We start from the raw sequence: 221,139 nt of genomic DNA, 5'->3' as shown, positions 1-221,139 counted from the left end.
GCGAGCAGAGGCCACCCTCAGGGACCAGGCGGTCCGGAGGCGCATTCCAATGGGATTCTTTCCCGGGTCCTCCCACCGCGGAGAGCGTGGGGAGACGTCGGAAAACATTGGTACCGGCGTGGTCGGAACTACTTTCTGCGGCCCCGCCGGCCGCCGCCAGCTTCAGTCTTTGTGCGGCGGGAGACGGCCCGGCCAGGTGGGCTTGCGGTTCCGCCGGCGGCCACCGCGGCCCGGGCAGCTCGAGGAGCGCCGCGCGCAGCCCTCCGCGCTCCAGGACCCGGCTTTAGAATTGCACTTTGACCCAGGAGGTTTTTTTCCTAAGGAAAATAAAGTGCTATTTACAGTAGTTATAAACGTGGATCAGGTGAAGAATGGTCAAACGCCAACTCAAAACAGGGTTGGGTTGGTTTTTTGGGGTTTTTTTCCTCTAACTTTTTAGAACTACAAAGGACTAAAAGGTTTTCCAAACTGGCAGGTAAAAATTCCAAGAAAAAGCGACAGCACCTTACAGGGCAGGGACAATTGGGCAGGACTGTGCTTGGGATTTTACAAGTTGCATGTAATGAGTGTTTGCTTGCTCGGCTGATCACTTCTGCACTTGAGAAAGAAGAGTCCACAAACTCTAAGGCTTGCGCGGACACTCAGTGATGGCCCAGGTGTCCCCGAAGTCACCTGGCCGGCTTCCGCCCAGGTAAACGCTTATCCAGACTTAGCCATAATGGAGCCAGCAGGTGCACTCCGCCCCGCGGGCCCCGCCCCTACCTGCGGGCAGATAGATGGGTGAGGAATGGACCCTAAGTGACATTGGACTTCACCTGGAGCGTCCACGCACAGTCTCAGATGTGACACTCAGAATCACCTGGGGTAAGACAGGTTTTGTCATTTACCATATTAGTTGTTCAGAGGAGGAAAAGGGGAACCTGAGAGGTGCACACTTACCCAAGGCCACTCAGGTAGTCCATGGCAGGACCAGTTTGGAGAACTGTGTAAGAGCTTTGAAAAAGTGTTTGCTGTTAGCTAAGCTTTAACTGAAAAGTGAAAGCATGGCCGGAGGTGTAGTTCAGTGGTAGAGTTCTTACACGTTTAATGCTCTGGGTTCAGTCACCAGTCCTGAAAAAACAAGTGAAAGTGCGTGTACATTTTAATTACAGTCATGTAAAATATAAATAGATAGCCGGGTGTGGTGGTTCACACCTGTAATCCCAGCAAATCAGGAGGTGGAGATTGGGAGGATCAGGTTCAAGGCCAACTTGATATCTCAACAAATAAGTGGGATGTGGTAACACACACTTGTAATGTAAGCTAAGCATGAGGCATAGGTAGGAGAATTGCTGTCCTGGGCTGGGTGGGCAAAATGCTCAAGACCCTATCCAAGAAGTAACTAAAGCAAAAAGGACTGGGGCTGTGGCTCAAGTGGTAGAGCGCCTGCCTAGCAAGCACAGGGCCCTGAGTTCAAATCCCAGTACCACAAAAACAAAATACATACAGAGTACATATATAAGTACCCACATCATGCACTAAAATAGGCCTTAGTTTGAAGAGGTACATTTCTTCAATTTCCATTAACATATTACACAATTACTACAAAGTTTTGAAAGCACTGAAGTGGAAATCTGTAGCTTATTAAGCCCTAGCTAGGGCTCTGGTCTTCTTACAACACCGGTCTGTTTGTCAGTCACCCACCTGCATGTCAGATGCCAGGTCCTGTGCTAGTGTTGCAGATTTAAACATGAGAGTAATCATAGATCCTGAACTCAAGAAGTTACAGCCTAGTTTGGAGACAGCAGGTAATCAAATAAATAATTTAAAATGTTGACATTACCGATCGAAGAAATACACAAGTCTGCCTGGACAGTTTCAAGAGGGGACATGCAACTGTGAGAGTCATTGAGATGTAAGTCGGAGTTGGCCAGCCTAGAAGACGGACAGGGAAATCCAGACAGGAGGCTAGCAGGTGCAAGGACAACATGTAGCCAAAGCAGGGCTGCTCTCAGAATGTCGCCAGAGGAGGCTGACCGTAAAGCAGGCACTGGGGTTATTTCCAACCACCTTTGTAAGTCACACTAAGACGTTTCAATGGTGGTGTATAATCATGTGTACACAAGAATCTTGCACCCGGCTCAAGAAGTGTGATAGAGGTTATCAGAACAACAGCAATGACGATTGAAAAGAGACAGTGGATTTGAAAACAGGAGGTCAAAATGTAGGGCTTGATGACCTGTCATGTGAGGAGAGGGAGGGACAGGGACAGAGAGAGACTAGGATGAATTTCCAGGTTTCTAAATTATGCACCTGAGTGTAGTGGCGGGGGGGAGGATCTCTGTCTCTTAGAAAAGAAACCTTATAAAAAGGACTTCAAAATCCAAACATGGTGTGGAAAGCCTGTAATCCCAGCACACAGGGGGATTGTGAGTTCCAGATCAGCCTGGGCTACATAATAAGACCCTGTCTCACAACAAAATACAGAAAAAAAAAATTCAAAAGGGAGAGGGTGGGGCTGGCGGAGTGACTCAAGTGGTAGAACACCTGCCTAGCAAGCATGAGGCCCTGAGTTCAAATCTCAGCACCACAAAAAAAATCCTTTCAAACGGGAGAGGACAATAAGTCCAGTGGGTCTTTTATATTGGAGGTGTCTATAAAACTCCAGTTGGAAATATACACTGGACAGATTTGATACAAAAGTTAGGAGCCAGGAGAGAAATGGAAAAAAACAGCAGAAGTAAGGATCCTGGGGTTTCTATTCCACACCATTTGGAAGCCTCTTACAGAATCCTGAACAGTGACAGTCACAGTTTTCTGGAAGATGACAGTAAGACATCTGAAGGAGAGGATGTCACCTTTGGGACTAATGGAGGACTGGGGTTAAGTTCCTGTTAGAATCTTACTGAATGGTAGAGCGCTGGCCTAGCATGCACAAGGTCTTGGGTTCAATTCCCACCACCACAAATAATAATAACAACAATAATAGTGACTTATTCTGTGTGCCTAGAACCTTGCGATGCACAGATCTAGAGGCAGGCAGAGGAAGCTGGTGAGAAGCTTGGTTGAAGGTACCACCGGGAGAAAAGGAATGGCCAATAATAGCAAGGACAGTGCATCCTGGGGACATCTGCTGAGAAGGACACTGGGACTTACAACATCCCCTAGGGTCACTGATAGGACTGTACATTATCCACCATGTTAGGGAAGTAACCAGGGAGTAAACACACCTTCCAAACTAGAACTCTGCTTCTTGTAATTTATCCATGGAAACAAAAGTTTATAGAAATATTTGTAGGAAGATGATATTATAATTTATAAAATAAAACAAAAAACAAGCCTACAAAAGTGGCAGATTTTTTTAGGGCTGGGTGCAGTGGTTCACACCTGTAATTCCAACTACTCAGGAGGTAGAGATTGGAAGCATCACAGGTCAAGGCCAGTATGGCAAAAAGTTAGCAAGACCTCCTCTCAACAAATAAGCCAGGTGGGGGGATTGCATGCACCTGTCATCCTTGCTACATGGGAGGTTTAAGTAGGAGGAGTTTCCAGGTCCAGATTGGCCTGAGCAAAAATGAGAGACCCTATCTAAAAATAACCTAAAAGCAAAAAGGACTGGGGATGCAGCTCAAATGGTAGAGCACCTGCCTAGCAAATGTGAGGCTCTGAGTTCAAACCCCAACACTACCCAAAAAAACCCCAAAAGTATGATTCAGCCTAATCAAAAGAACTTGCCTGCCCTTCAATAAAGAGTAAGTTAATAAACAATGGTATGTCCTTGGTATGGAATATTATACAGCTGCTAAAAAGAATTTGATAGATTTAGATGTATTGATTCAGAAGTATAGCAGACATGCATTACTAATTGAAGAGAATGTTACAGAATAGTGTGCAGAGCCTGATAAAATTTTTTATTTAGAAGAAGAAAAGGAATGAAGGGAGAGAGTGGGAAAGAAACAGAGAGATGCTATGTAGTTGTACACACATCTGATTTGGAGAGACAAAACAGAAAGGAGGACAGTAAACATGAAATTGTCAAGAATGGACACAGGTGTAATCCTGTAATCCTGGCTTCTCAGGAGACAGACATCTGGAGGCTGGAGGTTTGAAGCCAGACCCAGGGAAATAGTTCTCAGGACCCTATCTTGAAAAAACCCATCACAAAAACGGCTGGTGGAGGCTCTGAGTTCAAACCCTAGTCCTCTCAGAAAAAGAAGGGGAAGAAGGAGAGGGGCATTGGGAAGCTTTGTCATTTTTTAACGCCCCCTCCCCATCTCCTGCCAGGTGCAGCAGTGACCATATTGCAGGTTCCTGCTTTGGGAGTGGTGAGGGGACCCTGCTCCTAAGGAACTGTCGTGTTTGACCTGGTCGGGCTTCCTGTCCAAACCATCCCAACAGCTTGAAGGGGAGGCGTCATTTTTACACCAGGCAACTCAAGGTCATTTCAGCTGCACTCACCTGAGTAACACAAACCAAAATCCTAACACATGATATATTTGTAAAGTGAATGAGATGCTTCAAATGTCCCCAGACTAATGGGAAACTGAGGCACTGAAGCAGACTTGTGTTACTAAACCGGGTCCTTCTGCGTAGTCTGGGTGGTTCCCAGCTAGAGCTGCACACACACACACACACATACATGTCTGCAGTGTTGGTGTGACTTGTCGATGTTCACCTCCAAAAGCACAAGTGTGTTTCCAGCACTGCCCACTGTGTGTGGACACAGGCTTGATAGTGGGCAAGGGGTGCAGCAGTCCTGGGGGCCCCTGTGCACAGGAGACAAGGTGAGTGCTAGAGTAAAGGACACACAGAAGTGTGGCAGGTGCCGTCTTGCCTTGGGGACATTGGGGAGTCAGTAGTAGCCCCTTTGTCTCTCACTAGCAGCGTTCTGCCTCATTTCTAGAAAGGTCTTGCAGTTCACAGATCACCGGCTCAGAGCTCCCTGATACCAGGGAGTCCCTGTCTGAGGAATTGGTGTATCACACACATTCTCCAGAGGACAAAGGGGACAGTGCCAGTTGCCTGCATATCCAAGTGTCCTGCTGAACCCCAAATTCTCCTATCTGCCTCAAGAGGATGCGCTCAAGCTTCTTCTTGTCACTTTGCCAGGCTGGGTGCAGCTCAGTGTTGGAGTGTCACCTTGCTGTGCCCTCTGACCCAGGCTGTTATGGAATCTTACATTCCATGGCTCGGTAGCACTGAAAGTCACGTGTTACCAAATTTAGGGAGTAGTGTTTTATTATTATTATTATTATTTTGTTTTTATTAACTTTTTGACATTTTTTTTAACAGGTCTGATGAGATTGTGTCAAATCGCCATGGATTCACCATCCAGTTTAGAATAATGATTAAAAAAAAAATCAAACAGGGCTTGGAGCCAGGCTCCATGGCTCATGCCTATAATCCTAGCTGCTCAGTCAGGACAGAGAGCAGGAGGATCATGGGCTTTTTTGTTGTTGTTGTTGTTTTTGTTCTTTTTTAAAATATGGACCGCTTCACGAATTTGCGTGTCATCCTTGAGCAGGGGCTGTGCTAGGATCATGGTTTGAAGTAAGACTGGGCAAATAGCTCATGAAACCCTATCTTAAAAAATACCCAGCACAAAAAAGAGCTGGTGTAGTGGCTCAAGGTGTAGGCCCTGAGTTCAAACCCAGTACTGCAAAATAAATAAATGAATAAATAAAGTCAATTAAAAACAGTCAAGCAGGGCTTAGAATGTAGCTATGTGGAAAGCCCTTGCCTAGCACGTAGGAGACCCTGGGTTTCATCCCGGCCCCATGAATGAGAAAGAATAGGAGAAGGAAAGAGGTGAGGAAGCAAGAGGAGGAGGAAGCTGGCATGGAACATCGCCTTGCTGACACCCCGCGGAACCAGCCTGTGGGGAGCTCTTCAGACCCAACAAACCACCAGATGACTGTGACACGTCAGGAGGCACTCCAAGCCGTGAGGCTGCTCTCCTGAACTTGTGAGATGATAAACTTTCCTTTGTTTATGCCACTGCATTTCAGGGTGATTTCTACACAGTGATCAGTAAGTCATAAGAACTGGAAAGAAGCCTCGTGCAGTGGCTCACGCCTGTAGTCCTGGCTTCTCAGGAGGCAGAGATCAGGAGGATGGAGCTTTGAGGCCAGCTGCCAAATAGTTCTTGAGACCCTATCTTGAAAAAAAGCCAACACAAAAAAAGGGGCTGGTGGAGTAGATCAAGTGGTAGAGCGCCTGCCTAGCAAGTGTGAGGTCCTGAGTTCAAACCTCAGGACTGCTAAAAAAAAGAAAGAAAGAAAGAAAAAAGCTGGAAGGAAGACAGACCCTTCAGACTGGGGAAGGGAGGCAGGATTGAGTAGGAAAAGCCTTGAATCCATCAGAGTTCTGAAAATGGATTCACTAGACAGGTGGGGGAGTTCCTTTTTTTTTTGTGGTACCAGGGCTTGAACTCAGAGCCTTCACCTTGAGCCACTGTGCCAGCCCTTTTGGTGATGGGTATTTGCCCAGGCTGACTTCAAACCTAGATCCTCCTGATCTCTGCCTCCTGAGTAGCTGGGATTACAGGAGGCGTGAGCCACCGGTCCCCGGCTCTTTTTGTTTTGTTTTTTTAACTTTGTGAATGTTATGAAATAAAAACGAATAAACGTGTTTTCTAGTGGAAAGATAAATGTCACAAGGATAAAGTTTTGTATTTAAACCCACAGAGCTCTTTACATTTTCCAGTAAAAAAAAGACACCTAAAAAACTAGCTAGCATTTGTTGCCCTTAACGCAGAGAAACTAAAGCAGATACCTTAAAAGCAACTGAGGCCAATAGGAAAAGGAGACCAGGTACTAGAGAAAAGGTTAGATCAAGAAGAATTAACCTAGAAGGTAACACCCACGCACAGGAAATCAATGTGAGTCAATGCCCTGTATAGCTATCCTTATCTCAACCAGCAAAACCCCTTGTTCCTTCCTATTATTGCTTATACTCTCTCTACAACAAAATTAGAGATAAGGGCAAAATAGTTTCTGCTGGGTATTGAGGGGGGTGAGCGGGAGGGGGTGGAGTGGGTGGTAAGGGAGGGGTGGGGGCAGGGGGGAGAAATGAACCAAGCCTTGTATGCACATATGAATAATAAAAGAAAAATGAAAAAAAAATACATTTAAAAAATAAAACAAAATAAAATAAAAATTGGAAAAAAAAAATAAACCCACAGAGCTCTTTACATTTTCCAGTCCATTCACGAGCCAGCTGGGCTCTCAGTCCCACTCATCTCTGGCACAGTGAAGTGGGTCCCCACTTGCATGAGTCGCCTGATGACAAATGTCCCAGCTTAAGTAGCTTTCCCATGGAGCTCGTAGCAAAGCAGTGTCGTGAGCAGGGCCTCAGGCCCCAGGTCATATCTCCAGGATTCTTCTCAAAATATACTTTCCTTTCAGGCTGCAAAAGGGTTTTTTCCATGTTGACAAGTGTCGTGCCCCTCTGTGGTCACTCCCGGGAAGTCACTCGCCAGCTCTGCCTCGCCTCAACTGCGAGGCCTTCCCACAGTGAAAGAAACTCCACTGTCACTTTGTGATGACACGGCCAGCTGATAAGCCATGGTCTCCTCACCACCGCCACCCGGCCCCCCTGCTCACCCCAACCCCGCTCACCCCAGCCCCACTCACCCCAACCCCCTGCCCAACCCCCAGCCAAACCCCTGATCACCCCAACCCCACTCACCCCAACCCCACCTCACCCCAACCCCACCTCACCCCAACCCCACCTCACCCCAGCCCCTGCTCACCCCAACCCCCAGCCCAACCCCACTCACCCCAACCCCACTCACCCCGACCCCTACTTACCTCAACCCTCTGCCCAATCCCACTCACCCCAAATCCCACAACCCACGCTCACCCCCGACCCTCAGCCCAATTCCTGGTCACTCCAACCCTCTGCTCACCTCGCCATTACCCAGGGCAGGATGGGGAGGAAGGGCAGTGACACCGCAGCCTGGAAGGAGGACATCGTGTCCCTCACATGCTGTCAGAATCTATCCCATAGGAACCTAGTGTTTGCCTTGTGATAAAGGGGCGGGGCTGTCAAGTCTACAAAAATTGACTTTATGGGAAAATGTTCCACCGGATCCCAGGTGAGTGATTGTCAGTGCTGGGAATGGGGAAGGCGTATTCTCCCTTCCCTCCCCTCCTCCCCCTCCTCTTCCCCCTCCTCTTCCCCCTCCTCCCCTCCTCCCCTCCTCTTCCCCCTTCCCTCCTCCTCCCCTCCTCTTCCCCCTCCCCTCCTCCCCTCCTCTTCCCCCTCCTCCCCCTCCTCCCCTCCTCTTCCCCCTTCCCTCCCCTCCTCCCTCCTCTTCCCCCCTCCCCTCCTCCCCCTTCCCTCCTCTTCCCCCTCCCCTCCCCCTCCTCCCCTCCTCTTCCCCCTCCCCTCCTCCCCCCTTCCCTCCTGTTCCCCCTCCCCTCCCCTCCTCCCCCTCCTCTTCCCCCTCCTCCCCTCCTCTTCCCCCTCCTCCCCCTCCTCCCCTCCTCTTCCCCGTCCCCTCCCCTCCTCCCTCTCCTCTTCCCCCTCCCCTCCTCCCCCCTTCCCTCCTCTTCCCCCTTCCCTCCCCCTCCTCCCCCTTCCCTCCCCCTCCTCCCCTCCTCTTCCCCCTTCCCTCCCCTCCTCCCCCTCCTCTTCCCCTCCCCTCCTCCCCCCTTCCCTCCCCCTCCTCCCCTCCTCTTTCCCCTTCCCTCCCCCTCCTCCCCTCCTCTTCCCCTTCCCCTCCTCCCCCCTTCCCTCCTCTTCCCCTTCCCTCCCCCTCCTCCCCTCCTCTTCCCCCTTCCCTCCCCCTCCTCCCCTCCTCTTCCCCTCCCCCTCCTCTTCCCCCTCCCCTCCTCCCCCCTTCCCTCCCCCTCCTCCCTCCTCTTTCCCCTTCCCTCCCCCTCCTCCCCTCCTCTTCCCCTTCCCCTCCTCCCCCCTTCCCTCCTCTTCCCCTTCCCTCCCCCTCCTCCCCTCCTCTTCCCCCTTCCCTCCCCCTCCTCCCCTCCTCTTCCCCCTCCCCTCCTCCCCTCCTCTTCCCCCTTCCCTCCCCCTCCTCCCCCTCCTCTTCCCCCTCCCCTCCTCCCCCCTTCCCTCCTCTTCCCCTTCCCTCCCCCTCCTCCCCTCCTCTTCCCCCTTCCCTCCCCCTCCTCCCCTCCTCTTCCCCCTCCCCTCCTCCCCTCCTCTTCCCCCTTCCCTCCCCCTCCTCCCCCTCCTCTTCCCCCTCCCCTCCTCCCCCCTTCCCTCCTCTTCCCCCTTCCCTCCTCTTCCCCCTTCCCTCCCCCTCCTCCCCTCCTCTTCCCCCTCCTCTTCCCCTCCTCCCCTCCTCTTCCCCCTCCCCTCCTCCCCCCTTCCCTCCTCTTCCCCCTTCCCTCCTCTTCCCCCTTCCCTCCCCCTCCTCCCCTCCTCTTCCCCCTCCTCTTCCCCTCCTCCCCTCCTCTTCCCCCTCCCCTCCTCCCCCCTTCCCTCCTCTTCCCCCTTCCCTCCCCCTCCTCCCCTCCTCTTCCCCCTCCCCTCCTCCCCCCTTCCCTCCTCTTCCCCCTTCCCTCCCCCTCCTCCTCCCCTCCTCTTCCCCCTTCCCTCCTCTTCCCCCTTCCCTCCCCCTCCTCCCCTCCTCTTCCCCCTCCTCTTCCCCTCCTCCCCTCCTCTTCCCCCTCCCCTCCTCCCCCCTTCCCTCCTCTTCCCCCTTCCCTCCCTCTCCTCCCCTCCTCTTCCCCCTCCCCTCCTCCCCCCTTCCCTCCTCTTCCCCCTTCCCTCCCCCTCCTCCCCTCCTCTTCCCCCTTCCCTCCCCCTCCTCCTCCCCCTCCTCTTCCCCCTTCCCTCCCCCTCCTCCCCCTCCTCCCTCTCTCCTCCTCCTTCTTCCTCTCCTCCCCCACCCCTTCTCCTTCTCCTCCTCCTCCTCGTCTTCTTTTTCTTCTTCTTCTTTTCTCTCTCTCTCACATGCACACACACACACACACACATCACATACACTATTACCCCACCTTTCCTCAATGTCCAGAGATACTTCAGTTTGTTGGAAGTGAGAAATGGGCAGAAGGTGGGCACCCTGGCCCACGATGCAGAATTCTTACTGCCAGAGTGGAGAAACCCTGTCCCATGAATACACAGTACAGAGAAGAAGCCAGAGGAAAAAAAGCTGACACCAGAAAGCAAAAACACCAAACAAGTGACTTTTACTTAAGCAATGAATTCCACACAGATGTACAAAGATCTTTTGGGTTGTTTCATTTTGTTTGCAGGGCTGGGGATCAAACCCAGGGCCTTGCACATGCCAGGCAGCGCTCTGTTGTGGAGCTACATCCCCAGCCCTTGGTTTTGTTGAGAGTCTTGCTATGTAGCTCAGGCTGGCCTAGAACTCATGGTGACCTGCATCCAACTCCTGATTTCTGGGATTACAGGTGTGTTGCACCCTGCCCAGCTATTTTTAAGGCCATCTTGAGTTTCTCTATTATTGCATTTCTCAGTTCACTCATCAAGCATTTCTGTGTCTCATGCTGAGGTCACAGAGGTGGGTAAATCTGTGTGTTCCCCGAAGGAGCTAAGCATTTTAGAACTACAACACAAAGAGCAGGAGAACTGTTGTGACAAACCCAGTCTCTATCAATCACTTCTGCCTCTCTCTCGGAACCCGGTGAGGACTATTTCCATTTCACAGAAGTCGTGAGATCACTAACAAAAGCTAACTGGGGTGTCTCAGGCAGTGCTCTTGGTGATCTTATATGTTTGTCATCACAACCAGGTTACGAAGCGTGCACTAAGGTCACAGGAGGGTGACCCCTGAGAGACTACGAGTTTCGGTGACCGCGTTAGGTCCCACAGCCTGGCCACCTGGCTCAGAACCTATGTTCTCCCACCCCACTGCCTCTCTTCTGCCTTATCTGAAGAGGATAGCAGATCTGGGCCGCAGAGCTGGAGTGGAACCGGAAACCCAACGTGCTGGCCCTATGTTACACACTCAACCCTTGCTGCCGGGGAGGCTCCAGAGGGAGGACTGCAAAAGGGAGGAGGCCTCCCTGATCCCAGCACTGGGGAACTGAGGGCTGATGTTGTTGCAAAAAAGAATCTTAGGATACATCAAGGTAGAGACAGGAGGTTTGTTGGTAAAGCAAGGACAAGGTAGGGTGGCACACCAGACACAGTGGTATGTGACAAGAAGGTGAGAGCACCAACATCCTCAGGGTTGTGGTGAAACAGCAAGGGAGGGTCTGGCCCTCAGATGAGAGCTTGGCTCTATTATGAGTACCTGCTCTGCCATCATTTTACTGTTGCACTGGTTTTGCATTTTTTGCCATACTACAGTTTGAACTCAGGGCCTACAGCTCAGGCATGCCACCAGCCCTTTTTTGGGATGGGTTTTTTTGAGATAGGGTCTCACAAACTATTTGCCTGGGGCTGGCTTTGAACCGCAATCCTTCTGATCTCTGCCTCCTGAGTAGTGAGGATTACATGCGTGACTGGCTGAAGTGTTCATCCTTAAGATAAATATTTCTGCTGGAGAAAAAGAAAAGTGTGAGCTTGGCTAGGCTTGGTGGCTTACACCTGAAATCCCAGCTATCCAGGAGGCAGACATTGGAAAGACTGCAGTTCAAGTCCACCTCAGGCAAAAAGTTAGTGAGACCCCCCCATCTCAACAAACAAGCTGGGCATGGTAGTACATGTCTGTAATCCCAGCTATGAGGAAGACATAGATAGGAGGATCACAGTCCAAGGCCTGCCCAGGAAAAAACCTGAAACATAACTAAAGCAAAAGAGATCTCGGGGGTGAGAGTCAAATGATAGAGCAAGCAGGGAGCCCTGAATTGAAATCACAGCACTGGCAATAGATAGATAGATAGATGAACAGACAGACAGATAAATGTGAGCTTTGTCCTCCAGGAACAGGGGGCTGAAAGCAGGGTATGATCTAGCTCAGTATCAACCCTTACAACCATGCTTTGGGATCTGGAGCAAATCTCTCCCATTCCTTCCTGCCCCTCGGTGCTGTCACTCATTCCCTTATTTGTTTGTTTGAGACAGAATCTTACCACGTTGCCCAGGCTGGGCTCAAACTCCTGAGCTCAAGTCCTCCTGCCTCAGCCTCCCAAGTGCTGGGGCTACAGGCACGCACAGCCGTGCCCAGCTTGTTGTTTGGTTTTTGTTTTCTTTCGGAGCTGGGGCTCAAACCCAGGGCCTTGTTCATGCTAGGCAAGTGTTTTGCCACCGAGCCCCACCCCAGCCCCATCTGGGTTTTTATTCTTTTTACTTCCGCTTCACCTGGTTTCCATGTTTTGGGGGAGGGGGAAGGGAGGAATATTCTGGCCTGCATTCCCTAGCCCTTGTCCCAGCAATTTCTCAATGCCTTCAAGCCAGCTGTCACCCAGGGTTTACCAACAGCATGGCGCTGTTGACCACAGGACAGACGTGAAACAATTGCAAGTCAAGTTGCAGGTGGACAGAGTTGGCTGTGGCTGTGGTCCCATTAGTGATGCTCTGAGTCTTTGTAGGTCGCCGCCTTGTCACCTGCACATTGTGGTTTGATCACCAAGGCAGGGAGGAGGGTGTCGCCCATGGGTGAGACAAGTATGAGCACAGAGCTCCACAGGCCTCCTCCTCCTCCTCCCTTCCGCCTTCTTCCCCCTCGCACAGTGGTGCCTTGTCCCCACCTGCATGGGACCGCAAAAAGCCAGGAGACTCGATTTTGTCACCTCGTCATGTTTGAGGTTGGCCTACTGTGGCCTCATGCTTGATGGTGTTCAACAATGCAGCCCTGTGACATTGTCCCTGTCTCCTTAGTGGCTCTGAAGGCCCAAGAGTGCACGTCTCTCTGTGACACATACGACCTTCTGCATCATGGCTTCTGTCCTAGTGTGACCAACCTGAAGGGCAGGGGACCGTCCAAGGTAACCTTGGGGCAGCCCTGGGAGAAGGAGCACAGTCCAGGCTGGTCCAGGGAAAAGAATGTGAGACCCTTCCCCAAAATAACTGAAGCAAAAATGCTGGAATGGTGGCTCAACTGGTGTAGCACCTGCCCAGCAATATGAGGCCATGAGTTCAAACCCCAGAACCACCACCAAAAAAAAAAAAAAGGAACTGGATATGTGTGTGTGAGAGACACATACAGTATGACAAAAGGCAGTTATTGTAAATAACTGTGGCTCTGTCACTTGAGCCACTCCACCAACCCTTTTTACTTTGGTCATTTTTGAGATGGATCTTGCTTTATGCCCAGGCTGGCCTGAACGACAGTCTTCCTATTTGTGCTTTCCTTGTAACTGGGATTACAGGCATGCTTTTATTAGTTGAGATGGGGCCTTGTGAACAATTTACCAAACGATGATCCCTGTGATTTTTACCTACCAAGTAGTTAGGGATTACAGGCGTGAGCCACCACACCTAGGCCAATACTTAAACTTCAGATCAAATGACTATAAAATTCCATTGTGGGGAGGTAACATGAGAGCAGAGACCAGAGACACAAAAGAAGGGAGGGCACAGCATGTGGACATCTGGAGACCAAGTCAGAGGGGACTGAGGTCGACCTGTTCAAGCAAGGAGGCCAGTAGAGGAAAAGAGCTTCTAGGTTAAGCAGGGGCCGGTGGGGCAGGGTGTGTAGACCATCAAGGTGGCAGGAGGGAGCAGAGAGCCTAGGAAGAGGCTAGGGACAGCGGTCAGCCTCCCCTCAGGGTAATAGAATTGGGACTGGGCTGGATCAAGCCACTCCAGGGCTCAATGTCACAATTCTTCCTACACACCCCGACTCCCCATTTTGTGGGAGTCAAGAAAGCTCATCTGTGGAACCTAAAATATTGATGCTGGTGGTAGTGATTGTGATGACAATGACAGTGACAATGAACATGAATGTATCTGGGGGACAGTGTGGGGGATGGGAGGGGAAGAGAGGACACTGAGGGGGAAGAGGATGGAAAGGCACGACACAGATACATATGAGGATGGCACAGTGAAACCCACCAGACACTGTTTGGAAAGGGGAGGAAGGAGAGAGGGAACGGGAGGCAAATGGAGGGGTGAGTGTGTCCAAGTGAACTGCACACATGCATGGATGGTCACAAGGACAACCTTTTAAGTTATTATATCCGTGATAGCTACCAATAGTCACAAATGAAAAGTTCAAAATGAGAAAGTCAAAAACTTGTCATGGTTTCATGTTAAAATAACAAGAAACCCATCACTTTGGGATCAAAGGATGGATTAGTGAGGCAGAAGTCAAGAACGCAGGATTCCTACAGAGGCCTGAGGTTGCAGGTGTCTGGAGCCCTTAGTCCCTGAGACCAAGGTGGCGGGGCAGGTGTGGACAGCGTCAGCACTGGTGGAGGGTGTAGACACCGCTTCCCAGGGTCTTTTCACAGACGCTGGGCCACTTTGCCTCAGAACCAAGCAATGGGGTAGGCTGGACCTATAGGGCTTCACAGGGAAACTGAGGCCCTGGGAGGTGTCTCAGGCTCCACCTGTCCCCCAGCAAGTGACAGTCCTGGCTACAGCCCAGATGTCCTGCTCCCTGATCCAGAGGGGTGCCTGTCAATGGACAGACAGCGTGAACCTTGCTGGTTCAGCTGTCCATTTTCTTCTTCTTTTATTCATATGTGCATACAAGGCTTGGGTCATTTCTCCCCCTGCCCCCACCCCCTCCCTTACCACCCACTCTGCCCCTTTCTTCTCCCCCCACCCCCTCAATACCCAGCAGAAACTATTTTGTCCTCATCTCTAATTTTGTTGAAGAGAGAGTATAAGCAATAATAGGAAGGAACAAGGGTTTTTGCTGGTTGAGATAAGGATAGCTATACAGGGAGTTGACTCACATTAATTTCCTGTGCGTGTGTGTTACCTTCTAGGTTAATTCTTTTTGATCTAACCTTTTCTCTAGTTCCTGCTCCCCTTTTCCTATTGGCCTCAGTTGCTTTAAGGTATCTGCTTTAGTTTCTCTGTGTTAAGGGCAACAAATGCTAGCTAATTTTTTAGGTGTCTTACCTATCCTCATCCCTCCCTTGTGTGCTCTCGCTTTTATCATGTGCTCAAAGTCCAATCCCCTTGTTGTGTTTGCCCTTGATCTAATGTCCACATATGAGGGAGAACATACGATTTTTGGTCTTTTGGGCCAGGCTAACCTCACTCAGAATGATGTTCTCCAATTCCATCCATTTACCAATGAATGATAACATTTCGTTCTTCTTCATGGCTGCATAAAATTCCATTGTGTATAGATACCACATTTTCTTAATCCATTCGTTGGTGGTGAGGCATCTTGGCTGTCTCCATAACTTGGCTATTGTGAATAGTGCCGCAATAAACATGGGTGTGCAGGTGCCTCTGGAGTAACCTGTGTCACAGTCTTTTGGGTATATCCCCAAGAGTCAGCCATCCATCTTCTAAATTTGCTCTTTTGAAAAGTGTTTCACCAGGTGTTGGTGGCTCACACCTGTAATCCTAGCTTCTCAGGAGATAGAGATCAGGAGGATCACGGTTCGAAGCCAGCCGGGGTAAACAGTTCAAGAGACCCTATCTTGAAAAACCTCATCACAAAAAAAGGGCTGGTGGAGTGGCTCAAGGTGTAGGCCCTGAGTTCAAGCCCCAGTACTGCAGTAATAATAATAATAATAATAATAATTATAGTGTTTAAATGGTATAAAAAAAGACAAGTTACTCCTAGACACCACCTAGAAGGCGCCTGGCTGTCTCCATGGATGGTCATGTCACCGGGTGTCAGAGGAGGGATCCTTCAGCTTCCCAGTTTCCACACAAAGTCACAGGGGCTTGAGAGTCAGAGGCGAGAAGCATTTCGAGGTGTCTGGCACCAGGAGTGTCACGGGTGGAAGTTTTAGTGAGAATTTACTTTGTTACAACAGGATGACAACAGGGAGAAACACTTTCTGCGCTCACACTGGACAGGGGAGCGAAGACTCCCATCGGTGGTTTGTGTCTGTGGTGTCACACTTTTCTTAGCTGGGGGGTAGACCACGGTCGTGTCACTAACTGTCCCCAATCTTAAGATGGCAGATCTGAGTAGCTAAGATGGGTGCTGAATCAACAAGTTGCCACCGAGGCCCCCAAAACACAGGGGCGATGGGTGAGTTCTAGGGCTCCCTTTACTTCCAATTTTCTGTCTCTTCCCCATTAGTGAAGAGTTTGCGTCTTGAAGGGGACACAGAGGTCCCCTATGTCCCCCCCCCGACTCTTTTTTTTCTCTTTTTTTTTTTGGTGACACTGGGGTTTGAATTTAGGGCTTCATACTTGTTAGGCAGGTCCTCTACAACCTGAGCCAATCCTCCAGCCCTTTTTTGTGTTGGGTTTTTCAAGATACAGTCTTGTGAACTATTTGCCTGGGGCTGGCTTCAAACCTCAATCCTCCTGATCTCTGCCTCCCAAGTAGCTGGGATTACAGAAATGAGTCACAGGCGCTGGCTGCGTCCCCCAACTCTTAACATCTAAAGGACGTTAAGATGCTGTGGTTTTTCAGTTTTTGCTTCCTGGCTCTTATATCTGAGTTTGGCTCTTTCAATGTTTATGAATTTTAATGTCCTAGGTCCTCATCTATTCTGTCTCAGTGTCACCTCCCCCACTTTAACTTCCCCCCAGAGACTGAAGGCACAGAATTGAACAATGTCAGGTCAAGGGTGATCACAGAACTCGGAGCCAGGACCTCTGCTTGAAGCAGCTGGGAAGACAAAACCCGGTTTCCCATTCAGGACCAGCAGAGAAAGCCTGATGTGGTCCCCAAGCCAGCCCACCAGAGGCCACTTCTAGGTAGCCAGCCACCCTTCCCTGTGCCTATGACCTCTGCTCCCGGTCTGTGTCTCCCTTCAAAGCTTCTCCATCCACTGCCTGCCTTGGTTCTCTGCCAAGTGTGAGTGACAGTGGCCAACTATCCTCTGTACTGAAGAAATGTACTTTGTGTTTTTTGGTAGGACTAGGATTTGAACTCAGGACTTCATACTTGCAGAGCAGGTGCTCTACTGCTTCAGTCATGCCTCCAGTCCATTTTGTTCTGGTTATTTTGTAGTTGGGGTCTTCTGAACTATTTGTCAAGACTGGCCTCCAACCTTGATCCTCCTGATCTCAGCCTCCCAAGTAGGAGTGATTACAGACGTGAGCCACCAGCGCCTGCCTGTCCTCTGCCCTTTCTATTTCAGTTGTCGTCATTTATTTCCAAACCATTGAATGATCAAAGACGCTGTAAAGCCACATTAGGAAAACAGCACTGGTAATTAAACATCTGTAAGGTGCCTTACAGTCGTTGTACTGTGCCTCGTAAACACCTCTGAAGTTCCAAGGACCCATTTTAGAGCTGAGAAAACAGAGCCATGAGCTGGAGTTGTTGCCAGAGCCGGGGTGGGACGCGGATCCTGGAGTCGGTTTATCCCCGAGCCATGGCTGCCTTTGAGTCTGAATCATTTTAAAGCATTTGACTCTGGCCCAGCAACTATTAAGCAGTGGATTGAATTTCGGTCTGGCCAGCCCAAAAGTATTGTTTTTCGTTTGTTTTTCTCAGTTTTGCTGGGGACATCTGGACTTCATTAACTTTACTGTGTGGCACAATGTTGAAGACAGTTGCTTTTCCAAAATATTTTTCACCGTCATTTACCATTTTAAAAACTCAGCGCACACCATCGACTCTGGACACTTGTTTTTCTCCAAGTTTTGCCTTTTTCTCTGCACTGCGGGGATGTGGGGGAGGTCATTAATCTATCCTTTGTGACAGTGGCTGGGGCCAGTTCCCAGCTATGATGGGTGGGAGGAGAGGAGGGTGGGTGTGACAGCACAGGACAAAGTCACTCTAATGCAGGCTTGCCTTTTTCAAAAAGGTGAGAAGCTTTTTGACTCCCTTTCCCAGTTTTGAGGTTGTTAATGAGGTTGACTGAAAAGGATTTGAAGAAAACCAAGAGCTCCAGGCCCTAATTAGAGTGTGAGACGGGCCCGACTGGAAGGATGACTTGTGTGCCTCCTGCTGACTACAAAAATACAGCTTCCTGTCCCTCTCCTCAAGAAGGAGGCAGAGTGGAGTGGCAACAGCATCTGGCTTGGGTGCCATGGTACCTGCTCAGCCCAGCAGGGAATGCTCTATTTAGTTGTTATGGAGACTAATAAATTCAACACCATGTAGAGTTGCATTACATGTTAAGCTGGGTGCGGTAGTACACACCTGTAATCCCTACGACACAGGAGGCAGAGTAGGAGGATCCTGGTCCAAGTTTGGTCCTGGGCAAAAAGCGTGAGACCCTATCTGAAAAATAACTTAAGCAAAAAGGGCTGGGGTGTGGCTCAAGTGATGGATCCACCTGCCCTGAGTTCAAACCCCAGTGCTAGTGCTACCAAAACACAAGTGTGGTGGGAAGGTGTTTTGTGGCAGTGGGTGAATTTCCTCTTACCTTTGAGAGTGTAGGAAGTGGGTTTTTGGGGTTGTGACAAAGGTGACGTCTCTGAAGAGATGGGGGCCTCTAGCAGAGTCTGTCTATCCCACCTGTGTCCCTGCTTCCTGTGGGTCCACCTGTGTCCTTCACTTCCCATGATTTTTCTATGTCCCTAGTCTCTGTGCTTACATGTATCTCCTTAGTACCCATCTTTCCATCTCTTTCCCCTTCCCATGGTTCTAAGACTCCACACTTCCCACGAGTCCATCAATCACTCCTGTCCCATGGCTCCCATCTGTCACCCCACTTCCCATAGTTCCATCTGTGTCCCCATGGGAGCCTGGCCCCTGAGGGCAGAGGGCTGCAGGCCAGGCAGTGCTGACAAGGGCGGCGTAGGCCTGATTAAGGACTGCCCACCATCTGGCTGTCACTGTTCTTGTCTGGCTGCGTGAGGGTCGGACAGAAAGCAGGGACGAGGAGGTGGACACCAGGCTGGAGAGTCTTTCCCTCTCTAGGCTGTGTCTTCCCTGTCTTTCTCATCACTGTCATTAGGATGGGATAAGAAAAATAAGCCTGTGCTTCAGCCACAGCAGCAGATGACAAATGACCCCTGGCAGATAAAAAGAGACAAAGAGGGGGTGCTAATCTTCCAACCAGTTTTAATATTGTCGGGAAGAAAAGTCACCTGTGTAAAGGTGAAAACAAGCCTGGCTCGGGGGCCTAGCTACTGGGGAGGCTGAGGAAGGGGATTGCTTCAACCTACAAATATAAGACCAGCCTGGGCAACGCATCAAGACTATCTTCAGAAACAAAGCAAGATGAGCACTTGGCTCACTCCTGTAATCCCAGCTACTCAGGAGGCAGAGACTGGAAGGACTATGGCTCTAGGCCAACCTGGGCAAAACGTTAGAGAGACCCCATCTCAACAAATGAGCTGGGTGTGGTAGTGAACTTCTATGATCCCAGCTACAAAGGAGGCATAGGTAGGAGGATTGTGATCTGATGTTAGGCCAGGCAAAAATGCAAGACCCTCTCTGAAAAATAACTAAAGCAAAAAAGGGCTGGCAGAGAAAAAATGGCAGAGTGCCTGCCTAGTAAGCATAAGGCCCTGAGTTCAAACCCCAGTACAGCCAAAAAGAAAAACAAAAAGAAAGAAAAAACAACAACAACAAAAGTGAAAACAGATATACAGTTGCAGAGGTAATCCTGTTGGTCCTTGATCAGACAGTATTTGTGTATCATCATCGGAATTACAGAATTGGGTCTTTAACAAATCCTATGTATCCCATTTTCTTTCATTTAAATGTAAACAGAACAAAGGAAAACAAGCGGTTACTATGGAAACTATAAATAATGCGACATACAGTGAGATTGAAAGTCAAAACCGGACTGTCCTCGTCCCGATGTCTGGGTACCCGTGTTCTACATACTCCATTGTCCCAGACACAAATCTGTCTCTCAGTAGACCTGGGTGGTGAAGGGATGTTGAATGAGATGGCTGGAGCACTGGGTTTTACTCCACTCTCCTGAAACACATGTAGCGCAGCCTGGATGGGTTTTCTCCTTATGATGCAGATGCAGCTGCCGACACCGCCAGGTCACATCACTGCCCCGGGCTGGGGCCCCAGATCCACTTAGGATCATGATGGAGACGCAGTGTGGGGGACCGGGAGCATCTGGGCCTCGCCCGCACCCTGGTGTCCTGCAGCGTAACTGGTAAGTGAGGAGATTCTGGGAAGTTTATACCAATGGTATAAACCCAGAGCTGTGTCAGAAAGCCAAGAGGAATGACACCCCCCCACCCCCATCCCCGGAGACTCTGGGAGGCCATGGTGGAGGCAATGGTTGATCTTGACCCTGAAGGATGAGAGGAAATTGACCAACGTGCCTGACACATTGGAGAAATGATGAAAGGGGTGGCATTGCTGCAGCCCAGGCTTTTGGGAGTCAGGTAGAGGGGTAGGTGTTCAGACTGGGTGGCATGGCAGTGTGGACACTGGTTATGCCACATTCAGTTGGTAATGACCCCACAGACAGTGGGGGCCACAGAGAGTAATGTGCACTGTGTTTTCATTGTTGTTGTTTGTTATTTGTGGTACTGGGAATTTGAACCCAGGGCCTCTCATACTTGCTGGGCAAGTGCTCTGACACTTGAGCTGTGTTTTGGGGTTACTTGAAGTCATAGGAGGGAATGTGTGATATGAGCAACCTAAGGAGAAAGAAGGAGGGAGGTTGCCTTCCCACGCTGCGTGCTGCTGTGACACAAAGCCTGAGACTGGGTGACTTACAGTGAACAGAGGTTCATTTCTCACAGTTCTGGAGGCTGGGAAGTCCATGGTGTAAGAACCGCATCCTCCACCGTGGAAGAAGAAGAGGAGGAGAGGGGACATGGCAGAGGAAGCGAGCCAGGCTCCCCCACCCCCAGCATCCATCCATTCACGAGGGCACAGCCCTGTGATCTGGTCGCTTTTGGGGGCTGCAGTGCAGTGTTGGGGATCAAACTCAGGGCTTTACAGACCCTAGGCGAGCACTCAGCACTGAGTCACATCCCCAGCCCAGTCTGTTCACTTCCGAACCCCGTCGCATTGGGAATGAAGTTCCCAACACGTGAACTTTTGTTTTTGGCAGTACTGGGGTTTGAACCCAGGGCTTTGCTCTTGCTAGGCAGGTGCTCTACATTTGAGCCACTCCTCTAACCCTTTTTGCTTTGGTTATTTTTCAGCTAGGGTCTCAACTTTTTGCCTCAGGCCTGCCTTGGACTGTGATCCTCCTACCTCTGCCTCCTGAGGAGCTGGGATTATAGGCACGAGTCACCATGATCATTCAATGCATGAACTTTGAGGAATACAGAGAAAATGGATAATTATGCAGTGAAGGCTGGCTGAGGACACAGCAGGGTCTGACTTTGAAGCTTCCTGGAGCAGAGGGGACTGGGTGGCAAGTGGGATGATTTACTGTGGCACATGGGAGTGGAATGGTTCTCCATCATGTGCCCAATGAAAGAGTGACTTCAACTTTGTCACATGTCAGTGACCACACAAAACCACAGTCTCTCAGTGTCAAGAAAGCAAAGCCCCCTGGAGAGTGAGCCCTGACTTTTCAATGTCTGCGCTCTGGGCTCACAGTCACATTCAGTTCCATGCCACTTAAGAGCTGTTATCTAGACTGTGTCTTCTCTACTGCACTGTCATTCCTATTATGAGAATGTTACTAGTGGGGACTCTGGAACCAAATTACCTGGGCAAGTCATCAAACCTCTCGGTGCCTCAGTCTCCTCATCAGCAAAATAAGGAAAAACATTCTGCAATAAGATTTTGTAGGCCAGGCTCAGTGACTCACATCTGTAATCCCAGCTACTTGAGAGGCGGAGATCAGGAGGATCAAGGTTTGAGACCAGCCCGGGCAAAAAGTTAGCAAGACCTCATCTTAACCAACAGCTGGACATGCTCGTGCATACCTGTCATTCCAGCTACTCAGCAGGTGTAGCTAGGACACAGGCCCCAGGCAAAAACAAGAGACCCCATCTGAAAACTAACTAAAGCAAGAAAGGGCTAGAGGTGTGGGTCAAGTGGTAGAGCACCTGCCTGGCAAGAGTAAGGCCCTGAGTTCAAACCCCAGTACCACAAAAAAAGAAAAAGTTCTATAGATGGGGTGAATTTGATGAAAGTGTTAGATGCATGTTGAAAATATCACAATGAAACCCACTTTGTACAATTAATTTATGGTAATAATTTAGAAAAAAAACAGGAGGCCTGGAGGTGTGGCTCAAGTGGTAGAGTGCCTGCTTTGCAAGTGCAAAGCCCTGAGTTCAAACCCCAGTCCCACCAAAAAAAAAAAAAAAAGAAAAGAAAAAAAACAGGAAAGAGATCTGGGTGCTAGTGACTCACACCTGTAATCCTGGCTACTTGGGAGGCTGAGATTGGGAGGATCGAGGTTTGAGGCCAGCCTGGAGAAAATAGTTCATGAGACCCCCCCCATCCCCAAAATAACCAGAGCAAAACAGGCTGAAGGAGTGGTTCAAAAGCAGAGCACCGACTTTGTAAGTACAAAGTTCTGAGTTCAAGTCCCAGTGCCACCAAAAGAAGAAAAAGAAAACAGAAAAGAGAAAAGTGCAGGCATCTTCCCCCTTGACTGCCTTGCAGCAAGGGCAATAATAGGACAAGAATGTGACACCTAGGAAGGATGTCCCTAGAACCCACACCACTTGGCAATGGCAGAGCTGGGCCCACAGTGTTCCCATCCCAGGACAGGACAGGCTGCAGCAAGGTACACACAGAACCTGGATAAGCTTCCCTAAACCTCACTTCTGCTCCCCACATCCACAAAGACAGGAGGAGTTTCTAAGCCCCAAAGCACTGGGTGCTAATCTGATTCTGGAGTACATGACAGCCAGGAAAAACTCGTTAAATTAAATTGACTCAAGGCTTTCTTTATTTGGCTCCTTAGAGCTCTGTAAACCCTTTGGAGATATGTGTCAAGCTCTAAGTTCGAAAAGATATGACAATAGTATTTTCAATAGGCCAGGTGAGAAGGGAGGGACAGTCCTGTTCGTCCCTTTCCTGCCTTTCTCCTCTCTGCTGCACTTAGTGACCAGCTACCGCCCCCTAGCGTCCAAAGTGCAAACTTCCCATGCCATCCGTTCAATCTAAAATTCCTGTTGGTACCAACCGCTGGTTTTGCAGATAAGGAAATTGAAGTCAAGCGACAAGGTGTCAAACTGACCTAGGTGGCCTTATAGGCCCATTCTTACCCTCCCTGCAACTTGCCTGGCAAGGTCTCCTTATTATACTCATCTCCTAGAAGTGCCAGCAAACTAACCAATAAAAATCCTAGCATAACAAATAAAATAACCAAGAAAAAAAAGAATCCTAGCATACTAAACTAAGTGCTAAATCTTATTCTTCATTTTGTTCCAAATAAATCTATACTTGATCACTGGTTAAGTTTAGATAAAGATTTATAAGTGATATTATGTTTTAAACTTAGTGTATAAGTTCAGAAAATGTTAACACTTAAAAGTTAGGCTGGTGGGTCATCCTGTAATCTCAGCTACTCCAGAGGCTGCAACTGGGAGGATCACAGTTCAGGCCAGCCTGGCAAGAAGTTTGCAAGACCCCAATTCAATGGAAAAGGGCTGGATGTGGTGGCAGCTCCTGTCATCCCAGCAATGACAGGAAGCATAAAATAGGATGATCACGGTCCAGGCTGGCCTGGGCAAAAAGTGAGACCCTGCCGGGTGCCCGTGGCTCATGCCTGTAATCCTGGCTCCTCAGGAGGCAGAGGTCAGGAGGATTGTGGTTCAAAGCCAGCCCTGGGCAAATAGCTTGCAAGACCATCACACACACACACACACACACACACACACACACACACACACACAAAAGGGCTATGACTTAAGCAGTACAGCATCTGCCTAGCAAGCACAAGGCCCTGAGTTCAAACCCCAGTACTGCCAAAAAATAAATACAAAAGTTAGGACAGCTCCCACGCAGATTTGCACACTTCGTAGACGTGGCTCTCCAATGTCTCCTTTGCGGGCTGAGATTCTCCCAAAGGAACTCTGTGCTCACTGATGGGAAGGGCTCATTTGAACTTGGAGTGCATACTTCATCTTTTCACCACTGCTGGTGGAAACAAACCGAAAGTTTCCAGCTGGATGTGTCACTTGCAGGAACCGTGCTGAGTGACAGAAGATTGGTTCCAATATTTAATTGGAAGAAAATACATCTGGACTACGTTTTTTTGGAATTCATGTCAAAAGAAAAACGAATCCATTAAGACTAATATCATAAACAGTCGACATTATCTGGAACCAGAACCATTCGTGAATTGTAACCCATATGCCTAACCTCATCTCGTAGAGAGCCGGCTGGATTTCTGAGTTACATGGAAGGCACGCTTTATTGCTTCGGGTAGAGCTGTGTTTGCAGCTAATATTTTAGAGACAGATCTCTCAAGTTGCCTCATTTGGTTTCTTTTCTTCCTTCTTTTCAGGAAAAAGAAAGGGGTAGGGATGGGAGTGTGGCTCAGTACAGTGTAGGTTTGCCTAGTATGTGCAAAGGCCCTGGGTTTCATCTCCAGCATTGCAAAGAAGAGGAGAAAAAAGAAAGAGAAGAAACAGAAAGAGGAGAAGGAAGGAAGAAGGAAGGGAGGGATGAAGGAGTAGGACTATTTTTCTTTTTCTTTTTTTTTTTTTTTTTTGGCACTGGGGCCTTCACCTTGAGCCACTCTACCAGCCCTTTTTTGTGATGGTTTTTTGAGATGGGTCTCGAGAACTATTTGCCCAGGCTGGCTTCAATCCATGATCCTCCTGATCTCTGCCTCCTGAGCAGCTGGGATTACAGGCATGAGCCATGGCACCCGGTGTCTCCTGTCTTTGAAACATAAGCTCGTGCTGGGGTCAGGATGCCAGGACAAAGCCAGCACTTTTGGCTTGTGTCATCAATGGACCAGAAATCCCACCTCAGATATCGACATAGATCCCATTGATCAAGTAATCAAGCCTTGAGTACCGCTTCCTGTGGAGTGACTCTGCGAGCATCCTTCCCATGAGGGCGAGGCCTATGACCAGGAGCACGACACCAAAAAGCAGGGTCCCCAAGAGGAGCCACTTTTCAAAGGGAAAGCCATGCTGGCCTTCCAGAACCTGGCTCGGTGAGGAACCGCCGATACTGGCCTCCCCATTTTCATTTTCCTGGGAAGCAGTTCTGTGTGTCACAGGGAACCCCACATTTGACAAGGAGAGGGGATCAGGGTTCTGCCTGGGCCTTGTGTGAGAAGGGAGCTCAGGAGTCTCACTAAATGACACTGCTATCCGGGAGCCTCTCGTGTCTGCAGGGCCCCAAACAGTGGTCGTGGGAGTCCCTGTGGCCAGAGCCTGGGCTGTCACCACAGCACGTGTCAGAATCATAGGAACAGAGGCTGTCGGGGGCTGGGAGGTGACAGTGGGTACAGGTGGAGCTGGAGTGGCCACCTGGGGTTGAACAGTGGTGGAAGCTGTTGCCGAGGCCCTGCTGAGCAGGGGAACCACAGGCTCTGGAGGAGCCACAGTGCTGGGGAAGGCAGTGGCATTTTCAGGTCGCAGGTGAGCTATTTGTGTGTCTGGGGACAGGTGTAAACTCTGAGGATGGCCTTTTTCTTGATCCCTGGGGACCTGTGTGCCAGCATGGCCCGTCTTGAATGGTTTCTGCCGGTGAGTTGAGGGTCTGGTGGGGTCTAGGTGACTTGTCTCAGGAGGGACGGTGGGGGTGACCACTTGGGAAGTCTGGCCAGGTGAGAGGTAACTTTGCGCTAACTCTTGACGTGGTAAATCAGCTCTGGTCAGAGTCGGAAGATCTGGAAATTGTAAAGAAAAGAAGAAGGGAGTTAAATATGCACGTGCTAAGGTAGGTTAAAAGTGAAAATCTATCAGCCTTTCCAAAGCAGCCTCGATCAACACTTGATTGATGACTGACTGACCGATTATGTGTATGTGTGTGGGAGCTTGTGCGTGCTGTCAACGCGCTATTTCATTCAGTGATGATTCTAGACCCTGCTACTGCATATTTCATCAAAACATACAAAATGGAAAAAGAAAAATTCCTAAATCAGGATCTGATGATGACATGGTCCATCCACCCCTTGCTGTGGCCTGATGGGACAGCTGGAGTCTGATGGGACAGAAGAGGAGAGGAAGCATGGCGGAGGTGGGGATGGCAGGAGGGTTAGGAGGATGGGGACAGTGAGGGTCCAGGCCAGGGTACACAGCAGGGCCAGGTGAGGAGGGCAGAATGAGGACGGTCAGGAAGCACACTTGCATGAGGCAGAGCTCCTGCAGGACTGAGGTGACAAGTGACCATGAGGACAGATTTCATAGCATAGGCACAGGGCAGGCAAGAGAGCAAATGAGACAAAGGAGCCGAGAGAGGCAGAGTCCCCAGGCTGTGCCTTTGACATGGATGACAAGAAGGAGAGGGCTCCGGGGCTCTGGTCTCCTCAGAGGGCTGAGCCAAGGGACATCATGAGGCTGACGACATCTTCCAACCCAAATCAGGAATGTGGGTTCCATCACTCCTCGTGGAGGGGCCTCTGGACATAAGATGCTGACTCTCAAAGCTTAGTCTTAGGTTGTGAGGGTGACAGCGTCCACACTTGCAATCACAACGGCCACACCGTGGACCCACCAGTCCTACCCAGTCCAGATTCCCCCAGGAGGAACCAGCCTCAGATCCTGCTCTCCCATAGGAAGCATTGAGTTTTGCTCTTAGTCTTACGTCAGGTGTCAGCTAACTGTGGCCCTCCAGCCACATCTGATCCGTCACCTAGCTTTGCATGACTTGCAAGCTTTATGTTTTTAAATGGCTGAAAAATATCAAAAAGAGGAATTGTTTTTTAGTGGTACCAGGGTTTGAACTCAGGGCCTTGTGCTTGCTAGGCAGACACTCTACTGCACGAGTAACACCTTCAACCCTTTTTTTGCTTTAGGCTATTTTTCAGATAGGGTCTCATACTTTTGCCCAGGCTGGTCTGGGAACATGATCCTCCTACCTCTACCTCCTGCGTAGCTGGGATTATAGCTATGTACCACCATACCCAGCCTATTTGTTGAGATGGAATCTCTCTAACCTTTGCCCAGACTGGCCTGGAACTGTAATCCTCTTACCTATGACTCTTTCATAACTGTAGGCATGAATCACCAAGCTCAGCAAAGAATAATATTTTTGACACATGAAAACTATAAGATATTCAAATTTCAGTACCCATAAAACAAGTTTTATTGGAATACAAGATGTTCATTTGTTTATATGCTGTCTATGGCTGCTTTTGTACTATAAGGACAGATTGTCCACAGAGCCTAAAATACTGCCCACAAAAGACTAAAATGCTACCTGACACTTGATAGGAGCAGCTGGCAGACTCGCTCTATCACCATGCCCTCAGCCCAGCAGTACTTTAATATAGAATTCAGACACCTGAATTTCTTTCCTCCAACAGTGAAGAGTAAAAATAAGAACGTGATATCACGTCCATTGCATCATCGTGAGATAAACGCCAGCAGATATTTAATTCAAAGAAAAAAAAGGAAAGAGAACTGGGCTCCGGTGGCTCACACCTGTAATCCTAGCTACTTGGGCGACTGAAATCAGAAGGATGGCAGTTCAAGGCCAGCCCAGGGAAATAGTTTGTGAGATTCCCCCCCCCATCTCCAAAATAACCAGAGCAAAATGGACTGGAGTGGCTCAAGTGGTAGAGCACCTGCTTTGTAATCACCAAGCTCTGAGGTCAAACCCCAGTTCCACCAAAAAAAAAAAAAAAGAAAGAAAGAAAAGACTTGGGAGCTAGAAGTGTAGCCCAGTGGTAGAGTGCATGATAGGGTTCAATCCCCATCGCTGTCAAAAGACAGACATTTTCCTTCTTTTCCCCTCCCCTCCCTTCTCTTCCCCCTCCCCTTTCCCTATTCCTTCCCTTCTTTTTTTTTTTTCCCCTCCCTTTGTCGCTCCCTCCCTTCCTTCCTTCCACAGAGTTTCACTATGTAGCTCAGGCTAGCCACAAACTTGCAATCCTCCTGCCTCAGCTTCCTGATTCTGGGATTACAGACGACACCCACCACACCTGGCAACACGTTTCATCTTAAAGTAAAACAAGAAAGGCTATTTAGACAAATACTCTGTGTGAATCAGAAATCAAATAAACCCCTGACAAGAACGACAACAGCTGTTTCCTTTCTCAATCACAGGAGCTGAGTGATAAAGCAGAGCCAGGCCCAGGCCACATGTTGTAAGAGTCACCTGCTGGGGAAGATCCTGGCATTGCACTGAGATAGTCCACACCTGGGCACCGGCCTGGCCCACTGGTATTTGCACAGGCGTGGTGCTTTGTGCCACAGACGTGAGCCACAGGCCTGTGCCCTCAATTCCTCTCCTTAGTTTCTTTTTTTTTTTTTCAAGAACTTTCACTGAGTCAAAAAACAAGGAACTATTTCTGGAAACCAGCCAAGCAAACAAGACCCGCCTCCCCACCCACCCAACTTTTACTCACTTTCTGAATTCGATTCTTTCAGTGCTTGGTAGGAATGAAATACCTGCTGGCAAGTGTGAGGCTCTGAGTTCAAGCCCCAGTACTGCCAAAACAATTAAACAATGCCAAACTGCAATGGTGTTATAGAAGGAACAGAGTTCAGTCTGTACACATTAGTCAGCTGATTACAGGAAATTTCTTCCTTCCAGAAAGCAGCCACCAAACGCAAATCTAGACTGAATTTCGCTCCAAGGAGAAGACATCGTTTCTTTTTAATGGAGTAATTTCAATTCTAACGTGTACACGTCTTGTAGGTGTAGACAGTCCATTGCACACTATGTCTAGGCTCGGTGTCATTTGCCCCCAAATGTCCATCAACCTGCTCTTAGCTCATGGCGCCCCCTGGTGGCCTTTCTGTCTCCTCTCTGCTGCGCCTCACTGTCCATTCCCAAGAGAGCAGGCACAGCTGGCTTTGAGAAGCCACTTTTTTCTGGTGGTACTGGAGTTTGAACTTGGGCCTCATGCTTCCTAGGCAGGCACTCTATCACTTAAGTCTCAAACCTCTTTTGTTTGTTGGTTTATTTTAGTTATTTTTTGGATAGGATCTATGCTTCTTCCCTGGGGCTGGCTTTGGATGTGGTGCTCCAACTTATGCCTCCCAGTAGCTGGGATTACAGATGCTCACCACCAAATCTGCCTTGGTTGAAATAGGGTCTCACTAACTTTTTGCCTGAGCTGGCATAGAACCTCGATCCTCTTGATCTCTTCCTCCCAAGTAGCTGGAATTACAGACATGAGCCAGGATGCCCAGCCCAAAAAGTCACCTTTGAAACACCATGTAACATACCTACTTAGAAACTTCCAGTAACTTCCCAGAAAACTCGTTCTCTGGCTTACAAAACTCTCTGTGACCTGGACCCCTGCCTCTCTGCATAGCTCACTCTACATCTGCCGGTTGTCTTCAAACCCATCTGTGTCAGTTTCCCCTATCTTCTTCAGATCTTCGCAGGGGCTTTTCTGGTCACCCAGCCAGAGGGTCCCCTCAGTGGTCATGTACTGCAGTGCCGTACGTCAACACTCTGCATAGCACATAGAGGTTTTTTTTTAAATTATTTATTGTGGTTATTAACTCTTCCCCTAAAACACAAACTTCAGAAGGAAGAACTGTGCTTTTCATGCTTCGTGTTTTATCTTTAGGGTGTACAAAACACTTGGCATATAGGGGATGATAAATGATATTTGTTTATTGAATAAATGAATGCGGCATTAGTAATCAAGGGTATTATAAAAACTTTAAAACTCAAATAAAATGAAATATTACTGTAAATAATAAACAAGCCAACATCTTATGGAGATTAAATGTATTTGGGCTCTTAAAAGAAAAGGGGGACCATGCATGGTAATGCACGTCTATAATCCAGGCTTATGCAGGAGGCACAGGAAGGCAGATCACAGTCGGAGGCTGGTCCTGAGCAAAAATGTGAAACCCTATCCACAAAGTAGCTAAAGCAAAAAAGCACTGGGGGCCTGGTTCAAGTGGTAGAGTGCCTGCCTGGCAAACATGAGGCTCCAAGTTCAAATCCCAGTACCTATAAATTTGATATTGAAGGTATGGCATCCTGAAAAATTAGCAAGCCAAGATCTCAGCAAGACATATTCAATTCAGTACATTATTCTGTTTATTTTCTGCATTCTGAAGAGATATGGGAACTGTATTTTCAGTGGTTTGTAGAAAATCGGTACCTAACAGATGTGCAACGATTCTAAAATGAATGTCCCACCAGGTTCAGTCAATAAAACCAAGTGGGTTTGATTTCAGATAGTGTGATTTCCAAATAATGAGCACCTTAGTCATGGATATGCTGGAATTTCTCATACGCATGTGGATCTTAACCCTTGGAAAACTGTCACACCACAGAGACCTGTGTACTTACTCAACTGTCTCCAGGGAGTCGTCAAAAATGTTCCATAGGTGCTGGGCATGGTGGTTCACAGCTGTAATCCCAGCAGTTGGGAGGCCGAGGCAGGAGGATGGTGAGTTCAAGGTCAGGTTGGGCTACATAGTAAGACCTTGTCCAAAAAAAAAGGGTTTACCAAAGCCAGACGCCAGCAGCTCACACTTGTAATCCTAGCTACTCAGGAGGCAGAGAGCAGGAGGATCATGGTTCAAAGCCAGCCCAGGCAAACAGTCTATGAGACCCTATCTCAAAAAAACCCATCACAAAAAAGGGCTGGTGAAGTGGCTCTAGGTGAATGCCCTGAGTTCAAACCCCAGTACAGCAAAAAATAAAAAAAAGGTTTATATATATATAAAGTCAACTACCCTGCCATAAAGAAGTGTGAAATGACGTCATTCACAGGACAATGGATGGAACTAGAGATCACCATGTTGTGTGAGATAAACCAAGCTCAAAAAGCCAAATGTCACTCATTTGTGGAAGGTTGACATGGTGGCGATGATGAAAAGTGGACATGAACGTATCTGGGGGCGGATTAGAGTGAGGAGGGGAGAAGAAAGGACACTGAGGGGTGAAGTGGGCGGAAGCACACTGTACATGCACACATGAAGACACCATAGTGAAACCCACCCAACACCGTTTGAAAGGGGGAGGAGGAGGGAGGGAATGGGCGGATCATGGAGGGGTGAATGTGTCCAAAGTAAACTGCACACATGCATGGCATTGTCACCATGAAATTCCCCCATATTAATGTTTGCTAATTCAAAATATTCTGATACCATCTTTAGAAAGATTCAAATCAGGGCCTGTGAACCCTTTTGCTACTTTAGTAGAACACCTTTCACAGAAACCACCTCCTTAAAATAACTGCAGTCACCAACGACAGGGGACGGTGTGGGTACTACCTGTGACGACCCTGTAGGTCCGAAGGCCCTTTGCTGGCTTCAGAGGACAGGCGTCCGTGCTGGGACAGAAGAACAGGTAGCAGTTAGGCTGTCCTGCTGCTTTGCGGGTGTCGAAGATCATCAGGTTACACACTTTGTCCCCTGCAATGACAGGCTAGATGAGGAGGATGTTGAACACCTCTGTGCATTCAGCTGGCCACCCAGTCATTTCCTGTTCCTTAGTTTTTTTGGGTAAAACAATTTTAAAGGCCATTGGGTTGACAAATCTGAACGTCTAATTCTCTGCAATTCATAAGCCCTGCATTGTTAAACTATTTCTCCAGACAGACTCGGATACATTTTGCAGTCTACACAACTCACAAGCTGTGCATGCTAAATGGCTCAGATCTTGATGATGTGTGTGTTTGAATCCTAAAGGCATCTCAGACACCCATAAAACTGAACCCAGCTTTCCTGAGTAGAGTAAGTTAATCACTGTAGATCTCTTACCTCCTTCCACAAAGATCTGAGAAGTATATGGAATACAAAGACCATCTTTCCTTTATTTACTTTTTTAGGGGACAAGGGTCTTGCTAGGTTGCCCAGACTAATCTCAAATTTCTGGGCACAAGTGATCCTCCCCTCTCAGCCTCCAAGTTGCTGGAACTACAGGTGTGCACCACTGTACCTAGCTTCCATCTTATTTTTATCAGTACCATTCTTTTGGTTTTCTTCTTCATATTTCCCCTCTTTTCATCACTTTTATTTATTTCTTTAAATTGTTTTGTGGTACTGGGGGTTTGAACTCAAGGCCTTGTGCTTGCGAGGCAGGCACCCTACCACTTGAACCCTGCTCCCAGCTCTTTATGGTCTCTAATAGGGTCTCAAGTTTATGCCAGGCTGGCTGGGACCATAGTCTTCCTATTTACACCTCCTGGTTCACGCTACTGCATCTGGCTCGTTGACTTGGATATGGGTCTCACTAAGTTTTTGCCAGGGATGGCCTTGAACTACCATCCTCCCGATTTCTGTCTCCCAAGTAGCTGGGATTACCAGTGTGAGCCAACACACCTGGCCTGTGTTATGATTTTTGCTTTTCTACTTTCCTCCTTCCTCACTTCTCACTCTTAACTTTCATTTCTTCCTCTTGTGTCCAACAGAAGTTATTTTCTCTATTCATCATGGTTTAGAGTTGGCTTTATCCTCAACCTGACTTGCACTGTGGCCTGTGACCCCTGAGGGACCAGCATAGCCCCCGTCAGGGAAGGGTAAGGGCATGCAGACCAATTAGTATGGGCTGGGGGTGTGGCTTGCATGGTAGAGTGCCTGCCTTGACTGAATATAAAACCACATGGTCTGCCACTCATCACCACCCCTTCTTCCAGTCAGGCAGTAGCTTCAGATCAGCCCCCTCCCCAGGTTGGAAAGAGGCTTAGTCAGCCTCTGAGGGGTTTACTATGTCCTCTTTGCACCAGTCAGGTGACAAGAGACGGCCTCCTGCCTTCCTTCCTCAATGGGATGCCTTTTGATGGTTAGACCACTTGTCGTGGCTCACTCTGACGCCACCTGGGTTGGACTGAGAACAGCTGGGAGACCAGACAAGCACACCTGTGGTGTGTCCCCAAGGGTCTCCAGAAGACCACCCTGAATGTGGGCAGATCATCCCATAGGTTGAAATAAAAGGGGAAAAAGGAGAGAGCCCATAACATAGGCATCCCCCTTTCCCCTCTCTTTTTTCTTCCTCTCTCCCTCTTCCCCGCCCCTCACCTGTTTTTCTCTCTCCTTCCTGGCTGCCATAAGAACTACTCTGCTCCACCCTTCCTACCATCTCCACCATGATGGACTGAAACTGAGAGTCAAAGCAAACCCTTCCTCCCTCAGGCTGTTCCTGTCAGCTATTTTGTGTAGCAATGAGAAAGTACCTAACACATCATTCTTTTCCGCAGGTAGGTAGAGGCGAGGGTCCTAAGACCCCCCCCAAATCATATGTGAAACTTTTGTGCCCTTTGTATTATGGCATTTTTCTAGAGACTATGACTGTCATCATGCCTGTAACCCTAGCTACTTGGCAGGCTGAGATCCAAAGGGCAGCAGTTCAAGGCCAGGCTAGGCAAACAGTTCAGGAGACCCCATCTCCAAAATAACCAGGGCAAAATGGACTGGAGGGGTGGCTCAAGCAGTAGGGTGCCTGCTTTGCAGGTGCAAAGACCTGAGTTCCAACCCAACCTCACCAAAAAAAAAAAAAAAAATCAAAGAACCTTTTGAATGTTAAATAGTTAAAACCCATTGCTCAATAAATGAGGAAAAGCTTGAGGTCATTCACCAAGACCCACAGATACTTTTGCCTACAGTAAAGCAAGAATAGCCCTTTTGCTTGCAGAGTGAGGCAGGAAACCCCCATTTCTTTCCTTTTTTTTTGTAGTACTGGAATTTGAACTCAGGACCTACACCTTGAGCCACTCCACCAACCCTTTTTTGTGATGGGTTTTTTTGAGATAGGGTCTGGAGAACTATTTGCCCTGGCTGGCTTCGAACCACAATTGTCCTGATCTCTGCCTGAGTAGCTAGGGATTACAGATGTGAGCCACGGCTCCTGTCACCTGTGTTGCCAGGAGACAGTCACATTTACCATAGCTTGTCCTGTTGGAAGCAGATGTTTGTATTCACGGGAATGTGTATATCATCATTCAAAGAAAAAAGTGAAAGTTAAAGTAAGCCTCTAAACTTTCTATATAAATGGTGATCTCTAAAAGCACACTCTGAAGGGTGAGAGGCACTGCAGGGGTTTTTCCCACAGGTCCTAAGTACAGGGCAATTTCCACACCTCTCCAGTTCTCTCACAGGAACCGGCTAGCCTGCTGGTCAGCTCACTTCTGACTCTAACCACACAGAGTCAGCATCAGAGGCCTGAAGCTCTGTCCTGTAAGACTGCCCTCCCTTCAAAAGCCAGTGGCAATTGTCAGGTCTCCGGGTCACCTGACTTGTCTATAAATTCAGGGCTTGCCACAACCCTGCCCTTCAAGTCGATGCTTTTCTAGTATGACTCATGGAACTCAGGAAATTGCTATACTTAATGTTACAGTTTTTATTTCAAGGACATGAGATTTTTTTTTCATGTTGGTGTGATTGGTATTGAACCCAGGGCCTTGTGTGCGCTGCATATGAAGAAGCCCAGGAGGGTGAGGTCTGGAAAGTACCAACTTCAGGAGCCTCTATCACTGTAGAATTGGGTTATGGCACCCCCCTAGCGCCTGGATGGGTTCATCACTTTACTTGGAGGGTCTCCAATCCCCCTCATTTTGGGGAACTGTTCATTACATAGGCATGGTAGCTAAATCACCAGCCACCATGATGAACTCAATGTCCTACCGCCTCCTGACCTCTGGAAATGGGGAGGATCACAGTTTGAGGCCAGCCCAGGCAAAGAGTAGTGAGACTCCAATCTCAACCAATAAAAAGCTGGGTGTGGTGGTGCACACCTGTCACCCCAGCTAAGTGGGAAATGTAAACAGAAGGGTCTGAGTCCAGGCAAAAACACAAGACCCTATCTGAAAAATAACTAAAGCAAAAAGGACTGCGGACGTGGCTCAAGTGGTGGAGCTCCTGCCTAGCAAGCTCACAGCCCTGAGTTCAAATCTCAGTACTGCTTTAAAAAAAAAAAAAGGAGTAACATCTGATTTTGTTGGCAAAGTCAAGTAGGAATCCCTGGTCCAGTGTTCACTATCTCTTTTAGGCTCCCAGATAGTGAGGACTTGTTCTTCTTAGTTCTTATTTTATCTGTAGTTCCTAGAGAGTACGAACTTAGTACATTTGGAGGTTTTTTTTTTTTTTTTTTTTCACTCAGCTAAGGGTTGTAAGCAAAACTGAAAAACTCCCACCGTTTTACTAGGATAGAGACTTCTCTTTTCAGTTTGTGGACTTAAAGCCTGCAACATGCAAAGGCCCAGTTCAATCCTATGAGCCTCAGTTTCCTTCTGTGTCCTGTGAATGCATTGGACTAACTGGCTCCCTGCTTGCTTCAGTCTCAGAAACTATGATTTCCTCATGATCAGTGGCTTCTCATCCTAGGCCACCAGTTTGCAGGAGGCAGGTGAAGTGGAGGTTTTGGGTTTCCACTTACAAATCAAGTGCAGAGTGGGGCGTGGTGTCACACCCCTGTAATCTCAGCACTCAGGAGGCTGAGTTATAGTTTATAGGTTAGCCTGGGCTGCATAGTGAGACCCTGTCTCAGAAACAAAAATAAAAATATGACACACCAGAAAAAAAAATGGTGACCATCCCATGGGATGACTCAACTCCCTTCCTCTGCTTACATCGTCTTCTTAATACCGAACTATCTTCCAGGATCCCGTGACGATGGAAAACAAGCATTTAAATAGAATATTCTAGACACCCGTTAGGGCATGACACCACCATGGTTTCTCAGACTTTTCACACTCATCAGTAATTTTAACAGAGCTTAGGAGAGGGTGGGGTATGCTTGGGGATGATTCCCCAGCGATTGTGTCACCTGCCTTTCTTCCCAGGTCAGAATCGCTAAGCCACCCATATCCACCAACTGTGTCTGTCACAAGACACATGGCATGAGAGTGCCATGCTGTTTACCTGCTATGTCTCTTGTAGAACAGCAAGAACTGAGGCAGCCTTCTGGTGTTACCGAATGTGTGGGCTCGTTGCCTCTGATCCCCTTAGACAGAGACGACTGGATGTCAATGACCACATCTTCCAGACTCTCGGTGAGGCAGTTCTCACTAGAGGACAGCCTTGGTGTCAGGAAACAAATTATCACCAAGGTGTAAGGCCAGCTCCATTGTTTCCCTAAGAGCATTTTGACTTTCCGTTTGGTCTTGGCCTTCAGAGGCTAAAGATGGCCTTCCCTCTGGTACCAGTTTGCTTCAGGAAGATTGTACAGACAATGGAATTTCTCTCTAGAACAAAAATAGAAAACCATCCAAGAGTTTTGTCTCTTTAACAAACCAAAGAAGAAAGATTTCATTTCTTTCAGGTCAACGGGAATTACTTATACACAACTTAGAAAGGGAAACAAAATAGTATTTTTTTTTAAATTTGTTTTTTCTTTAGTAGATTTGAGATGTTTTATTAAAACTTGGCAAAGAACTAACAGCACAAACACATATCCCATCCATGATTAGAAGCGAACAGTACCTATGAAGGGGTATAAGCAGCCTACCTACCTACCAGTTCTAGAATCATCTTTTTTTTTTTTTTGGTGGTACTACGGTTTGAACTCAGGGCCTTGCACCTGCTAGGCAGGCGCTCTACCACTTGAACCACACTCCCAGTCCTTTTTGTTTCAGTTTTTTTTCACATAGGGCCTTGTGTTTATGTCCGGGATAATGTGACCAGGATCCTCCTGTCTATGGTACCCTTCTAGCTGAGATGACAGACTCATGCTACTACTCCCACTTTATTGGTTGATATGGGATCTCCTATTTGCCCCATCTGGCCTTGAAGCAGCATCCTCCAATGTCTGCCTCCCTCACAGCTGGGATTACAGGCACCACCCACCTGGCCAGGCACTGTTGTTGTTACTATTATTATTATTATGATTGTGGTGCTGGGGATGGAAAGAACAAGCTTTCCACCACTGATCTACAACCCACCAATCAAGTCTGTTAATCCATTCTTACTTTCACCTGGAAGGTCTGAAGTGCGGCTCAGTCCTGTTGCCGGGGAAAGGACACAGGTGTGGGAGACAGGACACACCTGACTGTCACGGTGGCCTGCTAGAGTCACTAAAACTTCCTGGCACCTAAGTAGCGACAGTGGATGTCCTGTCACCTCAGCGCACCGATTCATCGGACGCGCACAGTCACCCAGCAGAGGCTGCGACACTGCAGGGTTGAGCGGGAAGACAGAAGCCCACCATGGAAGAAAGCGTGGCAAGTCTTCCCGGCCTCCGATGACCGGGAACCTGGGCTCTCTGTGGCAGGAGCTCCCGATCCGGCCTGGCGACCTCTTGGGGCACTCGGCGACACGGGGGTCGCGGCAGCCCTTGGCCCCGCTGGGGCGCGGATGGGCCGGGGAGGTCGGGGGCACCTTACCTTGGCGGGGCGCGCGCGTTGGGGACGCGGGGCGCGTTGGGGACGCGGGGCTCCGCAGCTCCGCCCGCAGGCTCTGCGCTCCGCAAGTTCCTGCTTCCGTCTGAGCCTCTCAAGTTTGCAGCGGGGGAGGGCGCGGCCCTGCGGCAACCCGGAGCTGCTTCCAGCGACGGCGACAGCGACAGCAGCCGAGCGGTGCTGGTGACATCGCGATCCCAGGCTCGGCCACCCTGGCAGCACTCCGCAAATGCTGCGGGGCAGGGGGCCAGACACACAGGTGCCCCCCAACCCCGCCACCCCACAGGCGACCCCTGAGCGCAGTTTCTGCATCAGAAGTTTAGTGCATCCTTTGAGAATCCGATTTTCACGATTGGAGAATGGAGGGTCCCGATTAGAGGTGGCAAGTTTTTTGTTTGTTTGTTTTTTTGGAGGTACTGGGGTTTGAACCAGGCGCTCTACCACTTGAGACACAACCCCCAGGCCATTCCCCGCCCCCCCTTTTATTTTTCCCCGGTTCTGGGGCTTGAACTCACGGCCTACACCTTGAACCACTCCATCAGCCCTTTTTTGTGATGGGTTTTTTTTTTTTTTTTTCCAAGATAGGGTCCCGTGAACGATTTGCCCCAGCTGGCTTCCAATCACGATCTTCCTGATCGCTCCCTTCTGAGTAGCTAGGATTACAGGCGTGAGCCACTGGCACACTGCTCCCCTTAGCCCTTTTTGCTTTATTTTTTCAAGTAGGGTGTCCTGCTTTTGCCCCAGAAGGTCTCAAACCATGATATTCCTAGTTCCACCTCCAGAATAACTGAGATTACAGGCATGTTCTACCATGCCAGGCCTAGACTTGGTAACTCTTGAGTTAAATGTGTGCAGGGCAAGACTGGAGGAAGCATATAGCTTGTCTGCAGGTTTTATCATAGTGATGGCCAACAAGGATGTCTGTTACAGTTGTTAAAGTCCTATTGCTAACACTTAGCATAGTACCTGGTATGAATAGGTGTTTAGGAATATTTAACTAAAATATATTTGTTGCCAAATGAATGGAAATCGGACAGGGGTTGTAGAAGTGTTTCTGAATCACTGCTTCCCTCTCTCCCCCTCCTTATATACCCAAACATAAAACTCCTGACTGACAGAAAGGTAGACAATATTCTCACTTTGGTGTGAGAGACAGCACTTATCACTCTAGATGTGTGCCATCAACAGCTTCCTGCTTTTAACCCGTCACTACAAGACATATACCTTGTCAGAGATAATGTGTGAACAATGGTCCATTGTGAAACCAGGTCCACTAGCTGTACTCAGATGACCTCCTCTCCAGTTACAACAGTGTTGACATCAAAGCAATAGTTTTGATATAAGATCTTGATATCAAAGCATTATCAAAGAAAAGTAGGCTCTGGAGTGATTCCCAGTGCACTAATCCTGATGCAACAAGGGTACATGGATTTTATTTCTGCGGGTGACATACTTCAGCATCCTAGAGCAGTTGGGGGTAGAGCCTACCCTAGGCACTAAGCAGAAATTGCAGATTCAGTTTTTCAGTACAATGAATGTGTCATCATTGATTTTTTTTTTCTTGGTGGTACTGGGATTTGAACTCAGGTCTTCATGTTTGTTAGGCAGGCACTCTACCACTTGACCCACTCCACCAGCCAGTTTCGTTTTATTTTTTTTAATCACAACAGTGAACAAAGGACACTGATGAACATAATGATCAAAGAAAACTTTTGGCCAGGTGCTGGTGGCTCAGGCTTGTCATATTAGCTACTCAGAAGGCATAGAAAAGGAGGCTCACAGTCTGAGGCCAGTTAAGAAAAAAAAAAAAAACCAGTTTGTGAGATTCCATCTTCACCAATAAAAAGCTGTGTGTGGTAGTGCCTGCCTGTCATCACAGCTACACAGGAGACAAAATCAGAAGGATCAAAGTCCAGGCTGGCCCAGCAAAAAACAGGAGACCCTACCTGAAAAATAGCTAGAGCAAAAAAAGAGCTTGGGACTGTGGCTCAAGTGATAGAGTGCCTGCCTAGCTAGCAGAAGGCCCTGAGTTCAAACCTCAGTACCAAAATAAGTAAGTAAATAAACCTTTTATTAAGCACAGGCAGGGGAATTTAGAGACCCACTTTGTTTTATCACCTCCAGAAAGCCCATAAACCCATCAGTTGTCACTTCTGGTTTACTCTCGTCCTCCTGTTCCTCCTCAGCTTGGGTAGCCACAATCTATTTGTGTCTAGTTCTCTTCTAGACATTTCATATAAGTCTACGGCCGCACACCACCCTGAACGCGCCCGATCTCGTCTGCTCTCGGAAGCTAAGCAGGGTCGGGCCTGGTCAGTACTTGGATGGGAGACATTTCATATGACAGGGATCTACAGCCTTTTGTGATGGGCTTTTGCAATCAACACCATGTTTTCAAGTTTTATTCATGTTGTACCATTTATCAGCAGCTTATTTCCTCCCTTTTTGCCAAATACTATTCCACTATATAGATAACCACATTTTATTTATCTGGTCATTAGCTGATGGGACAGAATTTCCCTCATCCATTCATCTAAGGGAAGCATAAAAAAACACCGTCATGGCAGTATGCATCACAAGACAAATAGACTTTGACCTGGAAGGAGGGTGGAGATGAGAGCCAGAATGAGTTATTCTTCATGGCCTGTCCTGTCTCAACCCCCTCCTCACTCCAACAGGTGGATCTGGGAGGTAACCAAGAGTTCTCTTGGTGGGAAGGGTCTCATTGCTTACTGAGCCTTTCCCAGTCCTATCAGCCTGGTGGCTTATGTAAACCTCAAGAATATAGTCAAACTGGGCATGGTAGTTACATCTATAATCCCAGCCTGTTGGAGGCTGAGGCAGGAAGATCATGAGTTTGAGGCCAGCCTGGACTACCTAGTGAGGCTCTGTCTCAAAGAAAGAAAACAAATATATATTTATAGTTAGATAGTCAAACACCACCTCCTAGGGGCACACCCTGATCTCTCAGGCAGTTTTTACTTCTAACTTCATATTCTCAGAGAATATGAAGTTATATTCATTTGCATTTTCTCATATTCTAACATGGAGTTGAGGAAAGAGCAGACGTTTGAAATCTAAATGGTTCCATCTCTTACCATCTGGCGACCAAGAAGAAATAACCTATTATTAGCCTTGAGGTTGTTGTGGAAATTAAGAAGTAAAACAGGAAAGTGTGTGATACCCTACAGTGGGACTTACACTTTACCAGTCAATTTGAGTCTCCTGCGATTGCATCTGTACAAATAAAATCTCAGGGTATTTGCTTGTCGTTTCTTGAAGCAAGCAACAAAAATAAATCTCCAAATTCAGAGAGCCCCAGAGCCCTGGAGCTGTTTGATGGCATGACTTTACAGGTCTACTACACCCTTGATCTGCCCAAATTGGAAGTAGTTCCCTCTTTACATTTCTTGTGCTCCTTCCTCGCCTTTTGCTAGTTTCCTAGGTCTATTCAGCACTTTTCTTTTTCCATTCGTTAAACTGGGTTAAAAATACTTAGTTTGTAAAGTCCTAATAGGTGAGTATTAAAGTGTTTAAGATGAGGGTGGTACTTAAAGGAGACGCATCATCATAAGAAGAAAGGGCTTACTCTTTGGGGCAGTTGTGGCTAGGAGGTGGTCGGGCCCTTTAACGCGGGGTAGCTCCCGGCCCCGCCCCCAGGCAGGGGGCGTGGCCTCCTAACCCGGAACTGACGGCCGCGCGTAGCCGTCGCCACCAATCGGTGTCCAAGAAGGAGCGAGCGCGCGGCGGCGTCCGCGCAGCCGTGGCCAAGCCGGCGTCCCCCGGCCTCCTCTCCTGGGGCTCCCCTAAAGCAGGAGAGTGAGCTTCCGCCCCCGCCATCCCAGGCCCCTTGTGGTTTGGGCCGGCCGTCCCGGTCCTCGGCCCTGTGTCCCGCCGCGGGTGGGGTGACCGTCCGGCCCACAACACCTCCGCGGCCTCCGCTGCCGGCACCATGGGCAGCGAGCAGAGCTCCGAGGCTGAGAGCCGAGCCAACGATCTGAGCTCCTCAGGTCGGTGTCCTAACCTACTCTCTCTCCCGCGACCCTGCCTCGGGGGGCCTGGGACAGGGATAGCCACGCATAGAGAAAAGTGTCCGTTTGTCCTGGCCTGCGTTCCCCTAAGCCGCGGGGACGCCGGTGCCCATCATTCATTTTCCAACAGCCGCCTCGCCCAGCTGCGGGCTAACCTTTAGTAGAAGACCTAATTCGTGTTCGGCTCTCGGACGCATGACTGACGTCCAGAGGTTTGGCTCTTACCTTGCGTGAGCCATGCACAGGACCCCCGAGGACAGGTTTTCTTTCTTTTTTAGTGGAACTGGGGTGTGAACTAGGGGCTTTGCACTTGCAAAGCAGGCGCTCTACCACTTGATCCAGGCCGTCAGTCCATTTTGCTCTAGTTATTTTGGAGATGGGGTCTGGGTTGCTAGGCTGGCCTCCATCCTCATCTCAGCCTCCCAAATAGCTAGAATTACAGATGTGAGCCACCAGCGCCCAGGTTTTCTTAATGGGCCTTAGAGGTTCTTTTTCAGAGGGAGGTGTGATAACTGTGCAGTCACTCCGAACCTTTGCGTGCAAATGTTTCCAGAAACTGCTGGGTTTCCCCCCACCCCCCCTTATGAGGTGGATTGGACCCTTTTCTGTTATTGCAGAAATTGGCCAGGCTCTGGTGTTTCTTCTGTTCCCCTCTCCTCTGTATGTTCCTTTTCTCTCAGTTTAACGTGGGAACGGGAGGGTTGTTTTGCTGAGACTTCAGTGAGTGTGCAGTAAAACGGCTGGTCACTCCTTGAGGGGCATTTGCTCCTTTTGTCCTTGTGTGTGTGTGAACATCTAGGACTTCTGAGAGTGCCCAGGATAAGATGCGGGATTGCTAATCCAAATTGGTAAATCTGGGGCATAAAGAGAGCCTGGCCCTTCTTGGTAGAGTTTGCTATTCAGAAATGGGGGAAGCTAATAGATCTAGGGGCGATTAGCATTGAACGGTGTCCTTCAAGACTTTGATCATTCTGTGGGCTAAATTGGAGCAGATTGTATGGTGAGCAGCAGTGCCATGTTTGCACTGTCCCATTTCCTTGGAAGGTCCAGAATGTCACATCTGTTTATAACAAATTCAGTAATAATGGCTCTGTCTTACTCCCAGTCTCTGTCTAGCCAGAAGCAGAGTGTGGGGAAAGGGGAGTGGCATCTTTTTATTTCTAACATGCCTACTCTCCTAGGAATCAACCATTGGCTTATTTCTGACCTTAGGATTTGCCTCCTCCCCTGGTCAAGTGCTGTACACACATTGATTATGTCTTTGCCAGACCCCCATGTTATATCTAACACAGGTGAGCTAGGATGTTGAGACGTTCCCATTTCTCCAGGGAAGGAGGAATCATTTTGTAGCAGGATTCTGACATCGCTTTTGTAAAATATTAGGTAAACTACAAAAGAGGTCACAAAACCTCTCCTGCAGAGCAATGAAAGTAGCAGAGATTTCTTTTTTTTTTTTTTCCCTAAGAAAGTGCATGCCTCAGTCTCAGGAGACTAGCTTCCAGAAGGCAGAGCAGTTCTGTGGCATCCTGGGATCACCACACATTTGAGACATGACTATGATGAGCCAAAAATACTCCCTTCTAGAGTAGGAAACACTTAAAGGATTTGTTTTTGCATGAACGAGGAGAATACTTGGGGAGGTGGATGTGTTGGTCTAGGGCATCCTTTATAGCTTGTAACTCTTCCCTCCATTATGGTCTCCCTCCCCAGGAACCTTGAAACTGACCTGCCTCTGTAGCAGTCACACTTGCCTAGCAAGTGTGAGGCTCTGAGTTCAAATCCCAGTACTGCAAAAAATGTGTTCAGTTATAAAAGAAGTTTATACATTATATGTTCCTGTAATGTTTGAAGTTTTAAAAAATATAGAAAATGGAGGTCCCAATAATTCATTCTTCCATTCCAGCTGCCACCACATTTTCAGTAAAAAATAGGCTTTTTTTTGGTAGTATTGGTTTTGAACTCAGGGCTTCACACTTGCTAGGTAGAGCCACTCCATTGGGGCTTTTTTTTTTTGTGTTGAGTATTTTTCCAGATAGGGTCTCATGAACTGCTTTCCTGGGCTGGCTTCAAACCACGATCCTTCTGATCTCTGCCTCCTGAGTAGCTAGGATTACAGGTGTGAATCACCAGGGCCTAGCAAAATCTGTTTTTTAATCACTGCTGGAAACAATTCTGTCGAGGCAAAGTGACTAATTAATGACTCCTGAGCAGTGTGCCTTTATTTCCAGTGACTCCTTCTCCAGCGAAGCACAGAGCCAAGATGGATGATATTGTGGTCGTGGCCCAGGGTGCACAGGCCTCCCGGAATGTCAGCAATGACCCCGACGTCATCAAGCTGCAGGAGATTCCAACTTTCCAGCCCCTTTTGAAAGGTAAGGTCTGCGTTTTGTCTCATCCCAACTGCTGGAGGGTTCACATGGCCCACCACTCCTTCCGCACATCTCCATGGCCTACCCTCTCTTCTCCGTTGGCTCTTTCCTGAAATGGCATCTTCTCCACGAAGCCTTCCTTGACTAATTGTAGCCTTATTCCCTGTGGCACTTAATCCCCCATTGACCTAGTGTAAATTTGCTCACTGTGTATATTTTTCTTCTAAAAGGTAAGCTCCATGATGATAGGAACTTTTCTGTGCTTGTTCACTGCTGAGTACTTGAAAGAGTGTAAATGAATGAAGAGGAAGGATGTTGTTGGCCCTTCCCTCTTTGGTCACCGTGAAAGGATTTCCTTACTTGCCATCTGGATGGGCCATAATTTGACTAGTTCAGACTCATAGAAAAACTCCATCACCAATGATACACTTAGGATTTATTTTTTCTTTTTGGTAGTGCTGGGGTTGGAACTCAGGGCGTCTGTTTGCTAGGAATTCTCTATACAACTTGAGCCACACCCCTGCCTATACACTTGTAATTAATCCTGGCAACCTTTTTGTAAGAGACGAGAGTGGAGAGTGTGTTTCGGAGAGGAGAGATTGCCCACCTAATTAGCATATCTTGATCTCAAAGTGGTTAACATGAAGGGTATAACTTTGTTTTCATACCTCCACTAAGTGGTGGGTTCACTGTAGTAGTTCCTTAGGCTCCCTGCCCCCACTCAAAATCAGGAAATAATGAACAGAAGGACCCAGTTTAAGTAGCCGTGTCTTAGAACGTCACTATAAGCGCCTAGCACAGACTGAGTAACTTATAAAGAAAAGAGGTTTATTTATCTCACTTTTCAAGAGGTTCAGGTGCCCTGGCATCTCCTTGGATCTGGTGAGGGTCTTCCAGCTGACATGATGGTGGAGAACGCCACACTCACACGGCAGAGCAAGCTGGCTGACTGGGATGTTCCTCCTCCTCTGTTAAGCCATTAATGTAATCATGGGCTCCACCCTCATGACTTCACCTAATCCTACTTACATTCCAAAGACCCCAACTCCAAACATCGTGAGCATATGACTTTGTAGATTAGGTTTCAACATGCATTTTGGAGGTGATTAACACTCAGTGCACAACAATCAAGTATAATAATAAAAACAAAGCATCTTACATATATATAGCTATTTGTACTAAATACCACACCCTCACACACATACACTTATCATCCCTTCAATTCTTATATCAGTGAGTGTGCTCGAACAGTTTGCAAGATCAGACAACTGTCAGATACTGAGATTGAACTTGAACCTTGTTTATGATGTCAAGTCCTACAAGAGTTACGCTGTTCCACACTGTACTTCACAAAACAAATGGTGCTTTTTTACGTGATCTGTACATCATCCTGTTCTTCCTAGCACTTCATCTACTTTAGGAAATACAGTTTTCAGTCTCCCCCAGAGGCCTCAGGGTTAGACTTTGCTAAGCACTCTCTTAACACCACACGTTACACTGTTACCCATCTTCTCATTAGTCTTCCTTATTTCGAGGAGTAATGTGCTCCTCCAAGAAGCCTATGCCACATACCCTTCGTAATCACATGAAAAACATAGCCTTTGTCTTTAGAAACTAGAGCCGGACACTTGTACTGTGTATTCCATCCCCTCTGGAGTTACTCTTCACACCCCTTCTGGTTATCCTCAGTCTTCCAGTCCTGTGTGGGGCCTTATATGATCAATCCTTGTCTTCACCTTAGGGAATTACTCAAAGCAAAATGAAGAGAACTTTGAAATATACTTAATTTTCTGGGATTAGTTTTTTAGGCATTTGAAACAAGTCCTATTTTATAGTAGTACAACCTACTAGTAAGAGAGGTGTCTAGGAGAGGGCTTGATGTAAAGAGAAGGTAATCGCAGACTTAAAATCATCTTAAAATCATCTACCCTAAAATGAATAGTTACTATGAGACAGCTAATGCATTGTGACCGAATCAGACTTGGTCGAAATTTTGGCTGGGCTGGGGGGCGGGGCAGGGGCACAGTATCTAGGTTTGAACTCAGGGCCTTGTGTTAGCTCTACCATCCCTTTTTATGTTGGGTATTTTTGTGATAGGGTCTCATGAATTATTTGCCTGGGCTGGCCTCGAACTGCAATCCTGATCTCTTGTCTTCCAACTAGCTAGGATTATAGGCATGAGCCACTGATGCCTAGGCTAATAACTGGGTTTTAGTCACAGTCCCTAGCTGCATTGCCCTGGCTTTTGTCTTTCTGCCTCTGCGCCTTGGTTAGTAAGAACACTGGGAGTAGGTGTGGTAGAGAAGAAAGCCGGTGAGGAGCAGGTGACCGGAAGAGCTGACCTGGGGTTTGGCTAAGGAAGGGGGAGAGATTGGTGAGAATGGCGTGGATCTAGAAATGGCAGCTGGTAAAACATCTATGGTGACTTTCTTGGATAGCGATTACAGAAGACAGGCAGCAGAGAAAATTGAGTAAAAACAGTAAATACAGTTATGCTAACAGCTGAAAATCCCCTCCGCACCTCCATGTCAAAGCTATTCCGTTTTCCACTTTAAGACACTAGACTCAGCTTACATAATTGCCTAAAGTTACCTAGCTACATACAGTACTAGCCCATCTTACGATGGCACCAGGACATCCAGTTGTGAGAACTGTACGTGAATCTCAGGTTCCTGTCCTAGCGAAGTCTGTGGGAAAGAGTTCTAGGCTGTAACAGGACATGGCGGGAGTAAGGCGAGGTTTGGCTTTAGGTGTGGCGTTTGTGCAGCACTTCCTGCCTTGACATTGTTCTGCCTGGAGTTTAAAGTCTGCCCTCTGCCTGCTGGGCTACTACAGGGGCACCCATCACTGTCGCCTTTATGTTCTTGTCTCTTTCCCCCGGCCTGCTTTCGTTAAGAGGCTATTTCTCAAAGTAGTAGAAAGGACTGCCCAGCAAAGGCATTATCCCCCAGCTTTGATTTTAGAAGCTTTTATTCAAGTTAAGGACAGTTTATTCCTTCAAAACAATATGTTCAAGTATTACACAGAGTTCCCCATTGTTCCCTAATGTCCTATGATGTGATGCTGATGTGGGTGGGTGATCTGCAGAGGCAGTGGTCGGGCAAGTTTGGGTGACTGAGGTAATGTTTGCATTTTTAATAAGCAAGCAGATTCTTTCTTTGGTCTTAATCCTTTTGCATAAATATACAAGGATATAGTTTATGTTTTAGAGTCCAAATATTTTCTTTAAGTTGAAGGGATTTCTGTTTTTCATAGCAATCTCTGAATTAGCAATTTATTTTTACACGTAAAGCACTTAATAGGAAATTAAAGAAAAGTAGAAAGCAATAAATGGCTGTAACAGTATAGAAAAGCAGAATGTTGATTTCATTATAAATTAGCAAGATTCTAAGGGGTTAAACAAGTCCTATAGATTTCTTACTTAAAACTCAACCACTCATTTTTTAATGAGTTCCATTCTCATTTATGTCATTTTATGGAAATGAGATACCCACAAGAGAAGTACAGTACTATTGTTATATAAAAGTTAGGAAAATAATTATTCACTTTTGGTTGATGAATATATTCATACACACACACACACACACACACACACACGCATATGACATTCCTTGTGACTGACCAGTCATTTTTGTTACTGACCTTGAGTACAAGCTTGTCTTACTGCCTAGGAACAATGAAGGTCAAGCATATACAGTGGAGCCTCCGTGGTACTGAGCAGCGTGGCGGGCATTCCGAGCCTGGTTGTAGTCTTTTTGTGTCTTACATTAATGCATCCACTCCATTCTTCTTCTTTTTTTTTTTTTTTTTTTGGCCATAGTGGGGCTTGAACTCAGGGCTTTCACCTTGAGCCACTCCACCAGCCAAATTTTTTGTGATAGGTTTTTTCAAGACAGGGTCTCACGAACTATTTGCCCAGGCTGGCTTTGAACCTCGATCCTCCTGATCTCTGCCTCCTCAGTAGCTGGGATTACAGGCATGAGCCAGTGGCACCCCACCTCCACTCTGTCTTTCTTCCGCGTACTGTTTACACAGTCTTTTCCCATTGTTTTATTTGTTTTTATCTACCTGTCTTTACATGTTAAGTATATCTTGTAACCAGAAGGTATAGGTCCATGGTAAGGTACATAGAAGGTATAGGTACATAGTTGGGTGTAACTTTCATAGCGAGGCTGACAGTTTGCGTTTTCCCTGGTGCATAAATGGATATAAAGTGATTGAAGTCTTCCGTTTTGCTTTTCATTTTATATTTCTGCCTGTGGATAATTGCACGTTTTTAGTATTCCATTTTAGTTTATCAGTATCACTAGTTGTGTTCCTTCGAGTTTTCGTGGTTCCTCACAGTTCATGTACTGCTTCACCTAAAGCGGGAGAACTTGTCACCGGCAGGGTTTCCGCCACCTTCTCTGCTTTGTGCTGTGCACGTCTTGCATGCTGCGTTGCCACATGCACATAAGCATTTGAACAGTCGTGTCTTTTAAAGAACTTAAGGGAATAAAGAACTATGTGTGGATGTTACATAATCAGAGTTACCATTTTCTGCATTTTTGGGCTTTTTGGCAGTACTGGGGTTTGAACTCAGGGCCTCATGCTTGCTAGGCAGGTGCTCTACCACTTGAGCCGTGCCCACAGCCCTTTTTGCTTTAGTATGTATCAAATAAGTTCTCGTGGTTTTGCCCAGGCTGGCCTAGGTAATCCTCCTGTTTACACTTTCCATATAGCTGGGAGCTGGGATGACAGGTAGGTGCCACCATGCCCAGCTATTTTCTTTTTTAGTTAGGTGAGATGGAGTGGAGTCTTGCTAACTTTTTTGTTTAATCCTCAAACTGTGATCCTCTCTATCTCTCCCTCCTGAGTAGCTGAGATTACAGGTATGAACCATAGTGCTAGGCTACTGTTTGTTTTTTTTTGAAATGTAGTCTCGCCATGTAGACCAGGCTGGCCTCAAATTTGTGATCATCCACCTCCTGAGTACTGGGACTCTAGGCCTTGGCCATCACACTCAGCCATTTTTGGAATTTTTTTTTTTGTTGTTGGGGTAGAGGGGATTTGAACTCTGGGCTTCACACTTGCTAGGCAGACTCTCTACCACTTGAGTCACTCCTCCAGTCCTTTTTTGTGTTGGGTATTTTTGAGATAGGGTCTTGCGAACTATTTTCCTGGGCTGGCTTCAAACTGCAGTCCTCCTGATCTCGCCTCTTGAGTAGCTGGGATCACAGGTATGAGCCACCGGTGCCCAGCTGGTTTGGAATTCTTCATCCTTTCAAATTCAAGTTTTCATTTGATGCCATTTATTTATCTAGTTAATCAGTTATCATGGTACAGGGGGTTGAACCCAGGACCCTGTACTTGCTTGGCAAGTGCTCTACCACTTGAGGTACACCCCAGCCCTTTTGTTTTTTTTGAGATAAGGTCTTGATAACTTTGCCTGGACTGGCCTCAAACTCAGGATCTTCCTAGTAAGTGGGATTACAGGTGTGTACCATACACCTGCTACTCACTTGTTTGTGTTTTGAGACAAGGTGTTCCTCTGTATCCCAGGCTGACCTCAAACTTATGATCCTCATGCCTCAGCCTCCAGAGTGCTAGGATTACAGGTGCTCACCACCACAGCCAGTTTACATCATTTAGTTTTAGTCTGAAGAATTTCTTGGAATGGTTTTTGCAGTGCAGGTCATCTGAAAACAAATCTCTGATTTAATCTTATCTGGGAATGTCTTTTTGGTTCAGTTTTATTATAAAGTCTGTAGATTTTTGTAATCATTAAATTTTTGAAGAGATACTGTGAAACTCTGAATCTCATTTTCTACCACTGCCTCTTTCTTTTTTTGGCAGTACTGGGGTTTGAACTCAGGTCCTCACACTTGCTAGGCAGGCTCTCCATCACTTGAGCCACTCTGCTAGCCCTGTTTTGTGTTGGGTATTTTCCTTTTTTAAAAAATCATATTATTCTTGTATTAGGGGTACACTGTGACATTTACAAAATTTCTTACAATATGTTATAGTTGAATTCACTCCCTCCATCATTCTCCTTTATTCCCCCTTCCCCCATTCCTGGAATAGTTTCAATAGTCTCATGTTTCCATTTTCATACATGAGTACATGTGTTGGGTATTTTCAAGATAGTATCTCAAGAACTATTTGTCCAGGTTGACTTAGAACCTCAATCCTCCTGATCTCTGCCTCCTGAGTAGCTAGGATTACAGGCGTGACCACCGGTGTCCAGCTCAACCCACTTTCTTTCACTGGTTATCTGTTGCTATTTCTTGCTTAGATTTTACTGTAATGTTATTTGAGGATGACGATACTGCAATATTGGCTTGCTCATTTTGATCAATGAATAAAAGAGTTATGCTGAAATTGTCAAATAGTGATTTTCCAGTTTTGTCATTCCTCTGCATTTGTTAGTTTGCATTCTGCCGTAAGGAAGAGCTTTCTCTTTCCCCATTCATTCACTTGTTCGTCGTTTAATCAGTGTGGGACAGGAGACTCCTGCTTCTTTTTTCAGTTGAGTTATAAACTGTTATGGCCGTTACTTACTTTCGGTCTTAAAATGCTCCAGATCTGGAGTCAGTACCTTTAACGCAGCTTCCTTTGTCATGTGAATATAGACCTTCACTCCCTGTCTGTGTGGTTTCCAGCACAACGTCATGTTGCAGGTTTACCTTGTTCTTCGGGTCTGAGCATTTCTAACCAGGCCTTCCTCAGAGGACCTGGTTCTTTTAGTGGGGCGTGGTACTTATAAATAACAGACCCTCTCAGTGAATGTAGCTCAGAAATAAGGATGTGTGTAGACACGTACATACGCACACATTTACACCTCTGTTTATTTCCATGTTTACCTGTATGCATTGAAATGCTGAGTTCACACTAATGCACACCATGTGTTCTCTGATTTGTGATCTTCAGGTTCATGGTTTTTATCAAATTCTTTGGCCATTATTTTTCTGCCCCCATCCTTTCCTTTTTGTGGGACTCAGTGTCTGTGCTGGACCACTTGATGTTTTCTCACAGGTAACTGACAAGCCTTCTTGTTTTGTTTTGTTTTTCCCAGGGCTGGGGATCGAACCTAGGGTCTTGCACATGGTAGGTGAGCACTCTACCCACTGAGCTACAGCCTCAACCCTAACGCACTTTTCAGTTTTTTAGCCTTTCTCCTTTTTGTCTTCACTTTGCATAATTTACTATATTTTTCAGCTTCAGATACCCCATGTTTCTCTGTTTATCATGTTATGTTTTTCTCTACTTTTGTGAAAATATAGTGTATTTATAATAACTATTGTAACTCTCTTGATAGTCTATCATTTCTAGATGTGGTTTTAATAATAGAACTTTGTGCTAGTTACAAGTCATATTTTCCAACTTCTTTGCATGCCTGGAAATTTCTTATTACATCCAGGCGTCATATATTTTATGGGTTTAGGTTCCTTTACATGAGACTGGCCTTTGTTCTGGCATGCAAGTTACAAGGTACTTGTAATCATTGTGGCCCTTTCCAGGCCTCCTTTTAAGTTCTGTTAGGGCTCACCACCACGGTGACACCCTTCTGAACACTCTACCTGTTGTCTCATGTTTTATGATATCACTCCTCTGTGGCTCGTGGGGTCTTGAACTGTTCTTGGTCTTGTGTGGGTTTCGGATTTTTTTTTTCTTTTTCCTACCCCATGTCTTCCCCATTCACAGTACAGAGCGCGCATAGGGCCTGGGCCGAGGTGCATATTGGGTAGGTTCACTTTGGTTGTCTCTACAGTCAGTATGAGAACACAGCCTGTGGTGAGCACCAGGAGGCCGGAGGCCAGGTTTCAGAATGTTTTTAACCAAAAGCTCTCTTGTAGCTGTCTCTGCAGCCTGATGGACTTTCTCCCAGAAATTCGAAGGTTAGTGCTAAATGAGAGGTGCGATGGGTACCAGTGTACAGCTCCCAAGTGCCCTTTTCCTAAGCTAGTCCACTCAACTCCTGCCCCTTCAGTTCTGCTGGATCAGTTCTACACAACGTGGTTTCCCCAAACTTGCTGTATCTCTAGCATAGTGAGGCAGCTGGCCTTTCTTTGGATGTCCCTCCTTTGTCAAGGGAATGTTTGGCTCCAAAGTCCATAGTTTGAAATTCAAATCCCCAGTACTATGGTGTTAAGGGAACTTTGGCCGCAAGGTGATTTGCTTATGTGGTGGAGCCCTAGGAATGTGATTGGTGCCCTTGCAATAGAGTTGGGAACAAGCTGCCTGGTCTCTCGGCCATGTGAGGGCATAGTTTGAGAAGCAGCCATTTGCAGTTGGGTGCAGTGGTTCACTCAGGAAGCAGAGATTGGGAGGCTTGAGGTCTTAGACCAGCCTGGACAAAATGTTACCTAGACCCCATCTCAACAAACAAGCCAGGTATGGTGTTGCATCAGTAATCCCTGGGAAGGTATAGGTAAGAAGATTGTGGTCTGAGGCTTTCCCTGGGCAGAAAATAAAGACAAAAAATGCTTGCGACTGTATCTGAAAAATCAAGCAAAAGGGGCTGGTGGAGTGGCTCAAGTGGTAGAGCACTTGCTTAGCAAGTGTGAGTCCTTGAGTTCAAACTCCAGTGTCTCCCTCCTCCCAAAGTCATTCGCAAACCAGACGTCAGATCTGCAGCACCTGGAACTTGGACTTCCCAGCCTTCAGAACTGTGAGAAGTAAATGCTGTTCAGCTATCCAGCTGAGTCTTCTTCCAGCAACCTGAACTAAGAAACCTCCCCCCCCCACCCACCGCTACATCCATCTGGGAACTGCCTTAAGCAGTGAGCTGGGAGGGCTTGCTTCCCTTCTCTCAGGACCAGAGTCTCATGTATTTTATCTGCTTTTCTAGTGGTTTAGACTGGGAAAATACAATAGCAGTTCATTCTTCACAGGCAGAAGTGGAATTTCTTTGTTCATGTGGTCCAGTAGGTTGAACCTAGGGCTTCACACATGCTAGGCAAGTGTTTACCACTGAGCTCCATCCCAGCCCAGTAGATGTACATTTTATCTTTTTTTTTTTTTGAGACAGGGTCTTGCTATGTAGCCAAGGCTGGCCTTGAACTTGAGATTCTTCTGTCTCTTCTTCCCAGGTGCTGGGATTATAGGCATATGTTCCCATGCCCCACTCATCCCAAGCCCAGAAGAAATCCCTTTTTAAAGAATGTTTTTAGTCCACGTTTTTCTAATACCACTTCTTCCATTTTACTTAAAAGCCCCCTGCCAGCAGCTTTTAATTCATTTCTGCGCTATATTGGGAGATACCTGCTAAGTGCCCGCTAGCATTTAGACAGTGAAGATACAAAAGTTGTATGCAGTTGCTACTTGTTTGGATCTTATGCAGTTTTGTGAGCAGCGTAGACAGGTAAATAACTCACAGTGACACCGTGTGAGTAATACTGGCCAGGGCTGGGGGTGGGGCTCAGTGGTAGACACTTGGGTAGCATGCACAAGGCCCTGGGTTCAGTCTCCAGCACTGGAGGTAAAAAAAAGGGCAGCTGCTGTCACGGTGTATGGTAGAGACAAAGATTATAAAACCTTCACCTTGAATCTAGGCTCCCTGCTTTGTTGTGTCTCAGGCAGCATGATCATTCGGTAATAATGACCACATGCCCCAAACACTAAGCATGAAGCATGGAGAGAATGATGAATTTGGCCTTGAAACCAGGGGTAGGCTTCCCAGAGGAAGCAACATTTGAGCTGAGCTTTGCAGGATGGATAGAAGCTGGCCATACAGAGAGGACGGAGTCAGGGAGTGTATTTCTACTTAAAAGTATTCTATACAAATAAAAACATGTAATTCTGTATAAACAAAATGCCCAAATCTTGATGAAAATTATATTTGGGATATATTGCTTTGATTTTCTTTTCCTCATCTATAGCTGTAGGTATGCAGGTTAAATTCTCATTTTAATTTCAAGCAATGGTAAACGTTAAGTCCCCACCACTGTCAGCGTGTGTAATGACTATTCACTACTCTTTAAACTTGTAATTTGTGTTATATTGTGCATTTCAACAAAATTCAGTGCCCCAGGACGTGTTTCTGAGCAATCATTTCCTGTAAGAGCTAGCTGGTTACTCTGTAGTATGCCAGTAAATTCCTGGCATGTGTGAGGCCCTGGGTTTCAGCTCCAACACCGCAAAAAAAAAAAGTGCTGGGGGCATGACTCAAGTAGCAGAGCACTTACCTAGCAAGCACAAGGTCCTGAGTTCAAACCCCAGTGCTGCCAAAAAAAAGAAAAGAAAGAGATAGATGAGATAGCTGTATTTCCTTTTAAGGCTCTGGTTTGTGAATGGTTAGCCTGAAACAATCTAAGGATGAATACTTTAAGACTGTCAGCCATTTTTAGTTTTTCTACCTTTCCGTTCCAAAAATCTCATGGAAAAACTCTTGTGTTTTTAAACACACTAACATCTGAGACTGTTCCCAGAATTTAAAAAATTCTATTCCCTCCACTCTCCAAATGGCAACTATTGGACAGAATATATCGATACTAGCTTTATAGTTCTAAGAATCCACCAGAGGTAAGATTTTTGCTTCTGAGCAGAAGTCACATTCTTGTGTCAGAACTGCGGTGTGTCACTATTGGTTCGTCTACATGTAGTCATTGGGCTCTTGTGGGGGCTCAGACGTTATTGGGCTAAGGATACAAAACCCCAAAGCACGACTCCACCTCCTGAAGAGCCCAGGCTACCGGGGGAGACCATGTTATGGTCCATTGTGGCGAGGGCCATAAAGGAGCAGCTGCTTTTGTGTGAGAGGCGGGAAGGACAGATGAGACTCAGAGCAGCTTGAGGTTGGCTGCACAGGCTAAATATCCCTGTCTGATTTTCACGCCCAGAATGCTCTGAAATCTGAAAATTGTTTCTTTTACATTTTAATTAGCACACATTGATAACAGGGGAGGGGGGCTTCATTGTAATACTTCCATTGAGGCGTACAGTGTGCTTGAACAAGATTGCCCTCCCTCTATTTCCTTATGTTCCTCCTCCCCACTTTTCAGTGTTGCGAGGGTTTCCTTATGCCTGCTGTCTTCCTATATCTCGATCCTTGTCACCCCTCATTGGCCTTTTATTTCTTCCCTCTCTGTCCACCCCCCACCCCAGTCCCCCTTTATATTCATGTCCTGTTATCATCATCACCATCATCATCATCATCATCATCATTTTGGGTTTAGATTTCACAAATGAGTGAAAACATGCAGTATTGGCTTTTTGAGCTTGGTTTATGTCACTCAGCATCATGATCTCCAGTTCCATCATTGTCCTGCACATGACATCATTCCATCTTCTTTATAGGTGAATAGTACTCCATGGTGTAGCTATTACCATATTTTCTTTATCTGTTCATTAGTTGTTGCACACCTTGGCTGATTTCACAGCTGGGCTGTAGTGAACAGAGCTGCTGTGAACATGGGTGTGCAGGTATCTCTCCGAAGTCTGAAACTGTTTTGAGCACTGACGTGATGTTCAAAAAGCTTCAGGTTTTAGAGCATTTTGGATTTTCAGGTTGAGGATGCTGAACCTATAATTCTTTCCTAAACTTTATTATACATCAGAAACCACCTAGAGAAATGTAAAATTCTGATTATCTGTTTGAAACCTCACAGATTCTCATTCAGTAGGTGTAGATGGAAGATGTCTGTATAGTAAGCTAGTATTCTAGGAGATTCTGAAGTGGATCCATGGACCACATTTGGAAAACATAAAGCTAGAAGATTATGAACTTGAATTCTCCTTAAGGTGACAGAACCGTTGGATCATTCAGGCAATGATTTTAGACTTTTGTGGTGCTGGGATCAAACCCAGGGCCTTATGAATGCCAGGCAAATGCTGTACCACTGAAGTGCTCAGCCCCTAGACTTTTTTTTTTTTAAGAGTCATAGTTCTTGGAGTCTTTGCTTCCATTTCCCACGTGGGGAACAGGAAATGTTTCTCCCCCTCTCCCAACTCAACTCGTCCATACTTTATCCTGCCATTCTAAAATAAATCCTTGCTGAAACTTCAAAAAAAAAAAAAAAACCATAGCTCTTGAAGGAGTACTGTGGTAACAACTGGGTTTTACTATTTTTAGATAAATTCTGTCACTAAAACTGTAATTCTCGGTTTTAAACTCAGTGAAAATTCACTGTTTGTAGAGAATTCTATTAAAATAGTCACAGGTTTTTCAGTAATGTTTAATTTTTTTTCCACATAAATTCAGTTTTGTAGAAAGCCAGTGAAATACAAAGTGATATTTTAAAGAATGAGTTTGGAAAAATAATTATTGTGAGCTGATGCAAAACAAAATATATCTAAACATGTTTCTGGACATTTTTATTGGCTATGAAAATATTAGTAAGCAAATATATGTGAACTAAAAACGAAGTTTTGATTATTAAGGTTTTGGAGTAGACATAGCACAGTTGGGGTTTGCTTTGCTTTGCTCTTCAAAGATAGAGTCTTGCTATGTAGCCTATGCTGGCCTTGAATTCTCTGTCCTGCCTTAGTCTGGGATTACAGGCACACGCCCAGCTACTTTCATTGTCTTTTTAACTGAAGGTTTTTCTCTTAACATGTATTTAAAATGATAATATCTATTATTTCAGTAAATTTTATGTTGTATCAAGATTACCATTTACTAGCTATAAGAGCAGGAAAACAATAAATACTGATGATAGTCGTTAAGTTATGTGGGCCAAAGATAAATTAAAATATTTTTTAATGCCAATAAATACCAGAGTTCTTTCTCATATTTTGCCACTTTTTCCTAAGATGGCCTCCCTCTAATATAGTTTAATTTGCAGCAGTTCTGGTTTTTGCCACTAGATGTCACTAGACGAAAACAGTTAGCTGTTGAAACTGTTGCAACCTGTGGCAGTGCTTCAAAGGCCTTGCTAGTGACATTTTCTCTGTAGCATCTGGATTTCTTATAAAGCCAGGCCACAGCTCATTTCAAGCACAGTTGGTTGGAAAAATACACATGTTCTGTGACACATCAGTAATCTGTTAATTGCTTCAGATTGTTTATCAAGACAGAAAAGGAAAAAATTTACTACCCCGGGAAACTTTTTAGTGACCTTGATTTTTTTTGGAGAGAAAACTATTTTCAGCCTATCGCTATACTCAGGGAGATAATTCAGTTTACTGTGAGCAATTCAGATTTCTATCACCTGGTGAATTGATGGACAAAATGCCATAAGCCATTTGATGGACTGTTACTCAGCAATTAAATGAAAGTGCTAATACATGTTGGAACATGGGTGAACCATGAAAACATTGTGCTTAGATTCAAGAGAGCCAACCTAAAGGTGATGACACCCCCCCCCCAGCAGGGTAGGAGCAGGTAAAATACACCGGACGAAATGTATGTGAAAGATGGTTTGATCAAAGTGCAGATCAAAAGAGGTAAAGAGGGCCCTAGCAAAAGAATTTCAAGCTGGGCACTGTGGCTCCCACTGTAATCCCAGGTACTTGGGAGGTTGAAAGGTGGAGATCTAGAGGATCTTGGTTGAAGGCCAGCAGTGGGTTTTGGGGGCAGGTAATGAGACCCCATATCGACCAATAAACTTGGCATGATGGTACACACCTGTCATCTCAACTATGCGATAGTCCTAAAGAGGAGGATCATGGTCCTAGGCTGGCTCTGGGCAAAAACACAGCACCCTATGAGAAAAATAACTAAAGCAAAAAGCACTGGGGGTGTGGCTCAAGTGGTACAGCAAGGACCCGAGTTCAAACCCCATTACCAACCCCCCCTACCCCTCTTAAAAAATTCAAATTTGCAGTTAATCCCTGGTCTCACTCTACAGACCTGTGCAACTTGGGGTCTGCTTTTCTGGACATTCATGTAAATGGAGCCAGGCAATGTGTATTTTTTAAGTCTGACTTGCAGGTTTTGACTTTTAGGAGTTTTTGTGCCCTTGTTTGTATGCAAGTTTCATTTCTTTTGTAGGTTCTTAGGAGTGCAATTGGTAGGTCATATAGTAAGCCTATACGTTTACCATACTGCCAGTGTGTTTCTGAATGGCGTTCTGTCGTGCACCCCTTGACAGTGCTCAGGATCCACTCTCTGTAGCCGTGAGTGTGGAAGGAACGGCATTCCACTGTGATTTTGACTTCATTTCTCTAAGCGTGTTGAATCTCATTGCACGTGCTTATTAATTATTCACAAGCACTTCAAATCTTTTGCCCATTTTTTAAATTGTGTTTTCAACTTATAAGAAAGTTCTTTGTGTATTCTGAATGCAGCCCTTTTATCAGGAGAATGAATTGCACATATTTTCCCCAGTCTGTGACTTTTCTTTCCATTTTTTTGGTGATATTTTTTGAAGCACAGACATATATTTACTTATTGTTTAATTTTTTTTCTTTTATTAGCATATTATGGTTGTATTGAGGGTACACTATGACATTTACAAAAGTGCTTACAATATATCTTAGATTCACCCCCTCCATCTTTCTCCTTTATCCTCCCTCCCGCTTCTTAGAACAGTTTCAACAGGTCTCATTGTTCTGTTTTCATACATGAGTACATAGTACTTCCAGCATATTCCCCCTCCTACACCCCTTCTTATGTCCTCCCCCCTCCCACTGGTACCAACCCCCGGACAGGACTTGTTTTACCTTCCTGTCCTTCATTTTTGACATTTTTGTTTATTTACGACGGTTATACAGGGAGTTTCATTGTGACATTTCCTTATATATATGTATTATGCCCCGAATTGATTCATCCCCTCCATTGTTCTCCTTTCTACCTTAGTCCTCTTCTTATGGAGATTTCAACAGTTTGAATGTTCCATTTGTGTACTTGTATGGAAAGTGCATCAGCCATATTCACCTTCTTTACTTTCTTCACTTACCCTGCCTCTCCACTAGTGCCCTCCCCTTACACTCTTGTCCTGCGCTGTTTAGGTGTCTGTCTGTTGTTCAGTGGGGGTTTTTGCCTTGGTATTTTACCTGTGCATGCGTTGTGCCTAAGCCAGTCTAGCCCCCTCCACTGCACTTCTTCACCATTTTCCTCTTATCTTGTGTTGTTCAGCGGTTTTCAGTGAGTTTCGTTGTGTCTTGTTCCTACACAGATGTGGTGTCTTTCGTTATTGTTCACTGTGTTTCTTTCCTTCTTGTCCTCCTCCCTTGGTCTTCTCTACCAGTTCTCCTTTTGGGTACCTGTTCTGTGTGTATTTGTATATATATATACTGCTTCTGTCTGTGTTAGATCTGTATTCCACATATGAGAGAAAACGTGTGGCCTTTGGCCTTCTGAGCTGGACTAACTTCACTTAAGATGAGGTTCCCCACTTCTGTCCGTTTACTTGTGAACAACAAAATTTCATTCTTCTTTGTGGCCAAGTAAAATTCCATTGTGTACAAATACCACTTTTTCTTAATCCATTTGTTGGTAGTGGGGCATTTTGGCTGTTCCCATAGCTTGGCTGTTGTGAATAGTGCTGCAATAAACATGGGTGTGGAAGAACAGACATTTTAAAATTTTGATGAAGTTTGGCATATCAGTTTTTGTCATGGAGATTTTTCCTAGGATTTTATAGTTTTAGTTATTACATTTAGGTCTGATGCATCCAGCTTACTATTTGCATATTGTATGAGGGTCTGAGCTCATTTTTGTGCTCATGGATGCCCAGTTGGCTCTACACTATCTGTTGAAAATACTTCATTTCCCAGTGCTTTGGCATTTTAAAACAATGTCCATGAATGTAGATTGTGCTTTTAGGCTCTCAGTTCTGTCCATTGAGCTGTGTGTCTAGCTTGTCCTTCGTGTATTGTGCTTTTGGTGTTGTATCTAGAACGTCAACACGAAACCCAAGGGCACTTAGATTTGCTCTTTTGCTGTTGTCTAGTGTGATAATTTTGAGTTTTACATTCAGGTCTAGGAACTAGTTTGAGTGAATATTTTTGAAAGGTGTCAACCACTTGTGCTTTGAAAGATTGTGTACTCTGCATTGTTAGGTTGAGTGTTCTGTTATGTCAGTTATGTTGCTTGGTAGTGTTGCGCTTCCTATAGCCTCTCTGATTTTTTGTGGCGTTTAGTCAGTTCCTGAGAGTGAGATGCTGAATTTTTCCCCTGTTATTGTTGAATTGTCTGTTGCTCCTTTCTGTTAGTTTTTGCTTCATTTGTGTTTTTTTCCTTCATTTGTTTTCAGGCTTATGTTTTTAAGTGTGTATATGTTTAGAATAATTGTATTTTTCAAATATAATAACTCTTACCATTATGAAATGCCCTTTGTCTCTAATAACACTTTTTGTCTTAAAGTCTGTTTTATCTGCTGTCAACATAGCCATTTCAGGTCTCTTAGGGTAGGTCGTTTTAAATCCTTCTACTTTCATGCCTTCTGTGTCTTTGAATCTAAGTTGTGTCTGTTATGTAACATGTTACTAGACTTTTTGTGTGTGGTGCTGGGGATGGAACCCAGGATCGTGCATGTGCTAGGCAAGTACTCTCCCTCTGAACTGCATCTAGGTCTAGTCCTCCTGTCCCAGGCGCATCCTCCATTTTTTTTTTTTAAATGTGGTACTGGAGTTTAAACCCTGGGGTTCACACTTGCGAGGCAGGCACTCTATCACTTGAGCCACTCCTCCAGCCCCTGGCTCCATGTTTTTGAGAACAGGGTCTTGCTATATAGCTCAGACTGGCTTTGAACTCACTGTGTAGCCTAGGTTGGCCTCAATCCTCCTTCCTGTGCCTCCTGAGTGCTGGGATGACAAGCCTGTGCTGTCTTGCCTGGCTCTGTTCACTTTTAAGGTAATTTTTATCTTGTTGGATTTGCTTTTTTGCTACTTCTTTTCCATACATCCTTTCCTATTTTGTTTCTCTGGTGCTACTTTACTTCCTTTTTCTCGTATTAAATATTTTTCATGTACTACTTTGACTCTTGTTTTTTAAAACTATTTTTTGGAGTTATTTTCTTACTGGCTGCTCTAGAGATTTTAACGTACATCTGAATTTAGCAGAATCTACTTCAGATTAGTAAATTCAGGTGAGATATACACAATTTGTTCCAATCTAGCTTCATTCTTCCCCTACTTATTACGGTTATTACTACGTATGATACCTACGTGTATTTTTAAGCCGAAGTACACATAGTGTGTTTGTGTCAGTGTCACAGGGATTGCTTTACATTTTTTGGCTTTTAAAAGAAATTAAGAGATGAATAAAAACATTTATAGAATCTTTTATATTAACTCACGTATATTTACCATTTTTGGTATCCCTGTTTCTCTTAAACTTTGAGTCACCAGCCTGTCTTTCAGGTTGATATTACTTCCTTTCATAGTTCTATAATGCAGTTGTTGGTTTTCCCACTTTTTGTTTATTTGGGACTGTCTTTATTTCTGAGGGATAAGTTTGCTGGATGTAGGATTCTTGGTTGGCAGAATTTGTCCTCAGTGTAGTCATTGGCCGTCTTAGCTTCTCTTGTTTCCCCATGAGTGCTGTCCTCTCGCTGTTCTCAGGAGTTTGTCCTTGGCTTTGGTCTTTCCACTGTGGACTGTCACGGGCTCCTCTTTGTGTTTGTCCTTCAAGGCTCCATGGAGCTTCTTGACTGTGTGGACTACAATTTTCATCACATGGTAGGCTTCTTGTTACTGTGTGTCGGCATGCTTGATGTTGTTGCAGGCATCTCTAGAGCTCTGCCCATTTTTCTTCCTCTCTCCTTTAGATTGTTTAATTTCTATTTTCTGATTCACTCATTCTTTTTCTTGTCATCTCCAAACTGCTGTCGAGCCCCCAAGTGCATTTTTCATTTCAGTTAATTATACTTTTCACTTCCGGGATTTCTATTTGATTAAAAAAATACATGCATGTATATAGACATATGTGTGTGTGTGTGTACATTTCTGCCTCACCAAGAATTTCTGTTTGTAGTTTCATTATGATCATACATTCATTTAACTCTTTTTTGCCATGCTCTCCTTTGCTTTTCTAGATTATTGATAATAACTGCTTTGAAATTTTTGTCTGCTGTATTTAGTGTCTTGGATACTGAGCATCTCTACCGACTGCCTTTTTCCTCCCTTGAATATGAGTCATACTTCCCTTTGTTTCATACTACTCATACAATTTTTTTGTGAAGAACTGTATCTTGGATTCTGATTGTTGGCATTTTATTGTTTGTTTGTTGGTGCTGGTGTAGTAACATGCTTGCCTCCTTTAAACCAGTAGTCACTTTATTCATTCAGTTCTGACACTGTCCCTTCTAGTCAGTATTTGGTGGTGGCAGCTGGGGACTGTCTGGGCATCCCTCCTTGTTCAGGTGGTTGCAGCTCCTCCACATGTTTGCTTGATTATATTTTAAATTTTGACCTCCCAGCACTTGTCCTGTGTGTACATGGGTTAATAGTCAGCTAGTTGGTAAACAGAGATTGTACCCAAGCACCTGGGTCCAAGAGGGCCTCTGTCATCTGTCAATAGCTATATGATTGGGCAGGGCAGCACACTCAGAGTTCAGGTGGTTTCAAGTCTTCTTCATCTCTTTCTTCTGCCATCCCTTTCCTCGTCCCTCTTGGCACTCACACAGCCTTAGTCAGCTAGCAGTGAGTGGCTGCTTGGACCTGCCTAGGTCCCTGGTGCAAATGTCCACAGTGCCACTAGGTATAAGCTTACTTCAGCCATGACTCAGCCCCACGCTGGCATAGCTTTTGACACTGCCCACTGCCCATCTCTGAGATGTCAGTGCCTCCCACAACACTGCTGGGTGTGGATGTTACCCACTGGTCCAAATAAATCAGCTGCTCCTACTGCCTGTGTCATACCTGTTCCATCCTGGCACCTCTGCTTCAACTGGGGTAAAGGGAGCGGGAGAAGCCCCAGGTCTGAATGCCATAGGTTCCTGCTGGCTGTTTTTAAGACACAAATGCTTCTTAGGCTGGTGTATTGCTATTGGTTGATTTCCCATGTCTTGAAATGGCTGTTACTATGAATATTGTCCAGTTTCATTGCTTCTCTTTGTGGAGAGAAACCTCACTTGGCTCTAGCAAGTAGTCACACCATTCACATCTATTTGCTTTTAGTCTAGTTTTGTGTGTACATGGAAAGTAGGTTTCTCGTAGCCAGCATGTAGTTGAGTCTTGCCTTTTCTTGGTGCTGGGAATGAAACCCAGGTTTTCATACATGCTGAGTACATGCTCTGCACTGAGCCGTATCCCCAGCCCCAAGTCTTGCTGTTTATACAGGTTAGAAATCTTTGTCTCTTAAATATCTTTAGCAGTCTCTGATGTAATTTCAGTGTTTCAGTAAAAGTTTCCAATTTGCTATTGTTTTCCGTTCCTGCTCTTTATTCCATTTTTTTTTCCACGTGCTTTAGGATACAGTCTTTCTATGATCAGTTTTTTTATCTCTACTGTTGGCCTTTTGTTTATATTTTAAAAAATTTTAATGCTTGCCCTAAGGTTTACAATACACATCTCTGATGAATTACTACTTCATGTGTAGTGCAAAGTTTTGTTTTTTTAAATCACAGTATATTCCACATTAGTTTTTGTGCTGTTGTACATTTTTCTTTTGCATATTCTGTAAGTACATTTTCTTTTGCATTTCATATGCTAAAAGGACATTGCTACTATTTTTGCTTTAGACCAGTAGTTGGCAAACTTTTTCTGTAAAAGGCTGAATAATATTTTAAGCTTTGTAGACCATTTGGTCTTGTTTGCAATTGAGACTCTTGTAGCATGAAAGCAACCACAGATGGTGCCGGAAAGAGGGAGTGTCTGCTGTATCCCAATGTAACTTTACTTCCAAAAACAGGAAATGGGTGAGATTTGGCCATTGGGCCATACTTTGTTGACTCTCTTGGTTAATTGGAGTGAGCAAAAACTGGAGACCCTCATTTCTTTGGTAGATTCAGGTTTCTGCTTGACCTTGTTCCTTCTGCTTGAAGAACTTCCTTTAACATTTTTTTTGTACTATTACTTTACTGGTAGTGAATTCTTTCACTTTACCTTGGTCTGATGAAGTCTTTATTTCTCTTTAATTTTTATAAGATGATTCTCTCTCTCTTTCTCTCATTCTCTTTCTTTTTCTCTTTCTCTTTCTTTCTTTATCTCTCTCTTTTCCTTTCTTTCCTCCTTTCCAGTACTGGGACTTGAACTCAGGGCCTACACTTTGAGCAACTCCACCAGCACTTTTTTTGTGTTGTGTATTTTCAAGATAGGGTCTCACAAACTGTTTGCCTGGGCTAGCTTGAAACCACAATCCTCCTAATCTCTGCCTCCTCAATAGCTAGGATTATAGGCATGAGCACTGGTGCTGAGCTGTAGGATGGTTTTGTTCTTCTGTATATAATGTATCTCTTTTCTCTGGTTGCCATCAGGATTTTTTTAGTTCTGGGCTGGAGGTGTGGCTCAAGTAGTAGAGTGCTTGCCTAGCATGCATGAGGCCCTGGGTTCAATCCTCAGTAGAGGGGGTAGGGGAAGAAGATCTTTGATTTTGTTTGGTTTTTATGCCATTTGTTGTCAAAAAAACTAAGATATAATGTATCAATTTTAATATACAGCTCTGTGAATGTTGATGAATGTAAAATACCTTATAGGTACCTCATATCCCTTACCAATATAAAACTCACCCATTTAATGTACAGTTCTGTAAGTGTTGATTTGCACAGTTGTGTAATCACTTTGCCTACCAAGAACATAAAGTGATCCCATCATTCCCAAACTCCTCACATGTGCATTTGTGGTCAATTTCACCCTGTCCCATCCTCTCACTACTTCTGATTTGTTTCTATCCTTACAGTTTTTCTTTTTTGGGGGGAAGTCCATGTAAATGTACTCCTTGGTATATTTCCTTTTGAGTCTGGCTTCTTTTCATGGAGAATAAAACAGCTGTGGTTCACTCATGTGGTTGGACTAGTAGTTTATTCCCTTTTACTGCTGACTAGTATTCCAGCTTAGGGGTGTTCCATACTTTGTGTATACATTTATCAGCTGGAGGACATTTGGGTTGTTGCTAATATTTGATTATTACAAATAAAGCCACTAGAGCAGCAGCTTTAAGGCAGTTACAGTGTATGACAGAATTACTTTATAGAAGATTTCATAAACCACTTTATAGTAAAACCAGCACTCTGAGCATTTCAGTTTCATAATGCCCTCCAACATGGGGCATTATTGAAAGTGGGGTTTTTTCCCTCCCAAAATGGAAATGTCTTCTATTCTAATCATAAAAGTAATAATGTACTCATTTAAAAATTATAGAACAGTCAGTTTTAAGTTTTAGTTCCTTGTGTGACATGATTTCATGTCATTCACCCCTCTGATCTGAAACCTAAGCACATTGTACTTTGGCCCTGTGTGACTCCAGGATTTAACACAGTACACCAGGTGCAGCTTGATGTGTGTGCTGTATTCCTTTAATGTAGCTCGGGTTTCTTGGCAGCACATGCACTTATCATAAAACCATTTGAATCGTCTTTTTCACATGTGTTGAGGTTTAAGCCACACCTCTCCATCCTGTGTTTCTTCAGATAGTTTTTGGATCCACAGTTCATTCTCAAGTGTAGCCCATGTTTCTAGTTTGTTGAAGCTTTTTTTTTTTTCTAATTATTTTTTGGACTGAGACATGGCTCAAGTGATAAAGTGCCTGCCTAGCAAGCATGAGGCCCTGAGTTCAATCCCCAGTACCACCAAAATTTATATTTGTTCTTTTCTATCTCCATGATTAACATACTAACTAGGCTTATTCAAATGATTTAAAAATGTTTAACAGAGCTGAGCGTGGTGACTTATGCCTGTAATCCTAACTACTCAGGAGGTTGAGATTGGGAGGATCTCTGTTTGAGGCCAGTCCAGGCAAAAAGTTCACATGACACCATCTCATTCAATAAAAAGCTTGGCATGGTGGCCCGCACGTCTCAACCCAGTTATGCAGGAAGCATCAATAGGAGGATTGAGCTCCAGGCTGGCCCAAGCATAAGTGCAACACCCTATTTGGAAAAAGCTGGAGGTGTGGCTTAAGTGGTAGAGCGCCTGCCTAGCAAGCACAAGACCCTGAGTTCAAACCCCAGTACCATCACCACCACCATCATCATCAAAAAAAGTTTAACAGGACATAACCCATATCAGAGAGCTGGGAGAGAACTCATACCACAGTCAAAAGACATAGGATTCTTTCTGATAAGAATATTTTTGGAGCCGGGTCCTGGTGGCTCATACCTGTGATCCTAGCTACTCAGGAGGTAGAGATACAGGAGGATTGCAGTTCGAAGCCAGCCTGGGTAAACAGTTTGCGAGACCCTATCTCGAAAAATCCCTTCACAAAAAAGGGCTGGTAGAGTCGCTCAAGGTGAAGGCCCTGAGTTCAGGCCCCAGTACTTGGGGTGGGGAGCTGGAGATGTGGGTCAGTGGTAGAATGCTTGCCTAGCAAGTAAGGCCTTGGGTTCAGTCCTCAGCAGCACCACTGCACCCTCCCACAAAAGTTTTTTTTTAATTTTATGGGTTCTACTTAGTATTTTGGAAGGAAAGAGGTTGCCACCTTACATGTAATTAGTGAAAAATAATGCTTTTTATATTGTAATTGAGTGTCCTTTTTATATTTTATGGTCAGCACTATGTGTATTCTGCCTATGGTTAATGCAGGATTTATTGTAGTGTCCTTATCTTACTATCACATATATTTTTTTTAGTAGTACAATGCTTATTTAAAACATGGAGGTGAGCTGGGTGTGGCGGCACATATCTTTAATCCCAGCTACTCAGTAGGCAAAGACAGGATTGTGGTCTCAGGCTGGCCTAGGCAAAGTGTAAGACCTTACCTGAAGAACTAAAAGCAACGAGCAAAAAGCCATTGAGGTATTTAAAAATTTTTTTTCTGAGACTTTAAACCACAGACTGTGCTCCCAAACATAGGGTGACAGTGGCCAGATAGATGAAAGTACACCAGAGAAAGAGTAAAAATTCTATTTTAAGGTCTTCCCCAAACTCAAATAGGATAGCAGTGTCATGGCTGCTGCTAATTTAGCCTGCATGAGATCACCACAGAGGGACTACTGGCCTGGGAAGTTAATATCCAACAGCAAAAACAATGTATCTGTAAATAAATAAGATAAAGCAAATCTCATCGTGACACCCACTTTTTTTCTTGGATATGGTCATTGAGCAGTACTTAGATAAGCATATCAGGAAAAGCACTGTGTCAGGCAGTGTTCCATGATTATGCAATAAGGGACAATAATTAATGAAAGGAAGCCAGCTGCACAGGGGACACACATAAGCAAAGGTAAGAGCCCTTCGCAAGCCTGGCCACGTTGACACTGGAGCCAGATAGGCTTATCTTTCTCTACTTCTTTCCGTTTCCTAGCAATCTACTGGAAGAGACTGAAGCAGAGTATCACAGCAGCTCCACACAATCAAAGCGTTACGTGGAAGTGAAAGAAATGTTCCCAGATAGAAGCATAACTTCCTTTGGTTAAACAACTAAGCCATTCTTTTAGCACTGAAGTCAACCCTCCTCCAACTTGCAGTTCTGGCAAGCAGCTCCCGCTCTGGGGCCTGTTGATTTTGGCCTTGTTTTATCCCTACTTTTACTCTGGTAAGAGTCACTGCGTCTCTGTCATTCCAGCACAGGGAGAGGACACAGGTTGTTGAGGCAAGCAGCTGAGTTCAGTGAGAAAATATGTAGGAAGATTAACTATCTCTGGCCAGAGGTTTTTTCTAGGCTCAAGCAGAGAGACCCAGTTCTAATGCACATTTGCAGTGCTGTTTTCCTTCTGTGCTAGGGATTGAACCTAGTCTTGTACATGCTGAGAACACACTCCCAGTTTCCGCCCCAGCCTCTAGTCAATTTTGTGTGTCTCTGCCAGATCATATTTAAGCCTTCCTTCTTACCATATTCAAGCAAGAGCTCTTCAGCAGTACATGGAGACCTCAAGCTATCTACATGTCCCCATCTCCCACTGCTTGCTTGTGCCCTGAGCTCCAGGCCAAAGCCTCCTTTCTTGACCTTTAGGCCTCTGCTTGTGCTGTTCCATCTCACCAGATAGCTGTCTTCTCCTTTTCATTGGAGATTGGAATTTGTTCAACAAATACATGATTTGCTTACAGCAAAATATACTTTCTGCTCCCATAGAACTTATATTCTAATAGTTCACTCCACTAGAATGGCAGTTTTTAAAACTTGTCTCCATCATCTTTTTGATCTTCCCCAAATTGATAATGACACATTTACATAACTCACAAGGATGAGGGGGAAAAGGGTAAGATACTAATGAGTGACTACTGTGGCTGAGCAGGGAGCATTCCACGGTGTCTAGCTTTAAAAGTACATGTCCTAAATGTAGAATGGAGCAAGTGAAATCAAAGGCAGGTCAGAATCATGGCATGAATTTGAATGATTACAACCAGGATCTATAAAAGCTAGGATTAGCAGAGACTTCTGAGGTGAAGGGCATAAAGGATGATTGGTCAGAGCCAAAGCAGCCATAAGTAGGCGTAGTCAGCCTCTTGAGCTAGCTGAGATTGTGTTAAGAGTGATAGAGTAGAACTATTGCACACCTTTTGCTCCTGTGTTTTCTGTCAGGAAGGGAGATAACTGGAAATCACAGGACACAGAAGTAGCTAAAAGTCCAGCTAGGTGAAATCTTAAGTGCAGTTAGCCTATTGAAAATCATTGTTTTCTGGTTTTTGTCTCTTCACCTCCAGTCTACCCCTCCCCCACTTCCCTTCTCTTCCTACCCCTTCCATCTACGGTACTGAAAGAATTTGTAGGTGAAATTAAGAAATCACCTTTGAGTGTGTGTGTGTGTGTGTGTGTGTGTGTGTGTGGCAGTGGGGATTGAACTCAGGGCCTGTGCTTGTCAGGCAAGTGCTCCACTACTTGAGCCACATCCCCAGCCCCTTTTGATTTTATTTTGTTTTTCAGAGATGGTGTCATGCTTTTGCTGGCCTGGGAACACAATCCTTCTACTTCCATCTCCCAAGTAGCTGGGCTTACAGGCAGGCATCACCAAGCCTAGACTTAAGCCAGAATCTTTATGAATTGTGGAAGGTAGGAGAGGTGCCAGAAGCTTAGACATGGAAAAAAGTAGTCTCATTAAAAGGGAGCGGTGGGCAATTGAAAGAGGGCTGATGTTCCAGATGTGCATTGCTGTGACATTCTACCTCTTGGTTTCAACTCTTCCCCTTCGGAGCTCGCTCCCTTTTCAAATATTTATAGACTGTTGTGCCTCCAGTTAGTCTCGTCTTTTATGAACTAAAAATTTCCAAAAATAAGCCCATAAGAAGATCATAAGTAAGATGCTACAGAGTTCTGACCTTGACCTTTACCTTATTCAACATCTTATCATTTGACTTAGTTCTACATAGCAAAGAACCCTGGACATACTATATACTCATTAAAGATTTGTTGATTGACCTTCAATGAAGAGGTCAGTGTAAATCATATTTGTAGATGATAAAACATTGGATGTAATATGTAATGTGATGGAAGCCAAAACCAAGGGTCAAAATAGTCTTAGTAGACTGAAGGATGGGCTGAAACCATGGTAACATGTAAACAATAAATGGCAAGTCCTGCATTTAGATTAAAAACAGTTGGCTGCATAAGGACAGGTTGTGGGAAACTGCCCAGTGGCAACTCACTGGGGGCTTTTGTTGTTCTCAAGGTCAGAGCAGAAGCAGCAGTCTCAGGAACAGTATCTGGCACTGGTTGCTTTACACCTGCCAGTTTTCTGGGCGTCATGTTTCAAAGATTTTTAGAAACTAGGGTATATCCTGAGTAGAGTGACCAGAAGTCATTGTGAAGACTAGAAGCCACTAAGAGTTTGAAGAAAGGATGACCTAGGGAAACACAACTGTCTTCTAATGGTAAGTCACTGCCAAATAAACAGTGTCAGACTTGAGTTTTGTCAGGTCCTGGTGCTCAGAACTAAGGCCAATGGGGAGAAATTATTGATAGAGTTTGGCTTGAGGTAAAGAAGGTTCTAGGACCTGGGAATGTAACTCAGTGGCAGAATGAACAAGGTCACAGGTTGATTAATATCACTTAAAAAAAAAGATTCTGTAATAATAATTTATTTAATATTTATTGAGCAATTACATCAGGTAGTGAGGTAATTACATCAGGCAGTGAGGTAAGCACTTTCCACAAAGTACCTCATATTTAATTTTCATGACAGCCTTATCATATGGGTGATTTTTGATCCTAGTTTATAGAAATTGATTTGTTCAGTGTCCTGCAGCTAGGAAGTACCATGTCACTCTTCCTAATCTAGATCTCACTACTCTGAAAAGCCTATGCCTGTGACCCCTCTGCTGTCTTGCAAAGTAATAAAATCTCATTACTAGAAATGGAAGAGGCCTCTGTCATAATTTAGAATGAATTTTTGCAAGTCAACAAGAGTGCAGAGGAGCAGTGTGGCATAATGGGAAAAGAGCACAGACTTAGGAGTTCATTCAGGCATGGGATATGGGGCACCTTGACCATATGACCTTGGGCAAGTCATCTGCCTCTTTGAGCCTCATTTCTGCTCATCTGTAAAGTAGCACCACTGACAGCTGCCATGCAGGGATACCGGGAGGGCTAATGTTTGTGAGCAGTATGTAGTATGCTCACAAACTGCATACATAGTATGTAGCTGGTATGTGTTTGGGAACTCAACGAATCATTGTTCTATGCAAAAATCCCTTCTAACTTGAACAATTATGGTCATTGGACTTAGCCCACTACACTTTTATCTTTGTGTGTCTCTTCCTTCATTTGTGAATGTTAGGACTGCTTTATGTCTGAAATAATGCCTGCTAAACCCCAGTCAGAACGAAGTCTTGGCTGCTAGACTTGAATTGCTTACCATCTTGTACAAACCAGGTGTGTGTTTCCTTTTTATAGTTTTTCTGTCATCTCCATTGCTGATGGCAAGTGGCAGTCACTTCCTAATTTGCCACTGTTAGCTTGGAAATTATAATAAAAATCCATAAGCCTTTGGAATGTTCTGGAGGGCTTCCTACTACTAAAATACTTAATCACTAATGCATGTCATTTATGATAAGCACTTGGTGACCGATGGGCCATTTCATGCATTTTTCTCTGTTCCTTGGCTGTTGAAGGAGTTGAAAGTAGTGAAGAAGTAGAATGGGGCTGGATTCCACAGTGTTTGCTCTCAAGGGGTTTTACAAGCTAGTAGGGAAAACAAGGCATCACAAGTGACTTGCATCCTAGGGCTTCACAAGCATGGCATTCACGTGATATAGAATGTTCTGGTACCTACTGTTTGTTGAGTGGCTCCTTACCATGTGCCAGTGCTACACAGGTTTCTCTCCTAATAGGGCTTTTTTAAATCTTCAGAACTTTCTGCAAAGGAGATAATAACATTTTGTAGATGCTGCTGAGCACCAGATATGTCAGACAGTTTGCTCAACTTCCAAAGAAATTTAGACTTGGGTCTATCGTACTCCAAAAGCCATAGTACAGGAACAACTGTGGAGGGATTATTAAGGGAGCTGAACACAGCAGGACAGGCAGGCTTTGGTGGGATGTGTTGGCTGTGTGGGAGAGAGGAGGAATGAATTCTTAGACTGGGAGACATCATGAACAAAGTGGACCTGGGGATACTGCAGTTGGGGAGGTACGCTGGGGACAGGGAGAGAGAGCTGGCTGACAGAGCCAGGGGTGCATCGTCCTATGGAGAAGTACGGGGTAAGGTTGTTATGGAGGCGATGTCATGAAAGTATACCTGTTATTATAGTTGTGTTTGTTAGAGGAGGGAGCATGGTATCAAAACGTTGAAAACTGTGGCTTTGGTCCTGGAGGAGAACTAGGAAGATGGTGCTGGAAGGGGTGGGTAGGGTGGTTGGGAAGGCAGGGGCAGGTGTCTTTTGGATTTGCTATTTTCTGACCTGATTTTGCCCTGGAATCGTTGATTGCAGTCTTCCACTCTGGGCAAACACCTCTACCCTGATGTGCTTAACACAGACGTGATGCTTTATAAAAGGCGAGCTGACTCGTGGGAGGAAGGAGGAGGGGTCATGCATCTTTGGGTTAATGCTGATGAACTTCTGTGTCTTTAAAGCCATGGTGAGTACTAATCTGAATTTCCGGTACTCCTGTTGGAATTGCTACCCTCATTTAGAAGCCATTAACCTTTATGTTGGTAAAGTAACGTCTTAACTAAGCATGTGAAATCTGTGCTGAGCAGCTGCAGATTCCAGAACACCAGCTGAAAAAATGCTCCTCACACTTTTTGAAAATCAGAAACATGTGGATGGGATAAAGTCACCTGAGCAATTTTCTCTAATTATAACTTTCAGGGCCCTTTCCTCTGTCTTTTGCAGTTTAATTTAACACACACATACATGCACACACAAGCAGCAACAGCCTATGATTTCCTTTCTTTTTTATAAACTTTTTGGAGCCATATATATATGGGTTTTTTTTTGGGGGGGGTGCAATTCTGGGGTTTGAACTTAGGGCCTCACACTTGCTAGGTTTGCTAGGCAGGTGCTCTACCACTTGAACCATTCCATTCAGTCCCTGGAACTATTTTTTTTTTCCAGTGCTGAGCAGTGCTGTGCCCCTGAGCCCCATCCCCCAGCCTGGGGTTTTTGTTAACACTTGGTTTCTCCAGGAAGCTGTGTGCTTTTTTCATTCTTTCTAGTTCATTGGAAACTTTGCATGTGTGAAAACGTTGGAACCTCCAAGCAGCCCGCTGTCCACCTAAAGACTCCTGAGCTCTGAGTGACACCTCATGAAGCAGATCTGGATGTCACTTGGGTCTAAACTGATTCTGAGGGTGACCCTGGAAACCCCTAAAGAAGGAACCAGGAAAGTGTAAATGCCAAATTGCAGCTTTTGTAGGAACACACTAGGCAGCAGACACTGAAATGTAACAGAATTGACCCTGGCCCTGGAAACAGCTCCCACTGGAGCCAGCGGGTGCCTTGTGACGATTAAATCAGGCTTGCCGCTCTTACTCTGGAGGGGAGAGCCAGGGGGATTCTGCTTCCACTGTGCCTTCTAATCAAGGGAGGATCTGAATGGACAGGGTTTAAATGACACAGGATTAGTACCTGACATAGTTTGGTAGTCCTATCATAGTTGAACCCATTTTCAGAACACCAGTACCATGTTTTCCAACAAGCTATATGCAAATAATTTTGAATTTTAGCTTATTTTGTGTGTAGAACAAAACTGGCTTTCCAAAAGTATTCATTAAGTAGTGGCTTACTAAAGTGTTCAGCATGAAGCAGTATAATATGACTATCTTACTATTTCTTTCTTCTTTTTCTTTACTTAGAAAAACAACAGTTCTTTACTTAGAATAGAATTTTGGGCTTGATTTTCTTTAATATCTGCAGCTCTTTCTTATTACTGAAAGCAGAGCTGTCTCTTTCAGGGAGGTCAAATGACCAAGTTGTCTTGTCTCTCTTAGTGACTCAGAGGCAAGGCTGTGTCGTACTGAAGCCGTTTGAAGAGGCCCTAGGCCATAGAAGTGTGGTATGTCATGTGTCTCAGAAGATACACCAAGGCATCAAAAACAAGTGACAGGGCAAACAGAATGCAGTTAATCTTGTTGCTTCAAAACTGAGCAAACGTTTTGGGAGAGCAAGTTCTTGCTGGACATCACTAAATAAGAATGAGTTGATGTCACACTTGGCAAGAGGCAACTCTTCAGTTTTTTTTTTTTTTTCCATACAAATAGTCCAACATGGTGGGGAGGAGGGATTGTAGGCAAAGGGAAAAGAATTATGGGGAAAAAATAAGCAGGAGAAGGAATGTGAGAATGAGTTACTTGTTACAGAGAGAATTAATATGATAGAATAGCCAAGCTTGTTTTATCAGGAGGAACCTGAGATAGAACAAGAGCTGGTGAAGAGGGAGATGTTTACTGAGCTCCTCCTACCCTTCCTCCCAGCACTGTGGTGTGTGGGTCCCTGTGGAGGTTGTGTAACCATCTTGACTCATGTTCAAGGAGGAATGGTCCGTGGAGCTCTTTTGGCTCAATATAGTGCTGCATTAAGTATGAGTGAAGAAGTCTCTAGAACACAGTGATGTCAGAATCAAAATACAGTCATCTTAACTAACATTTCCAGATACCAGGAAGAAATACTGCAGACTATGTGAGGGTGTGCCACCAGTGTCTCCCCCTTCTCAGATTTCTAGGCAGTATTAGGAGTTTGGGCAGCCAAATTCAAATGGCTAATTGCACATATTCCTCAAAAGCCCATGGGCGGTTAAGATTGGCCGAATATGCACTGCAGTTATATGGAGTTACCTGGTGAAGTGAGTGTCTGTGGTCCAGTGTTTCATAGGAGAATGGAGGAATAGGTTGGGACCCTACTGGCATTTGGCCAGTCTTCATTGTGACACTTCTGTGTATTGGAGCATTAGCTTCTCTGCCCCCAACTACCAGTAATTTCCCAATCTCTGTGACAGCCAGGACAGGCTCTCATTCTTTCACATTTTCTTCGAGGGGATAGGGAGATTAAAAACAGGATGGGCTTTACAGAACTGCTAAGGAGGACAGTTTTCCTCGTTGTTAATTTGTATAAAGACCTTGGAAAATCTTAGGAAATTGTGCATTTATATTTCAGAATGGATTTCATTTTAAAAAACCATATTGGGGTAAAAGTTTGGAAAGATAGATGGAAAGGCCATGGCCAGAAAAGAACAGGCGACACGCAGCGCCGTTTCCTCAGTTCTGCACCAGGTCTCCACTGACATGGATGGTTCCTATCTTTCTGAGAGGCAGCAAATGTGTAGCCCAGAGGTGGAGGTTAGAGGGAGGGTGGGGGAATGAGAGATCAGAGGACATGAGGAAAGAGACAGGCATGAGGGAAAAAGATTGGGCTTGGGAAGAAGGAGGGCAACAGAAAATGAAGAGGAGAACAAAGACTCCTGAGGTGTTATGTGCATCGCTAAGCTTAACTCAGTGGTGTTTTGGAGATGATTCTGAGACCATAGATCTGGAAATTCCAAGAGAACTGCCTCCGTTCCAAACCTTCACATGGGTGGGGATCAGCTTCTATTCCCAGCACCACAAAAAAACCCCAAAAACCTTCACATGTATGTTGAGTGACAGTATTTAATGTCCCTTGGTAAGCCTAACCTTCAAAAGATTTGTCCTTCTGGGTGCTCAGCTAGCAGTTTAAGTTGTTGATATTATTTCAGCCACTAGGCCTGAGCACCGTTTTCCCTCAGACTTCACAGAGTTAGTTAACTGAGTTGTCCTGCTTCTCTATTTATCTGGACTTTCTGAAAGCACCACAGGGCTTTATTGGAAAAGCTGAGCACAAACATTAGCTTAAAATCTGATATTAAGTAAGATGTGTAAATAGGAACGTTCTCTGAGATCTGAATGAGTTTTACTCTTCTTTGTTATCACCCACTACTAAAAACTTTCCTTTTACACCAAGGCTTGGTCAAGCTTACGAACATTTCATAAACTGGTTCGCAAACCTTCCCCTCCCTGCCCCCTGGGGGGATCAGACCCAGGCCTTGTGCATGCTGTGTCACTGAGCTGGATCTGTGATCACCAAGATACTTGTTTTTATTTTATTTGTTTTGTTTTTATTCTGAGGATTGAATCCAGAGCCTTGCACGCAAGTGCTCTACACTTGAGCTATGCCAGCCTTTTAAGTTAGCTTTGATTCAGTTGAATGGGTATTGCTGAATTTTAAGTAAGTCTTTTCACCATTTGTCACTGTAGAAGCCTTTCTTCAGTGAAAGTATTGTTTTGTCACAGGCTTTTTTTTTTTTTTTTTTTTTTTAAAGAGAGGGTCTTGTTACATAGCCAGGCAGGCTCCAGACTCACTAGTTAGCCCAGACTGGCCCTGAATTTGTGATCATTCTGTCTCCACCTTCGTAGTAGTGGGATTACAGGTGTGCACCATCACGATTGGCTCTTACTATGGGCTATCTGTGTGAAGCATACCACTGTCTCCTTAATTATCTAGCCTTGCTAACTCTTAGCATGATTACCTTGGTGAACCACATGACAAGAGAACATATATATTCAGAAGGGCTCCTAAGTGACTGATGGGTAAGAGGTGATGTAGCAAGCCTGGGGCAGTGAACCACAGCTTCCATCACCTTCTCAGAGGGTACTTAGACCCGAAAAGAGTTTAAGATCTTCACTGCCTTCTGGCACTGGGGACTTGAGGGCTGAGCCCAGAATCGCACATGCTAGGCAAGCACTCTGCTATTTGAGCTTTGACCTCAGCCCTTTTGTTTGTGTTTCACTTTTGAGATGGGGATTCAAGATCCTCTTTATCTCTGCCTCCCAAGTAGCAGGACTTATAGCTGTACACCATGCCCACTTGAGTTTAAGAATTACAGCTGTGTGTAGAGCATCTGGCCTAGGTTGCTAGCTGCTACTTAGAATTTCTTTTTCATTTGCAGCATCTCAGCATACAGAAAAATTAAGGTTGGTATTCATTTACCAACCTTACGGTTGTTTATGTTTAATGTTTTGCCATATTTGCTTCAGATATTTTTCCCCTCAGAAAACCCCACATCCATACTAACTTAACGCCCTCTTTCCATCCTTTGTAACCTTACTTGATACTCCTTCCTTCCCCGTCCCTCTCTACAGGTGGTCATTGATCTGACCTTGGTATGTATTGTGTCCAGTGTTTCCTTTTTCATGGTTTGTGTATCTCTAAACAATATACAGTGCTCTTTCATTTTTTTACTTCATATAAATTACATCTGATTATATGTATCCTTCATTTACTTCTGTAACTTTTTTATTGTTTTGCTTACATTTTTGAAATTTGCCCATGTTGATATATGCCTTATTTATTTTCATTGCTGTATAGTATTCCATTGAGTGAATATTTTATGTATTTTTATCCATTGTTCTATTGGTGAATATTTGGGTTGGTTCTACTTATTTCACTATTAAACAGCTTTGCAGGGTACATCCTTGTAGATACGTTCTTTTGCACACATTGAGAGTTTTCTTGAGAGTATGTAAGCAGAACAAGTTGTTGTCTAGTAGGGCATGCATGTTTTCAGCATTACTAGACACAGTTCATTTCCCCTTCAAAGTGGTCACACTGATTTACACCCTTACTCACTGTGTATGGCAGTTCCTGTTGTTGCACATCCTCAATAAACCTGGATATTGTCCCAGCTGTTCCTTGTTTGCTGCTTAATTCAAAGGCTGAGGTGTGCTTAGCAACCATCTCAAACATAGGATGAGCCCAGACTTGATTTTCTGGGCCGGCTTCCTCCTTCAGAAGGAATCTTTTTCTTGGGTTACAAGTCCAGGGTGACTGTAACACAGCCTTTTTGTTTTGCTCAGACTTTCTTTCTGATCACAAAATGAATATAGTTATTTTAAAGAATTTGGAAAAACAGTTGCGATAAAGAAAATTACAAATTCCACCCCATAGATATAGCCATTACTAAGATTTTGCTCTGGTTTCTTTGAGTGTGGACTTATACTAGGTGTACATTTACTAAAGTAAATTGGAATCATACAGAACTTCCTCTTATATTACAGTTTTGCTTAAAATTATATCTTGACATTTCCCAGTATGCATAGCATTTCTTTGCGTGTGTTAGATTAATTGTGCTTTCACTGGAGGACATTTTGATATGAAACATAATTAAAATAATAGAGAAAACAGACTTGGTATAGAAATGTTCATGTGGGTTTGTCTCTGTGGGGCAGATCTCTAGAGGAGGCCACAGCACCCAGGGAGGAAACAGTGGAAAGGAAGGAAAGCAAGCATCAGAGTCGATTGCTCTCCTGTGCGAACTGAGCAGGGAACCTTTCCTCTGAATGGAGCTCCTTCTGTCGGGTGCATGAGTGGAGGAAAGAGTTGGGTGCATCTTAGCATTCAAGCAGTGTTCGAGTTGGAATTCAAAAGTCAGAGCACCTGGCACTCTGCTTGCTGAGCTCCGACTTGAGTGTCTTGCGGGGTCTCTCTTCTACACTTGCTGCTCCCCACGGTCTAATCCCAGACCTCTCATTCCAATACAAGGCGTCTGCTCCTGCGCTGGATTTCTTTGGTGAGCCTGTACTTCACATTACAATGCAAGGCTCCCCGGGGCTGGGCCGGGGCAAAGCTCCATGGCAGTGCCTGTGCTCAGCTTGTACAAGGCCCTGGGCTCAGTCCCCAACCTCCCGCTTCCTCCACGACCCTAAAATAGCTTAACTTTATGTATTTTCTTTTAGCTTCTCCTATAATTAACATGAAATATCTATGTGCTTGACTTACTTTTTTTTTTTAAGATTGTGGATGAACTTTTTCTTTATGTTTTAGGATTTGACTTACTTTTAAATTCCTTGTTTTCTTCCAGTGTATATTAGTTTAGTCTTTACCCCGTCTTTATATAGAAAATTATATATGTAAACATTGATAGGATAGGAAAACTTTCCACATATTTTTATATTTAATGAATAGAAAAGTCCCAAAGGTTTAGCGTACTACTCTTTTCATTATTTTTCAGAAGTTGTGTATAAGAAGTGGTTTGGGTCTATACAGTCCTGCTTTTCAAACATTAATAACAGCAACCACCTTTTCCACCTTTTCATTCTTTTTCCCCCTCCTTTCCCCTCCCTTTTTCCCTTCTTGGCTTAGCGATGTTCCTCTGTTTGAGTAGACATTTTCTTCATTTGCTAGATGAGGATTGCTGAGGCTCAAAGAGGGGTACAGCTATGAAAGGCAGAGCTGAAATTTAAACTCAGCTTTAATTCTAAAATCAATCTATTTAGTCAGTTCGCAAGTATGTCTCTAACTTCAATTACATTAATTTCATCATGAAGTTGGGTGTATTCTGTTGAAGATACATGCACATTTTAGATCACTCAGTTGTGTCTGCTGCCTCCCCTTGGGAAACCCAGCTGTTCTCACCTGGGTTTGTACCTTGACACCTTTCTCTCTCGCTCATCTTCTTTGGGGTACTTGCCTGCTTCTGGTAGAGGAGGGAGCCACAAAATGAGAAAACAGTCACTTGATTTTTTTCTGAATATCACCAACCAACATGTTCCATAAAGGAGCGTGTTTTCTCTGCTGTGTGCCTTAGGGATAGTGGGCAGAGTCTGCATTTTTATAACTTGAGTGTCTTCAACAACAAAGGCAGTCCATACATGCCCAGACTGGAAATGTGGAAACCCACTCTGTCCGCCCTGTGATAGGGATCTTTGTGTTTATGCTCACGTAAGGATTCAGATATGTTATCACAGTGAACTTGAGGCTAGGGGTCAGAGAACCAACTAAAGAGACCTGCTGAGTATGTTATTTAATTACCCTACATCAGTCAAGCTTTGACCTAGTGATGACGGGATATATGGGGTGTGTGTGTTTTTATGTAGTTGCTAGGGGGAAGGAGCAAAGTTTAATGCTTGGTTTTGTTGACCTTTGGTATCACTTTTATCATGTAGTTCCATATAACTGCCTTTGCTGAATTTTTCAAAGGGCTCCAGGCAAACAATTTATAGATAAGGGCTCATTCAGTACTTGCACAAGAAGAGCCATATCTTCAAATGGGGGTGACGTAAGTTTACTTCTGAGACAGGAATGACTTCATTTCTTTGGAGAGATAGTGAGCAGAATGTGTGTCTTCTGCTCAAGGGATAAATGCATTTAAATTCAGAGCTTGCCTAGGGAAAAGGGAGTGGGGTAGCTGGGCACTTGAACTTCTTACAAGTTATTAGTGATTTTTAGCCAAACCCTAAAGGAACACTGTTTGTGCTGCTCTAAAAAATACCTGAATGCTGGCAATTTATAAAGAAGAGAAGTCTTTTTCTCATGATTGTGGAGGCTGGGAAATCCAAGGTCAGATGCTCACCGCTGTCTGGCAAAGATTTAGTCTCTGCTTCAAAACGGCACCTTGAATGCTGCGTCCTCTGGAAGAGAAGAGTGCCATGTGCTCACATGGAGAAGGTGAAAGCACAAAAAAGGATCCCCTGGTTCACACCCTTTTATAAACATGCTTAGTCCCAGTCATGAGGCCAAGTCACCACTTCAAGGCCTTCTTGCTCCTACTGGCACATTGCAGCCTTAAGTTGGGGGTGCATATTCAAAGCATGGTGAGCACCAGTTGTGTGCTTGCAAAACTCCCCCAATAGAAGCCTTCACAGTTCATGAAACAGATGCCCAGGAAGAAGCATCTGGGGCAAGTCCACAGGCGCTAATGTGCAGTTCAGGACTCCTTCCCTCAGGGACCTACCTTATGGGGGAAGTGGGAGAGGGTGGGAATGCCAATAGTGATACCCCAAAATGAGTGCTATAGTCCGTGCCCACCGTGACCCTTCAGCTCTGTCACAAGTGAGCTGTGCTGAACTGCAAACATTGTGATCCAAATTCACCCAATTCTCACATACACCAAACTGTCTTCACCTAGCAGAAGTCCAGAGGAAAGTGGTATTACAGGAATTCCTCAAGAAGTTTCCAGAAGTGGCTCCAGAACTCACACTTTGGCTGCTAGCCTGTCTCTCTCAAGTCACAATAATACTTCTGCCACCATAACCCATTAATTCATAGCATGTTTCTTTCCATTAATTCCAGCACTTATTTCCATTATTGTGATTATTTATTATGATTATAAATCTTAGTATAGGAGATAATCTGCCTGCTAAAAACATCCTGACAATGACGAGATTATGTGACATGTGTGGTAATAGTGTGCCATTCTTACGCTTAAGTAGGGTTTTCCTTATGAAACGTGCTTTCCATAGTTCCTGACTTACAAAGTTGAGTAAATTCTAGTAACATGTTTATGTGCCACTGTTTACAAAGGACTTAACGGGTATTGTCTCGCTTACCCTGAAGCTGCCTTCAAGGTACTTGTGTTACCCCCTCTTACTGACACAGAAATTGAGGTTCAGTCCATTAGTCAGATTTTCTGGCTGATTTAAGCAGGTAAAAAATGTAGTAAAAGGATGGAGAATAGCTCACAGAGTCACAGAACAGTTCTAGAATCATGTTTTGTGCTACCCATTACAGAATGGAGCCACCTTTCGCACGTATACTCTGTTAGTGGGCAGCAGAAAAGAGCTGTTGCTTCAAACGTTCCTGCTGCCTCAGACACGTGACCAGAAATTTGCTGTCACCATGGAACGTACCTGCTGGGAGCTCTGAGTCTTAGAAGACTTGTTGCTCCTGTGGAGAGTCTGGAGTAGGTGCATAGGCCAGTGGATTTTCTGTCACTTTCATTTATTTTAGCTTGCAAGGCAGGGGGAAGTAAGAGGCTTTGGTTCTTCAGCTTGTTGGGATAATAGGCCAGAGGCCCACATAGGGCATTAGCCGTTCTCGCCAGCTGCTTGGGTCTTAGCCCTACAGAAGGGACACTTTAGTCATGTCTGTCTTGTCGGCCTTTCCCTTTCTTCCTCTCCTCCCCTCCCCTCCCCTCTCTTTTTCTTTCTTTTGTTCTCTCCTCTCCCTCCCTCCCTTCTGTCTCCTTCTCCTTCCCTCTCCCCCTCCCTTCCTCATTCCCAGCCCTTTTTGCTTTAGCTTTTTTTCAAATAGGGCTTCATATTTATGCCTGGGCGGGTCTGGACCGCGATCCTCCTATTTATGCTCCCATGTAGCTGGGATGACAGGTGCGCAGAAACATGCCTGGCTTTTTATTAGTCAAGATGGGATCTTGTGAGCTTTCTTCACCCAGGCTGCCCTCAGCCTGCAATCCTCCTATTGTCCGAGTAACTGGCATTAAGGCATGAGCCACGCGCTTGGCTAACAGTGCTTCTGATGTTTTAATGTTGATTTTGTGTCCTGCAGCCTCACTGAACTCATTTACAAGTTCTAACAGTTTTAGGTTTGTCTGTATAAAATGCCATCTGCATACGGGGTGATTTGACTTCCTCATATTGTTATTTGGCTACCCTTTCTTTCTGTTACCTTATCCCTCTGGCTGAGACTTCAAATGCTATGTTGATTCAAAGTTATGAAAGTAGACTTCCTTATTTTGTTCCTTATCTCAGAGGAAATGATTTCAGCTTTCCTACATTCAGTATCATGTTGACTATGGATTTGTCTTATAATAAAAATTATGTTGAGGTATGTTCCTTCTATACCTAAATGTTTAGAGGTTTTATTAGGAAAGGAGGTTGAGTTTTATCAATTTTTGTTGTTGCTGTTTTGTTTTAAGACAGTTTCTTTATGTAGCCCAGGCTGGCCTAGAATTTGTAATCCTCCCACCACTTCCTCCCAAGTGCTGGGATTATAGGCATACCTCACCATGCCTGGGACTTATTCTGCATTTATTAAAGTAACCATACAGCTTTTGTCCATTTTGTTGGTGCAGTGTTTTAGTTTTTTGACTCACATATGTTGAACCATCTTTGCATCCCTGGCATAAATCCCACTTGATCATGGTGTGTAATCTTTTTAATGTCTTATGAGATTTGGCTTGCTAGTATTTTGTTGAAGAGTTTTGCATCTGTGTTCATCAGGGATATTGGTCTGTAGTTGCTTTTCGTGTGTGTGTCCTTATGTGGTTTTAGTGGGATAATGCTGGGTTTATAGAGTGAGTATTTGTACAATTTCTAAAATTCCTCTTTGTTGATTTCTAGTTTTATTCCATGTGGTCAGAGAAGATAAGTGCTATAATTTTGATTTTTTGGATTTATTGAGCCATGTCTTGTGACCTAACCTATGGTCTGTTCTGAGGAATGTGCTATACTGGTGGAAAGTTGTATTCTGCAGCTGTTGGGTGAAATAGTCTGATTTTTATGTTCATTTGGTCTGTGGCATAGTTTGACTGTGGTGCTTCATCAATGATTTTTTTTTCCTGGATGATCTGTCCAGTGAGGAAAGTGGGTGTTGAAGTCCCAAATGCTTGTGTTGGTTTTTGTCTCTCCCTTTACATCCAGTGTTTGCTTTATATAATTGGGCTCTACAGTTTTGGTATACATGTACTTACAGCAGTTATATTCTCTTGCTGTATTGATATGTTTATCATTATATAATGACTTGCTTTGTCCATTTTTAACATTTTTGGACTTAAAATTTTATTTTATCTGATATAAGTACAGCTTTTCCTACTTGTTTTTGGTTTCCATTTGCATGCCTTAACTTTCAGACTCCGTCTTGACTGGTGAAGTGAGTTTCTTGTAGGCAGCATATTATTGGATCTTACTTTCTTATCCATTCAGCAACTCTATATCTTTTGGAGAATTTAATCCATTTACATTCAAGGTTATTACTGATTAAATAAAGATATACCTCTGTTATTTAGTTAATTTTTTCAATATATGTTTTGTTCCTTTTCTTGTTCATCTTGTGTTTTGGTAGTTTCTTTTATTGTTTTGTGTTTAATTCTCTTCACTTTCACTTTTGTCCATCTGCTCTTCTGGTACATTTTGTGTGCTCACATATGTAGTTACTACATTTTGCTTTGAATGCAGTACTGACTCCTTTAGGCATTTCTTGCAGGGCCTGACTGGTTGTGATATATTCTCTCAGTTTTTGTTTGCCTTGGAAAGACTAGTTCTTCATTTCTGAATAATTGCTTTTCTGAGTATAGATAACTTCTTTTGTTTTGAACTCAGGGCTTTGTACTTGCTAGGCAGGCACTCTTATTACTTGAGCCATTCCACCAGCCCTTTTTTGTATTAGGTATTTTTGAGGTAGGGTCTCATGAACTATTTGCCTGTGCTGGCTTTGAACCTCAAACCTTCTGCCTTCTGAGTAGCTAGGATTATAGGAGCAAGCCACTGATGCCTGGCTAGATAGCTTTTTCTTCATTAGTAGGTATGTCGTTGTTGCTGCTGTTTGGTTTTGTTTTTCTTTTAAGACTGAGTAGATCATTGAATAGGTCATCACATTTTCCCCTGGCCTGGCTTGTTTCTTCTGACAAGTCTGCCATTAGTCTAATAAAGACTGCCTCATATGTGACTTGCTGCTTTTGGAGTTGTCCCTTTGTCTTGTACTTTGACAGCTTGACTATAACACACCTCAGAGACATTTTTTGGTTATATCTGTTAAGAGATCTGAATGTCTGCATCTTTCTCAAGATTTGGAACATTTTCAGCTATTATTCATTAAGTATGTTTTCTCTGCCTTTTCCTTTCTCACCTGGAATATTTAAAATGCAAATATTTCTTTAAAGGTGTCTCAAAAGGCTCATAGGCTCTTTTAAAATTTTTTAAATTTTAACTGGTTAATTTCAAAGACCTGTCTTGAAGCTCACAAACTGTTTTTTCTGCTTCATCTGGTCTGCTGTTGAGGACATCAGCTGTACTTTTTGTTTTATTATTAAGCTCTTCAGCTCCAGATTTTCTCCTTGGTCCTTTTTTTTCTTGTCACTATATCTTTGTTGAATTTTTTGTTTGGACCATGAATTGTCTTCCTAGTTTCATTGAAATGTGCTTTTTCTTGTGTCTCGTTCAGCTCCTTCAAGTCATTATTTGGAATCATTTTTAAGGATGTCTGTGAATTTTGTTCCTTTGGGTTCTTTTGCGTGAGTATGGTTTCTCAGAGACATCATGTTGCCTTGCTTTTTCATGTATCTTATGTTCCTGTGTTGGTATTTGTGCATCTTACAGATCAGTTGCCTCTACTAATTTTATGTGGTGACTTTCATAGTAAAAGACATTCTCCTTGTGAAGTGCCCTAGGGTGTTGGTTTATAGGCTCCATGGCTTTGCCTCCATGAGAGCACAGTGTGGTGTCTGTACTTTCTTCAACTGTAATCAGCGTCAGTGATACCTGCAGATGGCTCAGTGGCCTAGGCTGCAGGAGTTTGTGCCATTTCTCCTCTGGCTAGGACACAGCTCTCTTAGGTGGGGTGGCTTTGTGGTTGGCTTTTTTTTTCTTTTCTTTTTTTCCTGGACAAGACTGAACCAGCCAGCTGCTGGTTGGGGCCCCCATCAGATTCTGTGGTTTGCCTGTAGTTGGGGCCTCTGTGGCACATCTGTGCAGGTGACACACAACTGGTATGGCAGTGAAGTTGGGACCTCCCCATCAGTTTCTGAGGGGTATGTAAAGTTGGGGCTATTCTGGAGAGTTCAGGTGGGCGTGGTGCAGTGTGCCTGATAAACGGGGTAAGGTACCTATGAGTGTCTAAGGGCTGTGCAGATGTCTTTGTAGTACCTCAGGGGACTTACCTGCTCAAGGTGAGTGGGCAAGTGTGCCTGTCTGCTTCCTTGGGGCCTCAGGAGGCTAAGCCACTGATGGCAGGTTTTTCCCTGAGAAGCTGGTGGCCAAGCTTCTCATGATGTATAGCCATCTGTCCTGGCTGCTTCCCAGGACCTCTGCAGGCCTCACCACTAGGGCCATTAGGGGCAGGCTGCCTCACTGCTGTACAGGGCTGTTGGCCACCACCTCTTTGTCAGCACCTTTATGATCCAAGGCAATCAGTCGTTAGGGATCAGGACACATATGCCTAGTATTTGCAGCCTCCAGTGGGCTGATTCAGTCTTCTCCAGGAATATTTGCAGAGCTTCCTGCATGGGGCTGGGGGAGTTTGGTTTTTAGTTTTGTTTTGCTTTGTTTTGGCAGTACTGGGGTTTGAACCCAGGACCTTGAGCTTGCTAGGTAGGAACTCTGCCACTTTAGCCCTTGGGCCAGGGGATTTTTGAATGGGTAGCTGCTACTTTGCTAGAAACAGAATTTGATGGACATTAACTGCTAGTTACTGTGTAAGCCTTACTCTGTAAGGCTTATATTGCAAGGCAGTAGAGTTCCTAGATAGTTACATTAGATAGATTGTCTCAGGTAATTATTGTCTAGTTGGAAAGACAAATTCTTGTGCTTCCTATCACCATCTTCCCAGAATCCTCTTTATGGTTAATGTTTGAGGAACTACCATACTGTTTTTCCACAGCAGGTATACTATTTTACTTTCTCACCTGAAATGCAGAAGTGCTCTAATTTCTCCTTCCCTAACATTTGCTATTTTCTGTTATTTGGATAATAACTTATTGGCTATTTGTGTATCTTTTCTGCCTCTTTCAGTCCTTGATCAATTTTTGAGTTTTTTTTTTTAAATCTTTTTTCATTGTAGCCCCCTCACATTTTTGTCTTCATGTATTTAACTCCTGCTTGCTCTGATGATCTGCTTGGGAGGTGGGATCACATCTTTATTATTTCCTACAGTACTAGTTCATAGTAGTACATGCCTAGTAGATACTTACAGTGATGGGACAGACAGATTTTGAAATCCTACCTAATTGACTGTGGCAGCAGTTAGTTGCTGGAGACTTTGGGACATGAATTGAGTGTCTGTTCTGTGCCAGGTACTGTGCTAGGCACAACTTTATATAGCTGTCACAGTACTCCTTAAATACTAGTCATATTTATTCCATAAATGAAAGACTGAAGGGAAGTTTAACGACTACCTAACACTGCATATTCAAACCCAAGCCTGTCTGACTCCAGAGCTTGTACTTTTCCATAACACCTCACTGTCGCCCTTCCCTAGCCAGGTGAGTTCCACCAGAGAGCCTATGAACCTGGAAACTGTTGAGGAAGGGTGAAGAGTTGAACTTTTCACTTCATTTTTTAGATGAAAAAGTAAAGGAGGTTGTGAAGTGCTAAGTTCAGTCCCTAACAGTGGACCATTCCTTGAAGACACCAAGGTGTATCACTTGTGGATACTGATCACCTTTGGAAAAGCTGTGTCTACTTCTGCTGTGACATCCTTTGTTCTTGTTTCTGTGGCACCACATTTCATCTGCCATGGCCAAAGGGGTACCTAAACCTAGCAGGACAGAATGCTCTTCATGACCTGCCACATATCCTCTTGAGGCCTGAGTGCCACTTTCCCATGCTGATTCCTAAGAAAGTCAGTAAGGGGACAGACATGCATCAGGATTCTGTTGTAGGCTAGACACACCCTGCCAGGGAGGTGGTTATTACGTCATTTTTACACAGGCGTGAGCGAAGGCTCAGAGATGGAAGGTAACTTGTCCCAATTCACACAGCCTGTAAGAGGCGGAAACCAACTTTTTCCATGCTGTTTCAATAAGAAAGCTCCTCCTTCTTGTCCTCTGGTAGGTTTTGGAAGCCTTTGGGAGGGGGTCCTGGAGAAATGTTCAAATCCTATGGGATTGGCATGTTGCAGTGGGCCTGTTCTGCACCTGCAGTCTGTTCTGCCACACTTTAACCAAAACAGTGCCAAAGACCACGCTAGGTGGTTCCTTCCCTGAGTGGGATGACACTCCTCTGAGGTGGCCAATGGGGCTTAAAGTTCCTAAGGGACAAACCTTGGAGCTCACCCTTTTTTAAAGTATCCTACAGGAATTGATCACTAACATCACAGAACCTTACAGGGAAGTTGCATTTAGGCTTTTCCCTTTCTTTAAGGGAATTGCCTTTGAGAATTAGAATTATTGTGAAGTAAAGAACACTCATAGCTTTCATGTTGGAATAGGGTCAAAAAGCCCCTTGTTAATTTGGGAGTATCTTAATCACTCTGAGCTGGTGTGCCGATGCCAAAACTGTTATTTCTCACAGCTTTGGTGGCTGGGAAGTGAAGGTACCAGCCTATTTGGTTCTGGTGCAGCCTGCGTCCTGGTGTGCAGATGCCCATCTTCCAGCTGTGCTGTCAAGTGGCAGAGGGTGAGGGCAAGTTCTCATGTCCCTTGTTTTGTTTTCTCTTTCTTTGTTTTTTGGTGGGACTGGGGTTTGAACTCAGGGCTAGGGCTTTGTGCTTGCAAAGCAGACACTCTATGGGCTGAGCCATTTGTCCAGTCTCTTTTTTGGGGGTTTCTTTTTTCTTTTTTGAGATAGGATCTTGCCATGTAGCTCAGGCTGTCCTCGAACTCTTAATCCTCCATCCTCAACCTCCCAAAAGCTGGGAATTACAATTGTATGCCACTACACCTGGATCATGTCACTCTATGTAAGGACACTGAGCCCAGTCATGAGGGTTCTACTGCCTTCATGACCCAATTACCTCCCAGAGGCCACTCCTCCTAGTACTGTTACATTGGGATTTAGGATTTCAAATGGAAATTTTGGAGAACACATTTAGCCCATGCGCGGGGTTTCTTTTTTTTATGATGCATTGCTGAATCATACATTCCTTTTTTTTTTTTTCTTTTATTATTCATATGTGCATACAAGGCTTGGTTCATTTCTCCCCCCTGCCCCCACCCCCTCCCTTACCACCCACTCCGCCCCCTCCCTCTCCCCCCCCTCAATACCCAGCAGAAACTATTTTGCCCTTATCTCTAATTTTGTTGTAGAGAGAGTATAAGCAATAATAGGAAGGAACAAGGCGTTTTGCTGGTTGAGATAAGGATAGCTATACAGGGCATTGACTCACATTGATTTCCTGTGCGTGGGTGTTACCTTCTAGGTTAATTCTTTTTGATCTAACCTTTTCTCTAGTACTTGTTCCCCTTTTCCTATTGGCCTCAGTTGCTTTAAGGTATCTGCTTTAGTTTCTCTGCGTTAAGGGCAACAAATGCTAGCTAGTTTTTTAGGTGTCTTACCTACCCTCACCCCTCCCTTGTGTGCTCTCGCTTTTATCATGTGCTCATAGTCCAATCCCCTTGTTGTGTTTGCCCTTGATCTAATGTCCACATATGAGGGAGAACATACGATTTTTGGTTTTTTGAGCCAGGCTAACCTCACTCAGAATGATGTTCTCCAATTCCATCCATTTACCAGCGAATGATAACATTTCGTTCTTCTTCATGGCTGCATAAAATTCCATTGTGTATAAATACCACATTTTCTTAATCCATTCGTCAGTGGTGGGGCATCTTGGCTGTTTCCATAACTTGGCTATTGTGAATAGTGCCGCAATAAACATGGATGTGCAGGTGCCTCTGGAGTAACAGTCTTTTGGGTATATCCCCAAGAGTGGTATTGCTGGATCAAATGGTAGATCGATGTCCAGCTTTTTAAGTAGCCTCCAAATTTTTTTCCAGAGAGGTTGTACTAGTCTACATTCCCACCAACAGTGTAAGAGGGTTCCTTTTTCCCCGCATCCTCGCCAACACCTGTTGTTGGTGGTGTTGCTGATGATGGCTATTCTAACAGGGGTGAGGTGGAATCTTAGCGTGGTTTTAATTTGCATTTCCTTTATTGCTAGAGATGGTGAGCATTTTTTCATGTGTTTTCTGGCCATTTGAATTTCTTCTTTTGAGAAAGTTCTGTTTAGTTCACTTGCCCATTTCTTTATTGGTTCATTAGTTTTGGGAGAATTTAGTTTTTTAAGTTCCCTGTATATTCTGGTTATCAGTCCTTTGTCTGATGTATAGCTGGCAAATATTTTCTCCCACTCTGTGGGTGTTCTCTTCAGTTTAGAGACCATTTCTTTTGATGAACAGAAGCTTTTTAGTTTTATGAGGTCCCATTTATCTATGCTATCTCTTAGTTGCTGTGCTGCTGGGGTTTCATTGAGAAAGTTCTTACCTATACCTACTAACTCCAGAGTATTTCCTACTCTTTCTTGTATCAACTTAAGAGTTTGGGGTCTGATATTAAGATCCTTGATCCATTTTGAGTTAATCTTGGTATAGGGTGATATACATGGATCTAGTTTCAGTTTTTTGCAGACTGCTAACCAATTTTCCCAGCAGTTTTTGTTGAAGAGGCTGCTATTTCTCCATCGTATATTTTTAGCTCCTTTGTCAAAGATAAGTTGCTCATAGTTGTGTGGCTTCATATCTGGATCCTCTATTCTGTTCCACTGGTCTTCATGTCTGTTTTTGTGCCAGTACCATGCTGTTTTTATTGTTATTGCTTTGTAATATAATTTGAAGTCAGGTATTGTGATACCTCCTGCATTGTTCTTTTGACTGAGTATTGCCTTGGCTATTCGTGGCCTCTTGTGTTTCCATATAAATTTAACAGTAGATTTTTCGATGTCTTTAATGAATGTCATTGGAATTTTGATGGGAATTGCATTAAACATGTAGATTAGTTTTGGGAGTATCGACATTTTTACTATGTTGATTCTACCAATCCATGAGCATGGGAGATCTCTCCACTTTCTATAGTCTTCCTCAATCTCTTTCTTCAGAAGTGTATAGTTTTCCTTGTAGAGGTCTTTCACATCTTTTGTTAGGTTTACACCTAGGTATTTGATTTTGTTTGAGGCTATTGTAAATGGAATTGTTTTCATACATTCTTTTTCCGTTTGCTCATTGTTAGTGTATAGAAATGCTAATGATTTTTCTATGTTGATTTTATATCCTGCTACCTTGCTATAGCTATTGATGGTGTCTAGAAGCTTCTGAGTAGAGTTTTTTTGGGTCTTTAAGGTATAGGATCATGTCGTCTGCAAATAGGGATATTTTGACAGTTTCTTTACCTATTTGTATTCCTTTTATTCCTTCTTCTTGCCTAATTGCTCTGGCTAGGAATTCCAGTACTATGTTGAATAGGAGTGCAGATAGTGGGCATCCTTGTCTGGTTCCTGATTTTAGAGGGAATGGTTTTAATTTTTCTTCGTATATATGCTGGCTGTAGGTTTGTCATATATAGCTTTTATAATGTTGAGGAACTTTCCTTCTATTCCTAGTTTTCTTAGAGCTTTTATCATGAAATGATGTTGGATCTTATCAAAGGCTTTTTCTGTATCTATTGAGATGATCAAGTGGTTTTTGTCTTTGCTTCTGTTAATGTGGTTTATTATGTTTATTGATTTTCGTATAGTAAAACGAAAACTTGTCAGAGTTACACAGATTCTGCTTTCTAGGTTGTGTAGCAGAAATGGAGCTTGTTAAATAAATTCCCCAACAACATGGTATTAATTTCTAGGCCTAGAAGTAACTAATCCTCTCAGGAGTTAAATTCATTTGGTGAAAGCCTAAGGTAGTTATTAGTTAATAACCACATGGCTGTCCACTGTGCTTCAGGTACCCCATGTGACTTATAGGAATGAAAAAGGTTACTCAGCACAGAGTCCCCCAAATTCATAACCCTGGTGATTTTCATACTCAGTGCCTCACATGAAGAGGTGGGTACTGTGGCAGTTTGCTGGCTCTAGAATATCCAGTCTGGGTCCTCACTCATTCCTTGGAGCCTACGCCTCAGCTCTGTATAATGGAGTGGTTTCAACCTGGCCTCGGGAAATATCTCCCCTACCATTCAATGTATGGAATCTGTTAGATCAGGTTTTAATTCAGTAAGCATCTAGCTTGTGCAAATCACCGTATCAAGCTTAAAGAACTACAAAAAGGACAGCAGTGGCCCTGTTTCTAAACAGTAAGGAAGACAGAATTTAGAAACTTGGTTTATTTAACACAAAAAACTAGCTGTAAATACATGGACAAAACTCCTCCTTACAGAGTATTAGAAGTAAGTATCATGATGTCTATAATTTTTTAATGACTTGGCAAAAGAAAAAAATTACATACTTGAGATGTGGGTGTTACAAAACAGTTGTTGAGTCTAGATGGTGAGGATTTGGGTATGCTTTTTAACTATTTTCCTATAGCTTGAAAGTTTTCACAATAAAAAACAAAAAACAAAATCCTAATTATAAGTAAATGCAGAGCTAATCAGATATTGAGCCATGGCATGCAATTCATTCTTTAGTAATGGTGTTTGGTAATTATTGGAGTTGGTAGAAAGGGATTAAAATGGTTGTAAATCAGAGGCCTTAGAGACCAGGCCTGTAGTGTGAACGGGTACAGGTGCTGAGCACAAGACAAGAGGAGATGGTAGGAAGTATGTAGTGCAGTGCTTGGCTAGTGTGTGGTAGTAGGCTATGGGTTCCATCACCAGCACACCCCTTCCTCCCAATAAAGAAGAGAAGGAAAAAATAATAAAAGCATGGTACTGACACAAAAACATGTAGGCCAGTGGCCAGATGGAATAGAATAGAGGACCCAGAAATAAGCCCGCACAGCTGCAGCCACCTGATTCTCAACACAGTTACAGCCATCTGATTCTCAGCACGCTGGAGAAGAGACAGCCTCTTCAACAAGTGGTGCTGGGAAAACTGGATATCTACATGTGGCAGGCTGAAACTAGACCCCACCTCTCACCCTGCATGAAGATCAATGCAAGGCAAATCAAAGACCTTAACACGAGACCTGAAACCTTGAAGCCACAAGAGAAAAAAAATTCAGGAACCACTTCCAGATACAGGCATATGCAATGGCTTTCTGAATAGGAATCCAGTAGTTCAGAAAACCATAATTGACAACTGGGAGGGATCATATCAAATTTGAAAAATCCTGCCACAGCCAAAGAAACAATTGCCAGAGTGAAGAGACAGCCTACAGAATGGGAGAAAATCTTTGTCAGCTGTCCGTCCAGTAGGGGATTACTATCCAGAATGAATCAAGAACTCAAAATAAAATTAACCACCAGAAGAATAGATAATCTTATCAATAGATGGGTAAATAAACTGAATAGATCTCAAAAGTATAAATAGCTAATAAATAATTTTTAAATGTTCAATATCTTCATCCATCAGGAAAATGCAAACCAAAACTACATCGAGACTCCATCTCACCCCAGTCACAGTGGCCATCATCAAAAGAAAGAACAAAAAACAAAAAAACATGCTGCCAAGGACAGGAGTGAGGTAGAACCCACACACTGCTGGTGGGAATGTAAAAAGTCCAGATACTATGGAAATCACTGTGGAGGGCTCAAAAAATTAAAAATAGAATTATCATATGATCTAGCTGTATAACACTTCTGGGTGTATAGCCAAAAGCATATTCACAATTGCCAGTTTATGGATACATGGTGTCCATTAATAGATAGAGAAAATACTTGGGAGAGAAAAACAATGGAGTATGATTCAGCCATGAAGAAGAATGAAGTCAGGTCATTTGCAGGAAAATGGATGGAACTGGAGGTGAGCATGTTAAGTGAAATAAGCTGAACTCGGACAAATATCACATTTTCTCTTAAGTGAGGAAAAGAGAGAGATCTGTGTGAGTACAAGAGGAACTATGAGGGAAGACAGAGGACAGACACTAGTGGGGAGGGAGGAACAAGTGTAGGTAACAGGGGTAGATAATGATCCAAGGATGTTATATGCAGGGATGCAAGTGTCATAATGAAACCCAGCTCACTAATAAGAGACAAGTAAAAGAAAAAGAAAATGTAATGTCCACTAAGAATAAAACAATTCTGAGCTGGCAGTTAATGTCTCCTAAAAATGACAGTCTACCGACTCTAAATTTACTCAGCCCCCCACCCCTTATGTGCCACCAGTAGGGAGGGGTGGTTTCCTGCTACTTGATGGTGGTGGTAAAATATCTTCGTTGCCTCTGGGCTTTGCCTGGGTTCTCACCACTCAGGAGTAGAAAAAGTGACCCATCTTTTTTTCTCTGCCCTATCTTGCTTTTCTGTGGGCAAGGTTTATGGTAGATCTGTAGAGGTCACTTGAGTCAAGGAAGCACATTCTGATGATAGACCCATGGTGCTGGGATTTGGTTTTAGATGCTGAGAGGGAGGGTACAATTGTGTGTTTTTGTTTTTAATGACAAAGTGACTTTGAAGTTAGCTAGGCAACTTAAATTGAACACCTTAGTGTGCCTCAGAAACCTGGCAACTTTCTGGAGTCCTCCTCCTCCTCCTCCTAATCCCTCCATTAAGACATAGAGCAGGGGTTTTGCTTGAGGAGCTGAAGTGTGGCTCTGGGCTCCCTGCTTTAGCCATCTTAGCTTGGGTTTCTCATGCAGCACTGCAGCTCTTCTGGAGCCTTAGCAACCTTCCTCACTCACCTTGGAAAAGCAGAGCTGTCCAGACTGAGACAAGGCCTCGCTCAGATGGTGTGGAGCAGCCTTTCTTCCTCCTGCACTAGGGAACTCCAGAGGGTGGAACAGCACCTTCTTATTCTATCTTGGAGCCTCCCAGGTGCCAGGTGCTATGCTAGACACAGGCGAAAAGATAAGCAACATATGGCCCCTGGCCTCAACCAGTTTGGTTTGTTGTGACGCTTTTAATCACTTTAAGGTGTGTTTGCCCATAAAAGCCATGGTGAAAATAAAGGGTAAGGAACTGGTTGTTGTGGATTTGGGCCACCTCATACTGGTTTGTACACAGAGTGGGAAGAAGGGAGAACTACCTAAGATTACATTACTGATGGATGGGAAAGACCCGGCCACTTTTTGTTAAAATGAGTTTATTTAAAAAGTTTTCAAGGGGAAAAGTATGAGTATACTATGAAGGTTACCCTGCCTACCCTTCTTCTCCATGTAATTCTTATGCATATTCCAGAGTTTGTTTAGGCAAACACAAGCAAATCTAAACATGCATTTTCATTTACTTTCACCTCCTTTTTATCCAGTGGTAGCATATTCCACTGCTCCACACACCTCTCTTTTTTGATTACTTAATATCCTATGGAAATTTTTTCTGTACTTGCACATAGCGAGCCTCCTTATTCTTTTCTCTGCTCATGTGGTATTACTGATGGGTGAGCCTTGATTTAACAAAGCCTCATTGGTGACATTGAGCTGTGTTGTCCTTTTACTGTTGCTTCCACTGCTGCGGTGAGCACTCCTCTGTTGCACCAGCCATCACTAGGCTTGTGTGGAAGTGTGCGTGGGATTCGGGCTGGAGGAGCAGGACTCTGCACAGGGGCCATGTGCATTTGTGATGCTATGACCCAAGCCAAATTGCCCTCCACAGTGGCATTACTGACTTAACACACATCTTTTCTAATGGTATTTTTCCTTCTCTGTGAAATGCCTTTTTATATCCTTTGTCCATCTTTCTTTTCCTATTTTTTTATCCGTTTCTAGGAGCTTTCTATATTCTATATTCATAGCACTCTTCCTGATAAGAATTGCAAATATTCTTCCCAGGCTTTTGTTTTGCTAAATATTTTTCAAGATGTTGGGAATGGAAGCCAGGACCTTGTCCATGTTAGACAAGCATTCTATCACTGAGCTCTGTCCCCAGCCCTTTGATTTTTTTTTTTTTAATTTTAACTTGTGGTTTTTTGCCATGAGGCCATTATGGCACACTTTCGGTGACACAAAGTCATTCATTCCTCTTCCACATTGCCTCTTCCCTATTATCTTCCTTTATTCTTACGTTGAAAGCAAAATCATTTCCCAGTCTTTCTTTCCTGGAACTGTATTCCTTGTCAGTGATAGAGTAGCCCTTCATAAATCTACAGGAGATTTTATTGGTCTCTGGGAAACTGACAGTTTCTTATAAAACTAACCAGGCAATTAACACATGATCCAGCAATGGCATTCATAGACATTTGTCCCAGAGAAATGAAAACCTAATTTACACAAAAACCTCTATGTGACTGCTCATGGCATGTTCATTTGTAGTAGGCCCAAACTAAAAAATGACCCAAGTGTTCTTCAGTGAGTGAATGATTAAACAAACTGGTACATATGTACATGGAGTATACTAAGAAATAAAAAGAAACACATTAATATATCAGCAATATGGAGAAATCTCTAATGTACCACAGGTGAAAAGATCCAATCCCCAAAGGCTACTTACTGTATTCCTTCATTTATATAATACTTTTGCACTGGGGAGGTAGCTCAGTGTATAGTGCTTGCCTAGCATGTGTGTGCTCTCCAGCACTGAAGAAAACAACCAAAAGAAAAAGGTAGACCTATACCTTTTTGTCATTTTCAGGTTAGCCGGTGGCACAGCTCAAGTGGTAGAGCCTTGCCTAGCATGTGCGAAGCCCTGTGTTCAATCCCTGGTACCAAAACCAAGCAAGTATATAATACAATATAATGTACGTATGTATATATAAAACCTTTTTAAAGGACAGAATTCTAGACATGGTGAACAGATTAGTGTTTGTGGGTTTAAGCCTGGGACATGGGGAGGAAAAGTGGGGGAGAGGCAGGTGTGTCTGTGAAAGCAACACATGAAGCTCTGTATTTGACCATGGCATTGGATACATGAACATACACATGAAAAAATCATGTAGAACTAAATGCACCCTCACCCACCCACACAGTGAGTGCAAATAAAATGGGGAGGTCTGGATAAGATCAGTGGATTGTATCAATGGTGTCCTGGTATGTGATACTATAAGTCCCTACTTCTGTGATCCCAGAAGCAGGTTCAGTTGGAGTAATTTGTGCTCTCCTGTGGGAAGACTAACAGTGGACCAACTGAGGGACATAGGTCTGGCAGTAGGAAGTGGTGGGTCTGAGCCACACCTCGGATTCCAACCCTGCTCTCTGCTCTGTCAGACCTGAGACCGCCAAGCCGTGTGTCTGAGGATTCTCTGGACAGCCCACCTGGGTAGCCCATCAGTCATACAGCATCTTTGGGGAAAGCATGTTGACTTGAGTTCCGTGCATCAGAACAGGGAGGGGTTGACAGGGATCGGGGCAGAAGTGGGGAAGGTTCACAGATGACCTTGATGTGGTGGTCCTGTCCCAGTTGTCCCAGTCATCCCAGCGTGTGCTCCAGTGTCAGATATATGTCCATGTTCCTGGTGCTGTAGCATTGACTCTAGTGCAAGAACAGAGCGTGGTGGGGCATGATGGTTCCCCAAGACCCTGCTAGGGTGTCTCTGGGGTCAAAACTATTTTTGTAATAATTCTTAGTCATTATTAGCAAATCGCTCTCTTTTTTCTTACAAGCATGCAGTGGAATTTTCCAGAGACTACCTTATGAGGACTAGCAACAGATTAAATGCAGAGGCTGATATGAGAGTACAACTGTTTTCTATTAGGGCAGACATTAAGCGGACCTACAAAATATAAGCTAATGTCACTCTTCCCACTTTTTTGTTTTGGCAGTGTAGGTGTTTTCCTTAAAATATGCTACTTATGCAAACAGTGGTGTTACTGTTAATTTTAAATGATTTAACTTGTAAGAATTTCCTCAGTTTTAACTTTCAGTAGTTTAATGGCATGAGGAATAACCCACACAAGCAAAACTCCTTGGGGCCCTCAGTAGTTTTTAAGAACGTATAGCGATTTTGACACCAAAAGTCTGGACGCTGTTTCGTTGGCAGAAAGCATGCAACCAAACGTCCACAGGCTTAAGTTCTGGTCCAGGCTCTGCCTTGTGACCATGGCCAAGTCATTTAGCCTCTGTAACACTATCCTGCCCTACATTCCTTAAAGGAGAGCAAGGCTTTGGAAATATAACCCCCTGCACTAAAGCAGAGGCAGTTAACAGTTACACGACTAAGCTCGTGTTGCAAAAATGTAAGGAGTGATTTTCTGGCATGGTAGCTGGCAGTGTGTTTACTTACTAAATTTTTTCATTTTAGAATCTCCTCCGAACAGCTTCCTAACACAGTTTCATTTTTCTCATTTTCTCAGATAACCATTTTAATTACCAGAAGCAATTAAGTGAATATATCTTTTGGTATTATGAATCAAGAAGGGGTTTGTATTCCTAAAACCATGAAGTAGTATGTTGAGGTGAGAGCACTGCATTGGAGAAACTCAGCCTCTCTGTGTCTTGCCTGACTCATCTATAAAGTGGGATTAATAATACCTTATTTTCTAGGCATTATGACTTGAAAAGTGAGGCACAGGAGGCACATGGCAAAGGGTGGCAATTATGGATGTCCATAAAGGATCGTTGCAGTGATTGTCGTTAGCATGTAGCAGAGTTGCTAGACTAACATGTCTCTTACCCTGTGTGCAGCAAACTGATTAAGCTAGCTTACTCACAAGTTTGTTAGCAATAATGCCCTTTCATTTCACTAATTTTTTTCTCCCTGAAGGACTCTTGAGTGGCCAGACATCCCCGACAAATGCCAGACTGGAGAAACTGGATTCTCAGCAGGTGCTGCAGCTCTGCCTCCGATACCAGGACCACCTGCACCAGTGTGCTGAGGCCGTTGCTTTTGATCAGAATGCTTTGGTTAAACGAATCAAAGAGGTAACAACAGACTGTGGGAAAGTAACGAGCCTTGCTGACTCGTTACTGAGTCCTGGAAGGGCTGACTCGTCTTTACTGGGTAGGAAAGCTGGGGGGCCCAGCTTCGTGGGAAGTAGTCATTTTTCACCTAAAGCCCCATGTTTTTCCCCATTGCTTTGGGTGAGATTGTCTTTTCTCATGGTAGAATGTGCTGGTGAAGAGCAGTCTATGAGTTAGAATAACCTAGAGTGTGATTCCTGGTTCAACTGATTTGGTTGGGCAAGTTGCTTAATGTCTCTGTTCCCTCATGAAAAACGGACTGGGAGCATGGCTCAAGTGGTAGAGCACATGCCTAGCAAGTGGGAGGCCCTGAGTTCAAATCCCAGCATTGCCCAAAAAAAAAAGTATAGACCTCATGAGAAATGGGGTGCTCTACCCCAAGAGCTGAGTGACAGTGAAACTGTTCAGTGTCAGCCCTTATTAATGTGTGTAAAGCCTTGCCATACTAATTTGCTGTAGCTGACATTTTATCTTTGAATTGACTTTAACTGTTTCCTGTATATAATTTACATTTTCTTTCCCAGTAGGTTATCATTTCTTTGAAAGTAGGGGTCTTGATGTCTTCCTCAGTTATGTTTTCCACTGTGCGAGTACACGACACTTGGTCATTGTTCGGCTGTGTGGAAGTGATTATGCCTACTTAGGCCACAGGCTTTTATGAGGAAACACATAGTATCATTCATGAAAATCCATAGAACATGATATAAATATTGTGTAATTACCAGTAACAGTAATTCAGTTGGTTCTTCTTTCAAGCACTGAAATGTATCATTGGCCAGACCACTGCCTGGCACAGTCTGTGAACACCAAGGAATGGGTAACTGTATCTCCCCAAATTTTCAGTCAAGAAGAGATTTATATTCCTGACACCTTGAAGTAGTGTTATAAAAGAAAGTTCAGGTACTCAGTCTTGGAGAAAACACTTATGTGAAAGGCACTCTTTGGATTGGTTCCAACAAATGACCTGGGGTCATTAACTCTGGTGAGAGAAGAAGGCAGACATGAACTTGGCCCTGAGTCAGGAAAGTTTAGTCGTCTGATCTCACGTTTTTGTATGTAGCTTTTGTACTTTTTTTTTAGTTTGATGAAGATCTTCATCTCTTAAGTCTAATAAAATTTATAATCACACACAAAAAAAGAAGGCAGACATGAAGAAACAAACACATTACAAGCTGACAGTCACTGCAGATTACTTTTCAGTTAGTAATAGAGGTAGTGCATCCTCAAGATTATGAAGTAGCTATGATGATGTCAACAGATTTAAATTGGCCAACACCTCCAGCATTGTAGTACTTTATAAAATATACAATTATATGAACTATTCTTTCATGGATTGAGTGCTGTGTTATCTGGCCTTTTATCACTGTGGCAAAATATCCAACATAAACAACTTACAGGGGGACAGGTTGATTTCGGCTCGTGGTTTCAGAGGTGTCGGTACACGGTCACTAGGCTCTGTTGTTCCTGGGCCGTGGTGAGGCAGCGTCACGGTGGGAGCATGTTGCAGAGCAGAGACCTGGCCTCATGGCAGCCAGGAAGAGGCAGGGGCAAAATGCCCGTTAAAAGCATGCCCCAGTGACCTACTTCCTCTCCCATAATGCCACAAAATTATAATTCCACCAGTGGATTCGATTAGATCCCACACGATCCAGGTCCTCTCGAGAACTGGATGCACCAGCTGGAACCAAGCCTTCAGCTCATGGACATTTTGGGGAACACTTCACATCTAGACCATAATGAATTATTTAGAAAACTATTAAAAAGACCTTTCACATTGCTTGGCATTGATGTAGCCTTTCAAATAATATAAACTTATTTTACTATTTTTGGTCTACAGAGCTATAGTTCCCAAACATGAGTGTGCATAAATATCACCAGGCTTGCTTATTTGTTTGTTTAAATACTGAGTTCTCCTCTCTCTCCAACAGGTGTAACATGTGTTCTGAATCATTATTTTAGGAAGTTTACCCTCCCTTAGCTGAGATGTGGGAACCACTTGTCTCAAGTATTATAGGAAAAGGTAAAGAAGGTCAAACTTTTTGCATAGTCATCACCACTCCTTGAAGAATCACAATGCATATTATTTACCATTCTTAGGAGTCTTATGGTCAAGAAAACCAGCACTCTTCAAACTGCCTTCAGCTCAGAACATTTGTCTTAAGGTCACATCTATTAACGTCTCATAGAAGTAAAGGTTTTTAGAATACTTTGGGAAATGCTCTTATAGACCTAAGACTACTGTTTTCGACAATTGTGCTGGAAGTTTACTCTGCATTAACTCTCAGAAGGTTTTAGAATAATCAGCTGGCCGTTTTTGCTCCTTGAGTTCTTTAAAAGTGCTCTAATCCATATCTTGTTTTGCAGTTTAGCAGTGTGCGGTACAGACTGGGTGGTGGGCTCAGTGCCAGGGAGTTGGGAAACACATTCTGTAGCTGGTAGACAGAGGTGCTGTCGTGCCACATCATCAGGGCTGCAGAACAGTGCTTCTTGGCCCTGGTTCCATGTGCGCATCACTTGGGAACTTTTTTCTCCAATAATTGATGAAAAATTTTCACACCCACTAAACAAGGCAGAGTAGTGTGGTAAATTTGCATTTACTCACCACCCTGTTACTACAGCCATCACCTTGGGAACACTCCCTGTCATCCACACCCCTACTCACCACCACCTCCCTAGCTGGTCTGTTTTACAGTAAATCTCAGACATAGAATTGTGAAATATTTAAGCATGGATCTTTTAAAAGCAAAGGTTTGTTTTCTAACTTTAAAATTTGAATTCATTTTAGACTTAGATGAAAATAATAGTGTACCTGAATACCCCCATAGCTTCACCTAAAGCCAGCATTTTATCTGACCTTCTAAGATGATCAAAACCAGGAAATTAGCATTGGTACAATACTGTTAACTAAGTGAAGACCGCAGTTAAATTTCACCATTTTTTCCATTAGCAAAGAACTCTCTAAAATATATAGAACCACAGTGCTGTTACACATAAAGAACATAGCGGTGGAGCCTTAATTCATTTAGCATAGCTGAGGTTTTTTTTTTAGAAAGTACTGATGTGTAGATCTTACTCCAAACCGATTAGACCAGTCTTTGAAGGGCATTGGCAGAGAGAAGGGGAAGCTGGGTGTTGGTCTTTCTGAAGCTTTTCCAGGTGGTTTTAGCGTGTAGTCAGGGCTGAGAGCCAGTGTTCTGGAGCATTCATTGAAAATACTAAGCTGAGTTTAGAATGCTGTTTGAGAATTTCACGATTCACTTTGAATAGTCAGTGCGGGTTGACATCCCCAATCTGAAACATGACACCACAAATGGAAAATTCTGTATCAGATTTTGTATTACGGTCACAGTCAAAACACAGACACACTAAAAATATTGTCTGCCTTTAAGCTACGTGTATGAGGTATATGTGAGGTATAAATTAATTCGTGTTTACACTTGGGTCCCAGTCATAAGGTGTCTCATTATGTATATGCAAATATTCCAAATTCCCAAAAAAGACTGAAATCTGAAACATTTCTGGTGCTAAGCACTTCAGATAGAGAGTTGTCAACCCAGGTAAGTCGTACTTACCCAGGATTATTACAGAATAGGACTGTCCCACCATACAGGGCAGTGCCCCAAGGGCTCTCTTAGAGGAAGTGAACCCTGTTTCGGCGCTTCCATTGGTGATGTGTGTGTTGTGTTTCAGCTAGTAAACACCAGCAAACTCGTGAAACACATGCATTCTGCTCCTTGCAAACTAAAGGTCAAGATTAGTCACTTCCTAATGAGTAAAGCAGAGGACGTAGTTTTGATCAAACACTAAGTCTCTGGTATTATTCCAAATGCTTCCTGGAAATTTGGTTAGAAGTGTGAAGTAACAATACTGTGTGTGTTGAAAAGTAGGGGAACAGCCAGGTGTGGTGGCATATGTTTGTAATCCCAGTACTAGCGAAGCTGAGGCAGGAGGATCCTGAATTCAAGGCTAGCTTGGGCTGCATAGTCAGACCTGTCTCAGAAAGCAACCAGTAACCATGGAGAGTATGTGTTAGAAATAGAGTCTGGGCCAGCCAAAGGCCCAGAAGATCACAATGACTGTGATCCCGAAAGTTTTGACCAAAGGGAAACATGGCTGTGACCATTCCTGATGCAGATACGAGAAAACCAAAGGTAAGTAGCATTCTTGATGGTAAATTTGGATGCTGAAATAATTTTTTTTAGAGATAGGGTCTTGTTATATAGCCCAGGCTGGCCTTGAACTTGCAATCCTCCTGCCTCAGCTTCTTCAGTGCTGAGATTACAGGTATGTACCACCACGTCCAGCTTCAACAAAAAGTTTATGTTTACAAATACGTATATGTGAGAGGGGAGAGCAAGAATGAAGGTTGTTTCCTTCATACCTAGAACATCTTATAACAGCCCTGGCCACTACTTTCCATAATGGCTATGGCAGGAGACTTTGTCCCTGTCCTCTGAGCACTTAGCCTGGTTGGGAGAATGAAGAGAAACACAATATCTGACAGGTGGCGAGCGCTCAGTTGTGGCTTACATCCGAAGTTCTGTGGGAGAAGGGTCTGGATGTCCCAGAGCAGGTGAGGTGCAGCTAGTCTTAGAGAAAATCAGGGTTTGGGAAGTGAATAGAGTTGGAGAGGGGCTTTGTTAGTAGAGGAACAGCTTGACAGTCTTAGAAGGAAATTAACTGTGGGCTTGAGGGCAATGAGGAAACTGGTTTAAGTTTTGGTAATACCCTGTGCATAAAAGACCACAGAAGGTTGGAGCTGGAAGAACCCTCCGGTCTTTTTAAATACAGAATTTGAAGGTATTCAGAGCATTTTGCCCAGGGTCACAAAGTGAGATGTAGCTAAAGTTAAATTAAATTAAAAGTGAATGAAGATCAGGCTGGCAGAGTGTCTCAAGTGGTAGAGTGCCTGCCTGGCAAGCCCGAGACCCTGAGTTCAAACCCCAAACAAAGAAAGAAGAAAAAGCGAATGAAGGTCAAAGGCGATTTTCTTCTTCATCATCTTTTTGGGGAAGGGGTACAGGTAGTAGTGTTCTTGAGCATGTTTTTAGGCTGAGGGGAAGAGGCAGAAAACAAGATCAAAATGAGAAGGAAGGGACTCTTAGACACATGTTCCCGGAGAGGCAAGAGGGTGGGGTTTAAGAGTTCGGTGGAGCATTCAGAAAACAGGGAGGATGCAGGCACAGTTCTGATAAGAGGCTTCCTGGCCCAGTGAGCCCCACCCCGAGCTGAGCTCCTGTGATGTCTGTGAAGAAGGGAGGCTCTTTGCAGAGCCAGTGGTCTGGTGAGTGGGAAGCAGTGTAGCTGTGAGCATCGGGAGGCCCAGTGCATTGGGAAGACTTGTATTTGTGTTTTGTACTTGTGGGTGGTTTCACATAATGGTTCTGAGTGTGAGCTTCAGAGCCACAAATCTTGGTGCTGCCTCGGACTGTGCAGCCTCTTTGCTCAACGGCAGAAGAATGGTGTGGGGCCTGTGAGGGTTTGTAAGGTGCCCAGGACTGGGCCTGCCATATAGCAGGCTCACGTTGAACATGAATGATGCTGCAGGAGAAGGAGGCTGGTGCTGCCTGACCCTTCCACCATGGGTCCGCCCCAGCAGCAGCCTAAATATCGGCCTGTTTGAGAACTCTGCTCTTAACCCACGTGTGATAAAGAGCTAGATAGGGAGGGACAAGGCAGATGATAATTTTTAGTTCACTGTGGTTTACAACGACTTTACGAGTTGTTGGCTGCATGGCCGTGGACCTGTCACGTCTGATCATTGTGGTGTTTTCTGTGGCATCTCATTTCTTGGTAAGGACTCGAGCTGGCAGACACCTTCCATTTTAGGTGGCATCAGTCATAGAAATTTGGGTTATAGAAAGGCCAGGGGAAAGGAGCAAGCTTCCTCCTCACCTGTCTTCCTTGGGGTGAGGGGACATGTGGAGGAAGCAGGTGGCAGGTACACAGCCTCAGGAAGACATAGCTGAGACTTTGGAGCTTCGGGTAGCACTAATCCGGGTCCTGATTCTGCCTCATTCTGCTTGTTGTCAGTGTAAATAGTTCCTAGACTGGAATCTCGTCACGGCTAAGGTAAAGCCATACATTTATTTTGTTACAGTTAGTGTGTGACAGTGCTCTTGCTTAAAGGTCTTAAGAGTAAACCCACGATATGATGCCAGGAAACCCTGTGTTTTTAATTCCTAGATGCATTGATGAGTGTGCCATTAGCATAAACCAGTGAGAAGCGTCGGAGGGGGTTCTAATGAAAGGGTGAGGAAGACTTGCAGCCCTTCAAAAGCTATATGATTACTTAGGATTCTAAAGGGACCCTAAAATTCCTCGAATGAAGCCCTTTCATTGTCCAGAGAAAGAAGGCAAAGTCCTGAAAGTTTACATGGGATTGCCCAGTTATCTCCCTTCTAGCCTCTGGCTAGGACAGTATCAGATGAGTTGTCTGATTCCAGTTCTCTTTCCCGCCTATCAGTCCTGCAGGGGAGCAGCATCCAAAATCCAAAGCTTCTTGAGCACTGATTTGGCCTTGAACAGTTACACATTTTGGAGCATTTTGAGTTTCAGGTTTTTGGATTAAGGACACTCAACCTGTAAAGTCTATGCAAATGTTCCAAAATCCAAAAAATTCCAGAATCTGCAATTCTCCACTTGCAAGCATTTTGTAGAAGGGAAACTCAGCCTGTACTATGGTCTCCTTTCGGACCTTTCCCCTCATGTTTGCTTGCTCCTCTTTCACACAGCAGGCGCTCGGCTGGGGTTTGAAGGTGGCACAAGAGTTGCCATTCTTGGCCTGTACCTGGGCTGGGCAAGGACTTCTTATGTTGACAGAGCAGTGATGTTTCTGATGTAACCAGAGCCATTTTCCAGGTGTTGGAGCTGACTTCCTATACTGTGTGTCCTCCCAGGGCAGAGATTGCTTGGGGAGGTATGCTTAAAAAAAAAAAAATCACTGATAATCTCTTCACTAAAATGCAAACAGAATTCATTGCTGTCGTGTTTAGGGGGTAAGAGCTGTCCCTGTGTTGTGCAGTGAATGAGTGTCAGAACTGCATTAGCAGTCACTGAGGTTCTTCAGTTTAAAGCCTGGGTAGCCTGAACCGTTGGCCAGGTGACACTTGGAACTGACTCTTCCTTAACTAACACCATTGGCAGATTTCTGTTGCTTCTTTTAAAATATTCTGGCATCTGTTTCTGCTTCCTTGGCCTGAAATCATAGAATGGACTGGCAGTGTTTAAAGCTAAAGGTTTTGGTAAGCGCACTGAGCTGTCTGACTTCTTGCTGAGATTCTGAGACCAAGAATTTCAAGAAAATTGTGTGTTCCCTTTCTATCTTGCAAGGTAACCTGGTGTAAATTTCAGGTTGAGCCCCTGCACCGTAATTGTGAATCCCTTCTTGTCCTTTGGGCAGCCTTTCTTTTCAGTAAGACGACAGCAGGTCCCCTGGGTGCAGGAAATACAGAAGGGGGAAGGGCTTACTGTGGTTCGCCTGGCGGTAAGGTAAGCCTTGCAGTGCTTCCTTGGGCCTGGCCCCATGCTTCCTTTACACTAGTCCCCATCCTGCCAAAACACAGAAATCCTGGAAGAGGGCCGGGGCTCATTTATGACTTGCTGTTGGAAATGTAGGCTTGTGTTTTTTGGCGAGGCCTAAGCAAAGCCCAGTCATGTGACTGCTCTGAGGTCTAACTCCATTCACATTCTGTGTGCTGACACATGAGCATGTGTGAATAGCCCTGTTTTCCCCCAAGTTTGCCTGCCCTAAATGTGCCCCTAGACAGCTGGCTCTGCCAGCTCTCCCAGTGCTGGTCGCGTGTGCCAGGCCCCAGAGCTCTGTCCCTCACCCTCCTCCTGCTGTTTCGTGTTAGAGGCCCCAGGTAGCCTCCTCTTTCCTGAGGAACCCCAGAGACCCTAATCTACAAGCCAGCAGATAGGCAGGATTCAGGGCCTCTAGCTTACAGAAATGGAATTAGGGCAGGGCAAACACGACAGCAATGAATTCTGTTTGCATTTTAGTGAAGAGATTATCAGTGATTTTTTTTTTTTAGCATACCTCTATATTTCTGTATTTTACAAAATCTCTTATACATGTGTTACTTTTCTTTTTTCCAACTTGGAATACTGTCTTTGCCTCAAATGTGTGGACCTTGTAACAGTTCTGTCTTCTGCCTACAGATTTTGATTCACTGAGACAGAATGTGCCTCAGAACTTTGCATACCTGTGACTTAGCTTGTCCCCTTCATTTGTGAACTAGTCAGCTCTGCCATGCTCTGTGGTAGGTGATGAAGAGTTGACTGAACAAAAGACAAAACCCTTCCTTCATAGATCTTATACTCCACTGGAAAAACAGATGATAAGCCAGGTAAAAAAGTAAAATACATAGCATGTAAAATGATGGAAAGTGTTAGGAATAAAAAAATAAAATGCTGGGTGTGGTGGTGCATATCTATAATCCCAACTACTTGGGAGGCGGAGAGCAGGAGGATCACAGTTTGAGGCCAGCCCAGGCAAAAAGTTAGCAAGACCCCATTTGAACAAATGAGCTCCAGTTCTACACATGAGTAGAGAGCATCTCCCTTGCCTGAGGGCAGATGGAGCATTATTGGACATTGCCCATGCAGAAAGTTAGGGGGACAGCCAGACTGCTGCACAGGGCAAAGGGGACATGAGTGTGAAAGGGCTTTAGGTCTGGGAGCTCTGAAGGAGGAGGGTGCTTTTGGGAGTGAAAACCATTTATTTCCAGTCAGACATGCACGGGGGGATTGCCAAGTGTTACTCCGTGGATGTACAAGCATTAGTGACCCAGTGTTAGGGCTTGAACTCAGGGCCTTGCTCTTCTCAGGCAGGCGCTCCACCACTTGAGCTATGCCACTAGCCCAGAGCAGAGTTTCAGTAATGGTTTCTTCCTGTTTCCCAGAAACAGCCTCTTTCCTTTTCTGTTTGCAAGTTTAAGAATTCTCCCTTTCAACCTTGCTGAGACTTAGATTCTCAGTGGTCAGTCACTCACCTGCCTTTCCATCTTCTCTGTGATCGTCATAGCTGTATTCACCAAAGTCCACACCACTGGTCTCCTGTCCTGCTTGGGGCCTCTATTGGGCTTCTTTCTGCTGAAACCTGCGCCACTTGTACTGCTGAAGCCCATCCTGCACCCTTGAGTGCACAGCCCTGGTACATAAAGCCATCCCGGTTCCCTTGGTCCAAAGAGATCTCCCACCTCTTTCCCTTGGTACTCAGGAGATGTTTACTGGATCAGTTTATGTAGTAAAGTTGTCACCTAGCTCTGCATGGGAATGACATGGGCCTGGGTGAACTCAGGCTCTACTGTGTTGGAATGACCCTGCAGTCACAGCACCAGTATCCCAGATCCAAATATCGTCCTCGTCCCAGGTGGAGTCCTCTGGCTCTTCCTCAGGCATGAGAGAGGGCATTTTAGCTGTAAATGTTTCTTTTACACCACCCAGACCGTAAGGTGTGTCATTCTGTCAATTTAAAGAGGTCGTGCTCAACACAGAACTCGGATGTGTGGGAGTAAGTGAGAGACCTATAGAGCACTCACTTAATCTAGTTTTACATTGTTTAGTGACCGTAGCTCGTTTCAGTGTTCTGAGTGTGTCACGTAAGTCACACAAACTTAATCCTGACCATTGGAAAGGAGCTCCCCCCAGCATCTGCCAGCATGACGCCAGTCCTTTCCTAAGTAGTGGTAGTGGCACTGATATTGCAGCTACTCACGGGTGCCTGGCATTCTACATATCATCTGCAAGAGGCTCAGAGACCTGGAAGCTCATGAGTCCAAGGTTACAGTTGTTGAAAGCAGAAATGGGATGTCAGTCCAGATCCAAAGCCCGCATGGAGACCCCACAGCTGTGCTTTCCTACCCCTTTACCCTTCTGTAGAAGCCTTTCACCCCTCCTCGCTCTGCGTCTGTGTTCCCTGCCCCTCACTTGTGTTCCTTCACAGTTCTCTCCCACAGTATCACAGTACTCTTTGACATTTTAAAAGCAACCTTTGTAGGATGCAATCACATATCAAACAACAAACCAAACAACCCCAAAGGTCCCACACTTAACACTCGTATGACAGCTCTGCCTGTTTGGGGGTAACGTGGCAGAGCCAGGTGTTGAGAAAGGGACTTGTGGCAGCATCTCAGGTGTGAAGGTAGACGTGGAGGTAGCATGTCAGGGAAGCCAGAGCAGGGACTTATACTAAAGGGACCTGTCCTTCCCCCCACTGCCCCCCACCACTTGGAGGGACTACAGAGGGCGTCCTCAGAGAGAGGGACTTCTAAAGGAGGCAGAATACTGGGGGGGTCTTGGTGCCCTACACTGCTATCTTTCATAGACTCCAAGGAGCGCTGTCCTGAGGAGGAGGGGGGAGTAGGCATTTACCCTCAAGTTTTGATCTTAACTGTGACCTTTCTCTTTTCCTGATTTGCTGCCTTTCAGAGCCATTTCCAAGCCCTTCCAGGGGTGGGGACAAGGGTCAGGGTGGAGTGTGACCTGCTATATTTAACATATTTGTTTGGAGGATTACTTAAAGGAGTTTTCACATTTCTTTCCCAGCTAGATATAATGCCAAATGTAAGAAGGCATAAGGGGAGGCTGGGGACCCATAAAATAATTATTTGAACAAAGTGATGCAATTCATATACTGAGTTTCTGGCATCTTAATTCTCTGGAAGATTTGTTCCTTTACTGACACATTTAGACACATTCTTGGAACAAAGGAAACGGTCACTTTAAAATGTCCAGTGTGTGGTAATCCATGCCAGGCAGCCTGGGTGACAGTCTGCCCATTGTTTGTGCTTGTGCAACAGGAAGTGGCACAGTAATGAGTGGAGGTTTATGTAATGTGGAAGGAAGCAGCCATGCACACAGCGGACTCAGGCTCACCTAAGCAGAGGTGTTTGCTTGATTTGTCTCTCTTGTTTGATTTTTAGCATTAATTAACAATAGTTTTTTTCTCTTATTGCAGGAAATAATGTCTCTAACAACTTTATTTATTATTTATATATTTATTTGGTGGTACTGAGGGCTGAACTCAGGGCCTCACACTTGCTAGGTAGGTGCTGTACTGCTTGAACCTCAACCCAGCCCAGTAACTTCATTGTAGACCACAGTTTCACATACAATTATAATTTGTTGGGCATAGTAGAACTAATTATGGAAAAGGAAATGTCTCTGACAGACTTCACTTGCTCCAGACAGTGCATGGTAATGTGATATGGTGGCCCTGGAAATCAGAAGGTCTGGAGTACAGCCCTGCCTCTGTCAGTACCAGCTCTGTGGATTTAGGGAAACTGCTTAACGACTCTGGAGCCGTGTTCCTCTCTAGGAGAAGGTGTGGGATTGACAGAGCTCTCCATTCTTTGTTCTAGGTCCCTGGTGAGGTCAAGGATTATGAAATGTAAGAGTACAGAGTGTACCAACAAGCATTGTCAGTGAGAATGTCAGTGAGAATTGTCAGGCTTATCTGCTAATAGTTTATTCCCTTTGATCTACTTTCTACCTTTGTTTTCTGAGTGTCCATGTTAGATCTGGTAATTCGTTATTTTTGTCATTAAAAAAGTGTTAGCTGGACACTTTGGCTCATGCCTGTAATCCTAGATACTTGAAAGGTGGCCATCAGGAGGATTGCAGCTCAAGGCCAGCCTGGACAAAAAGTTCCCAAGACCCCATGTCAGCCAATAAAAGCACAGTGGTGTGTACCTGTCATCCCAGCTACACAGGAAGTATAAATAGGAGGATCAGTCCAGGCTGGCCCAGTCATTAAAAGCAAGACCCTAATCTTAAAAAAAAAAAAAAAAAAACCTAAAAAACTAATGTAAAAAGGTCTGGGAGAGTGGCTTGAGTGGTAGAGCACCTGCCTAGCAAGCACAAGACCCTGAGTTCAACTCCCAGTGCCCACAAATAAATAAATAAGAAGTTTGTTAAATTAGAAGTCCAAGTGTTTCCACTCTACTTGAAAACATTAAAAGTTGCCATGCAAATTCCTCCATTATGAATTTTGAAAATCTATTGAACGTTTTGCTCAATGTGGTAGGTATGTATTTGATTGAAAAGAATTAACCTTTGAATTAATTAGCTCTGTAGAAAAAATGGGCAAAGGTTAGGAGAAAAGGCATGGGTTTGAATCCTACCTTTACTGTGGGTCTAGGTGTGTGACATGGGCACATTTTGTCCTCTCTGAATCTCCATAGCTCACTTCTAGTAGGAGACTGATGTTCTTCCTGCAGGATGGCTATGAAGAGTAGTGGATGTAAAGTGCACATATAACATCTGACACACTCAATAGTTGTAACTATATGTTATTTTGTTACAGTAATCAAGATGGGAAATTGCTGAATATTGTATACTGGTTCTACCTTTCAGGTCATCCTAATATGATGTGCATAGATTATCAAAAGAAACAGTCCCGCTGTGTATACGTCATCTTTATTTTTGTTAGAACGAGTAGAGTCTTTCTGAAGAGGCTACTTCAGACTCGTATCTCTTTCTGAAGCAGAGGAGGGTGTGTGAGAACAGTTGGAAACTGACTTGTACCCAGGATATGGTAACTGGTGCCATTCAGCCTGCAGTGGGACTCATGAAAATAACTGCCCATTTTGTTTCTTGTGCATGAGAGCCTCCAGAAAAGATTTGCAGAGAACTCGCAACCCCCTATGGGAATGGAGGGGGTTGGAAAGCCAGAAAAGGTTTGTGCTGCAGCCTCACATACCCAAACCTTCATAATCTCCTGATCCCCGCCACGGTTAAGTGGTGGAAGCGGGGTAGGAGATGGAGGCAGCTGATGAATGACTGCAGAAGCACAGGTGTGTGGAGTGGAAGGAAGATCTTGAGGAATGTGGCTCTATTGAGAAGCAGAAAGGGGCGACTGTGTGGAGAGACAGATGTGCTACTTAGCTTGACTGCAGTAGTCCTTCTATTATCATGTGTATCAAAAAAAATCAATGTGAGTCAATGCCCTGTATAGCTATCCTTATCTCAACCAGCAAAAACCCTTGTCCCTTCCTATTATTGCTTATACTCTCTCTACAACAAAATTAGAGATAAGGGCAAAATAGTTTCTGCTGGGTATTGAGGGGGTGGGGGGGAACAGGAGGAGGCGGAGTGGGTGGTAAGGGAGGGGATGGGGGCAGGAGGGAGAAATGACCCAAGCCTTGTACGCACATATGAATAATAAAAGAAAAAAGAAAAAAACGTCATGCTATAGCCAGCGCGGGTGGCTCACACTAGCTACTTGGGAGGCTGAGATTGGGAGGATGGAGTTTTGGGGTCAGCCTGGACAAATAGTTCATGAGACCTCCATCTTCAAAAAAATAACCAGAACAAAATGGGCTGGAGGTGTGGCTCACACAGTAGAGCACTTGCTTTGTAAGTGTGAAATCATGTGTTCAAACCCTAGTCCCACCAGAAAAAAAGAAAAACAAATACCTCATGTTGTATATTTTATTTTCTTTCTTTCTCTTACTCTTGAGCCACACTCCACCAGCTGTATATTTTAAGTATACAGTTTTTTATCGTTAGCATGTAATAGTGGTAAGGGGGACACTTTTTAGGGTTTGCATATGTGCTTACAATGTATCTTGGACTTACCCCTTCATGTTTTCCCTCCTCCTGCCCCTTTCTTAGAGCACTTCCAACTGGTTTCATTCGTGTGTTTTCAGATGTGAATACATCCACCGCATTCGCCCTCACTCCCCTTTCCTGATGCTGTCCCCGCCCCCACTGGTACCCACTTCTGGAAAAGACCTGTTTTACCCTCCCGTCCTTCATTGTCTTTTTACAGCGCAGGGATGTCACCCAGGCCTTGGCTACGGTCTTGTGCAGGGGTGCAGCCGCCCTTCCGCTCTTGCTGCCTCGAGCTTGCTGAGCCCGTGGCGCGTGGCTCGCGTCTTCTAGGGCGCGGGTCCAGGGACGTGTACTCCTGCCCTTATAGAATTTTCTGAGGTTTTCTTTGAGTCTGGTTAATGACTGAGAACTCGGGCGATGGATTTGTGGACAACTGGGATCTTGGAGAGCGTGGACGCCACGCCGCCTTGTCACTTTGGCGACGCGCAGCTGGGACAGCTCCACCTTCAGGTCATCCAGCTGTTTCAGCAGCTCCTCTTTCTTCTTGCTGCGAAGGTCCTGAGCCTTGAGCTTAGCCAGAGCTGCACTAGCTGCCACCTAGCCACCACCGCCTGGTCCTAGGGAAGATTTTTTTAAGTGTATATGTAAAAGTGAAAATCCAAGGGGATTTCCTTGGCATTTCAGACATATATATATCAGCTTTAATCAGATTAACTTCCATTTTTCACCAGTGCATTATATCGTGTTCATATTCAAATGGGATGGTTCAATTTTTCAGTCTCCCATCTCCCATAGTCCCCTCAGACAGATCCACTCTCTTGATATATATATGTATGTATGTATGTATGTATATATATTTAAGATCATATTAATAAATAGTTTTTATTTAGAAAAGAAGAGTGCTGGGAGTGTGGCTCCAGTGGTAGAGCACTTGCCTAGAGGCCTCGAGCTCAAACCCTAGTATTGCCAAAGAAGAAAAGACAAAAGAAGAATGTGGCCAGTATGAGTCAGTTGAAGAACAAGCAGGAAGGCTCGAGGAGATGCTGAGACGTGGGATATTACCCATCTACGCAGCTCATGGGTGTGTGGTATTGTTCGGGTGAAGACCCAGAATGGGATGAACATAACCTTTTACTTTGGGCCCTCCCCCTTGTGGACTGGCCTCCACCTTCCTTTATGGTTAAGAGTGTTTCAGTTGACTTCAGCAGTTTGAGAGCCATTATGACAGCACCTAGTTCAGGATTGCTAAAGAGGTTTCATCATCTTTGTAAACTCTGATCCTTTGGAAGTGTCATCTAGCCCAGTGTCAGGACAGGCTCTAAGTTCCAAGTCAGATGTGAGGAGCAACCCTGATGTGTTACTTGTGTCTCTTGTAGGTGTGGAGAAGGAAGTGAAGGTACTTGTGTATTTGTTTATTTTTAAACTGATCTAATTCTCATCATAATTTACCCTTTCACGGTGTACAGTTCATTGGGGTTTAGTGTACTCAGAAGATTGTACGACTGACACCACTAACCAATTCCAGAGCATTTTCATCATCCCAGACAGAAACTTCGTCCACGTTACCCATCACTCCCGCACCCCTCTACTGTCTGGCAACTGTCCGTGTGCTTTCTTGTCTCTACGGATTTGCCTGTTTGGGGCCTTGTGTGTGAAAGGACTCATGTGGCATGTGCACTTTGAATCAGATTTTTCTCACCCAGTGTAGCATTTTGAAGGGTCATTCATGCTGTAGCTTGTCTCAGTGTCTCATACCTTTTTATGGCCACATAACACTGCGTTGTGTAGACACAGCGCATTTTGTGTATCTATTCACTGGTGGATGGGCGGTTGGGTTAGTTTTACTTTTACCTATTATAAATAAGGCTGCTCTGAACGTTTGTGTATGGGTTTTTGCACAAATATGTTTGGGTTCTCTTGGGTATTTCCCTGGAGTGAAATTGCTGGCTTTAACTGTCAAACTGCTTTTGGAAGTGGCTGTGCCTTTCCCCAGGTTGTCGCTGACACTTGTTATGGTCCTTCTTAGTGGGTGTGGAGCTGTCTCTGGTTTTGCTGATCCTTTCCCAAATGGCTAGTGATGCCGTAATTGCAAGTCCATATTTTACCCTTGGGGCAACACTGCTTTGTATAGTCACGCTCGCTGCCTTCTTATCTCAGTATTGGTGGTTGTAAGTTTCAGAAATAAGAGAAGCATGGCTCTTAAATAAAGCCTTCGTAAAACATGGAAGCAGCTTTCTTTGAGGGTCATACAATTTGGGAATTTCTTAGTTTTATCTGAGTTCCACGAAAAACAAGCATATTTGGCCATTCAGTACAATTTGTTACAAAATATAACTTTATACTTTATTGCTCTTTTGTTTTCAAATCATTCTTGTATATAATCTTAACACTACCATGAGATAGGATGGACAGACAGGGATATTATCTCCACTTTTAAAATGTAGAAGCTGAGACTTAGTTTGTTTAAATGTTAGGTTTCTGATTTCTTTCATTTTATGGTAACGAATTAGTCATGTCTATGATTTGGGGGAGGGGAGCCAACATTGTTAAAATCTCTGAAGCGACGTCTGATCATGGCCAAGTCCACTGGGTTGTTATTGACCTCAGAATTCATTATTTGGGTGGCTGTACAACAGGGCAAATTACCATTCTTCCATTTAGACCCATTAGCTAGAAAACCCTTGCAACGAAAGAACAGAATTACGTATCGCTGTGTGTTTGTTACATGTGAGTACAGAAGGATGTCCATCCAAAGAAGGAACAAAGCTGGGATGGATCTGGACCCACAGAAAGAGGACAGGCCCCTGGGTAATTGGCCCTGGCCTGTCATGGCCTCCTGCTTCCTAACTTCATAGTCCTGAACCGATCTCCTTGGGAAACAGGGATTAAACTTAGAAGGAATGTCTGCTGACATTCCTTAAAATTCAAAAATTGAACCTGAAGCTTAAGTTAACTGAGAAAATTACATTAAAAGCTGAAGACAACTTTTTGGGGTGCAGTGCTAGGGTTTGAATTCAGGGCTTCACACTTGTGAGGCAGGTTTTCAACTGCTTGAACCATACCTCCCGTGAATATTACTTTTTTTCAACATTATTTTTAAAGGGTGGAAAAGATGAATAACTTTTAAAATACTGTCTTGAGAAGCCACTAAGAAATTCATTTATTTTTACTTTGTTGGGTTTGGCTTCTTGCCGTGCTGGGGGTTGAGCCCAGGGCCTTGTGCACTGTAGGGAGAGCCCTACCATTGAGCTTCGCTCCCAGTTTTTTGTTGGTTTTTCTTTCTTTGAGTCGGAGTCTCACTGTCCTGGGGAGACTGGCCTCAAATTCATGGGCTCAAGCAGTCTTCCTTCCCCATGTGTACCACTGTGTCCAGCTTAACATTTTCTCTTTACTTAAGTATTCTAGGGGTAGTAAAGGCAGTCTGTATTTGATGCGTGCATACAGGGTCTGGCTGTGTAGCCAGGCTCTTTGGAAGATGTATACAATCTTTGTGAAGCACAACATTTTTTAATGATGAGCCCTTACAGCGTGAATCACGACTTTTAGAAGCTTACCTTTCTTTGAAAAGAAACCTACATCAAGCGTGGTATCCTCTTCCAAGGGTGACTCACCTGCCCCAAACCAGCACTACTGCTTATCTTATCAAGAAATTTTGTATAACAGAATTTTTTGAAGCAGTGTACTCTTGTTGAAGATATTTGTTAAAGCTCTTGTGTTTGCTTTCGAAACGATTTTTAAATGTGTGAGCACGCAGGTGCATGCACATAGTTCTTATTTTCACCCTGTTGGGTTTCACTGAATGGTGGGAACCATTACCTGTCATGGCTGAGCAGAAAGAGCAAAGTGCAGGAGGACCTGAGCTCCACCCCAGCACTGCACATTTGTGACAAAAATCAGAAATAAAAGACAGGAGGGACCTGTGGGTAGGATTGGTTTTATTTCATAGTGTGGGATGAGTCTGTCAGGAAACTCTGTTGTAAGATTTCAGGGCAAAAGTTTAGAACAAAACTAAAGTGTGCCAGTGAGCAACACAGTGGCAAATTGTGCTCTGGTGATTGTGAAAGCCTTGACGATGGTTATGTGTTGATGAGCGGGCGGGAAGTGCCACCGTCACAGCAGAGACATTGTGTCTTCCTGCCCTAGTGAGCGTGAGAGTGTTCTTTCCATTCCTCACTGCGGTTCACATGCATCTTGCCATCTTGTTATTTATGGCGTCTTTTCCCTGGCGGCTGTCCCAGGTGTTCTGTCCGTGTTATCTCAACCTCCTGTCCATTCTGTGAGCTGGGCACTAGCTAGTTCAGAGATGAAGAAGCTGAGGTGTAGAGAGGCCCAAGTAACCAGTTCAAGGTCACAAAGGGGATCAGACATTTATGGAACTAAGGGGGTTTTTTTGTTACTGTTTTTTGGTTTTGGTGGTACTGGGGTTTGAACTCAGGGTCTCACTCTTGCTAGGCAGGCACTCTACCACTTGAGCCACTCCGCCAGCCCTGTTTTGTGTTGGGTATTTTCCAGATACGGTCGGTCTTGTGAACTATTTCTCCAGGCTGGCCTTGAACCACAGTCCTCCTGATCTCTGCCTCCTGATAGCTAGGATTACAGGCATGAGCCACCAGTGTCCAGTGGAACCAAAGTTTTGGCCCAGTACTGTCTGATGCCATCAACCCTAAACAATATGTATTTGGTCCTAAAGCTGGAATGGTTTCTCAGCCGCACATGATTTCTTGGCTGATTTTCTTGCTCCTCTAGAAGCACTCTCCCTTCCCCCTTCCCCCAAACTCTTTGTCCCTGGACTTGAGCCCAGCAGGTCCTTCAGCCATCAAACAGGCCACTAGTGGGGTTTGGATGTCCGGCCCCCACCAAGGTAAAGGTGAACTGTGAGAGTTGAAGCCAGGGGTCTGGAAGCGCCTGGGTCCTAGTCCGCCACTTGGGCCGGGTCAGGACAGACACTGCGGTAAAACAGCACCCTCAGAGGTTGGATGTGCTGACTCAGTGGGCATCCGTGCTCGAGCGGCTCCTCGCTTGGCAGCAGTGGCCATCCAGAGACAAGGTGGGATTCCGGCAGGCGAGGTCATGAGCTGGAAGCCCCATGCGGGAAGGGGCGGAGCCTTCCCGCACACACTGGCTGGGCTGTGGCGGTGACTTCTGCTGTGACAGTCGTCTGTTTAGCATCTCTGTTAGCCCCCAGCCCCTCTTCTCTAACTCACTTCCCGGTGCCTGAGTGTGTTCTCAGCCTGGCAGTGCACAGCACCTCGTTGACTCCTTGGGACCAGGAGACCAGACCCCACGTCTAGGAGCTCCACGGGATTTTTCCTCAGGCCTCTCCCTCATTTCCAGTGGTTCTTCATTGGCCCCGCTCCTTCACCTTGATTGGTAAATAGTCAACGTTCAGCTAAGCAGTTGGAAACCACTGTCCTGGAAGGGTTTGATTCTCCTTTCAGAGATCTTAAATGCTGATCCCTCAACCCTTCAGCGATTGAGTAATTCCAAAACGTCTTTAGTGAGACTGAGGCCCTGGGGCAGTTCTCCTAAAATGAGCCCAATTCTTAATTCTTCCTTTGTTTGAAAAATTAAGAATTCCAACTTCTGATTGATACACAACAGTTGTACAGTGCGTTAGCGGATGCAGTGGACACTGCAGCAGCACTCAGGTCAGTGACCGGCACAGCCAATAAATGATCATCGTGCTTCACGGTGGGAGTGTTCAGAATTTTATTTAATCATTTGCTCTCACCTGTACTTGTCCTACTGTGCTTCAGGACATTGGAGGTTGCTCATCCTGTCCCACTGTGCCCCCTGGCACCCTTCCCTGCCAGTCCTCTGGTAATTACTATGATATTTTCTGCTTCTAGATCAACTCTTTTTTTTTGGTGGCTCTGGGGTTTGAACTCAGGGCTTCACCCTTGCTAGGCAGGCACTTTACCTCTTGAGTCACACCTCCAGCCCCTCTGAGACATCAGCTCTTTAGTTATCTAAAGTGAGTGAGGTAGCACAGTGATTGCCTCTGTGCTTAGCTTACCTCACTTAGTGTGTCTTCCAGGCTCGTCCGTATTGCCCTAAGTGACAGGACTTCTTTCTTTTTTATGCCTGGGTAATATTCCATCTGTACACATGCCACATTTTCTTAATCTGTCAGTCCATTGGCTGACTGTTACTCCATGTCTTGGCTGTTAATGAGCAGTGCTGTGGTGAGCACGGGAGTGCAACTGTCTCTTTGACCTCAACTTCCTTTCCTGTGAGAACATACCTAGGAGTGGGATTTCAGGTCACAGGGAGTTTAATTTCGAGGTTTTTTTGAAGAGCCTCCATACTGAGTCCCATGGCTGTGCTAGTTTACATTCCTACCAACAGTGTATGAGGGCTCTCCTTTCTCCACATCCCCACCAGCACTTTTTGTGTTTTAGTAATAGCCATTCCGACTGGGATAAGATGATACCTCATGTGTTCTTGGTTTGGTTCGCCTGATAACGTTCTCTTGCCTTATTGCTCTGGCTAAGAATTCAAGCAATGTATTGAATAAGGGTGGAGAGAGTGGACGCCTTTGTTTCAGTCTTGATTTTAAAGGAAATGCTTTGTTTTTCCCTATTTGGCATAATGTTGGCATAATATATAACCTTTACTATATTGAGGCACACTGCTTCTATTCCTAATTTCTTTAGGACTTTTATCATGAAAGGATGTTGAATTTTGTCAAAGCCTTTTTCTGTGTCTATTAGATGGTCATGTGATTTTTTTGTCCTTCATCCTGTTTATTTGCTATATTACATTTATTGATTTAAGTGTGTTGAACCATCTTCGCATCCCTGGAATGAAACCATCTTGATCATGATATGATCTTTTTAGTGTGTTTGATTCAGTTTACAAGTATTTTATTGAGGATTTTTGGTCTATATTCATCAAGGAAATTGGTCTATAATTTTCTTTACTTTTCTTATCTGGTTTTGGTATCAGGGTAATAATTTGTATGATGAATTTGGTAGTGTTCCCTCCCTTTCTACTTTATAAAATAGTAGCATTTATATAATATATAATAATATATATTTACTATTTAATATATTTAATATAAGTAGTAGCATTTAGGTCATAGTAGCATTGGTGTTAGTTCTTTTATAATAATTTGATAGAATTCAGCTGCAGGCATTGCTCAAGCAGTAAAACCTTGCCTAGCAGGCACAAAGCCCAGAGTTTCAATCCCAGTACTGCCAAAAGTAAAAAACAAAACCCCCAAAGCAAAAATTTGATAGAATCCAGTTGTGAATCCATCCGGTCCTGGGCTTTTTGTTGTTGTTGTTGGGAGACTCAATTACTTTTTTAATCTATTGCTCATTATAGATCTGTTTAGGTGTTTTATATAGCCTCTTGGTTCAGTTTTTGGTGGGTTATTTTTGTCTAGAAACTTACCCATTTCTTTTAGATTTCCCAATTTATTGGAATATAAATTTTCAAATATTCACTAATAATCTTTTGGATTTCCTTGGTGTCTGCTGTAATATCTCCCTTTTCATCTCTAATTTTATTAACATGGTCTTCTCCCTCTTGTTGGCTAGTTTGGCTAAGGGCTTGTCATTCTTGGTTATCTTTTCAAACAGCCCTTTGTTTTATTGATCCTTTGTATTGGCCTTTTAGTCTCCACTCCATTCATTTCTGCACAGATCTTTATTATTTGTGTCTACTGATTTGGGGTTTGGCTTGTTCTTGTTATTCTCAGAGCTTGAGGTACATCATGAGGTTATTTGAGATCTCTGTGATTTTTTTTTAATAAAGACACTCATAGCTATAAACTTCTCTTGCCTTTTTTTTTTCCTTTGGTTGTACTGGGGATTGAACTCAGGGCCTTACACTTGTCAGACAAGCATTCAACCACTTGAATTAAACCACCAGTCCTTTTGCTGTAGTTTATTTTTCAAATAAGGTCTTGTGTTTATACCCAGACCAACCTGGACCACAGTCCTCCTGTTTATACCTTTTGCATCGCTGGGATGACAGGTGTGCACCACCATGGCCGACTTTTATTGGTTGAGAAATTGGTTGAGGAATCTCTTGAACTTTTTTGCCCAGGTGAGCCTCAAGTCATGCTCTTTCCATTCTTTGCTTCCTGAGTAGGTGGATGAGTGAGCCAGCACATCCGGCTTAAACTAAGATAACGATAGAAAGCGTGGCCCAAGTAGTAGAGCACAAGCTTTGCAAACATGAAGGCCTGAGTTCAGAACCCCCAAAAATGGATAAAGTAGAATTGACATTGTGTTTGTGTACAGTTCTATAGACTAGAGGTGTGGCTCAAGTGATAGAGGACTTGCTTTGCAAGTGCAAAGCCCTGAATTCAAACCCCAGTTCCACTCCCCCCAGCCCCCCACCAAGAAAAATTAACTAAGATAGCACTGACTTTGCTGTATGCCATAGGTTCTGTTAAGTCGTGTTTTCATTTTAATTTGGCTCTAGGAATTTTTAAATTTCTCCTCTGATTTCTTTTGACTGATTTCATCGGTCAAAAGTATATGGCTCAGCCTCCATGTGTAACAAGGTGTAGTTTCTTTTGTTTCTCTTACTGTTGATTCTAGTGTTATCTGATAAGATACAAGAAATCATTTCACTTTTTTTGTATTTGTTAAGACTAGCTTTTTTGGCCTAAAATATCTACTTTGAAGAAAATCATGGGAAGAAAATCCCGTGGGCCGCTGTTGTTGGATGGGATGTTCTGTGGAGGTCTGTGGTGCAGCTCCACTCTGAAGTTTCTTTGTTAATGTTCTGAGTGATCTGACTGTTGCTGCGAGTGAGGTATTGGAGTCACCCACTACTGTATTTTCATTTGTCTGTCCAGATACACTGTTCATGTCCAGTAGTGTTTGTTTTTATGAAATGGGTGTACCAAAGTTCAGTGCACATGATTGTAGCTATTGTATCTTGAGTGACTATCTCTAGTCCTTCTCACTAATTTTGGCTTGATGTCTCCTTTGTCAGCTATAACTACCTCTGTTTGCTTTGGCATTCTGTTTGTGTGGCGTGTCATTATAATAATCAAGAATCATTATAATAATCTTAGGAGACTACCATCGTGTGTGAACTACTTTGACCCTTCACGCCTGGCGTATGACTGTAGTTTGGCTTTTTGCAGAGCCTGAGACAGAAATGATAAATACTAGCTACTCATGGCAGCACATCCGAGTCTGCGTGATCTCGCCCAGCATTCTCCCTGGTAGCGAGATAGAACTCTCAGCAGGGTATAAATGGCTCTCTGGTCCGTCAGGGTGGTACTGGTGTGGCAGATAACAAAACTGTGCCCCCTTGGAGGGCGTTTTACTCCCAGTGCTTCCCCTAAAAACCAGCCACCTCTGCTTGACTTCGAGCTGGACTTGATGGGCAGAGTTGAACGCATTATGCTTCTTTGCCTTCCGCAGATGGACCTGTCTGTAGAAACCCTGTTTAGCTTCATGCAAGAGCGCCAGAAGAGATACGCCAAGTACGCGGAGCAGATCCAGAAAGTGAACGAGATGTCGGCCATCCTGCGCCGCATCCAGATGGGCATGGAGCAGACGGTGCCTCTGATGGAGCGGCTCAATGGCATGCTGCCCGAGGGCGAGCGGCTGGAGCCCTTCAGCGCAAGGCCTGACCGCGAGCTCAGGCTGTAGGGCCGCCGCCCGGCCGGGCGCAAGCACCCGCCTCGCCCTTCTGCGTGGACTGAAGCGCTGGTGCTTGCTGACAGCTGACGTCAGGGCGTCAGAAGCATTAGGTTCTTTAAAGAGCTCTGCATCCAGAGTTACTTTTATTTTGTTTACATTTTTTAAATTAAGTGTAAATAGTCTAGCTGCTGACATGAAAATATGGAGACACATGTAAGAACCTGTGTGTCTTTGTCCGGTTGTGAAAGTTTACTCAGGCTCTCTGAGTCACAAGTTGTAAATATAAAAATCTCACACAACCCAGGTCTGCGCGCTGTCATTGCCCCCCAACTTTCCAGTTTAAGTCTCTGTCTGGGCCCCTCTTGTCCTGATGGAACACTCCTTTTGTTGTCTGCTGGTTATGGTGACCCTCACTGTAGCTCAACTACTCAGCAGTGAAGAGCATCTTACCTGTTGTGTCTCAGCCATGGTCCTAGGTCTTGGTGGTGACTTTAAATTCTAAGCTGTTGAGAGAGCATCACCCTCCTTCCTTCCCTCCTTTTTTCTTAAACAACTTTATTGAGATATGTCACTGTGATTTTTTTTTTTTTTGGGGGGGACTGGGGTTTGAACTCAGGGCTTTGCTCTTGCAAAGCAGGTGCTCTACCACTTGAGCCACACCTCCAGTGTACTTTTTGTTGTGGTTATTTTGGAGATGGGGCAGGAGGGTCTCATGAACTTTTTGCCTGAGCTGGCATCAAACCATGATCCTCCCGACCTTAGCCTCCCAAGCAGCTAGGACCGTGGGTGTGAGCCCTAGCACTGGCTCCCTTGAGCGCCTATTTTCTCTCTCTTGATCTACTGCTGTGCATGTAGGAACTGTCACTCGGCCATTGTGCTGCAAGCTCTTAGTTAAAGTGGAAAGTCAGCAGAAGCTGGCCTTCACCCCAGGTCACTGTGAATGTAACACACAAGCTGTGCAGGTCAGATCACATGACTTCATGTGACACGAGCTATTCTGTAGATTCAGGTCTGTTTCCTCAACCTTTATCATTCTTAGTGATTACACATACATGACGTTCTGTATTTTGTACCAAGTATACAGTCTCCTGCCTTTTAGAAGGTAAACTCGGAGTGTGAAGTGCACTGAATTGAGACACCTACCCAGTGTTCTCTGCAGTTGGGGTTTGACGAAGTTTGGAGAACACCGTATCCTGGCATAGAGGAGTGCACTCGAGAACTGAGTGTTTTTGTGGCTTTTTCCTCCAGGTGCTGGAGATCTAATGCAGGGCGTAACACACTCCAGGCAAGCATGCTGCCATTAAACTATAACCCCAGCCCTTGGTTTTTGAGACAGGTTAGCTTAGGTTGGCCTCAAACTCATGGTCTTCCTGCCTCAGCCTCCTGAGTGCTGGGATTCTAGACATGTACCACCACACTCAATTTGATGAGTTTTGTTTCTTTCTTTTGGTATTCTCTGGGTATTTCTTTTCTTCAGACTCGTGAAAGAGGCTACTGATGTCACCTTTACATTACAGGTATTGTAAACAGGCTGTTCCTAAGACATAAACTAATGACTAATGGCCCTGGGGAGGTGATATGTGCCACCTTTGTGTGGTTTGAAAATTTATGTCTCAAGGCAAAACCAGGAATCTTGAAAAATGAGATCATGAGCAAACACATTAAAATTCCAGTGTGACTGGGAACCATGTCTTCCCTTAGCTGCTGTCAACACACCCAAGATGTCTTCAACAGCCAGTTACTTGAAATGCCGACAGCAAACTCCGATGGACGGAATGGGGAGAAGTGAACACTTTTCTTCCTGCAGACTATTCCTGATCATGAGAAGTAAATTTGTGTTTCTCTTCCCTCACCCTGCCCTTCGTTCCTTTGATATGACTAAATGGGCCCAAAGAGTCCTTGTTCACTAAGTTATCGTAATGCTGAATGGCTTGTGTCTGTCACACCAGACACGGGTGTACTTCCCAACAGCGCGTTGTGGCTACAGAAGGGAAGAGTGACCAGAGAGCTTTATTATTCATATGCTGCCAGCCCCTAAAACAAAAAACTGGCATCCAAACCTACCTGCGTCTTGGGCAGGGTGTTACAGGGCCTGCTAACCCTACTAGCCACGTTTCCAGGGTCATGGGGCTGGTGGAAGACCTGGGGGAACTTGCCAATGACCCAAGTAATTTTTCTTCACCAGTCAATCAAGACTCATTCTTTGAGGCGCGATTTATGCTAAAAGCCTTTGTGAACCAAGGACTTTCAATTCAGTCCTTGAAAGTGCCGTAGTGGCCTAGCACACCACCCAGACCATAGAAGTAACCTGTTCACACCACTGGATCTGCCTGTTGCAGTCTGCACAAGGTCGCATTTTGCATTTCCTGTGGGACAGCATCTTTGAGCTGATTATAACTGTCTCAGCTGGAAGCAGTAGGACTTGCTTTTATCTAAATGGCGACAATGTGACTGAGTTGGAAGCTTCCTTCAAGATAGTGCTGTGGTTTTCACTTCACCACGCTGGGAAGCAGACCAAGTACCATTACGTTACGAGGATGCAGAATCCCTCAGTGCTAGAAATACTTGCCTCTTCCATTTATCGATGTGAAAGAGTAACATTGGGAGATAAGTGCCTAGACAGCCGAGTTTCCTAGACCTGAAACGTAAGGCCTTGTTCATGCCAAGCCAGCGCTGCACCGCTGAGCTACACCCCAGCCCAAAGTTCCTGCACTCCCAAACGAAAGGGGAGCATTTAAAGTAACAGTGCATACTTTGAGGCTACAAAGTTTTCATCAACTAGTCACAGTATACACCCTGACCTCATCAAATACGTTTTTCTTCACGTCTTAGAAGCCTGTACCTTCCCCATTTTCCCTGCAGTTTAAGTTTTTGTCTAATTTTCACTGTTAGCTCCAAACTAGGTTCAGACTGGTCTGTGAGTCTCCCAGCTCTGTCCAACCAAGTAGACAACTGGCTTGAAAACCTCCAGGCCTTCCCAAGAGCTAAGCCTGAGGCCTCTTTGGGGGATACCTGCTCTTCCACTCCACTTTCTCCTTTCTCCCACACCCACCTGTTTTTCTGTAACGTAAAGGTCTTTCCAGTGACGGCTCATCCAGGCTCATCCTTCTTGCTTTTTCTTAAACCCAGCTTCAACGATGTAACCTGTGATTGTTTTTTTTTTCCTCTTTGGTCCTGGGCACTGTACATGCAGAGCAAGTGCTCGCTCATGAGCTGCACCCCAGCCACCTCCAGTCCTCTTCATACTCATTCCATCTGCTTGTACTGAAGACAGATATTTTAATGCATAACTTTTATTAAACTGTCTCCTGTTACTATACCCACTGTCAGAAGCTAAGAGGCCACTCAGATACACATGGAAGGGTGGAGCAAAGATCTTTAGTGCCTACCCTTCCTCATTTCTCCTAAGAGAACATCATTTACTTATTACATGAAAGTGCACCATAAGTAGTTAGCTGCCCCTTTTCTTCCTAGCCTGTACTTGTGTGTCCTGGACTCAGTCTACTTCTACAATGTAGTGTGCAGTGGGCATGCACGTTAAAGGTGGCAGGCAGGCACTGGAGTGTCAGCCGGTGACCCGTGAGAGCACCACTTTTCTTTGCACTACTGCCTCTGGGAGGACAGGACAGGTTCCACACATAGGTATTGCTGTTCCCACCGAGTTTATAGCTGCAAAGAGAGGCCCTTACTCATTCATGTAGAAACAGGTACCAGTTTTGATTTTATTTCATCATATTAACATACATGACACATCAATGAGAAATGCACAATTAACCATTCAACAGCTTGCCTCACTCCAAACGAACACTATATTCATATTAAACATTTATACAGGCTTTCCACCTAACTTTACAAATGTCCTGAACCATCTCCCCGCATTTCTCACAGCCGTCTAGCTTTGCTCTTTCACATCACCATCCTGCAACCCCCGAGGATTCCAGATTCCCCATGACTCCCTACCTGCTGAGGAGAGCTGAGAGCCAGCCGTACCACCCACACCTGCAGCTCCAGGACAGTCCTCATGCCAAGATCTGATTATCTGATGTTAGTGACGAAGGACTGATGGCTGTAGTGTGTGGCTACGTCAGTCATGGGAAGGAAGGTGACCCTGGCCAAGAGAAACCCTAATGACACAAGGAAGTTTTGCCTAAAGATGTCATTAATCAGGTTCCCCAGCTCTCCTGAACGTACTGATCGATGGAGCTACTGCTTTCATCTCTGAAAGATGTGTGACAGATGTGACCAGATTCTGGAAGTGGTGAGCTGTTACATTTGCTGTGTGTATACCTTGAGAACGCTTGATTACATAAAGGTTTAAGTGTGTATGACAGAACTTCTCAGCATGGTCACGTGCTCCTGCCTGTCTCACATCACATCGCAGCACTTCCGCACACGGACGTGAGACTCACAGTCCTCATGACCAAGCCACTTCTGAATTGTGTCCTTCTATGCTGGTTTTAGCAGTCACCATAGGAAACACTTAAGTCACATCCTAGACAAAGAACTATCCACTTCTCAGACTGAAAAACCTGAGGTAAGAGTCAGCACCTAGCTACACTTAAGCAAAGGACAACCCCTTCCCTACGTCCCCACCTCCCAAAATGCTGTAGTGGGTAAAACTCGGGCCAGGAAGTGTAAGGCAGATGCGTCCTGTCACTAAGCTCAGCTGCCGGCTTGAGTCCATACAGTGATTGTAGGTGAGGACCGGAAGCCACCTTGCTCTTGCTTTCTCTTCACATCCCTTCTACTCAACCTGTGCTGGGGATAGTTTTTGAAAATCTCTAGGTTATGGCTTTGCACTCTACTCACCTCGAAAGAAAATTCAACCGCTTTCCCCGCCTTCCTGCTCTGGTGTACTCTGCATCGGCCCTATTGGTAAATTTGGAAGTCTGAGGAAGGTAATTTAGGGAAGTACCCGTTCCTCACATGCTGAGGAGAGGAAGCTTGTCCTTGGCCATTTCACCTTCCCGAATGTTCCATGGTCCTTCTCACTAGGAGGTTCCCTATAAAATCCGCCGTGTTGCATTCTCACGTGCCTCAGGCGGTGGAACAGAAATGGAAACCACCCACTTCGGCCGAGAACATGACGGTGCTGCTATAATGCAAACAGTCCTCACTTCACTTTAAAGCAATCTACCCTTCAGTTAAGGACTGGTAATCCCATTGGAACAATGCTTTGATTTTGGAAGAGGGAGGTAGACTTGCTCAGCCTCCCAACCTTGCTTAAATCATCATGCCGGGTTCCTAAGTTGAATCCTAGGATTTTCTCCTCTAAAGCTGAGAAGAGGAAACAAATGTTAACCACTCCCTCCAGGCCCAACTGGAATTTTGCACACAGACTGTCACAACTGGTCTGCAAAGTGTGACTGGCTACCTACCTACCTACTCACAATGCCTAGAAAGGGACTAGCGGACGTGCTGGTGGTGGTGGAAGGCCCGACTGTCATGTCTGAGGTACTGGGTTTGTTCTAGAGTACATCTGGGCAAGGCCCTAATGGTCCGTCCAGCAGAACGATGCTTGAATCACTCAGCTGTGGGGTGAGCTTGGCTTTGTGAATCAGCTTTGGACAGGATCACTTCTCTTAAGAGGGTCTCCCCACCTGACCCCCAGGCTGGCTCAGGCTCAGCGTAAGGTGCGCTGCAGGAGGGACTGGACAGAGGCGGGTTTGGAGATCTGAGTAACAATGAAAACGGCCAGGGCTCTGTCCTCTAATGTCAGGTGAACCTGCTTTTGGGGAGCGAGACAACGCTCCACGGGCAGGGCTCCGGCGTCTGCCCTTCCATGTTTGTCAAGAGAAACACCGTGCAGATGTCGAGAACAACTATGCAGATCCATCTTCACTTTTACACCAGAGCTCCGTTTCCCAAAAATATATATGTATGTACATACATAGATTTCAGATTTACAGGGAACATTTTTTGTGAACAAGAAAAAAGCTGTCACCAGAAGTCAGAGGGTCTCTTCTCAGGACACCTCGATGATTTCCATGCTGCCCGAGAAGCTGGAGCGGCTGCCCACCTTCCCCAGCTCCTCCCGCGACCTGCTCTCCGACATAACGCTCTCTCCAAATTCCATCTGGCAGCTTCTGCGCTTGAACTGCTTTTCAAAGGTGCTCTCCTCATGCCAGCTCCGCCGGGAGTCCGCTCTGTCGCTGGGTTTCTGCCGCCTACGCACGGAATAGACCTGGTCGCTGCAGGTGGGCAGCTGGCTACAGCTGCAGGCAGAGTAGGCAGCAGCACCCCCATAGATGGCTGAGGCTGGGTACAGGTGCGATGGCTCTGGTGCAAAGTACCAGCTGTTGGTCAAGGAGGGGGCGGAGGTCTGCGGAGCCAAGATGTCCGAGTGCCAGCCCTTGAGGCCCAGCCCGGTGGCAGACTGGGTGAGGTGTTGCTGGCTGGTGGAAAGGCCGAAAAGGAAGCTGGGGTGGTGATTGTCCTCCATGCTCCCACTTCGGTGCAGTGGGGAGACGAAGGACCGTTGGGCGGCACCGCTGTTGCTGGTTCTGACTGAGTGCAACCGCTTGCTCTGGCTGTCTGCAGGCCTGGGAGGTGGGGGCTTCTTGGGAACGTGGGCCTCCTCCTTGTCAGGGCTGCTTTCTGGGCTCTGCTCTGACACTTCCTGAACTGGGGAAAACTGGCAGAGCTTGTTGGTCCCATCGAGAGTGGCGGCGGGTTTGTAGTATTCAGGAGCGTCCTCTGACGAGGAGAAGGCATGCAAGGATGCGGCCATGCTGGCTGAGTGGGAGACCGACTTGATGTCCAGAGAGAAGGAGCGCTTGAGCTTGCTGCTGTCCTCCAGCCTGTCTGAGGACAGGTGGAGCCCGCCAAGCGCATGTGCCAGTGGACTGTCCAAGAGCAGTGGCTGGATGCCGGGCCTGCGCCCTGCTGCCTCTGAGGTAGCAGAGTTGGCACAGGGTGGATGTGGACTGAGGGGCTGCTCACTCTTCTGCCCTCCTTCTGGGACTGTGGGGACAGGGTCGTGTGGCTTCTCCGGGTACAACAGCCTGAGCGTGCTCTTCGGCCCTGACGTGCCGGGCTGCTGCTTTATCTTCTTCTCGTAGTCCAGGAGCTGGCCCAGAAAATTGAAGTTTGGGGATATAGTAGGTCTCTTCTCTTTCACAAATCTGTGAAGAGATGACAAAGAAAATGCCTGCACTTACAATTGCACTGCACCTCAAGGATTTGTTTTTGGATTTCTGTTTGTTTTGTATTTTGAGACAGGGTCTTACACTACATAGCCCAAGCCGGCCTCAAGTTCACAATCCTCCTGCGTCACCCTCCCAAGTGCTAGGATTTCGTGTATACACACCACACCCACCACACCGGCTCTGTCCTCAGGACTTCAAGTGAATAATGAGATGGAGAATTGTTAGGCCTCCCCGAATACTCAGCAGGGCTTGGGGACTCTTAACGTGTCCTGGGCACACACTGGAGGCTGGCTTCAGGTTTGTTTGTTTGTTTTGTCTTTTTTGTGATTTCTTTGTTGTCCTGGGGATCAAAACCCAGGGCCTCACACAAGCTAAGCAAGCACTCCACCACTGAGCTACATCCCCCAGCCATTGTTTTTTCATTTTATTGTTTTGGCAGTACTGGTGTTTGAACTCAGGACCTTATACTTGCTTGGTGCTCTACCACTTGAGCCATTCCACCAGGCCCCGCTTCAGTTTTAGCCTCCTTATTTTCAAGGACCCAAAGCTTCCACTGCAATAGATGAGAGGGTTCTGGGATCACCATGAAAGAATTCTCCCTCCAGTGCTGTCATCCCAAGTACTGGATACTAGTCATTCACAGCTTCAGTTTTCCTGTATTCTCTCTCTTAAGTCCCTGGAGTCACTTCTCATTTCACATTTTAAATTAATGACAAAAAGATGGCATAAGATGGTCAAAATATCTGAGTGCTCCACTTGTACTCAAATTGAGAGAATAACCACCTACAAAGTAGTCAGTGGTAGAGCACACTTGTCTAGCATGCATGTGGTCCTGGGGTTCAGTCCCCAGTCCCACCAAAAAAATCAGAAAGAACAAATGGTCTCTGGGTGCTAAGCACCTCTGAGGCACTGACTTACTCAATCCTCAAACCTACAGCCTATCAGATACCCATCACACACGCACACAAAGTCCCTAAGTTGACTTGCCCCAAATCAGAGCCACTCCACGACAGCACTGGGATTCAAAGCCAGTTGTGCCTATTCTCTGGTCCACTTCTGTAACCACCATGCTGAAAGTAGATGGCTTGTATGTTTCATTGAAGAAACATGTTCCCAGAGTAGACGAATTCCTCATGATGCTTATCAGATGTGGGAGTAAAGTGCATGAATAAGGAACAAGAAAAATAAAACCAAGCTCCATGGGGAGCCAAGTGACCTGAAGGCAACGGGCAATGCTGCGACTGCAAGTGCAGGCGGGCGGCCTCCCAGACTCCTGACACAACGCCAGCAGGCGAGGCCGCTGAAGGCTGCATGGAGGGGAGCTGGAGCAGAAACAGCCCCCTCCCCACCGCCCCGCTCCTTCAGCAGGGGACAAGCTGTTCAGGCAGCACATTTCTTTTGTCCAAAATTCACAATTTGAGAAAAAAATCCAACTGTTAAAACAGGCCTGCTTTCTGAAGAGGTCTGTGTTTTTGATTCTTCATCACATGAGAAAAAACCACCCCAACCCACCAATGCATGCAGGGGACTCAGCTTCCCCAGTCACCCAGCGAAACTCCAGTCAGTCAGCAGGACTGCCCTTTCCTTTTGAGAAAAAGGGGACAGGAGGCCTCGTCACTTATTCCCTGCCAAATGTGACCAACTGTAGAGCATAGGACATTTTACTCCAAGAATGGGTGTGACAGTTTGGGTTCACACTTGAGGGCTCTGGCTTTTTCCTCCCAGCGATATGAAGTTTGCAGCAGAGCGGGTTTGATAACAAGGTTCTACTGGAGCTTTGCCCTCCGGGAACTGGAAGGAACGCAACTCCCAGCCAGGGAGAGGGTAGGCTCGCACAGGACACAAAGCTCTGCCTGACCTGTTCCTAAACTGAAGAGGTGGCTGAGGATGAAGCATAGGAGGCATCGTGAAGGGTGGCTAAGGCAGTCTTCTCCAGGCTCTACATGAGCGCCTAACTCCCCTGTAAGGGGCTGAGTGTTTGCCTCGCATGCACGAAGCCCACTACCCAAAACAAAAACAAAAACTCCACAGTAAGTGGTGAAGAGTGACTAAAATCATGTTCAGGGCGAGTGACAAGGCAGCCAGGGAAGCCGGGCCTGTGCTCACCTGTAGGCCTCATCTAAAGACAGGTCCATCCTCTTCATGATGTAGGCGATGGCGATGGTGGCGGAGCGGGAGATCCCGGCCAGGCAGTGCACGAGGACACAGCCATTGCAGGCTTTTGCTTTCTCTGCACGAGTCACATTCAAGAAAGGTCACGAGTGACAATTTGTTCACCAATGAAATGTTACTTCCCTGACCTTAATGTTTTCAGTGTCTTCACGTGGAAACCTCAGCACACTTACCCTCTCAATACTGTCTCGAGGAGCAAGGGGACAATCACCTCGCCGAGGGTACACAATGGACAGTCATGCGTTACTGACTCGCCATATATTTTTACGTATCATTTTAATAAATTTTCCTGGGTGTAAATCCTACATGTTCTGCTTGCTTAGTGTAGTACATCTCAGAAACACTGAGGAATACACAAAGCAGGAAACAACCATTCCACTTTCATCTGATTACATAGGATTTTTCCAAAATCTGCTTTCATTTCAAATACATATGCACATACACACCTCAGTACTCAGACGGGAGGGCAGGGAGAGGCTGAAACACATGCACAACACAAAAGATGCCTGCCACGCAGAGGTTTTCGTTTTGATTTTTGTTTTTGCTGTGCTGGGAATTGAATCTGTTTTCCCTTAGGAAACTTCAGTGAGCCATAAAATGGCCCAAGTTTACTTGCTGAATTTGAGAAGAAAACCACATCATCGCCAGGGCTCGGGTTTACCAGGTGGCCTCACTGAGGACCAAGAGAACTCTCACCCTTCCTCGACAACCCGAAGTTACTTTTTATTGCATCTTCTTAATTCCCCTTAACGTCTTAAAGGACTTATGGACACACTGCTAGAACCAAAGGAGCAGGGACGTTCAGACGTGCTGTCATCTCTCTGCTGAGGGGCCTGGAGAGCAGGTGACCTTATCCTCACAGCCTGGAAGCAAGAAACACTAAGCAGTCAACAACCCCGTGTGTGCTCAGCCATGAAGCTGTTGCCAGGGATCTAAGGAGTGTGCTTTCCTTTTTCATTTCAGTTGATAGCACCGGAGTTTACCACTGCTCATGGTAAAGCCCTCATCGTTACCAGGTCTGGAAGGAGCCTGTTCCAGCAGCTGAGCAGTGAAGCTGCTCCGGTCTCACCGGTTTGTTCATCACAAACTTCCAGTGTTTACAATGGGCTATTCCTCATGTACAAATCAGTCCGGGAGTTGAGACAGTAAATGTGTAACCAAGCAGCCTCCCTCTAGACAGGGAAACCCAACACAATAAAACAGTAACGGACACAGCACACTGATACAGAGGCCCAAGCTCTACTCAGTACATAAAGTCCCTCCCTACAGTCCACTTCCTTCCCTCAACTACACAGGCTCCATCCACACTGCTTAGTTCTCGCCTTCTGCCTTGACTAATAAATAGCTCAACCCTAAGGTTTCCTTCATTTCCACAAGAATTTGCAGTTCAGAGCCAGGCATGGTGGTTCACGCCTATAGTCCCAGCTACTTGGAGGCTGAGGTGGTGGGAGAATCTCTTGAGCCCATAAAATCCAGGTTAGCCTGGGCACCATAGCAAGACCTTTCTACAAAAACCCAAGAAATATTAAGAGCCAACTCTAAGTAATGACCTGGCGAGCAAATGCTCAGTGCACACCCATCATCTATTTCAGTCCCCAAACATCACTGTAAAGCCCGTATTATCTTCAGTGTCCAGTTCAGGACCCAGGCACACAAGCTCCTTTAGTTAGTTATCTAAAGTCACTTGACCAGGGGAGGCAGGACTCAAAAGCAGTTTGGCTCCAAAGTACAGGCAAAGTTGTGAGTGTGGGGGAGGGGCAGCAGCCAAGGGGACAGTGCGGAGGGAGCAAAGGCTGTGCAGGCAGCCAGTGGGAAGGGGCCACCTCCTGAGGACCCCACAGCACAAACTGGCCAATTGTGTCACCACTGCCGACATCAACTAAAAGTAAAGTTCCATGAAACCTGAGTCCTCCCACCAAACCCGGCTACTTACTGAAATTTAATGTAAATAACAGAAAGAAAGAGAAAGAAACCTCCCACTCAAGTTACTCATCAGCTGTGGTCGTGGGTCTGCCATGAATAATCCGGCTTAAGACACTATGGAGGAGAATTAAATAATTGGGAAATATAAATTAAAGTAAGGTTTTTGTCTTGGATTATCAGAGTAGGACAGGCCAGTGGCTCTAGTATGTAAGGCCAAGCAAATAAAATACTCTTTGCATCTGCACATATGTATTCAGCCAATCTGGAACATGGGACAAGCTCCTATGTAAAAGAAAAGTGGCACAGCGACCCCAATATCTCACAGGAAAAAGCAAGTGGGCTAACGTTCTTCATGTTTTCTACTCATCCCTTCTAAAGTGTCGTTACCTGTCACAACCTCAGGGAGCAGGTCCTCTTCTAGACGGATTCTGAGATGGACCTTGCAGCTGAAGTCAGGTCACATGTCCCTGGATCAACATGGCACTGACTACGTTAGCCATAGCTTATTTTTTAAGGCAAAGATTGAACGCTGTGCTGAATGAAGAGTTAACTGGGGGAGCTGAAATTATTTTACTGTGAACTGTCACCACGACATTTATCTTCAGATGCTTCACAGGAGGAAGCCTAACTGAAGGGGAAAGCCTTGGCACCTGCGAGTCTTGGGAACAGCGCTGCTCCCGCATCATTGAAGCTTTCCAAGACATGGCTCAGGAAATCCTCTCACAGGTGAAAGCACAGTGGCTCAGCATAGCAGTGGTGCTTTTTAAAAGGAAGTGGTTCTTTGATTTTTAATTATTGGTTCAAGTGCTCAAAGTTATGTGACATGGGCAGAGAAACACAAAAATCCCTTGCATGGGACATAAAGAGTCGAGAGCCTTGTCAGGCTGCTTGGGAGCAGGCAGTGTCCCCTGCTCAGCCAGTGTCCAGTGAAAGCACGGTCAGCACGTGTCAACAAGCTGCTGCTGGCAGACCTGGGCCTGCCTGCTGTCACAGAAGCTCCTGACATGGCCAGAAAGCACAGCAAAGTATGGCACAGACCAGCTCCTGTCACCACCACGGTAGAGGAAATAACTCTGTGTACGTGTTTGTGCTGGAATTTTATTGGCCCCCAAACTACTTGAAATTACTGATCTGTAGAGTGAGGCTCAAACATCTTGTAACACAGGAAAGACTTTGAAAGGAAAACAGCAAGGCAAAGGGAATATCAAGAAAGTTTCTTAAAAGTTTTGTAGGAGTTCAAGAAGTGGGAGGGGAGGGAAACTAACTCAAGCTTAACTGATTTTCAAACAGTTGCAACACACAGCCACAGATTCTACTAGGCTTACCTAGATACTGTTAAAAGTTAGCCAGCATGTCACAAGACCAGTCCCTTAGGGACAGCATGACACGCACGTCACCTTGACCACTAAATGACTGAGCAACATCCTGTGTTGTTTTCAGACTTCTGAAATCTTTAAAATAGATGCCTTTCCTCTGAAGACAGACAGGTGTGGAGGGGCTACGCCTAGACAAAAGACTCTAACCCAAGGCTGCGTGTTGCACTCAGCTACATACCAATGAAGTCCACCGATTTGTCCAGCCATGGCAAAATCTTCTCACAGAAGCTGTCATTCACAGGCACTCGCAGGAAGTGGGAGTCAGGGATGAAGTCAGGCTTTGGGCACGTGCTGCTGGCGTTTAACACATACCCAATCCCGTTCTGTTGCATCAGCTCCTTTGGAGGGAAAGATCAGTTAAAGCGACCAATAATGTACCAACAAGATAATTTTCAAAGATGCAAGTTTAATGGTATGATTACAAATCACCAATTTCTCTGAAATAATCATTCATATCAGTGAAATCCAAAGCCCAGCAAAATGACACTTGAAGACTTAAGTAGAATGCAAAAAAAATGATTAAAGACAACAAAGCCTGGATAAATGGTATGCCTGAAGATTACATGATTAATGTAGTCAGCTCTCTGCATTCCCCACTGTTAGAGAACTGGAATGAAGAGTACAAAACAAAACAAAACAAAAAATACCAACCAAGAGACAACCCAAAGAATGGGAGAAAATCTTTGTAGGCTATTATCGGACCAAGGATTAATAACACCCAGAATATGAGCTCAAACGTTAAACAGCAAAAGAAAAATAACCCAATCAATAGATGGGTAATGGATTGAACAGCGTTTCCAAAAGAACTGCAAGTGGCCAATATATACAGGAACTGTCCAAGCCCTTAGCTGCACAGGAACTGCACAGCAAAGCGACACTGATACTCCATCTCAGCCCAGCCAGAAAACAAATGCCAGCGTGATGTAGAGAAAGGGCCTCATGCACTGTGGAGGGAATGTAAATTAGTCCAGCCACTATGGAAATCAGTATGGAGTTCCTCAAAACACTAAACATAGACCTACCTACCTTATGAGCCTGCCACACCACTCTCAGGCATAGATCTAAAGGAGTGTAAGCCAACGCACAAGAGATTCCTGCACACGTTTATGGCAGCACTGTTCACAACAGCCAAGCTGTGGAACCAGCCTAGGTGCCCAGAAACCAATGAATGGGGTATATACACAGCGAGGAGTAGTCAGCATAAAGAAGAATGAAATGACATCATTTTCAGGTGAGATAAACCAAGCTCAAAAAGCCACATCTCACACATTTTTGCTGACAGGCATAATCTGGACGTAAAATGATAATGAGGGGACATGAGCATAAAAGGGCTGTACTGTCTAGTGGGGGAGACAATGGAAGGGAGGAGAGGAACACTATCGAGGCACTCGACAGATAAAGACAGCATAATGAAACCAACTAAATACTGCTTTAACGGGCGCTAATGAGGCCTCAGAGAGGAGGTGAAGGTGGTTAAATACCCGGTATCATACATGGAAATACATGCATATATATGCACATATAAAGGACGGAAACCCTCTGCACACTAATTCATGCTAACAAAAATGAGTCTCATCCTCTACCTCACACCATATATTGAATTTACCTTGAAACAGATCATATACCCAAATATGGAGACTCAAATACAACCCTTCTAAGTAGAGAACAAAGGAGAAAATCTGTACAATTTAACTTTTTGTAAGGCAAAAGATTTCTTAGCTAGGATCCAAAAATCACAAGCCATAGGAATTAGTAATAATCACTGGGCTTCCTCAACACTAAACTTTCACTCTTTCAAACACAGTTAAGCAATTAAAAAAAGGCAAGCCACAGACTGTTAAAAAGTACATGAAAAACAGCCTGATAGCGTGTGGTGCATGTTGCACACCTGTGATCCAGCACTCAGAAGGCTGAGGCAGGAGGATCATGAGTTTGAGGCCAGCCTGGACTGCATAGAGAGACCCTGTCTCTAATTAAAAAAAAAAAAAAAGAAGAAGAAGAAAGAAAAAGAAAAAAGAAAATGTATAAAACCTTATCAGATGAAGGTTTATGTCCTAAATATATAAACAGCTTTTGCCACTCAACAATATAAAGCAAAAAACCCAGTAAAATACTGCAATCACTTTAGAAAAAAAAGTTTGGCATTTTTTTATAAAATTGAAAATACATTTTCTGCTATGACCCAACAATTCCACTTCCAGATATGTATCCAAAAAAAAATTAAGTTACACGTCCACATGTAACTTCAAATACTCCTATCAGCTTCACTTAAATAGGCAGAACTAGGAAACGTCCAATTGTCTAGGGACAAGAGAAAGCGTAAACAAGCAGCTGACGCAGTATCACTCAGCAAGAGAGTAAAGTAAGATCCTTCCAGCAACATGGACAGCTCTCCACAGGTCACATAGAGGGAAACAAGTCAGGCACAGAACACAGATGTCTAATCCACCACCTGGAACTGCTGCAGGGAGGAGAGTGGACTGAAGCAGTCTAGGACAGGGCACCAGGCAACTTTGTGAGGAGAGGAAGTATGCGCTTGACCCTGGCAGTCATATATAATGTATCAAAACTCGCCTAAATATCCACCAAATGGGTGCATTTTTTTGCACATAAACCATATTTCCATAAAGGTGATATTTAAATAAAAAAATAAAATGACAGTTTCTATGACTTTAAAGTAGGTGCCTACACAATAGGAACACACCCATTCTGGGATACAGGCTCACTCTGACAGGCTGTGTCTGTTTCCATAGTTTTAATTCTGAATTTCTATCTGCTCAGAACTCTCCAACTACCTACTGATACCAAGGTGCCCCATAGGCCGTCCAAATTCCAAATGTCAGAAACCAAACACACTCTCTTTCTCCTTTCCCTGCCTCGGACACCTGTTTCCTCTCGAATGTCCACCCAGCCAGCTGAGCTACAAGATAAGATCGTCTGCTCCTTTCTCTTCTTCATGACCCCATCTAAAGCTGCCAGATCCTCGTGGCATGCACAGCCTCTTCAGCGTCTCCTCTTCCCTCTGCCCAGGCACTGCTGAGCACTCATCAAGATCACCTTAAAAAGCCACCAGGGAGCACTTGAATTTGCAGTGCTTTTCTCCTCAAACCATATTTTTAACCACAACTATAGAATCTTTTTTTCCTTTTTGAGATGGGGTCTTATTATGTTGCCCAGGTTGGCCTCAAACTTTGAGTTCAGGTGATCCTCCTACCTCTACCTTCAGAGTAGCTGGGACTACAGGCACGCACCACCACATCCAGCTAGAGTAATCCTGGACACACTTAAGTGCGGGCTAAGTGTTTTATCCACATTCTTTCAACTCATCATGTCTATTTCCAACTCCTGTCCAGTACAACCCCAGAGCGTGACACGTGCGCCCACCCTTCTGTGTAAACACATTCTTGTGCTTAGAAGGTCTGGTCCCTCCTCCCACCTTTTCTACTTTGTTTGACTGTATCAATGACCTTCTCATTGAGGCAGAATTAACCACTCCAGTCTGTCCTTCTAAAGTGCTTTGTTCATGCATAGCGCACCTAGCACAGTGTGTTATCTGTGCAGACAACTCTTGTCTCCCCTATTTCAAGAAATAGCTTTTGAAACTGGACGGGCGTCTTAGCCTGACCAACACCCTTCAGCTATGAGAGCGCCCAAGTGTTCCAGTGGGCCACCTGAAACTTTTGCACTTTCAGCAAAGGTACGTCATTTTCCTAAGGGTGAAGCAAAGCTACTGAGTTTACTGAGTTTACTGAGTTTACTGAGTACCATCTGATCAATCACAGGCCCAGAAACTGGCTCAGCATCCCCCAGGCAGGAACGGAAGTGGGCCTAGAGAGTCACACCTGCCTTTGAGGCCTTTCTCTCCAATGGTCTTCTCTTTTCTACCAACAGTACTACAGATTTGTTTGATTAAAGGTAAAGGGAAATGGTAATATCCCATTCTACCCAATTCAAGGATAAAGATACTCTAAAAGTCAGTGAAAAAAGGAGATGATGCTAAGTGTTACCTACTATACACAATCCAAAGACAGCAGGCAATTCTTACTAAGGGAAACCATTTTGCATGCCAATGAAGACTGTCAAATTTGATTTTCTACAGAACAAGACACACCTGATATGCAGCCTTCCTTTTTGCCCTTTACAAGTATAACAAATTAAGAGGCCAAGGAGCAGCATTCCAGCTATGGACCTCTTTGAGAAGAGCTGGCTAAAGTTACTTGGGAAGATACTAATGCAGGCTGCATGTTTTGCCCTCTGTAGTCTCTATCACCTCAAGTGCAATCGCAGGCCTTTCCGTACCGGGATTTCTGGCCCACTCAAGTCAGCTATGTGATGCCTTCTATGGGGAGAGCTAGCTGCCTGCGTTGCATGTCACTGACAGTGGGCTGCCCGCTGCCAGGCACCAAGCTCAATGGGGCTGCGGTGGCCAAACACACGGGAGACAGGAAGAAGAGGTGGCTCTGACCTACAACACACACATCAACAGTCCAAGCTTGCAATGCTGTTCATGTCATAAAAAGCATTATCCACTTACAAGACAATGCGCCTTGAAAGATACATTTAAATAGTTACTTTATTTCAGACAACTGGCAAAACTAGGGAGAAAGAATGGTCTAAATTGAGTGGTGTTATGCATTAATTTGTAGAATAACATACTTCAAACACAAATGAGAAAAACTGAATAATTTCAGTGGCAAGTATAATAGTAACAAGAAACTTCGCTAAAATCCACTTGTAAGGTCTATTGTCCAGCTGCCACCTGAGTTTCTTTTTGGAATAAATGGGACTTGAGAAATAAAGCAAGGCCAATTTCTAAAAACAAAAAGCAAATGAGAAAACTATATCATGTAAAATTAAAATATAATTTGGCTACAATGTGAAATTCCCTAAGTACCTTCTCCTCTGGCTTGGCAGTCATCACTCCATCTGTGGGTAAGTCAGTGGAAGGAGGATGTCATACAAAACGAGACGTTCACAGCTGAAAGCAAGTTCATGTGCACGAGTTCACTAATTTCTGGTGCCAAACTTTGAGTCTTTCTTTTCTAAGTTAGCTGACTAGAGTTCTTAAGCAAATTGCACCCACACATAGCTATCACTTAGTTTGCATTTTTAAAGAAAAACAGGAACTTGTAAATAATGCCAATTCAGAAGCCCTCTGGATTACCACTGCCCCCCAAATATGCCACAGGTGCCTTATTGCCACTTAATGTATTAGACAAAAAAAAAAGCATTTCAACTTAAGTCATTCATATTTCATCAGTATATATGTAATCTTTTAATTGATATGCATAATTATAAGAACCACGCTGGCACAAACAGGTTTGAGGGCAAACCCAAGTGACTTCTGGTAAGCAGGATATGCAAATGTGGAGCAGGCTCGCTGCAGTGAGGAGCCTGCTGCCAACCTGTTGGGCACAACCTCTGAAGTCACTTACAGAAGTTTTGCAAGTTTTGTGCCACTAGTCTATTAGCTTGCTCTCTTAATTGATTTTTCTTGAATATTTTTGGTGATGTACATAAAGGTGGCTGATATGGCTTACTGTTTTTAATGGTATTGCGTAGATAGAACTACAGTTATAAAGGATGAATCTACTTCATGGAATGATTTTATTTTGGCCGTACTGGGGTTTGAACTCAGGGCTTCATGCTTGCTAGGCAGGCGCTGTACCACTTGAGCTATGCCTCCAGTCCTGGAATAACTGTTACTAAATCATAGAGATATTTACGTAATTCATTCAGTTTTGTTTCAGCATGTTATGTAAAATACACACAACTGAATATTTACTCTGTCCTGTGAGTAAGTATCATGATCGTAAGACTTCCAGAGAGCACTCATCTTATGCTGTTAAATACTTAGCTCAACTTTGTCCTAAGTCCTCAGAGCCCTCCTTCCCATATGTCTGGAGGGGCCTCCGTTATCAGCAATAGCCACCAAACCTCCATAGTCTCAATTGCATGCAACCTACTCTTCCAGTCCCTTCCCTCCAGCTCGCTTGCTACTCTTACAGCACTACCCTGGGAAGCCTTCAGCCCTTCTAGGTCGTCCCCGCTTTTCTCTGCCCATTATCCCCAGGATAATCTGTCCATCTGCTTTCCTTGCCCACCTTAAACTCTACAGCCAGTCATTATAATTACTCCCTTGCTTTCACCTCAATTTCTTCGCCCCCATATCACTTCTTCATACTTGGCAAGACCACAACCCTATTTACACCTAATTTATCACCTAGTCACCCCTGTGCAGCTGAACATAGCCAGGGAAAAACACTCAACAATGCTATCTGCTCTCACCTTTAATTCACGCTCCTCAGCAATCTCCATACTCCCCTAGTCCATTCACTTTCCTTCTCTTATAAGCATTCCAGCCACTTCCTTTTTCTTCGCACTCCCTCCATCCCTGCTCATCCTCCTCAGCTCATCAACTGAAGGAACAACTATGGGAGGCAAATTTTGATCATCTCCTCTTCCACACTCACCCTTCTCCCTGAACACGCACCAGCGTACTCTACCTCTCCTGCTGCTGTTAGAGGTGCCCTGACCATGTTCCTAAGACCAATCCTTCTACTTACTTATAGTCTCTTTTTCTCTAACTCAAGGAAATGGCTCTGGGTATTGTCTACCTCTCTCCTACATCAATTTCTTACTCCCCTGGGTCATTCCCTCTAGTACCAATCAAACCACTCTTCCTCGAATCTTAAAGATATCTCACTATCCACTTCCTCTTCCAGTCACTGTCCCATGTCTTTGCTCCTCTTGTGAGCCAGGTGCCTGTAATGAGCTACTTAGACTGCCTCGCTCCAGTTCCGTTTAGGCTTCCACCCTGCCATTCTATCAAAGCTCTCGTAGACCACCAGTGATCTCAACTTTGCTCAATCAATGACCAGTTCTTAGTCTTCACCCTCCTTGATCTTCAGCACCATTTCGGGCACATTTGATTACTCTCTCTTTCTGGTAAACACTCTGTTCACTTGTTTCCTGGACTACTGCACTCTCTTGAGTTCCTTCTTCAAGCACCCTTTGCTGGATCCTTCTCAACTCCCCAGACTTTCATCGCTTAGTCCTTTTTTCCATCTAGACTTTCTCTCTTAATAATCTTACCCACTCATGATGCTAAATACTGCCTTATGCTAATCATGCTCCTTTAGGGAGCTCATCCTGAATTCAGATGTCCACCTTCCTGCTCAACATATCCACGCACAAGCATAGTAAGCACTACAAACCTAGCATGTCCAAAACTGAGCTCCTCCTGCTCTCCCCACAGGCCTCCCTAGAGTCTTCCTCATGCACCTCTCAGTCTCAACACCTCTCTCTCACACATACAATCCAACCCATGAGAAAACACTTCTCACCACTGCTACATTTTGATTCCAACCCACTGCCACACAGCCTCATCGCTGGCACTGCTTCCACCATGTAGAACACATGACCTAGCTTTGATACAGGAGCTAAAACAATTCTAATACATACGAGTTCCCCTTTACTCCTCTGCTCACAGCCTTGCCATGAGTCCCCAGTTCTCTGCAAGGCCCACAGCACCTTGTCAATCTTGACCTCTGATGCCACCTCTCGGTGCACCCCTGTGCTCACTCACTGCAGCACACTGGTGTCCGTGTTATTCCTTAAGCCAACACACTCTAGTCTCTCCTTGGCAGCTGCTCCCGCCTGGGCCACTCTGCTATCCGAAGGGCTTGCTCTTTCACTCCCTCATGTGCGTTCCAACGCCTCTATCTCAGGGAGGCCTACCTTTAATTTCAACCCTCCACAGGCACTCCCTATCCCTCACCTTAGCTTCTTCATAGTACTTGTTTCCATAAGCACCTATCCTCACAATAAACTGATAACAAATAATAATTACACTGTATAATTTACCCACGTATCATGCTTACTGTCAAGGTTCTTTCTCCCAGGACATCAGCTCACGAAAACAGAAATCTTTGTCTCATCTACAGATGTCTCCCCAGTGCCTAGAACAGTGTCTGGCAAACCACAGAGCCAGAGTACTTGATGAATGAACCTTCAAATGACTAAAATCAGGATCTAGTAACAAGTTACTTGGCATCTTTTAATGAAGACTCTTTGTATACATTCCTTGTACATTTTCATTTTATAAGTCATAATAAAATGTCATCATTTTATATTCCATTCACTTATTTTGTGAAAGACTATTTTAACCAAGTTTCTCCAATTTATTAAGAAAGGGTGTTGTAAGTTGACAACATAAGGAAACATTTTAGAAGGTATATTTACTTAAACAAATTTTGATGCCATGTTAAACCGCTTGTATCAAGTTGCACGGTTTAGCCAGGTGTGGTGGTACACACCTGTAATCCTAGCTACTGGGGAGGCAGAGGAAGGAGGATTGTAGTTCAACGCCAACCCAAGTGAGACCCTACCTGAAAACTAAAAACAAAGGGGCTGGAGGCGTGACTTAAGTGATAGACAGGGAGACCCTGAGATCAAAACCCAGTACTGCAAAAAAAAGGGGAAAAAGTTACACTGTTTACAAATTAAGTTATAACTATCTGTATGAAAACTAACCTTCTAGAAATTACCATGCATCAAGGTATGCTGCAGGTGGCCTAGAACAGAGAGCAAGCGATCCCACCGGGAAATGAATAGTCATACCAATGACACAAAGAGGTGTGTGACAATCATGATGCTGCAGAACACACAAAACAGCACTGCAGTAAAACCAAAGGGAGGAATTCTGAAAGGACTGAAATGGGAACTAAGTCATCATCTCTCCGTATCCAGGGGATTGCTGCTAGGACCCCCAGAGACACTGAAGTTTGTGGATGCTCAAGCTCTTTCTCTAAAATGGTGCAGCATTTGCATATAACCACATTCTTCTGTGTAACTGATGCCATCTCTAGATGTAATACCTAGTGCAATGTAATGCTATGTAAACAGATGTTACACTACACTATCCCAGGAGCAATAAGAAAACAGTCTGTGTGTGTTCAGTCTACATGTAATTTTTCCCTTATGATCTTCAGTATGCAGTTGGTCAAATACATGGCTAAGAACAAAGCGTGTAGGCATGGAAGATGGATGTAGAAAGTGATGAAAACAAAGGAAATACGGAAGGGTCTGCAGAGAGGTGACCAGTCCTGCCTGTTCAGGCATCAACAGAGGACAGGACAAGCAGAGGAAGAGACTAGAAGAGGAAGAACTGAGAACATGCAGTTAGATCACAGAGGGTCTTCACTATCAAGCCATAGTCTTCTTGCCAAGACAAAGAATGCTAGCAAATGCCACAATGAGAAGGCTGGTCAAGACATGCCAGCCACCTCCTGACAGACCTCATACTAAACATGAGCCAGAAGCATTCATGTGGAATCTCACTGGGGTGCGGAATACTGAAAGGGATCAGTACTGACCCTGGAAAAGCAGAGCCCAGCCCAGCACACTGCTGTTCATTAGCTGAACCATCCTGGATAGTTACCTATCCTCCCTCACTTGGATTAACTCACCTGCAAAGTAAGGCTAATGGCATGTATTTTGTAAGACTGGCATGAGGACATAATAGAGTCTCATTAAATTGTAGGTCCCTTTCTTTATCCTATTTAAAAATAGCTTGCAAATTGTGTATTAATGTTTCAATAATGCTGTCACCAAAAAGGAGCCTATGATGTGTACTTTTCACTAATTTAAACTTTCTCCTAACTGATATTAAGTAGTGTCATTACTCTGAATATAGCAAGCCATGTAAGACAGGGTTCTGCTTCAAAGTAAAAGACGTAGCCCTCTAAGAACTAAAAATATGTTCTCGTTCAACATATAATTAAGTAAACTTTCAAAAATAATATTTGTGAGTCAAAATATCTGATTTTATTATTATTTTCATTCACTATTTTCTACACTTACAAGTTTGTCTCCTAAACTATGAAGTAAACTTTCTCCTGTGGCTGGATGAGTTTCTAGGTAGAGATTCTATGAGCTGTTGAGGCAGACCATGGAGTAATACACAGAGTATAGATTAACAGATGACTGTAATAAGACTGCCTTTTTTTCCTGCATGTTCTTCACGTTCACCTGGTCTGAAAACAGAAGATCCCACTAAATCACCATGGGCACTGAAATTCTACACAGTGGAACTGTCACTTTTCTTTCTGAAGTCAATTCCACAACCCATTTTGCATTTGCCACTCCATGTGCATTCAAACTGACCTCAAGTTCTACCTCCTCCCCCAACTTTCCTCAACCAACAAGACTCACCACATATGCCCCTCACCTGACGTCTTGCCTACTCTGACCTCTGATGATAACAGGGTAGAGCTGTACTTGATGCTGGCAGTCACTGCATTTGAACATCACATGAATGCTGGCAGGCAGGAATCATTACACTTGAGGGTGAAACTAAGGTTCAGTAACTTAGCTAAAGTGGTAGGGCTGGTCAGAGGGGAGCTGGGATGCAAAGCTGGCTCTCAGCTGTTCGTGTACCACCACCTCGGAACTGGGAGCCATTCTGTGAGTCACCCTGTCCTGTGAATTACTGTTTAATGAACAAGTCTTGTCTAGACAACTTACACATTGTATGGTGTTCTATACATGGTGGACAATATTTCTACTGATAATTCTGATGGCCTTTTGTCTTCCTATATCATGTATTTCTCTTGGAAACCCTGAAAGCATCATTTGACTATATTGTGTCCAGCTTTTTCTAACTCCTGTAAGAAAACAGCAGAGGAAGTAGCAGTCGTCCTAGTAGCAAGCAGAATAAGGCAGCCCAGGAAAAGCAATTTTGGTTAGAAGGCTGTAATAAAAAGCTGTGCAAAGAATGTTGCTAGCTTGAATAGGGAAAGTCTAAAGCAAACAGCTTAAATGGGGAAGGAGGTGGCAGAGCTGCATCAGTGGAGGAGCTGAAATGTCCTCAGACAGAGGTCAGCTTCTAGGTATGCCATCACATATTTTGTGTAAGTATGAAACAAAATTCCTATTTGAAATTTTAAGAGGTAAGTGAGAAAAATGTTCAAGAACTTTTGTCTTTCACATCATAACTGGACATTCTTTCTCAGATCGCTGTCATTTCAGTTATGAACTGGGTGCCTGCAAAGACATTTATAGTACAATAACCAGTCCCCATTCCAGCTCTAGTACAAAGACTCCAGGATGAAAGAAGACTGTAAGAAACAACAGTATAGTTGTGGAGGAAAGGAAATCAAAAGTATGCTTTTGCAGCCAATAACTTCTTAGGTTCTTTTATAGAAGAATCATGTCTTTAGAACATCAGCAAAACTTAGGACACACTGGGAGTCTCAACCTGTACTGTGCGTTGAGGCAACCTCAGGCCACATGTGGCTACTGAGCACTGAACTGTTGCTAATCCAAATTAGGATGTGGAGTATAAAATATACCAGATTTCAAGACTTAATACAAGAAAAAAATCATGTAAAATACCTCAATATTTTATACTGCTAGCATGTTAAAATGATGCACTTTTTTGTTTTGTTTTGGTTTTGTGGCGCTAGGGATCAAATCCAGACCTTGTGCATGCTACACAATCACTCGACCATTGAGCTACACCCTAGCCATGAGATGATATTTTAGACACACTGGCTTAAATGTTATAAAAACTGATTTTTCCTATTTCATTTTGCTTTATTGGCGGGGGTGGGGTGCAGTACTAGAATTTGAACACAAGGCCTCATGCTTGCTAGGCAGGCTCTCTACCACTTGAACCATGCCCTCAGCCCTTTCTTGAGCTAGTTATTTTTCAGGTTGGATCTCACGTTTTTTGCCCTGGCCAGCCTCAGACCTCAATCCTCCTACCTATAGTCTTTCATATAGCTGGGAACAGAGGGGTCAAACACCACATCCAGCTTATTTGTTGAGATGGGGGGTCTCATTAACTTTTTTGCCTGGCTGGCCTCAAACCACAATTCTTCTGATCTTTGCTTCCTGTGTAGCTGGGATTACAGGTGTTGGGCCTCTCCACCCCCCAGCCCACAAATCTGGTTTTAAAATTCAGCTGGGTCATCCTGGGAATTCACTTAACATTTATTAAATGAAGCTGGTTGACTGAATGACCTCTAAAATATTCTTGAGCACTAAGGCTCAAGTATAAATTCTTACAGCTTTCAAAGCTGCCCAGCTACAGTGCCTTTTCATTCTCACCACCCCAGCGGGCCTCTGTAAGCCCAGCCTGTCTCCAGCCCCTCCATCAAATGCAGCCCTGTCTTCTTCCTGTGTGTAGAAGGCAGGAAGGCAGGCAATGAGAAGCAAAGTGGCCCTCCACAGATTCTCAGCTCTAGGCTCTGGTATAGCTGCTCTCTCGTATGAGCACTCATGAAGTTAGCAATGGACACACCTGTGTTAAATCTGAAGCAGGGATGCAGCAAAGTGAGTGTGCCATATAATGTCAAAGGTGGCAAAGAAGTACCAAAAATGATCTGCGACAAGGATCTATGGAGTCACCTACTGACTGACTGCTTAAGGTTTAGCAGGATTAAAGGGGATCCTTAACTAGGAATTTTCTTTCTTATGTGGCAATCTCTAACTTTGCCTGGGGAACACACGTGACTTTAGGAAGTTAACTTTGCTTTCTGTAACATAGTCTGCTTATCACTAAAAGAGAATAGTAATCATTGCTCAAAGACACTGTGACCCTACCAGAAAGGCTCTGTAAAATTAGAAGCCATCAGCTCTCAAGTATGCAGATCTCACAGTAACTGCAGATATTACCAACAGTGTCCAGGCAAAGTTTTAAAGAAGCAGAAGTTTTAAGTGAAAAATAAAAATGTTTCACTGCTACCCAAAGACAAGAGTATTTTTTTTTCCTCCTGGGGAGATCTGTTTTCACATGTTAAAGAAAGTCCATCTGGAAACTTATTTTAGAGTCAGCCCAACTGTTATAACCACTCAAGGAGAAAACAGTATGGGATTACTACTGCCCTTCAAAGAGGAAAGGGGCACTTGTGAATGACTGAATTAGGATTCTTTACTCACTAGTGAAGTAAAGTAACAGCTTTAGAGGAAGAGCCACTTTCTCAGGCAGTGAAAGCACAGACTGCAGACTATACACACTGTGCCTCCATATAGGAGGGCCTTGATCCGGGTGCCCTTCTAGTAGGGCCTGTCTGTTCACTACCACCCACGACCTTCCAGCAAGAATTCAGGCTCTTCTCTTTTTCTCAACCAAATTGCTGCAACACACTTCAGTCCTAGCATGGCTGACAGTGTGGACTTTCAGCCTCTGTCCTCATCATCTTTTACCCCTCACACCAGAAGGTCCTCATCATGAGGACCTTCCTCAATTCAAGCCTAAAATGAATCCCTGTCTAGTGTGCTGCAGTAAAGAAAGAAATACATTTCTACATGTGAAAGTCGTCTCCTTCCTGGTGCACCCAATTACTGTAACAGAACAAATAATGCCTAAGAAAACAAAGCTAAACTTCTGAAAACTCCCATCCTATTTCAGGTCCCCGGACCTAAGGAAAATAAACAAATAGTTTGGGTTTCTTGTGGCCATAAATAACATTAACAAAGCCATACTACAGAAGATGATGCATCCATGAGCTGGGAGCCACTCTGAGGAGGACAACCCCTTTCTGGGATCAGTGCATTTCCAGTGGCACACGATGGGCAGCTGCTGCCTCTCCACCCCACCAACACACAGGCAATGAAGGAGATTTTCAAAGCACCCACCTTGTTGAGGACATCTCGCTGGCAGCCAAGATAAAGATTGGGAAGAATTCGGGTTGGCCCAATGTTGGCAACAGGTAAGCAAGGCTGAGAAATGCAGGTAGGGACTAGAGTAGATTTTCCTTCACAGAGGCCAGGGAAACAACGAGAGAACTCAGCAAACCCACCTAAGAATAAACATTATAAGATTATGCCATGCACAAGGTGTAAGCTATACAACTAACACTGTTTAAAACAAAAAGCCAATCCCACGGATCCAGTGGACACCACAGCTGCTCCTGCTAACTCTCATGTAGACCCCAGCACTGAGTCCTGGCTTGTGGGCTGCAGTGTGGACGTGTGAGTCCTGAAGCCCTGAATGACTCCCATCCTGCTCACAACACACATCCTCTTCATCTCCGTGTACCCTGGGGCATGCGCTCTCTACTTTCCAGCCCCACGCCAATGTGCTTTGTGGAGCATGCACAGGATTTTGGCCAATAGCCATCAATGATGGCCTTGCCTAAAAAGAAGCAAAAAGTGTGGAATGAGGCCAAAAAGCACTTCTTCAAAATAAAATGAATCACATTAAAATTCTTCCCAGAGTTAATTTTAAGTGTTCCTATCATACAGTTGTTGCTGTTTTTGTTTTTTTTTAATTTCAAAGATGTTACAAGCATACTCCTTTCTGCTCTTAGAAACAGTTCTATATCACATCCTTGGCGCATTGTAGGCTGTTATGGCCAGGTTTCTGGAAATTTCCTGTTCATTTGCTAAGTGCCACAAAGAACTGTTGACAGACCCTAAACTGCTGAGGGTATGAAGGCTTTGTGGCAAGATTCCTAGACTCAGAAGAACTCCATTTTTTCCAGTCCTGTCCTTCAAATGTACTGCACTATGACCTTCACTAACTCTTGTCCCACTCAATGGACAGAAATCCATGTAGCCTCCCAGGGAAGGAAATAAATGACTAAGGTCTTCACTGGGGTTTCCAATCTAAATATTCCTTTCTGTCTAAATTCAAACCTAGGAACCAGGTAGATTCACATAAATCCTTAAGTCCCTAGCTTTCCAAACCCTTACTTTTTTTAGGGGGGGGTAGTACTAGGGTTTGAACTCAGAGCCTTTAGCTTTCTAGGAAGATGCATGACCACTTCAGCTATGCCTCCAGCCCTCCAAACCCTCTCACTACTTAATAGGGGATTTATTACAGGGAATACTTGTGTATCTGCAGCATTATTAAATTAAAAACAATTGACATGTTAAGTCTTAGAAGACAGTGCAACCCCACTTTTACCACCTCTGTAACTAAGCCTTAAACAAGACCCTAAAAATTTCACTGAAATTATCTCCACCTCCTTTTATTAGACACTACCCCATACTTCAAGAAGCATGTAAAATCTGACCTCCAAAATTGCTGGGAGATCAGGGAGTTTCCAAGGGGAGAAAGTCATCCACATAATCATCCCCTGTGGTATGATCAGCTCAGGCATCATCCCACTGGATTCCTGTCTCTACTGTTTGTGCTCATCCAGCACAGGGTCTAAGACACAGCAAGCTACAACAGCAGAAAGCTGTGGACAGCTATGCCTGTCCTAAGCTTACTAAAGTTCTTAAGATGATCAAATAAATAAGGTAGATGCATCTATTACAGACACCCCAAATTCCTTTGTGTGATGGACGAGGCCCTCAGGATCTGTATCTATATGATTTCATTTCTTACCATTCCCCAACATAACCTCCAGCCATACCAAACTCATTTTTATCTCACACTTCAGGAGCACCAGCCCTGCTTCTCATACGCGCGCGCGCATGCACACACACACACACCCCACACCCCCACATACACCTGTATCTGAGTTTGTATCCTGGCCCTACCATCCTCAGCTGTCTGGTTTGGGAAAGTTGCTTAACTTGCTGGCTCATAGTTTCCTCATCTATAAAATGAGGAAAGTGACCTCATGTTGTTGAGGGGAGTAGTTAATACATCTTTAGATGTTTTGTGCATAGCACACAGTAAGCATGCAGATAGGTATCAGCGATTATTATTTTGTTTTAGTAACCCTCCGTGCAGGACCCAGTGTCATCTGTGAGGCCCTCCTTCCTGCTTCATCTGCAGCTAACTGCTCAACTGTAGGAATGGGAAGCAAGGTATGTTTCTAAGGTTCTATTTCTAAATTGTGCCCCAGAGGAAAAAGGAACCCTCTTACACTGTTGGTGGGAATGTAAACTAGTACAACCACTCTGGAAAAAAATTTGGAGACTACTTAAAAAGCTAAACATTGATCTACCATTTGATCCAGCAATACCACTCTTGGGGATATACCCAAAAGACTGTGACACAGGTTACTCCAGAGGCACCTGCACACCCATGTTTATTGCGGCACTATTCACAATTGCCAAGTTATGGAGACAGCCAAGATGCCCCACCACTGACGAATGGATTAAGAAAATGTGGTATCTATACACAATGGAATTTTATGTAGCATGAAGAAGAACGAAATGTTATCATTCGCTGGTAAATGGATGGAATTGGAGAACATCATTCTGAGTGAGGTTAGCCTGGCCCAAAAGACCAAAAATCGTATGTTCTCCCTCATATGTGGAAATTAGATCAGGGGCAAACACAACAAGGGGATTGGACTTTGAGCACATGATAAAAGCGAGAGCACACAAGGGAGGGGTGAGGATAGGTAAGACACCTAAAAAACTAGATAGCATTTGTTGCCCTTAATGCAGAGAAACTAAAGCAGACACCTTAAAAGCAACTGAGGCCAATAGGAAAAGGGGACCAGGAACTAGAGAAAAGGTTAGATCAAAAAGAATTAACCTAGAAGGTAACACACATGCACAGGAAATTAATGTAAGTCAACTTCCTGTATAGCTATCCTTATCTCAACCAGCAAAAACCCTTGTTCCTTCCTATTATTGCTTATACACTCTCTTCAACAAAATTAAAGATAAGGGCAAAATAGTTTCTGCCGGGTATTGAGGGGGTGGGGGGGAGAGGGAGGGGGCGGAGTGGGTGGTAAGGGAGGGGGTGGGGGCAGGGGGGGAGAAATGACCCAAGCATTGTATGCACATATGAATAATAAAACAATAAAAAAAAGAAGGAAATAAATAAATAAATAGTGTGCCCCAGAGCACTGGTGTTCTTCAAGAAGCTGACAGATGGAATATTTGTTCAAAAATAAGAGAAATAGTGCACAGCCTATCTCCCTGGAAGAATCACTGCAGGTGTTAGCTTATTAAAGGCTCCAAAAAATGTCTCCAAAGAAACTAGTTTAATTTATTTAAGCCAAGTAAGTTTTGCAAACCTACTTGACCATGAAATTTTCTCTAAAAATCTATACATTGCTAGTGGAATTCACACCCACAGAAATGCTAGACTGGGGACACTACAACCACTGGCATGGAGTCAGCCAGAATTCCTCTACCTGCAAGCACACCCCAGACAATGTCAAAATACAGGGACAACAACATTGGTGTGTGTACACAGTCTAGAATTTATACTTTTATTTCTACGAAGTGTTTTGTTCCTGTTCAGCATCTCTAACTGTACGATACAGCTGTCATATAAAGTGGTAGATTCTCGTTATTCTGCTTACCATAACCAAACCTAACAACTGACAGCCACTATTTTGATTAGAATTAATTATATGACTTCAAAATTTTATCTTCTATAAAACTGGATGATTCTGCTGTTTCATTAAAGAATTGTTTTTATATTATCTTTTCTTGTCACTCCAGTACAGTTCATGGGATGGTCTGTTATTGAAATCCAACAAAAACAGTGTTCCAGGAAATGTTCTCAAAGAAAGAGAAACCTGAGAATCCAAGGAAGCTTCACTCAAATTCCATCTTAAATTTGCAAGTAATCATACTTATAAATAAATGAGCAATCACAGACTACACTGAACACTTGCACATGACAAGCATTGCTGTGAGTAGGCACACCACTACTCCCACTTGCAGCTAATAGAGGCTGAGACTTGCACTGGAGAACAAAGGGCAGACTGGGACATGAGGCCTGCTGGTATCTGTGGGTCCCAGCCTTACCAGCTGTGATCTGCCAGCTCTCAGTTCAGGTTAACAATGGCCATGGGCCTCTCCCAATCTCATGGAAGAGCCTTCCCTTCCCTAAAGCTATATGGATCAAAAGCTTCAATGAGGGAAAAGAAAGGGAAGGGGATCTAGCATGACCAGAAATATGAAAGTCTTTAACAGGTTTACAAATGAACTAGTTGAATAGTTTGTTCGTGTTCACTGCAGGTCGGTAGTGAAGCAGAAGCTGTCTTGGCTTTCAAGCTTCCTCCACAGAACAGCTTTCAGAGGGACATTCTCCCACACCCTCCTCAGAGCGATGCCACTTCTCAACAATCATGAACTGAGTCAGTCAGTCTGGCTGTTCAAGGTCCTGCTCTACCTCTAACCAGTGCAGCGGTCACTTTAACTTTGGCCTACCTCAAGAGCAAGTGCAGCTCTAGAAAATTTCCTGGTAGGGAACAGAAATAAATAAAAGGGAGAAACCATTGTTCAACCTCAAAACAAAACAAAAGGCCAAATCAAACAACAACACCTTGTAAAACACATTATAAAACAAAAAGAACCCTCCTTTACAAGTATTTTCAACTAATATCTAGCACAAGCACAAACAGCCAAATATTTAAAAATATTTAATGATTTAAATGAAATCAGAGCATTCATTTAGTGCTCGATCTGGCTTGAAATATCCCAAATGTGGCTCATTCCAGTAAGCCCTACCTCAGCCACAGAGCACATTTTCCCTGATCTTTACCAGTGGCAATGGTCCACTCTGCTGACATCCTCCTTTGTTGCCAGTATTTTCCATTCACTGACTTTCCATTCACTCTGTACTCTGATGACTCCAGTTTCACTTCATTAATTAACACCACATGAGAAACCACTTGATTTCCTCTGAACCTTTTAAAAACTATCTGTGGAAGAACAGTACAGCTCATTTATGCACACTTTGATACAAATGGCTGACAGACACATGGAAAGAGTGCCTTCTTCTCTGCCCTTGTCATAACTCTGTTCCATGCACAAAAAGATGTCCATTACAAAAAGACGTAGCTTCAGTTCATCCTCCTCCTCTGTCACCGTGAAAAGCAGTACTGAAAACTAAGCTTCTTACAGAATTTTTCGATACTTTAAAAAGGTGTTCAAGGACTTGTCTCATTGTGCAGTCTTATCGACTTTCTCCCACCCGTAAATTTCGTGCTATTTATCGTCTGGGAATGTAGGAGACAGAGAGCAAAGTAAGGCTTGTGTTCCTCCCTAACATCCACCTGAACCTAAGAATGGCCGCACCCCCGAGCCCTCTTCTCTGAAGTGGCTGTGTTTAAGAGGCAGGAAGACGCCGCCTCAGATGTTCTGACAGAGATGGGCAGCCTGCGACACTGAAATCAAACCAACCAAAAGAATGCATGTTTAGAAATAAAAATATATTACTTTGGACAGAGAAAACATTCAGTAGGGCTTCAAAGACATACATAATGTATATATCACTACATTCTAATTCAGCCAAGAAAAATATCTTCCTTAAGGGCACCTCCTTCGCAGTTCCAATCAGAAGTACTATTTTCTGTAAAAACCAATGTGAACTCACATTCCATTCTGGGGAAAATATGCCAAGTAAAATAAAATACATATAGCAACTCTACCAAACAACTCTAATTAGTCACTCTTTCCTTTGACCCATGGAAGCAGCTATAAATCACAGCGTATTTTCTTAAAATGAAAGAATATTTACGTTATTAACAAAGTCGTGCTTATTACAGCTCAGTGACACTTAAATTTAAGTCCCAAGTTCTAAAAATAGGTCCCCATTCTTTTAGGCAAACTGAAGGTAAATGTCAATTGTTTTTATTTTTTAAACAGCTCCCTGCAAGGACAGAGGACTTTCTCTTCATGTCCCCTTCATGTGAATGGACTCCATGGCTACATACAGAAAAAGTACTTACATAAAAGTCTACTTTGTGGAAGATACTTTTCTAAAAAGTTACATGCAAATTTACTTTTGTAAGTTTTCATTTATTCCATATGGTCTCACAGTTTAAGATCATTCTCTTGTAGTTTAATGCTTTTGTTGAAATAAAGCTACCATCTTGAGGCATAAACACAACCCCTCCCTTTACTCATCTTAGAATGTAGGTGCAAATTGGAGCAAACGTGTACCTGCATTGAGCAGTTCTCTGCACCGGAAAATCAAATCTGCTGCTTTATAACCACACAGGACACAACCCTCATATTGGAAATTGAAAGTACTAAAAATGTTTATTTTACAATAAAGTGTTTTCACTGCTCTATAGAGTAATCCTTTATGTCTGAATCTGAAGTAAGTGATTCAGGCAACTTTGTCCTGTGAACGCTCAATACCAGACTCAAGTATGGTTACAATTCTCCCAGGGCCAGCTGGCTATATCACAGAGGGGTGAAAGTAACGGAGGAAAAAGAAAGGCAACTGAATTCTGTCCCTTAAAGAAGGCAGAGGAAAGAATGGAACTGTAATCTTTGGCTGTGGGTAAGTTGCTTTGGTTTGGTAAGTCATTTCTAAGAAGGTAGAGCATGACCCAATATCCACAGCATCAGCACACTCCATCCACTTCTGCCAACGGCTAGTCCTCCACCGAGGGCTCTGAACCACTGAGCAACACTGAAGAGAAAATCTCTCATTCCGTTCACCCCATACCTACTGAGCACAGACCAAGAGGAAAGTGGAGAGACACGTATGTCCTTAGAAACCGTTCAGGAGTTTGAACATCTCATAAAACATCCTGTAAGTGACATCTTCAAAAAAGCTCACCTTGTATTAAATGACTATCCAGCAGGCACAGTTGGGGAATGGAAGTTCTATCCAATCTAATTTGGGAATTAGCAATTATCACATACACAACAAATGAATTAAAATTTTTCAAAGCACTAGCACAGAATTCATGAGATACTAAAATAATGAAACTTGCACATACTTTTTTGTTGTTTTTTGAAACAGGGTCTACTTAGATAGCTCAGGCTGGCCTTGAACTTGCTCTGTAACCCAGGCTCACCTTGAACTCATGATCCTCCTACCTCAGCCTCCCGAATACTCTGATAACAGAAATGTGCCACCACACCCAGCTTGAAACATGTAACGTTTTAGGATTCAGAAAATCCAAATCTTAATATTCCTCAGGATGTTATTAAATCAACTCAACTGGCAAAATTGAGAGCATTGTGTTTTTAGATTGTGTTTCATCATGGCATTTCATACATGGATATGACACGCTTGATCATACTGAGAGTGCTGTGTAAGAAAGAGTTTTCCAAGATGCAGAATGACAACTAGTTCACTTATCTTTCAGAACTACACCCAGAAACACATCCTCTTAAAATGCACTCTGCCAGGACTTTTAATAAACACCTCAAACAAGCAAAGATTGTTCTAAAGAGTGCAACCAGAATAGCCAGTCAAAAGGAACACAACCAGAAGCTATGAGTAGGAGAGCTAGACTCACAGAGGCAGCTCTGACTAGTGCCCCAGTGATGTTAGGATGCAAAGTCAATGGCCAAGCAACCAGTATCCAGGACTTCCTGAGAAGGGAGGACTCAGGAGGACTACGTCCATCAAAGTGGAAGGAGGCTTATTACAGACATCACACGTGTTCCTTTTTACCTGATAACCACAGTTCCTAGTTCATAATTTGGGGTTTACTGTCCCAAGCCCCATTCAATCTAACATTTTTTAACTCCCTGGGTCATTTCCACTTGAAAGGCTTATAGACACCCTAAAAATAAATTCAAAGCCAAAATCTCCCTCTGCTTCCTTCTACATCCCTGCTTGTATTCACTCCATCTTCCAGTCATCTCAGCAGCATTTACCTGGTGTGCTGACACACTGATTTTTCCTGCATAAGGTCCCCGGCTTCCATTCTCCTACCAACACCCCACCCCAAGACCTTCAAGCCTCATGCTTGGATAAATTCGGTATAGCTCTGACCCATTTGTCTTTCTTTCCCACTCACTTCCATTCTGCTGCCAAATGTTTTGACATTATTCTATGATTCCAAATACTGACTAAATAAAAGCCAAACACTTAGCTAGACCTTACATGTCCCTGACACACCTATGCTTTCCTATTCCTGGGTCTTTGACAATTCAGTCCTTCTAACTCCTTTTTAATTTTCTTCCAAACCACAGGTAAGCACAAGTTACACCTCTTCTCCAGCAGTGCATTCCAAAAGCTTTAACATGACCAAAATGTCAACAATGTATTTTATATCAAAATCTTCTGAACACATATGTATACTCACCACTGAAATGACTTTCACGATATAGTCTTGCTTTACTTTATGAAGTGCTGATAGTTTCTATCTTATTCTGTTGCAAAAAAAAATCTATGTATCTTCCTTGACCCATGTATCTGGTCTTGCCAACTTAGAAGTTTTATAAAATTTATGTCATCACTGAGCAGTATTTAGCAATGATCTGGTAACTGTGAATTGCCCTGTGTGCAATGATCTGCCTTATTTCTTTAGTTGTAATACTTTGTGAACTGCTTGTGTATGATAACACTCCTTGGTAATCAAGGAGTACCTGACATATAATTAGAATTCAGTAAATGTTTATAGAATCCTTCCTTGCACAATGAATAGCTATTGATGGACATGTCTTGTATGCTTTTGGTGTTCAAAAGGATTTCCTGATTCCATTCAAAGCCAAAAGCTACGCTGGCATGGGTGGGGGCACACAATCTGCTTCCTATTCCTAGACTACAATGCCCCAGAAGACTCTCAGGGTGAGAGAGGAGGCAAGGGACAAGAAAGACATCTTTCTGCTACTAAAGGGGAAAAAGATAGAACTGGGGAGTGCCATTTTGGTCATCCAAAAGCAAAAGTGAGTCCTTACTGTGCTCCTTGCTACATTCAGGTGGGCTTTTAGGAAAGATGGAGCAGGAAAATTTTTCTGTGATGCCCTAAGTGGCCCAGGACTCCAAAGCACTGTGGAGAATGCAGTTGAATCTATGTGGCTCAAGGAATCAGGGTCTGTCCCAAGGAAGCCATTAGATACTCGCTCCATCACACCCCAGGAGGATGTGATGACTGCTGATATGTCTTAAGTGATCAAAGGACACAATAAATGAGATGGCCAATCATAAACCATGAGTCAAGAGGGCAAAAGGATTCTGAGTCTGCTTGGGAGAATGACTTGAGAGTCAAATCTGACTAACTTGCGAACTGTCTGTGAATCACTATCCAAGTCATTCATGTGAGAGCCTTCTCATCTACCATGAGGCAGGCTCTCCTTAAGACCACTTCCACTCATTCCACTCTATCAACAGTCTTCCTCTTTGGCTCCCTGCACAGTTTCACGGAGCAATAAAGGAAGAAAAGGTACCTGTTCAGACTACCAAACAATACTAGAAATCACAGGGATGCACACCGAACTTCAAAACACATTAAACGAGCATGTACTGTAAGCTGCACACAGTGTTACATAATGAAGACAGTGGTAACCAAGACAGAGGCCCTCTCTGGAGCTCATAATTTAGTTGGACAAATTTTAGCCAAGTAATTATTAGATAAAGAGTTAACTAATTATAGTAGCAGCCAAAAAAGAAAGAGTGGAAACCAACTATTCCTGCAGCTAGGGAAGGCTTAACAGCTATACTGACTTAGGAGGAGAGACCTAGAAGTGGAAAAAGGAAGAGAGTCTAAAGCAAGTCAGAGCCTCTCTGAAGGCTGAGAACACAATGCTATAGGGTTAGTGCAACTGGGATAAAGGCCTAACAAGCCTAGTGAAACCTGAAGGCGTAAGTTGACATTAGCGGAAGCAAGGGGCAGGCAGAAGTCAGCCACTGCAGGGCACAAGAGTCTGCTAAGGACTGTGCAATTTGTTTTAAGAGAACTGGTGCATATTAAATGTGAAAGTGACATAATCTAGAAATAAAATAAAAATATAACTTTGGCTACAGTGTGTGCAATGGATCAGAAGGTGGCAAAACAGCAGATGGGAGAAGACAAGTCAGACACTTCTAGAGCAGTCGGGAAGAGGGATAGTGCTGGCCTGACTTAACCTGGCAGCAGAAGAAGAGGGATTCTCAGACCTAGGAGGTCAGATGAAGATCTGGTGACAGAGAGGACAGCATAGCTTGAAGGGCTGGAGTAACTTAATCTCATTTCCTCTCAATTCCTGTTTCTCCCTGTTACAAATAAACCCATTCTGTCTCCTCATTGGTCCCCCTTGAGGGATTCTTGCTTTTTTTGGTTTTTTTTGCATTCAAGTTGGCTTCAAACTCCTGCCTCAGCCTCCAGAGTGCTAGGATTACAGGCATGCAACCACAATGCCTGGCTCATTTCTGACTTTTTTTTTTTTTTTGCAGTTGTTCTTATTTTCTTCTTTATCATTCCTGACTTTTTAAATCATGTTTTTCCCTCTTAGAATGCCAAGGACCCTCAGCACTTGCATGTTATTCACTTTTCAAGGTTTGATTAAAATTCCATTGTCATACTCAGGTCTTCCCCGATTTGTACAGACTCCCCTGAATCATCTCTTACCACTGATCACACAGCACACAGTCATCTGCTTCCCACATCCCATCCTGTCTAGGCACATTTCTCCAAAGTAGCCACTAGACCCTCAAGGGCCCAGACAAGCCTTCTGCTTCCAGGAGCTGCGCCCCTACAGCCAAGTCCACAGCATAACCACAACAGTGCCCATCAAACACTGGGAGGCTGCCTGAATGAAAAGGCCAAAAAATATGCCTGGACCTGGCATCTCTCCAGAGCACACAGATGACACAACTGGGGCAGGGGAAGATTGATGTCACTGTTGTCATCCAGAGTGCTTTGTTTGGCTTGTGCAAAATACCAGGATAAGGAACTAAGAAACTATTTCAGTCAGCTCTGTAGTCATTTTTTCAAGATAGTCAAGGGCATTACGTCTTAGCTGCTGGTAGCTGGAAGTGGCAGAGAATGGCTTACCAGGTGGCAGGTAGCAGTTGGAGAAAAGACCATCCAATCTGGATAACATCTTGTAAACTGAGACTTGAAAGCAGAGTCAGCAAATCAAGGGCAACCATGGGAAAAACCACACTGTTTTTGTTCTAGCTTTCTAGAGGTATGACTGACAAGTAAAACTTGTACAGATTTAAGGTACACACATGATGCTTTGATATACATATATACTGTGAAATGTCACATACCTCACATAGCTACCCTTTTTTTTGTGGGTGTGAGGAGACTTGAGATCTATTCTTTTAGTGTATTATAGTTATACAACACATTATTCACTATGGTCACCAGACTATGTATTAGGCCGGCAGAACCAATTCAGCTTCTAACTGAAAGTCTGTACCCTTTAACATCTCCCTGTTACCGCCACCCTCCAGCTGCTGGTATCCACCATTCAACTCTGTTTCTATGACTTTTTAGATCAATATGGGAGTGATCCAATGCAGTGTTTGTCTTTCTGTATCTGACTTATTTCACTTTGTGTAATGTCCTCCAAGTTCAACCATGTTATAGAAAATGGCAGGATTTTTTTCATTTTTTTTTCAGGGCTGAGATATGAACCCAGGGCTGCATACAAGCTAGGCAAACAATATACTGAGCTACCACTCCAGATCCTTTCTTTTTTAAGGTTAAATAATATTCTTCTGTGTATATAAGGGTGTGTGTGTGTGTGTGTGTGTGTGTGTGTGTGTTGTGTGTACAGCATTTATTTTTAGTTTATTTTCAGTGATTCCCAATCAAGGTAGTTTTTCAGTCACAAAAGCAGCCAATTCTGAACTGGAGTGCTTTTACTGAAATACATTAGTTTAATGTCTCTTATCATATGCTACAGATTTGAAATGGAATGATTAAAGATATCTTTATCTAGACATGGGAGAAGAAATAATGGAATTGGTACCAACAGCAGCATGGATGGCAAATTCTACAACCAGAGAAACTCTAAAACTCCTAAAGGAAGAGCTCAGTTTCTCTGGTTGTAGAGAAATGTACCAAAACTACATTTAGTACACAGAACTGTTATATGCATCTAGAACCCTGTTAAATTGAAAATGTGTAAACAGTCAAATACATTTCTAGTGTAGTCTAACTACACTAGAAAATCTGAAAAGCTCTTAACACTGCACCTAAGACTGTACCTACTAACGTATTCAATAAATGGTATTTTCTATAATTACTCAAAGCTGCCCATTAGCATGGAACACAGGAATTAGACTTTGATTTAATGATCCCCTCTGGCTAAAATCATTTGGTGCTTTAAGTTTTTATATGCAGTAGATCTTTTATAGATTGCTTCATTCTATTAAATGTGAAATATGACTACAATTCTGAAATCCATGAAAAGACCGAGGAAATGGTGTGACAAAAAGGAGACTTTCAGGAAAAGCCGGGTCTGAAATGGGCATCTTGATTCCCAATCCAACCTCCTGAGGAAATTCTAGTAGACTCTCAGATTGCACATGGAAGCGGGCTGTAGGCACAAGGTGAGAACAATGAGAGCGTGGAAGAGCCACCTACTCAGTTATGTTCCTCATTTGCTAACAAAAAAGCTGCCACCTGTGACTCACTGATGGGTTGTCTTTGTTGTAGTGTTACCTGCTGTGCCTCATCAGAGGACAGAAATGAGTATGGAAGATGGGATGTAGCTCAGCAGTAAAGTGCTCACCTAGCACATGCATGGCCCTGGGTTCAATCCCCAGCGCTGGGGGGGGGGGGGGTGGGAAGCAAGGAAGAGGAAGCAAGAGATGTTTTCTCTTCTTTAAGAGCTGAAAATACTATGTGACTCAGGCTACAGAGCCTATTTGAAGTCACCCAGAAATGAGCAGCTTTGACCCCTAGGCCAGTACTATTCACAGCTTCATGAACTGCCTCAATCTCAAAGCATTTGTTAGAAACCCAGGGAACTGGTGCTGGGCATGGCACCCAGGTAGCCCAGAAGACACCAATACCTCCTGAGGACAGAGATCCTATGCTAAGACAGCTTCCACTACTCAAGCTAGCTTTCCTTCCCTTTGTCCTCTCTTGTGCATTCTTCTTCTGTCTGTGTCTAAGGTATACAAAACCCAAAAATGGTTCCAGTCTGGATTCTCTCACAGCCCATCTCTCCCCCTCCACTAAAGCTTAAGCCTGACTTCTGTACGAAAAACAGCAGGGCCCAGCACGTCCTGGTACAGACAGGGCAGCTGCCTCTTCCCTGCTCCATCTTCAGTCATTTCCACTGCCAGAGTACCTACTGCTCCAAGGTGGCACTCTCTACAGTTGTGACCTTCTACTGCCAAGTTCAAAGTAGTTTATTCTTCGTAAAAATGTGTTCATAATTCTTCTAACATATTTTAATTACATAAACGTTTCTGAAATAGTCTCAGTAGAATTGTATTCTCTTCATATTATTAACAATCTAGACTTTTTAAAGCCAAATAGACATTATAGCATTGTTGCTTACAAAAAGGAAAGGTTATAAAGCCATTTCAATGAACAAACATTTATGTCTTGCCCATCCTGTCACTCCAAGAATACAAATGTTTAAGTCTTAACTTTAATGAAGTCACAGCAAAGATATGTGGAGCTCAAAAGCTGCAGGGGAACGTGGAGGAGGGGCCGGTTTGCTATTACCTACACATCAGCGGTGATGGAAAACTCTAAAGAGATCTGAATTCATTCTTTTCTGCTAAAACGAGGACACTACTGATAATTAGCCCCTTTAATCCACAGGAGGTGGGGATGTGTAACACAATGCTGTGGCTTGACTGACATTTTTAATAGGAAAATTACTCTAGCTTTTCTTCAGCGACACGGACTGCTAAGATTTATAGTTGATGTTTCTATCACATTTCAGTATTTAAGGACCACATGGAATTAGCATTGTTTAACTGCCAGCTGTATTTTTAATTAGACTTGTAATATGCTTAATGGATGAAAACACTCTCGGATTAGACACTTTTCCATAGTAGCTATATGTATGCTGTATCTGAATAAAATGCTTTACAAATATTCAAAAACAATCTCAAGTTTTCTCTATACTTTCAGGTTTTACCACTGTTTAAGATAATCACTCATATTCTAAACTAATAAGTCACATGACACATAAATGGTATAAAACCCTTTTATAAGCTAATTTATATATCAAGTCTTACTAAAAACTTAAGAAGTGCTAGGTCTTGAGGGGACACAGAGATCAACAAGACCTGCTCAATATTAAAGAACTAAGCTCGCTGCATTCTACATCCACCGCCCTTCCTTCAGTAATCCTTCACTTTTCACGTCCTCCAAGTCTCCTCTTGTTTAAGGGAAAGAGTTCATTAAGATGCTATTATCTGGCTATTCAGGAGGCAAAGGAGAGGACTGCTGCAAGGCTAGCTAAGGCAAAAAGTTAGCAAGACATCATCTCAACCAGTAAGCCAAGAGTGGTGGTGCACACCTGTGGTCCCAGCTATGTGGGTGGCTGTAGCTAGATGGGTCACAGTCTAGGCTAGCTTAGGCAAAAGCACAAGACACTATCTATAAAAAAAAAAAAAACCTAAAAAGCAAAAGAGGATGTAGGCATGGCTCAGATAGCAGAGCATTTGCCTAATAAGTACAAGTCCCTGAGTTCTAACTCGAGTAAACCAAAAGAAAAAAGATGCTGTTATCAATTTCTTTGGGAGTCCTCTTGTACCCTCCTCATAGACTTGCTCTTCTCTGGGTAAGGTGGCCCAGAATGAAGAGAACTTGACACAGCTTTCCCTGATGCTTCTTCCTTTCTCAAGAGGGCTGAAAAGATCTACACTGGTAGTTCTACACTGGTAGGATGATGTGTACTTATCATCATTCCACACAGAACTGGCAACTCTCTAACTGCTAAAAGCTGCAGGGTGGCTAGTAGTGAAATTCATCTGCACTGACCCTGTAATATACAGTAGCCTCAGTTATTTCTCCCCATGCAAAACATTCAAGACATTTTTATTAGTATGTCCTCTGAAAAGCTGGACCTTGGCAAAAACAAAACCAAACCAAAAAAACAAACCAGGTTCCTAAGAATTGATGGTTATTCCCTCCCCAACATTCTTCTCCATTCACTCCAATTTTCTATCTACTCTGAAGGACAGATTCCAACCAAGAACTCCCAATTGGTCAGAGGCTGTTGGGTGGCTGGGGAGGCCTTAACCAGCTAGAACACTCTTAGGTGCCAGAAGAGGTCTGATTGCTCAGAAACGGCCCAACAAGCAGTGCAGATAAGGAGGCGGCCTTCTGAGAGGAGAGGACAAGATTCCAGACCCGGTGCTGGCTCGGGGCTTCCCTTTAGGCCTAGGAATCACTTCTTGTACAAAATGGAGATGTCAGGGTGTTCAACTCAGTGCCATACCATGTGTCCACCGATCAGACTGAGCCTTTGTTCGTCCGTAGTGCCCAGTAATGCACCTCCCAAAGCAACACTATTGATAAAAACCTTCCCGGAAAACAAAGGCACATGTTTGTAACCCCAGCATTCAGGAGGCAGAGGCAGGAGAATTATGAGTTTGAGAACAACCAAGAGCAGTGGTAGAGGGCTTGTCTAGCATGCACAAGGACCTGGGTTCCATCCCCGCCATCGTGGAAGGACAAAAAAAAATGTATCTGTCAACAGAGACAGGGCCTAAAATTACAATTCTCAGTCACAGAATTCTGTAAGTAAGCAGGCTTCACTCCTAAGAACACAGAGACAGAGCAGACAGAATCAGCATAAATGAAAAGCATGCTTACAGATGCTCTGAGAGACCATTCACTATCCTTGTTCTTAGAGAACGTGTTCTTAGAGAGCTGAAGATATGGAAATCTTATCTAAACCTGCACAGAGCTGAAAAGAGTTTAAAACTGTCAACAGAGTTTGAGAGTGTTAACACGCCAACAGCGGATTAATCGTACTTTCTTAAAACTGAAATATTTGTATTTCTAACAATCAATTGCCAGTTAACATCAAGTTCACTGTACCCTCTTCCAACAAACACTAAAGGTAGAAAACAACAAGACCTATCTATCTATCTATCTATCTATCTATCTATCTATCTATAGAGGGTTTTTTGTTTTTCAGTACTAAGGTTTGAACTCAGGGACTCCCACTTTGAACCACACCCTCAGCCCATTTGCATTAGTTATTTTCAGATAGGGCCTAACATTATGATCTTGCTACCACATAGCTGGGATTACAGACATGGATCACCAAACCTGGCTTATTCTTTGAGACAGGGTCTCACTAACATTTTTGCTCAAGCTGGCGCCTCAACCCTCAATCCTCCTATCTCCACCCCCCCCCAAGTAACTGGGATTACAGGTGTAAGCCACTGTACCCAGCTCTTTTTCTTAGATCAGATTTTTTAAACCCTCCATTTGTATCACTGTGGCTGAATTTGCCCAACAGCAGCTTTTTGTTTAGGTCCTGTGTGCCAGTAAACTGTATTCCCTGTCTGTGAGCCAGTGCAAGTGGGAGGACGTGAGGACCATTGGCAAAACAGGGCGAGCGAAGGGTAAGCACGCTGCTTTTCCTCTGGGCAGGCAGTCCTCCCACTTGGTCCTCCCTGTGTGCTTATACAATCACATCAGTGCTTAGCACTTACAAAGTTGAGATTTTTGTTTTTAATTGTAAAAGCAAAATTAAATCACACAAGTAAACAAGTTTTAAAACAGTCTCCGTAGTAATCAGAAGAAACAGTCTGCATGCATTAGCTCCCTATCTCATTGCTCATAATGTCCAAAGAGGTGGCCTTATTTCTGAGTCCACTTTAACAATAAATGACATTATTATAATAAGGGTCTGACACTGTGATCCTGGTCTGGCTCTCAGCAGGGGATGGGAACAATGACAGGAGCAACACATGGCTCATTCGGTGCTCCTGTGATGCAGGTGAATAGAAAAATCCTTGGACAGAAGCAACTGGCCCTGAGCTATCCACATTCACAAGGAACTGGGTGACACTTTCAGCTAATGAAACACCAAGAGCACCCAGCATTCAGCCAAATCAAAATTGCACTGACTGATGTGGAAGTGGAAGAGTGAGGTACTGGAGTTAGTGGAATTGTTTCATCACTCGACAGCCCAGCAGGAAGTCATTTTGTCACTGTATCTGAGCTCACTGCACTGGGAAATCCCACTTGCTCACAGGACTCAGCAGGAGTCCAAGTCCTTTCTGCTGAATCAGTCTTACCTGCAAGCAGGTGAACAGAGGTGAAGCTCTTCTCCAGTTTGCCCAGAAGCACAGTGAGAAAGCAGTCTGATGACAGAGAGGTGACATCCTGGGAGCTTTGATCGTAAACTACCACCTTCTGATTGCAGTCAATGTCAACCTGAAGTGCAAACAGAAGGCGCGGTAGCAAGGCAGGCAAGAAAATCATCCCGGAAACCACTAGATGAGTAGGAGCTTATATTCACCCGTGCTGAAACGAATGACTACTTCCTGTTCCCACTTACAACTTGAATAAAAGTGAGACCCAGTTAACAGATGGGATAAAGTGGTTTAAGTGCTTTTGCAAAAGTCAACCTTTGAAAGGCAAAAGTTGTATTATTTCTGTGTAGAGGAGCTCAAAACTCCTTGGTTTTAAACCCTTGACACTAAGAAGGGGTGAAGTCCATAAACCAAGTAATATGAAAGTAAACATAATAACCCTTGATCTACAGAAACATTTCAAAAATTGGTTCTTACACGACCACAAACAAATCAGCTATTCATTACAATTAAAAGATGAGCTCACTTTTATTCCTGAAAGAAAAGAAATAGCCTTCCCGACTACACAGATAGCACCTCAGTACCCCAGGGACAATTTTACCTTAAGCATAACATCCTTTAGTCCTGGTCAATATTACTACATAAAAATGTTACCAGATATAACAAGCACCTCTAACAATTACTGGTCCCTACTTTTCTTCCAAAGCACTTGAGAAGAATGACTTTCCTGTCAGGAGATTTATAGATAACAAAAAATGATGTGTAAATTGAGAAAACAATTTCACCAGACATTAACAGGAAAACATTGCATGTATCCAATTTAGAGCAAGTTCATTCTTCTGAATAGTTTAAGATATTCTTAATGTGACAACATAATGAGTAGATTGTTTCCAGGTACTACAAGGTACCAAAATCTAAAAAGCAACCAAAACTGCCTCCAATTACTTTCTGCACTCAAAAATGAAGTTTCAATTACAATTATTCCTCGGTGTGTTCGCTTATTTTAAAAAGGCAAAAAAGAAAGCACTCACCTTCTGTTTCGCAGAATGCTGGATAAGCTCTGTAATTAGCACTTTGTCCTGCTGCAACCTTCGCTTCATAAGCTTGGAGCAGTTGATATTAATGGCTTCCAAAATGTGGGATGTGTTGTACTCCACAAAAGGCCGGCTATCAATTAGCAGCACTTTCTCCGCTCCACTTTCCAGCAGAGCCACCAAGCTCTCAGTAACAATTTGAGTCCCAATCATCTCATGAGCCATGACAACAATCAGTGCTCTTTTCCACCTCCTCCTTCAGTTTGCCACGATGACGTAATGGTGGTGCTCTCAATGGCTCAGCCACCCCATTGTACTGGAAATGGATGAGGTCAGGCTAGTGGTGGCTGGAAGAGGAGTTAAACCCATTTCAGCAAGGGCCCTTGGACGGGGTGTCTCTTTCTCTTCCCACGGATGTGCTCCTGCAGAGGACGCCCTCCACAAAGCAGCCGTCACATTTGGTTCACAGAGATGACTGGAACAACCACTCAACAAAAGATGCTTTGGGGCCGCCAGTACCTTACATCATTCTTTACTTTTGCTCCCTCGCCCCAACAGCGTCACGCTGGACTGACAGCCTACATGAAAGGAGAAAGACGGACAGAAAACAACACGTGCAGTCAGCAAAAGAAGAAAGAGCGTGAGACTGGAGAACGAATGAGTCATAATATTTACCCCTTCATCTCATTCCATACTTGAGGCACCATTCCATTTCAACACCAACCAAAAACCAAGTAGACATGGCTTCATAAAAAATGTGCTTGTGTCATTCCACTTTCCCTCAAAAGTAAAACCTTCGAGAAAACATGACATATTCATGAATTACAATCACCTGGGTCCCAGAACAAAATGACTTGTATGAAATTCAAAAGCAGCTTGAAGTATTATTACTGTAAATGATTTTCTTCCATTTTATTTACTTATTCCTTGAAAGTAGTGCAGAGAGCAACAGCCAAGGACCAGGTTAGCAATCCCATGTTATGAGAACAAAAAGATGTATTTTTAATGTCTTGAGAATTATGTGATGAATGAGTGTGTGCGCACACACACCTATGACACAAACACCAGCTCCTGGAAAAGGGGCGGGAAAACATTTCAGTTACCTTTTAAGGAAGAGGGGTTCAAAAATGACTGCTGTGTTAGCCACAGCAACTGCAAAGGGCCTGTGATGTACCAAGCTCCACCAGAAGCAGTCTCACAGCTCTGACCCTGGCTCGTCTGCCATGACCATTCCTTTACCCTAAGTCCTTGACCTGCTATACATTCATCCTTCCCTTTCTTGTGCCACATTCTCAAGACAATCACTGACTCCCAGCCTTAGAAAATCTCACTCTTAACACGGGAACTTTAAGTCAGTCCCCCAACACATGCAGCCCTTAAACCTGGACCTGATGCCTCTGTGATTGACTCTAACTGGAGTCTGGTGTCCATAATTTGGACCTGATCCTAACCTTCAATATTCTCCAAATCCTATCTCTCCTGGTCCATCTTAAATGAAAGCTACATCTAAAACAGGATGCCTACTGTTGGCATTCAAGTTCTTGAGGATAAACTCTTTGATAGCTAAAGTTTTGTATTAAATTTTTTACTTCCACTGTGTTTGCTTACTTATTACAAGTAACACCCTCCTTGTTCCAAAAACAATTTACAGTTGTAAATAAGTATTTCATTAACTGATTCCAGATCAAGATGGTAGAACTTTCAAGCATCTTTGGGTCGTAGTCCCTGATTTCATGCCTGCAGAACTGCAACCGAAGCATGAGAAGAGGGGCATGGGAAGTGGTCTTTCCATTTACTAGTTGTATACCTGGGCAAATCATGTAACCTCGCTAAACCAGTTTCCTCACCTGCTGATACTAGAGTGGCCTTGTCTCCTCTGCAAGTGAAAAAGTACTTATGGATCACTTACAGAAAGAAGGGGAAATGCTCTAAATATGCACTGGTGATGCCAAGCATGACAGCAGTCACTGTAATCCCAACACTTGGAACGCAGGAGGCCAGCCTGAGCCTCCAAAATAAAGAGGCATCAGTGAGCAAAGCTGGCTTGCATGTGGAGTCTAAAAGACATCTCTCAGCAGTAATTGCACCCTCCTACAGTCCAACCTCTACTTTCTAACAGCCTGACACAGGGAGCCAGAAGGCACCTGAGAAATCTTATCTACCTACTTTACAAAGCAGCTGCATTTGGTACTTCATGTGTCCACCTGCTTGTCTTCCATGGAACAAGCTTCACTATACTAATGTACTTACATCTAGTATAGCTTTATGTCAGCGAGGAACACAGGTCATCACTGAAGAAACTGAAGAAACAACAGAAAATTTGGCTAGTCAAAGACTAAACTTTTACAAAGCACCCACCAAGGCTATAGCACTGAATCAAATCCTACAGCCCTGTGACACAGTTCACAGTAACACAAAGTCCTGCACTCACACTGTCTGACTCTACTACTGGGTTACCCAATTTTTCCTAAGCACCTGTTCCCATAATGGAACGGGACCGGGGAAGAATGACGCAACTTGTCCACGAAGGTACTGCAGTGGCACAGAAAGTGGAAATCTGAGGACAGGAGCAAGTTGATCCCAACAATGGCACAGAGTCTCTGAATCCGATTGGCTCCTCTCAATGATAAAATCCGGATGGGACAAAGCAGTGATCTGGGTTAGCAGATCAAGGAACAAAAGACGGGAGACAACAGCAAACGTGCAAAAGTTGAATTAGAACATTCTCGCGTTTGCTTCCCTCTAACAGATAGTTCTATGGGGCAGAAAATGGTCATTCTTCCCCAGAGGACCAGAGTCAGCAGCCAAAGATACAAAATGACCCTTTCCCTGTCTAAGACTGGGACTGGTCAAAGTGACTGTAATATGAAGATATAACTGAAGCAAAGGGCTGAAAGTGAGGTAAGGATCAAGTTACATGCATTCCATGTTGTACTGAGGCCAGCCGGAGCCCTCCTGTCACACTGTATGCCCAAGATCTGACTTTATGTAGTGCTAAATGGATCACGTGAGAGGAAGAGTCCTATCAAGGGGTTGAGAAGGGTGAGGTAACAATGGCCTTAACCCTGCTCATTACAGGGAGAGAATTTTACATGAATCATCACCCTCTGTCTGTTTCAACTCTAATTTTAAATTTTTTCTGCATTCACTGTTCATTTTGAAGAATGTCAACGCCCTGAGATCAGGGACATATCTATGACAATCAGGTTTTCAAAATCTTTTGCATCATATAGGATTTAAAAGACGACTAGAAAATACTTTATTGTTTGCAAAACCACCAGGCTAACCTTACCCAAAACTTCTGTAAAAAGTCAACAGAATAATAGATTGAGTCACAAGGGCCTAAATGTATATAACAAAATCCATGGCAGACCAGCTTTGCTACTTACTTAGCCAATTTTTGAAGCTTTGATTAGTTTTCAATTTTTAATAGATAGTCCTATGAATACCTTATCTAAAATGTGTACATACATATGTGATTTGTATATCAGTTATACTCCAGTAAAGGTGTTAGAAATGGCCATATTACTGACACTCCAAAAAATACATTTAAATGGGAAAAAAATGAATCTATTAAAAACCCTCTTAGGAGCCTGTCCTTATCTGCGCAGATCCCAGCCCTACCATCTAACTGATAGCCACTGTTAAGTGTTTGGTCTGATTTCTTTCAGAGATTTTTTTAAGCGAATATAGAGTAAGTCACAAATATATGTTATTTTCCTTCTCTTTTATTCAAATGGTTACACAGTATATATACTGGTTTCACATCTTGCTTTTTTTCTTGATTACAATACTCCAATTTGATTTTTTTCACATTTAATTAGGAAGTGAAGCAATCTGTATATCCATGGGTCTTGCATATATACCCATTTGGAAATTTAAATAACCTTAGAAAGGGAACTCTCTCCTTCTCCTAGAATTACATGTGTTCAATCAGCTACTTACCCAGGTACCTAAAAGCTAAAGAGTACTACATAATAGTGTGCTCAAACTGTCAGCAAGTATTTTGTGGCATCATGGTAAGTGAGTGGCCTCCATAACCATTCTGTCTTAAAAGAAAGCTAACATGAGACAGTGTATATCCATGGCATTATAGAAATTCTCTCTCAAGGCCACCCAAAAGTTAGTAAAGTGGTATCTATGATATTAAGGACTAGTAAAGTGCTAACCTGGCATGGGCAAGGCCCTGGGTTCCAGCAGAGAGAGACGGATTCTCAAGGGAAGGAAAAGGATCTATGACTATGGGGTGCTTCAAAGCCCTATTCTGAGAGGAGAGAAATTTAGCTATTTGCCAGGCTAGAGCTCAGTTTAAATTTAGGGAGTTTATGGAAAGGATATAATTAGGTGACGTTTACTTTTATTAAACTACAAGCCAAACTAAGTTTTTCCTTCCAAAAAACTTGAACAAGAAACAAAATACACCAAAGAGTCTTTTAGTACTCCTAAACAGACTTTCAATAACAGACAAAAACTGACAAGTTCACAGGGGAAAAAAGTAGGCTATGACATGAGATCGGCAGGTACACCTTGGGCTTTTGCCATCTTAATTCTCCAGTAATCGAAGCAACTTTCCCTCAGACACTGTGGGTTAACGGCAGACTAACAGAGCTGGGCAGTAGCTCAATGGCACAACACCTGCCTAGTATGTGCTGGGTTCAATCCCCAGCACCACCAAAGAAAAACAATACAAACAAACAAAAACTGATAAAAATTCAGAGGTCTACTATCTAGTAGATACATTCAATCAAAACAAAACAACTAACCTCACCAAAACAGATATGAACACAACGTGTTTTGTCAATGTCTTGACCATATTTTCTTACCCAAAACTTGAGGACATGTATTCTGACAAGAACAACAAGATGGCAATCATGAAACAGACTGCCTGACAGCACAATGGAACCCAGCCTCCCCTGACTTACACCCAGTATGTGGGAAGCACCAGTGTTTACACAGATCAAGGGCTTGTGGATGAAGGCTGGAACAGACCTGTGAGAAGCACACCATCCTCAGTACTGGCTCCCCGAGAGCTCATTTTCCCTTATAGCACTGCTTCCTGTTCTTGTGTTTACCCAGTTCACTTACCAGCTTCAGCTTCCTCTTTGCTGATCACCTGAGCTCTGCTCACTTCCCACCCTACCTTCCTCTTTCCCTCTACCCCATGTGTCTACTCTGGACAAACTCCTCCTACACCCAACACTTTCTTACTCCTCCACAGTCGGTCTTTCCTCCTAGCACCATGCAGGGAAACGAAGGGCCCTACCCACCAGGGGAGGGGCCTGGGTATGGAGGGAATGGAAATGGAAGGATCCCTGGATGGAGTCACTGAGCAAGAGGAAACATGGCCAGGGACTGGTTTAATCTGAGAGTGAGGAGAAAGTGTTTCAGAGGGATGTTTATAATAAAGCTAGGCTAGAGACAGAAGAGAGATTCGGAACAAGCTAGAGCCAGATGGAGGCTAATTTGAGCATCCTGGTTTCCTCAAGCACCTGCCAGACCTATTTTAACTCAATTAAACAAGTAGCTATCAGGCACCTAACATGTGCTAGGTACTGCTGTGAAAATACAGCAGTAAATGATAATTAGTCATTATAAGTTATAATTATAAATGTATCGCCCCATTATAAGTTAAGTAGGCAAAAAATTCTTGCCCTCCTATAACTTGTAATTTAGTAATAGGGTACTGTATTAGTCAGCTTTCCATCGCTATAACAAAATATCTGAGAAAACTGACTTATAAAAAACTATGTTTAGGCTCAAAGTTTTGGAGGTTCCAGCCCAAGTTTGAGCAGACCCACTGCTTTGGGTGCCTATTTTGGGCATGTCAGATGACAGGAGTGTGTGCTTATATCACAAACCTGGGAACAAAGAAGAGAAAGGAAGACACTTGAGTCCACAATCCACCCTGAGAACAGGCCTCCAATGACCTAAAATCTCCCACTAGATTCCACATCCTAAAGGTTCCAGCACCTCCCAAAAGCACCCATCCCGGGGGCCAAGCTTTAACACATAACTTTTGGGGGACATTAAAAATCAAAATATAGCAAATACATGTAATAAACAACAAGAACATTTGTACGGTAGCGCTAAGTACTTTGGAAAGAAAAACAGCAGGAAAAAGGGATGTTTGGGGGTGTAGTCAGAGAAGCTCTTGCTCTGATGGCATCAGTGAAGTAAAGATCACAAGAGGTAAGAAAACAAGCTACAAGGATGTCTGGAAGACAGCAGCTTTATATCAAAGGATGAGACCAATGAATATATGGCCAAGATGATGCTGAGTTCGGCAATAAAAGATGTGGCAAACATTCAGTCTTTCTTCAGAACTATGGTTATATTGATTAGAAATGATGACTTTCCAAGCAACGAACTTTATCTTCAATATGAAACACACACACACACACAATACTCCAGTTTCTTCCTTTAACACTGCAGAAGAAGCAGCTGTGGTTCCTATATTACTGAAATGTGTTGGCCAAGAAATGAATAGTACAATAAGAAATATTACAATTAAAGTTAATGTTAATTCAGTACAATACTTCCAATCCCACTGGTGTGCATATCTAACAGGAAAGTCTTGATTTTGCATTATGGAATGTAGTAAAATATAAAGACATGTTAAGCAATACATATGCTTGAAAAAAATCTTATATTACAAGGAAGTAAAGAACTTTCATATTAAAATAAAGAGAAATTCTTTCAAGGTGGTAGAGGATGGATCAAATACTTAACACAACAGCTTTCTAAATTAGGTTACTGCATTTCAAAGATTAGTAATAGTAATGAAAGTTTATAATCTTTATTTGTATAGACCACAGCCCATCTCGCCCCCAGAACAAAATTTCACTACATGAAAGATATACTGTATTTTCCCGACACAAAGCTAAATTACTAATGGTCCTAAAACCAGGATCAACATCTGGATAATCTGAGCATAGTCGAATGAGAGAGAGGTTACAATTTAATTTTTCCAAAGAGGACCAGAGGCTGTAGGAGCAAGCGATGGAATGCAATTAAAAATCGCCAGCACCAAACCTCCCACTCATCTTCGCTAGAGCTCAACTTTATAGTAGTAACATTCCAAAAGTTTAGCTACTTAAAATCTCCTGAAACAAGGAAAACTAGAACACAGAACTGTATTCTTTTTTTTTTTTTTTTTTTTTTCTTTTTGGTGGTACTGGGCTTTGAGCTCAGGGCCTTCACCTTGAGCCATTCCACCAGCCCCTATTTTTGGTGATGGATTTTTTTTTTTCCCCCTGAGATAGGGTCTCGTGAACTATTCGCCTGGGCTGGCTTTGAACCTCGATCCTCCTGATCTCTGCCTCCTGAGTAGCTAGGATTGCAGGTATGAGCCACCTGCGCCCAGCAGAACTATATTCTTTTGAAGATAATTTCAAACTGGCTTAGGAGGATAGTTTCAAAATGACTTACAAGCAACTTCTCCACTCTTCATTGTAAACCCACCTAAAAAATACTGGAAAGGCCTGCGTATGAGAAAGGGATCAGTCAAGTAACTTACAAATTATGATAAACTTACAAAATGGTATCGTGCAACATTAAAAAATGAGTGCCTATTAATTTCTTAAAAGTACACTTTTTGCAAAGATGGTTACTATATACAAAGAATAAAATCAAGTCACAGAACAGTTATGTAAAGTAGAACCTCAAACACCTACATATGTGCAAACACATAAAAACAGGATATGCAATGACAAAAAATTCCTTTAGATAACAACAACATTTGAAGGATGTGAAAATTAAATGTGATTCATTTTTTGTGCTGGGGATTGAACGAAGCCTTGTGTATGCTGAGCACCCTTTCTACCACTGAGCTCCATTCCCACCCCCCCACTCCCCAAATAAAGGTTAAACCACACACTTGGGACTAGAAACCTGGAATTTAAAAATAAGTCAGTTGGGGATAACCTTTAATAAAAAAAAAAAGTTTTGTCTATATCCAAAGGATTTCCAGCTAATTTTTTGGCTACCTAATATAGTCGTAGTCCTCTTAAAATGTGTCTCAGTTGGCAGTTTCTGATATAAACTTGCTTAAAGCATCACAAATGTACAGAGTATGACCTTCATTCCTCAGCAGAAAATTACCAATGCCTGTAACTGTACAGAGCAGCTTACATCACTCATCCCAGCTAAGTAGACATGCACAACAAGGCTTGAACACATTCCAGGCGTGACCTTCAAGCCCAGACCACACCTGCTTCCAAGGCCCTGGGGCTAAAAATAACTCTGGGCCTCAAAAATGGGATGGCAGCCAGGCCCAGGGGTAGCTGAGGCCCCTTGCTCAGCTCCACTAACAGTCAAAGCAGCAGCGACAAAACTTTACCATCCCCAAACTCCACCACGGGCTTCTTTTTTCCAGTCTCTTTGTGACAAGAACCTACAACCCAGACCACTCAGTTTCTTTGCTTCTTGGGACCAGAACTAATCCTAGGAATTTAGGGGGGAAATGAGGTTTTATGGTGTATTATTTTTAAAGAAAAAACAAATCATGGACTAGGATTCAGGAGACCTTGTTCCTAATTCCAGCTCCTCTACCAAAATGCTCCAGGACATATACACATGTCACCTGACATCGCATGCCTGTTTCACAACTTGTAACATGAGGAACTGGGTGCTTACCAACAGCTAGGGATCCCTGCCCTGAGAACAGAAAGATTCACACTTGGGGGATCACAGGACATGGAAAGGCCATAACAGAGAGACATCCTTGAGGCTCGTGTTAAAGTCAGTGTTCATGTCCTACAAAACTTCCAGATCACTCCTTTTGATGACCGGGGGTTTTCAGGCTTGCTCTGAAACTACTTCCACTTCTCTGGAGGTCCATAGTGTGCGGGAGCCTCCTCTGGAGCCCGTTACCCTTCCAGGCAAGGGAAAAGACAGGGAGGCCAGGTGAGGAAGGTGGGCAGCCACAGCACCACTCTTTGTTCATTCCCAGATCCTGGGCTGTGCCAGTCAAATCACAGCATCTGACTTCATCCCCTGCCCAGGGGGCCCTGGGAGGTAATGGAATTAGGAAGCTGTGCCACTAGGCAAAGTACCACAGGAGACGGGACCAGGCCTGGAAGAAGACTCACAGCACCACGGGAGAACAGACCAAGGCTGGCAGAGGATGCAATGGAATGGAGGGCTGTCCTCAGCCTTGGTTTGTCTACCTTTCCCTATGATGTGGCCCCATCACATGATCTTGCTGAGTTTTTGGTACCTTCCTTTGTTCGCAGAAACTCTGCTCTCTCCCCATCATCTCCTCCCCACTCCTCCTTATGCACCTCTTGATTACTTTCTTCACCACTACAACCAAGTTCCTCTGTTCTAAGTTAAGCACTCACCGCTAATTCATTTTGTGGTTTTGGGGGGCAATGCCAAGGTCCTTACTGTATTGCTGTTATAACAAGTAGCACAGCTAGTTCCAGTTTTAAGACAGTCCCCCATGGTTCCAGGGTTCTGTCAACCTTTGAAATCTTTGTTACTATTTTTTTTAAACAAGTGTTACTTTGGAGAAGAGAGGTGAAATTTTTCCAATGTGGCATTTCACCCACAGTTGGCTAGACTGAGTAACAGTTATTAAATTAGCTCTTAACCCCGACAAGGTAGATACTAAAGGTCACCCCTCTACCTGATCCACAGAGGACGGCATAAATCCTCAGGGTTTTTACACTAGCTTATTAGGAAAACTAACAAGATATGAACTGCTTTATAATCTAGTGTAACATTTGTAAAGCAGAGCATCACCTTATCAAGTGTGTGCCTAGCACCTGTGCCAGCAGCTCAGCCCTAGGCCCTGCCTGCCTCCTCCCCCGCCATCCTCGTGGGGCACCTGGGTCTCCCTTCACAATGCAACCTGGCCCAGGACTTTAGAGGGGAACCAAAAAGGCAAAGCGTAAACGTAAGTCATTACAAGCCTCACAGCTCACTCCCAGTAACTCTACCAGCTCATTTTAAAAAAAGAATTTCCCACACAATCTGAATGGCAAACAAAATAATAGGTTCTATCCCACAAAAACAAATGCCAATAGGTCCAAACTTAAGGAAAAAAAAAAAGGATTTCACCACTTTACAATGGAATCCTGAGAGGATGGTGTTTCTGTTTGCTATTTTTTTCTTTTTCAAGAAGTCATTCTGTCATCTTTGCCCTTTATGAATGCTAGGGGTGACGTCAGGCAGGTGCAGGCATGCCACATGCAGTAGTGAACACATTCCAAGTTCCAATTTCCCACTGAAAAATACCAATGTCTACACTGGCTTAAGTTAAATTAATTCTAAATCCGTGCAGGGCACTGTGGGAAAAATACGAGAGACAGCAAGTCTCTGATTAGTTGGAACAAATATAAAGATAAAATGCTAGCCGGATGGACAGGAAGTCAAAAAGAAAGACTTCCTGGAAATTGAAAATCTTGGAGAGTTTTGAGGAAAAACAGGAATTCCAGATGGAGCACTGAAGGAGTAAAGGTGGAGGGAGGGACAGGCAGGTGGTATGAGGTTTCTGGCAACAGCAGAGACCATCCCAGCAAGTAAAAAGTAGGCTGAGGGTGCAGGGGCAACTGGTACAGGAGATGAAAGGCTAAAGCCATCAAAGCCACAATAACCTTATGGAAATGACAGGAGACCACACTGGGAAAGTCACTTAGGTCACTCCATTTACAATGATTGAAATGAGAAGAGGGTCGTAAGGAGACCAGCTCCAGCACACAGTTTCAGTTGTCTAAGGATGGGCTCAGCTAGAATGTCAACTGTAAAGTCTGACAGGAAAGGCAGGAGCCAGGAGATTGCAGACTGTGAATGGTCTGAATCCAAGGCTGTATGCCTGGTACAAAACACACCCACATTAAATTACTGACTTCCTGACTGACAGTGCCTGTGGAAATGGCCACCTAGGTGACACTGTGAAATTATTCTACCATGATAAATCTGAAAACCCTATTCTGCCCCTGCTTTGGATGAGCTTATATAGGCAAAATGAGCACTACATTCATGTTCAAGTTTCACTAGTCAGGTCACTGCTTATAAACTAGAAGAATGAGGTGTAATAAAAGGTTGAAATAAGCTAGGTGTGCTGGTACATACCTGTAATCCCAGCACCTACAATGCTGAGGCAAGAAGTTTAAGCCACCCTGGACTACTTAGACCCTGTCTCAAAAAAATAAAGCAAAGAAGAACCTAACAAATGTGGATTCTGAATATAGGGATTATGATTTCTTCTATGGGTTTTATAATTCCCCAGTTTACTCATACTTGTGTTTATATTTGCGGATGGTGCTGGTGAGTGAACCCAGGACTTCAAGCACACTGACCATGTGCTCTAGCACTGAGTCACGCTCCAGGCCTCTAACTTTTTTTTACATCAGTCAATCCATGTCATGTACACACTGTTCAGAGGAAGATGTGGCAGGTGCGGAGGCCTACTCTCTGAGTTAAGCAAAAGTAATTTTGTATGAATCACTATTCAAAATGGGTTTTAATACAGTTTTCATGGAATTCATCAATGGGGAACAGTAGTTTAAAAAATAAACATGTTTAAAATTTAATTACATATCCCTAAGACAACTATATGACAAGGTACAAGGCATTCGTATGTGCCATGGTTTGGATATGAGGTGTCCCCCAAAAAGGTTCTCTCATTTGTTAAAGGCTTTTGCCCCTTGCTGGTGCATAAGATCACTGAGAAGTGATTGGATCGTGAGGGCTCTGACCTAATTAATAAGTTATCCCTTGATGGATCCGTAATACAATGGTATTATCAGCAGATGGTGGAATGTAGGAAGTAGGGCCTAGTTGGAGGAAGTAGGCCCCTGGAAATAGATACCCGGCCCCAACCACTTCCTGTCTCTCTCTGCTTCCTGGCCACCACGAAGTGAGCAAACTCCTCTATCACAGCCTTCCACCATGAGGTTTTCTGCTCTGCCTTGCCTCAGGCCTAAAGCAACAGAGCTGACCAACCATGGTGTGAGACCTCTGAAACTGTGAGCCAAAGTATACCTTCCCTCCTCTCAGATGCTTGTCACAGCAATGAAACACTGAGCACCACAGTCTGCAGCTCATATAAAGCAATGTAAGTACATGTACATAGTTCAGCGCAGGACAATGTTCTTTTTCTAAATGTAAAATTATAAGAAAAATCGTTTCTAATAAAATAATCTTGCTGCAGGGGAAATGTAGTATAACGTAGACCATAGGATTGCCCATTATGAAAGCCAAGGGCTTAAACACTAAAATATTTAATTTCACCATCTCATCTGAAAGTCCATAGCGTAGACCCCGGGAATAATGCCCACAAAACTCCACTGTTTAAGCCCCCACTGCTGAGATTCTCAAGCAGGTTCAAAAGAAACCTGCTACCAGGTAGAGTGCCTGTTTACCAACCGCAAAGCTGTGAGATCAAACCCCAGTACCACTGAAAAATTTACAACTTTTTTTAAACTGCTCCACCCAGGAATTTCTCGTTACTTTGGAAGGCGTAATCACCATTACAGAGCACACAGCCTTGAATTTCTCCCTCTGATCCAACCCAGTAAACTTCATTTAAGTAAGAGGCTGATGGAAACCAGTATGTGGGCTTCCAGCCAAACAAACAGGTCACATTAAAGACCATCCATCCCCACCCTCCTCCGTCAGTTTTCACTCAGAACATACCAGCCATCTCTCTTGCACAATGGATTCTAACTCATGGCTCATTCACTTACACAAGTTTTTCAGCATCTATATTATATAAGGTTTTTTGCTCAGACACCTTTGGAGACTACAACTTTCTCTTATTTCATAAGAGAAATAAAAGTTGTCTCAGGTATTTGCAAGGTCCCTGTAACAGTGCTGTGTGAGCATGCAGGACAGAATTTCAGAGGCAAAGTGTGGAAGGCCACAGGAGGAAGTGCTAAATCTCACTATTGAGGCCTTACTCTGATGTCCCTCTCCAGCTCCTCGGGGTGCTACACGGTCTCTTTGCAACCACAAATAACCTCTTGTCAAGGGAAGTCTGAAGGGAGTGGGGACACATCAGCCAGAGAACTTTTGACTAATTCTAGAGGCAACTTCCCTTCAGCTAGTCCCTGAAAGCTGGTGACTTCCTGCCAGGAACCACTGAGCACAGGTCATCTTTAGGAGGCAGACAGGTTGCCAGTTCTCATCCTAGCAATGACTTAGCAGAGGGGAAAGAAGAAGGGGAAAACAGTTCATCTTCCCAGACCCCAGGTACACAAAGTCTCCTTCCCTAACACAACCACAAACACGAAGAGGAGAAGAATAAAAGACACCCAGGCCTTAATACTGGTGGTTATCTGACAAGAGTACACCCACGTACTTCTACCTAGCAGCATCACCTCCAAAGCATAACCATAGGCAGGAAAATAACAGAACGGTTCTCACTAAAATTAGATAATTTTGTAGAAGGCACAGTGAGGCAGGAAAATGTCATAAATTCTCAGGAACTGGTTGACCTATAATGTTGTAGGTGGAAGTTGACTTACATGGTCCTCAAGCTTTACAGTGTTCTGACCACCTCAGTGACAAAACTGGCCTATGTCTTCCTAACAGTTGTTTTCTAACTACATAGGACCCATCACAAACCTTACAGAAAAAGAATGGGGAAGAAAGCTGTACAGAGCTATGAGGTCTAGAACAGAATGGAGATGTGAGAGTTGGAAAAGCTCACACAAGAACTCCTAAAAGAATGTTTACAGCAGCATTACTGATAAGTAGCCCAACAGTCCCAACTGATGAAAAACAAACTGTGGTAAATTCATACAATGGAATACTACTCAGCCATAAAAAGGAGACACCATGAATGAATCTTGAAAATGGTACTAAGCGAAAGAAGCCAGACAGACAGGCCATATATTAAATGACTCCGTTAGAGCTGGTGGCATGGCTCAAATGGTAGAGTGCCTGTGCCTGCTTAGCAAGTGCATGGCCTTGAGTTCAAGCACCAGTACTTTCAAAAAAACTCCATCATATGAAATACCCAGAATAGGCAAATGCATCAAATGCATAGAGACAAAAAGTAAAGTGGTAGCTGCCAGAGGCTGACAGAGTAGCAAGCAAATAGGGTGTGATGGCTAACATGTACTGAGTTAATTTCATAGGCAATGAGAGTGTTCTGGAATCAATAATGGTAATGGCCACAGATCTCTGAAATACGCAATTTAAAAGGATGAATTTTATGGTTGTAAGTTGTATCTCAGCTTTTTTATTTTTTATGCACTAACTTACTTTTTTAGATGAGCTCTCACCATGTTGCCCAGGCTGGGCCTCCAACTCCTGGGTTCAAGCAATCCTCCTGCTTCATCTTCTCAAATTTTAAAGGATAAACTTTTGATAAATGATTTTGTACCTTAAAAAGTGTTATATGTATTTTTAAAAGACAGGCCAAAGGGGTTGAAGCATGGCTCAAGTGGTGGAGTGCTTGTTAGGCAAGCTCAAACCCCAGTACTTAAAAAAGAAAAAAAAAAAAAGGCAGCCCAAGGAATTATTCCAAACGAAAGAAATTAAAAAGACACACAAAAGACACATGACAAGCAAATGTAGCACACTACCCTCAAGCCGATCCTGTGCGCAGTGAACTGAACATTACTGCCCCCAAAAAAAGCTGAAACCCCAATTATGTCCTAAAGGAAAATGGCCATGTGGCTTTGAGGAGGTAATTAGGTTATGAGGGTAGAGCGGTTTGATAAAAAGACTAGTATTTTTGCCTAGCTGCTTTTACAACTATGTCAAAAATCAATTGACCCCTCACACCCACTAGGATGGCTACTATCAAAACAACAGAAAATAACAAGTGTTGGAGAGGACACAGAGGAACTGAAATACTTATGCACTATTAGGAGATTACAAAATGGTGTGTATACCACAGAAAAAAGTATGGCTGCTCCTAAGTTGAAAATAAAAGACCACATAGACAGCAACTCCATACGTTACGTGTAGTTCCGCTTTTATAGACACCTTTCACGACATCTAGGAGCCCCTTTCTATTTTTGTTTGCTAAGAACTTTCATTGTGAACAGATATAAGTCATAACAAAGGCTTTCTCTGCACCCACGAAAATAGTCATAGGTTTTTCTACTTTTTTATAACTGATGCTGTAGATACTAATTTTTTAATACTATATCAAAACATTTTCATACATCCATTCTATTTAGAAAGTCTTAGGGCTGGAGGTATGTTTCAAGGGGTAGAGCGCCTACCTAGTAAGTACGTAACGAGTTTAAACCCCAGCACTGCCAAAAAAATTATAAAGTCTTATTCATTGTGCCATAAACCATGGTCTAATCTGAAGTTACTCTAATCACAGAGAAGAGGATGAATGACACCTAATGATAGTTTACAAGTTATCACTTAGGCAAAGTTGTGTGATAGTTTCAGTCACATTTCCCACCAAATACAAAATGTATCAGAGAAATGGTGACCAAATCACAGTCCTAGTCCTAGACGCATTTGGTTCACTCTCATGCTTAATATGCAGATTGTGAATCATCTAAAAGTAAAAAGAACTTCCATTACAAATGGCGTTGATGTTCTAATAGCAACACCATATACTTTTGGAAACCAAAAATAAAACTGCGGTAGAGATGTTATATAATGCATGGGTAACGAAAACATCCAAGAGCTTGGTATATAGTATACATTTATGAAATGCTATTCTTTCAGAGGAAATTTTACACCCTTTTTGATAAGTAATTACATTAATGAATTCTAGTCTACTAACCATCACCCACAGGATAGCTGTATCTTTTTTCTTCACCTGTGTTCTGGTGCTTGTGTTTTTCACAATTCAATGACCACCTTATGATCAGAGGACGGAGTGTGATAGGGAGCCCCAAAGGACCTATGTAGAGCCACCAAATACAGTTCAACCCTCAGTTCACTGTCTGAACATTGTGCAGCTTCCCACAATGCAGCTTTCTGAAGTGGCTCCACCCTCTGTATTACCGCCCTCTTTCACACACCCAGCTGCACTGAGTACTTTGCTAGAAAAAGGACTGAAGATGGTCCATCAACACCTGGCATCCAGATGACACGAGTCCTCAAGCACAAGGATAAAGGTGAACTAGAAGTCTTGGGTTCTACCAATGGCCTGCTCATTCTGAGTCACCATGCACAATTCTCCCATTGCTACTGAGTTGGCTGGAGTAATGTTAGTATGAGAGCATTTAAGTCATGGCATCATGTATGGCAATAATGCATGACAATTCAAATAAGCCCCTAAAGACTGGTTATCTAGCAGTATCTATAAGATGCAAAAATAAATAAATAAAAATATCAAGTACTTGAAACCTAAACGTGACTCTAAGCATATGATAGCAGAATTCATAGCACCCCTCAACCTCCTCAACCATCACAATTACATTACCTCTTCCTTTTAATCACCACAACGATGTCAATATCTCTGTGAAAGTCCTGCACAAGCAAAAAACTGGGCAATATTTCTTTAAGAATTTAATACTTGAAAATACAACTATTCTTACAGAAATAAATTTCCCCTGAATTTGGACTAGCTTTTTTCTTTGCTCCATGCCTTTAAAGCAACAGACACACTTTGCAGTGAGCTTTTTGGCTTCTATGTTCTCATAAATGTGAGAAAGTTTAAAACCAGCAAGCACTCCTGCAACTCTCCAGGGTAAAGTACAAGCTCTGCCACTCTATCACAGACCCACTGGAAGACTTTCACACAGCAGCAGTTAAAGAATTAACCTCTGGGCCCAGGATTTGGAGGTGATCATAACAGGAAAATGAGTAAGATTAAAAGTAGAAAATCAAAGATCCACTTGGCCTTTTGCCAGACAGCTGTCTGCTGGCACTGGTAGCAGTGAAGATGTATCAGCCTGTGAGTTAGATATTACTGAGGCTCCAAGGAAACTGTAGGCATTAGAGGTCAGGTGGTAAAAGGTATACTGTGACAACAGTTTGGGACTGGCAGAACCCTCAGATTTTCTAGGCTACTGCCTAGCTTTAGTGATAAAGGGGTGGGAGAGGACAAGAAGGAATCTGTGCCCTTCAATCCTCTCTGGAGTAGGAAGCGATGAACTAGGCACGCTGTGGGGTTACAGCCAGTGGCGGGGAGACTGCTCTGCAGTTGCTATGTTTGGTTTTGCACCCCTGTCCTTTATCACAGCTGGTCTATAAATTGTTTTAAAAAGCTGATTCGTATTTTAAAACTCCCAAACAACAACAAAACCCAAACAACTTCTTTACTGTTTTTACTCTATTCCTCCTAGAGTAGTTAACATGAAAGCATAAGTCACAGCACCATATGGCAATAATATACAATAATTAAGTGAGTTGCTTAAAGACTGGTTACCTGTCAGTATCTATAAGATGAAAAAAAAAATAGACCAGGCACGATAGTGCAGGCCTGTAATCCCAGCACTTGGGAGGCTGAAGCAGGAAGATCCTGAGTTTGAGGCCAGCCTGAGTTACACAGTAAGATCCTATCTCAAAAAACCAAGGGTAGGTGATACAGCTCAGTAGTAAAGCATAGGACCCTATGCTCAATCTCTAGCACCAAGATAAAGAAATAAATATTAAAATACTTGAAACCTAAAATTAACTATAAGCATATCATAACAAAAGGTGCAAAGGATTTACCAAGGCAGGTCTCCAAAAACTACATGCAAATGGATGACAATTACAAGAAAAAGAGGTTAAACATCATTAACTCTAAGAGAAATGCAAAACAAAGCCACACAAGTTAGCACCTCATACCCATCAGATTGGCCATTATTAAAAATTAATCAGTCAGTCAATAAATACAGAAAATAACAAGCACTGGAAAGCTTGTGCACTCTTGGTGAAATCATACATATGGCAGTGCCACTGACATGAAAACTCTGTAAGTTCTTCAGAAAATTAAGGCAAACTACCATATGATCCAGCAATTGGCACAAGTAAATGAAGCTTGAAAGCAGAGTCTCAAAGAGATAGGTGTGCACCTGTGTTTCCAGCAGCATTATTCACAGTAACCAAGAGGCAGAAGCAACTCAAATGTCTATCCACTGATGAAGGAACTTTTATAATGTGTACTCACATGTAACAAATAGACTATTAATCCGTGCTCCAGTGTCGGTGAACCTCGGGCACGTTATACGAAGCAAACAAGACACATCCTGTACAATTCCATTGACGTGAAGAATCCAAAACCAGCAACTTCACAGAAACAGAACATAGAATGGTAGGCTGCTGTAATGGTGGGTTGCGCGGACGGGCCGGGGAGAGAGGAGGAGTCACAGAGCTTGCACAGTTTCAGATTTGGAACATGAAGTTCTGGAGGTCTGCTTCACAGCAATGCGAATACATTTAACATTACTAAACTATACATGTAGAAGTGACAAAGAAGGTAAATGTCGTGTTGTGGCTTTTTACCCAATAAAAAACAAAGAGATAAAGAAAATGACCATAGACACTTAGTTTTTCTTACTGTGTTTCTCTTCCAAACTTCCATATTCTAAAGGTGCCAAGACCAGCTCCAGGACACTGTCATCCCTGGATGACAGCCAGCCAGCACACTGCTCTGAAAGTAAGGAGGGTAGGGCTGCAATCACTGGAGAGAAGACCGCATAGTCAGGAGAATCTGCTTACAGCGGTCGAGGAAGGTAGAGGCAGCTGGAGGTTCCCGGCAGAAGAGCCCTCTAGGACAAAGGCAGTATATCCTCTATGATGCTTTGGTTAAGCCAGAAAGAGCAGAAATGGATGGAGATGGTGGCAACACTGTAAGCTCCTGGATGGCCAAGGCCACACATCTCTTTTGCATCGCTTCTGGTACCTCCCTCACAGAAGCCACTAAGTAAATATTTGTTCGTGCTAATGACAAGGACATCGTTGGTAAAGAATGGATCCTTTGTCCAGAAAACTGCCTATGAGGCTCCCAAGGCAAAGTGCTCATTTAAATAAATGAATGAAGGTCATTTCTATAATTAAAATCTCTACTAACTTCATAATAACACTTTATTGAAACTTACACAAAACTGCTTTTTCTTGGCAAACAAATACTGTATTGCCCAATAAGCAGGGTTTGGAAATACCTCCCAAAATATACTAGAGCTCTTTAAACTAGTATCACATTAATTACATTCTATAAATGAAACAACCACTGACAGATCCAAAATCATACAGGCCATTTGTTACAAAAATCACTTGGGTCTATCTTTCAGTTGGGACTGTTGGTAGACAAGAGAAGGGGTTTTCCACTGCACATGACTTTTATTGTTGGTTATAAAACCAAGAAGCCATAAAAATCAACCTTTCTGAATATTTACATTAACAAGGTTCTTAGTCACTCACAGGATGAAAAATAAAAACAATTGTTTTAAATTATATACTTAAAAGAATTTCCATACAAGGAAAAGGTTTCTAACCAATATTTAGAAATTCTGTGGTAATGAAACTGCACATTGCCCCTAAGCTGTTAAAAGTAACTCTTAAGTATATGTTTATATGCATTTTTACTCTCAAAAATACATCCCAAATTGCAAATGTCTTTTGCATTCTGAAATTAATTAATTAAATTAATTGCAGTTATCTCAAAGATTTTCCAATACTGATAAGCCAAAAATAAAACCTAAATCCTAAGATTTTTGTTGGGTATAAGATTAATATGTTTTTAGACTAAGTTACTTTAACAGATTCTTCTCTAAGCATAAAAGAGTTGGGAATTTGTTAGAGTTGGAAATATGATTTTCAACTCGCTGCTTATCCAAATTCATACAACCCTGCTAGGAGTCCATAAGGTACCAGATCATCACTATGAAATGGGATCAGAATTCACTTTAATACACCTGAAATACTAACCAGCGTCCTGCCTCATTCAAGTAAAATTTATTTGCAACAATACACAAAGGAACCACCTTGCTTTAGCTGTCCTTTAATCTTATCCAAGGCAAACCATCAAATGCCCAACAAGCAAAACCTCCAGGTTTCTCACAATAGTGCCTAAAATATGTCCTATGCTGGATGAAAAGGCATTTCCTCAGAGCGCTGTACTCAGGGTATTTACAGACTTAGGCACATGTGTATATGTGTCTTTATTGAAGTAAAAGTACAACTGCTTTTCATTTCAGTGGAAATTTGGCAAAGTAATGTAACTACCAAAAAGCTAAAACCTAAATTTAGCTTTATTCTCCTTTACCATCAGGATCTTTATTAGATACAACCCAGTATAAAGATAATTAAACAGAACCAGATATTTTCATATCCTGTCTAATCCTGTCTACTCTTCTAGTGACAATAAAATGTAAAGTGGTCAGAGGATAGTATAAGAAAAGAGGCAAGGATTTTAGAAGTAAATTTACCTCAGAGATTTTCAGATGCCACATTCTTGTTTTACAGTTAAGAAAACTGGGGCTCAACTGTCTCGAAATTCTCTCTACAACTAATTAAACAGGTCTGAGTAATTTTCCCCGAAAATAAAAAAGAGAACGGAGCCAGCCTTGTTTTGAGAGGAGCACTGAAAACAGACTACTCTGCTTTCCTTTCTGCATATCTGTAGCAGACTCCACAGATCTTTTTCCTCTCCCATGACAATGGAATCCTAGTGTCATCCTGAGAAGCAGCGTGCCTCAGCCTACAGACGTTACTAGATGCTGGCTAAGCCGATATGGCCATCCCATTCCCTTAGCCATACACCAGTTTCCCCAGTCTCTCCTGCTAGTGGGGGCAGTCTTGTGAAATAACTCAAGCAAATGAGACACAAAAAAAAAAACCAGATAGTTTCTCCTAAAAGATTTTGGTTTTCATTAGGCAGGTGCAAGAGTAAGGACTGTTGCTGTGTCCCCTTCCTTCTTCCTACCTTGAAAAGAGATGTGATGCCTAAAAGCTAGGCAGCCATTTTGCAACCTGGTGGCAACAAGTCACAAAAACAGGCATGAGGATAGTAAGTAAGCATGAGAAGATGGCAGAGCCAAGGGCTGGAGAGAGTTGAGGGGTGGGGGTGGTGCTTAATGATATTGCTGAGCCAAACTTGGGACCACTTAGCACCAAACTCTGACTGCATAGGTAAATAGTATTTTATGGTTTAATGGGTAAATAGTATTTTATGGTTTAAGTCTCTACTTTCTGTTAAGTACAGCTGAAAGCAGTCTTGAGTTTTTAAAAACTGTTTTTCCCTGGGGCATGCTGTGATTTCTCTCTCTCTCTCTCTCTCTCTCTCTCTCTCTCTCTCACACACACACACACACACACACCCACACACACACACCCTGCACTACATGAGACTAAGTGACAGGATTACATTGCTCCCAGATAGTGCAGGGATGAATTTGCTTACTTTCAGTCACAATACCTTAACCATACAGCTCTACTAAAATAAGAAGACATTAGGAAAAACTGTTACTTAGAACCATGAACCTGAATATGGACTTTGATCTTTCCTTCTGCCACCTCAATCCTTTTTTGGAAATGAGTACCATACAAACAACAAGCTGATAAGTGTTATGTCTCAACTAAATTCTTCTGTCTCCTTTAACCCTCACTTCTTGCTGGTAAAGAAAAAAAAAAAAATCACATTTCATTCCTGAAGTTGGAGCCTCAGCCCTAACCCAGTAATATTGTTATAAAGTGACCCCTGTACCCAAAGCTTAGAGACTTGCCCAAGTCCTCACCAACTCAAGGCACTGCTGTTTTCTCTACCACAACTAAACATATGGGATGTAATGACACAATCTGAGTACTGGTGAGACATTAGAAGTCTCACTACCCACTACCTACGTCAGTTATTTTATGTTACTTTAACTATTTGGATGGAAATCTTTCAAACATACTCATCTCCATGATTCCGGTTGCACCCACCCCTGTACTGCTCACCCCCATTCTTCCAGTGCCCATCCAGCATGGGGAAGGGGGGGACCCTGTCCACCCTATCTTCCTCTGCCCCCTCCTATTCTTTTCTCCACTGTCCATAGCCCAGTTCTGTTTATAGCTGACCACAAAGCCTACTTCAGCCACTCTTCTCTTGCATTTCTTCACATAACCTCATTTGTCTTCTGTCATCCCTCAGCTTTCTAAAAGGAAAAAAGTGAACAGCCTCCCCAGCTGGATGGAACAAACTGCCAGAAGCACTCTTTTCTCTCAATGATGTGATCTTCTCTCCCCTCGTCATGCAAGGAAAGAGTCACTGAGTTTGAATGTAGATAAAAATGCATATACATTTGTGTGAATGTATGGGCTGAGGGCTCCTGCCTCCATCTGCTCTTTACCTGCTCTCTCTGATGCTACAGACCCCCACACCATTCTGGTCTCTGGGTCACCTGGCTCATCCCACACACTAGGCGTATCTGTTCCCTTCTCCTGACAAATGAAGCCATTAGGTGAAAGCATTACTGAGGCAGATGTGAGACTGCTGGGACTAGATGCACTATTTTATACCAGCAAATGGTAATGTGTGATCCAGAATGGGGTTGGGGAGGACCCCTCCAGGGATCTCCACATAAAGCTATTTTTTGGGAATACAAAGGTGTTATTTGCCTTTTTCTGATTCTCTCATGAGTGTGCAACAGTGATGATTATCACTGGGACAACTAGTGAAGCGTGCCTGCATATTTGTCACTCCTATCAATCACTTAAAAACCAGTTTCACTTTAAAATGTCCTTGATAAAACAATAAGTCATTAATCTTACTAAATCTCAGCTCTTGGAAGCTTCGTCTTTTTAACATTCTGTGTGATGAAATGAGAAACACCTGAAGAGCTTCTGCCACACTCCTAAGATGCCTGGTGTGCAGAAAAGTACTTCTGTAATTGTTGACTTACAGGCTTTTTTCAGAGAATCCCATTTTGGCTTAAAAGAACAACTGGCAAACAACTTATAGTTAGTCAGGCTTGAGTACTGGTAGACATTTTCTCCAAAGTGAAAGAAGCAAGCCTCTCTCTTCAAGGAAAACTGACGATACTTGTTGCCAATGATAAAATCTGAGCTTTCAAGATAAAATTACAACTTTGAAATGCAAATACACTACCAAGATCTTAATCATTTTCCAATTCATAAACATTTTTGGATTAGACTAATGATCATCTTAATAGATATGGTTTGTTTAATGTTGTATAATCAAAGTGTCGACATTCAAAAGATCAGCGAAACTCAGTACACCATTATTTTTCCAATGACCAATTCAGAATATTACAAAATCACCCACAGGTCAAAGATCCATTCAAAGTACCAGATGGACCAATAGATGGTTAGTTAATTTTACAGAGCACAAAAAATTCATAGACACAGTCTCAGATACAACACTGCAAATAATCTTTAAGAATCTACCTCTTACTGAGTTTTGGTATAAAAAAGAATATTCACAATTATATGAAAAAATTACTTAAAAATACTCCATCTTTTTCAACTGTGTATCTGTGTGTAGCCTGGTTTTCTTCATATATTTCAAACCAAAACAATGGATCAAAACAAATTTAGTACAGAAGCAGCTATTCGAACCTGCTAGCTATCTTCTGTTAGGTAGTACATTAAAAAGAATAGCAAACTGCCACACTATTAGTTTTTCAAATTATATTAACTTTTAATATAAGTTTTTCGGGGTTTTGTTTGTTTGTTTTTTGAGACAGGGTCTCATTGTGTAGTTCAGGCTGACCCTGAATTCACAATCCTCCTACCTCAGCCTCCTGAGTCTGATATTAAAAACATGCACCCTGCAAATGGCTGGTTATTTTTGAGTAAATACTTTCAACATTTCTCAGTTTTAATTTCTAATATATTAAATACTGACATAGTCTCCATAAAGATATGAGGCCTTTAATAATTTTTAAGAGTGTAAAGTTGTCTTGAGACCAAAATATTTAAAACTACTGGCTTATACCACCATTTAAAAACAAAATCACTTACAGGCTGGAGTTATGGCTCAAGAGATAAGAGTACATGCCTAGCAAGTATGAAACCCTGAGTTCAGACTCCAGTACCACCAAAAAATTGTGTGTGTGTGTGTGTGTGTGAGAGAGAGAGAGGAAGAAAGGGAGAGAGGGAGAGAGGGAGAGAGGGAGAGAGGGAAAGAGGGAGAGAGGGAGAGAGGGAGAGAGAGAGAGAGAGAGAGAGAGAGAGAGAAAGAGAGAGAGACAGGCACCTTATATGAACCAGAAGGTCATGGCTCCAGTGCTAGCCCCACTTTTTTCTTTGGGATTTGATAAACTACTTAGTCTCTCTAAGTAGTTTATATATATATATATAAACATTAAAAAAGACAGAAGTATGTCAAAGCAGGTACCGTAAACTACAAAGTATGTAGTTTTAAGCTCCAAGCTGAGTTTTAAGTACTTCTTATGATGTTTTTACAAAATTTTCCCTATCTTAAAATTTTGTTACTAAAAAGAGAACTTACAGGAAATGCAAAGTGGAGATTTTTTTTTTGTTTCCAAAGTGGAAATTTGCAGTACTGGGGTTTCAACACAGGCTCTTGTGCTTGCTAAGCAGATGCTCTACCACCTGAACCACTCCTTCAGCCTGCATGTGGAGATTTTGATTAGCTAATTAGTTCAAATGTCCAACCACATAATTTTACTATGTTAAGTTTCTTCCTGCACAAGTTTAGTTGGCAGCACACACTTTAACCTTTTGTCATATTTCAAATAGGTACAAATATACTTAACGCCAGCATCCCCATTCCTCAGCTTCAACCTGTTTGCAATTTGCCAGTACTGTTTATCTCTCACTTGTATTGGGTACCTGTCCTGAAGTTTTTCAAAACAAATGTTGGCCATCATTTCATTTTGCATATAAATACATCCACATGCATCTTTAACAGATGAAAATTTAATATAAACACAATACCATTATTATAGCTGAAAATGTTATGGTTATAACTCTTAAATATCACCTAGAACTCCATATTCAAATTTCCTGCTTGCCTCAAAAATAGGTCTTTGTTAGTTGTCAGTTGGTTTGTATTATCAATAGATCATTCCTACCAGTTGTTTTTCTATTGAACCCAAGATCCTTAACTAAAGCTAAGAAGGAAGAGGAAATATGCCATGCTTCATAGCTCACCTACAGTTTACAAAACAGTCAAGAGCCATCCTCCTGAGCAGTGCACTTCTCCACCAGCCAGGTAAGAAACAAAACACACTACAAAACAGGTCAGCATGTGACACATACACTTGAGTATTCTGAGGAGTGACCAGAAGAGGACCCAGCCCAGCTGCTCAGTGAGGGAAAGAGCTGTTAGGCCGTGAGCACAGAGGTGACAGGAAATAACCACCACCATTTCGGAAAGGATGAGGTCAGGTCAGCCACAGGGTCAAAGCTGGAGATGCGTGAGGTCACCAACCAGCTCAAGTGCCAGTATTCTACTCAAATGACAGCCAAAAAGACTGAAAGGCAGGCTGCAAGTCAAAACTCAAAAAGCAGTGCTCTAGTCTAGGGATTTAATGGAATCCCTATAAAGAGTAATGGTGGTAAAAATTAATTCAATTTATTCAACAAATATTTCTCAGAACATGAGTACTGGGTACTACTGAGGATATAAGCTGTGTATAAAAACTGACACATAATGCAAACAGTAAGTAGCATATATTTCTCTAACATGCCTATTAATTTTTAGGGTAGGAATGACACACTAAATATTAACTACCTTGCCCTAGCACTACAAGATGTGCTGCATCTTTTTCTGTGAACTACAGCTTGCCACCCCCCCACCCTTCCCACAAATATAAAACAAATGCTGAATTCTACTGGCCTTCCCTAGTGTACAAATCAGATTACCTTTCATCACACAAACCACACATCCCCAGCAGTTATACCTACAATACTTTTCTAAACGAAATAGTGTAGAAGGAAATTGAGGGGACACTAAGAATTTCGTGCCTCATATTACAGTGGCTTTTTTTTTTTTCCCCATAGGCTTGTCTCAGTGTGTCAGAACATGGTGGAGTTGAAAATCAGGTGCACACAGAATTATTTTTGAGAGATTTGGTCCTATAGAGACATTCACACACTTAATAGAAGCCCTTCTTGAAATCCTTTACCTCAATTTCACCTATAAAAGGGTTTTTTAAAGTTTAAAACTGCAAAAACAGTGGAGAAAGGGAGGGAATGTTTTTGTTAAAGAATGCTTGTGAAGCACTTCATAAATATGAAAGACACACTGATTATTTTAGTTGACACTACAAAGGACATCTTCAAAATTAATAAACCAAGCAGTCAGCAACCTACAGTAAGAACACTTTTTCTTTGGGTTTCTAATGTTTGTAGATACAGGGGAAAAAACAAATAAGCATAAGACAGTACATTCAGTGAGACCCTAGCTCCCATTAAGGAGTTATACGTACTAAGCATGCAGAGCACAACACAGGCCAAATTTGCCATTCCATGCAGACAAGACCTGGAAAGGTATCCTCCCTTACTCTGTTTTACATCTCTATCTGGTCACTAAGCCAACTAGCTTCCGTATGCTATCTATACCCCTGCTTTTGTGTGTTCTCCTATAAGGTGCCCTCTAAACAAACTGTGCTTGGTATAGCAGCACTGTCATTACTTGTCCTAATGGAGACTCTAACTTAAGCATATAGTCAAACAAATCAAAGTCAAAAAAGGCTGGACACCAGTGGCTCACTCCTGTAATCTCAGCTACTTGGAAGGCTAAGATTGGGAGGATCACTGTTCAAGGCCAAGCTGAGCAAACACTTTGTGAGAGCCCCCCATTTCCAAAATAATCAGAGTAAAATGGACTGGAGATGTGGTTCAAGCAGTAGAGCACCTGCTTTGCAAGCATGAAGACCTGAGTTCAAATCTCAGTCCCAGCAAAAAAAGACTAGCTAAAGATAATTAATGTGGAGGATTCTATTCAAATTGGTTTAGAATGAACAAAACATTAAAGTTTCAGCATTAACATTATTCATCAGAATATCAGACAAAAAGGGTTATTCACAGAGTGGCAGGACTGTAACTAGCCCTCTGTAATTTCCCTGATCGTTACTTTTCACTACTGGTCACTCTCTGACATAGCTCTTTTCATGTACTGCTTACTTGTCTGTGGCCACTTCTCCTGGCCCTTACTGTTTATTGTCCTTTTGTCTTCTCCCACTGGACTGTACATTCTATAAGGGCAAAACCTATGTACACTGTATGGGCAGTGTATAGTACTCTGCAAAAGGTCAATGTCAATTTGTGAATACACAGAAGGATGAATAGCTTCCCCTTTCAACCTCCTCTAAGCCCCTTCCTTCACACACGACACCCATCTTTTAAGGCCACATCCTGAAGGTTATCTCCTTGAACCTTCCCTTCTCTTTCCCTTTGTACCATAAATTTGGCACTCACCAGCTGTCTAGTATTTGTTTAACTTTGCACACATATATACCTGCCTTACTATTCTTATAACCTGCTCTCCTTAAGGGTATAGACTTGTGTCCCCAACTTTTTGTATCCATTTAAATAGTATACCCTAATGAATGACTTGCTTAATTTTCATCTGTAGTTAATTCAGAAATCTAGTTAATTAGGTTAATAATTTCAACATTTTATAATTCATCCTTCTCTTCCAAATAACTCAAAACAGGCCATAAAATTGCGAAGGGTCCCCTCTATTTTGAATTTATTCTTGGAAACTTCAAATTTTATAGTCTCATTTTATAATTTATTATCAAAATTTATCCATCCCACTCCCCCAAGATTAAAGTTCTAATATAATAAAAAAAAAAAAACCTTGAGGCTTTTTGGTGTAATGAAGTTGCTAATCCCAACCAGGACAGTGTGAGGTTTCACCACCCCACCTTGTCTCTGAGGTATCCTGGGTATTTTTCCATGTACGCCTCTCTTTCGGGTCCCATTTCCTTCTTTACTGGCCATGCACCTGGCAAGCTGTTAGTATTTCTTTGTACCTGCCTCACTCATTGCCCTTCGATCCTCCTTTTGAGCACCTTGTTTCCTCCTTTATTTGATTAAATTTCTAACTCCCCTAGCTCAGTCAGTCTGTGTAGCAGAATGGCCTCTTCAAGTCTGAGCCTGCTGCTTTAGTTCACCCAACCTTTATGCAGCTCCCTTCATAGGGCCAACCCTCAACCATCCAGGCTAAGGAAGAATATAAAAGAAACAGATTAGCCACAGCACCAGGAATGGGGGGAAATGACATCTGGCTTTCTGAATGCATTATGTGTAGCTTTGAGCAAAATTTACCTTTTTAATTATGCTTTTGTTAAGTCAACATTAGTAAGATTTTCTGTTATGATGGTGGATATCAGTCTCAATTTTAAAATTTATGCAGTTAAAAAAAAACTAATCAGGCATGAACTGGGATGAAGTCTCTTTAGTTTGTTCCTTCAATCTGTTTTCTGTTTCCCTATTATTCTCCTCCTTTTCTTTGGATTCTGATCCAAATGAGTTTATCCCATATTAATTTCCTTCTTCAAGCTAAAGTATGTTTTAGATGAGAAGTAACAAACATTTTTAAAAACACTCAATGTCCAGTGAACTTTTTAGTCAAGGTAATATATGATAGAAAACTCTGTTTCTGCTAGAAACTCCAGGAAAATCTGGGGTTCTAGATGAATTACACTGGCACTTGTAGCAAATTATAGGTAGTAGGATTTTATGATTGGTTTAAAAAAATAGAAAACAAAATAACATTGGACAGCTATATAAATCTGTTTCATCAATATATTAATCCCATATGCTGAAAATTCTATGAAATTAAATTTCCCAGTACAGACACTTAGAGAAAACAGCACCAAAAACCTCACATCAGTCCTGCTCCTTCTCCTATACTAAACTCTGAAACGTTCTCAGATCTATTTTTTTGGAGGGAGGTGCACCATAAGCCAGGACCTACTCTTAAACCCGGATCTTGACCTCACTTCCACTCCCAACCATGCCACAAATAATTTTCCCATGTATAAGAAAAAGGAAACAGATTAAGCTAACAGGAACTCCTCTTCTGCCCTCTTATCAGTTACTGCCATTAAGCCTTTGGCCAAAGAGAACCAGAGTCCTCCCCCTCCCACTACTTTCACTGTCCAGGCACTCGGTTACATTCACCCAGCTGAACCAAACAAAAAGGACTGCCCAAATTGAAGAGGGCACAAAGGTAGTTGGTTCTGCAGCTCTGGTCACCCCCTCTGTAATATGCATTATCTGAAACACTTATGTAAAATAATTACAATTTTAAACCAAATTAGATATTTTACTATTGAGCTCCTGACTTCCATACCTTCAAATTAAAACCTTTTAAATATCATTGGCACACTTTACACATTTTCTACAATGCCTGAACCAACTTATCTACCCTGTTACTAGAATCCAAAATAAACTTATTTCTAATTTTCTCTACGTGTGGAACTCTGACAAGTGTAAACGATTTTACCTAAAAGTCCACTCAGGCTGGAGTTATTTAGCTCAAATTTTTACATAAGATGTTAAATGTTAACCCCAAAAAAAGTATTTAATAGCAACCTTTCACAAAGTCTTCAAACTCAGTAAATTCCACGACTTTCTTTTTAAAAACAAAGACCAAAAAAAAAAAAAAGAACCTTTCACAGTGCCTAATCACATGTTGACTAAAATACTTACATGAAGCCATAAGCTCTTCCTTTTTCAGTTTGCTTCTCCAGGCTGCTGCCTTCCCCAAATACAAAACTCCACAACCCTTTGTAGTAAATGACAGCCTCCCAAACTATCCACCTATATATATATTTCTCAAGGAAGTAATTAAAAAGTAATTAACTCAATTGGTTGGTAAACATTCTTCTTTTAAAATTTTACCTTCCCTTGAAAAATCTCTTGGTGCAGATGAAACAGTACAACTCCATTGAAGAAACAGTTGTCACCTATATGACCTGTCCATCAGTTAAAAGGGGCTTAAAAGGGGCATTTTTCTAACAGACTCGGTTCCCCAAATCCAGTCTTTTATGAAGAGTAAAGAGAGGGGAGAGAAGAGAGAAGAGCAGAGCAGAGCCTCTTCTCTACCTGGCACCGCCAGGAAGACAAGAAACATACCTGGTCATTTTCTAAACAGGTTTGATAGGTTTGGTTCACTTGTAAGAGCAGAGTATTTACTTGGAATCTCTTAAAGCAAAGTGGCAGTCAGAGCCCCGGGTAAATAAAAACTCCGGAGAGCTTTTCAGCCCCTGCCTGGGGCGGGCGCCGCGCAGCCCAGGGCGCCCAGACCCTCGCCAGGTTCTTCTGCCCACCTGGTCCCACAGGTGAGCGCAGGTGTGCCTCCTCCGGGCACCCCAGGCCCCAGGACTCCACCGCACCAGCGATCTGCGCAACAGACGTGCAGAAACGTCTCTGCGACCTGCAGTACCATTCATTTCACCATCTTCTTGTGCCTTCTCAGGTTCATTGCCAGTTGCCTTAGTTTAATGTCTATTAGCATCAACTAACTGCACTGTGATTTTCCCACGCGTGCACACGACGTCCTTCAATGTGACTTTCTTATTTCCCCTCCCTGCTCCCGCCCCCCCCCCCCCACACCGCCAGCTTTCTTTAGGAAATCAGCCCTGCATCGGGAAACTTAGGTTTTGCACATACATTTATTTCCCTCCGGGGGATTTCATTACCTGAAAGTGCACAGGAGACACAGACCCTTCATGTCACTCTGGGATTTTTTTTTTTTTCCTCTCTCTCTCTCACGTTTTAATTTACGGCTTGGGTAAATTAAAACAGTCACTGGCGCTCCGGACCCCAGCACCACGAGCGTGAAAGTTGTTTTTTCCCTTTTTTTTTTTTTTTGTTAAGATCGCAGCAGTAGCGTCGCCCCCCAGGTGGCCTGGCCGCGGGCGCCAGGGCGCACTTGGGATCGCGGAGCCGTCCGGTCCCGGGACAGCGGCGCGCGCGCGCGGTGGGACAGCGACGCCCGCCAAGGTGCCGTGTCCCCGGCGGGGCCCGGCCGAGCGCGCTCGGCTCGGCTCGGCTCGGAGCGGCTCGGCTCGGCTCGGCTCAGCCGGGGCACCCGGACCGCGACCCGCGCGGGCCCCCAGCGCGGCCTACACCCTGCTCCCCACGCCCGCGCCGCGGCCACCCGCACCCCGCCATACAGTCGAGACCCGCCGCGACGCCCTGGAGCGCGGGGTCCCCGCAGCCCCGCACCCCGCCGAGGCCACTCACCTCCCGAGCCCCTCGGAAAGGGACACAGGGGTCACGGCGTCGCCCCGCGGGCGCCCTCGCCTCCCGGGCTTGCGAGGCGCCGCCGCGGGGCCGGGAGGGCGGCTGCGCTCCCGCTCGCGTCCCGTCGCGTCCCGTGCCGTAGCTGTCGCCGCGCGTCCCCTTCTTCTCACTGCATTATCTTCTGCTTCTCTGAGGGCCGGGCGGGAGGCTTGGGAAGGGCCGTTTGCAACTTTTCTCCACTCTTTCTCGTCCGCCACCCACCCCCCCAGGTCAGCAATCCCCCCCCAAAAAAAAATGTCGAAAAGGGTGAAGAACTCGGGGAGGGAAAAGTGCGGAAAGGGCAAGGGGAGAGGTGAGAATCACAGTCCCAAAATAGAGGCAAGCCCCCCAAACGTGGGTCACAGACAGAGGGGGACAGGCGGGGGGCGGGGTGGGGGTGGGGGAAAGAGAAAGAGTCGCTGGTCAGGAAACTTCAAGCGCGGATGAGGTCATTGGTTTAAAAATAAAGAGATGGCGTCACTTGAAACCAATCCCAGTGAATGAACTCAGCGAAGCCCGGGGGGAAAGGAGGAGACAGGCGAGAGCAGGGCGGGGAGCGCCGTGGGGGCGGGGCCAAGAGCGTTGACCACGCCCCTGCGCCGCTTGTCACGCCCCCTACCCCCCACCCGCCTCTCGCCGCCTGGTTTCGGCTGTGCGAGAAGGGGCGGGTCACGTTCTCCTCTAGGGTTCGGCGGGTGTGCTGGGAGGAGTCGGAGGCCGCGCCTCGCCCCCGCCCCGCCCGCCGCCCGGCTCCTCCCAGCAGTGCCTGCGCGCCCCCGGCTCGCGGCTCCGGATCCCGCCTGGGTCCCCGGCCGCGCGCGCACGCGCCTCGCCGCTGCGCCCCAACAGGTAGTCATGGAGGTCCCCGCACCTCTCCTGGTTGTGCGGTTAGTCGCCTCGTCCCGGAAAAACGCAAGCAATGATTGGAAAAGTGACAGTCGCTCTTTAAGAACTATTTCCAATCCTAAAGGCAAGGCTCTGCTCTCTTGGGACAGAGAAGTTACAGGTAGTTTTAGGAAAACTCGCACCAGTGTGGTCTTTGAAAGCCCCCTTATCCCTAAGTTATTTAACTTTGATTAAACATTTATAAACAGAATGAGTATAAGCAATCTAGAATTCTTTAAAAAATATTTTCTACGTCGGGCAGTAGTACTTCTTAAAAGAGTCAAGATCTTGTTGATTTCGCTCCGCTCCCCTTGTGCATTTTTTAATTTGAATTTATTAAGACAGCTTTGTTTTGAGACATTACACACTTTGGAGAACTGGAAACCTGAGGTGGCGACAAACTAGGACTGGGATCGCTGACGAGGACAATGGGAGCTTTATTCGAGTGTTCTTTGAGCATTTGAGCATGAAGCTGCTTCTACTCACGTGGATATCACATAACAAAGATGTGATTAATGACGGAAAGGCACATAGAGGATGGCTCCGAGAGCCAGAATTTATGTGTAGGAATAATCTAGCCCTTAAAAACATTCCTTCCGAGCCAGGCGCCGGTGGCTCACGCCTGTAATCCTAGCTACTCAGGAGGCAGAGATCAGGAGGATCGCGGTTCGAAGCCAGCCTGGGCAAATAGTTCACGAGACTGTATCTCAAAAAACCCTTCACAAAAAAGGGCTGGTGGAGTGGAGTGGCTCAAGGTGTAGGCCCTGAGTTCAAGCCCCAGTACCGCAAAAAAAAAAAAAATTCCTTCTGCAATATCCCCAATTAGGTACTAAAGGCACTGCGTTATGGGATATTATGTGGACACTAGCAAAAGCACTAAGAAGCAGGTTTGGGGTAGGCTAGAAAATACATACGTTAATACTTTCCTGCCTTAAAATCCTGCAACAAAAGTGCCTCGGTTCTGATTGGTAATCATGTAAGGGAAGTATGGACTTTGCCTCTGGGTGCTTTCAGGTCATTTTTCAGAGGAAGAAAAGGGGATGGGGACAACTGAGCACTTCAAGCTCTACCTGAAGCCTGCAGGCCACAAATGCACACCTGTGTCAGACCGTGCCTTTGACCTCTCAAGCCTTCTGCGCTGGGGGAGCGATCTCTCCCGCGGCTCCCTGTCCTCTGGTGGCAAGGAGAGGCTACTGCAGCTTTCCTGGGATTTCTTAAAAGGAAATGCCTAAAAACCTACTAACCATAGACCTGCTGTTTTTAGGACAGCTTGGAGGAGGTAATTGGAAAGGATCTGCCTCTCAAATTCGCTTAGTTGGGTGTGTCTGGAGTTATTGGAAGGAAAGGAAAGATAGAGTCCTTGGACTAGAGGTGGCGAGCACAGGCTGTGCCTGGATGAAAGGCAGGAGAGTTCAGTGGTAAGGCACACCCTTTACATGTCCAGCCAGGCAGCCTGGCTTTTCCTAATGTATCTTGAACCTTTTCCACCTCTTCATTTATACAATTAAATTGGAGTGTCTTCTGCGTATGTGGTGCTATGAGAGCTTTCCTGGGAGCTTCTCCACTGTTTGTGATCTAAAGTAGGAAACAAGACATAGATGAATGCTAATTAAAATCTAAATTAATGATTGTATGGCAAAAATATTGGTTAAAAGAATCCAGGGCAGAAAAAGACCAAAATAGGAGGGGTTTACGTGAAGGCACCTCACAAAGAGCTTTGACCTGCTTCTTGAAGGATGATTAAGATTTAGTCTGTTGAGAGGCACTTTTGGTTCACTCCCGTAATTCTGGCTAATCGGGAGACTGTGATCAGGAGGATTGTGGTTTGAGGGCAGCCGAGGCAAATAGTTCAAGAAACCCCAAAATATTATCTCCAAAATAACCAGAAAAAAATGGACTGGAGGTGTGGCTCAAGTGGTAGAGTGCCTACTGTGCAAGCTCGAACTCCTGAGTTCAAACCTCAGTCTCCCAAAAAAAAAAACCCAACTTCAGTGACTCAAGACACTGTAGCTTCAGAGGCCCCACAAGTACCCTCAGAAAAGTACCCCCAGGAGAGACAAGCTTGGGCACTATGCCATTGTCAAGCTCCCCCCTGACCACTGAGTTTGCTGTGTGGAAGAAAAGACAACAAATACACGATGTTCGCCGTGGAGGTCAAGGCCAACAAACACAGATCAAACAGGTTATGAAGAAGCTCTACAACATCGATGTGGCCAAGGTCAACAGCCTGGTCAGGCCTTATAGAAAGAAGGCACACGTTCAACGGGCTCCTGGTTAGGATGCGTTAGTTATCACCAACAAAACTTGGATCATCTAAACCAAGTCTAGCTGGCTGATTCTAAGTACACATTGTTTCACCGTTAAAAAAAAAAAGCGTACAACCAAGAAAAATAAATAGCAGTGACACTCTGTGGTATCAGTGTACATCAGAGCCTGTTGTGGCAGACACGTAAACAGACACAGTAAGTTACAGAAACGACGATTTTTCACTTACTGATTTGGCAATGATTTTAAGATGGGTAATAGGATGATTGGGTCAGAGTGTGGAGAAACAGACTTTCCCAACAGCGCTAATGAGAGTATAAATTGATGTAACTATTCTGGAGGGCAATTTGGCAATGTAATTTCAAAAGGCTAAAATTACAAACTCAGCAATCTTACTTTAAGAACTTATCTTGGGCTTGGGGTGTGGCTCAAGTGGTAGAGCACCTGCCTAGCAAGCATGAAGCCTTGAGTTCAAACCCCAGTACTCCCCCCCTAAAAAAACAAAGAACTTATCTTAAGGAAATGATAATACTATTTTCAAAGACATACGAATAAGGACATTAATTACAACTTTAAAATAACAGCTAACATTTATTGAAAATTACCTCATTTAATTGCAATTTGTTGAAAATTGCCTCATTTCATCCTCACAACTAGAATTACCTCTAGTTTACCGCTAGCTTGCTCAAAGTAGGACAGTAAATGGAAAAACTGGGATTTGAATAACAGGTGGTATACATGCTTAGCCAGGCACAGTGGTACATGTCTATAATCCCAGCTACCTGGGAGGTGGAGATTGGGAGGATCACTGTTTGAGGTGCATCTGGGCAAAAAGTTAAAATTGGATATGGTGGCATGCACCTGTCATCCCAGCTATTCAAGAAGCATAAATAAAATGATCATAATCCAGGGAGACCCAGGCATAAATGTGAGACCTGTTCATAAAATAAAGTGAAACAGGCTGGTGGAGTGGCTCAAGTAGCAGAGCGCCTGCCTAGCAAGTGCAAAGCCCTGAATTCAAACCCTACTACCACCAAAAAAAAAAAAAAACATGAGCCCTTATAGGCTATATCAAAGGGCTTAGACTTATTCAAGGTAGGAAATGGGGGAGACGCTGAACTGTTTTAAGCAGGAAAAATAACAGGATCCGAATTTGCATTTTGCTAGGTAAAGAGTGGTTTGGTAGAGCAGGGTTAGCATGGATTCAATCCTCAGGCCAAAATAAAAGGGGGGGTTGGTGGGGTAGATGTAAAGCCAAATAGGAAACAACTGTACAAGTTCAAAAATGAAATGGAAATGAAGAGGAGACAGATTCAAGATACCAAAAAGCTGGATTCAAGGGAGCAGGTGTCCCATAGGCTAAGAGGCATTGTGGGGATTAGCAAGTCAGAGATTGACTCCTAGGATTCTGAATTTAGCAAATGGGTGGATGGTGGTGCTGTCCAAGGTGACAGGAAAGATAAACAGTTGAACTTGAAGCAAGCCCAGGTCAAGGCCCATAGAACCCTGAGAGGAGTGGCCACCCTTTGCATTTACAGGTCTGAAGGTCAGAGGCACAGTCTGGGCAGGAGATAAGGATTAGTCATTCATTGGCCTTATTTAGGTGCAGTCCTGGCCAGGGGATGAGATCACCTGGAGAGTGAGAAAAAAAGGCTGGGAGTCAAAGGAATGGGAGGCTTAAAGAGGCCCCTGCAGAGGCCAGGAAAGAGAAGCTCCAGACCTAAAGCAAAGCAGTGGAGGTGCTGGTTCCAGACCCTCCACTTAGAAGGCTAAGCAAAGAGATGCCAGCTGGGAAAGAGTGGGTCTCTAGCAAGTGCATGCCCCAGGGAAGCTCCTACTAAAACTAAAAACCTCTTTCTTTGATTTAACAATAAGTGAACAGGCTTAGAGGGTGGGTTCACAGAACACAATCTTGCAGTGGCAAGATTTCAGTGAGCTAAAAAAAAGAGCTAAGAAGGAAGAAAATGGGGAAAAAAGAAATATGAACTATTCTTTCACCAAGTATGAGAGTTAACAGAAAAACAAGGTAATACCTAGAGACAGCTGTAGAACATTTAAACCCTAAGATCATAACAACCTGATAACCCATCTAAGGTTTTGTTTGTTTTGTTTAATCAAGCAACTCAGAGCAAGTAGATTAAAGAAATGAGAATTGCTCAGTTGCAGTCAGAACGATTATGGATGGACTTTCAGCACCTGCAGCCCAAACTTTATCTTCAATATTACATAGAACCCACTTGTGGGGATTTGACAAGTCTTTTAAGAATTAGAACAAGATACTAACAATCAAAGAGGGCCAGGCACAGTGGCTCACACCTGTAAGGTCAGCTACTCGGGGGCAGAAATTGAGGATCAAGCTTCAAGACCGTGGTGAGGGAAGTTAGCAAGACCCCATCTCAATCAACAAGCAGAGCATGGTGTCATGCCTGTCATTCCAGCTACTAAGGAGCTGTAAATAGGAAGATAGGCCCAGTCCCCCCAACCCGCAGGCCAAATGGAGAGACCCTACTCAAAAGATAACTAAACAAAAATGGCTAGAGGCCCATTGAACCCGGCCTCATGCTTGCTAGGCAGGTGCTCTACCATTTTTACCACTGTGCCAGCCCCTCAGGTGACTTTCTTGACTAATAATGACAACATTCATGTTTACTTTTAGGAACAGTCTTTAACCTGGATCTGAACTTCTCATTCAATATTGGTTAAACAGCAAGATGACTTATTCTGACAAAATAGAAAAATGCCATTTTAATTAAGAATACTTTGAAAAAATTGTATAAAGTCAATTTTTCAATGTCTCAAGGAGGGAAAAAAAGCCCTGTTCCTCTAGATTAGGTCACTGCATGTTAGGAATATCTCAAACCTCTGCTATTTTTAAAACCTAGAAAATACACTACTATCACTATATCAAGTCAAATACACAGTAAACATCTCTTTTATAGCACGTATGTACTGTTTTCAACCTTCATATCTTTATTTTATCTCCTATTTTACAGTAGAAGAAATTGAGGCTGAGAAGAGTTAAGACATTTGCTCAAAGACACATCGCTAGTAAACAATGAACTAAGACTCAAACCCGTTTTCCATAAGGATATGGTGCTAAGAAGAGAAACAAAAATGCAAAATACAAGTAGTTCAAAGTGACATCAAAGCAATGCCACTCTCTGTGATTTTGGGTCAAACTTATGATTCAGATATGAGCTACAAAGTTAGAAAAAAGTGCTTGCTGATCTGGGGCTGCAATCGGCCAACTACAGATTCCAGCTCTGCCACACATGGGCTGTGTGACTTGAGGAAGACTGAGTTTCCTCACCTGTAAAATGAAGGTCATGAACACCAACCTCCCAGAATTATTATGAGGTTTAAAGGGTGTGCCCAGTGCAGGCATGGCACCCACGACAGATACTAGGGACTGAGCCCTTCCTCTTTACAAAGGCTGGGGGTAGTGCCCACCTCTGATTTCGGACCATTAAAAGATATTCAGAGAGCATGGGGATTTTTATTCCAGGAAGAGAAAGCAAGCACAGTCAGAGACACAGCAGGGAAAATTGGTTTAAAATAGTTTAACTCAAACAGAACATTTGAATTTAATAGCATGAAGTAAGTCTGGACAATAGTTTGGAGCCAGATTACATCAGATCTCAGCCAAAAAATTTAGATGTTATAAGTAATAGGCAATGATGGGAATTTTGCTATATTGTACTCATTTTCTATTATAAGGTCATATATCTTCATTATGGAAAGTCTCTAAGTCATGTGTAAAGTATAAAGAAGAAAAGAAAAATTACCTTAGCCAATGATTACCCTGGAAGAGAGAAAAAATTCTATTATTATATCCTTCAGTGGATTTTTTTCTCTTTTCCCCCTCCTGGCTTTATTGTGGCATAATTAACATATTAAAAAATCATACACATTCAAGGTGAACAAAGTACACTTAATATACATGCACACTGTGAAAGATTAGCATGACAAATCCATCACCATATGCTTTTACCATTTTCCTTTGTGGTATTTTGATTTTCTTTCCTACTTTTTATGCCACATATATTTATTATTTTAATACTTATAATAAAGTTTATAAATACATAGAACATACTAAGTAACTTGTCTTTTTATGGAAAGGTTTCCCTCAAAAAAAAAAAAAAGGAATTACTGCTGGGCACTGGTGGCTCACGCCTATAATCCCAGCTACTTGGGATGCTGAGATTGGGAGGATTGAGGTTCTAGGCCAGTCCAGGCAAAAGGGTCTCAAGACCCCCATCTAAACAGAAGGAGCTGGGCATGGTGGTGTTTGCCTGTCATCCCAGTTACAGTGGGAAGCCCAAATAGGAAGATGGAGGTGCAGATCGACCAGGGCATAAAGTGAAACCTAGCTCAGAAAAGGGGGGATGGGCAATGAATATATGCTAATACAAATAAAAAAATGAAGGAACATTTAAAAAGTGGAGGTGCAGGGGCTAGAAACAAAATTTAAGCCGTAGAGCACCTGCCTAGCAAGTGCAAGGCCCTAAAATCAAAGTTCCAGTATGTTAAAAAAAAAAAATCAGTGGAATTGCTTATTTAAGATAGATGTCTAGTAGGATCTCCCCAATGTTGAAACAAAGTTTGAGCTAGATGTTTATGGGATGCAAGGGTTGCTCATTTTCACTCTGTTTCTTGTCCTATAATTTCAGCATATAGTTGTAACTTTTTTTTCCTTTTCCTTATAAGAAGTTATTATTCAATTTTTCTAAAGAATATTCCCATTATTACATTATCCAAAGATGAGGTCTGGGGACATTTGGGTAAATCTTCTCCAGCTTTAAGATTTGAACTCTAAAAAGTCTGGGATACAAGGAGACTAAAAGGAGCCCAGCCAAAGCAGCTAAAGGAGAAACAGCTAAGGAGATTGCTAAAGCGGGAGCAGCGGTTTCAGGAATAAGTCAAAAAGAGGTGCAGGAGGTGATGGTGCACAGCTATAATCCCAGCACTCATGAGGTAGAGGCAGGAGGTCCAGGAGGTTCAAGGCCAGCATGGGTTACATAGTGAGATCCTGTCTCCAAACACCAAGGGTTAGCCTGGCACCTGTGGCTCATGCCTGTAATCCTAGCTACTCAGGAGGCAGAGATCAGGAAGAGTGCAGTTCAAAGCCACCCTGGCAAATAGTTCACGAGACCCTATCTCGGAAAAACCCTTTACAAAAAAAGGCTGGTAGAGTGGCTCAAGGTGTAGGACCCAAGTTCAAACCGCAGTACTGAAAAAAAAAAAAAACCCACAAACGATGAGAGAGTGGTGAAAGATGAGCAACACTCCAAGGTCGACAGTTATTAGACACACAGCCTTGCAGACAAACCTCAGTCTTCTTGTTTACAAAGTGGAATAATAAACATTTCTACCTCACAGCATTAACGGGAAGATTATGGACTCTTTAAATGATTAAATGCAAGTTGTGATATAAATAGCAATTATTGCTTCTCATCCTGCCTTTCTGGGGGGCTATGTGTTTCTGTCCTCTGTCCATTTTGGTGCAATCATGAGAGACATGATCACGGGATTGTCCTCAGCTTCTCCCTGGGTTTCGGTCCCCTTGGAAACCTTGTTGCCCATGAAATTCCAGAATCAAAGCATTGTTGTTGGGGCAAGATTGGATCCATTCTGTATTAGTTTTGTGTGGAGAGACCGTCTGCATTCATTTTCTATCACTGCTGTAAACAAATCACCATAAACAAAGTGACTGAAAGTAACACAAATTCACTGTCTTCCAGTTCTATAATTTAGAAGTCAGAAGTGGGTCTCTTTGGGTGAAGCTCAAGGCGTCTGCAGAACTGCTGTAAGGGGAAAATCTACTTCCTTGCCCCTTCCAGCTCGTAGAGGCTGCCTGCATTCCTTGGCTGGTGGCCCTCTTCCTCCACCTTCAGCAACAGCTTCTTTCTCACATCCCAAGCCATCTCTCTGGTTCTCTTCTGTCGCCTTCATTGTCTATTGTGGACTCTTGTGATGAGAATGGACCCACCTGGATAATCCAAAACACTGTATTTTAAGGTCTGCTAATTAGGACCTTCATTTCCTTTGCATCTTTCATCTCCAGAGACACAGGTTTTAAGGATTAGGACAGGAACATCGGGTGGGGGGGTCGTTGTTTTACCTACCACACCCTCCACAAAGAGACAGGCAGAAACATTTACCTCTGCTCTACCCTCTGCCTGCAAGACCTGATTCACTAAGTGATGAGTGGTCAATCATGGTAATATTCCCAGTCAGGAGTCTTTCCTAAGATTCTTTTTCTTCTGATTCTGTTCCATGCTGAAAGATTTATTTTCAAGCAAACACAATAATTGTTAATAAACTACAAAGTTTTTACGGAAATAATTGTCCAAATAAGTCTTCCCTAGCACGGGAAAAACAAGGTTTCTCACTAGCCATTCGTTTTAATAAATGAGATGAATGTCCCCTTCATTTCTGAGACTCAACGCACCCCACCAGCCCACTGTGGCCATTCCCAGACACTTACTTCTTTACCAGCCTCAACGGATTTTAGCTTCAATCAATGGTTAATAGACAGCAGAGTGTGCCTGAGACAGGCGAAAAATATCAGTTCCAAGTCAAGGCATGTCAGTATGTTGGAGGTGGGATTTTTTTTTTAAGGATCAAAGGCCACCTGTACTGTTTTCAGAGTACTGAAGGTTCAAACTCGATAGTTGGTAACAGGCAAAATCTCCATGTCTTTGAGTTTCACGCAGAAATTCAGTATTTCTATCTTTCAAGTTCTTTTATTGCCATTTATATAAATGTGCTCAAAGCAAATGTATCTAATTCTCCAACTAGAATTTCTATCTTAAAAATTGCTGGGCTGGAGATGTGGCTCAAGTTGTAGAGCACCTATCTAGCAAGTCCGAAACCCTGCGTTCAAAGCCCAGTACCACAAGGAAAAAAAAAAAAAAAGATGTCAAAAACTGTTCACAGTTAGTTGATCCTAATTTTCTAGTGGGTAGGATGGCTTTAAAAAACAGGGTAAGCTAATACTAAATTGGTTTATGATTTTGAGAAGGACCCTCAAGAGTCAGAAAGGAGACACAGTCAACAAGTAGTGAGCGTCTCTGATGGCTGAGCACTGTGTTTATGGATGTTATCTTAATTTCCACAACAACCCTTGTAAGGAGGCGTTGTTATTCTCACTTTGAAGGTGAGGAAATAGAGGCTCTGAGATAAGAGACTGTCCCGCAGTCACACAGCTGAGCAGTGGCAACGCTGGGATTAGAGTCTACTTCTACTCTCTCCACCACTGGCTGTTCGTCCCTGTTGCCCTAGCTACAAAATGAGGGAGTTGAGTCAGGTGGTCTCTGATGCTCCCCCAGCTGGAACTGTGTGTTTGGGAGGGGAGGAGGGTCAGGAGAGGCATCTCAGGTGCTGGGTAGGACATATTCCTCTCCTCTGTGGGAAACCATGTGTCCTACTTACATTTTCTTGACTTCATGTCCTATGAAAGAACTCTACTACAGCTAACACCACAGTGACGGGCTCCCAGTACATACCAGCTATAAAAAATAAATCCTTCTAATTCTCCTTTCTGGGGCCACTTTTAATGAATTTTTTTTCCCAAAACAAATCTAGCAACACTTACTGTTGAGAATTTTATTGTGTCCCCTATTGGAGCCAGCAAAGTATAAAATACAGTCTGTATTCTCAGGGAACTCAGAACCAGCAGTAAAACACAACTAACACATAGAGCAGTTTTTGGAAGACCACATCTAATGCAGGACTTAACTGTGTGGTCCAGACAGTGTGTAGTATGGGAGTGTAGAGAAAAGGGAGATCAAAAGACACTTGGCCATGAGAACTGGGGCAAAGACAATGCATTTCACCTTGCATTCTGGACGAGTCTTTCTTGGCCTTCCCTGTAATTGTGAAATCCTGGTATGAACCTTTTGCATAGTTCAAACATTCTCAGCTTTGCAGGCAGCCGTGGTGTCCTTCATATCACGTCATCTCAATGCCACTTCATCTTTATTGGCACTTATGGGAGGGTAAAACCCCAGCGGTATGCAAACCCGTCATGGTGACTTGCTTCGAGCCATGGGAAGGTTCATGCAAAACCAGTTTTACAACAGGGCAGATGTTGTGTAAAGGTGTAAGGAGCCTGAGAAACTGGTTAAAGGCAAAGCCTGTCGCAGCAAGAACTGGATTGGAATGGGACACTTTCCTGTCTGTGTCAATGAGGGTCAGCCCAGAGGCCATGGGACCTTACTCTATTCGGCAGTAACTGCTTATCCCATCCCCCCTGTGCCTCTGGCACCTGTATTCCACTGCATCCATGAGAATAGATCTGAAAAATTATTCCAGAATTTTGGATCTCTCCTCCCTCAGACAACTAACTATATGTCTCTTTCTCCAAATTCCACCCTAAATATAATGTGAGAATCCAATCCAGACATGACCTGACATAAACATGCTGGTAAATGAAATGGTCACTATATGTTCACTGTGTGTCCCAACACAATACTGGTCTGAAGAATATTTTCCAAACTAGTTGAAGACACAAGATGACCACAGAGGAAAGAGTAGCTAGGTGTATGTGTTACGACAATAGGTAGCGACAAGCGCTAGAGCAAGGGTGATTGGCTCAGAAAAGTGAAACACTGTGAGTAACAATGTGATACAGGAGTCACAGAGAAGGTTGAGGATAGACCTTCCAGAATGGGAAGATTTGGATAGGCACAGAAGTATTACGGCATTCTAGAAACGAGGAATACCACAACCAAGAGCAGGGAGAATGGAAGAACTATACCCAAAAATGGAGGTGGGCAGGCTGTTGGGGCAGGGCAGCAAGAACGCACACGGCAAGAATCTGTGCGAAGTAAGATCATATGGGTAAGATTACCTTATCAGTGCACTTAGCAAACATGTGTTGATTAGGTGCTAAATAACTTCCTGGCCTTTTGCCACCTAACAGCTTACCATGTACCAAGCACTTCGTTAAGCACTTTCATATATATAAATCATTTTATGTGTATATTTTCGTATATTTAAATCACTTTAGTGTCACTACAGACCTGTGATGTTTGCACTGGTCTCCATTTTACAGATGGAGAGTGTGAAGCATCTTAGTAAGTGGAAAAGCCTGGGTTTAAATCAAGTGAGTCACTTCACATGTGGCTTCTGAACCAATGCTAAATTGCCTCCACACTTATTTATCTCATTAAATGCTCATAAAATTCCCTGTGATGTAGGCATCTTTATCCCCATTCTGCTGCAGAGGATCCAAGGCTCTGGGCGTCAATGAATCACTCAAGGTCAAGTACAGAGCTGGGATTTGAAAACAGCTCCATTAATTTTCAACCCATTAAACTTTCCATTACAACACAGCCACCTGGCGCAGAGGGGTTATCCACCATGGGATCACATTAGGGGAAAATTTGATAGCCTAGAGGATGAGACTAGGGAAGAATTTGGAGTTTTGAACAGACTGGAGCAGATTAATGAAAATAGGTGGAGGCCTGGCCTTGATCAGTCACAAGACATTGAATCAGAGAAAGAGTAGTGGTAACATTAGAGGCTACGAGAATCTAGCAATGGACACGGGAGAGAGGGTAGGACAGAAACAAGAAAACAGATGAAGAAAAATCTGAATGTCTTTAGGGCTGGATGGCTGAGAGTGATAGAAGAGGGCTCTGCTCTGTGTCTAAATGACCTAGTGGGCTGTTGACAGGGACTGACTGACACATTATCCAAGCAGCTGGTTTGTGGCACAAAAATGAAGATTGCTTTTGGACATGTTGTAATCTATTTTGCAAAACAATCGCTGGCACATTCCCAAGGAAATGACCAGAAGACAATCAGGGATGTGGGTTTGGAGCTCAGGTAGAGTAGAGCTGTCAGTCATATCTTATCAGGAAAAAAAAAAAACAACAACACCAGGACCACTGGAGGGACAGCCAAGTCAGATGGCAAGGAAAATAGGTTATTAATAGGTGAAACAAGCCCAGAGTCAGCACAGAGCAAAAATGCAGAATAACAAAAGCAAACCACAGGTCAAGAGAAGTGTTTAGGGCCAAGGAAGAGATGAGAAGAGAAGGGCACTGAGGCAAATCAGAACTCACCAGTATCAAGAGAAATGCCAACGGAATAACTTCCTCTCTGGTTTTTTGGTATTTTGGGATGATTCTGCCTTCAGGAGCCAAACCCAGTTTAAAGGGATGGGACCTGTGGTCTGACCCTGAAGAATAAATCACAGTCTTTCCCATTGGGGAATCCTCAGTCTACAACAGCACAGGACTAGAATTGAAGTCATCATAATTGAACAATTAAAAATGGTCAACACGAGCCATTCGTGGTGACTTGTACCTGTAATCCCAGGCACTTGGGAGGATTGAGGTCCAAGGCCAGCCTGGGGAAAAGGTTAGTGAGACTCCCATTTCAGTCAATAAACCAGACATAGTGGCACATGCCTGGGATACAGGAGGCAGAGGTAGGAGGCTCACAGCCTGGGCAAAAGCACGAGACCCTATCTCAAAAATAACTAAAGCTAAAAAAAAAAAGGGCTATGGGCATGACTTAAGTGGTAGAGCACCTGCCAGAGAAGCCCTGAGTTCAGACTCCAGTCCCACAAAAAAAGAAAAATGGCCCAAATGATACAAGATATATGTATTTCACTCAAGAAAAAAAGGAGGGCCTCGATCCTGAATGTATAGAAATCCAAGGATCCCAGAAAATCTCCCAAAAAAATCCACTGATTTAGCATGTCCTGGGTTTCCCCTCTTTGTGACAACCTTTATTTCCTTGCCCAAGTTGGAGGCTGTGGTGCTATGGGGAAGAAGGACATAGAAAACCACAGATAGCATCACCACCTGGCTCTCATGCCTTTCCCATCTGGAAAGAGGACAGGAGAGTCCCTTGTGGGCAATTGCAGCAGACACTCTTCTGGATTTTCTGCTCCCTCTGTCTTTTTTTTTTAGGGCATTGGGGACATGATACATTACACTGGTCCATGCCTCACCCTCTGTGACCTCTCTGCCTGACAGAATTAGGAGAGACATTGAGTAAGCTGGTTAACGCCTAGAAGGGACTTACCTGAGACAGGAACTGGGAGTCCTGGGATCCCAGTTCCTGCCCAGCGCCCGTCGGACATGTCCCTCTAGGATTCGAGGGTCCTCCTTTGTACTGTCCTCACAGATTTCCCCCTAACCCTTTCCCCTTCTTTCTGTTCTTACCTCGGAGGGCCTCCACAACCAAGCAACCCAGTGTTCCTACACTCTTGGCACTAGCAAGGTGGGGTTCCTCCCCACTTTATAAGTGAGGAAATGAGGCCCAGGATTGTTGAGTGGCTGGCCCAAGGGCACACACCTGGGTCATGGAGGAACAAGGAAATACATTCTTCTGATCCTCTCTCTAAATCTGTTTTACGAACTTAGGAGAATGATCATTTGAATTCTGTTTTTATTGAAGCTTTGCTCTCCCCAAGATCTGCCTTTTTCTCAAAAGATGGTTAAGATGTCTGGAATGGCACCCCGGCATTGGAAGAAGATGCTAACAGCACTGGTGGAGCGAGGCAGCTCCCTGGTTCCCACAAAACTCTCACAGACAGCCTGCCCACCCTAGCCCGCTGACAGCAGAGCCTAGTTGGGGGCCTGTGTAAAGGAATTTCCATTTCTTCCCATCACTGCGGACACTGACCTTGATGCCTATCTCACTGCCCAGCATTGACCTTGACCCCTGCCTCTGACATCCTTGATTACCAAAGAGGAGAGACAGCCCCTGGCTTGGGATGGGCTATCGAAGAACAGAATGACAGTACAGCTCATCAGAAATGTACTTACCAGGTTGACTTCAGGAACAACTGGTTGCCCGAGTTTGTCACTTCAAGAAAAATAGTTTTGTGTGAAGCTGGCTGTGGCGTGAAATAGCTGGAAGTAAGCCTGTTCCATTGCCACACACATGTGGGGAGGTACCTGGGAGTCAGGTCAGAACATAAGAAGATTCTTTTCTTTCTTTTTTTACCAAGTTATAAAGTTAATCAGAGAAATAGATTATTTGGTTTTTTTCAAACCTGTGTTTTCTGAAAATGTTGGGTCCCAGGCTTAGAACTTTTAAATCCTAGAGTCACAAAAGAGTAGAGTTGCCTGAAATTTGCAAATCATCAAATTGAGCCCCTAATTTAGCTGAGGAGGAAGTGGATGCTTTCCTTTATTAGAATATTGTAGTTCTACTTTTTTTTTTTCTTTTGATGGGACTGAGGTTTCAACTTAGGGCTTTGCGCTTGCAAAAGCAGGTGCTCTACCCTTCGCCTCCGGTCCATTTTGCTCTGGTTATTTTAGAGATGGGGATCTTGAGAACTATTTGCCTGAGCTGGCCTCAAACCACAATCCTCCCAATCTCAGCCTCCCAAGTAGTTAGGAATATATGTGTGAGCCACTGGTGGCCAGATGCACTCATTTTTCTACAAACTGAAGTTGCACTGTGGGCTCTGGAGAAGCTGGAGGTTAACCTAAAACCCATAATATTTTTCATGTAAACCATTGCCCAGCTAGATTTTCCCCAACTCAGGTTTGTATAGTAAATTTCCTAGACTGCTGTTTAGGAGTTCACATTTTGCCTTTCTATTCCACTTTGCTAGCTTTGTCTTCCTATTCTAGTCCATGATTTGAACTCAGATCTGCCTAAATCTTACACAGGTGTTGGAAAAGGGGGAAGATGGTTAGCTAATGTGCCTGTGAGCTCATAATACCTAGACTGGTCTGAATAAAACTGTAGTTGTGAGAAGCATTTCAGTTAACGTTTCCGACACTTCGTTTCTCTTGTTCTCAAGGAGGTGAGATAACTTCGGTCCGTTCTTAAATGATGGAGCTCTGAGAGTGGGTCTTCCCCTGGAAGACAGGAGACTATTCTTTCATCTTGTCTCCTACAGGGAGTGAGGGTAGCTGGGACAATGTGGCAAAAGGGATATCTTCTACATTTCAGAGTCTGGAAGATTCTTTTCTTTCTTTCTTTCTTTGCAGTACAGGGGCTTGAACTCCTACACCTGGAGTCTCTCTACCACTATGTTTTTTGCAACATAGAGTCTCATAAGCTACTTACCCAGGCTGGCTTTGAACTGAGATCCTCCTGATCTCTGCTTCCTGAGTTACTAGGATTACAGGTGTGAGCCACCAGAACCCAGCTTTCTTTTCTTTCTTTCCCTCTTTCTGGTGGTACTGGGGTTTGAACTCAGGCCCTTACACTTTAGAGGCAGGTGCTCTAACCACTTGAGCCACTCTACCAGCCCTTTGTACTTTAATTACTTTTCAAATCCAGTCTCATGTTTTTATGTCCAGGTCGGTCTATATGAAGATACTCCTATTTATACTTCCCACACAGCTGAGATGACAGGCATGTACCGCCATACCTAGTTTTTATTGATTGAGATGAGTGTCTTTTAAACTTTTGGCCCAGGGTGGCCTTGAACCACGATCCTCCCAATCTCAGCCTACTGAGTTGCTAGTATTACAGGTTGTGAGCCCCTACACCGGATTGATTTTTTAATGTCCATTTTGATGTGTAAGTTAATAATTTATCTTCCATTAGCCATAAAAACTGGAAAAGTCAAGAAATTCGGGAGTAGGAAGAAAAGGAAGGATTTTCTAATCTCTCTTATACACCAAAGGATATCCACTTATATGTAAAAGGAGGAATAAGCTGAATAAAATCTTTGTGATTACTTTACATATTGCTTAGCAGCCTGACACCTAAGAATTGTCCCTGCTCTTCCATTCCCATGTCAAATAAGAATGACTATCAATTTATCAATCCTCTTATATGCCAGATACCATTCCTTCACCCAACTGATTTAATCCTTCCATCAACTAACATGATTTCAAAATGAGTGACTGGCTTGTTGGTTTTTGTTTTTTTTTGGTGCACGATGGAATGCAGGGTCTCATGCATGCTTAGACAAACATTCTACCACTCAGCTAGGCCCCCGGCCTGAGTGGTACTTTTAAGAGTTTAAATTACTTGCTTGAACTCACATATCTGGGGATGGAGCCAAATTCTCATCCAAGTTATCATGACTCCAGAGCCAAAAGCCTACCCACTACTAAGTATTAGTTCAGGTCCTTTAGGAAGCCATGGGGCCATGGTGCAGGTCTGTCCCCATGAATCCTAGAGAGAGGAGGGAGGCAGGGAGGGAGTGAGGAAGGAAGGGAGGGAGGAGGGAAGGAAAGAAGGAAGGAAAAGGAAGGAAGAAAGGAAGGTAGGAAGGAAGGAAGGAAAGTAGGAAGGAAGGAAGGAAGGAAAGAAGGGAGGGAGGGAGGGAAGGAAGGAAGGAAGGAAGAAAGGAAAAGGAAGGGAGGGAGGGAGGGAGGGGGGGTGCTGGTTGGATGGAAGCATTTCAGACTTCAGCACAGTACTAAGAAATTTCTACAGAGCCAATGGGACATCTTGGAGCTAAGGTGGCCCACCAGAGAAGTTCTCCATCCCCAGGAATGGGCCTGTCTTAGTATCCCTGTGGCACTCGGTCACAAAGAAGACTAAGAAGCATGACCTCAGTAAGAAGCAGTAGTGATGGGCAGACTCCTGGTTACACAGCCAAGTCAAAGTCAGCTTACTACAGACAACTGCACACCCATGTTTATCTCACACTGTTCCCAACAGCCACACTGTGGAACGAGCCCAGGTGCCTGTCAAAGGGCAGTGGATAAGGAAAAGGTGGTGTATATCCACAGTGGGGTTTTACTCAGTCATAAAGAAGAATGAAATCATGTTGTTTGCTGGAAAACTAATGGAAATGGAGAGTGTCATGTTAAGTGAGACAAGCCAGTCCCACAAAGACAAGCATGTCATGTTTTCTCTCATTTGTGGAAGTGAGGGAAACAACACAAAACCAAAGGTCATGGAAGTAAAGGAGGGGCAGAGGGGAGATGAAAGGGAAGGGAAGAGGGGGAAGAGAGGGCTAAGAAAGTGACAGGGTGAAAGTGGCCAAGGCACATCATATGTGTATGGAAATATCACAATGAAACCCCTCACTGTGTGCAACTAACACCTGCTAGTTAAAAAAGAAACAGCCAGGCGCTGGTGGCTCACGCCTGTAATCCCAGCTATTCAGGAGACAGAGATCAAGAGGATTGCGGTTTGAAGCCAGCCCGGGCGAATAGTTTGTGAGACCACACTGGTCCGTTGTGATCCTTTGTGAGCCGTGCCTTTCCATGCTGTGACTCCCAGCAGGTCTGCTGGCTTTGTCTTTAGTAGACATTTCTGCCTATTGTGTTGACTCAAGCCCCTTTTGCCCACCACATTTTAACATCCCCAACCTCCAGCCTCCACACTCTTAAGACCTTCCCTGAAATGCTGCCAGAATGACTGTGTAATAACCTAGTTTAAGAATTAGGTGGAAACTGGGCGCCTGTGGTCACGCCTATAATCCTAGCTACTCAGGAGGCAGAGATCAGGAGGATCGAAGTTCAAAGCCAGCCTGGGGAAATAGTTCACAAGACCCTATCTCAAAAAACACTTCACATAAAAGGACTGGTGGAGTGGCTTAAGGTGAAGGCCCTGAGTTCAAACCCCAGTACCGCAAAAAAAAAAAAAAGAATTAGGTGGAGACATATATAAATGAAAAAATCTCACCAGCTTTCATTAACTAGGCTAATTTCAAAATTGCCTTATATTTATGACCATCGTTATGAAATGGGGCTTCATAATTGGGGCTATCCCAGTGACCACATGCCGCCCATGTCCCGGACGCGCCCTCAGATATGGATAGGCTAAAACCTAAGCTTTTGGTCACAGTATGCCAGGACCCCGAGGAGCCATCCACTCCCTACTTTTAGGACATTATCCCTGCCACTTCTTTCTTGGCACTTAATACTCCAAAAGTCCTAAATTATGTGTAGCACCTGTTACGTTTTCACAGCTTCTGCCTCTGTTTATACTCTTCCCTCTGCCTGGAATATCATCTTGTCTCTCCTTCCTTTCTTTTTTGTGCCTATTTGAATCTCATATTACTTTTATTTATTTATTTATTCATTTATTTTTGGTGGCTCTGGGGTTTGAACTCAGGGTCTCACACTTGCTAGGCAGGCATTCTACCACTTGAGTCACTCCACCGGCCCAGTTCTATATTGGGTATTTTCAAGATAGAGCCTTGCAAACTATTTACCCAGGCTGGCATCCTGATTTCTGCCTCCTAAGTGGCTGGGATTACAGGAGTGAGCCACTGGTGCCTGGCTGAATCTTATTTTAGATCCAGCTCAGCCACTGCCAGCTTTCTAGAACTCACAGGCACCTCAAGCCAAAGATCATTTGTCCCTATCTCAGTTCAGGCATGTCATCTAAGGTGTCCAAGCAGAGAGTCACCCAGGAAAGGGCTCACGAAAGACAACTGACTGCATTTTTGGACTGTGCTTATACCTACTTCTTAGTATATCCTCAGGAGTTTTTCAGTTCTTTTTTCTCCATCTTTTCCTTGGGCAGTGTTTCAAGTGAGTAACACACACCTGAAGAGCCAGATGCTGGTGTCAAGCTTGTCATCCCAAGCTATCAGGAGGCTGAGATTGGAAGAACTGAGGTTCAGGCTAGCCTGGGCAAAAAGTTCACAAGACCCCACCTCAACAGAAAAAAAGCTCAGCAAGTAGTATGCACCTGTCATCCCAGCTATGGAAGCATAAAATAGGAAGATGATGGTCCAGATTGGCCAGAGCAAAAAGCAAGACCCTATCTCTAAAATAACCACAGCAAAAAGGGCTGGGGGTATATGGCTCAAGTGGTAGAGCACCTGCCTCACAAGTGTGATGCCCTGAGTTCAAACCCTAGTACTGCCAAAAAAAAAAAAAAAAGATACCATTTGCAGCCTAAGGAAGTGGCAAAGCTTAAGCTTAATAATAGAGCACATTGTGATAGTTAGCTTTCTGTGACTATGACAAAAATCCCTGAAATAATCAACCAATAAGGAGCAAAGGCTTCTTTGAGCTCATGATGTCAGAGTTCCCAGTCCACGGTCACTTGTCCATGTTGCCTCTGGGCCTGTGCTAAGACAGTGCCTCATGGTGGGAGCAGGTGGTGGAACAAAGTTGCTCCCCTCATGGTAGCTAGAAGCAGAGAGAGACAGAGGAGGGGACAGTCCCACTTTCCTGCTTAAGGACATGCTCCCAATGACCTGACTTCCTCCCACCAGGCCCTGCTTCTTAAAGGGCCCAGTACCTCCCAATAGCATCACAGGCTGGGGACCAAGCCCTCAACTCGTGGGCTTTTGGCCATAGTATAGCAGGCACTGGTTAGCACAAGGGGAAATGTGCAGATATTGGTGGAATGGTGAAGAATATATGCTTAGAAAGTATTTGAAGGAAACCCTGGCAATATTTGTCCAAAATTCAATGTGTTAATGTATATACTTAATCTGGAGATCCTCTGCTAGGAATCCCTTACAGATAAAGTCACAGAGGAACAGAGAGATGTGTAATCAAGGCTGTATATTTCTGCACTGTTGAATAAAAAGAAAAAGTAGTGAGAAGCAAATTCTGAAAGAAAGAAAAAAGAACAATGAAAGAAAGAACGGTGTTCTATACAATACTATTGGAATAATAGCCAATGTATATTGTTAACTGAAAAAATGTAAGGACTGGGGTGTATGCAGCTCAGGGATAGGCTTGTGTCGCAGTTCTAGGCAGCCCAATCTCAACCAACCACTGGGCATAGTGGTTCATGCCTGTAATCCCAACTACACAGGAGACAAAGTTAAGAGGATCAAAATTCAAGCCGGCCCCAGGGGAAAAAAACACAAGACCCTACCTAAATAACTAAAGCAAAAAGGGTTGGTGGAATAGCTCAAAGTGGTGGAGCACCTGCCTAGCAAATGCAAGGCCCTGAGTTCAAATCCCAGTGCTGCAAAGGCCAAAGCTCTGAGAAGCTACCATTTGCATCTTGCCTGTGTGTTTCTAAGCGATGCTTGAGTTTTCTCCCTTCACACAACTAGCAGCTCTCTAAAGAGGCTTCAGGGGCAACTTGTTTTCTTTGACAGGTTCATTAGTGGGCACACTTCCTCATGGGTCTGCCTGGATGACATCTCTACCAACATGGTCACTTTGTTTATGGAGCATTTGGTGAAAATACCCAGGAATTTACAGCCCCGTGAAGGGGCCACCTGTCTGCAGAGATGGCTAAAGAGGAAGGGCCAGGAGGTGACCCCCCCTGGAGAATGCCACAAAGGTAGAATTCTGTCACCCTCTCCCCCAGGACAAAGGCCCCTCCAGCTTAACTACAGCTTCTATAGACCAGGAGATGGGCCTGGCCAGGGACTGGGCTGGGGACCCAGGTGTCCTGCAGGCAGCTGGTGAAGCCTCAGTAGCCAATCTCAAGTCTGTGGGTGACAGAAGACAAAAGTTGGCTTGGCCAGGCAAGCACGGGGACAGAGTGGCCTGAGATCCTGACTGCAGGGCAGGAGGCAGGGAAGAGGGCCAGGAATACGCTGTGTGGCAGAAAACTGGCAAGGACAGTTAGCCTGCTACTCCTCGAGGGGTGACAAGAAAAAGTAGGCACAAGCTTGTCCTTTGGAAGCTGCAAGTGAGCAGGAGGCCTCACCTCCAGCAGCAAGGAGAGCAGATCAAGCTGAGAGGAACATAGCGAGTTCAGACGGAACAACATGGGGGAAATGTTTGAGAATTAGGGAAGGGTATTGCTCCTCCTCCATGACCTGCTGTCTTGAAAACAAAACGAGAATAAAAGAACATGACACAAGAACCATAAGGGGCTAGGGGAGTAGCTCAGTGGTAGAGTGTGAGGTTAGGGCGTACAAGGCCCTGGGTTTGTTCCATCTCCAGCTACTCAGGAGGCAGAGATAAGGAGGATCACAGTTTGAAGCCAGACCAAGCAAATAGTTCATGAGACCCTATCTCAAAAAACCCCTCACTTTGGGCTGGTGGAGTGGCTCAAGGTGTAGGCTCTGAGTTCAAATTGCAGTACTGCAAAAAAAAAAAAAAAAGGAAAGGGTGAAGCTGCGGAGGCTGGGTAGGGAGGGGGTAGAGGATCGACAGCAGTTCACCTCTCACCTCTCCACCATCCTCACTGCAGGACATCAACCCACGTAGGGCCACCTTGACGTGACAGTGAGACATTCCAGGGGCTCAGATGAGGCGGGCAGCGTTTAACTTAGGACAGCATGACTTTCTCTTCCAGATCAAAGAGGGCGAAGCAACCAGAGCTGGATGTAAAGTAAATCTGGCAAAAGCACCATGACACTACATCCTCCTGGCAAAAAGCAGAAGTGGGCATCGCTGCCTCTGTGTCTCCAACCTGCTAATGGTCAGGACAGCAGGAGGGCAGGAGGCACTGAAGCCCTGAACTCTTTTTCTTTCATTATTTTTTAGTGGGATCTGGGATTTGAACTCAGGGCTTCAAGCTTGTTAAGAAGGTGCTCTATCACTTGACCCAAGTCCCCAGCCCTTTTTGATTTTAGTTTTTTTTTTTAGATAGGATCTCAAGTTTTTGCTAGGGGCTAGTCTTAAACCCATATCCAGTAGCTGGAATTACAGGCGTAAGCCACCATGCCAAGCCATCTGAATTCTTAAAAAAATTTTTTGGTGGTACTGGGGTTTGAACTCAGGCCTTCAAACTTGCTCCACCACTTGAGCCATGCCTTCCGCCATTTTAGCTCTGGTGATTTTGGAGCTGGAGTTTCTCTTTTTGTCCAGGCCAGCTTGAACCACGATCCTCCTGTTATATGCTTCCCGATATCACTGGGGTGACAGGCGCTGTCACCATGGACCCAGCTTGTTTTTATTGGCATGGAGTCGGTTTTACAAGTTGTTTTCCCTGGGCTGGCCTCAAATTGTGATCCTCCTGATCTCAGCCTCCCAAGTAGCTAAGATTACGGGCATGAGCCACCTAGTAATCAGCTTTAATTTTGAAATTCTTATATTGCCTTATAAAATGAGTTCAAAGAGCTAATTGCATAAAATCATTTCTGATACTATTTTTTATTAGGAAAACAAGGTGGTTGCCCAAAGATCTAAAGGGGGAAAAAAATGAAAGGAAAAAACAGTTTAGTATTTGTGCAGAAAACACGTGCTCACCTACAAAGTTCCCTAGAGGGCACTGCACAGTATTCACATGTCCAGAAAATTCCAGCAGAAGGCACCAGAAAATGTCAGGTTAGCACCATGTCTGGAACAGAAACAAAAACAGAATTACAAAATAAGCAAAAAAAGGGTGGAGGAGTTGAGGATGTAGCTCAGTGGTAGAGGGCTGGCAAAAACTGCATTAGATCACCAGTACCTCAAACACAAAACAAAACAGACCAGGCATGGTGGCTCATTTCTGTAATCCCAGCCACTTGGGAGGCAGAGATCCAGAGGATCATGGTTTGAGACCAGCCTGGGCAAAACATTACCAAGATCCCATCTCAATCAACAAGCCAGACATGGCAGTACACACTGTAATTCTAGCTACACAGGAGACACAGATTGGGGGATCACCATCCAGGCAGACCCTAGGCAAAAACTTAAGACCCTACCTACAAGTGGTAGAGCACCTGCTTAGCAAGCACAAGGCCCTGAGTTCAAATCCCAGTTCCGCCTCCCCCCACCCCAACAAAAAAAAGCAAAACTGTGGTTCATTCACCACAGGAGAGAAGCTTCAGAGACAGAGACAGCTGGTGACACCTGGAAAGAGAAGTGACGGCTCTGTATTGGAAACCTCCTCGGCCAGGCATGCCTCTCCCCTCACACAGCTGAGCCTTCCCCATGTGCTGGGACCCTGTGAAAACCATAGCCAGGAGAGCAGATCAGTGTGGCTCGGTTACAATGTAAGGCGGGTAAAGTGCCTCTACAACTTGTTTCAGAAACTTGCAATACAACTTTGTTTTCATCTTTTAGGCAGCAGTAGGATTTGAACTTGGGCCTCTTGCTGCTAGGCAGGTGCTCTCCCACTTGAGCCACTCCACCATGCTTTTTTGCTCTTCGTTTGTTTTTTAGGTTGGGCCTCGTGCTACCTTTTTCCCTGACGAGTAGCTGGGATTACAGATATGCGCCACTGCACACTGCAGAATATAACTTTTAAATGGCTATTTCACATAGCAAGAAAAAAAAAACTTGAATGATTTGAACACATTCATGAATGAAGAGGCAAAACTGGCAACTAAGCAGAACTGTGTCACTTTTAGGCGTAGCGTTAGCGAGAGCAACCGTTCTCTGTGATGAAGGGCTGTTGGTGACAGAACTCCTGTGGCAGAACAGACATGGTGGTACACCCCATGTCTTAGCACTCAGGAGGCTAAGGCAAAAGGATCACAAGTTCCAGACTCTATGTCAGCAAACAAACAATCCTGTATTATACAAGTCGGATTCCAAGTGGCAGTCCTGCCATGCCGAAGACAGTATTCAGTGTTCACAGACACTTTGGGGAGCTACCAGCTGGTATGACCACTAGTGATTTTATAATTTCCACACAAAATACCAGGTGCCATACCAGCCAGGTAACCTTTAATTAGCCAAAGAAGATTGACGTTAAACACCTTCAGATTTACACAAGTGTTTGGAGAATTAATTGTATTATGAGCAAAAAGGTTTAAAGATATATCTTAGGATGGAAATCTTCCTATACAGATAAGGGATGCCTTTTTAAATTAAAGGAAATAAAACACATGCTTTAAAATTGTTGAGGCTGGGGCTAGGTGGTGGTGCAAGGCACCTGCCTAGCAAATGCAAGGCCCTGAGTTCAAATCTCAGTACTACCAAAAAATAGGCAAACACATGTGATTACTATATGATCCCAAGTAGAAAAAAAATCAGAATATCCCCAAAAGTATAAAGATATACCGGAAAGAAAGAGTCAACAGTATTTACATCTAGCAATAGTCAGTACCCAGCAAGAGGCAGGAAGTATCCGTTCGAATTCTTATAAATATTGCCTGTGGCTCTGTGACTTATGGACGTAAATACATTAGGTAGGATTCCAATAGGGCATTTGATTTGGGATTTTTTTTTCCCCTCAGAAATGAAGAAGAGTGAAGCAAAAAGGAACAGTTAAGGCTTCTTATAAAAAAAGAAATAGGGCCAGTGCTGGTGGGCACGGCTGT

General features: G+C 44.0%; 3 protein-coding genes, 1 long non-coding RNA gene and 1 other non-coding gene across 7 annotated transcripts; 2 read left to right on the top strand and 3 right to left on the bottom strand.

Moving 5' to 3' along the window:
- Positions 1–22,713: 22,713 nt before the first annotated feature.
- Positions 22,714–37,357, bottom strand: Mansc1 (MANSC domain containing 1). Its single transcript, XM_020161192.2, has 4 exons — positions 37,209–37,357; positions 35,749–36,071; positions 31,165–31,305; positions 22,714–25,640 (listed from the first exon to the last, which is right to left on the bottom strand). Exons 2-4 carry the CDS (start codon positions 35,969–35,971, stop codon positions 24,769–24,771), a joined length of 1,236 nt encoding a protein of 411 aa, XP_020016781.2. The 5' UTR covers positions 35,972–36,071; positions 37,209–37,357; the 3' UTR covers positions 22,714–24,768.
- Positions 37,358–40,930: 3,573 nt separating this feature from the next.
- Borcs5 (BLOC-1 related complex subunit 5) lies at positions 40,931–124,960 on the top strand. Of its 2 annotated transcripts, none has more exons than XM_074076031.1 (4): positions 40,931–41,233; positions 43,483–43,626; positions 97,078–97,235; positions 120,227–124,960. In XM_074076031.1, the coding sequence occupies exons 1-4, from the start codon at positions 41,176–41,178 to the stop codon at positions 120,455–120,457; spliced, it is 591 nt and encodes a 196-aa protein (XP_073932132.1). In that variant the 5' UTR covers positions 40,931–41,175; the 3' UTR covers positions 120,458–124,960. The 2 variants fall into 2 exon arrangements, with proteins under 2 accessions (XP_073932132.1, XP_073932133.1); XM_074076032.1 differs by having other exon boundaries at positions 43,466–43,626.
- LOC141424536 (small nucleolar RNA SNORA51) lies at positions 51,286–51,413 on the bottom strand. Its single transcript, XR_012449445.1, has one exon. It is a non-coding gene; the product is annotated as a small nucleolar RNA SNORA51 (small nucleolar RNA).
- On the bottom strand, positions 124,147–196,387 carry Dusp16 (dual specificity phosphatase 16). The gene is made up of 7 exons (XM_074076029.1): positions 195,936–196,387; positions 164,904–165,484; positions 163,855–163,993; positions 146,712–146,875; positions 133,246–133,405; positions 129,703–129,826; positions 124,147–127,572 (listed from the first exon to the last, which is right to left on the bottom strand). The coding sequence occupies exons 2-7, from the start codon at positions 165,129–165,131 to the stop codon at positions 126,414–126,416; spliced, it is 1,974 nt and encodes a 657-aa protein (XP_073932130.1). The 5' UTR covers positions 165,132–165,484; positions 195,936–196,387; the 3' UTR covers positions 124,147–126,413.
- Positions 146,871–160,664, top strand: LOC141424037 (uncharacterized). Of its 2 annotated transcripts, XR_012448839.1 has the most exons (4): positions 146,871–148,838; positions 150,438–150,557; positions 152,592–152,732; positions 153,120–160,664. It is a non-coding gene; the product is annotated as an uncharacterized lncRNA (long non-coding RNA). The 2 variants fall into 2 exon arrangements; XR_012448838.1 differs by lacking the exon at positions 153,120–160,664 and having other exon boundaries at positions 152,592–153,043.
- Positions 196,388–221,139: the final 24,752 nt, after the last annotated feature.

Source organism: Castor canadensis, chromosome 6 (assembly GCF_047511655.1).
Source record: "Castor canadensis chromosome 6, mCasCan1.hap1v2, whole genome shotgun sequence".
Classification (NCBI taxonomy): Eukaryota; Metazoa; Chordata; class Mammalia; order Rodentia; family Castoridae; genus Castor; species Castor canadensis.
The sequence above is the reverse complement of the archived record's forward strand: the minus strand, read 5'-3'. Positions and strand labels throughout refer to the sequence as shown.

What these genes read in the sequence shown, in the direction of transcription:
- Borcs5 (XM_074076031.1), top strand. Translation starts at nt 41,176, where the DNA reads ATGGGCAGCGAGCAGAGCTCCGAGGCTGAGAGCCGAGCCAACGATCTG. An exon ending in CAACGATCTGAGCTCCTCAG is followed by an intron (nt 41,234 to 43,482) that starts GTCGGTGTCCTA and finishes CTTTATTTCCAG; the next exon opens with TGACTCCTTCTCCAGCGAAG. An exon ending in TTTCCAGCCCCTTTTGAAAG is followed by an intron (nt 43,627 to 97,077) that starts GTAAGGTCTGCG and finishes TTCTCCCTGAAG; the next exon opens with GACTCTTGAGTGGCCAGACA.
- Dusp16 (XM_074076029.1), bottom strand. Translation starts at nt 165,131, where the DNA reads ATGGCTCATGAGATGATTGGGACTCAAATTGTTACTGAGAGCTTGGTG. An exon ending in AGCATTCTGCGAAACAGAAG is followed by an intron (nt 163,994 to 164,903) that starts GTGAGTGCTTTC and finishes TTTGCACTTCAG; the next exon opens with GTTGACATTGACTGCAATCA. An exon ending in CTCTGTTCACCTGCTTGCAG is followed by an intron (nt 146,876 to 163,854) that starts GTAAGACTGATT and finishes GTTTATTCTTAG; the next exon opens with GTGGGTTTGCTGAGTTCTCT.
- Mansc1 (XM_020161192.2), bottom strand. Translation starts at nt 35,971, where the DNA reads ATGCTCTTAGGGAAACAATGGAGCTGGCCTTACACCTTGGTGATAATT. An exon ending in TTCTACAAGAGACATAGCAG is followed by an intron (nt 31,306 to 35,748) that starts GTAAACAGCATG and finishes CTGTCATTGCAG; the next exon opens with GGGACAAAGTGTGTAACCTG. An exon ending in GACCTACAGGGTCGTCACAG is followed by an intron (nt 25,641 to 31,164) that starts GTAGTACCCACA and finishes TACAATTTCCAG; the next exon opens with ATCTTCCGACTCTGACCAGA.